The 245,049-nt window shown below is 42.8% G+C and overlaps 1 protein-coding gene and 1 long non-coding RNA gene across 3 annotated transcripts; one reads left to right on the top strand and one right to left on the bottom strand.

Moving 5' to 3' along the window:
• Window positions 1-23,662: 23,662 nt before the first annotated feature.
• SMOC2 (SPARC related modular calcium binding 2) lies at window positions 23,663-244,215 on the bottom strand. Of its 2 annotated transcripts, none has more exons than XM_030196489.1 (11): window positions 243,570-244,215; window positions 171,803-171,974; window positions 130,512-130,615; window positions 122,577-122,676; window positions 98,943-98,987; window positions 93,081-93,131; window positions 90,394-90,468; window positions 58,214-58,400; window positions 39,283-39,365; window positions 32,811-32,907; window positions 23,663-24,779 (listed from the first exon to the last, which is right to left on the bottom strand). In XM_030196489.1, the coding sequence occupies exons 1-11, from the start codon at window positions 243,657-243,659 to the stop codon at window positions 24,488-24,490; spliced, it is 1,296 nt and encodes a 431-aa protein (XP_030052349.1). In that variant the 5' UTR covers window positions 243,660-244,215; the 3' UTR covers window positions 23,663-24,487. The 2 variants fall into 2 exon arrangements, with proteins under 2 accessions (XP_030052349.1, XP_030052348.1); XM_030196488.1 differs by having other exon boundaries at window positions 130,512-130,618; window positions 243,570-244,214.
• On the top strand, window positions 156,456-169,633 carry LOC115465773. The gene is made up of 3 exons (XR_003941458.1): window positions 156,456-156,465; window positions 169,305-169,309; window positions 169,551-169,633. It is a non-coding gene; the product is annotated as an uncharacterized LOC115465773 (long non-coding RNA).
• Window positions 244,216-245,049: the final 834 nt, after the last annotated feature.

Raw genomic sequence — 245,049 nt, 5'->3', positions numbered from 1 at the left:
TGTTTAGTGGCCCTTTACCAGGAGAAAAAAAAATCTCTGCACAGACTGCACAAATATAACAGTACTAGGGTGTCCCTTTAACCAGCCCCTTCAAATGACACACTGATTATGATTTATAACAAATTACTACTCTACCAATAAAAAGTTATTCTGTTGTTATACTTCCTCTGTGTACAATCCGTATGCACAAGCCGGCATGTTTGAAAATCTAAGTGAGAATAAATGAAAATTCCACCACCAATAAAGAAAGACAACATGGATGCAGCAGCTCCTAGGTTTGCTTGCTTGTTTTGAATGCACAGGGATCCAGCTACATTACCTTGTTTTTTTTACATTTTTTTATTTTTATGGTACCCTCCCTCCCACCCACATATATAATATTCCAGACCTTCTCCCTGCTCCTCCAAGCCGCAGGGTGCCCTCCCAGCACATCCTGAAGTCACCCTGATGGTCTAGTGGATTCTTTAGGGCAGGAAAGATCCCCAGTCTTTCCTGCCCGTTGCCGCTGACCCTCTTGCTGCCGCATCTTCTTTAAAATGGCTTCCAAGACTTCCAACGGCGGCCTCATGAGACTGTGTCAGCACTAGCGCACGGAGAGCTGCTTGCGCTGCTTAGTAAACTGGAGTATAAATTATGTCCCTCCATGTGCAGAAAATAGTGAATAAGTGACTTATGAAAGTAATAGTCCATTGCTGTCCAAATAGCTGTATCACAGTAGTCATTTAAATAACATAAAAAAATGTCGATCCAAATCAACACAATGTAGTATGTTTGTTTTGTGCTTTTAATTGCATTATGTTTGATGTTATCCGTCTAGAAGTGCGGAATAGAAATGTGCTAAATAAATAAATATTCAAATTCTCTGCGGTATTTCAGATCCCATCGCTTCCTCCTCTTCACTTAATACATGTCTTAATCACATCTCTAACTGGCTTAAAACCAATCTTCTTTCCTCAGTGTAAGCAAATAAGAAGCCATTATCTTCCCTACCCCAAACACTCTCTCCCCTCCTTGTCCCTCCATTGACAGTCACCCACTTCCATTTGTTGGCTCTGTAAAGACTCTAGGTGTAAGTTTTGACAGTAAACTTACATTTAAACCCCATATTGATGCTGTGGTTCGTTCATCTTTCTTTGCACTACATTGTATTTGCTCACTCCGCTCCTTTCTTTCTTATTCTCTCTTCTGTACACTTCAACATTACCCATCTTGATTATTGCAATTCGCTTTACACTGGCTTCCCTCTCCAATCAATTAAACATCTTCAACTTGTTCAGTCTGCTGCTTTTAAACTCTTACACCCTGCAAATAGCTTTGATTATGTCACCCTTCTCTTGCTTGCAGAACACAGGCTCCCTATTTCTTCTCGGATCAAGTTCCAAATTCTTGTTCTAGTTTTTAAAGGTTGCTTTCCATCTGCACTGGCCTACATGAATAATGTTTTGATTACTTATACCCCTGGTCACTCTCTCCATGCCACCAAAAACAATCTGCTAGCCCTCTCTCCTCTCTCCATTCATCATCTCACAATTTCCTGTGAAACAGCCTTCAGTTATTTAGGCCTAAAATTCAGAAAATCTCTTCCTCCTCATCTCAGAACCAAACTCTTTCTCCATAAGTTTAAATTACTCCTTAAAACCCGCATTTTCTATGAGGCCTTTAGCCTCCTCTCTTCTTCCTGATGCAACCCTTCTGTTCCCTAAATGCTTTGTTACTTTTCCTTACTCTCTCTTCCCCCCTTGCCCTTCCCTTTACCTTTTTATTTAATCATTTTTTTAAAGTTGTAAACCACATAGATGCCATTGATGGAGATGTTGCTGTAGGAGCAAAACAAGAACTATAAAACACTACACCTCACTATATAACAAGGTTATATAGGGGTGATTTATAGCACTGTTCAGCATTTCCAACCTGACCTAAAAATACAGACTTGGGATAACTTCAGCTTTCACTGCTAAGACCTGTGTGTGTGTGTGTGTGTATGTGTGCGTGTGTGTGTGTGCGTGCGTGTGTGTGCATGTACAATCAGCCAAGACATTACAGATATTTTCAAGGACTGCCAGCCAGCCAAGGACCTCTGAAAATTCCATTGTAACTGAGCTGACATAATGGCTGGAGAAGCAGAATACCATGATAGGTTTTTATTAGGACAAAGCATTCTCTGGTCGTAGTGGCCCTGTTATATCACAAAAGTGATGTGATGTTTTGACTTTCTAAATCTGCATTGGAAAGTCCAAGGCTTGTTATCCCAGACTTAATGGCACATTTGCACCTCAGGAAAGCACCCTGATTCCTGAAAAAACTGATATCAAGTCTAAAGTGCCCTTCCATATGGTGCCAGTGGGACAATAATGTGGCCCCTTGAGCTGCAACAACTGAAACAAATAAAGTTGTTGTGCATTAACAGCAAGGTCAAAGATGCATGTCATCAACCTACCTACATTTGGGTTCTGTCTCTATAAGAAGGACTGTAAACCAGGCCAAATGGCTGTTAGATTCCATCTGAAATGCAGCGCTGCTTTTCATCTGCCGGACCTGTCTGAGAAACACTCTGCCACTTGCTGAAAGTCTGCATCGGGTTGTATGTTTGCTATGTACCCTTGTATAGTGCTGTGCATTTAGATTAGTTGACTGAATTAAAACTATGTCAAGGGTTAAGTGCATTTACTATGAGCTGTTTCTATGATAAGGCTTCCCGTGTCTTTATTCTTGCCTTCTTTGCACATTATCTTTGTTGCTATTGTAAATAAATAAGTACTCTATTTTTGTAAATACATGGTTGTAGAGTTAGTTCTGTTATTATTTGGGTGTTATGAGCTTGGATTTAGAGATAAAAGGGAACATCTGCTTCCAACACTACATTGTCTAATGCTGGAATATGGCAAGAGTCCCGTTCCTTTAGTAATTTATGCTGTCAGGTTCCCTAGTAACACCTCAAAAGGTTATCTGTGTACACCCCACAGTTGGAGGTTCCATCATGATCTAGATCAAGATATGATTAGATTTAGATCAGATAAGGATAAGGACTACTCACACCTCAGTATTACATTTCTAGGGTTTAGAGATTTAGGTTTTTTTTACTAAGGTGTGCTAGCATTTTTAGTGCATGCTAAAAATAGGCGCACGCTAAACACTAGAGACGCCCGTAGGACTACATTAAAACACTAGCATGCCTTAGTAAAAGACCCCCTAAAACTCTCTTTTGCTTCTCTATTCATACAGGGTTAGCACAAGCTGCTAGGGGCTTGGATCACTTCCCAGAGTGTATTATCTTTGTTTACAGCACACTGGGAACACATACTATAAACATCCCTACTTTGGCAGTTTTCCCAGAAAGAAGTCCTTGGAGACAGAGTTTTGTTTTCTAAGTGATTGAACAGTCTAATAAACTGCTTTTAGTGAATTCCTGTACACCACAGAGGAGACAGCCCTGTTTTTTTACGTTCATAAGCATGGGTGTCTATTCACTGTATAAGAACAGTAAGCCATATATTGCAAGTATAAAGCTGTCCCCTAGAAGAGTAAGTAATTATAGTGACCAAATTAACATTAATTAGTTTTAGTGTGAACTAAAAAATCTACTGAATAAGAGCAGCAAGAGTGTTTCATTTCTGTAAGCAGAATAAAGGCAAATTAACACCTTCTGGTGTTAATGAAATGCTGCTTTTTCATTTCACTACTGTGAAGGTAATGGACAAATAAGTTTAAAAGCAATAACATAATAATGCTTATGTTTTAAAAACTATGGTGCACCATTTTGAAATTCAAATTCCATTCCAATTTCAAAATTATATACATGCATTTCAAATTAGTTATTATATTTGGAACTTGTGGAAACAGATTTCTTATCCTAAAGATGTATATACATACATACCTCCTAAACAAAGGAGGGCATAAGGTACTGCTTTCATCTCTTCGTTACTCATATATACCTAACAGGTTTAGTTTAGGTACATAAACACTTTTACAACTGTTGTCTTTAGGTATTACCAATCACACTGGCAATTCTCATAAATATGTACTTGTGGAACCACAACTGTAATCCAATATTCTATCCTGGGTTCCCAATTATTCAGTTTATACACAAGCCACGTTCATACTCTCTTATATGTTTTAACCAGACTAATAGTGACCTCAGCGGTGCTCATTACTAAATACTGAGAATGGTAATGGATCCAGCACCCACCTCTTCATCGGTTCACTCCACTACCCTACTATGTTGTGTCTTATACATTGTTTTTATTACTTCAATTAATAGATACTCATCTCTTAAATGTGTCAGACCTGGGGGGTTAACAGCGTCCGACATGCATGTTTCGCCCATAAAATGGGCTGTCTCAAGGACTCTCCCCCTTAGCCGTCTTCAGCATCAGCTCTGCTATAATTTCTAGATGGGAAGCAAAATCCAGGAAAGAAGATATAAGTGCAAGTTGGACTTTAAAGAAGAATGCAGGGTGTTAGTCCATGTTAGGTCTTTACTTCATTGATTCTTTTAGTTGAATTCTCCTTAGGTTTTCTGTTCATGTCCCCCACTGTTGGAGGTCTAAGAAGGCTAATTTTTCTTTTTAATCTTATGGCTATCTTAATTATAATCCCCCCCCCCCCCCTCTTCTTTTGGATGGGTTTCTTAGGTAGTTTTGTTTTCTTTTAGGGAGTCTTTATACCTTAAAACTGTTTTTAGTCATTTTGCATGAACAAATGGGTGTAATGTATTTTGATGAAAGTAAAAAAAAAAAAACAACAACAACAACAACAACAATACATGCCACCATATAAAAAGATTATATAGGGGTGATACATGACACTGTTCAGCATTTCCAACCTGACCCAAAAATACAGACTTGGGATAACTTCAGCTTTCAATACTGAGGCCTTTGTGTGTGTATACAGTCAGCCAAGACATTGAAGACATTTTCAAGGACTGACAGCCAGTCAAAGAACTCTGAAAATACTCTTGTAACAGAGCTGACAAAATGGCTGGAGAAACAGAATACCACGATAGGTTTTTACTGGGACAAAGCATTCTCCAGTCAGAGTGGCCCTGTTTTATCATGAATGTGATGTGATGTTTTGACTCTCTAAGTCTGCATTGGAAAGTCCCAGACTTGTTATCCCAGACTTAATAGCTCATTTGCACCTCGAAAAAGCACCCTGTGATGTCATGTCTAAAGTACCTTTCCATATGGTGCCATTGGGATGATAATGTGGCCCCTTGAGCCACAACAACTGAGACCATTAAAGTTGTGCAGTAACAGCAAGGTCAAAGATGCATGTCATCAACCCAGATACAGCTGGGCTCTGTCTCTATAAGAAGGACTGTAAACCAGGCCAAATAGTTGTTGTTGGATTCCATCTGAAGTGTAGCCCTGCTTTTTGTCTGCTGGACCTGTCTGAAGAACACTCTGCCACCCGTGGGACATCTACATGGGTTTAGATCATCTCATGGAATTAGAACTCTGTCTAGGGTGAAGTGCATTTACTCTGAGCCGTTTCTATGATAAAACTTCCTGTGTCTTTATTCTTGCCTTCTTTGCACATTATCTTTGCTGCTATTGTAAATAAATAAGCACTCTCTATATATATTTTTGTTAAAATTCTTGGTTGTGGAGTTAGTTCTGTTATTATTTGGGTGTTGTGAGCTCAGATGTAGAGATGAGGGAACATTTGCTTCTGACACTACATTGTCTAATGCTGGAGTGTGGCATGAGTCCCGTTCTTTTAGTAATTTAGGAAGTGAAGAAGAAAGGAGATGAGAAAAGGAATAGCAAATAGACAGGAGGCCCTGGAAACACAGTTAAGAACACAAAGGGAAACAGAACCAGAGAATGGAAACAAGATGATTAGTATAATAAAATCATCGGACAACAAAGGTAGGAAAAATAATTTTCTTTTCAGTTTAGTGATCGAATTATGTCAGTTATAAGAATTTATATCTGCCAGGAGGAAATGCATTTCTTCTATTTCTCTGGTTTTACAGTTTAGTTTTTGTTTGCACTAGTACTTTTAGGCTTCTTTTACAAAGCCGCCCTAGCAATTCCTGCACAACAAATGAGAGGAAGCTCATAGGAACTGAATGGGCTTCCTCTCATTTGCCGCACCGAGAATTGGTAGCGTGGCTTTGTAAAAGAAGCCCTTAATTTGTGATTGCTTATCCTGTATTTAAACAGGAGCTGTGTTCTGTATGCATGACAGAGGCCAGGATGGGATGCTGTGGAAGGGTATGAAAAAGCAAGGAGACAGGTCTCTGAAGGAGTTGAGTGAAGGTGGAACATTCCTAATAATTAGGGCTGCATTTCAATAAAAATTTTAATTGCGATTAATCACGCAATTAAAGCTATGTTATTTATTTAATTTTATTCCCGCTGCAGCTCCTTGTGACTCTGGGCAAGTCACTTAACCCTCCATTGCCCAGAGTTACAAGGAGCTGCAGTAGGAATAAAAATAAGGGGTCCTTTTACTAAGATGCACTGAAAAATGGGCTGCGCTAATGTACGCGCAGATCCATTTTTCAGAGTGCCTATAAAAAAGGCCTTTTAAAATTTTTTGATGAAAATGGACGTGCGGCAAAATAAACATTGGCGTGTGTCCATTTTGAGTCTGAGACATTACCGCCACCCATTGACTTGGCGGTAAGGTCTCACGCAGTAACTGTGAGGTAATCATCTATGCATGTAGAATGACAATTACCGCCTGGTTTCTGCCATGTGCAGGAAAATAAAAATTATTTTCCGGCATGCATAGTGGATGCATGTAAAAATGAAATTACCAACTGGGCCATGCGGTAGCTGGCAGTAACTCCAAATTGATGTGTGTTACGCACACATAGGCACCTATCCTGCTTATTTTCGAAGGAGAAGGGCGGCCATCTTCTGACACAAATCGGGAGATGGCCAGCCTTCTCCTAATGTTGGCCAAATCGGGGCTCAGCACCCAAGGTAAGGGAGCTATGCAACTGGGATCAATTTGTGAAGTCCACTGCAGTGCCCCCTAGGGTGCCCAGTTGGTGTCCTGGCATGTGAGGGGGACCAGTGCACTACAAATTCTGGCTCCTCCCATGACCAAATGGCTCGGATTTGGCCGGGTTTGAGATGGCCGCCATTAGTTTCCATTATCGGCGAAAACCAATGGCAGCCATCTCTAACACCAGTGATCTCTAAGGGCGGCCCAAATGTTGAGATTTGGCCGGCCACAACCGGCCATCTTGTTTCGATAATACAGTCGGGTATGCCGCTTGACGGGGCTGTCATTAGAGATGGCCTTCCTTATAGATGGCCGCCCCCGTTCAATTATGCACCTCTATACGGCTTAGTAAAAGGGCCCCTAAATAAATACAATGCCATTGTGTGTTTAATTGTGCAATTAATCGCATTTACAAATTTTAATCAAAATACAGCCCTAAAAAATTAAAGAATGAAAAGATAAGAAATTCAAATTATTAACTGAAAAATTACAAATTAAGAATCTAAAACAGCATGCAGAATAGCTATAAACAGCCTTACAGTTTCCTGTCTACTTCAGAAATGCAGCCCTACCAATAATAGCTGCCATTAGAATACCAGGGCCTATTGGCTTCTTTTACAAAGGTGCACTAGCGATTCCTGTGCAGCAAATGAGAGGAAGCCCACAGGAATTGAATGGGCTTCCTCTCATTTGTAAAAGAGGCCCTAAGTGTTGTAAATGCATGCCGTTGAATTGTTAGAACTTTCCACTGCGTTTCCTTTTCCTGCAATTTCTATCCATCCCTGATTCAAACCTTCATATACAGTGGTGGAAATAAGTATTTGATCCCTTGCTGATTTTGTAAGTTTGCCCACTGACAAAGACATGAGCAGCCCATAATTGAAGGGTAGGTTATTGGTAACAGTGAGAGATAGCACATCACAAATTAAATCCGGAAAATCACATTGTGGAAAGTATATGAATTTATTTGCATTCTGCAGAGGGAAATAAGTATTTGATCCCCCACCAACCAGTAAGAGATCTGGCCCCTACAGACCAGGTAGATGCTCCAAATCAACTCGTTACCTGCATGACAGACAGCTGTCGGCAATGGTCACCTGTATGAAAGACACCTGTCCACAGACTCAGTGAATCAGTCAGACTCTAACCTCTACAAATGGCCAAGAGCAAGGAGCTGTCTAAGGATGTCAGGGACAAGATCATACACCTGCACAAGGCTGGAATGGGCTACAAAACCATCAGTAAGACGCTGGGCGAGAAGGAGACAACTGTTGGTGCCATAGTAAGAAAATGGAAGAAGTACAAAATGACTGTCAATCGACAAAGATCTGGGGCTCCACGCAAAATCTCACCTCGTGGGGTATCCTTGATCATGAGGAAGGTTAGAAATCAGCCTACAACTACAAGGGGGGAACTTGTCAATGATCTCAAGGCAGCTGGGACCACTGTCACCACGAAAACCATTGGTAACACATTACGACATAACGGATTGCAATCCTGCAGTGCCCGCAAGGTCCCCCTGCTCCGGAAGGCACATGTGACGGCCCGTCTGAAGTTTGCCAGTGAACACCTGGATGATGCCGAGAGTGATTGGGAGAAGGTGCTGTGGTCAGATGAGACAAAAATTGAGCTCTTTGGCATGAACTCAACTCGCCGTGTTTGGAGGAAGAGAAATGCTGCCTATGACCCAAAGAACACCGTCCCCACTGTCAAGCATGGAGGTGGAAATGTTATGTTTTGGGGGTGTTTCTCTGCTAAGGGCACAGGACTACTTCACCGCATCAATGGGAGAATGGATGGGGCCATGTACCGTACAATTCTGAGTGACAACCTCCTTCCCTCTGCCAGGGCCTTAAAAATGGGTCGTGGCTGGGTCTTCCAGCACGACAATGACCCAAAACATACAGCCAAGGCAACAAAGGAGTGGCTCAGGAAGAAGCACATTAGGGTCATGGAGTGGCCTAGCCAGTCACCAGACCTTAATCCCATTGAAAACTTATGGAGGGAGCTGAAGCTGCGAGTTGCCAAGCGACAGCCCAGAACTCTTAATGATTTAGAGATGATCTGCAAAGAGGAGTGGACCAAAATTCCTCCTGACATGTGTGCAAACCTCATCATCAACTACAGAAGACGTCTGACCGCTGTGCTTGCCAACAAGGGTTTTGCCACCAAGTATTAGGTCTTGTTTGCCAGAGGGATTAAATACTTATTTCCCTCTGCAGAATGCAAATAAATTCATATACTTTCCACAATGTGATTTTCCGGATTTAATTTGTGATGTGCTATCTCTCACTGTTACCAATAACCTACCCTTCAATTATGGGCTGCTCATGTCTTTGTCAGTGGGCAAACTTACAAAATCAGCAAGGGATCAAATACTTATTTCCACCACTGTACAGACTATTGTCAAAATTCGAACGGGAGGAGAAGAAAAAGTTTTAGTATAATAGCAGTCAATTATGGTCTTTTGAAAGCCTAACCCTCACTAAACCTTGTGTAAATCTAAAACTGCCTAAAACTTTAAAGTAATTGAAGGTGAAAAATATGACATGGGTAAGAGCCTAGATTAAAAAAAAAAAAACTAGAGAACTTAAGAAAGTTAAACTTTTACAATTTTAAAGCACTGAGATGCAGGCAGCAGTCCGGCCACGAGATGGCACTTCAGCCTTTTGCACAAATATTTCTACATTATTCTACAAAGTATCCTAAAATGATGTACAAAGGGATGCAAAAAAAACCTTCTAGCTCTCAGACAGCAAGACCAATCTCTGGAGGCTAGAGTGGCAGGCCTGGAGGAGCCAAGGCAGACAGAAAGGTACAGCACATTACTCTCCTATCTATATGTTCTGTCTTTGCTTATACCCTACACTGTCTATTAAAATGTTTTATTACGTATTGTGTTGACATTGTAAGTAGTATACTATCACACCATACTTTGTATTGTTATTTGAATATTTTTACTGCTGTAATTGTCTATTGTCTATTGTAAGCTCTTTGAGCAGGGACTGTCTTTCTTCTAAGTTTGTGCAGCGCTGCGTATGCCTTGTAGCGCTATAGAAATGCTAAATAGTAGTAGTAGTAGTAGTAGTATTGTTTATGTTTGATTTATTCTTACTGTACTCTGCCTTGAGTGAATTCCTTCAAAAATAAATCCTAATACATAAACATTTATTTATTTATTTTATTAGGATTTATTTACCGCCTTATTGAAGGAATTCACTCAAGGCGGTGTATAGTAAGAATAGATCAAACAAAATAAATAGAAGAAACCATCAGGGGTATAACACATTGATCCTACCTCACTCTCTTAGCTCCTGCACAGCTTTGGATAAGCAAGGTCACTTGGAAGAAGAGAGTTTCCTTGGGGTGGAAGGAAGTAATATTGTATTTAGGATCTGACCTCTCATGCCTATCTGGGAAGGGATAGGACTGCTGTTTTTATTAGAAACTCAGTCATTAGAAGTGTAGACAGCTGAGCAACTGGTTGGCATGGACGTTGCTTGATAATTTGCCTTACTGGTGCTTATCTGGTGGAACTTAGGTATCACCTAGATCATTAATGGAGGAAAAGTCCATAAATAATTATTAGCCAGGTAGACTTAGGTAAACCACTGTTTATCCCTTGAGTTGAGTAGCTCTTTAGGATGTTTCATGCACTTCCTAGCGACCTGGACATAGCCATAGAACGAATACTGGGCTTTATGGACATTTGTCTGACCCAGAATTGCATATCTTTGATGTGAGCTGCTACCCACTAGCTCTTAGTTCTTTGGCATTTTCCCAGATAAGTGCAAATAACCCACTCATGATTCAGAAAGATCAGATAGAATACTTAGCTTTACGGTATGCTGAACATAGGTCAGGTGAAGTAAATAATCACAGTAATTAGGTAAAGCTGTCAGAAATCAGATAAGATCCAGAAACAGCAGGCTCTAATCCCAGCCTGCATGCACTCAAAACTGACCAGAGCAGGCTGAAGAGAGAGGACACTTGCGCTCCTGTATCCTTTTTGCATATGAGCAGGTGTGAGTCCTTGCAGGCAGGCAAGCATCTTACCAAATAACAAAAGATACAGTAAAAATTATACCATCTGGGCCTGACATTCGGCCAGCGGTGATCAGCATTTAATTTATTTATTTATTACATTTGTACACTGCGCTTTCCCACTCCAAGCAGGTTCAATGCGGCTTACTTAGTAATAGAGATTACAGAGTATAGATAGAGAAAAATAAGTCAAGTATAACAGAATAATGAAAGAGATAGGTAGGTAGAGGTGGGCAAGGGAGAAGGGAGGTAAGAGCAAGGGGTAGTGGAGGGGGAGGGGGAATGGGACTTGGGATAAGCATAGGTAAATATGGTGGGGGGATGTAATCTGGGTCATTGTCATTGTTCCTGAATGTGGGTTGGGTAGATGGGTTCATGAAGTTAGCATGGGTTATTTGGATAGGCTTGTTTGAATAGATGAGTTTTTAGTGATTTCCGGAAGGGTAGATAGTCACTGATTGATCAAATAGGTCTGGGTAGGGCATTCCAAAGTTGGCTGCCTAAGAAGGAGACGTTGGATCTATAATAGGTTTTGTACTTGAGTCCATTACAATTGGGGTAATTTTGCTGACTGCCACCATGGTTAAACCCAGAAATTCAATGCTAGGCCATGTCCAGGCATCGGCATTGAGTTTCAAGGTATACAGAGACAGCGGACTCAGCCAGTTAAGGGCCCCTTTTACAAAGCGGCGGTAAGCGCAATGCAGGCTTACCACTCACTAAGAAGGAAGTACTGCCGGGCTACCACAGCAGGCTGGCGGTAGTTCCCACCCCCAGCGAGCGTCATATCCGGCACTACAAAATTTTTTTATTTTTGTAGTGCGGCACTGCCCGGTTACCACCAGGTTAGTGCTGGAGCCCTTACCAACACCTCAATGGATGTTGGAAAGGGCTCCCCCCCCCCCAAAAAAAATGGCCGCGCAGCAAGTGCTTCACTTGCCGCATGGACATTTCCTGAAAAAAAGAAAGACCTACGTTTTATCCGCTGTGGGAAAAGGGAGCCTTGGCACATGTCAAAAACACATGCCAACGCCAGCACAGGCCCCCTTTTGCCGCAGCTTGGTAAAACGTGCCCTCAGTAAAGTGCAATATTCAGCACTTAACCAGCATGAAGAACTGCATTCTATGCAGTTCTATTTATGTGGTTATTTTAACCAGTTATGTACTAAATATCAGTATTTAACTAGCTAAGTGCCAGCTCTGCCCCTGGAATACCCCAAAAATAGCTGGTTGAATGATAACCGGGCATTTTCAGTGACACTATCCAGTTAAGTGCCGCTAAAAATGCCTGGTTAGCCCCAAGCAGGCCATAACAGCCAGGAGCCCCTCCTGGCCATTTAAATCATTTTGAATATTGGGTTCTCTGTTTTTAGGGAGCTATGGTGGCCATAGCCAATGGAAAAGCATATAATTATATTTTTAAAAAACATGTTTCCAACTACATTGCTCTCAGGTGCACTACCTGTGATAACAGATAATAAACATATGCAAAATCTTGTTTTCTGTACTAGTCTGAGAGCTTCCCAGACCTATGTAGCTTGAAAAGACAGTAATTTAGGGGGTCTTTTACTAAAGCTTAGCTCGAGTTATCTGCAACAGGGCCCATAGGAATAAAATGGATCCTTCTGCAGATAACTCTAGCTAAGCTTTAGTAAAAGACCACCTCAGTAAGTTAATGCATCTAGGCCACACAGCCTGATCTTTCACCAGGACAACTATGGTTGAGTTCATATCAATTTTATGTTCTTATTTGTGGAATACATATCAAATCACATACCTTCCCTTTATCCTTCTCTTCCTACCGACTCACAGAAATAATAGGCTTGCGGTGCATTTTCCCATGAATTCTAGAAAGTTGGGCACCCAAATGTCCAACTAGTTCACAAATTTGGGTGCACAAGGTGTAGAATAGTGTCAGTTGTGCACCTAACTTAGGGGCCCTTTTACTGAACCATGGTAAAAAGTGGCCTGCACTGTAAGTGCGTGAAATTGGTGCGTACTGGGCCATATTTTACCGTGTCTGGGGAAAAAGGCCTTTTATAATGGGGCAGTATATGGCTGTGCACTAATATGAAAAGTAGCACATGACTATTTACGGCCTGAGCCCTTACTGCCACCTATTTACTTGGTGGTAAGGGCTCATGTGCTATTCCTGTGGTAATCAGGCAGCGTGCGGCAATGTGGCTGCACTGCTGATTACTGCTGGGAACGCCCCCACGGTAGAAAATAGAACATTATTTTCTACCACAGGAAACTGCACACACCAACTTTGGTCGATTTGGCGCACGCTACCCACAAGTTATCCCTACTGAGGCTTAGTAAAAAGACCCCTTAATTGCTAAATTAGGCACCAATTGGTGCTAATTGTAACTAATTTGTAGTTATGTATGTACCTGCATTTAGGCGCTAGTCGATACATATAGAGTTAGATTCTATATTTGGTGCCGAAAAAATCGGCATGGATGGAAATCATGACGTCTATTCTATAAACCGTGCCTAAAGTTAGGTATGGTTTATAGAATACGCGTAACGCTGCCCACGTAACTAAAATTTAGGTGCAGTCATTTACGCCAATGAAAACCAGGTGTAGATGGCCACGCCTAACTTTAGGCATGGAATGGGTTATTTTATAACACGGCATGTAAATTTTAAGAACACCTATGACCCGCCCATGCTCCTCCCATGGCCATGCCCACTTTTGAGATCCACACAGTAGAATTTATGTGGACTACTTTAGAAAACGCTTAGCGAGTAGTGTGCATAAATTCTAATTAGTGTCAATTGGTGCAGATAAATGCTTGTTAACATCTAATTATTGACACTGATTGACTTCTTAACCAATTGAGTTGCGTGCATAAATCAGAATACGCTCAGATTTGCGCATACAACTTGTCGCACTATAAAGAATCTGGGGGTAGCATCTAAGTGTTGTAGTGTGCATGCAACTACAAAGGGGGCATGCCCATGGGCGAGTCCAGGGCATTCTTGCAGTTGCATGCGTAAGTTACAGAATACTATCACTTATGCACGCAACTGCTAATTTTAGGTGCTGGCATTTACACTAGCCTTTGAAATGGCATAAGTGCTCACGCCCAAAGTTAGGCGTGTGCACACTGACTTATGCTCCATTCTATATTGACAATTTTCCAGTCATTTCAGAGGGGCTTCATCAAAGTAAAAGGTCTATTTGTAAGACAATGGGGGTCATTTTAGAAACATCTATACATGTAAATAGCAGAATTTATAAGAGCAGATTGACTACATGAGTCATCTTTCCAAAAATTAACATGCTGCATCATAATTTCAGAAACAATACCCTATCAAACTAGATTCGAGGGAGGGCACTGATTGAAGGCTGAGTCCATCCTGCACTGCAAAGAACAGTGGCCACAAAGCTATAGAAAACAAAAAATCCATTTCCAGAGCTCAGCCCCCAATGTCTTTCTGCACTGAGGTGTTGAGTGAGCAGGCCCAATGCCTCTTTAAGCAGGCCACCGTGGAGGATATGGGGTATAGTTTGACATCACTGCCCTAGGGAAAGCAGCAGATAGCATCAAAACTGATGATGAAGTGCATCAGAGAAAAGAAATCCTGATTGACCAGTCCCTGCAGATGATTGAGAAAATGGAGTTCATGAGGTTACTGTATCTTTTAACCCCCAATTTCCAGGAGTCTTCCAGGACAACTTTCACTAGGTGAGTGATCACCAGCCTGTATTATCAGTGCCATGTGCCACCGCAAGCAGAGCTGCCCAAGGCAGAGGGTAGTAGAATGAATTTCAACAGTGGCATCTTGAGTGGTTAGAACATTACACCCACCTACATTTCCCTGATTGCACATCAGTGGCAGCTGGATGAGACAGGTGCCACTGTTCCCTCTAAGTTGCGCAGCTGTGTAGCCGCTCACTTTTTTTTAAAGCTGCCATGCTGCAGTCACCGGGATCTTCACATCCTCCCTCCCACCGCCAGCCACACCATTGCTGCTGCTTCTCCAGATCAGAAGCAGCAGCAGCACACAGCGTAAGTCAGTCATGTCTCTATACAGGTGGCTGCCGGTCCCGTCTCTTTTGATGTCACTTCCTGCTCTGGAAGTGACATCGAATTTCTCATTGCAGGGGAGAGTTGTTTAGTCCTGATGGTCTGAAGGCGTTTTAAGGACTGGAGCCCTACGTGTTGATATTGACGCAGGGCTCACAAGCTAAGTACTCTTACTTACAGTTTCATTGTTATGAATATGTTGTTATGACTGAATCTTCAGGCTGGCTCAGTTGGTTTACAAGAACGAATTGTATTTATATTTTCAAGGGAGTGCACCACGGCACTAGATTACACTTATACACACTTTTACACATTAAAGCACATGAGGGAGCTACCCTATGAATGAAGTGCAAAAATTTACCCGTTCGTGGTCTGACTAAGACTACCACGTGGGTGTGAGTTTCTGAGGGAGCTCCTCTTTTATGCTTTATTATAGATATTGTAGCAGGTATATTCTCTTGGTTAGCATAAGGAGGTTACAATTTGGATTACCAGAGAGGAGAGGAACAGCTGCATGTACAGAGGCTGTGGCTTTATGGTTGACTTGTACTGTTTTGCTGCTTCTACTCTGGAGAAGCAGTAGTGGGGGGGTGGGGGGAGGTCTAGCGGAGGTTCAGACAGAGAGAGGAGGGGAAAATCTAATGAATGCACATATGAGGGTGTCTCCTCTACTGCTAATCCAAGCTCCTTGCCCTTTGCACCCCCCAAAGTTGTAAAACTATGCTTATGCACAAAAGATTGAAATTTTAAAATGTGATGTCCAGTTATGTGTTTTCACAGGATTGTTCTGGGAGGGTTAATGTTGGGATAATCATGATTATTTTATAACAATCTCGGGGCGGGGGTGGGGGGGGTGGAGAGAGAGAGACTATGGGACTGAAAGAAAATAGGGGGAGGGGATGTGAAGATGTTAGCCTAATATCTTCACACTAGCCCTGTTTTCATTCTCTTTTTACCTCATCCATTTCTAATGGAAGGGAGCAGAGAGTGAGAGAGAAGGGACGCTAGAAGAAGAGGGGAGAGCAAGAGGGCAGATGGTAGATGGAAGAGAGGGCAAACCAGGGGCGTAGCCAGACAGTCAACTTTGGGTGGGCCTGAGCCCAAAATGGATGGGCACAGAATTCAGCCACTCCTGGCCCCCTTCTGCTCTGTTCTCTGCATTCTTGCCTCTCCCCCTACCTTCGAACACAAAATATTAAATACCTTAGCTGGTAGGGATCCCCAAACTGCACAGCTGAAGATTTTTTCCTCCTCTGGCAGCCAGTGCTCTTCCAAACAGCAGCTGGCAGGCACTTGACTTCAGCTGACGCCGTTGCCAGGAGTCCGTATACATACTCAGTGCTTCCGCACGTGTGAAATGTGGAGAGGGGCCGGTGTGTGGTGCCAGCTGCCATTTGGAAGAGCATTGGCTGCCTGAGGAGGAGGAAACCTTTAGCTGGTGGGGTTTGGAGATTTCCACAGCAAGTCTGCCACAATTTTGGGTGGGCCTGAGTCCAAATTGGGTGGGACACAGCCCACCCAGGCCCACCTGTAGCTACGCCACTGGGGCAAACAAGAGTGTAGGTGGTGGATGGAAGAGGGGGATAGCCAGAGGGCAGATGCAGGATGGAAATGGGAAGAGCAATCTAACCCACACTTCTGTTTATTGCTGAGAGCACCCCCTACTAGCTACCCAGAATACCAAATTTCAGTCTATGTGGCCAATTACCTCAGGCAGTTCCTCAGCAGATAAGAGTGGGATAGGGTAGATAACACTTCAGGTCTTCCAAGAAAATCTGGGGATAATGATGTTATGTAATATGGAGAATCAAAAGGGGTTACAAGACTCTCAATCTGGTTTGAGCAGAGTCTGCAATAGCAGACACTGGTTACATATAGTGCAAAAGGTGTATTTATTGCATAAAATTGTATTCAGCATTTTATGTGAAGATCTATGATGTAGCTAAATCAGTGAAAACCAGCAACAGTTTGAAAACAGGTTAAAACATTACGGGCCCCTTTTACCAAGCTGCGGTACAAGGGGATGGTACTGGTGTCAGCACATGTTTTACATGCGCACCGAGGCCCCCTTTTAGCGCAGCTGGTAAAAGGAAGTCTCGCTTTCCTACAGGAAATGGCCGGACAGTGAGTAAAGCAGGTGCCGTGTGGCCATTTCGGGGGGAGCCCTTACTGCCACCCATTGAGGTGGCGGTAAGGGCTCCCGCGTTAACCTGACACTAACTGGACAGCATGTGGCACTGCCCAATAACTGCCGGATACACTCCGGCGCTACAAAAATAAATAAATTTTGGTAGTGCCGGAAATGATGGTGCGCTAGGGGTGGGAAGTACCACCTGGCTGCTGCGGTAGCCCGGCAGTACTTCCTGTACAGCGAGTTGTAAGCCCACATTGGGCTTACCACCACTTAGTAAAAGGAGCCCTAAGGGCCCTGTTTATTAAGCCGCTCTAGAGGCGTGTTAGCATTTTTAGCATGTGCTAACCATGTAGACGCCCATAATATTCCTATGGGCATCTACACGGTTAGCGCACGCTAAGGTTTAGCACGCACTAAAAAATGCTAGCACACCTTAGTCCTTCTGTGAGTGTTCTCTTGTGCTTGACTGCTTAAATACTTTAAATTTAAATGCTTTACTTTTTATCTATTAGGTTGTAAGCTCTTTGAGCAGGGACTGTCTTTCTTCTGTGTTTGTACAGCGCTGCGTACACTTTGTAGTGCTCTAGAAATGTTAAATAGTTGTAGTAGTAGTAATATTCCTGTGGGCATCTACACGATTAGCGTACGCTAATGTTTAGCACGCACTAAAAAATGCTAGCGCACCTTAGTAAACAGGGCCCTAAGAGTGTTCACAAATTTGAAAATGAAATTTAAGATGGCTTAGCCATCTAGTACTATATCCAGTTTACATCCAATAAACTTCTATTTCCTTTCTTACATCAGCAACTGTATTTGTACTACTCGACTTTTCTTGAAAGAAACCTTAACGTGGTCAGATAAGTACTAATTTCGAATCTTCTTTTATGATAACTTTTTAAAATATCTATAATATATATCTATATATATCTATAATATATATATATAGATATATAGATATATATATATATATCTATATATCTTTTAAAACTTGCACACTAGTCCATAAGATCATTTACGGTGAAGCCCCAGCGTACATGTCTGATTTAATAAACCTACCACCTAGAAACGCCAAAAGATCATCCCAAACTCACCTCGACCTTCATTACCCAACCTGCAGGGGCTTGAAGTACAAGACGATACACGCGTCAACCTTTTCCTACAAGAGCACGAAGTCTTGGAATACATTACCACGCAACCTAAGAATGATCAACGAACAAGCTTCCTTCCGTAAACTACTGAAGACACACCTGTTCGAACAAACTTATGGAAAGAGCCAAAACACATAGAGACCACTCACTGTCCACAATGCAATACACATCCACATCTGATCCATCATCCCTTTATCCAGTCAACCATACATTCGTCCACGGAACTATGTACACTATATGTCTAGGCGCCTAATAATGCCCTTTTTTCCCATTGTCTCTTTCTAATGTTTCTATGTTGTTGTCCCATTGTTATACTACCAATGATATTCGAATGCCTCGCACAACGCTGTTCAATGTAATCCATAACTTAGTTGTAACAAATGTATTTCTATTATTCAAGTCTTATTGTAAGCCACACTGAGCCCGCAAATAGGTGGGAAAATGTGGGATACAAATGCAACAAATAAATAAATAAATAAGAATCAAACAAAATTCTTTGGTTTAAACTTGTTTCTGTCTTTCAGGTCTCTGTAGGAACCAATCAGGTAAGTATTACTATTGTTCAGGTTTGTGTGTGTTCTGAGCTCAGTTTTTTTTTCTTTAAGAAGCAATAAGTTTCCATGTATGTGCTGTGGTTTCCAACTTATCTTTTGTCAGCTTTCTTTTTTAGCTTCTTTTTTTCATCTGTTTTGGCTCTGAAGTTCTTGTTACTTCAAGTTTAGTCTTAATAATAATAATAATAATAACAAAACGTATAACCTGCTCAAGCCTTAACATTCAGAGTGATTCACAAAACAAGAAATGGTCAGAACCAGGAATTACAAAAAAAACCCAAAAAACAAAACAAAAAATCATAAAATAACATAATATGTAAAAGATCTCAACTAAAAATAAAAATTATGAGGAAGTTAAAACATACTTTCTAAATAAAAATATTTTAACATTAGAAAGCCAAGTGGCATCCACAACAAAAAAAATGTTCCACTCAATGTGGAAACTCAAACGCCTGAAACAGTTCTTCCCGAGGGAAACATTTTGCAACCTTGCTAAGCCACGTAGACTACTGCAATGGAATTTATGCAGGATGCAAAGAACAAACCTTAAAGAAACTCCAGACCGCTCAAAACACGGCAGCTAGGCTTATATTTGGAAAAATGTGATTTGAAAGAGCAAAACCCCTCAGCGAAAAACTACATTGGCTCCCAATCAAAGAACGCATTACCTTCAAAATCTGCACCCTGGTTTACAAAACTATCTACGGTGAAGCCCTGGGATACATGACAGACTTAATCGACCTACCATCTAGAAATACATCAGAATCAACACGATCATATCTAAATCTGCACTACCCAAGCTGCAAAGGACTTAAATACAAATCAACTTACGCATCCAGCTTTTCCTACATAAGCACACAATTGTGGAAATCACTAAAAACCAACCTGTTCAAAAAGGCTTACCCTACCGATCCTACTTAAATGCCTGATCCCTGCAACACAACAAAACTAAAGTAGGTAATGGACAAAACTCAACTCTTCCGTTGTATGATTCCCTAATGTGGCTATGCCACATGATCTCTATCTTACCAGAACATCAGTTTGTATTTGTTCTCACCGGAGTCTGCAAGCGCCTCTCCGATACTATGTAAGCCACATTGAGCCTACAAATAGGTGGGAAAATGTGGGGTACAAATATAACAAATAAATAAATAAAATTAAAATTCCCTATAAGAACCAGATGACCTAATAACTGTTGAAATATCTTTCCAAGCTTAGCAGCCTGATAAGTCAAGAGGAACTCAAAATTTTTCAGTCTTTTAAAGCCCTTAGGGCCCTGATGGCGAACCTATGACACGCGTAGCCATTTTCGATGACACGCGGCGCCGCCGCAGTGTGGTCCGCCCTCCCTCCTCGCTCCTGGAAACTAACCTTAAAGCCTCCTTTCACGTCGCAGCAAGCAGCAGCAGGGCAGGCCACTCCTTCCTTCCGTGTCCTGACCTCGCCTGACGTAACGTCCGCGAGGGCGGAGCACAGAAGGAAGGAGGAGAGGTCTGCCTGCTGCTGCTTGCTGCAACGTGAAAGGAGGTTTTAAGGTTAGTTCCGGGCCCGGTAGCGGTTGGAGGGGGGGCCCGGCAACCTCAGGTGGGCAGCGATCTCGGGTAGGGGGGGCCCGGGGGCAGTCCTAGTAGCAGTGATTTTTCTTGAAGTGACACACCACCCGAGTTATGCTTGCTTTTTGGTGAATTTTGACACACCAAGCTCAAAAGGTTGCCCATCACTGCCTTAGGGGATGGGAACATAAAACAAAAATTGTCATTTCCTTTCCTATAATTCTTCTTGGCTTCTACTGTCTTAAAGTGGTCAGAAAAATAAGAAGGAACCAACCCAAATAAAACTTTATATAAAAATATGACCTCAATAGGTAACCAATGTAACTTAATATAATATGGGGATAATTTATACGACTTCTTTAGAGAAATGATTAAACAAAGTGCTGTATTTTGAATAGTTTGTATCTTTTTAACATGGAGAGCTTCTAGCAGGGTCTGCAGCTATATCACATCAGCATTCGGATTTCACACTCGCTCAGGGGTCCTTTTACAAAGGCGCACTAGCATTTTTAGCATATGCTAAAAATAAGCATGCGCTAAATATTAGAGATGCCCATATATTTCTATCGGTGTCTCTAGCATTTAGCGTGCACTAATCATTAGTTCTCACTAAAACCGTTAGCGTGCCTTCGTAACTCCCCCCCCCCCCCCCCCCCCCACACACAGTCATTTCAGTCCTCACAGAACAGGACTTGGTCCCCTCTTCAGAGTTAACCAGCCCTTCTGTTTAGCTGCATCTCTTAAGTGCGCCAAATTAAAGCCACTGTACCAGAGTTACAGGTTTAAAATCCATTTTCTGAGTATTCACTGCAATCCAGAGTATTATTTTCTCTGGATGTAAAATCCTTACTGGTCTGTGCTACCTCAGAAAACTATTTTGCCAAACAGATTTATGAAATAATATCAGAATTTGCTGTGAAGCAAACTTTAACTCCTGCTGGAACAATAGATCCCTTATAGCTATTCAGTAAACTACTTTCAGAGTATTCAGTTCACTCAAACAATACTCAGCCTTCAGGCTGTATCTGAGAAACAAACACTTCAGTACAGTTCACTCAGACATATGAACACTGGGGCCCTTTTACTAAGGTGTGCTTAAAAGTGGCCGGCACTGTTGTAGGTGTGTGTTTTGGATATGAGCTGGTCAATTTTCTCAGCACGCCTGAAAAAAAGGCTTTTTTTTGTGTGCCCGAAAATGGATGTGCATCAAAATTAAAACCAACGCGTGTCCATTTTTGGCCTGAGACCTTACCATCACCCACTGACATAGCAGTAAGGTCTCATGTGCTAACCAGGTGATAAGCGTTTGACGTGTGTAAACTGCAGATTACTGCTGGGTAAGCGCCATGTGGTAGAAAATAGAAAATACTTTCTACTGGTACAGACTAGAGAGTTGCACGGGGACAGAAATTTTACCCATCCCCACTCGTCCCTGCTGGAATTTTACCCATCCCCACCCATCCCTGCAAAAATGTAACCCATCCCAACCCGTCCCCACCCGTCCCCGCAAGAATTTAACCCATCCCCACCCATCCCCGTAAGAATGTAATGGTACATAAAAGAAAATTCCAGTCAGTTCCCTCAGTCTCTCTCTGGATTTGAGTCACAGCACTATAGACAAGGAAGGAATGGAAGTTGAAACTTGGAACATTCTGGTGTGCACATGCAAGATTTGTCTCTGATTTACTGGCACTGTGTGCTGAGAGGTCACCACATGCACGTGATTCTGAGAGCTGTATCAGTGGTTGGAAGTAGAAATCTGAAGAAAGGCAGCTTTATTGCAGAGTGGGAAAATAGTTGAACAGGTAGAAGTAGCTCAGAGTTGGGATGCTGGAAAGTGCAATATCTTATTAGAAAGATATGTTACAAGGTGAAAAACCGAGTTCATTCCAAGAAGTTTAGCAGGACAAGTGCTGTCTGAAGCAAGATGGAGAATGCCTCATGGAGAGAGAGAGAGAGAGAGAGAGAGAGAGAGAGAGAGAGAGAGAGAGAGACACCAAGCAGGGGCTCACACAGGCCTAGGGAGGAGGAGGTAAAGGAACCAATAGGGACACAGCCTGCCATCGGGTAGCAAGGATCATCCATGAGGGCAGCCCTCGATCAGCGGGAAAGGTTATACCTGGCTGACCTCTCAGGACAGAGATAGTAAGAATGACCAGGAAATGATAGCAGGTAGACAAAGGAGCCAAGCTTGGCTGAGAAAGAGGAGAGGTCTTTGCAGCAGGATAGACTAATAGCAACAGTCCTTATACAGACAGGCAGGTGTGGCTGCATTACATGTGGGACTACATTATGCACAATGCATTGCTCATATATCTTTGCAGTGAGGACTGCAGCAGTAAAATTCCTTAGAAGTAAGAATAACAGTAAAAGCATTAAACACATTTTAGGGTCACATTATAAACTTATGCAAGGCTGTCGTAGGACAGAACATATAAGTATATATATTTCTTTTGGTGCTTTAACGATTTCTACACGTCAAAAAACATAAAATGACCTTTCTGTTGGATTAACTATCTGCATTATAGCTCTAAAGGGTCAGTGTAGAAGTTAGATAGACCATGAGCACAGCAGTTTCTACAATTGACTAATGCACACTATATTTTATTTAACATATGCAAGATTTGACTCTTTGATTGAGGCATTTTATGGGGAGTTGAAATACTTTGCAAAGATTCTCCAAGTATACATATGAAATGAGATGGTGACTGTATATTATCTTATCACTATATTTATGTATTGTATCTTATCACTATATTTAAATGGTTTTTTTTTTATCCAAGGGATTAACAGTTCCCTATCTATTAGTGATAAATGTACATACTAGCATTCTATGGATTATTGTTCTATAGATTTTGATGTTAAATTGGGTAGTTTCAATAGTGTGAACAAGAAAGTCCTCCTTTTTCCTTTACATATAATATCATTCTCTATCGATTTTTATTTTTGTATTTTTCTAACTGGTAACTATGTCCAAATTCATGTATTTGAGTGTTGTATCCTTTGCGATTTTGTATATCCTATGGTTTACCTTTTTTTATTAGAGTATTTATTATTATATTGTTCTGTGGCAGCCATGATACATGTAAGTACTATTGTTAGAACAAACAAGTATATGCATACGTTTATATAATTTTTTAATTTTTTAATGGTTGTAGATGTTAAGACTCCTGAGAAAGAGTACGAGAAGTAGGGTAGATAGTCTCTTCCAGAAAACCAAGGGAGACATAGGTTCAACAAGGTGATCTTTATTGAGACAACTTAAAAGACTCGATACAGCTGCTATATTTCGGCGTCAAAACGCCTGCATCAGGAGTCTCGTATTGTTTGTTGTACAAAGGTAGACAACATTTCCAAAGCAATATGTAACTTTAGATCAATACAGTAGATCCAGAGCTGTAAAACACGCAAAAAACGTCTGACGACAAAGTGCCGAAAGAAAAGACTCCTGACGCAGGCATGATTGGCGAAACACAGACCCGTGTCAAGTTCATTTATCATCACAAGCCTCTTGGTGAAGAGTTGTTTAATAAATTATTTACACCTTTTCTTCATTTTGGCACGTTTGTAGCTCGGAAGACAATAAGGGTCCACCCCTACTTCTTTCCTGATTTGTGGATCTTTAGAGATACGCACAGATAAAGTAATATAACAATGTTAAACAAAGATAAATACATGTAAGTGCTTCATTTTATATGGAATTTATTAATTCAGGAGAAAGTCTTAGTCCTAACAGTACATTCTGAATTATTTTTTCACACACAGTGCCAGTAGTTTAATGGAATCATAAGTATGTACTTGTGCAGATAATTTTGTATAAAAAGCAAGCCTAGAAAAGTTCACTTTTATTTTAAAAATGAAAACAAAAAACAACATTTTCCTTGGTTTACCCAAGATTCTATGAAATACCAAAATTCATGCTGCTTAGACTGAATGAATGCAAACTGAGAGTCTGTAGACTACTGTTAAACTGGATGTATAGTATTAGAGTAGCAGGTTTGACTTGTGGATTTTAAGGTTACAGCATCATTTCTTACACCTAAAATCTATGCCATGGTTAGAAAAGGCTCTTGTTATGGCGCTTCTTTGCCTGTGTTTTACCTTCTTCTTTTGTTACTCCAAGACAGCCCATTAATTCTTGAACAGATAACGACTTGTCATTGTTTACATCACAATATTCCACAAACTTTTTCACACATTTCTTTGGCTTTGACTTCTTCCTTAGCAGTCTCTTAAAGGGTTTAATTTCTTTGCTGGCAATGTCACCACTTGAATTTTTATCCAGCTGTTTGAAATACCAGTGGACCACTCTCTCCTCTAATGTATGGTTAGGATCTGGTTCAGAAAGTCTACAAAGAAAAAAGAAACTCAGCAAGCAAGAACAACACAAAATCAATCAATTTTGAAATTTTACTGTGTTTGCAATTACTTATTTATGTATATGTGTCTGTACTAGGGACTGGACAGGTTTCTGTTTTGTTTTTCAGTTTTACAAATTTCTCATCACAACCACGAAGAAGCCACTTCTCGGTTGCGGCCCTACCAACTGAGGCAGGGGTATCAGGCGGCACTCTTCATGGAGCGGCATTTCGCTCTTTTCCACTCTCCACACCAGCCGTGGTCTGGCATCTCCCCCCGCCCTTCCTTCCTCAGCCTTCTTCCCTGAATCTACCTTCTTTTCTTGATTTCCAAAAGTCAGTGGGGATAGCGATTCCTATAGGCTGCCCAGCTGCTCTACTGGCCTCTTCTCTCTACTGTGGCCCGCCTCTCTGATATAACTCCCTGTTTCCTTAGAGGCAGGCCACAGTAGAGAGATGAGGCCAGTGGTGGCAGGAGGACAGCCTATGGAAATTGCTGCCACCGCAACATTTGGAAATCAAGAAAAGAAAGTAGATTCAGGGAAGGGGGTTGAGGAAGGAAGGGGGAAGGAAGGGATGTTGTTGTGCTTAGTACGTCCAAATGCGAAGGAGGAGCCAGCTTTCCTAGTTGACTGGTCACATAGGCATCCCAGCAGAGCAGGGGGGAACCCTAGGGGGCACTTCAGTGGACTTCACAAAAAAGGTCCCAGGTACACATCTCACCATCACCCCCTTAAATTGCATGATGTGCCCATCAAAACCCACAAAGAAACTATTGTACCCAACTAGACACCACTACAATAACCCTTATGTCTGCAGGGGAGGTGCCAGATCGTGGCCGTGGGGGGGGGGGGGGGAGTTGGGAGGGAAAGAGGCAGTGTAAACAGGGAGACGTTGGACTCAGGGGAGGGGGGATGGCATCTCATCCCTCACCTCAGGCAGCAGATTGCCTTGGGACAACCCTGCCACTTCTGCTTGGGCTTCCCTGGGGGGATTTTTAAAGTGGAAGAACACTCAAACTATTGCTTTGAAATTTTTCTGAAACCCACACAGTCCAAGGAACTTAAAGCAATATTTGGAATTGAACACTGACCCCCCAGCATGGTAATGTGTAGCAGTGACACTAATCTATGGATGAACAAACATTTCGGCTTGATGGCCATACTGGGAGCCTTGACTGGGTTGGGGGGGGGGGCTGGTGGAGATTTGGGGTCTGAGCGTTGAGCTAAATTTACTAATATGCATTGATTAGTCCCTTTTCTTCCTTCCAAATGAATTTCATTTATCACTACCCTCTGTTATCTGTCAACCAAATAATTTTTAATCCAATTTATCTCCTTGGGACCTACCCTCAGGCCACTCAGTTTATTCACAAGCTGTATCAAAGGATTTTCTGAAATCCAGATAGACCACATCCAGAGCATTCCCTCTATTCAAACTTTGGACTCCCAGTCAAAAAATCGATCAGATTTGTTTTGCACAATCTGCTCCTAGTAAACCATATTATTGGAGATATTGAATTCCAGTGGATTGTACATAGAGAGTCATCTTTCTTTGCTGGTGTTGCCCTTCCTTTTCCCACTATTGGCCTACAGAAGCATCAAAGTTGACATGAAAACCCCAAATCCTCTAGGTATAGGGCACAGAAGCACCTACAGAGTAAGATCAGGATTGGAATTTTGTGGAAAAATGAGCCTATTTGAATCACTTGTTTACTCTTTCCAAAAATACTAGGACTAGGGGGCAAGTTTAAAACAAACTGGAGAAAATATTTCTTCACTCAACATGTAATTAAACTCTGGAATTTGTTGGCAGAGAATGTGGTAAAAGCAGTCAGCTTAGCAGGTTTAAAAAAAGGTTTGGATAATTTCCTAAAAGAAAAGTCCTGGACTTGGAAAAATCCACTGCTTATTTCTAGGACGAGCAGCATAAAATCTGTTTTACTGTTCTGGGATCTTGCCAGGTACTTGAGACCTAGATCGGTCTCTGTTGGAAACAGGATACTGGGCTTGATAGACCTTTGGTCTGGCTCAGTATGGCAATGCTTATGTTCTTATCAGTCTTTTAAACTTGAAGGCACTTCTTTCTGGTTGCAGAACAAGACAAACCTGGCAGTTAAATCTTAAAAACTAGAATTAAATCTTTCTACTCTGCCCGGGAACAGGTGAAAAATTCTTTGCATTGTCCATGCACCAAAAGTCACTATTTTTTTCTCTGTATTGCTGCAGGATACTTAATGGCCTCATTACCATACATTTTAATCCAATGTGCGGCCATGTCTTCTATGTGCGTTAACACCTGCACTCAACTCCTCTCTGCATTGCATGGCCATTAAGGAGTGCATACAATCCTCGGTTACCCCTTTTTAGGGTTACCATGAGGCATATTTTCAAAGCACTTAGCCTTCCAAAGTTCCATAGGTTTCTATGGAACTTTGGAAGGCTAAGTGCTTTGAAAATATGCCTCCATATGGCTCCAGAAAAAGGAGGAAAGAACAAATAGAGAGGGTAATACAGCATACAACCAAAGTATACAAACAAAAAAAAGCAACACTGGGCCTTCATGACTAGGACAACAGGAGTTCTTTATTGACAAAAGGACCCGACACGGGCCGTGTTTCGGCGTCAAGCAACACCTGCCTCAGGGGTCAAAATTTGATTCTGCAGTATATAAATTGTGTAGGTCAAATGCCTCAACATATAGGAGTGAAACCTTCGAAGATATTCACTGTAACGCTGAAAAAAGCTCCTGTAGAAAGCCGGCATTTGACCAACACAATTTATATACTGCAGAATCAAATTTTGACCCCTGAGGCAGGCAAACACGGCCTGTGTCGGGTTCTTTTGTCAAAAAAAGAACTCCTGTTGTCCTAGTCTTGAAGGCCCAGTGTTGCTTTTTTTGTTTGTCCAGAAAAAGGAGGACAGATTGAGCCAGTCTGGGTTTTACTTCAATTGCTTTCAATGGAAGCAAAACTTGGACTGGATCAATGTGTCCTCCTTTTTCTGGAGCCATATGGTAACCCTACCCGCCTTGGTTAGACTCACAGTACCTTTCTGCTTTGGCCCCTCTGTAGGGAGCAGATAGTGAAAGAAGAAATGCTGAGGCTGGACTGCTCACAGTCTGCTGGCTGAAATCCACAAACTGCAGGAGGGAGTAGAAAGACAGTGCATAAAGAGGCAAAGAAAACCTTGAGCTACAGTATAGGCTAGATCTAATCTAGGGATGGGGACAAGAACAGGAGGCCAGTAGAACTTGCTCCAAGAGCTGCATCTAGACTATGAGAAAGCTCCTATGCTGAAGGGCTTTGAAGTTAAACTTCTTTCCCAGTGTGCTGCAGAGAGGTACATCAAATTACAACAGCTACCGAGGACAAGACACTAAGGCGCGTTAGAGAGCTACATAAATGAACTACTAAGTATTCTATTCTTTTACCTACTTCTATAAAAGGGGGCCTCGGCATGCGTCAAAAACATGTGCCAATGCCAACACAGGCTCCCTTTTGCCACAGCTTCATAAAAGGACCCCTTAAATCCTTATTTAGTTAGGGGTCCTTTTATTAAGCTGCAGTACACACTAATGCATGCTTACCACAGCAAAAAAGGCCTTACTGCAGGGCATGCTCAGGTGTCCCACAGTAATTTTGTGGCTGGTGCGTGCTTACCACATGCTGAAAAGTAGATTTTAAATTTTAGCACTGGAGGCAGGTCGTGGGAGTAGGCATGTTCTTCGTTAATTGGTTAGTGCAGCTACATTGCTGCATGCTAACTGATTAGCGAATGAACCCTTACAGCGTACAAAATAGGAGGGGGTAGGGGCTCACTAATGGCCACGTGCCAATGGGAAAATTCACACACGGCCATTAATTAAAAAAAGAAAAAAAAAAAAGAAAAAGCAGCCATTTTACCCATTTGGGAAAAAAGGCCTTAGTGCATGGGAATGACCCATGTACGGGTCATGTTAAGGCCACTTTTGGGCCCCTTAATTTTTTATATACTGCCTGCTTGCCCCAAAACTATCAAAGCAGTGTACATTTAGGTACAGAAAGTATTTTTCCTTCCCTGAAGGGCTCATAATCTGCGTTTGTACATCAGGCAATGGGGTTAAGTAACTTGCAATTCAATGTTACCAATAGTACTCGGAGACCACAGACCACCTGAACCAGGAAATTAAAAAAATAAAAAGTCTGTGAGATATAAGAAGAGCAATACAAATAATAAACCAGCTTTGAATGACGTAAAGGTGGAGAAAAAGACCTCAGCACAAAACAGCGCTCAGTATGCAAAAACTAACATTAATCATAACATCAATCAGAATTCCACCACATCAATCAATATGTATCAATTTTTTAAATAAATGCTCTTCAAGCTCACAATGCATTTGAACGTTCAAATAGGACATCAATCAAAAGTTCCCTCCTTTTTTCAACTTAATGTCTTGAACAAAAGCAAGCCAACATATTTTCTCACAATATATGTCAGACATTTTTTTTTTTTAATTTTCTAACTAAGTGATTTGCCCAAGATTGCAAGAAGTCACAGTGGGATTTGAATCCTGGCTTCCCTGGTTCTCTGTCTGCTGCTCTGACCATTTGGCTTCTCCTCCAATGTAACACTTACAGTGAACAAAGGTAGCCTTAATTTAGTCCATATGCAGACTGCCAGGGCCAGCATAACCCGGTAAGCATAGTAAGTGTTACAGGGGCACAGACCTCTGAGGGGGGGGGGGGGGGCAACAAAAGCCAACGCAAGCCATGCTACCTGTTGCGCCAGGCTACTTTCTCCCTTTTCCTTCCCCATCTCCTGCAAGTACAGCATCTCCCCCCCCCCCCACCCCCATCCCCGTGTGGTCTTGCATCTCATCTCGCTCTCTCGCCCTCCAAAATCCCCTCCCCGCCCTTGGCTGCCAGCATCTCTCTCCCTTCCCTCCTCAACGTCGCTGGTCCTGTAAACTTGGGTTGCTGGTAGACCTGGAGGGCCTTCCTATAGCAACGTCCTTCCCTTGCAGAAACGAGAAGTTGCATCACAGAAGGTGGGATACGGCTGCAGGCAGGTCTTCTGGGCTGAACAGAGGGAGCCTGCTTCAGTTGCTGCTACTGGCAACCCAGGCAAGTTCACAGGTCAGCCAGAGGAGAGGAGGGAAGAGAAGAGAGAGAGTGATGCCGGACTGTGAAGTCAGTTACAGTTTTTGCCTCCACCACCTCCACTGGGAGGCCATTCCCTTTCCGTGAAGAAATATTTCTTCAGGTTACTTCTGAGTCTGGCACCTTTCACCTTCATCCTATACCACACCTTCATTCCAGTGCTTCCTTTCAGTTGAAAGAGACTCACCTCCTGTGCATTTATGCCATGGAGGTATTTAAACATCTCCATCATAACTCCCCTCTCCTAACTTTCTTCCAATGTATACGTATTGAAATCTTTAAGTCTGTCCTTATAGTCTTCATTACAAACACCATTGACTATTTTTGTAGCTGTCTTCTGGACTGATTGCATCCTGTTTATCTCTTTTTGAAGGTGCGGTCTCCAGAATTGTACACAATATTCTAAATGAGGTCTCACCAGAGTCTTATAAAGAGGCATCATCACCTCTTTTTTCCTTCTGGCCATTCTTATGCACCCAAAGCATCCTTCTAGCTTTCGCCTTTGCCTTTTCTACTTGTTTTGCCACCTTAATATCATCACATACGATTACAACCAAGTCCCACTCCTCTTTCGTGAACAGAAGTTTTTCATCCCCTAAACTGTTCCATCCCCTCGGGTTTTTGCAGCCCAAATGCATGACCCTGCAATTTTTTTTTTTTAGCATTAAATATTAGCATGTTCTGGACTGGTTTCCCAGGAGTAGGTAGATTGACGCTCAAGGGCTCAGTGTTTCATAGGTAGGTTAGGGATGTAATGATTTGATAAGTTTGCTATATAGGTTTTAAATAACTTTTTGAAGGGTTTTGTGTTATTTTGCATAGTACCCAGCCCTATTTGAAAGCAGGCCCTTGGTAACCAAAATAAAAAATTCTCAAGACCAGTGGTCTCCACATCCTATAGAGTTACTACACAAACACCCATCTACTTTAAACAGTGTTTGGTTGTCGAAGGAGCATGTGCTGCTTACAAGGTGATGATCACAATTTGAATATTTTTCATATGGTGCGTTGTAAGGGAGATAGCTCTATTGTTGGGGAATATGGAGCTTGTGATACAGAACAGGAGGTGCAGGGTTTATATTTGAGATTTTGTCCAATCCTGTAGAGAATCCAGACGTCATGCCACACGGCAGAATTTGTTGAATGATGCTACCAATTATAATGTCGGTTTTACCTGGTAGCTGAAATTAGCTGGAAGTGGTAGGCTTCTTTATGCATAGAAAGCCCTGGTAGTCTTATAATATTAATTTAAAAGTGGGAGAGGGAGGAGGAAAGTGTGTGTGGTGTGGTGGTGGTATGAAGAGAGAAATGGGATTGCTGGATAGGGGAAGGGGAGGGAAGAGTATAGGGAGTTGCTGAATGGGAGGAAGGGAGGAAAAGATGCTGCAGGGGGATGGAAGGGGAAAAGGGATGAGGGCACTGATTTATAGGCTACCAGAAACTCTTACACCAGCCCCATAGACTGGGCCTAATAGGAAAATATAAAACTGAGAAAAACACCTAACAAGCATTCACCTTGCTAAAATTCATGCGAAAAAAGATTTTAACAGAATTAGATACTACCAATCTAGCACAAAAATACTATTCTCATTTTATTTTCTTTTTCTGATGAATATTATATTGTAACATGAACTGCTGTCCCTGTTTAGAGAGAAATATTCCCTGTCAAATCAAGCACAACCTATTTTTTATGTATGTCAGCCAGCGGAATTTCTGAGACATGCCGTTCGGTTCCAAAGTTCACACAAACAATTCAATACAAAGCTTTTCTTCAGTTTGTATTTTATCATAAGCACAATCTGCAGGGCCGGCCCAAGGGTATTGGACACCCAAGGGCAATCCTTCAGCTGTACCCTCTAAACCCCATAGTTGAGTATTTCCTCTCCTTCCCCTTCCCCCCCACAAGCTGGCCTGTTTCTCATCTCCCCTTCCCTACCCTCGCCCTGCATCCAGCATTTTTCCCTTTCCATTCTCCCTGCTGGGCCTGGCACTGCCCCCACCTCCACCCCCACCTGCTCCTGGCTCGGCTGGAAGATTAAAGCAGCATCAGTGCTGTTTGGGCCCTACCCCCTTTCAAAGCAGACTTCCTCTAAGAGCGGGAGAGACAAAATGGCACATCAGTTCAGGTCTGTGCTTACAGGCAGGGCTGCCGAAGGGGGGGGCAGGGGGGCCCGGCGCCGGCAGTCTCTCTCCTCATGCTCCCAGGCCGCCCGCACTGCAGTCCCCGGTCTCCACCTGCCTGCCCTCGGCTTCGTCGGCGGTCCCCTTCTGTCTGCCACCGGGCCCTCTGCATTTGGAAAAGGGAGAGTCCCTAGTTGTCAGCACAGCGCCTCACTTCTGTTTGAGAGCGGCAGATCACCTTGGGCCTTCCCTACTGTGTCCCGCCCTCGTCTGATGTAACTTCCTGTTTCCACAAGTGTAGGCACAGTGAGGGAGGGCCCGAAGGGAGGCGATCTGCTGCTTTCACACGGAGGTGAGGCACTGCTCGCTGGTGCTGCGCTGCCAATTTGAATGCAGGGGGCCCGGTGGCGGACGTAGGGGGGCTGTCGACGGGGTTGAGGTGGGCACGTGGAGACTGGGGACTGCAGCACCAGCGGCCTGGGAGCAGGAGAGGGAGGCGACAGTGGTAGTGATTTGGGGGGGGGGCGGTGGCAGGGGCCCTGGGTGCAGCCTTGCCCCTGACCCGGCTCAGTCTCTCGGCGGCCCTGCTTACAGGTCCCACTCAGTGCTGATGCTTCTTTAATCTTCCAGATGGCCCAGGAGAGGAGGCAACAACGGCTGGCTGGCTGCGAGAAAGGATGAAGGGAAAGGCTCTTGTGTTTCCCACTCCAAAATTCTGCTGAGCTAGGTGGATACCTGGGCCAACCTGACAATCTGCTCACCTGCTGGAAGACAAATCAGAGACTGCGTGTACCATGTCTGTAGACAACGCATCCAGGACGCTTGTCAGAAATTCATTCTTCTTTGCCCCAGGGCAGCCTAGACAGAAAGCAGACATGAATGGCAATAAAGGACATACACAACAGTTCACCTATGGCATTTTTCATGAATTGTCTTATTTGTATGATAAAACAAACAAAAAAAAGAAGCAGAAAGGACAGTTTAAAGGAGCAGACACCTTTCCTGCCTAAGAATTAAAACAATGCTTTGCAGTGCTAGATAATAACTGAGGCTTAGCGATTTGTCTAACAACTGCACAGATGGAAATAAATTAAATAATCAAATTACCAGCATTTAAGCAAATCACATGGGGTAGTGTTTACTCTGGGTCCCTTTTTTTCTAATATTACTTTTTTTTTTTTTTTTAAGATCAAAAATCATTCAGTGTGACATAGTAACGTGGAGGGGCAAAATTGAATGGGGCTTCCAAGTTTTCCTGAGGATGGCCCCGTGAAGGGGCGGGGAAACCGCTATTATTGAAACAAGATGGGCGTCCATCTTTTGTTTCAATAATACGGTTGGGGACGCCCAAATCTCAACATTTAGGTCGACCTTAGAGATGGTTGACCAAGGCATTTGGTCGTGGGAGGAGCCACATTCGTAGTGCACTGGTCCCCCTCACATGCCAGGACACCAACCGGGCACCCTAGGGGGCACTGCAGTGGACTTCACAAATTGCTCCCAGGTGCATAGCTCCCTTACCTTTTGTGCTGAGCCCCCCAACCCCCCCCCCCCAAACCCACTCCCCACAACTGTACACCACTACCATAGCCCTAAGGGGTGAAGGGGGCACCTACATGTGGGTACAGTGGATTTCGGGTGAGTTTTGAAGGGCTCAAATTTACCAGCACAAGTGTAACAGGTGGGGGGGATGGGCCTGGGTCCGCCTGCCTGCACCCACTAAAACTGCTCCAGGGACCTGCATACTGCTGTCATGGAGCTGGGTATGACATTTGAGGCTGGCATAGAGGCTGGCAAAGAAAATTTTAAGTTTTTTTTTAGGGTGGGAGGGGGTTGGTGACCACTGGGGGAGTAAGGGGAGGTCATCCCCGATTCCCTCCGGTGGTCATCTGGTCAGTTTGGGCACCTTTTTGAGGCTTGGTCGTGAAAAAAAATGGACCAAGTAAAGTTGACCAAATGCTCGTCAGGGACGCCCTTCTTTTTTCCATTATCGGCCGAGGACGCCCATCTCTTAAGCACGACCCAGTCCCGCCTTCGCTATGCCTCTGACATGCCCCCGTGAACTTTGGTCGTCCCCGCGACATACTGCAGTTGAGTGCGGCCAAAATCGGCTTTCAATTATGCCGATTTGGGCGACCCTGAGAGAAGGACGCCCATCTCCCGATTTGTGTCGGAAGATGGGTGCCCTTCTCTTTCGAAAATGCCCCTGATAGTAACATAGTAGATGATGGCATAGAAAGACCTGTACGGTCCATCCAGTCTGCCCAACAAGATAAACTCATATGTGCTACTTTATGTGTATACCTGACCTTGATTTGTATCTGCCATTTTCAGGGCACAGACCCTAGAAGTCTGCCCAGCACTAGCCCTAACTCCCAACCAATGGCCTCACCTCCCGCCACCGGTGCTGCCACCCAATCTCCGCTAAGCTTCTAAGGATCCATGCCTTCTGAACAGGATTCCCTTATGTTTATCCCATGCATTTTTTAATTCCGTTACCGTTTTCATCTCCACCACCTCCAGGTATCCACCACTCTCTGCATGAAAAAATACTTCTTGACATTTTTCTTGAGTCTGCCCCCCTTCAATATCATTTCATGTCCTCTAGTTCTACTGCCTTCCCATCTCCGGAAAAGTTTCATTTGCGTATTAATACCTTTCAAATAGTTGAACGTCTGTATCGAATCACCCCTGTTTCCTCATACGTCTTGTAACACAAATCCCATACCATTTTTGTAGCTTTTCTTTGCACTGCCTCAATTCTTTTTACATCCTTAGCAAGATACAGCCTCCAAAACTGAACACAATACTCCAGGTGGGGCCTCATGAATGACTTGTACAGGGGCATCAACACCTCCTGCTGGTCACACCTCTCTCTATACAGCCTAGCAGTCTTCTGGCTACGGCCACTGCCTTGTCACACTGTTTTGTCACCTTCAGATCCTCAGATACTATCACCCCAAGATCTCTTTCCCCGTCTGTACATATCAGACTCTCACCACCTAACACATACGTCTCCCGTGGATTTCTACTCCCCTAAGTGCATCACTTTGCATTTCTTTGCATTGAATTTTAATTGCCAGCATCTTTCAGTCTCACAATTCCCCTTTTTAATCTTCCTCCTTTCACTAATATACCTGAAGAAATTTTTGTTGCCCCTCCTTACATTTCTAGCCATTTGTTCTTCCGCTTGCGATTTAGCCAGACGTATCTCTCTTTTGGCTTCTTTCAGTTTCATCCGGTATTCCTCTCCGTGTTCCTCTTCTTGAGTTTTTCTGTATTTCATGAATGCCAACTCTTTAGCCTTTATTTTCTCAGCCACTTGCTTGAAGAACCATATTGGTTTCCTTTTTCTCTTGCTTTTATTTACTCTCCTTACATAAAGGTTTGTGGCCATATTTATAGCTTCTTTCAGCCTGGACCACGGCCCTTCCACTTCTCGTATGTCCTCCCAGCCCATCAGCTCCTTCCTCAGGTGTTCCCCCATTTTACTAAAATCAGCATGCTTGAAATCCAGGACTTTGAGTTTGAGTGGCCGCCCTCCACTTCAGCTGTTATATCAAACCAAACCGTTTCATGGTCACTGCTGCCCAGGTGGGCACCCACTCGGCCATTTGACACACTATCCCCATTTGTGAGCACCAGATCTAGCGTCGCTCCCTCCCTCATGGGTTCCGTCATCATTTGTCTGAGCATAGCACTTTGAAAAGCATCTATGATCTCTCTACTTTCCGATTTTGCAGATGGAACCTTCCAATCTACATCTGGCAGATTGAAATCTCCCAGCAACAACACCTCTCTCTTCTTTCCCAACTTTTGAATATCTGCGACCAAATCTTTATCTACTTCCTCCGATTGTGTTGGAGGTCTGTAGACAATACCCACGTGGACAGAGGTTCTATCATCTCTTTTTAAGGTGATCCATATCGCTTCTTCCTTTCCCCAGGCCCCTGTCATTTCAGTCGCTGTGATTTCATTTCTCACATACAGAGTTGCTCCTCCACCTTTATGACCATCTCTATCCTTCCTAAATAGATTATAGCATGGTACGTTTGCATCCCATTCATGGGAACCATTGAGCCATGTCTCCATGATTGCAACAATGTCTAAGTCTGCCTCTAACATCAGGGCTTGCAGGTCATGAACTTTATTGCTTAGATTGTGAGCATTTGTGGTCATCGCTTTCCATCTACATTTCAGTGGAATTTTTATCTTCTGTTTATTTTTTTGTTTAGTCTCACTTCCTGTTGTGTTGGTAAGAAGTGATTTGCTAATATTGTTGCTGTCGCATCTTGTCTTTAGCTTTAGCTGGGGGAGACCACTTGAAGTGAACTGCCTCCATATGCCACCCCCGCCTTTTAGTTTAAATGCCTAGAAACATATTGTCTGAATTTCTCCCCAAGGATTTTTTTTCCTGCCACAGTGAGATGCAGCCCATCATTACAATATAGTCTTTTGTTTTTCCATGTATTGCCCCATCCTCCTATGTACCTTAATCCTTCTTGGTGACACCAGACTTTGAGCCAGCTATTGAAATTTTCAGTACTTTGCATTCTTTTCTCTCCCTTTCCAAAGGTAGGTAGTACTTCAGAGAAAGCTATTCTTTGTATCAAAGGTTTTAACCGCTCTCCCCAGGGCCGGTCTTAGGCAGGGGCGACAGGTGCGGCTGCACAAGGCCCTGCGCTACTGACCCCGACATCAGACCAAATATCTCACATTCAACGGGAACTGCAATTTGAGTGAGATCATAGGCGGTCGGTGGCCCAACTGTTTGGGGAGGCTAAAGGGGCGGGGTTAGGGGTGGGGTCAGGGGCGGTGCTTACATCCATAATTGTCTGACAACACACAGAAAAAAAATAAGTAAAAATAAAATAATCACAATTAATACCTTTTATTAAATTATGATATTAGATATGTATCATATGTCAAAGAATAAAGTGGTTGCTCAAAGCATATACTAACCACAATCGCTCAACTGCAAAACACTGTGCACAACTTTGTGCAAACACACTCATAACCTTACTGTACCATAAATATTACACTGAGCAGACCTAATACACCAATATACCACCATACGGAAAATGCAGACCGTCAACAATATGAAACAAGGGATCATAATAGCCACAAAACACCCTTTTAGGGTGGATAGTGTTAGCTCCTTTTATTAATGACCATAAGTAGATCCTTCAAGAGGTAGTGTGTCATGATTTAGGCTCTAAACCCTTTCTGATGTTTTGGTGCCACCTCAGTAAGGCCAACACACAATCTCTCCACTGCAAAACACTATACAAAAACTTGTGCAAAAACACACTCATAACCTTATCAAACCATAACAGCACTAATTCCAAGAACAGGATGAGCTACAACCTTATGCGTGGAAAGGCAGCACTACAATTACACCTGGCTCTAAAACACCAGTACACAACCTAGTGAAACAAAAACAAAACAAAACGGGCTGCAAATACTACACTCTAGCAGAATACTGCATCTTGATCACACATGAAAAACACATGACAACAGATATGAAGGCAAAATACTAAACTGGAAAGTTACCTCAAGAAGTCAGACTCAGCATGCAGCAATACTAGAAAAATTGAAACTTGCATGCAGATATCACAGATGCACATTTCCAAAAGCTGACATATTCCAATTAATAAATTCTGAATTAAAAAAAATGTTTTCTACCTTTGCTGTCTGAGCATTTAGTTTTTCTATTAGCTTTGGTCCCAGTGTCTTCTGTTTTATGCAGTGTCTTCTTTCCATTTGATATTTTTTCTCTCACCATGTCCACCATTCTTCTGTCCCCTTATGCGTCCTGTCTACCATCTGTAGCTCTGTCCCTATCCTTTCTCCAGTTTCAACATCTGCCCTCAAAGTGTTCCAATCCAGCCCTTAAATTCAGCAATTTCCCCTCCATCCATATCCAGCATTTCTCCTCACTCCACTACCTTCCATCCATGTGCATGTACTTCCTCTGTCTTCCCTCCCCTCCATCCATGTCCAGTATTTCTCCTCTCTCCCTTCCACTCCATCCGTGTGCATCTTTCCTTTGTCTTTCCTTCCCTCCATCCTTGTCCAACATTTCTCCTTTCATCCCTGCCCTCCATTCCATCCATGTCCAACAACTCTCCATTCTCCCCTGCCCTCCCCTCCATCCATCCATATCCAGCAAATTTCCTCTCTCTCCTGCCCCCATTCATCCATCCATGTCCAGCAATTCTCCTCTCCTCTGCCCTCCCCTCCATCCATCCATGTCCAGCAACTCTCCATTCTCCCCTGCCCTCTCCTCCATCCATCCATATCCAGCAAATTTCCTCTCTTCCCTGTCCCCTCCATCCATCCATGTCCAGCAATTCACCTCTCTCCCCTGCCCTCCCCTCTCCTCCATCCATGTCCAGGAACTCTCCATTCTCCCCTGCCCTCTCCTCCATCCACCCATATCCAGCAAATTTCCTCTCTCCCCTACCCCCATTCATCCATCCATGTCCAGCAATTCTCCTCTCTTCCCTGCCCTGCCCTCCATCCATCTATCCATGTCCAGCAACTCTCCATTCTCCCCTGCCCTCGCCTCCATCCATCTCCAACAATTCTCCTCTCTGCCCTGCCCTCCCCTCCATCCACCCATGTCCAGCAATTCTCCCTTGTTTCTCCCCCCATTGCAGTATCTATCCCTCTTTCCTTCCCGAATGCAGTGTCTATCCCTCTCCCTCGTTCCCCCCCCCCCCCCCCCCCGAATGCAGCATTTATCCATCTTGCTCCCTCCCTGCAGTCCCTCGAATTTAATCAGATCGCTGCTACTGACAGGCTCTCTCTCATCCCCCCACCCCCCGATGCAGCGTCTATCCCTCTCACTCACTCCCTGTGGTCCCTCTAATTTGATTTAGATCGCCCATCGCTGCCAGTAGCGGCACCCAAACATCGTACTACAGCTTGCTTCAGGGCTTTGGCCTGATGGCATGACGTGCCCCGCCTCCTCTGACCAAACTTCCTGCTTCCGCGAGGGCTGGACGCATCATAAAGAAGGCCCTTGCATATTTGTATCCTGAGTTCTAACATATTTAAGACCAGCCTTGGACCCTGCAGCAGATAACGTTAAAATCATTAACATATGCTAAACATTACTAAATAACCCTCTTCCCCAAAAAAATTCTCAAGTAAACAAAAGTGGTCTCTTCTGTGATGCTAATATTGTTTTCCCATATAGAGTTTAGCAGAAGGGAAACTTTTACTGACCTTGAAGTTGACGTCCTTTGTACAAATCTTTTCTTTTGGTTGGATGGGCTCTGGCACTGGTATCACATTTGGGCTGTTCATGTCTACAGAGGAAATTGTTAAACAATGTAAGCAAAATAATGACAACAACATATGGGTCAATATTCAGCTATCATGGTCAGCAGGTTTTCTTTTCTTTCTTTTTTTTTTTTTGTAACTTGAATCTTTATTAAATGCTGGCTGCAGCAGTCAAAAAATATCCAGATATTCAGCACCACTATCTGGATAGTTGTCAGGGCTGAATATTCAGATAAAGCGATCAGCACTGGAGTTTATCTGAACAGCGACAATATGTAGTCTGCTAGCCAGATAAATTACGCCAGCCTTCTATTCATCTGAAATAATCTGGATACATTATTAGGACAGCAGACTGAATATTGCCATTATCTGGGAAAGTTCTGGGATCTCCCTGGCTCATCCTGGCACTACCCATGTAGGCTCAGATTCTATATATGGCGACAAAAGTTGCGTGTACAAATTTGTCAGTTTGGCCAAATTATACACGCAACTTAATTAACAAGCCAATTGGTGCCAATAATTGGCCAATAACAAGCAATTATCAGCACTAATTGGTATTAATTAGAATGTATGTGCACAACTTTCAAAGTGTATTCTATAAAGTGGTGCGCATAAATTCTAATTTGCAGATCTCACAAGGGGTCTAAGTTAGGCGCTGACATTTACACCAGCATTTAGTTGGCGTAAATGCTCGTGCCTAAATTTTTGTCACAGGAATGGGTGCTATAAACTGCACCTAACTTTAGGCAAGGTTTTTTTTTTTTATTTATAATTTTCACAAAAATACAAACATAACCAGTTTGCAAAGTAATACAGAGAAATATTTCAAAGAAAAAATAAATGCTAAATCTAGCATATATTAAACAAAGTAATCTTTTCACTCTTCCTTAGACCACCAAAGGGTGGGGGGAGGGGACTCAACAAATTTAAGGAGAAATATAGTCCAAAAGAAAAAGGAAATTGCTTCAAATTGGCATAGTCCTGTTTGTTAATTCTTCTTTAATTGCTGAATCAATGTTCTTATTCAGGTAGATGGAATTTTAGCGTCCAGAAAAGACTTTAGTTGAGGTGGCTCAAAAAAAACGTATTTAATGCCAGACATTCGAATTATGCACTTACAAGGATATACCAAAGTAAAGATTGCTCCCAGTGCTCTCACTTCATCTCTTAATGCAAGGAATTGTTTTCGCCTTTGCTGTGTTGTTTTTGTAACATCGGGATAAACCCAAATTTTCTGTCCATAGAACAGTGTTGAGGAATATTTAAAGTAAAGTTTCATAATCAAATTCAAGTCCTGTTCAAAGACCATAGATACTATAAGAGTCCGTCTAGATGTTATTTCTATGTTCGATTCCTCTAGTAATGCAGTTAAATTTTGCATGTCTACAACAGGGGATTCGAGTGTCTCTCCCGATTTTTGAGCATTAGGTAAATAATACACCTTATTACAAGGAGGACTCTCTGCGGGAGTTAACTTCAGAATCTCTTGAAAGTATTTCTTGAGGAAATCTCGAGGCGTCAAAGCAGGAGACATTGGAAAATTTAACATTCTAAGAGTGAGGCGTCGGTTGTAATTTTCTATCTGCTCTATTTTACGAGCAGTAAAAAGTTTGTCTTTAACAAGAGCTTCTACCGTTGTTTTAACTTTTGTAGTCTCTTCTTTAATAGCAGACATTTGAATTAAAGATTCTCTTTTTATTTCGTCATAGGATTCTGACATTAAATTCAACTTACTTGTTAACAAAGAAACTTCTTTAGTGGATTTAGCCACCTCATTAGTCAATCTCTGAAGCGCCATCCATATAGCTGCCATAGTCACCTCCTGGGGCATTTCTTGCTCCAGAATATTCTCCACTGGTGCATCAGGGGAAGAACCGCCAGAAAGAGACAAGTCAGAGACTACAGCGGTATCTGCTTGTACTCTTAACTCCACTCTGGCTCCAGCGGGACAAGGAGGCGGTTTCAGCAACGGAGGCGAAAGCGTGGTCTCTAGATCCCTGACCGACGTGGCTCCTTCTGCGCCGATCTCAGCGGGTGTCGCCAGTCCGGATTCAAGTGGTAAGCTTCTCACAAAACGATCAAGTGTTTGCTGTATAGGGGATGACGTTAGTGCCACTGGCGGTTTCACTTTTGTAATCCCCTTTCTTTTAGTATGAGGCAAATCAAAGTCCGGGGAAAATCTTCGTATTCACCAGCAAACAGTTTGAGAGCGTCTGTGAGCTCAGCTAGGATGCCATCTTGCTCCTCCCCCTGGTGCCCACTTTAGGCGAGGTTTATAGAATAACGCTAAGTGTGGGGTTTTTCGGCACCATATATAGAATCTGGCCCATAGGGTTTAATTCTCAAAAGGTCACCTGAAGTTAGGCAGTGGGATGATGCGTTCTATAACAATTGCATGCATAACAGCTGTAGGTAGTTAGGGGTACAACTGATAGTGATCGGCGTGTCCTAACTGCTAGGCACACTCCTGACCTGCCTATGTGCCCCCCAGGTCCATATCCCTCTCACAGTTGAGCACTATGGATTATGCATTCCCGATTTGTAGAATCCCAACAAATGGCTGCTATGCGCCTAACTGCTAATTAGTGCCAATTAACACAAATTATATCCAATGATTGGTTGTTGAATTCAATTATGAGCTAATTATTATATAAGGTGTGTAACTGACCCTATTCTACAATTTGCATGCACAACCTTGTACGCGCAAGTTACAGAATTAGGGGGATAAAGCACTATGGACCGAATTATACATATGGCGCTTAAAAAATCCATATGGAAAACATTTCTGCCTAAGCATATTCTATAAGCAGTGCCTATTTTAGGCATGGTATATAAAATATGCTTAGTAGATATACTAGTGCCAAAACTATGTGCATCCTTTTACACCAACAAAAATGTGGTGTAAATCCTAGTATGTAGATTTAGGTGCAAAGGGCCATATTCCACAACAATGTGTGTAAATTTGGAATGCCCACAAAACATCTGTTTCCCCACCCATAGCCATGCTCTTTTTGCCTGCACACATTAAAATTTATGCGCAGTACATTACAGAATGCACTTAGGGCAGTGGTTTCCAAACCTGATCCTGGAGGCACCCCAGCCAGTCAGGTTTTTGGGATATCCATAATGAATATTCATGAGAGATATTTGCATGCATTGCCTCCACAACATGCAAATCTCTCTCATGAATATTCATTGTGGATATCCCAAATACCTGACTGGCTGGGGTGCCTCCAGGATCAGGTTTGGGAACCTCTGATTTAAGGAGTTGTGCACGTAAATTCTAATTATTGCCAATTAGCGCTGTTAACAATGCATTGTTGCTTGTTAAGTGTTGTTAACAACACTGATTGGTTTGTTAAGCCAATTAAGTTATGCACGCTATTAGAGAATACGATTGGATTTCAGCACGGGTTCTAGGTGCGCTATATAGAACCCGGGGGTATTTGGATAATGCCTATGAAAATCTCGGTCAGCAGCACCTATCCAGATAGCTGGTGCTCTTACCCAGACAGGTGCTTTGGAGTATTGACCCAATATAGATTTTTCAACATGTTTCTTTTACACCATAAGGAGATAATTTTGAAACGTGTTTTCTGCATGTGAAAGCTATTTTACACACAGAATAGGGGGTGGAGGTAATATTCAGCCCATGGTGGTCTGCAGTTTTTACGCTGCTCTGACAGCTGCAGGCTAAATTAAGCCTGAATATTCAATGCTGGGCCATGTCCGGCCATGACTGCTGAGAGACACAACCAGGCCCGGGGCAGGACTGGACTGCTGCGTGCGAATCAGGGGCGTAGGGGAGGGGGGTCCAGAGTCCAAGGTGAGGGGGCACATTTTAGCCCCCCCCCCCCGGCATCGCTGACCCCCCCCCCACCGCTGCCACCAACAACAACTTTGACCCCCCCCCTTGCCGACGACCCTCTCGAACCCCCTCCCACTGCCAACCCTCCCCCATCGCCGCAGTCACCTACCTTTGCTGGCGGGGGACCCTAACCCCCGCCAGCTGAGGTCCTCTTCTTCCAGCACAAGGCTTCGTTCTGTTTCTGAGTCTGGCGTCCTGCACGTTGTATGTGCAGGACGTCGGACTCACAGAAACAGAACGAAGCCTTGCAGATCCCCCGCCAGCAAAGGTAGGCGAAGGCGACAGTGGGTTGGCGGCGGGTGGGGAGGGGTCGAGGAGAGGGTCATCGGCAGGTGGGTCCAGGGCCAAATCTATGGGGGCCCAAGCCCCTGTGACCCCACACATCTACGCCACTGGTGCGAATGCGAACACACCCCCTTGCCCCTCTACCTGGGCCACCACGCTGTACCCCGCCCCCCACATGGGCACTGCCCCCGCACCTTTCTGTCTGCTCCCTTGCTCTGTCCTCTCCTGCATTGCTCCTATCTGTGCCGGGAGTCAAGACCCGGATGATTGCATTAACGCAAATAATATTCCAAATGAGACCTCACCAATGTACATTAACCCCTCCTTTCTTCTACTGGATATGACTTTCTCTGTGCAGCCCAGCATTCTTCTGGCTACATTGAACAAGAATGTAATGCTCTTTCTGGGATTATTTACTCATTCATGTTGCTTTATAGACAACTAGTAAAACAGGCCCGTTTCTGACACAAATGAAACGGGCACTAGCAAGGCTTTCCTCGGAGTGTGTATGTTTGAGAGAGTATGTGTGAGATTGACTGTGTGTGAGAGACAGAGAGTGAATGTGCGAATGTGTGTGTGTGAAAGAGAGAGAGTGAGACTGCTGGGTGCGAGTGTGTCTCCTCTGTCCCCCCTCCAGCCACCCAGCGATTCTCCTCTCTCCCCTGCTCCCCCTTCAGCCACCCAGCGATTCTACTTTTTTCTTGCCCCCCTCCAGTCACTCACCGATGCTCTTCTCTCCCCTGCCCCCCCTCCAGCCACCCAGCAATTCTCCTCTCTCCCCTGTCCCCCCTCCAGCCACCCAGCGATTCTCCTGTGTCCCTGCCCCCCTCCAGCCACCCAGCGATTCTCCTTTTTCCCTTGCCCCCCTCCAGCTACCCAGTGACTCTCCTTTTTCCCTTGCCCCCACTCCAGCCACCCAGCGATTCTCCTATCTCCCCTGCCCCCCCTCCAGCCACCCAGCGATTGTCCTCTCTCCCCTGCCCCCCCTCCAGCCACTCCTCCACTTTAATCAGCATATATTAAATTCCCCCCATGTGCTACAGAAAAGCACCGAGCACATCCTATATAATAAAACGCACCTCCAACATTCTGAAGCGTAGTTCCGGAATGTTGCAGGAATGCTTTAAGGCTTGAAGGCTTCACTTTCTCAGCTTCAGAATGTTGGAGGTGCGTTTTATTATATAGGATAATACTCACATTGTGATGTAATATGTTTTCACACCTATTTGATAGATAAACCTCCCAGTCTCAGAAACACTAAAAATCCTTGGAGTCACCATCGACCGCCACCTAACACTCGAAACCCACGCAAACAATACAACCAAGAAGATGTTCTACGGCATGTGGAAATTGAAAAGGATAAGACCATTCTTCCCAAGATTCGTCTTCCGCAGCCTAGTGCAATCCCTCGTCCTTAGCCACCTGGATTACTGCAACTCACTTTACGCGGGCTGCAAAGAGCAAATAATGAGGAAACTTCAAACAGCCCAGAACACAGCAGCCAGGCTCATCCTCGGAAAACCAAGATACGAAAGAGCGAAACCACTACGAGAGAAATTACATTGGCTTCCACTTAAGGAACGCGTTACTTTCAAAGTTTGCACACTAGTCCATAAGATCATCTACGGCGAAGCCCCAGCGTACATGTCTGATTTAATAGACCTACCACCTAGAAACGCTAAAAGGTCATCCCGAACATACCTCAACCTCCACTTCCCCACTTGCAAGGGCCTGAAATACAAGACGCTACACGCGTCAACCTTTTCCCACATGAGCACGCAGGCCTGGAATACACTACCGCGCAACCTAAGAATGATTAACGAACAAGCTTCCTTCCGAAAACTACTGAAGACGTACCTGTTTGAACAAACTTACGGAAAGAACCAAAACACATAGAGTCCATACTCACTGTTCATCAATGCAACATACATCCACTTCAGATCCCTCATCCTGTAATCAATTGTCCCACTGTCTCCTCCCAATGTTTCTATGTTGATGTCCCATTGTTATATTCCTAATGATAATCGAATGTCTCACACAACTCTGCACAATGTATTCCATATCCAAGTTGTTACAAATGTATTTCTACTATTCATATCTTATTGTAAGCCACACTGAGCCCGCAAAGAGGTGGGAAAATGTGGGATACAAATGCAATAAATAAATAAATAAGGCACTTATTTCACCACACTTGAGTATGTCATTTAAGGTCAGATAAAACACTACTACTGTGTTCCATCATTTCTAATACAAAATACGTCACATGCATGATTCATTTTATATCCATATTTTATTTATTTTATATATATATATATATATATATATATATATATATATATATATATATTATTCATTCTCTAAATATTACGTTTCATTGGATTTTATTATTGTTTTTTTTAATTGATCCATTTTATTTGTTTGTTTTTAATTGTATTGTTGTTTGTGTTTGATGCAGACTTCTGACGCAGGCGCTGTGCGCTGAAACACAGCCCGTGTCGGGTCATCTTTGGAAGATTGTTGTCCAAGTTATTGTCCTGATTTTGAAGGCTCTAAGTGCTTTCTTTGGCTATTTGGAGTTTGTTCTGTACTTTGAACCCTCTCTGTGCTGAGCTTTGGCCACTGCTTTGTCACATTGTTTTGTTGCCTTAAGTTCCTCAGACACTATCACCCCAAGGTCCCTTTACCAATCTGTGCTTATCAGCCTCTCACCCCCTAGCAAATGCAGCTTTTGGGGGGTTTCTTCACCGTATAGGCATCACTCTGGACTTCTTCACATTAAATTATAACTGCCGAACATTAGACTATTTTTCTAATTTTTTTCAGATCGCATCTCATGTTGACCAATTTGTTGCAAATCTTCATGTTGTCCGCACAAAGGGAAACTTTTCCTTCTAACCCTTCGGCAATGTTGCTCACAAATATATTGAATAGATTCAGCTCCAATACCAGTCCTTGAGGCACTCCACCTTTCTTTCCTCTGAGTGAATTCCAGTTACCATCATCCTCTGTTGATGTAAATCAACCAGTTTCTAATTCAGTTCACCACTCTGGTTCCTAACTTCCGCTCATTTCATTTGTTCATGAGCATCCTATAAGGAACCATGTCAAAGGCTTTGCTAAAATCCAAATAAGCTACATTTAGTGCAGGTCCTCCATCCAGTTCTCTAGTCACCAGTCAAAGGAATCAAATTCATTTGGTATGACTTTGGATCTTCTATGCCACTAGATCCTAGGAAGTTTACTATCCTTTCCTTCAACAGTGCCTCCATTATTTTTCAATTACTGAAGTGAGGCTTAAAGGCCTGTAGTTTCCCACTTCTTCTTTGTTACCATTTTTGTGGAGAAGGACCACATCTTCTCCAATCCCATGGAACATCCCAAGTCTCTAAAGATCTATTATACAAATCTTTAAGAGGGCCCACCAGAACTTCTCTGAGCTTCTTACATATCCAAGGATATTGGGTGTTTTTCATCTGGCTTCATGGCTTTGTCCATTTTCAGTTTTTCCAGTTGTTCATAAACACTTTCTTCCATGAACAGTGCAATATCTATTCCACTTCCATATATGCCTTTGTCAGCTGACAGAGATCATTTTGCAGGATTTTCTTCTGTGAACACAGAATACAAGTATTTGTTAGGATGTCCGCCTTTTCCTCCTCACGCTCTATAGACTGGTTCTCAGCAGCTTGCAGTCTCACAATCCCAATTCTAGTCTTCCTCCTTTACCCAGTATACCTGAAAATAGTCTTCCTTTCTTTACTCTCCAACCATTTTCTTTCTTTGTATTCTTCTGTATTTCTTAAATGCCACCTCCTTTGACTTTATTCCTTCAGAAACTTGTTTGGTGAATCATATCAGTTTCCTTTTCCTCTTGCTTTTGTTTACTTTCCTTACATAAAGATCTGTTGCCATTTTTATGGCTCCTTTTAGATTGGACCGCTGACTTTCCACTTCTCTTATATCCTCCCATCCTGCCAGCTCTCCCCCTGATATTCAAAAGCATTTAACTGGCCAGGATCGACACCTGGCCGGTTAAATGCACCATAACTGGCTATCTGCGAATTTTCAGCGGGGCATAGACAGCCATAACCTGCTGAAAATTTGCAGTTTAGTGGCTAGCCAGTTATATCTCATGATAAAATTAGCTATTTGGTGGCCTTATTTGGCCACGTGAATACCAGGCCTATCTTTGGCCAGTTCAAACTTAACCGGAGAGTGCTGAGTATCAGCTTGGCTGGTTAAAGTTGAACCAGCCAAAAATAAACTGGATATTCAATGCCGGTCAACGGAAATGGGCCGGCATTGAATATCCATGTTTAGCGCCAACTGTGGGAGTTAGCATGGCTAACTCCCGCGGTCTGAATATTGGGCCCTCTTTCTTCAGGTCCTCTCTCATTTTACTAAAGTAGCATGTTTGAAATCCTGGACTGCGTTTTATGTGTCTATACTCTGCTTTAGTTCTTACAGTATATCGAACCCTACAGTGTGATGATCACCACCTCTCAGACATGAGATACATTTTCTGCATTTGTGAGCATGAAATCCAGTGTTGCCCTTTCTCTTTTGGGTTCCATCGCCATTTGTCTGAGCAGAGCATATTGAAAGGCATCCTCAATCTCTCTACTTTGTTCAGATTCTGCAGATGGAACATTCCAATCCGCATCCAACAGGCTGAAATCTCTCAGCAACAGCACATCTCCTTTCATTTCCAGCCTTTGGATACATATAACCAGATTTTTGTCCAGATTCTCCATGTGTGTCAGAGGTCTATAGATGATACCCATATGAACACAGATTCCATATTCTCTCTCCAAGATGATCCATATCGCTTCCTCCTTTCCTCAGTTGCCCTGCATTTTCAGCTGCTTTATATTGTTTCTCACATACAGTGTTACTCCTGCAACTTTTCAGCCATCTCTATCCTTTCTAAAAAGATTATAGCCTGGTATGTTATGTCCCAGTCATGGGAGTCATTGAACTATGCCTATGTGATAGCAACAAAATCTAAATCTGTCTCTAACATCAGGGCTCGCAGATCCTGCAATTTGTAGCTTAGACTGTGAGCATCAGTGGCGTAGCAAGGGCGGGGCGATGGGGGCGGTCCGCCCGGGGTGTCAACGGGTGGGGGGGGTGCTCCATCCACCCCCCTGGCGTGGCACGGCACCCCCCCTGGCGTGGACCCCCCGGCGCAGTGCCTCTCACCCCCCCCCCCGACAGTCCCCACCTGCCTACCAGCTGAGCTCCGTGCAACGGGCACCTCGAATCTGCAGCGCTGCAGACTGTAAAAGAAGAAAACCGTCTCGTCGTTGGCCCTTCACTCACTGTGTCCCGCCCTTGAGGAAATAGGAATTTACATCAGAGGATGGGACTCAGTGAGTGAAGGGCCAATGACGAGATGGTTTTCTTCTTTTACAGTCAGCAGCGCTGCAGATTCGAGGTGCCCGTTGCACGGAGCTCACCTGGTAGGCAGGTGGGGACTGTCGGGGGGGGGGGTGAGAGGCACTGCGCCGGGGGGTCCACGCTGGGGGGGGGGGGCCGTGCCATGCCGGGGGGGGGGGGCCACGTTGCACTGCACCCGGGGGGGGGGGTGCACGCAGCGGCGATCCGCCCCGGGTGTCAGCCAAGCACGGAACGCCACTGGTGAGCATTCATGCTCATTGCTTTACAGCTATTTTTTATTGGCTCTTACCTTTTGCACAGCTTTTTGTCTAGTCTCCCCTTCCACTTTGTTGCCGATATATGCTTTGCTAAGATGGTTTATTTTATTATTACTCCCACTGTTGTTCCACTTTTGTTTTTGCTGGGGTTGACTTCTTGAATTCATCCATCCATGGGTATGGGTCTTCTATTACATAAGTACATAAGTATTGCCATACTGGGAAAGACCAAAGGTCCATCAAGCCCAGCATCCTGTTTCCAACAGTGGCCAATCCAGATCACAAATACCTGGCAAGATCCCAAAAAAGTACAAAACATTTTATACCGCTTATCCCAGAAATAGTGGATTTTCCCCAAGTCCATTTAATAACAGTCTATGGACTTTTCCTTTAGGAAGCCATCCAAACCTTTTTTAAACTCTGCTAAGCTAACCGCCTTTACCATATTCTCTGGCAACGAAGTCCAGAGTTTAATTACATGTTGAGTGAAGAAAGTTTTTCTCCGATTCGTTTTAAATTTACTACATTGTAGCTTCATCGCATGCCCTCTAGTCCTAGTATTTTTGGAAAGCGTGAACAGACGCTTCACATCTACCCGTTCAACTCCACTCATTATTTTATAGACCTCTATCATATCTCCTCTCAGACGCCTTTTCTCCAAGCTGAAGAGCCCTAGCCACTTTAGCCTTTCCTCATAGGGAAGTTGTCCCATCCCCTTTATCATTACCCTGGTCTCATATTTCAAATACATTATCTTGGATGAAAAAATATTCTTTAAAATCCTGCTTTTTTGCACTGTGACAATATTGTAGCATATGCTTCCTTCTGGATGAGAATTCACAGATGCCTCTTGTATATGCTCTTTTTACATCAAGATTAGATTATTTCAATGTGATATACTCTGGACTTCCCTGCATGCTCCTTAAAAGAAATCAGGGGTCCTTTTACCTAGCTGTGGGGAAAAGGCCCTGTGCTAGCAGCAGGGGTGGTTTTTCCTATGCACCAGGGCCCTTTTTACCGCAGCAGGTAATAAAGCCCGCAGCACACATGGCCATGCAGTAAGAGACCTCTCACCGCATAGCCATGCGGTAGGGAGCCCTTACCGCCACACACTGAGGTGGCGATAAGGGCTCCCACATTAACCCAGCGGTAATCGGGTTGTTGCCACGCAAACCATTTCTGTGGGGTTTCTTTTTCTCCTGGAAATGGTGCATGCTTGGGGTGGGGCTACTGCCAGCTGTTGTGTTGGGCCAGCGGTAGTCCTGTAACAGTGAACGGTAAGCCCGCGTTGGGCTTACCGCCACTCTGTAAAAGGGCCTCTCAATCTGTACAAAACATTGCTCCGCGGACATTGGCTCATACTTCCAAATTTGATCCTTTTTGCTCTTCCACAGCTGCTGCGATCATTATCAGACCATCATCTTCATTTACCATCTGTTCATGAGGCATGACTTGATTCGATGCGACATTCAGCCTTTTACTATGCTGCCTCAGCATTATGGAATGCTTCACCAACTAATATTCATCTGGAAGACTCCATTCCCAAATTCAAGAAATCTATGAAAACATTTTTGTTTATGGAAACCTTTGGCGAAAGACTAGGTGGTTCAGCATGCACCAGCAGGTAACTGATATCACAATGTTGCTATTAAAGCCCCTCTCTACTTCCTTTTACAGCTATCGGTATCAGCTCTTCTTCTTTTAACTCTCTCCTATAATGTATTGGCATTCTTTTCATATTTCTGTGATTGATGTAATGTTGTAAACCACTTTGTTATTTTGGGAAAAGTGGTAAATCAAGTAAAGTAGACTGTTCTGCCCCCATATTCATGGAATATAACATGCTACTAGAACCAGGATATGAGAAACCTATTTCAAATACAATTGCACAAAATTGCCACAAAATATATATGATGGAATGTAATTCTATAAGATATTTTGTTTAAAGCACCCTCAGATAATCCCACTATACAGAGCACATAGAAAATTTCTGTTGCTTAGTGGTGTAGCACTTCTTTCATCGGGTTGCTCATTTTTTACATGATAAAACACCAAATAAGTGCAGTGGCGTTCCTAGGCTGGCTGACACTCGGGGCGGATCACCGATGTGCCCCCCCCCCGGGTGCAGCGTGACCCCCCCCGAGTGCATTTTTACCTGCTGGGGGGTGCCGCGCGCCTGTCAGCTCCGAGTCCGCTCGTTCCCTGCTGCTCCCTCTGCTCCGGAACAGGAAGTAACCTGTTCCACGCAGAGGGAGCAGCAGGGAGGGAATAAGTAGACTCGGCCAACAGCCGCGCGGCACCCCACAGCGGTGTGCACCCGGGGCGGACCGCCCCCACCGCCCCTCCCCCCTTGGTACGCCACTGAATAAGTGCTAACAGACTGGTATAATTTTTCTCAAACTTTATACCAAACCAGCCTTATATATACCAATTATAAAGGTGCAACATGAATTGTTAGCAAAAAATCAATGAACACTTATCTGTATTGTTCTTTCATATTATCTTCTCAACAGCTTATATTAAAAGCAGGAAGCCGGCAAAAGAATCGGTTGGGCCGCTGGATGACCAAGGGGTAAAATGGGCGATCAAGGAAGTCAAAGATGTAGTGGAGAGATTGAATGAATTCTTTGCTTCGGTCTTCACCGAGGAAGATTTGGGTGGGATACCGGTGTCGGAAATGGTATTTCAAGCGGACGAGTCGGAGAAACTTACTGACTTCATGGTAAACCTGGAGGACATAATGGGGCAGTTCAGCAAACTGAAGAGTAGCAAATCTCCTGGACCAGATGGTATTCATCCTAGAGTACTGCTAGAACTGAAAAATGAGCTTGCGGAGCTACTGTTAGTGATATGCAATTTATCCTTAAAATCGAGCGTGGTACCAAAAGATTGGAGGGTGGCCAATGTAACGCCGATTTTTAAAAAAGGTTCCAGGGGAGATCCGGGAAATTATAGAACGGTGAGTCTGAGGTCGGTGCTGGGGAAAATGGTAGAGACTATTATTAAAAACAAAATTACAGAGCACATCCAAGGACATGGATTACTTAGACCAAGTCAGCACAGCTTTTGTGTGGGGAAATCTTGCCTGACCAATTTACTTCAATTTTTTGAAGGAGTAAACAAACATGTGGACAAAGGGGAGCCGGTTGATATTATGTACCTGGATTTTCAAAAGGCGTTTGACAAGGTGCCTCATGAAAGGCTACAGAGGAAATTGGAGGGTCATGGGATAGGAGGAAATGTCCTATTGCGGATTAGAAACTGGTTGAAGGATAGGAAACAGAGAGTGGGGTTAAATGGGCAGTATTCACAATGGAGAAGGGTAGTTAGTGGGGGACCACTGCTTTTTTAACATATTTATAAATGATCCCCTAAGAATATCCTGAGCTTACTCTGTCTTATATAATTCTTCACAATGTAATCCATAACTGTACTGCAACCAACTGCACTCCCATCTTTTACAATGTATTGTAAGCCACACGGAGCCCGCAAATAGGTGGGAAAATGTGGGATACAAATGCAAATAAATAAATAAATAAACTAGCGAGGTATTTAAATTTGCTGATGACACAAAGTTATTCAAAGTCATTAACTTGCGAGAGGATTGTGAAAAATTACAGAAGGACCTTACGAGACTGGGAGATTGGGCGGCTAAATGACAGATGATGTTTAATGTGAGCAAGTGCAAGGTGATGCATGTTGCCGGAGAACGTGGTGAAGACGGTTAGCTTGGCAGAGTTTTAAAAGGGGTTAGATGGTTTCCTAAAGGACAAGTCCAAAAACCACTACTCTAAATGGACTTGAGAAAAATCCACAATTCCAGGAATAACATGTATAGAATGTTTGTACGTTTGGAAAGCTTGCCAGGTGCCCTTGGCCTGGATTGGCCGCTGTCGTGGACAGGATGTTGGGCTCGATGGACCCTTGGTGTTTTCTCAGTGTGGCATTACTTATGTACTTATTCTAGCTATGAATGAATGAGTGTCCGGCCTTTTGTCTTCCCCTGCACATGCCCGACACCGCAGGTTTCAAGATGCTTTCTTCAGGGACTAGGGTTAAGGCGGCCTCCTGCTTGTAATGTTGTCAAGAAGCAGTTTGCTTCATGACGAGAAAGTGGATGGGAACCAAGTCAGCCAATTGTGTAAAGAGGTTACTGGAGGCATATTTGCATGACCCCTCGAGAGGTTTGAAAGAAATGTGGGAGAGACTTGAAGAGAATAAGGAGTTACCCAAAGGTGACAAATAGAGATAATGGCAAGTTACAAGAATTAGGAGATCTCCTCCAGGAACTGGAAGCTTTCAAGGCTGATCCAAACCTTCCTGGCCTGTGTTACTTGGATACAACTTGAGGCATAAATGAGATTATAATAAAGCTGCCGTATGACATAACATAAAAATGGTCATCCGAAGGCGCCAAGTATAAAGACAATCATCAAGAGAGGTTTCCTCCATTCACAGTCTTTGTGAAGTTCATCTGAGATTTGGCAAAGAGAAGAAACTACTCTAGCTTCATGTTTGATGTACCTAAAGCAGTAAAAACAGGATACTTCCTTAGTGAAAGGCCGGTCAAGAAGTACAGCAACACCAAGAAGCCTATAGCTGTACATATGACGGATGTATACCCACAGCAATCCCACCAACTGATCGTCCTCCTACTAAAGAGAAGATAAAAAATCCTGACAGTCAGTGTCCTATACATAAGAAACCTCATCCTCTCAAGAAATGTAGAGAGTTTAGGGAGAAATCCTTAATAGAATGCAATGGAAAAAGTACAGAATCTGCTACAAATGTTGCTTTTCATCTAAGCACATGGCTTGATAAAGTTCCTCATGAGAGAAAATTAAATAGTCATGGGATAGGAGGCAAGGTTCTGGTGTGGATTAGTAATTGATTATTGGACAGAAAACAGAAGGTAGGGTTAAATAGCCATTTCTCTCAATGGAGGAGGGTGATGTAGAAATATACAATATTGGCATAACCATGAACCTTGGCTCAGGCCCAGGTCTCAGTGACTTCTGTGTGTGTGACTCAAGAGCTCATGATATGTGCAGACACCCTTGCGTGCAGACAAAAGGAGAAGGGCAAGGGTGCAGAAACAGGACAATATGAGTTAGTGACATAGGAGAAACAGGTGGCTGGAAACAGGAACAAGATAATTCCTGTGGGAGGCTGACTAGGCTTTCCAAGAAGTGCTAATCAGTTTTTTATACTATAAACTGCATTTGAATGTATATAATGTATATAAGTGACAGTGTCCAAACTTTACTTTGGAGAAGGGCAGAAGCAGCTAACACTTTTGTGTAACAGTACTGGCTGTTCTCCCATGAGAAATTATCCTTTGTATTATCTGTTTTGGTAAGTAATAAAAAGAAATTGACTTTCTCATACATGGCCTTGGCTTTATTTATTCATCCCAGATTTGTATGGGCCCATTACAATTTGGGGAGGGATTATATAAAAGCCTAAAAACATTGATGACCCATCGACGTGCATATGGGGGGATTCTGGGTTCAAGGTGCACGATTCCTGGCATCCCTGGGTTCTAACTTTTTTATTTAAATGGTTCCAAAATTTTAATTTTAAATAAATTTAAGTGTGTGAGCGAATCGAGTGGATTGCACTTTGTTCCGGGACGCTGGACAAAGTTACCCACTTACGAAACGGATTACAGATAGTCTCTGGGTTCTAGCCACAGGATACCCAGGGAGATTTGGCCTTCAGGTTCAAGCTGCGGAATTCCTGAAGTACCAATTGTGCATATAGGTGTGAAGACTGGTGAGTATAACATTTACTTCATATTTTTTCTTTTGAAAATAGTAAATTTAAAATGGCCACAACTCTTGAGATAGTAGTCTAATACTTCCCATTAGAAAGAAAGGATCTTACAAACAATTGTTTGCAATGGTATAAGTGGAATAAAAAACAGAGTGACTTTTGCTGGCCCACAAATGGATCCTTTGACGTAGACCTCTTGCGTCAGTTAATAAAGTATAATGAGACCCATAAGAAGGGTAACTCACGAAAGAAGCATTTGCTAGCCATAAATAAATGGATTCTAGTTGGAGAAAAATAAGAATCTAAATCTTTACCTGATTCCAGTGAATTCCCCCCTCCTCCACCGGAAGCTACAGCTCTGCCAGTGCCTTCACTGTATGATAGCTCACCATGCTCTGAGTCTATCAAGGTTCTGGCCTGTGGAACAGCCGTAGGTTACGAGAAATTACACCCAGATCAGACCAAAGAGATACAGACACTGCAAACTCATTTTATGTCCTTGCAAATAAAACAACAACGGTTGATGTGTCCCATGAAGTGTATTTGTGGAACTCATGATGAAAATACATGGGCTGCCTTGATAACTCGATAAGGAGCACTCATATTTCACAACAATTCGTAATTAAGTAATTGCTATTCTATTAGGAAAATATATTTTTTATATAACTTGAATTCTGTTCAAATCTCATTCTTTGAATCTTCTTTGTTCCTGTTTTAATTCCCTCCTCTTATAGACCTCTTTCTGACTCCGTCACACGGGGGACTAAAGGTACTTATTTCATATATCAGGTTCTGTATAGTTTCTCTAACCTCCATTGTCACCCAATCATAAGGGGGTGGCATTAGGAGCCGTAATTGAAAACTAATTCCCATAACTACTGCTTTCTGTTTTTCTAGATCTAGGTATATTCTGGGCCATTTATGTTCCCACCTAAATCTTATTAAACATCTGTCTAAGTTTCTGCAAAGACTGAGTGTCACTTGTATTTGATCTACCTTAGGCTAAATGTTAGGTAAAGAGAAGATAGAATCAATAAAAATAGAGACAGAGATAGGTTTAGATAGATAGGTACATTTTATTTCTTACCCAAACACAGGTCTTCAAGTTGATACAAATACAGACATCAGATTCTGGTTTCAGCCGCACAGGGCTTCGCCGTCTGACAGAAGCTTTGGAGAAGACTCTCAAACTAAGCCAAAATCTCCCCTCTTTTATACACAAACCTCTCCATAGAAGTGAATGGTGAGAAACCTTGCTCCTAATCTTTCTCACTTTCTGAGATCATACTTTCCCACGCGGTCTGCTGTCGGATGTGCCCACCTCCTTCCGTTCTCAGCTACTGCTAATTATCAACATGTTTTGGGAAGCGTTGAGATAACAGTTTCACATCTTCCGGCTGCAATACTTTTCATACCATCTCATGAACTCTGTATTACCTCTGTATCATTGTATACCAAAACTAATAAGCTCCATTTTATTCATCTGATCCATCATTCTTTCATTACAGGTGCTGTATATGATTTAAAAATTGTACCAATTTGTGGCAGGACTCATTGTTCAGACCTGCTTTTTTCAGATTCTCAAATATTAAATCATTTACTTGTTGTTTGGCCTAGTCAGTACTTTTTCAGTTGTTTTAGGCTGCATAGCTTTACCCATCACTATTCCAGTGGTAGCCTTAAAGCCAGGCCATATATTAACATTCCTAACCCTGCTCCCTTTTTCTGCTCTGACTTCTTGGATTACTAAAGCTACAGTGCTTTATAAAAAAGAAAAAAAAGGGGGGCACAGGATTGCTAGAGGAAGCTCTTGGTGGCCACAAGAAGTTTCTCTACATCCTTGTTTAAAAGAAATATTTGATTTGACGTAGAATTTGTGGCAGAAACCAAATGGGTATTGAAAGGACTTCTGATAACTGTTTTAAATTGTGTTCTTTAAAGGAAATAATGAATATTTTTATGCAGAGGAAGCAGAACTTGAGTACTCAGCCCGATTAAATTTAAAAGTCTGCTCTAACGTTTATGTCTGCAGACAGTGTCCTGTTTATATATATGTCTTCTGTTAGCTGTTAAGTGTTGTGTGACCAGATTAAGGAATTGTAGGCTGACTGGGTCCTGTGCTGACAGGCTCTTGTCTAACCCTCTTGGTTTAAGTCTCTGAGTTTTTTCTTCTTCCCTTTTCTTGCTAAATTCAGAAGTTTCTGGGGAATGTAGTTGTTTATGCATTTGTTCTTGAAACTACATTACAGGGAAGTTATTTAAGTAAAAGTGAAGAACGGAATAAAGATCTTTCAATAACAATAGTGTTTATCTGTTATGTTCAAATGGAGTTTTGCATTGTTATCCTACTTGGGTTAGATTTGAGGAAGTACTTTGATCTGTGTCACCGGGCTCACTCAGGTGCATAGTGGTAGTTCTGGCTCCCAGTGTGCACTGTTTCTGGCACTAGAAAATGTGTTTTTATTTTCTAGTGCTGGGAGTGTGCCCAGGTCACCACTGGGTTAGCACTGGAGCACTCACCATCTCCTAAATAGGAGGCAGTAAAGGCTCCCCCAGCAAAAAGGCTGAACATCAATGTGTTTCATTTGAGCACAACCATTTACTGGCCCTTTAAGCAAAATTACCTTTTACCCATGGTGGTAAAAGGTGGCCTTTGCAAGCAGCAAACCCATGTACTGATGTCACCACAGGCCACCTTTTACCGCCGTTTGGTAAAAGGACCACCCACTGCCGCTACTCTGCCCAGTGCCACTGCATTTTCAAAATGGCTGCTGAGACTGCCGAGACCCACGCCATTTTGAAAACATGGCACTGTCGGGCAGACCAGTGGGCAGGAAGAGTGGGGATCTTTCCTGCCCCTGAAGAGGCCACTAGACCATCAGGCTCCTTCAAGGTAGGACCGGGGAGGGTGCCCTAGTGTGCAGGGGAGTGGCGGTGTATGGATGGGGGAGCGCAGGCAGTGCCCGGGGGGTGGGGGGGCCCAATGACCCTTACTGCCCCAGGGCCCAGAACACTGTCAGTCTGCCCCTGCCCACAATGAGGTCAATAATCAGCAGTCTGGTGACTGAATAAAGGTATATGGATAATTTATCCATACATTTTTATATGGATTTTCACTGGACCTGTGCATTCAAGCTAAAATGTTGAAAAAGTCTGCATAATTTTATACCAAATGTATGTTCACATAGTCCAAGTTTGACAGCTTCTGGAAGCTTTTAAAGTACAGTACTTTCATTTAACCCATCACCCAGTAGATAACTGTCAATGAACCCCAAAAGAAATACTATACCTTGTTGAAGTACCTGGGATGGGACGGCCTGTGTCTACTAGAACACACCAGCAGTATCCTGTAGAGGGATGACATTGTACTGGTTTGTAAAGACCACCTTGTGCACATTCCGGAATGAATACATTGTCATTCTTTGGTTGTTTGACTTCATCTAGTGCGGCCCGAAGTTCCTGGTCACATGATGATGCTATTAAAAAGGAGAAATTAAAATTATTGATATTGTATATTTGATAACATATAGTCACAACTGTTTATGTGATAAACAACAATGCAGGCTGAGGCTGTCCACCTCCAGTGTTGCAGCCAGTCAGGGTGGAAGTGGTTCACCTCGAATGTTGCAGCTGGTCTAGTTGGCAAGACTTCCCTCTAATGATATAGCCAGTTGGCTTGTTCTCCTTTGAAGATGCAATCATGTAGAAGTGCCTGTGATGGACCTTATTTTTGCTTTCTGCTGCTGTAGCGACAGCTGTCGCATAGCATACTGATGACACCTTAGCCTAGTTTCCTGGGTGGGTGTCTGCCCTTTATGTTGGTTGCACATATGAGATGGTGAAGAAATCAACTCAATCAAAAAAAAAAAAGTCCTCCACATTATCAATTCTTTGGAACAGGCTGAATCTTCTAATTTTACCTCATACTTTACAATTTGGATTTAAAATATATTCAAATGAAGACAAATATAGTCAAACCAAAAGAAAAATATACATCATGATTGTTACATTTAAAAAAAATACAAAGGATGAATATAAAGAAATAAATATAAAGAAGTAGCAAATCTCCTGCACCGGATGGTATTCATCCTAGAGTACTGATAGAACTGAAAAATGAGCTTGCAAAGCTACTGTTAGTGATATGCAATTTATCCTTAAAATCGAGCATGGTACCGGAAGATTGAAGGGTGGCCAATGTAACGCCAAATTTTTAAAAAGGTTCCAGAGGAGATCTGGGAAATTATAGACCGGTGAGTCTGACGTTGGTGCCGGGGAAAATGGTAGAGGCTATTATTAAAAACAAAATTACAGAGCATATCCAAGGACATGGATTACTAAGACCAAGTCAACCGTCTTTTGTGTGGGGAAATCTTGCCTGACCAATTTACTTCAATTCTTTGAAGGAGTATTTAGATTGTAAGCTCTTTTGAGCAGGGACTGTCTCTTTGTATCAGATGTTCAGCGCTGTGTGCGTCTGGTAGCGCTATACAAATGCTAATAATAATAAACAAACATGTGGACAAAGGGGAGCCGGTTGATATTGTGTATCTGGATTTTCAAAAGGCATTTGACAAAGTACCTCATGAAAGGCTACAGAGGAAATTGGAGGGTCATGGGATAGGAGGAAATGTCTTATTGTGGATTAAAAACTGGTTGAAGGATAGGAAACAGAGAGTGGGATTAAATGGGCAGTATTCACAATGGAGAAGGGTAGTTAGTGGGGTTCCTCAGGGGTCTGTGCTAGGACTGCTGCTTTTTAATATATTTATAAATGATTTAGAGATGGGAGTAACTAGCGAAGTAATTAAATTTGCTGATGACATGTGCAAAGTCATTAACTCGTGACAGGATTGTGAAAAATTACAGAAGGACCTTACGAGACTGGGAGACTGGGCGGCTAAATGGCAGATGACATTTAATGTGAGCAAGTGCAAGGTGATGCATGTGGGAAAAAAGAATCCGAATTATAGCTACGTCATGCAAGGCTCCACGTTAGGAGTTACGGACCAAGAAACGGATCTGGGTGTCGTCGTCAATAATACACTGAAACCTTCTGTTCAGTGTACTGCTGCAGCTAGGAAAGCGAATAGAATGTTGGGTATTATTAGGAACATATGGAAAACAGGTGTGAGGATGTTATAATGCCGTTGTATCGCTCCATGGTGTGACCGCACCTTGAGTATTGTGTTCAATTCTGGTCGCCGCATCTCAAGAAAGATATAGTAGAATTGGAAAAGGTGCAGCGAAGGGCGACTAAAATGATAGTGGGGATGGGACAACTTCCCTATGAAGAAAGACTAAGGAAGCTAGGGCTTTTCAGCTTGGAGAAGAGATGGCTGAGGGGAGACATGATAGAGGTATATAAAATAATGAGTGGAGTGGAACAGGTGGATGTGAAGCATCTGTTCACACTTTCCAAAAATACTAGGACTAGGGGGCATGCGATGAAACTACAGTGTAGTAAATTTAAAACAAATCAGAGAAAATTTTTCTTCACCCAACGCATAATTAAACTCTGGAATTCGTTGCCGGAGAACTTGGTGAAGACGGTTAGCTTGGTAGAGTTTAAAAAGGGGTTAGACGATTTCCTAAAGGACAAGTCCATAAACCACTACTAAATGGACTTGGGAAAAATCCACAATTCCAGGAATAACATGTATAGAATGTTTGTATGTTTGGGAATCTTGCCAGGTGCCCTTGGCCTGGATTGGCCGCTGTCGTGGACAGGATGCTGGGCTCGATGGACCCTTGGTCTTTCCCCAGTATGGCATTACTTATGTACTAACAATAGCAATAACAAATAATAGGTCAATAATAAAATCAGAAACCAAAGGAGGGGGAATCCACAGCATGATAAAACAATCCAATGAAAGAAAAAAGCACAGAGGGTCTTCAGAATGGGCTTGGCGTAAGGTGCATCTTTATTATGCATCGACATGGCCCATGTTTCAGCAAGGTGCCTGCATCAGGGGTCTGTATAGTATCACTATCTCTCTTGTTGCACTAAACAATGCCAAAAAAATCAGCTGTTACAAAGAACTTCACAATAACATACTGCGATCAAGAGCTCATAAAAGCACTGAATTTCTAAGAATCCTAAGACTACGCATCGCCATTTATGTATCAGATGTGCTGTTACATATGTGCTGCATCTGATGGCTTGGCTTCTGAGAGTTCCTTCAGGTGGAACATTTCTGAGAAATGTTAATTAGTTTGGAGTGGGTTTGGAAATAGGTAGATTGTTAATTTTCTTTCCCATCCCTTGTGAGAGAGGGAATAAAGATGGGATTGTATATTGCTATGACATTTATTTATTATTAAGACTCGCTACACTGTCGTTTCTAGCCAGTAGTTCACAGTGGTTTACAATAAAAAGTAATAACATATAACATGTAGAAAAAGAACTAAATTGATTGCTAGGAAAGAAAAGACAACCACACAATACAGTTAGATTCAACACTTACTCTGATTCCCCAAATCCAAGCAACCTTCAACAGCTGCTTCTACTATTTGCGGCAACTATGCTGCCTCTCTCCTTACATCAAGAAGGAAAATCTTATCCCAGTTGTGCATGCCATGATCAGATCAAGACTGGATTACTGTAATGCACTCTACAATAGTCTGACTAGAAAGGGTATGCACCAGCTCCAATTGATTCAGAATGCTGCAGCAAGACTCATAGAAGGTTGCAAAAGACTGACCTATTTACCTAATTTCTTACACAGTAATATGTTAAATTAGACCAAACCCTTACTCTATTTATGATTATACCTTTTGCAATATAATGTAAGCCACATTGAGCCTGCAAATAGGTGGGAAAATGTGGGGTACAAATGCAGCAAATAAATAAATAAATAAAATCACACCATTTTTGCAAAAACTTCATTGGCATTGGCTACCAGTACAAATTTAAAACTATGTCTGATCTTCAAGGCCCTTAAAGGAAATGGCCCCGAGTAGTTGAAGATCAGGATGACCCTCTACACACCTCCAAGGACACTAAGGTCCTCCCAATGGGTATCCCTAATCCCTCTCCAAAAGATATTACACAACGTGATACCCGCAAATGAGCCTTCTCCTGAGTAGCCCCCACACTCTGGAACGCACTCCCTGAAAGGCTCCGCTTAACACAAGACTATCTTTACTTCAAGAAGCAGGTGAAAGCTTGGCTCGTCAACAAGGCCTTTAATGGAAGAAATAACTAAATTCTTAGTCTCGCACACACACAAGGAGTGAAACAGGCTGCACATGCTGCAGCAGGACATGTATATCCACTCCTACCCTAGCTGAGATAATATTTAGTCATCTCTCTAACCTCATGTGCAACATTCTTTAAATTAGTGACCTTATTTTCTAACTCCTCTTACTTACTTATCCATATGTTCCATCCTTGCTTATAACCTGTGCTGTCTATTAAAATGTTCTATAACATATTGTGTTGACATTGTAAGTAGTTTACTATGACATATTTTGTATTGGTATTTGAATAATTTTACTGCTGTAATTGTCCTCTTCTGGTTAAAAGATAGAAAACAGAGAGTAGGGTTAAATGATCAGTATTTTCAATGGAGAACGGTAGATAGTGGAGTTCCCCAGGGGTCTGTGCTGGGACAGCTGCTTTTTAACATATTTATAAATGATCTAGAGATGGGAGTAACTAGTGAGGTAACTAAATTTGCTGATGACGAAAAGTTATTCAAAGTTGTTAAATCGCAAGAGGATTGTGAAAAATTACAAGAGGACCTTATGAGACTGGGAGACTGGGCATGCAAATGGCAGATGATGTTTAATGTAAGTAAGTGCAAAGTGATGCATGTGGGAAAGAGGAACCTGAACTATAGCTACGTAATGCAAGGTTACACATTAGGAGTCATCGACCAGGAAAGGGATCTAGGTGTCATCATTGATGATACGCTGGAACCCTCTACTCAGTGTGCAGTGGCGGCTAAGAAAGCAAATAGAATGTTAGGTATTATTGGGAAAGGAATGGAAAACAAAAAGGAGAATTTTATAATGCCTTTGTATTGCTCCATGGTGTGACCGCACCTCAAATATTGTGTGCAGTTCTAGTCACCGCATCTCAAAAAAGATATAGCGGAATTAGAAAAGATACAGAGAAGGGCAATGAAAATCAGGGCCGGTCTTAGGCAGGGGCGACAGGAGCGGTCGTACAGGGCTCGCCTCTAGCCTTTAAGCCTTCCCCTTCTCTCTCAGCGTGCACTGATGTAATTTCCTATTTCCGGTTTCCGCGAAGGCAGCACAGTGCACGCTGAGAAAGAAGGGAAAACTTAAAGGGTAGAGGCGAGCCTGCTTTTTTGCTGCCTCTGCTGTTGCCACTGCTGCGACTTTTTAAATGCAGGGCAGCTGGAAGGAAAGCATCTGAGGAAAACTGAGGGCACAGATGGGGCTGGGGCTGGGGTTGGGACCTTAGAAACTCGGGGGCTGAAAAGGGGGGTAAGTTAAATTGGGGGCTGGGGCAGGCAAGTCACTGGTCATGGAGGGGAGGGCAGAGGAGAATCGCTGGAGATGGATGGGATGGGAGGGCAGGGGACAGAAGAGAATCACTGGATGTGGATGAGACGGGAGGACAGGGGGCAAAGGAGAATCTCTGGGCATGGATGGGTAGGGATGGCAGGGGAAAGAGGAGAATTTCTGGACATGAATGGATAGAGGGGAGGGGCAGGAGAAATGCTGGACATGGATGGAGGTGAGGGAAGACAGGAAGGAGATGCACATAGATGGAGGGGCGGGGAGGGAGGAGAAATGCTGGACATGGATGGGAGGGGAGGGGACAGGGGAAAATCACTGGATGTGGATGAGAGGGGAGGACAGGGGGCAAAGGAGAATCACTGGACATAGATGGGAGGGGAGGGCAGAGGAGAATTGCTGGACATGGATGGGTAGGGAGGGCAGGGGAGTTGTTATGGATGGATGGAGGGGAGGGCAGGAGAAATGCTGGACATGGATGGAAGTGAGGGAAGACAGGAAGGAGAGGCACTTGGATGGAGGGGAGAGGAGAAATTCTGGACACGGATGGAGGAGATGGGAGAGTTGAAATGCTAGACATGGATGGAGGGGAGGGAAGAGAGGACGTGAGATGAAGTGAGATTAACATGGATGGAGGGGAGTAGAGAGAGGAGAAATGCTGGACATGCATGGAGGAGAGGGAAGAGAGAGGAAGGAGATGCATACTGACGGAGATGAGGGAAAGGGAAAAGAGGAGAAAAACTGCACTTGTCTTATTTTGCAATGTATAGCAATGTTCTGTTTTTCTGGTATTGTGCTGCATGCAGAATCTGTATGATAATTTGGTTTGTGTCATTTTGGATATACTGGAGCTGTAACAGCTTACAGAAATTATTTATAATGAAACAAAAAATTTATTTTTCTTCTCCTGTACTGGTGTAATATTTCAACAATTACTGTTTAAATGTGCCATGGCTGGTAAAAGAGTGTGGCTAAATGAGCCAAAGTTGTCCAGTTCAGCACACTATCAGCAGCCAAGTTCATACAAAGTTAATTATGTTCAGTGGAAAATAAATCTGTTGGCTCAGGCTGCTTGCTATCTGAATATTCAATCACTGTTTCATTATTGCTACCACGTATTACATATTAAGTGTATTCATTTTAATTCATTTATCTAGTCCTTATGTGCACATGGTTTTTCTTTTTAAACCCAAAGGTTTCCTAGAATAGCATTTTTCATGTTTGAATTAGTTTTTGTATACAAGGTTTGCTTGATTTGTCTTTATTTGAAATAAAAGAAAATGTTTAAAACATATCTTGTCAACAAGGGGTGGGGCTGGTGGGATTGGGAGGGGGGCCCAGGAACAGGTCTGCATAGGGCCCCACAGTTGCTAAGACCGGCCCTGATGAAAATGATAAAGAGGATGGGACAACTTCCCTATGAGGAAAGGCTAAAGCGTCTAGGGCTGTTCAGCTTGGAGAAGAGATGGCTGAGTGGAAATATGATAAAGGTCTATAAAATACTGAGTGGAGTGGAACAGGTAGATGTGAATCGCTTGTTTACTCTTTCCAAAAATACTAGGACTAGGGGGCATGCAATGAAGCTAAGAAAGCAAATAGAATGTAAGGTATTATTAGGAAAGGAATGGAAAACAAAAATGAGGACATTATAATACCTTGATATGGCTTAATGGTGCGACCGCACCTCGAATATTGTGTGCAATTCTGGTCACCGCATCTAAAAAAAGATACAGTGGAATTAGAAAAGGTACAGAGAAGGGCGACGAAAATGATAAAGGGGATGGGACAACTTCCCTATGAGGAAAGGCTAAAGCTGCTAGGGCTCTTCACTTGGAACAAAGATGGCTGAGGGGAGATATGATAGAGGTCTATAAAATACTGAGTGGCGTGCAACGGGAAGATGTAAATTGCCTGTTTACTCTTTCCAAAAATACTAGGGGGTATGCAATGAAGCTAGAAAGTAGTAAATTTAAAACAAATCGGAAAAAATATTTCTTTGCTCAATGTGTAATTAAACTCTGGAATTTGTTGCCAGAGAATGTAGTAAAAGCAGCTAGCTTAGCAGGGCTTTAAAAAGACTTGGATAGCTTCCTAAAAGGAAAGTCCATACGCCATTATTAAAATGGACTTGGGGAAAACCCACTGCTTGTTTCTAGGATTAGCAGCATAAAATGTATTATACTTTTTTCACATCTTGCCTGGTACTTGTAACCTGGATTGGCCACTGTTGGAAACAGGATGCTGGGCTTGATGGACCCAGTATGGCAATACTTATGTTCTTATGTCTAGTGCTAATGTTTGATTTATTCTTACTGTACACCGCTTTGAGTGAACTCTTTTAAGAAGGCGGTAAATAAATCCTAATAAATTAATAAATTCAAAAGAAACAACAAAAACAAGACAATGATAGATAAAAAGACAGCAGGGACTAGGTCTTAGGTCTTTAGTCACAGTGAGAGAGTCGAAAGACATGTGGAGGGGTATTTTCAATATTATGTCTAAGTCCGACTTTGGACGTTTTGCTCAAAACATCCCGAATCCAAATATAGCCATTTTCGAAATGGCAAAAAGTCTATCTTTTTTTTTTTAATGGCCACATGCAAAATGTTTTTATGCACTTTGCGTTTATCTTTTGGTCCTTTCAGGGAGTGAGTGGTATAGCGGCAGGTGTCCCTAAGAACACTCCCCCACTGAGGTTGCAGCTTAGCCATCTTACAGCAGGTTGCGTTATACCAGCCAAGTCAGATGCTGAAGCTGTTCAAGTGAGCATAGGGATGTTAGGCTGTCTGGCCAGGAGATCCGGGCTCAACAGTGAGCAGGAAGTAAAGGCCCTCTGGTAGAACAGAACAGAGAGACCCTAGGAGGAGAGAAGCCATCCTGTAGTGTAAGGTTTCCCTGCTGATGTGTAAGCTACCAGAACCTGGCTGAGGTAAGCCAAGTTTTAACTCTAGCTTTACAAGAATCCTGTTCTTGAGGGCTGGCTGGAGCCAGACCTATGTTTGTGCAATCCTGCAAGTGGGTTTGGCACCTGTCAGCTACAGACCTGGGCGAAGTTTGCTTTTGGAACAGAAAAATAACTTATTCTTTATTTACTGTACCTGTGAGGTAACAGGGATCAGTATTTATTTAATAAAGAGGGGTTGCTTCACTTTTATGCTTGTCTGGCTGTATTTTATGAAAGCCTCCCATTCCAACCAAACTCGCACCATCCAGCAGAGCAGTGGGGCACTCTAGGGGGCACTGCAGTGGACTTCACATAAAAGGTCCCAGGTATACATCTCACCATTACCCCTTTACATTGTAATGTGAGTCCTCCAAAACCAACCAAAAACCTACTGTCTCCCACTACAGTAGCCCTCATGGCTGAAGGGGTCACCTATATATGGGTACAGTAGGTTTTTGGTGAGTTTAGGAGGGATCACATTTTTCACCACAAGTATAACAGATAGAGTGGGCTATAGGCCTGAATCCTTCTCTCTACAGTGCACTGCATTGACCACTAGACTACTCCAGAGACCTGCTTGCTGCTCTAATAGAACTGGCTATAACATTTGAAGCTGTCATACAGGCAGGTATGTACTGATTTTTTTCACATCATTGGGGGGTCAGTTATCACTGGGGGAGTAAGGGGAGAGTCATGCCTTAATCCCTCCAATGGTCATCTGATCATTTAGGGCACCTTTTTGTGCCTTATTCATTCTAAATACAGGGCTAGACCAAAATGTTGAAACTGTAGCCCTAGACGTTTTCGTTTTGTTCCATTATGGCTGCATAACATCCAAGGGTTAGGAACACCCTAATGTCGCCCACAACACGCACCTGACATGCTCCCTTGTGATTTGGACATACTGCAGAAAAATTGTATATATAAACATCTGCAAAATAGGTTATGAAAATAGCGATTTGGACATTTTGAGAAAAAATGCTCTTTATGACACTTTTTAAACGTTTTTCTGTTTTGAAAATGAGCCCTATTTTGTATTTTTATATTTTATTATATTTTCATATATTGATATTGTGTATTTTGGTATGGGAAGTTATTCTAGGTCCTGTGATCTGAAAGGAAATAAAAAGAAATGTATGACTTTGCAATTGCACTTATCCAGTTACAAGTGCAGTTCTAAAAGGCTTTTCCATGTTCTCTTGTATACAGAAATAGGCTTTTTATAACATTTTTCTTCTAGTATATGGGTAGATTTAAAAATGAAGTGTGTAATTAAATAAGGAACTTGTGCATGTAGAACAGCATATTAAGCCTAATTCTATAAAATAGGCACTAACATTTACACACCTATTGTGCACATAAGTGATTATTTTATTTGTTACATTTGTATCCCACATTTCCCCACCTATTTGCAGTCTCAATGTGGCTTACATAGTATCGGAAAGGCGTTCGCCAACTCCGGTATGAACAAATACAAAGTGATGTTGAGGTGGAATAAGGCGAAAAGACAAATGGGGTTCACTCTCCACAAGGACAGAACACAGCAGTAACAGGGTGGAAAGGAACCAATTCCAAGTGATCAGTCACCACACCAGGATAAGATGCTCCAATGAAATTTTATTAAGACCCATTGGAGCACCCTGTTACTGCTGTGGTAGAATAAGGTTCATGTGGAACAGACACATTAGAATAATTGCATATACGCTTGTATGTGTACACATATGTGCATAAATACTCACAACCTCTCTACTTTCTTTTATAGAATAGGCAACCAAATAGGTGCCCTATGGGTGCATAAATACACATATAAAGAGGCCAATATTCAGTCCCATGGGAGGCAGGCCGGCTAAGTCCTGTAGTCGACGTTGAGCTCAGATATTCAATGCCGGGGCCATTTCCGATGACTGGTATTCAATATCCATTTTTGGGGGGCAGCTTTAAACTTAACCAGCTAAGTTAATATGCAGTGCTGGCCAGTTAAGTTTATAGCGGCCAAAGAAAGGCCTGCTATTTACACGGTCCAATATAGCCATGTAATTTAGCTGGCAAAGTGCTGAATATTCACACCTAGCTGGCTATATTGCACAGTTTAGCCGCTATGGGCTAGATTCTATATATTGCACTGAGATTTCTGTGCGGAAATCAAAACATATTCTATAAGGTCCACTTTAATTTAGGGGTACTTTATAGAATACACCGAGCACTGGTCCACGTGACTAAATTTAGTCATGGTCAATTACGTCAACTAAAACCTGGTGTAAACCTCAATGCCTAAATTAGGCATGGAGCGGGTGTATTCTATAACAATGCACACAGATTTTAGAAATGCCCACAACCCACCCATTCCACGCCTATAACCATACCCACTTTTCAACTATGTGATTTAGAACTTACACTCACCACGTTACAGAATATGCTTAGCAAATAATGCCTATAAACCATGAGAGATAAAGGTAATCCATTCCAAACTAATACCATTTGATATTGTAGAAACGCCGGAATGATGTTTACTTGACTTCAGCTTAGTTACTTGCGGAAAACATAATAAAAATTGGTTCCTAGTATTATATCTCAAAGTAACACCATGTAGTAACATTAATAAATGCATCATATGAGCAGGAGCCTCTCCTATCAAAATTTTTTTTTTAAACTGTAACACATAATTTAAAATCAATCCCTGTCCTAATCTGCAACCAGTGTAATCTAAAATAGTATCCCTGGACTGAATCAGATCTAGTGAGACCATAAATCAGTCCGACTGCAGTATTTTGGCCAAAAGCTAAAGGAAGTTACACGGTACTACTTTTAAAAAGAACAGGAAGAAATATTTTTTCACTCTATGAATGGTTAAGCTCTGGAACTCGTCGCCAGAGGATGTGGTATCAGCAGTTAGAATATCTGGGTTTTACAAGGGTTTGGATAAGTTTCTGGAGGAAAAGTCCATAGTCTGTTATTGAGAAAGACATGGGGAAAGCCACTGCTTGTCCCTGGGATCAGTACATGAATCTTGCTTCTATTTGGGATTTTGTCAGTTACTTGTGACCTGAATTGGCCACTGTTGGAAGCAGGATATTGGGCTAGGTGGACCACTGATCTAACTCAGTATGGCTATTCTTTTGTTCTTAAAGAGACATCCGCTTTAATATTTTTTGCTCCTGGGCAAAACATAATCATAAATTTAAATCTGGTGAAGAACAACATCCATCTAGCCTGGTGAGGACTTAGCCTCTGAGCAGACTGTATATATTCTAACTGGTAGATATTAAAATCAATTTAAGCAGGCAGAAGAGGCTTCTACCTGATTAAATAGAGAAAAGGAGGGTTATATGCTAAAGGAAAGGAGGGATAGGGGGTGATATGATACATATGTTTAAATACTTGAAAGGTATTAATAGGCAAACAATCCTTTTCCAGAGATGGGTAAGTAGTAGAACTAGAGGACATGAATTGAAGTTATAGGGGGGTCGAATTACAAGTAATGTTAGGAAGCAGGAACGGCCCAAGGCAAACTGCCGCCTAAGGCAGGGATGAGATGGCGCCCCAGCCCCCCCCCCCCCCTGGCATCGCACCTCCTCCCCCGTACATCTTTTCACACTCTGCCAATTCTCTCTGCCAACTCCACCCCACCCCCCACCCCCCCACGCCACGGTCTGGCATCTCCTTCCCTTCCTTCCTTCCTTCCTCAACCACTCTCACCAAGCTTATCTTTTTTTTGTTGTTATTTTCAAAAGTCAGAGGCAGAAGCAATCCCCATATGCTCCCCTGCCACCAACACCGGTGTCTCCTCTGTACTGCGGCCCACCTCCAAGGAAACAGGAAGTTACATCAGAGAGGTGGTAAGCAGTACAGAGGAAATGCCAGTGACAGGACAACGTATGGGGATCACTGCTGCTGCCGCTGACTTTTGAAAAACAAAAAAAGAAGGTAGGCTGGGGAGGAGAGTTGAGGAAGGAAAGGGGGAAAGATGCCGCTCCATAAAGAGTGCCGCCTGAGGCAAATCCAGTAGTTGGGAGGTAAGGATAGTGCCGGGCAGACTTCTACAGTCTGTGTCCCGATTATGGATGGATAGATTTGATTGGGCTGGAGTGGACTTTGAATGCCGCTTCAGTAGTCGAAAATTAAGCCAGTTCCGGGCAGATTTGTACAGTCTGTGCCCTGGAAATGGCAAAGACAGCTTCAGACTAAGTATGCATGTATTTGAGCAAACTGGATGGACCATGCAGGTCTTTATCTGCTGTCATCTACTATGTTACTATATTCTGCAGGCTGGCCACCAATATTCAGTGGCACTTAACTAGGCAGTGCTGCTGGATATTGGTCTGACCAGCCATTTTTAAAGAGGATGGAAAATGATGTTCCGAGGATGGAGTCTAAGAGGAGCTGGGAGCAATATTCAGTGCCTGTACCCACAAACTGAGCAACCAAATAGGACCAGATAAATAGAAGTCCTAACTCTGGTTGCTCTGGTCAGGTGAGGCACTGAATATTGGCCGGCACCCACACAGCTTCTGGGTAGCAGCTGACTTTATTGGATGGAACCAGTGGCATAGCTACGGGGGACCACAGGGGTCTAAGCCCCCCTGAAATGGATCCGGAGCCCCTAGTTTGGTTGGCGGGGGTCCCCAACTCCCCCCAGCTGAAGCATTTTTCCAGCGTTGCTCTCCTTACATTCTGAATTAACTGGAGCTGGTGCAAACCCTTTGTAGTCAGACCAGCATAGCGTGCATTTCAGTAATTCAGTTTTTATGTTATCATGGTATGAACCACTGTGACAAGACTTGCCTTCTCAACGTATGAAGAGAGCAGTGTAGTTCTCTCAAGTGATATAGGGAGCTTTTGAAGATTGCTTGGATTTAGGGGCTCAGTCTAAGTATTGAGTCTAGCTGTACCCCAAGGTTCCTGAACATGAACCTGAGATTGTAATTGACATGACCATATCAGACCATTTCTGCAAAAACTCACTGGCTACCAATGCAATTCAGGGCTAAATTTAAAACTCTATGCCTGATCTTCAAGGCCGTTAAAGGAAATGGACCAGAGTACTTGAAGAACATCTCCGAGGTCACCAAGGTCCTCCTAAGGAGTATCCCTAACCACACCCTCTTGAAATGACATCACACAATGTGACACCCACCAGCAAGCTTTCTGTGGAGTAGCCCCCACACTCTGGAATGTACTCTCTGAAAGACTTTGCTTCAATGCAAGACTATCTTTACTTCAGGAAGCAGGTTAAAGCTTGGCTCTTTTCCCAGGTCCTTAATGAAAGAAGCAATTACCTTCATGGTCACACACATAAAAGGACTAATACTGGCTGCACATACTGTAACAGGACTTGCTAATCCACTCCTACTCTAGCTCAGATTATATTCATGCATCTTTCTGACTTCAAGTGCAACTTTCCAATGGCATTCCTAGGGTGGCTGACACCCGGGGCGGATCGCCGATGCACCCCCCCCCCCCCCCAGGGTGCACCGCGACACTTCCCCCCCCCCCCCCCGGCGAAAGGACACACCCCCCGGGTGCATTTTTACCTGCCGGGGGGGGGGGGGGTGCCGCACGCCTGTCGGCTTCGCTCGTTCCCTGCTCCCTCTGCCCCGGAACAGGAAGTAACCTGTTCCGGGGCAGAGGGAGCAGGGAACGAGCGTTGCCGACAGACACGCGGCACCCCCCCCCTCAGCGGCGTGCACCCGGGGCGGATTGCACCCACCGCCCCCCCTTGGTACGCCACTGCAACTTTCTTTAAAACAGTACCCCTATTTTCTAACTCTTGTTACTCTGTCTTATCTGTCCACGTGTTCCAAGTTTGCTTACACCTTATGCTGTCTATTCAAATATTTTATTCTGTATTGTGTTAACAATTTAAGTAGCACACTATCGGGTCTCATTTTGAAAGAGAAAAATGTCTAAAAAGTGGCATAAAGCAGCATTTACACATTTTTCTCACCAAAATGTCAAAATCAGTATTTTCGAAACCCATTTTCCAGACATTTTTATAAGCAGTTCGTCTGCAGTGTGTATAAATCTCAAGGAGGAGTGTTGGGAGCTTATTAAGGGTGGGATTTGGGCATTCCTAAGAACTGGATGTTTTTCAGCCACAATGGAACAAAACGAAAACGTCCAGGACTAAAACTACAATGTTTTGAGCTAGACCTGTTTTGATAATGACTAACAAAAGATCAACTTCACTAATAAGAATAGCTGTTAAACAACACAATGTCCGCCAGTGAAGACCAAAATATGTGACTTCTCAAAAAATGGGGAAAATGTCTCATACACTCCTGTGGCAACCAGGGGCGTATCTGGACTCCGGCGGTAGGGGGGGCCAGAGCCAGAGGGAGGGGGCACATTTTAGCCCCCCCCCCGCCGCCGCCGCCGCCACCGAGCCCCCACCGCCACCAATGACTCTCTCCACCCCCCTCCCGCCGCCAACCCTCCCCCGCTGCCGTTCTTACTTTTGCTGGCGGGGGACCCCAACCCCCGCCAGCCGAGGTCTGCTTCCACCTGCCGCTGCCGTAAAAACTTCTTCTTCAGCCGGCGGGGGACCCCAAACCCCCGCCAGCCGCCCCGCGGTGTTTAAAATTCATCTTCGGCCTCCGTGGCCGTGCTGCTGTGATAGGCGCTGTTGAAATCCACTTCGGAGTCTGACGTCGTTGTACGTTGTACGTGCTGCGACGTCAGACTCCGAAGTGGATTTCAACAGCGCCTATCACAGCAGCACGGCCACGGAGGCCGAAGATGAATTTTAAACACCGCGGGGCGGCTGGCGGGGGTTTGGGGTCCCCCGCCGGCTGAAGAAGAAGTTTTTACGGCAGCGGCAGGTGGAAGCAGACCTCGGCTGGCGGGGGTTGGGGTCCCCCGCCAGCAAAAGTAAGAACGGCAGCGGGGGAGGGTTCATGGCGGTAAGGGGGTCCAGGGCAAAATCTGCGGGGGCCCAGGCCCCTGAGGCCCCACGCAGATACGCCCCTGGTGGCAACACTCTCACTTTTCAGGTGCACACAGTGCAAAAAGTAATCATAGACATAAAAAAAACCCTTACTTTGTTTTTTAAATATACAAAAAAAGTATTAAAAAATATATGTAATTAAATTCTTCGCTTTTGAACGCCCAAACTGACAGCAAGAATTCAAATCACTTATCTTAGCCTGCTGTCCAGTTCAAATGAAGGGTGGCACTTCCTTGCTTCCAGAAACACTGTCATACATTTCAGTCTTCACTGGCGGACATTGTGCTGTTTAATAATGACAGCCACAAAAAAATGCCCTAAATGACCAGATGATCACTGGGGAAATAAAGAAATGGCCTCCCTTTACTCCCCATGGTCACTGACCCCCTCCCACCCCCCCCCCCCCAAAGATGTAAAAGAAACAGTACATACCAGCCTCTATGACAGACTCAGATGTCCTATTAGAGCACCAAGCAGGTCCCTGCAGTAGCCTAGTGGTTGGTGTAGTGCACTATGGAGAAGGGACCCATAATCCACTCTAACTGTTACACTTGTGGTGGAAAGTGTGAGCCCTCCAAAACCTACTGTACCCAACTGTACACCACTACAATAGCCCTTATGGCTGCAGGTGTCACCTATATGTGGGTACAGTAGGTTTTGGGTGGGTTTTGGAGGGCTCACTTTACAATATAAGAGAGCAACAGTGAGATGTGTACCTGGGAGCTTTTTTTTTTTCCGAAATGGACCAAAAAAATAATGCACAGAGCACAAATACATCTAACAAGTGGCCATTTTCGAAAAAATGACAGAACTTTTGCTGTTTCAAATTTGGAATTAGTCATCATATCCAAAATGTCCCTCTATGTCATTCTATGTACTGTTACTTGAATATTTTTACTGCTGTAATTGTCTCTTATCTATGTTCAAATCATTCTTGCTGTATACCGCCTAAATGAATTTCTTCAAAAGGCCGTAAATAAATCCTAATAAATAAAAATAAGATTAGTCAGCTATATATATGTGCACTGCTATACAATTACTCCTATAGAGTGCACAATTATAAAAACTGGCCTGACCCCCCCCCCCCAAAAAAAAAAAATGAAACAAAAACTTCACAAATGATATGGGAAGCTAAACAAAATGAATTTTTTTTTTGCTTGCATACTCCTATCCCATATGCACAGAGAGATGCATTCCCCTCCCCACCCCCCACCGCCAACACTCTCAAGATAGATACAAATATACACACACAACATACTTCATACAGCCCCACAGCCCCTGCCACTCCATAAGACACATTTTATTTATTAAAACTTATTTGCTGCCTTTTTGAGGGCATTCACTCAAGGCAGTGTACATCAAGAATAAGTAATAGACAATTACAGCAGTAAAAATATTCACATTACTATACAAAGAGGGGCATAATCGAACGAAAACGTCTATCTCCATGGGCGTTTATCTCCAAGAACGGGTCCGTGAAGGGGCGGACCGAACCGTATTTTCGAAAAAAATAGACGTTCATGTTTTATTCGATAATTTGTGAGCTGGGCGTTTTTGTTTTTCAGTGATAATGGAAAATGAAAGCGCCCAGCTCAAAAACGAATAAATTCAAGGCATTTGTTCGTGGGAGGGGCCAGGAGTCGTAGTGCACTGGTCCCCATCACATGCCAAACCACCAACCGGGCACCCTAGGGGGCACTTTTACAAAAAAAAAAAAAAAGGTAAAAGAGCTCCCAGGTGCATAGCACCCTTCCCTTGTGTGTTGAGCCCCCCAAATCCCCCTCAAAACCCACCACCCACAAGTCTACACCATTACTATAGCCCTAAGGGGTGAAGGGGGGCACCTACATGTGGGTACAGTGGGTTTGGGGGGCGGTGTGGAGGGCTCCCATTTACCAGCACAAGTGTAACAGGTGGGGGGGGGGGATGGGCCTGGGTCTACCTGCCTGACGTCCACTGCACCCCCTAATAACTGCTCCAGTGACCTGCATACTGCTGCCAGGGAGGAGGGTATGACATTTGAGGGTGAACATAAAAAGTTGTGAAACGGCATATTTTTGTGGTGGGAGGGGGTTTGTGACCACTGGGGGAGTCAGGGGAGGTCCATTATCGGCGAAAGGCGCCTATCTCTGATCGGCCGATAACCATGCCCCAGTTCCGCCTTCACCACGCCTTCGACACGCCCCCATCAACTTTGTCCGCATCCGCGATGGAGTGCAGTTGAAAACGTCCAAATTCGGCTTTCGATTATACCGCTTTATTCGTTTTTGTGAGATAAACGTCTATCTCCCAATTTGGGTCGCAATATAGGCGTTTTTCTTTTTCAATTATAAGCTGGAAAGTATGCTATAGTATGCTACCTTACACTTCCAACACAATATACAATAAAACATTTTAATAGACAGCATATTTTACTATGCCTCTTCCTCCAAAGTCCACCACACAGTCATGTGACAGTTTGCAAGTGCAGGAAGAGGAAATCCACCATCTTGTCCCATGTAATGAGTAATTTTATAACAAGACACCTAGATTAATAAGGCAGGAAAGTGTTTATTTTTTTGCAGATTTTATAAGGACACTAGTAAAAGAGGCCCGTTTCAGAGCAAATAAAACGGGCGCTAGCAAGGTTCTCGTCGCCAACACCCCCCCTCCCTCCCTGGCCAACCCCTTCGTTGTTCTGCCATTGCTCTGCCCCCACCGTCATGACGTTTTCTGCGAGGGCGGGGCCCAGAGCAATTCCCCCCCCCCCCCCCGCCTCCCTGCCTCCCTCCCTGCCAACCCCTTCGTTGTTCTGCCATTGCTCCGCCCTCGAGGGCGGGGCCCGGAGGGATTTTGGTGGCTTCACCACCACGAACCTTCAAACCTTTTTGAAGGAAGTCAGGGCTTGGCTTCACTGACGTCAGTGTCCTCAGAACGTTGAGGGTGAGTTTTATTATAGTAGATATGGGTGCCTCAGTGTTTTTATGGAATATTACCACAAATTCTGCAGAGACAGTGCCTAAATTATTGGCACTGACATTTATGCCTGCTCAGGAGCAGATCTAAATATCATTTATAAAGTAATGTAAATTGCAACTCTTCCCAAACTCGTCCCCTCAGCATGCTTGGCTGCCACTGCGTGTACTTTTAGGCATGACTTAATTAAGTAAGAGGCGGTTTTATGCACTTAAAAGGTTTATAAAATTACCCTCTACAAGTATGTACCTTTCCACTTGTTTTTGGTTTGGTTTGAATGAAAGGAAACACAGCAAGCCTTTTTCACTGTGTTTTTACATTGTTTGAAAACAAAAGCACGTTAAGCTCTCTTTTCTTTTTCTACAGCAACATTTCTTCTTCACTATTTTGATTTGAGGGGACTTCTGATAAGTAGTTCAGCATGTTGTCTGAACTGTTCTACTTTTTGGGGGAAGATTTATGCTACCCAGTTCGTGCTGGGCAAATACATACAAAAGGCATCATGCTTTCCGTACTGCTTTGTTACCACTGCCAGCTGTACTTAGAGATCTTCTGATGTTAGTGCTGTATTTCCTCTGGTACAGATCCATTTACTCTGGCACATAACAATCCATTTATCCTAATTATAGCCCCAGTTTAATTTCTCTTGGCCTTTGTGGTATTTGTGTTACTTGCAGCATGGACAGTGATTGTAGACATGCTGTTCTTAAGTAACCTATTTTATGCTCTGCACACTAAATCATGTTTCAGTCTCCAGCTACATATAGTAATTATCCTAACAGACTGACACACAATACTAGTATATACCCACAAAACATGTGCGGTGGCCTCAGCTTCTGCCTCATTTTCCAACCTGACCCAGACATTCTCTCTCCCCTGTGCATTCCTCCACCTCTCCAGTACACGCTCTCTCTCTTTTACCTTCCCTCCCGAGGACACTCGCTCTCTCCTGCCCCTCCTCCTTCCCAATGCTATCTCTATCTCTTCCTTCCCTCCCCCCCCCCCCCACTCTCTCTCTCTCTGTCTCTGTGTTCCTTATCTTTCACCTAAGGCGCTATCTCTCTCTTCCTTCCTTACCCCTCTATATAGTCTCTCTGTCCCTCTTTCCCTCTTTTTTCCTTTCCTAGGTTCCCTAACTTCTGCAGCACACTTAGAAGGTAATTCTATCTGTTGGCAAAATTAGGTGGCCAGGTACGTATATAAATTCTGGTATTCTAGTCATACATACACACGTAAATAATAATTTGGCTACAGGTTATTCTGTAACCAGGTGCCTAACTTCAATAGTTTGCAGGTGGGTATTCACATAGGTTGAGTCTGGGCAGGCTGCATACTTATGCATGTAACTTATAGAATACAGTACAGTCCCTATTATCTGACAGACACAGGACAGACTGTCAGATAACTGAAAATGTTGGATAATCCGGACATGTTGGGGCACCATTGCCACACCCACTGCATCTCTCCCTCATCTCCGTGAATGATAGCAGCCGCATGTCACGGACCCCCCTCCCCTCCCATAATGCCTTCTCCCTCACCCACACATAGGCCTCCCCTAGGCTTTCCTTCCAAGTCCCTGGTGATCTAGCAGTGAAGTTGGGGCAGGAGTGATCCCAATTGTTCCTGCCTATACCAGCTCTACTTTCAAAATGGCTGCTGCATCCTCTAGAGGTTGCAGCAGTCATTTTGAGGTAGGCGCCGGTATGGCCAGATGCAACTGCGGATGGCTCCTGTCCCAATTTCATCGCTAGACCCCCAGGGATTGAAAGGTAGTTCCGAGGAGGTGGGGGAGGAGGCACTTTTTTTGGGGGGGGGGGGGGGTCCAAAACATGCAGCTGCTACTGTTTGAGTGGGTGGAGGCGCTAGGAGGAGGGATGTGGTGAGTGTGGCGATGGTGCCCTGATGCTCTGGAGGGAGTGGGCAGATCCCAAATTACCGACAGTTGGCTAATCCAAAACATTGGATAGCTGAAGGTTGGTTAATTGTACTTTACTATAATTTATGCATGTATCTCCCAAATCTAGGTATGAGCACTTACACCAGTTCTATGGCTACTCTCCATGCCTACAGACATATGTACATATATACCCAGTTATACTAGAATTCTATAAAGGAAAACAAACATCTATTTTCCTTTGAAGAATAGGCTCCAGATACGCTCCTCCAGATGCCTAGATATAGGCACCCGTTTATAGAATTTCCCTGTTAGTGTTGTGCCCTGGGTTCTGTGGGGAGCCACAGCTCTTAATGTTGTTCTGTAGAATGCCTCTTACAATGGAGCACAGTTGCAAGACTCAATTGCCCTCTAGGTTTATCTGGGCTACATACATGCTCAGGCGGCAGATGACGGGGGAGGGGGGGGGAGATGATGCACATTAATGTACACACACACACACCACCTAGTGGTGACATATAGCCTGCACCTTCATAGAGATTTGTCATTATATAATAGAAGCACCATTTGCAGTCTGTGAGGGTGGCCAGCGCAACACAGTTTGTGTCTTAACTGGTTTTAATTACATATACTGCTTTGGAGTTTTGTTTTCAAAGGGTTGCATATCAAATTTTTTAAAGATTAAACACAAAGGCCACATAAGAGAGGAACTGATGATGTTCAAGAGACCAGAACAGAAGGGTTAGAACACAAGAGATGGGAGGAGGGGGAAAGTAAAGAAGAAAAATTAGAAGAATGAAAAAGAAGAAATGAAGTAGAGAAGGGAAGAAGAGCTCAAATGGGAGAGGAGAAGGGAGGGTGAAAAAGGAAGAGAAAACTGATGTGTTGAGGGAGGGGAGGTGCGAAGTTAACAGAAATAATGGAGAGCTGTGAAGAATAAGGGATATGAAAGATAATGGAGATGACAGATGGGGAACATGGCACAGGACCAGAGTAAAGCGAGACTTTCTAAACTGCTCTGCCCTGAAAAGAGCAGCTGCTGCCTCTCAGTGCTACCGAGAGGAGGGAGAAGAGATGCCCACCACCCCTGGAGATACAGAAGAACGGGCACACGAAGTAATAGGCAAAGATGACTGAAATTGTAAGAAAGATGTAAATAGATGAATAGTCCTTAATATTTGGCATATGGAGAGATATAAAATAAAATAGATATTTCTCAGTATTTAAGACATGCAAACATAAGCAGCATAGTGGGTGGGAAGTAAGGATTGAAATCCCATTTTTCCATTGACATGCCTTGCGACTTTGGGCAAGCAGCTTCACCTTCCATTGCCTCAGGTACAAACGTAGGAACCAATTTACTAAGCCATAATGTGGCAGCATGTGGCATTGCCCAATTAGTGCTTGTTAAATGAGGGCAAAGTGCGTCATTTGACAATAATGGAACATACCACGCGACAAATCTGGACCAAAATGTGTTAAATAGTAATGGACTGCATAGCATGGAAAGCAGCTCATTATTATGCAAATGGAAAAAAAACACAGTTTGCAGTCACTTTGCAAGCTGTGCTATTACAGGAAAATCATATCATCTCCACATCATCAGCCTGCTGATACTCCCAGAGACCAAGTTAAAGGGGCCATCTTGTAAAAATGAAGACCAAAGTCCCCAGCTACCCATCTCTTTGATAGTTGAAGTGGTCTAGTAGAAACCCCTTTTTCCCGGTGGATGTCAATGTGTTAAAAAAAAAATCTGTCCCTCCAATCTTTGCCCAATTAGATTGTAAGCTCTGTGGGGCAGGGACTGTCTCTTCATGTCCAAGTGTACAGCGCTGTGTACGTCTAGTAGCGCTATAGAAATGATAAGTAGTAGTAGTAGTAGTATATTGTGAAAAAAATAAGGGCCCACGAGAGCACAGAAGTGAATACTGATAGCTCAAACCTCAGTAGCACCATTTTTTAAAATGGTGTTCCTTGACCCCGCTGTCTCCTAGCAGTAGTCTGCATTACTTGCATTAGACTTTTCCTATAGTGGTAGTACACCAAGAATACCACTAGTGTTATGTGATGCCATTATGGAAAATGATGCTGCTGGGACAGGAGCAACTGGAGATCACTCTCGCTTCCTGCTGGACCACCAGAATGCCCCAGTAAGAGAGTGTGTGTGTGTTGGGGGGGGGGGGGGGGGCGGGTGTTGGTGAAAAACTATACAGTCACAGGGGAGCGGTGTACTTCTTAAAATGCTCCTGGATTTTGCTTCTCATGACCCCTGTCCTGTCCAGCTCTCTGTTTTATTTCAATCATAGTCACTTTGCTGTTTTATATGAAAGGTGGTACAACAAACCTTAATACAAAATAGAACAGGATTTAGGGGAAATGATTTTTTTTTCTTTGAGAATGGACTGTCACTGGAGTCACTGGGGTAACACTGAACAAATTCCTGTGACAATGCAAACCAAATTACCATGGTACTCATCGTTCAAGATTGTCTTTATTTGATGAAACGCTTAGGGCAGTGACAAAGCGATTTACACATTAAGAAGTCAGTACATAGTAACCCCTGGTACTGAGGAACATAAATGTGCATTAAACAAAATACGGATGGATTAGTGGACTTCAACCAATCCAAGCCAAGAGTAAAAATGTGGACTAAAAGTTATAAAATGTATTGAATATATCTAGAGGTTTGATACAACAAACCAGACGACACAGAGCCGTGTTTTGGCAACTAAATGCCTGCCTCAGGAGTCGTTAATTCTGATCGGTGCTTAGGATAAAACATGATTAACCTCTGTAGTTGTGGTAGGTCACAGCTGCGTCGCCAAAGAACATTAATCGGGAAGGTCAGCTTAATGTGTGGAGCCAACTGAGTCTCAAACGCTGTCACTGAAGGCGCACGGGAACTACCTATTGCATCTGACTGTAACTTGGAAAAGTAACTAATTAAATCTAAAAGTCATTCCAAATCAACAGATACATGGGGATTTTTTTTCTTTCTTTTAAATGAGTTTGGATGCCCTTGACTTTTCTGCACCAGTGGACTAAAATCCTTAATCCACCCTGCATTTGCTCTAGTTAGAACATGCACACATATTTATTCTAAGGATATAAGAAAGATTAATATGACCTTTTAAGGGTTGTATATGGAACAGCACCATGTGTTTGTGCATGTTACTCAATCTGTGGGAGCTGCTATGAGAGATAGAGGTGGTGAAAGAGTGAAAAGTATGAGATTGCAAGCAGCCAGCTGAAGCCTGACGCATAGCATGTGAAGAACTGTTTCTTTTTAACTGAGACACATTTGCCATTGACACTGCTCCAAAAGATAAAGGCAGTATGGGGGCAATTTTCACCTACCTTTTACCCACAGACCATATATCGATTATCAAAGGAAACAATTCCCTTTGAAAACTGACTCAAGGAAACTGTATATAGATCTATGCTGGTACTTTTTCCATAAAAATGCAGATACATATATTTTATTACATTTGTACCCCGCGCTTTCCCACTCATGGCAGGCTCAATGCGGCTTACATGGGGCAATGGAGGGTTAAGTGACTTGCCCAGAGTCACATACTCTTGGCACTATAAAAGTGTGCTGATGAATGTACTCTAGCCCTGCATGCGCTTCCACAATAAAATTTATTATTTATTTAGATTTTGCTCACACCTTTTTCAGTAGTATCTCAAGGTGAGTTACATTCAGGTACTCTGGATATTTCTCTGTCCCAGGAGGACTCACAATCTAAGTTTGTACCTGAGACAATGGGGGGGTTAAGTGACTTGCCTAGGATCACAAGGAGCAGCAGTGGGATTTGATCTGGCCACCTCTGGATTGCAAGACTGATGCGCTAACCACGAGACCACATGTCTTTTGGCTAGTCATGTATGTCCACACACATATATATTACACAACTGATTATCTCTTATTTTATAAACTACTAAAAACCCACCCAATAAAATCATCTCTTGTTGCCAAAAATAATTAAATTACAATATACACCAAATCTTTTATAAAGATATGTTACCATTGTTAACTATATTGCATTATTATTACTGTTAAATTCAATTAGAACTTTTACATGTTTTGATAGTATATCAATTGTAATTTTGGTCTTTTTATCATTTGTTCTTATTTTATTGTGAGCCATATTGAACCTAAACTTGCTCTGAATAATGTGGAATACAAATGTCATAAATAAATATGCATGTACAATAACATATCTTTTGGCTGTCCACACATGTCCACTTACATATATGTGTTGGACAGTTTTCAGAAGCCCTGTTTCAGTGCATAGAACTCTGCCTTTGAAACTCGGACTCTAAAGGGTTATTTAATAAGGGCTAGATTCTATATCTAATGCCTGAAAAATCTACGAGGTAAAAATATACACCTAGGTACATTCTTTATAGTATGCCTAAATTTTATAGAATAGGCTTAAATTTCCACGTGGTAAATAAAATTACACTGAACATCTCTCCACAGACCATGTTTTACTTGGCGTAAACCCCGATGCCTAAATTAGGTGCAGAGCGGGTGTATTCTATAATAATGAGCATAGATTTTTGAAATGCTCATGCCCTGCCCATAGCCAAGCCCCCCTTTTCAACTATGCGACTTAGACTTCACGTGCACCACGTTACAGAATACACTTAGCAAGTTGTGTGTGGAAATCTTAATTTATGCCAATTAATGTTGGTAATTGCTTGTTAACATCCAGTTAACAGCGGTAATTAGCTAGTTGACCAAGGAAGTTACACGCATTGTTATAGAATACACTTCAATTTCCACTCACAGAATTTGGGGTAAGTGGCTTCAGTGGGGTTTATATGCTCATATGGGCTCTTATAAAATTCCCTGGAGATATATACAGGTAAAATATGGGGGCAGAGAAAAATAGGGCCCACTGTTCCCCTCTAGGTTGTTTGGGAGTCCTCCAAATGCATTGTTGCCAGGGGGTAGGGGGTGGTGCTTCAATACTGTGTTTTCAATCACTATGGACAGGCAGAGTTCCCTGGAGTACTGCACAGCTTGCCTGTCCCTCACTATAGAAAATGTGATAGTGAAACAGCACCCCCCTCTGGGAGGACTATAGATGAAAGGCATACAGGTTAGAGGGAATAGTGATGGGGCTTAATATTCAAAGGATTTATGTTCCTGAGAGTTATGGTCATAAATTGGCCACTTTGAAAATTTATTACGCCTGAGTGCATAGCTTTATACTCACAATTTCACTAAACCCTTAAGTTTAGAATAAAAGTTGGATGCACACAGGGATGGATTTAAGGCAGGGGGGAAAAGTTAGGAGCATGGCACTGATTTTTCAGCACTTTGATCATAAATCTAGGCATATGAATGGCAGGCTTAAATTTAAAAGCCAATATTCAGCCAATATTCAGCTGACGGCGGTCAGCGTTTTTATGTCCTCCACTGGCTGTATTCTAAGATATTCAATGCTGGGCCATGTCCAGGCACCAGCATTCAATGTCTGGTGATAAAATTTATATGGTTAAGTGCAATATTCAGCCCTTAACCGCATAAGATAGGACTGTTTTTTATGCAGCCTAATTTATACGGTAATCATATATGGTTAAGCGCTGAATATTGGCATTTAACCGCATAAGTGCTGACTCCGCCCCTGTAATGCCCATGTTAGCTAGTTTCGGCTCAAGCAGTAACTGCAAATATTCAATGGCATTAACTGGTTAAGTGCCACTCAATAGACATGGACAAGCGATTTAAATGGTTAGAGGCCTCTCTGCAGTGGCGTAGCAAGGGGGGGCGGGAGGGGCGGTCCGTCCCGGGTGTCAGCTCAGGGGGGGTGCTCCCTGCCAGCTCCCCCCCCTCGGCGCATCGACACCCCCCGACCAGCTCCCGCACCCTACCTTTAAAAAGAATATCGGAATCCGAGGCGAGGCGCAGCACCTCGCGCCTGCCCTGCACGTAAAAGAAATGTGGTTCCCTCGCTCTATCTATCCCGCCCTCCGCTGACGCAACTTCCTATTTCCGCAAGGGCGGGACAGACAGAGCGAGAGAAGGCCCAACGGTCCACATTTCTTTTACGTGCAGGGCAGGCGTGAGGGGCTGCGCCTCGCCTCGGATTCCGACATTCTTTTTAAAGGTAGGTTGCGGGAGCTGGGAGGGGGGGAGGGGGTGTCGATGCACCGAGGGGGGATGTCATCGTGCTGCAGCTGGGGGGGGGGTGCAACAGCGAACCGCCCTGCCCCGGGTGGCAGCCCCCCTGCTACGCCACTGCCTCTCTGGGCCATTTAAATTGCTTTGAATATTGGGTGGATAACTTTTAAGCTCTTAGGCTGAAAATAGGGCACAACTTAGGAGCCTAACTTCGGAGATCAGATTTCATAGAATATTGGGCTTATAGTGCCTACTTGTGTTTCTGATATTATTATGCTATTCTAGGCTAGGTGAGGCCACAAAGCTTCAACAACCAGCTAAACCATTCCTAAATAAAAACTTTACCAGCAGACTCTCAATTCTTAATCCAACTCTTCTTTAATGTTGCAATCATAGCAAAGAAAATCAACATACAATTCAGTTGCTTGGAAAGAATTGTTGCCTTCTGCAAACAGAGTCAATTTCCAGCCATTTCAGAGGCAAGGAGATGGCCAGAACCTCAGCCCAGCTGAGAGGAAAAGCTGTAATACTCAAAGGGGAAGGTGTGGGAATATTGGGAATCAATTGGGAATAAATACCTTGGGGAAAATGGTGAAGAATTTTGATGGAATCACAGTCGATTTAGGAGGGATCAGCCTGTAGAACAACTGCTGATCACAAAGGTATGCTAGGATGACTGGAACTCTCTCACAGAGCCCTCGCGGGGGGGGTGGGGGGGGGGGGGGAGAGAGAGAGAGAGGCCCTAGCTCAGATGTAAGAGCCAATAGGGAAAGTTCACAATGAGCCGATCACAGGACACTGCAAACCATAGGGCTAGCAGTCCTAGTACACACTGCTATCTATACACAGACAATGCAATTGAATACAAATAATACTCATACTAAATATACATAACAATGCACCCTGCTACCATGAATATGGAGGCAGAACAATTATAGTGTGTACTAGAGGTAGGTCTGATCAATTTGACTGCATAACCAGAAAGCTGGATAGGTGGAGAGTACTATTCAAAAACAGCTGAGCTGCTAAATTTAGGATCCTAATTTAGGTGCACAAATTTTAGCTGAAAATTCATCTTAATTTAGGAGCTTAGGGGTCAATATCCAATACGATTTAACTGGGCAGAAACAGCTCCTGCCTGTTAAATCACCTGTTTTGGGCTAACCGGTCATTTTGAAAAAATGAATTGAAAAAACTAAAAACTCAAGTAAGAAGACTTGAATGAGCATGGAATAAAATGAAAGATGAAAGAACATTCAATGTATGGATACAAATGCTAAGAAAATATAAATATACAATCAGACAAACTAAAAGGTCGTATTTCAAATCCAAAATCAGCCCAGACTACAAAGACATACATAAGCTATTCCAATTTGTACATAATCTTCTTGACACTTCACCGTTTACCACTACTAATACAGATACTCCATCAGCAAATGAACTAGCCACTTACTTCAACGAGAAAATTATTAAATTACGATCCACCTTACCATTTAACTCCACCGACTATGAAAAATTTATTACCTGTCTGGACCCTGCCATTGATGAATATCCAGCAGACCGAATCTGGACAAATTTCGATTTACTAATGGAAGAAACAGTCACTCAAGTGATCAACAAATTCAGCAAGTCCCATTGCAAATTAGACACAAACCCCAGTTACTTAATAAAATCTGCCCCTCAATGTTTCATCACAGATCTCACCTCCTACTTAAATTATATGCTTCAAAATGGATCCTTTCCTATGGATAAATGCAATATACTACTTACACTAATCCCCAAAAACCTAAACAAAAAATTAAACGATATAACTAATTACCACCCAATTGCATCCATCCCACTTGTAGTTAAAGTAATGGAAAGTCTAATTACAAAACAATTTACCGATTATTTGAATAATTTCTCAGTATTACATGCTTCACAATCTGGATTCCGAGCCAATCATAGTACCGAAACAGTACTTATAACACTCCTAACTAAATTCAAACAATTAATTGCAGCTGGTAACAATGTTCTCCTCTTACAATTCGACATGCCCAGTGCATTTGACATGGTAAGCCATGGTATTCTACTGAACATTCTAGAATACTTCTGAATTGGAGGAAATGTATTAAATTAGTTTCGTAGCTTCCTAACTGCAAGAACATACCAAGTGATATCAAAGTCGACTATATCATCACCTTGGAAGCCTGAATGTGGAGTGCCTCAAGGATCATCACTTTCACCAATTCTCTTTAACTTAATGATGCTACCACTGGCCAAATCACTATCTAACCAATGCCTAAACCCATACATCTATGCTGACGATGTCACGATATATATTCCATTCAAAAATAGCTTATCAGAAATCACAAATAAAATCAATCACAGCTTCCAAATAATGAATTCATGGGCGGATGCATTCCAACTAAAGCTTAATACAGAAAAGACACAGTACATTATCCTTTCATCGCAATAATAAAACCAACTATACCAACATAAATATACCAAACCATATTCTTCCTGTTGCGGACACCTTGAAACTCCTGGGAGTCACTATCGACCGAAATCTCACTCTAGATAGTTATGTGAAAAATGTAACAAGACCATACTGGCTTCTCTTCTTAACGACGTCCACTCTGCTTTTAATCACAGTGATGCTGTTCTGCTAGTTTCTCTCTACCTCTCTGCAGCCTTCAGTCTTATTAGCCACTCTCTCCTTCTTTCCAGACTATCAGCCCTGTGTATCTCAGGAACCGTATTTCAGTGGCTCACCTCCTTTTTGTCTGACCAACCTGTAAGGTCCTCACTACTCATTTAGAATCCAGTCCCTTTTCACTTTCCTATGGTGCTCCTCAGGGCTCAGTTCTTTCATCGCTTCTTTTCAATACTTTTCTTAGCCCACTGGCAACACTTATTCAAGATTCTAACATCAGGTCCTATATTTATGCTAATGATATTCTTCTGGTTGCCACTCTGGATCTTTACAAGCCAAACCTCACTTCTCTTCAGTCCTGCCTGAACTCAATTGATCACTTGCTTTGTACTGATCGCTTGGTATTCAACCCTTCCAAGTCTGTAGCCCTTTGAATCATTGGTTATGCCACCTATCCCTCCATTTCTCCTACACTGTAGGGTTCCCCCTTAACCCTGGAAGAATCTTTGAAATACCTGGGTGTAATTCTCAACACAAATCTTTCCTTCAGCTCCCAGGTATCCTCTATCACCAAGTCCTGTTCCTAACTTTATGCACCATTCATTCTCTCCATCCATATCTCGATGACAAGTCTTGTGCCACTCTCCTCTATGCCCTTGTAACCTCTAAACTAGACTACTGTAACATCATCAACTCTGGTCTCCCCTCTTCTCTTCTTAAGAAGCTTCAGTCAGTCCAAAACACCTCTATACATCTCCTCTCTCACGTCCACCTTTATGATCACATCAGCCCTCTCTTTAACAGCACCATTGGTTCCCAATTCCTTATAGCATCCATGCATAAAATCTGAGTCTAGCACATAGGGTTCTTCATTCCAGGATTCTCCTTTATCTTTCCTCTCTTGTCCCCTATCAGCACTGCGTTCCTCTGTTGGTAATCAGTTGTGTATCCCTTCTGTTTTTGAATTGAATCTAATAAGCATTCTGCATTTTTCTTTACCACTCCCTCTCTCTGGAAAGCACTATCTGCTGAACTGAGGTCGCTTACCTCTGAAGGCCAGGAAGAAGTATAAGAGGATACAAATGGCCCAAGAGAAGTATCAAGGGTTAATGTTACAGATAGAAGAAAAAAATATATACATATAAAATGTGACGTGTTTCTGAGTGTTGCAAGAGGCACATCCTGTACCAAAGCTTATTGTAAGAACACAGAACCAAGTTTTGTTTTTTGTCTTTAGTTGTTGAAAGTTGGAAACTGTTTGTAAAATCAATGTCTGTTTCCTGTCATCTGCCTGCGTGCCCTAACAGAACAATGCTGGATTGAAAATTAATTCAGCAGATGTCAAAAATAACCTCAATAAAACAGCAAAGGGTGGGGCACAATTTGAGACACTCAGGTGAATGTTGATTGAGTGACTGAGCTGTTTCGGAAAGGCTTTTGCACTGAAACTGCACTGATTGTGAGTGATTTTTTCTCCACTTGGCCTCTGTCAGGAACTGGAGGTAAAAACTGGAGGGGATATCCAGAGCAAACACTTTTATTTTAGGGATTCGCTGAAAGCTCATCTCTAATAGGACAGAGAAATATCCAGCGTACCTGAATGTAACTCACCTTGAGCTACTACTGAAAAAGGTGTGAGCAAAATCTAAATAATAAATAAATAAAGAAGAAGATCTGCTATACAGTGTCAGACCAAATGATCCATGAGGATCATGTATTCAGTGTGTCAAATATATCAGCATCATCCATCTGGTGTTGTCCCAACTGAAAAAAGGTTGAGAATGACTGCATTAGAGCTTCAACAGCATTTATTGTACCTGAATGCAACTCACTATGAGTTACTACGGAGTGAGCAAACCCCCACCCTCTCTCCCTCTATACCTTAAATGTACAAAATACCTCTATAGGTTGATGGACACCCCCTTTCTTCCCTTCTTTAAAAATGTTCCCCATGGTCACCGGCTGCCTTCCCTCCCGCCTTTCATATTTGTAAATGCGTAAAACTACTTCTTCCTTGCAGAAAAAAAATATATAGCCTGTCAAACAACTACCAATCCTGTTTTTTCTCCTAGTCCTGTTCTATGGGATATAGGGGATAGGTAGTTAATGTGTAGTCACCACAGCAAAAGTAATTAACTACAGTAACTCCATTACTATAGTTAATTAAAAGTTAAATGCTCATTTGATACTATGTAAAAGTAACTCATTACTGTAAAGTGATACCGCACAACACTGCCCAAGAAGCAGGCAGATGATGGTGCAGGAAAGAGGGATTTAGATTTGTTAGGAACTGGGCAAATCCAACACTTTTCACCTTCAACTCTCTTCACCTGTACTCAGGAATTTAAAGCTCACAGAAAAACTTACTTTCACACACTTTCCTATCTAGAAATCCTGTCATGCACTCAGAGCTCTCCCAAACACATCTTTACACTTCAGTGTCTTCAGCCCCTCCTCCACTTCCTAGCAAGCTGTTGCCAAGGGACACTGGGTCTCTGAGTCACCAGCTGACCTCTGCTGGCCAATAAGGTGCAGTGTTGCCAGGTGGGCGGTTTTACCGCCCAATTGGGCGGTTTTCCTCGACCCGCCGCGGGAAATTTTTGCCCGCGGCGGGTTGCGGTTTTTTGGGCTTTTTTTTTTTATTTTGGGCGGTTTTTTCGGCCGCGGGGGGCGGGGTTAGTGACGTTTTGGGCGGGGTTACATGACGTTTTGGGCGGGGTTACTGACGTTCTGGGCGGGGCCGGTGATGGGGAGGCGGGGGCGGGGCCGGTGATGGGGAGGCGGGGCCGGTGACGGGGGAGGCGGGGCCGATGATGGCGGGGGCGGGGTTGATGACGCGGGGGTGGGGGTGTCAGGGGCGGGGTTTGAGTTTGGGCGGGTTTTGGGCTGTTTTTACGCTGGATTGGGTGGGAAAAAAATTTTCCACCTGGCAACAGTGATAAGGAGTAAGAACACAGAGTGTTTGCCTCATGGAAACTAATTAAAATTTTTTCACAATCTCCATTTTTGAAAATAACTTTCCATAGGAAATAGAAAAGCTATACTTTCAGACAAAACCCCATAAAATTTCTATACAATCAGATCAAAACATCCCACAATCATTGGTGCCATCAAACTATACATACAGTGTATTTTTTATGTGTTTAAACACACATTTAAATACATTTACAGACTTTTATCCAACACTCAGAGCACTGGGGCAAGCCGCAGACAGCGCAGCTCCTTGCAGGAAGTCCAGAACTGCTTCTGGAGTCACAGCACTGACCACCAACAATCTCTGGGAGCCCAGGTAAAAAAAAAATAAATAAATATAACCCACCGGGTTACAGTAACCTGTACAGAATGGTCAACTACCTAAACTATTTTAGTTTTTATCTGCCATCATCTACTCTTTTACCGTATATTATTAATCTCATATTATTTTTTCTTCTTCGATTCTACAATAGCATTTTATATATCCTGCAAATATTCTTACCTGAATTTCTATGGGTTCTGTTCTGTCTGCTCTTGACTTGTTCAGTCCATAATGTTGGGTAACGGGAAGCAAAGTCTAGAATATAAAGCACAATAAAATTAGAAAACATTTTATTAAAAAGATATCCCCAAATTCTATACAGTCAGTATTCAGCCACTGAGGTCAGTGGGGGGTTTTTTCAAACACTGACCACAGTGCAAAAAAAAACAACCACCCAGATATTCAGTGCCACTTCACAGATGGTGGCTATCACTGAATATGGAGATAATGCAGTCAGTGCTAGCACTTATCCAGATAGCTAAAAGGTAAGTTATCTAAACAATACTGAATAGCAGACTGAATAGTGCCACTATCTGGATAAGTTCCTGGGTCACCCTACTCTGCCCCTGCACTCTCCCTAATGCCAAGGCGGTCTGTGAAGAGCAGGGGGTGGGGTCAGTACTTACATTAGGGCGGGGATTTACACCAGGGTTCAGTTGGTATAAATCCTCGCACTCATGACTAGGCACGGACCGCTGTGCTAAGCGCTGTTCTATAAATGGTGCCTGACTTGGAGCGCCATATAAAAAACAGTGCTTAACTTGCATTTTTTGGTGCCCAAGTTTGGGAGTCATTTACAGAATTGAGTCCAAAGTGTGCACCCACAAGAGCATTAGCAGGCTAACATAACTGGGACATATGCTAACAGTAAAAACAAAACAAAACAGTAAAATATTGAAATGAGAAAGAACAGCTGAATAGATTAAATCAAGGCTAAAGACTGAAAACACTATCACAGATATTTTCATGCTGATAAATTAATGCATCGCATCTTCTGAGTTATTGTTAGATCACCCCCTTCAAAACCTGGACTTGGTTGGAGGCTGGGCTATTGTGCAACACCTCCTAGGGTAAAACTTGCTCCTGGGCCCTTAGGGCTTGAAATACATATTTGTGGTTTTGGAATAGACAACTCACCAGATCTGTTGTTCCATTTAAAAAGAGTTTACTGAGAAACTTGCTAGCTAGCGATAAGTTGACATCCATAAATTAAATTCAAACAATCACAAACAGTTCACATAAAAGAAATGTTTTCACTCTAGATGCCTTTGTCAGATTACTCCAAGAGACTATTCCCTAGATAAATTGGACTCCTTGATGAACCTAAAGAACCTTGATGATCCTGATTGCTTCTTGGAGTGGTGGAGTGGTCTAATGGTTAGTGCAGCAGGCTTTGACCCTGGCAACCTAGGTTCAATTACCACTACAGCTCCTTGTGACCATGGGCAAGTCACCTAACCCTCCATTGCCCCAGATACCAAAACTTAGATTGTAAGTCCTCCAGGGACAGGGAAAGTACCTGCACATAATGTGTGCAGCACTGTGTACATCTAGTAGAACTACTGAAAATGATTATTAGTAGTAGTCCTAATGATTCTTCTCCTTTTTTCTGAAAATCTTTGAATGATCTGAGTGGAAAAACCCATTGAGAAGACTGACTTGCAATCTTCAACCTCTCCTTATCCTTTCAGGAGCTGACACATCACTGGAGAAGTTCCTGCTCTTTATCCTTGGTAGCTGAACCTCCGTGATTCCAAATACTTGGAACCTAATTGCTGATGGCCCAGTATTCAAAGGAAGTTATATGTTGGCTGCCAGGTGGCCACTGTATAATCTCCCTTATTCATAGATTTTTTTTTTTTTTTAAATCATACACATAGTATCAGGCTATTTAAATCACTGATAATACCCATGTAATTGTGGGCTGGGTTAGGGAAGGCGCACAGGTGGCACCAAATCATAACTCCTTTCCAGGTACTACCCTATAGATCAATACGTAAAAAGTCAGGAATGTAGCCAAAATGCTTGTCTGGGTAATTTATGATCTACTGAAAGCCTGCTGGAGGCTTCACACTGCCTGGCTATATTGCAATGCCAGTGAAACCCAGACCAAGTACTGGAGAGAAAGCTAGGACGGATGCTGGAGTAGTTCCAGCAATTCCCAGAGGAGCAGAGTCACAAGCGGCAAAGATGCACAAGGGAATAAAGGCATTGGTACTTGCATATATTTCACATATGCACTACCTTCTGGGCCTTTCTAAGGAAAAGATAGTGAAATGGCACTGGCTGAACTTAGTAACTGTTATGGCCTTCTATGAGAATCTAAAAGAGGTCAGTGGATTCGCCGAGGTGGCGGGCTCGTGTCTCTGCTGCGGCAGCAAGTTATCCCATCCCCTTTATCATTTTCGTCACCCTTCTCTGCACCTTTTCTAATTCCACTATATCTTTTTAGAGATGCAGTGACCAGAATTGAACATAATATTTGAGGTGCGGTCGCATCATGGAGCGGTACAAAGGCATTATAACATCCTCATTTTTGTTTTCCATTCCTTTCCTAATAATACCTAACAATCTATTTGCTTTCTTAGCCACTGCAGCACACTGAGCAGAAGGTTTTAACGTATCATCAATAATGACACTTAGATCCCTTTCTTGGTTGGTGACTCCTAACGTGGAACCTTGAATTACATTTGCTTCAGTTCAACCCAGCCATTTAGAAAATGAAAGGGACACACACATACATACACACACACACACTATAAAATGTACTGGGACGATATTATCCCCATAGAGACCAGCAGCTGTTCGGTATTTCAGAATTTTCATTGTGATGTCTGACTTTTAAAAAATTCCCAGGGCTCGCTCACCTTCTTCATTGCCTTGTGACTGAATCTCCAGTACAGGAATTGAGGCATCATCTGAATTCAGAGTGGGAAAAATTATTATGGTACAACAAATAAATTACAAATGATAAGAATTTGCACATATCCCAATAATACATGCTGCACTTCATTAAAAAAGCATGTTACCAAAACCCAAAATTCATTAACTGCCAAATCCTGGAAGCTGTCTCTGTAGAAGTTAATCTACTACTTGTGCTACAGAGAATGTTGTATAATATAACTAGAAAATGCTGTAAAGAAATAAAAATATGATTTAAAGTTCAAGCAGAAATAGAAAACTCAAAAGCTATAGCTCTTTTACTAAAATGTGGTAAGGGTTTGCACTTCCTGTACATTAGTTGTAAAAAGTAGCATACACTAAGTGCATACTGCAAAGCCTATGCAGTAAAAGCAAAATGCATACACAGTGGAGGAGTGGCCTAGTGGTTAGAGCACCAGTCTTGACATCCAGAGGTGGCCAGTTCAAATCCCACTGCTGCTCTTTGTGACCTTAAGCCAGTCACCTCTCCATTGCCTCAGGTTTATACTTAGATTGTGAGCCCTCCTAGGACAGGGAAGTACCCAGTGAACCTCAATATAACTCAACTTGTGCTACTACTGAAAAAGGTGGAGAGAATTCCAAATAAATTAAAAAAAAAAAGTATCTACCCTGCATTTACCACACAGGGCAGACACCTACCTACTGTAAAATGTATTGGGTGCCAGCCCACTGAATAAAACAATCTGATCCTCCTCCCTCAAAAAAGCCCCTGATCTGATCCACCCAACCAAATAATAATGGAAGCTCTGTCCTCTTAGCAAAGTCCCTGCCCCTCACACCAACCTTCCTTTCCTATCTTTTTTGACCCCTCAAAAACCCCAGGGCTTACCCAGGGATAGTCCCTGGTGGTCAAGAGTGATGGAACTATTTCTTATAGACTATTTGATTCATATTCCAAAGTTTCTAGTTCTGTTTCTGTAGAATTTAATTTTAAATATGAACTGTTGCTAGTCCACAAATCTTTCTTCAGCAGTGGCTGAATTTAGGTTCTTTTCTTTCCAAATCTGGTACATTCAATTTTGAAATATCTTTACTTAGGGGGTTTAACTCAAAGTAGCATCTTATAATCATCATGTTTTTAGCAGTAGTCCAAATTTTTCATTTCTGCATATCTTCCAGCCACTTTACAGTTCCTTGCCCTGGTCACTTATTAGATGATCACCTCCCCGACATATGATCCCACCCTGACCTCTCCAAGGCATCTAATCCCTACCCTCAATGTAGCAGTAACCCCCCTCCCCCCCTTAGCAGTAAGATCATTCTCCCCAGGCAGTTCCCTCCCACTATTGCAACAATCAACATCCTACCACATAGGCACAGCCTCCCAAGCCATAACCCCATCGATGAACCCCCCCAGCAGGCCCCACCACTGTTAATCCCCACCCTGGCCTTACTGGGTCTCTGGGGTCTAGTGGTGCAGGATGATGCCCATTCACTCCTACCTCGGTGATCATGGGTCTCAAAATGTATTCTGAGACCTCTATCAGTAATATCACTGCATTTTTGCCCTTATATGGAAACCTGACCCCTAGCAGTAATGTTGCAATATCACTGCTAGAGGTCTTGGTGGCCATTTTGAGAGCTGGGATTATTGAGGGACCATCAGTAAGGCCAAGATGCGGATTGGGGTGGCAGGAGGTCTACCTGGGGGTGCAACAACAAAGGTCATACCATTCTAAGGGGGAGGGTTGCCACATGAGAAGGAGTCCTGCCTGGGAGGGTGATACTGCTACAGAGGAGTCACTACATGGAGGGGTGATACTTTCTGGGGAATTGTCTGACATGGGGAGGGGGCAGTTATGCTGTGGAGGTGGGGGTTGGAAGGAGAAAGGAATGCCAGTCCTGCACCTATTTTGCAAAAGACTCTAAGGGGCCAATGCAATGCTCAAAACTACCATCAGCGTTAAGAAGCAGTTAGCGTCTGATTTGCACGCACATTATTGTGCAATGAATCCCCAGAGGGCTTGCGCACAGGTGTTAATGTGAGCAGTAAAGATGGCCATAAATTGTATTGAAATGTATTAAATTGGATGTAAATGTGGTCAGTGAGTATTCCTCCCGTAAACTCTAATACAAATGGGAAGTAATAAACGTGCTTTCCAGAGCCAAAGTCAAAAAAAGGGTGTGAAAATAGGTGGGTCGTGGACGTTCATTTAAGTTATGCACATGGTCAGAGAATAAGGGCATCTGCGCCTAAATTTACTCACAAATATTTGCACCATGTTTTAGTTGGTGCAAATGGCTGCACCTAAAATTAGGCATAATTCCCGGGTGCAAGCACAAGTCTATAAATCGTGCCTAACTTTAAGCATGCTTTATAGAATAGCACTTTTTTTGGTGCTGATTATTTTTGGCACCATATATTGATTTTACCCTATATTCAGAAAATGATATACCGCTATAGGGTAAATTCTATATGTGGCACCAAAACTGTGAGGTCACAGAATCACTGATTACAGCCTGGAACAGAATTATCACACATGACCACCTTGTGAAGCTTATCCACTCCATGCCAGCGCAACGCCGATGTCTGAATGAGTAAAGGCTGGCCAATCAAGTACTGAATACAATAAATAAAGCAGAAATAATCTTTTTCAGGGCTAAATATAATATCAAAAGGAAAATGTATAAAGATATTTGTGGTGAAACAGTGGGTTTCCAAGCCTGTGAACTGTATTATTTCAAGAAGTGCATTTCCCTTGTTTGGCCAGCAGATGGTGACTGTCTGGTTTTTTGTAAAGCTGTTACAGAAGTGACAGTTTTTCCCTGCCTAGCTGTGAGTTAATCTCAGATAGGGAGAGGAGAGAAAAAGATCTCTTCACTGAGGCCCTCTCAGCAGTTCTATTTATAACCTGTGAGCAGCTATATTTCCTGAATTCCCCAGGTACCACTCAGGTAGTAAACAAATGTTTAATTAGTTTTAATATTGATACCTGTTTGATTTACCTGTTATTGTTGCAATATTTTCTCTATTCTTTCCTCTTACTGTTCACTGTTCAACTTCATGACAATAAACCTTATTAGTTTATTTACTCTGCTGTCCTGGACTGACTAAGAATCCTGGTGGTATGTATTTTGGTCTGTGAGTGCTTTCTGAAAACTGTGGGACCCCTGGGATTGTGGCTCCAGTGTCCTTAGAAACCACCAGGGAAATAACTTGCAGGTGGGAGGCTCGCTCAGAGGCAAGTGGGACCCAACAGGCGGGTGGAAAGGTATGCCAGTGTAGAGCACGTGCGTAGGTGGTAATGGACTTGAGCAGTGCTGGGTCAGACCCTTTAGGTGGCCACAGGGTTAAGCCCCCAGGTGGGCTCTAGGTGTTTAGTGGCAATATTAAAAATATAGGGCCCAATATTCAGCCGGCAATGATCAATATTTTGATGACTGCTGCTGGCGTTAAACCCAGAAAATTCAATGTCCATGCACCAACGGTGAATTTCTGGGCTTCCAGAGCTAATGAATGCATAGCTGGTTGTGCAATATTCAGCACTTAACCGGCTATGGGTTACTGCATAAAAAGAAGACTGACTTTTATACAGTCCTATTTATGCAGTTGAACTGGGCAGTTAAATGCTGAATATTGGTACTTAACTGACCAAGTGCCAACTCTGCCCCCTCAAAGCCTTCAAAATAGCTGGTTTTTAGTCCAGCGCTAACCGATTATTTTCAGTGGCACTAGCCGGTGAAGCACCACTGAAAATTTGTGGTTAGCCCTAAACAAGCGATTTAACCAGCCAGCAGCTGTTTCTGGCTGGTTAAATCACTTTGAAGATCGACCTCATATTGATTGCAATAAGGCAACTCTGTCAATGCAACCATCAGCAATAATGTGGAAATTCAAAATAGCAACCAGTAACATGTTCCATGCTTCTAAATACAGTTATAGGGATGCCAATAGTAGTGTATATCGCAAGTGATGGTATATAATAACTGAGAATGAAAATTAGAAGAAAACAACATAAAATATTCAGTTACACAGCTTCAAATTTGTTTTAAATTGCTAAAAATACATTTCACCCAAGTGATGCAGGACTTATAAACACCACTGTAGTTTATTTTTATTTATGTTAGTTGGTTTTATCAGTTCCTGTGGAGTGGCATTCTAGAAAGAACATCCAGCTCAGAATATAGATGTCTAAATCAGTATGTCACAAATGGACGTCCATCTCACATGTATTTTAGAACAGGATCCTGTTTTAAAATACCTATGAGATGGACATCCATTTCACAAACTGAAAAGCCCATATTATGAACAGGGCAAAATGAGGGACATGGATGTCTAGGGCAGCAGAGGAATGTCTATATTATAAAATGCCAATCAAACTTTCAACATATGGCTTATTCAGATCTTGTATCAAGCACAAGATAATATATGCTGATCTGAAGTGTAGTTGGAAAGTGTGAATAAACAAAATCTTCACTCAATTACTAATGAAGAGCCTCAGCAGCGTTACAGAATTTTCTGTGTTATCCGCTGCGATTTACATGCTCACTTTGTCATCGGCTCATTCAAGATCACTGTTCTTAAAGTTATACTTATCTTTATACTTTTAATATATAAATGATAAAGCATCAGCAAAGCATGTGCCCATGTTGGACGAAAAGTCCCCCTGTCAACAGTAAATGGTAGAAGAGCGCTCTAGAAGAGTATGCAATTCATTTATATATTAAAACTATAAAGATAAATATAAGTATAACTTTAAGAGCATTGATCCTGAATGAGCTGATTAAGTGAGCATGTCAATCTCACTGGATTACACAGGAAATTATCACACATTACGACTACACTTCAGATCAGCATATATTACCTTAAATTATAAAACGGCTACACAGACATCCAGTACAGGAATGGCCTAATGGATACAGCAGCCAACTGAGAACCAGAGTCGAGATCCAGAGGTTGCTGGTTGAAGTCCCACTGCAGTTTTTTGTAATTTTTGTTTAGCCCTCCAGGGATAGAAAAATACCTACTGTGACTTCCTTTATCTCTATTCATAAGTGCATGAGTATCACCATACTGGGAAAGACCAAAGGTCCATCAAGCCCAGTATCCTGTTCCCAACAGTGGCCAATCCAGTGGAGAACTGCTCAGTAAGAGCACCTGTCTGTAACCTGAACATGCCAAGTACTAAGTCTAAATATGGACTTCCATCTTTTTGAACATGGACGTCCCTTCTCCTTCTACAACTGGAGCTGGATGTCCATCTTTTGATCCCTCCCTCAAACCACATCCAGACTACTCCCCCTTGCTGTATTGATCTACTGCAGTGTTAGACGTCCATATTCTGGTATTTGGATGGCCATGCAATATGGATGTCTAAATGCTGGATTTCAGATGTCCAAAACAAGAATACAGCGAACTAAAATAAGCACCATGATGTCATTCATAGGCTGAGTAATATTTAACTATTTTAGTGTATAAAGCTACGGCCATTTTCATCCACTCAATAAAGGTGGCTGACAGATGCTTAATGAAAAATATGTTTACTCAATGCTTATATCAGTGGTTCCCAAACCTAGTCCTGGAGGAACCCCAGCCAGAGAGATTTTCAGGAAATCCACAATGAATATTCATGAGAGAGATTTGCATGCAGTGGAGGCTGTGCATACAAATCTCTCTCATGAATATTCATTGTGGAAACCCTGAAAACCTGACTGGCTGGGGTGCCTCCAGGACCACGTTTGGGAACCACTGGCTTATATGCATTCACTGAATAGTGTTCTGAAAGTACATTCCCTGGAAGTTATGAACTGGAATTACATTTTCTAAAACAGCTATATTTAAATACCTGTTTTTCCTGCTTCTCGCTGAAGTGACCGCTCTGTGATAGAACCTACAAAAAAGAGTTGGCAAAACAACTTTAGTAACCTTTTATATATTCTTTTTTTCTACATTGCAGAGTTGTGGAGGGTAATTTTAAAACAGGTTGCCTAGGTTGGAAGACCAAATAGGACCTATTTTGATGGTATTTTATAAAGATACATGGAGGGGCATTTTCAATATCACATCTAAATTCAACTTTGGATGTTTTGCTGAAAATGCCCAAAAATCCAATAGCGAACATAGACATTTTTGAACCTGAAAAATGTCTCTTTTTTATTTCTTGAAAATGGCCATTTGCTAGATGTTGTTGTGTTCAATGCGTCTATCTTTTTGGACTATTTTCAAAAATAAATTGTCCAAGTGCAAAATGCACAAAATCAAGCCATTGGGACGTAGGAGAAGCCAGAATTCTTAGTAGACTGGCCGCACAGACTTCCAGCAGAGCTGTGGGACACCCTAGGAGACACTGCAGTGGATGTCAAATAAAAAGTCCCATAAAAAGTCCCAGGTATACATTTCACAGTTACCCCCTTATATTGTATGGTGAGCCCTCCAAAACCCTCCAAACACCTACTGTACCCAACTGTACACTACTACTACTACTACTACTATTTAACATTTCTAAAGCACTATTAGGGTTACGCAGCGCTGTACAATTTAACATAGAAGGACAGTCCATGCTCAAAGAGCTTACAATCTAATGGATTACAATAGCCCTTATGCCTGCAAGTGTCACCTAATATAGATATAGTAGGTTTTTGGTGGGTTTTGGAGGGCTCACACTTTCTACCACAAGTGTAACAATTAGAGTGGGTTTGGGGCCTGGGTTCCCTTCTCTGCACTGACCACTAGGCTACTCCAGGGACCTGCTTTCTGCACTAATAGGATAGACCATAACATCTGAAGCTGTCAGAGACTGGTATGTACTGTTTCTTTTACATCTTTGGGGAGTGTGAAGGGGTCAGTGACCACTGGTGGAGTAAGAGGGGGTCATGCCTTAATCCCTCCATTGGTCATTTGATCATTTGGGGCACCTTGTTATGACTTAGTTGTTATTAACTACCTATCTTAACACAGTGCTGAAAGAGTATCACAATGTTGTGCTCACCATTCAACTTAGACTGATCTCTTTTACTATAAATTCGAATGGTGGTGTTCCAAGAGGAGGCAAGAAATTTAGGCTCCATCAAGAGACAACATGCACTTCCGAATGGGTGGTCTATGGTATTGTCTGCCCGTGCAATAAAGTATATGTTGGGCAAACTTCAAGAAAATTGACCACACGGCTTATTGAGCATAAGAGTAATATCCACATCAAAAAAACGACTGCATTGTTAGCTGCACATTGTATGGCAGAAAATCACACTTTTGAGTCCCTAAAATGTGTAGTGTTACAACAAATTAAGTTTAATACGAGAGGGGGAGATTAAAAAAAACTTCTATTATTGCAACAAGAACAACCATCTACAGACACTACATCCTAAAGGACTCAACTCGAGGATTGAGTGGAATCAGATTTTTTGAGGTCATATGGACTATAATTCTTTTGCGGGTGAATGAACTGTTTTGGAATAGTCGAAATAGTAGAGGGCGTTGATTAAAAGAATGTAATGACACAACAAGGGGAAGAGTTTTATCCCCCAGGATAGCTTTGTCTGAAGCTTATGACAAGGGGCTGTGTTGAGGGCGTGTGACGTCAACACTATATAAGCTACACGCCATTTTGAATTGAGGACCGGACTAACAAGAGAGAACTAAGCAGCACTTGTGAGGCATTTGTTCAAATGAATGGTGTAAGAGAAATAGAATGAGGAACCGATTGTTGAAACAGTTGTGTTCTTTGGCAGAATCCAGTCTAAATACGCCATGGACCCTGATGCAGGAGGCAAAACCTTGGCCAAAGTCGGCCGTGAACAGTGTTTGACTGAGCAGCTGCAGAGATAAGTTCAATTTTTCTTATGTCTGGGTGAAGCTTTATAAAATATAGCTGACATTTGAACAATTGGAGGTTTTTGTGCCTATGATGAGTGAGGGGGCTCCTTAAAGTTGATTAAGGTATCAACAAAAGAGTAACCCCGACATCGTTTGAGGCTTTTCCTCCTTTTGGAACACCACCATTTGAATTTATAGTAAAAGAGATCAGTCTAAGACCAAAACTTCTAGGTTTTAGCTCTGGACATTTTGCTTTGTTCCATTATGGCAGAAAAATGTCCAAGTGTTAAGAACATCTATATCCCGCCCGCAACATGCCCTCAACTCGTTCGTCCCTTTGTGATCTGGATGCACTTCAGATGAACTGCATAGAAAAATGCCTTAAAATGGGCTTTACAATAATACAGAACATACAGAAAAAAGCAACACTGGGCCTTCAAGAAAGAGATAACAGCCGTCCTTTATTGTTACAAAGACCCGACACGGGCCGTGTTTCGGCGCACAAGCGCCTGCCTCAGGGGTCAACCAAGGTCTTCGTATTGTATAAGCAGCAGTAATCAGACAAATGTTTGAAATCTCTAGCTCACACCGAGCGTACGTTCAATCAGTAGTAATAAACAATATTAAGTGCATTTTTATAATATACCACTTCATTCCACAAAACAAAAGGAGCAAGTTCCTACAAACCATCTTTCTCTTTTGATCTAGGCACAGGGAAAAAAAAGATTTTAAATGCTCCCATGTTTAATGTGGGATATAACTGCCATAAATAAGTAAATAGATAGAAACTCTGAATGTTGAGAATATGATTCTCATAACATGATGTCTGTTTTAGTGGCACTTTACCAGGAGAAAAAAAAATCTCTGCATTAATATAACACATGCTAGAATGTCACTATAACCAGGTCCTCCAAATAGCACATTGATTACGATTAATAACAAATTACTACTCTACCTATGAAAAATGATTCAGTTATTATACTTCCTCTGTTTACATCCGTATGCTACACAAGCTGGCATGTTTGAAAATATAAGTGAGATTAAATAAAAATGCTACCAACAATAAAGAACGACAATGTGGATGAAGCAGCTCATAGGTTTGTTTGCTTTGTTTTGAGTGTACGCAGATCAACGACTGCGCAGGGAAGGGGAAACAGAGACTAACCTAAGTGTTCTCAATCAAATCTCCTTGGTCTGCAACATGCTTTTCCTAAGAACTGTAAGCTGACTTGCTGTGCCCTGTTGCATACTCCCCCTTTAAGCTACTATAAAATAACCAAGTTTTTTTTACCAATTTAAAAGTATTCACAGCATCTACTCTCTCAGCTTCTTAGCACCAAGCTGAGAGAGTAGATGCTGTGAATACTTTTAAACTGTTAAATACAATCTCCTGGCTCCCCTTGAATACACAGTGAGCTGATAGAGAACAGACTCCCAGTCTGCAGGGCAGACTCTTGTTCAACACTCCAGAACTGTAAGTCATAGGAGCCAACTTTTCAAAATTATTGGGGGTGCTAAACCCAGTGGAACTAACCCTTCCCTGGACACATACATGGAATTTTCTCAATATTGGGGGTGCTCAAGCACCCACAGCACCCACGGAGTTGGCTCCTATGCTGTAAGTTATTTCCTTTTGTTTGAATTTGCATTAAAGAAGGTTTTGGTTCAAGAGTTCTGAGTCTTCACAGTGATATTCTATACTCTGGTTAACTGCATGCTAATCTCCTGAATAGAGAGAGACTATCAGAAGAGAGAGCAGAACACCCATTCAGAGCATCACAGGGAAAAGGTCAACTCTGACACCAACATCATAGAGTGCAAATAGAGGATGGATTTTCAGATAACAGTCACAGGAGCTTATTTTCACAGTACTTAGACTTACAAAGTTCCATAGTAACCTATGGAAATTTGTAAGTCTAAGTGCTTTGTAAATGAGCTTCGAATTTGTCTGTTAGAATGAGAGTTTGCAGATTTCTATTTTTTTGCAGTAAAGAGATGGATGTGATAGGGCTGGCATGCTTTCAGGATGAGAAATGGACAAGATGCAGCTGCTGCAATATGAAGACAATGGAATATGTGGTAGAGAAGACAGGAGAGGGATGAAGGAGAGGAAGAAAATGACAGAAATTGAAAGGAATGACAACAACACATATCTGAGCACTTAGAAAACATATCTGCATTCATTTACACAAAGTACATTTATTTCCAAGCAATACAGAGAACAAAGGTCCTTGTTGTCTCTGCTACTGTTATGGCAGCCAAAATCCACAGAAGGTGTTTTAAGGAATGAAATCGAACAACAGTCTTGGCCTCAAAAGTTTCTTTCAGCTCAGCTCACCAAGTATTTTCATTAGAATGCAGTGTTTTTTCTTTCAGCTTTGAGATCATGGCAGATTGTGCTATCTTGCCATTCTGAGTACCTCATAGCCCTGCTTAAAGACGAGGGAATGATCAGATAATGGTGCCTGTCTGACTCAAACTGCTTATATTCATCCCTTGAGTAGAAATGTTTTGGGCTGATATTCAACCCACAGAAAGTAGCCTGCATCAGTACAGCATTTGACGCTGACCCTAGATATTCAATGTCAGGCTGTTTCCAGTGTCCGGCATTGAATATCCAGGTTTTTTAGCCACTAAAAAGTTAACCTGCTATGCCAATATTCAGCGCTAACCAGCTAATTTTTTAGCGGTCAAAGATAGGTCTGCTATTTAAGCAGCCTATTTTGACCGCTCAACATAGCCGGTTAGGCACTGAATATCCACACCAAGCTGCTAACCAGATATTTAGAGAGAGAGAATCAGTTATCTCCCGCTGAATATCCGCAGCTAGGCTTTAACTGGCCAGGAGCTGTTCCTGGCCAGTTTATTTATTTATTTGCAACATTTGTATCCCCCATTTTCCCACACATTAGCAGGCTCAATGTGGCTTACAAGTCACCGTATTTGGGAGCTCCAATACGGCCGATGTTAAACAAATACAAATAGAATCAGAGTAAGGGAAGGTAGGGGTCAATGGAACCAATAAATGGCAAAGATATAAGAAATAACAGTTAAATCGTTTTGAATAGCGGGGGGGGGGGGGGGGGGGGGGTTATATCTGGTTTGTCCTGGAATTCTTAAATCTCATTTAACCTCCCCTTCTGCAGTCCCATAGCTTTCTCACTTTTCCTTTCATTACTAACAAGCACATTTATGTGCTGCCCTTAATTTTGAAGCTAGATTCTGGAATCTGATGGAAAAAAGAGAACTGAACATGCAATTTAGCTATCTCAATGTTATTTAGCTATCCCCTACTATTGACTTATCTCAGTGCTACATAACATTCTCATATCATCTAGTGATTGCATTTTTTGGTTAACATGTATGCTAATAGTGAGATATGTGATTATCTGTGATATGTGATTATGTAAGTGATTATCTGTGTAATGTTTTACCATGCACACATTACCTTCTTAGTATGAAATGCAATAAATTTTAATTTGATAACAGATGCAGAGCTCTGGAGTCTCAATGCATGGATGAGATGATGGTGCAGGGAGGAGGGTTTTAGATTTGTTAGGAACTGGGCAACATTCTGAGGAAGGAGAACCTATTTCGAAAGGATGGGCTCCACCTTAACCAGGGTGGGACCAGGCTGCTGGCATCGGCATTTAAAAAGGAGATAGAGCAGCATTTAAACTAGAAATGGGGGGAAGGCCGACAGTCACTCAAAAGCGCATGGTTTGGGATAAGGTATCTTTCAAAGATATCACCAAAACAGGGAAGATAGGGTATCCCGATAGTGAGGTTGCAAAAGAGACCGTAGTAGATCAGTGGGGGCTCATTTTCAAAGCACTTAGCCTCCCAAAGTTCCATAGAAACCTATGGAACTTAGCCTCCCAAAGTGCTTTGAAAATATGCCTCAATGTGTCCTTAAATAAAAATAAAAATCAGACAAAAGATTGCAAATTAATACTGTCAAGTACTGAGAATGTAAATAGGAACAACAAACATAGTTTGAAATGTCTATATGTGAATGCCAGAAGCCTAGGAAATAAGATGGGAGAGTTAGAATATATTGCACTAAATGAAAAATTAGATATAATAGGCATCTCTGAGAACCCTTCAGGAATAGGGAAATACTTAATGTTACCTGAATGTAACTTGCCTGTCACGGTCTGTCTCGGTTGGACACAGACCCAAGAAGTGAGCCTAAAGGATAAGTGCCAATCCCAGGGCAGAGAACCAGGCCCAGAGGCGAGGAGTCTGTCCTTAAACAGGCAGTCGGATAGGCCCAAGGCTTCACCTACAGTGACCGCCATTCCCCAGAGGTTAAGCCCCTAGGTTCAGGCGGCCGAGAGGACTTAGATGGAAATTGGGCTGGAAGACACTGCCCGGGAAGTACCTGTCTTGTCTGTGAGGAGACAACGGGGGATCCTGGTCAGCCAGTAGTGAAGGCAGGCCACGGTCCAGGTAGGGTCCAATTCAGGCAGCGGTTGAGGCAGGCGGCAATCCAGGAGGCAAAGTCAGGTTCAGGCAGAGGTCAAGACAGGCGGCAATCCAGGAGGCAAAGTCAGGTTCAAGCAGAGGTCAAGTCAGGACAAGTCAGCAAGAATTAACACACCAGCACAATCCAACAAGGTTGTAGCCGAGGCAAAGAAGCAGTGGAAGATTCCTGGTTTAAAAGTGAAGGAGTCTGACGTTAGAGGAGCATGTGCCCGCGGGTACGCACCCAGACTGTAGGCACGCCGGATGTAGACACTCAGACTGTAGACATGCCTGCTGAATGTAGACACCCAGACTGAAGACGTGCTGGAATGTAGGTGTCCAGACTGTAGGTGCGCTGGAATGCAGGCGCCCAGACTGTACGCAAGCTGGAATGAAGACACACCAGAATGTAGGTGCCCAGGAGGGAAGGGATCTATGCGCGCAGTGTCCAGGTCAGGAATGTCGTGGGCGTGTACGTCTGGCTCCGCACGTTACACTCCAGGTTTGTGACATTGCCTTGAGCAACTGCTGAAAAAGGTGTGAGAAAGATTTGAATAAAGAATGTTCTTCCTCCAGCTGCACAGGAAAGCACATTTTGGTAGATCGATACATGAACTCCAGGATGCAGTTATCCATTCCAGTGGTATTTCGTTTCAATTATGTGCTGATGATATCCTGTTTTTTTCCCTACTAGCCCATTCAACCCTGATATCAGCCCACTTCAACATTGTCTTGATGTTATTTCTTCTTGGTTCTCTGAACATAAGCTAGTACTTAACAAACAGAAAACTGTTGCAATTGTGGTTCACCGAGGAACTATCCATTCCATCCACTCCTCTAACTAGGGTTACCATATGGCTCCAGAAAAAAGGAGGACACATTGATCCAGTCCAGGTTTTGCTTCCATTGAAAGCAATGGAAGTAAAACCTTTTTCTGGAGCCATATGGTAACCCAACTTCTACTCTCTGTGGTACCTCCATTCAGCTAGTTAACTCTTTCCAGTATCTGGGAGTCATACTCGACTCATGTCTCAGTTTCACTCAGCAAATTTCCCACTTGGCCAAAACCAGTTTTCTGGTCCTGTGCCAGTCCGGCGCTATTTTGATCAAGAGACTTTTCACTCCATCGTCTTTTCACTGTTACTAACAAGACTCATGCACATAAGTTTGACCACGTGTTCCCTTTGTGCCAGAAATTTCACTGACTCCCTGTCAAGAAACAAATCATCTTAAAATTACTTACACTTGCAGTTAAAGTCCACAGATTAGGTCTACCAGATTACCTAACATCACTGACAATTCCGTATTCCCCTGCTTGCCTCCTGCAGTCGATTAATGGCCATTGCCTAGTTCTCCCAAGCCCAAAGACTGCACAGCTAGAATTTACTAGACATCACACTTTTTTCTTTGCTGCTCCTTTTCATTGGAATTCTCTTCCTCTCACCATTCGGGCTGAATTGTCTTTTAAAAAATTCAAGACTGCTATAAAAACATGGCTTTTTAATCAAACCATTAATGTTCCGTGGCCCACTCCTCCATAGGTTGGATTCAACTCAGACTCTAGGCTCTTCTTCCTCTCCCCTCCGTCCCTCCCTTCCCAGTTTCCTCTTTCCATTCCTCATTTTCCTTCTATGTAGGGTTACCATATGGCTCCAGAAAAAGGAGGACGGATTGAGCCAGCCGGGTTTTACTTCCATTGCTTGGAAAGCAATGGAAGTAAAACCTGGCTGGCTCAATCCGTACTCCTTTTTCTGGAGCCATATGGTAACCCTACTTCTATGTCCCTCCCTATTCGCTGCTCCGTGTGTTTGTTTGATTATAATTCTTTCCTATCTTATATTGTATTTCCTTTCTGCCTGTTTATGTACCCTTAGTATTGTCAACTGCTCAGGTCTGCAAGTTAGGTTGAGCAGTACAGTAAATTTTAATAAATTATAAACTATATGCACATTATTCCACCACACAAACTTTTACCCTTATTTTGGGAAGGGGGGGCATTCCTGCAACAAGCTTAGATTGATGGAGACAACAAAACACTTGTGTTTACACTTTCAAAACATTACCCGTTGTTTTTTGCTAGAAAACATAAGGCAGAAAAGGAGGTGCACTTCTCTGTAGGTAGTTTTTCCATGGGCAGTTTTCAAAGGGAATGTGCCCCCAGGTCCTTTTCTTTTCAGAACCAATGCAAAGTCTGGGGTAAAAAGTACCCTAAAAGATCAATGACAATGCTGAAAAATCCACACACAGAATAACCAGAACAATCTAGAAATCCAAGCTAACCCCAGCTAACTCAGGTCCAATATGGGAGTCATTTAACTGTTTTGGGAAGCTAAAAAAAAAAAATTATCAGACTACATAGACCTAGTAGTCTGCTGGTACATTAAAAGTTACTTTGTTTCTTCACACTAGATTTAAGGATGCAATAATTTTCTTTGGCAAACTCACTTATTTGACAAGGTGCAGAAGTGTCTATTACGTCAATTTTGTAAACAAGGTTCTAGTCTCAGCAAGCCAACTTAGCTCAAATGTACAGCTGTTGATCAACAGTAAATATTGTCTGTCTGACTTTTTAATATAAACCTGAAGTAGTCCAAAATATTTAGCTAAATAGAAATTCAGCAGGCAAGGATTTGACAGTTCAAGCTCTCACATGACTTTAGTTTTAGTTTCGATGAACTAAACCTGAGATCCATAAGTCTGGTTCTTGACGGCTACCCCCAGGCCTGGGTTTTGGAATATTAACAATTAATATTTATTAGAAATATCTGAATGCATTTGGTCTTGAAACCAAGTTAATTTAGACAGTTTGGTATTTGAAAAATCAAATCTGATTGTGGCCTTTAGGGAGAGATAAGAAAGGAAAGATACTGAGGAGTTGCAGAATGAATGCACTTGTAAGCCAGCAAGAGGATTTTGAATTGTATACAGAAAAAGATAAGGAGCCAAGGAATGAAGTAATCTGAAGAAAGGGGTTATGTGAGTATAGTAGCACTGGCATAAGATAAGTTGTGCAACAGAATGTTGAAGAAGAGAGAGATGGTTTAATGGGAGACCTGTGAGAAGCAAGTTGCAGTAGAGTATGAGGTGATGAGAGTGTAAATAAAGGTTTTGTTAGTGTGCTCAGAAAGGAATGGATGGATTTTGGTGATGTTGTATAGATAGAAATCAAAGGTTTTAGCAGTTTATTGGATATGTTCAGAGAAAGGGAGAGAGAAGTCTAAGATGACCCCACGACTATTAGCTGATGAGACAAGGAGGATGAGGGTATTATCCATTGAAATAGAGAATGGGGGAAGAGGAGGAGTGGGTTTAGGGAGAAAGATAAGAAGTTCAGTCTAGGCCATGTTCAGTTTCAGATGGTGGTAAGACATCCAGACAGCAATGTCAGACAAGCAGGCTGAGACTCGGGCCTGGATTCCTGCTGAAATTTCTGGTGTGGAGAGGTAGATCTGGGAGATGTCAGCATAAAGATGATACTGAAAAGCATGAGAGGAAATCAGAGCATGAAAAGAATAAGTATATAGAGAGAAGAGGTCCCAAAACAGTGCCCTAAGGTACACCAACTGATAGTGGGATAGCAGTGGAGGAGGATCCACCACCGCATACACTAAAATGCAATGAGAGAGATAAGAAGAAACCCAAGCCAGAACAGAGCCCTGAAATCCAAGTTAGGAAAGTGTATCAAGGAGTAGGTGATGATCAACAATGTCAACAGCAGCCGATAGGTCAACAAGGATGAGGATTGAGTGAAAGCCCTTGGATCTGGCCAGGAACAGGTTGTTGGAGGCTTTGGCAAGGGCTGTTTTTATTGAATGTAGAGGGTGAAAGCTGGAATGTAATGGATTAAGAATAGCTTGAGATGAAAGAAAGTCGAGATAATGGTGGTGAACAGCATGTTCAAGTAGCTTGGATAAGAAAGGGAGGAGGGAGATGGGATATTTGGAAGGGCAGGTAGGGTTCAGTGAAGGTTTTTTGAAGAGTGGTGTAACCACATCATGTTCAAAGGCATCAAGAACAGTTGCAGTGGAAAGTGAAAGATTGCGGATATGACAGACAGAAGGGATTACAGTATGAGAGAGAGCTGAGTCAATAGGTGGGAATGGGATCCATAGAGCTGATATAAAAAACTGAGTAACTCATAATATTCTATAATTTATGTGTGTAGTTGTGCACCCTGTTCATAGGTGTAGTTGGCCTGCTTTGTTTGGGGGGGAGCAAGAGGTAGGGAGCTCAGATTAGTGACCTGGAGGGGGGAGAATTCACCCCATCCCCTCAAATGGACATTGATTAGCCTTCTCCCCCCCCCCCCCCCAAACATGCATGCTCTTTTCCTCACATACACATGCTATGTTTTATGTTTTATTAACTTAATGTACCGTTTAAACCATACTAGATAAAGTGGTTTACAATATATCAAAAATGCAAACATTAAAATCATGCTACAGAATGCCAAAATAGGATAGGAAAGCCTGTCATCAACCAAAGTGACATTCAACCATTCTTACTCACTACTTAAAACATTAAAATAACAATTATAAAACAACTGTCTGCAGAGCCTTCAACAGTGCATCCCCACTATCCCCGTTCCAGAAATGTTTGCTGAAAAAGCAAAGTTTTCATCAACAGATTAAATATTTTCCCATCCATATCTCCCTGCACCATGATAGCCAATACATTCCAATATAGCAGGAGACAACCAATAAAATGCCCTCTTACAAATACACTGACACAGACCTTGACTCTGACGTAGCACCACCAATTTATTAACCTATCAATCTGTTGTTGTTGTTGTCACCACCTCCTCCCAGGCTGCTTCACTCAGCCTCAATCTTTGTACATATTCAGTTCTAGCTGCAGAAGATAATAAAATATTTTCAAAATCTTATATATCTTTGTGTCTTTTTCTATTCTTTTGCTTGGATATTCAGTTCTCTAGCCTTTTCTTATGTATTCATCTTTCCTTTTTCCATATCTTCTTTCCCCTTTGATTTCTATAGGGTTCTTTTACTAAGCTGTGGGGGAAAAAGCCCTGTGGTAGCGGCAGGGGCTGTTTTTCCTGTGTGCCAGGGCTCTTTTTACTGCAGTGGGTAAAAAGCTCTCCTCCCCCCCCAAAAAATGGCAATGTGACAAGCATGACCATGTGGCAGGGAGCACTTATTGGCACTCATTGATCTAGCGGTAATGTCTTCCACAGTAACCTGGCGGTAACCAGGCAGTGTGCAGCGATGCTCAATTAACACCTGGTTAGCGCTGCGCTAGAAAAAAACATTTTTACGGCACACCAGAAATGGTGCACATTTGAGCCGGAACTACCATCAGCGGCCTTACTGAACTGACAGTAGTTCCAATTTAGCATGCGGTAAGCCCACATTGGGCTTAACAACACTTTGTAAAATGGCCCCTAAGTTTGTTATTTCTGTTAAACATTTCATTCTCTCAGCATTTTAGATTTTCCATCCTGTTATCTTTCCTTTCCTTATATTATAGGCTCAATTTCCTTATTTCCCTTTATTTCACCTATAATCTTCCATTTTCTTTTCACTCCCTTCCTGGTCTCTCACATATCCCTTGTTCTGTGCCTCCCTACTTCTCCATAATTCCCTCAGCTCTTTCTCCACCCTTCACTCCTTGCTTCTCCCTTCCTTCCTTCTATTTTGTCTCTTCCTACTCCTCTCCTCCCCACTCTTCCCTCAGCTCTTCTTCCTCCCCTCTTATCTCTCTCCTTTCCCTTTTCTCTCCTTCATCTTCCCCTTTCAATATTTTTCATTCCCCTTCTCAGACCCTCCCCTCATCTTTCTCCTATCTGTCATCTACCCTCTCCCTAGCATAATTTTTTTCTTTCTCTTCATCCCTTCCTTCTCCCAATAAACTCTCCCTGCTCCATCATTCCCAGAGCTCACTCCCTCTTTCATTCTCCAAACCCTCCTGGCATAGGTGCCATCTCTACGGGTGCAGTGCTCCTTCATTGTATCCAGGAGAGGTCATTTGTTTTGGGTTTAGCACTTCTAATCAGTTTGAAAAGTTGGTGCATAAGCCTCCTGGCACAACTCTCCCCTTCTCCCATCCAGGCTCCCTCTCTTTTCCTCCCCCTTGGAATACGCTGTCTCTATCACCAGATACTGTGTGAAGTGACACAAAATTCTGTCCCCTTCTCCTAGCCTTAGCATCAGACTCTTCTAACACAATGCCACCTTCTCCCGTTCTACTATCAGTCAGCTTCCTTGCCTCTCTCCCATTTCAGTTCTCCTTTCTCCCTAGTCCTGTGTCCAGCATATCTCCTTTCTATTCCCCCCTGACCCACCAACACAGTCCAGCATCTCCTCCCCCAACATGGTCCAATATCTTTCATCTCCTTCTAACTCCTGTTATGCCCCACACCTCCACAAGCTCCAGCATCTTCCTCTTTCTCCTCCCCCCCCCCCCCTTCCTTCTGTGGTCTGGTATCTTCCCTCTCCTTTCCTACACTCCAGCTCCCTATTTCCACCTGGTTCAGCCTCACCCCCATTCTCCCCAACATGGTCCAGCATCTTCTCTCTCTTCTCCTTTCTCACCTAGTCTACTATATCCTGCCCCACTTAGCACCATCCCCTTTTATTCCCCAACATAGTTAGCAACTTCCATCTCCTCTCTTGCCCCCTACTTCCAGTGCTCTGTCTCCTTCTCTTTCTCTCCCCCCTTCCCTTCAAACCTCTTGTCCATGCTGTGCCAGTATCCCTCCACACCACCCCCCCCCCCTCCATGGTCAATGTGCCTTTCCTTCAAACCTCTCCTCTATGCCACTCTGATCCCTACCTCCCTTCCTCCAAGGTCCACCTTCCCTAAAACTGCTCCTCTGTGCTTTGCTAGTGTCAACGGTAAAAGGAACATCAAGGTACTTCGTGCCTTCATGCCAAAGAACTTGGTTTCTGCTGAGTCCCGCCCCCAAGACATACTGTTCTTTTTAATATTGATACTGACTCAGAATGCAGGTTTAAGAGAAGGGTTATACTATTCAGCATTTGGTGGGGGCAATGCTCCCTCACCCCCCAAACTACGCCAATGGCCCTGCCCGTGCTACTCGTAAACTTCAACAATGTGAACACCCACCTGCACAATATGCACTATTAAATATTGGTGCATACATTCAGGATAGTGCTTTGTCAGAAACCGATCATTTATACACGTGTGTTCACATATGCATGTAAATGACTAGAAAACTGGCATTTACATGTGCACTTGATGCCAACATCTGCAAGGCTCCTTATAAATAACTGGGGTTAACAGTAAAATAACATGCCTTAACAATAGGCCATATTGATATCTTCTCCTCTGTGATGGTTGTGAACACAGACGTGTAAGCCAATTGCCTCCTCAAGCTCTCCTCCAAACCCAAGGTCCAAATGGGATGGTTACCAACAGTTATACATGACTCAAAACTGGTATAAATGCAGACATGAATGTTTTTGGTATACATATGTATGGGAGTTTTATAATACAGAGTACTCAAAACTTACCTCCTTGAAATTTTTGCGTGCTACAACATATACATGTAAGTATCGCCTGTTCTTAATCCACAACTTACACATACTTGTATAAGTATGTTTTTAAATGTGCAAATTGTCCTTAACTCTTCAAAAATTTTGTTTCATTTACTTCGATATTTAGCCCATCTTTCCTAGAAGCTCAGAGCGGGTTCCATAAATCAATACAAGCATCCTATATAATAATTCTCACCTCCAACGTTCTAATGTGCCTGGTACTGTGGCTCCCTCGGAGGTGGTCTGCTAGGCAGTTTAGAATGCACTGACGTCAGTGATGTCACTGACAGCTGATTCCAAGGCAAGGGGTGTTTCCCTACTCCTCCCCCTGTCTGGGAAACAGCTGTCAGTGCCCCTCCCTCGGCGCAACACCCAAGCCCCTGCCCTGCAAAACCGCGAGCCAGACAGGGGGAGGAGTACTCCTCCCCCTGTCTACCAATCAGCTCTCAGTGCCCCCCCTTGGCGCAACACCCAAGCTCCTCCGCCCCGGCGCAGCACCCAAACCCCTACCCCCCCTCGACGCATCACCCAAGCCCCTCCCCCACGGCACATCACCAAAGCCCCTACCCCCCCCCCTTGGGCACATCAACTCCCTCGCCACCCGCAGCCGCCAATACTAACGCTGTCCGGCCGCTGCTGCTTCTCCTGTGGAGCAGCAGCGTCCGGTACAAAAAGAAAAAAGCCCAAAAAAAGATTTTTAACCTGAAACGCGGCTCCATAGACAGCCATCTGGCATTGGCTGTTGTCACTGCAGCCGCTCCTCCTCTCCCCTCCACGTCACTACCCCTGCAGGAAGACCCCGGAGGAGCACAACGACGTCAGAGGGGAAAGGAGGAGCGGCTGCAGAGACGACAGCCAATGCCAGATGGCTGTCTACGGAGCCGTGTTTCAGGTTTAAAATCTATTTTTGGCTTTTTTCTTTTTGTACCGGCCGCTGCTGCTCAACAGGAGACGCAGCAGCGGCCAGACAGCGTTAGTATTGGCGGCTGCGGGTGGCGAGGGGGTTGATGTGCCTGAGGGGGGGTAGGGGCTTGGGTGATGCGCTGGGGGGGGAGGGGAGGGTCGCTGGACATGGGTGGCTGCAGGGGGGGCAGGGAAGAGGGAAGTGGGGAGGGGGTCCTGAGACCAGATGGGTGGCTGCAGGGGAGGGCAGGGGAGACAGAAGGGATGCTGCAGGGGGGCAGGGGGAGAGGAGGGTCACTGGACATGGGTGGCTGCAGGGGGGGCAGGGGAGAGGTGGGTCACTGGACATGGGTGGCTACAGGGGGGGCAAGGGGAAAGGAGAGGAGGGTCGTTGGACATGGGTGGCAAGGGAGAGGAGGGTCACTGGACATGGGTAGCTGCAGGGGGAGAGGAGGGTTGGTGGACATGGGTGGCTCCAGGGGGGCAGGGGGAGAGGAGAGTCGCTGGACATGGGTGGCTGCAGGGGGAGCAGGGGAGAGAGGAGGGCCGCTGCACATGCGTGGCTGCAGGGGCAGAGGAGGGTTGGTGGGGAAGGGGTCCTGAGACCAGATGGGTGGCTGCAGGGGGGCAGGGGGAGAGGAGAGTCGCTGGACATAGGTGGCTGCAGGGGGAGCAGGGGAGAGAGGAGGGCCGCTGCACATGCGTGGCTGCAGGGGCAGAGGAGGGTTGGTGGGGAGGGGGTCCTGAGACCAGATGAGTGGCTGCAGGGGGGGCAGGGGAGACAGGAAGGACGCTGCAGGGGGGGATTACCTTGCTAGTGCCCGTTTCATTGCCTACCGAAACGGGCCTTTTATACTAGTAACAAATAAAAACAATCGCAGAATAATATAAACAACACATTTTACAACAAAAACATCAAAACAGTTCTGTAAGAGAACAACTCAGACCAGATAACCCATCATTTTACCCAGATTCAACACCATACAGTTCTTCAATCTACTAGGAATAGAAATATTTTCAAGGCTGCCTATATTTACTGAAATCATTCATTAATCACAAGCATGACAGTGATTTATCCCATAAAGCCAGGTTAAAACAAGAAAAGATCCTTACTCTAGGCTTGTACTGACTTCAAAACTGACATCAAAAGGAGAACCAAACACTGCTCTCCCTGAGACTGAAGGGGTGAATTCTATATATGACGCACAAAATATTGGTGCCGAAAAAGAGCTATTCTACAAACCGCACTTACAGTTAGACACTGTTTATAGAATAGTGCTTATGCCCGGGAATCTTTAGGTGTAACCATTTGCACCAACTGAAATGTGGTGCAAATCTTCACCCCATTATTCTGTAACTACCCATGTAAATTTTAGGAATGCCCCCATTCCGCCCATGATCCTCCCAATTCTGCAACCCCTTGTTGAACTTGCATGTAAAATGTAGGCACGGATCCCACAACTATATTTACACACATATATTTTTATTAAATCTAATTAGTGCAAATAACGACTTCTTAACATGCTAATTATTCAATTAAAATGTACAATTATTAATGACTTATAGAATTTGGGGAAAGTGGAACCATCTTATAAAATGATATAGCTAAAACCAAGTTCTTAAACTGGACCGTTTCTAGTACAGACAACCAGTGAAGAAACAAAGATAAGGAATAACATGATCCCTAGGTTTAGCTAAACTTAAAGGTTTTGCAGCACTATTTTGGATTTGCTGGCAATCGCCCCTTAGTCATAGATGTTAACCCTGAATGCAAGGCATTGCAGGCATTTAAATGAGATAACTGTACTGCTGAGAAAATGGATGAATTCACCAAAATCATGGAGGCAGCGGATACCCTACAACTTATTAAATATCTTGACACTCATGTCATCTTACATTCCTCACAATTTGGTTTTAAGAGGTTTCATCATTTATTATAAAGTTTTACAATCCCACTAGATTTGTTGGTGCAGTAATTACCGCTTTAAAGGATCTGTAGAACCTTCAGGAGGGATCATAGCTCAGAGACAGTTCTCAGTGCATTGGTCGCTGAGGTTAGAGCTTGGTTGAGTAAAGGCTTCCAGGTTCTTCTGATTCAGTTTGATTTACTGGCAGCTTTTGATATAGTAGATCATCAGGTTTTATTGTACTTGCTTGAAGAAATTGGGATTGTAGACACTGTTTTGAAATGGTTTAATGGCTTTTTGGCTTCTAGAACTTATACAGTACAAATGAATAATTTTTTCTCAGCTCCACTGTCTACTGGATATGGGGTCCCTCAAGGCTCCCCACTGTCACCTATCCTATTTAATGTGGTACTCTTTTCATTTGGAAAAGAACTAGAAAAACATGGCATCAAGCATTTTATTTATGCAGATGACACCTTGATACTTCCTATTCTGAAATCTACATTTGACATAAAAACCAGTGCAGAATATTGTGGCAATATAGTTGAAAAATGGATTATTACACATCAGTTAAAACTAAATCTCAAAAAAACTAACCTCTCGATATTCAGCCGGCAGCGGTCAGCATTTTTTTTTTAAATGCTGATCGTCACTGGCTATCTTATCCCCCAATATACAGTGCCAGGCCATGGCTGGGCACTGGCACTGAATTATCAGGGATTTTATTGGCATAGGATTGACACCCGGCACTTAAGCAGGCCTGGCCAATTTCAGCCAGGGCTGCATAGAAGTTATACAGCTCTGGCTGAATATCGGGCCAGCCGGCCCGCATAACTACCAACCAGTGTTCACTTCTTTCGATCCCCCCTCCAATCTCAATCAAGAACCCCCGCCCATGGAAGACCCCCCCACATCCCCAGCCGTGCAGGCAGACCTTCCCTCCGGGCCTATCTGTATCCCCGGTGGTACAGCGGGGTTATTGGGGCAGGAGTGTACCCGGCAGTAATCAGGCAGTGCCGCGAGCTACCCGGTTACTACCGAGTTAGCGTGGGAGTCCTTACCGCCACCTCAATGGGTGGTGGTAACGGCTCCCCCGCCCCTGAAATGGCTGCGCGGCAAGTGCTTTACTTGCCGCACAGCCATTTCCTGCAGGAAAGAGAGACTTCCCTTTTACCTGTGTCACCAGGGAGAGCCTCCCCTGGTACAATCAAGAAACAAATGTCCACCGGCAACTTCAATCTTAAGGCTTTTATTCCATGCAAGTTTTTTAGTAGACCTGATACATGGTTCCAACCAGGGGCGTATCTGGAATCCGGCGGTAGGGGGGGCCACAGCCAGAGAGGGGGGGCACATTTTTGCCTCCCTCCCCCCCCCCCCCGCCGCCGCCGCCGCCGCCGCCTCTCTCCACCCCCTCCCCGCCGTCAACCCTCCCCCGCTGCTTACTTTTGCTGGCGCCGAGGTCCGACCCGCAATCTCTGTTTTTCGTCTTCCTCCGTGGCCATGCTTCCAGGAAGTAACGCTGCAGTGCTGATTCGTTGAATCCAGTTCGACGTCTGACGTCAGACGCCGAACTGGATTCAACGAATCAGCACTGCAGCGTTACTTCCTGGAAGCATGGCCACGGAGGAAGACGAAAAACGGAGATTGCGGGTCGGACCTCGGCGCCAGCAAAAGTAAGCAGCGGGGGAGGGTTGACGGCGGGGAGGGGGGCCAGGGCGAAATCTGCGGGGGCCCAGGCCCCTGTGGCCCCACGCAGATACGCCCCTGGTTCCAACAGCAGCATTCACCTTCAATCTTAAACACATGTAAGCCACCTGAAAGTGTGTGGCAAATAGTCCCTTTTAAGCAGTAGGCTGCCAGCACCTACCAGGATTCAATACAGGCTCACAGTCAGCTTCAGTCTGGGCTCTTTATCCAGTGCACAGTAAACAGTAGTTCAATTCCCAAGACAAACAGTTCATTCAGTTCATCATCCCAGTTAAATCACAAAACAGCCTTTACCTTCAGGAGGTTTCAATACTTTAGGGACTTCTCACACCCAAGGGATTTTCCCTGCAACTGCTTCTCTCTCACTTCTTCTCTCCTCCTGAACTGCATTCCTCTGGGACTCCTGCCCACCTGCCTAATCAATCCCTGGCTTCTGCTCTTACAACCAATCATTCTCCTTCCACTAGTTTCCCCCACACCCATATCAGCTGAGTTAAGCATTAGACTAATGAGGAGCTCCTGCACACAGGGTTTCCTATCTCTCTTTCCCCCTAGTGGCAGCCACTCTACACATCCTGCCAGCTTACACCCATGTCTTCCCCGACTGCAGCTAGGAGTCCAGTCCGGGTTCTTCATCTCACCCCCTGGCTCCTTGCCTGCAATGCCTTCTGGGACTTGTATTTCAAACTGTAACTGCCTTAACCCAACTATCCTGGATGTGACTATCACACCTGCTGCGGTAAAGGGGGGCCTCAGTATGCATGAAAAACACAGCCCCCCTTTTGCCGCAGCTTGTTAAAAGGGGCCCTGTATGCAGTATACACCTGTTCACTCCTGAGGAAATTACAAGCATTGTAGAACACAGCGGTCAGGCTGGTTTATTCAGCTGAGAAATTTGATAGAGGAACCCCTTTGCTGATGAAAGCCCATTGGTTGACTATACATTTACCGGTTCATCTAATCATTAACAACAATGGCTCAGAAATTACCTCCTACCAATCTTCTTACCCTCCATGCTCTTCCCCTACCTCTTCTTCATCGCTCCACTTCTTTACCTATCCCTTTCCTTTCTCTCACACCTCTTTTATCCCATTTACCCTTGTTCATTTGTCATACCACATACCTCCTTTGTTGATTCAGATACTACAGATTGTATTCTCTTGTTACTATGTAAGCCACATTGAGCCTGCGATGAGCGGGAAAGCGCAGGATACAAATGTAATAAATAAATAAATATGCAGGCCAGAATATTTTTCAAGGTCTGTATAATGGCATTTAAAATCTTACACAATATTGCCCTGCAGTATATGTTTTTGCTGGTATTTCTTCCTACAACTGATATGTTATGTAAGCTGAGAGATTTTATAGTTTTACATTTTCCATCATTTAAGGTGATTAGATATATGAACATTTTTAAGTTTTCTTTTTCTTATATAGAAGCGAGAATGTGGAATGAGTTACCGAAAGACCTTAGATATTTGCATGCTTATTTATCATTTAGGAGATTCATGAAAACATGGTTATTTAGACAATATCTATATTAAAACAATAGTATTTTTTCTATTTCCATGAAAATTGACGCTACATATGTAATTCACTGGGTTATTTCTAAATTTCCTTGTACTGTAATTTGTGTTGAACTCAACAAGTATAAAGCTGAATATAAACACTGTAAAGTACAGTAAAGAGTTGGCAAAGATGAAAAAAACATATGAAACTTGGCATACCAGCATCTAGTTCAACTCCTAAACTGTGAGCATCATCTTTTATCTCTAAATCATTATTCCAGCATAAGTTTAGATGCAAGAAATGATAAGAATCATGACATACACAAAGAACATCAGTCTTATGATGACTGAGTTGTAATTTATTTTATTTATTTTTATTTATTTGTTACATTTATATCCCACATTTCCCCACCTATTTGTAGGCTCAATGTGGCTTGCATAGTACCGGAGAGGCATTACAGACTCCTGTGTAAACAAATACAAAGTGATGTTGTGGTAAGATAAAGTTCATGTGGCACAGCCACACTAGGGAATCGTACAACGGAAGAGTTGTGTTATGTCCATTACGTTCTTTAGTTTTGTTATGTTGCAAAGATCAGGCATTTATGTTGGATCGGTAAGGTATGCCTTTTTAAACAGGTTAGTAAAGCCAGTTCTAGGCAGACTTGTACAGTCTGTGCCCTTATCCTGGCTGGACAAACTTGGGTGGGCTAGAGTGGGGGCTTTGATGGCAGCTTCAGTAGTTGGAGAACAAGGCTAGTGCCAAGCAGACTTCTATGATCTGTGCCCTGAAAATGGCAAGAACAAATCAAGATCAAGAATGCATATGTAGTTTTGCACAAACATAGAAGAAAGACAGTCCCTGCTCAAAGAGCTTACAATCTAATAGACAAAAAATAAAGTAAGCAAATCAAATCAATTAATGTGAACAGGAAGGAGGAGAGGAGGTTACAAGTGCTACCTGAATAAATGCTTTTAAATACCAGGCCCATAGTAACATAGTAACATAGTAGATGACGGCAGAAAAAAGACCTGCACGGTCCATCCAGTCTGCCCAACAAGACAACTCATGTGTGCTACTTCTTGTGTATACCCTACTTTGATATGTACCTATGCTCTTCAGGGCACAGACCGTATAAGTCTGCCCAGTACTATCCCCACCTCCCACCACCGGCTCTGGCTCAGACCGTATAAGTCTGCCCAGCACTATCCCTGCCTCCCAACCTCCAGTCCCGCCTCCCACCACTGGCTCTGGCACAGACCGTATAAGTCTGCCATAACTACAAAAAAAAAACTCCCCAAAAAATCTCTAAAACTAGTTAAAAGGATCAAAACCGTGGTGGAACACACTGAAAGCGATTCTATGCATTCCAATGATGTCAGTGCATTCATGGCGTGAGTAGAGCACACTGACATCATTGGAATGCTCTGAATCACTTTCAATGGGTTCCACCACAGTTTTAATGTTTTTAACCAGTTGTTGAGAGATGTTTTTTGCAGCATTTCTTGTAGTTATGGAATGACAAGCATCTTGAGATGCTGGTTTAGTAATTTTTGTCTGAAATTTTTTAGACGATGTCAGTACTGCCATTTCTGAGCCACCACGGACTTTTTTTTACAGTATATTATATTGTTTTGAAACGTTTTTTAGCCTGTGTACTGTATGTTTTCACTTGTAACTACTGTTTTTAGTTGTATTTATTGGAAACATTTTAAATTTGGTTTGTAATCCTGATATTAATTATATATGCATGACATATCCAGTATGTATAAGTTAGGCTGTCATAGCAAGTTTGTTTTATCTACAAACTGAGCAGGTGGCACTTCAGCACTCTCCTTTATTCCAAACCATACACAGTATATATTCACACTTGACCAATTATCCGATAAAGAGTGGAATTTATTGTGGCTGCAATATTCTACAGTTTATATCTATGAATACATTCACAGTAGCAAGCAATTTCCAATCAAGTATACCTTTTACAGTAATAAACAATCAATTTTATGACTCCATTTCTATCTAGAGCATTTGAGGCAAAGTGGCCTAGCCTTCTGAGTCACACCATTTGTTTGTTTATTTATTGCATTTGTATCCCACATTTTCCCACCTATTTGCAGGCTCAATGTGGCTTACATAATGTTGTTAACAATGTCATTACAAGATATCTGATACAGTTAGTATTGTGCAGAGATTAAGTAGGGAAGAGAGAAGAAGGGAGCGAGTGATCGGGAGTTATGTAGGTGGTTTTTCATAACTGAGTGGGTTGGTGAGGTGAATTGATGAGGTTGTCGGTTATCGGTTCTCATTGTAGGCTTTGTTGAAGAAGTATGTCTTCAGAGCTTTGCGAAAGATCTCTCTCTTTCTGCCACAATCACACTGTAGTTTTTTGCTCTGCCTGGTGCATATACAGCTGACATGTCCAGGTGCTAACATCACAGCTTTGCTCAAGGGATTGCCGTAAAAGCATCTTCCCTCTCGTAACCGTTGACTCTCTTTCTTGAAGCCTTCAGCCTCCTCATTCCATCCAAGTCTAAGGTAGGCTCCGCTGATCATCTGTTAATCTGGCACTGGTCCCCCTCCGTACAAGAGGGGAACTGCCCTTGGTCTTAAACATCAACCATGCCACTGCTTGCATGGGACAATAACCACATGACCTTTTACCGCTTTGGTTTGAAACATAGTGCAGTGTGCTCTTTCAGGCTAGGACCCACCGCACCACCTGTGGAATGCTGTAACAATACCCTACACCTCCTTGATATAGGGCGGGTGGTGTGGGAGAGCCGTGGGAGCAGCAGGCTAAAATGGTGAGTGCACATTGCGGGCGCCACCCTTTTTGCTCCCAGGGGTCACTTCTTTCCCACCTCACCTCCCAGACTTCCTGTCTTACCTGCCTTCCTATAGGTCCTCCCTTCTTTCGTGCCTCCCCTTACTTATCCCTTACCTAACTTGCCTATGCTTGCAATCCCCTCTAAACTTTCCATCACCCTCCCCCCTCCCCCTCCCTTCCTACTACCTCCTATTCCTGCCGTGCTGGGTCACCACCCGTTTGTGCTCATGACCACCTAATGCTGGGTCACTGTCCTTTACACAAACGCACCCAGAAGAAGGACAATGTGAGTAGTCCTTTATGGTTTGTTTTCAATTTTTTATGATTTTTCTAAGTTATTTATTGTTCTAACAAACTGTGGTGGAAATTCTTTTTTATAATCCAGTGCCTCTAATGTTTTTGCCTGTTGGACCAGATGTGGTGAAGTCTGTATTTTTCCACCAGCTGGGTAAGCCATTCTCCCTCCTTTTTTAAGCTGTTTCAACTGTCACTTTTTAGTTACATACAGTGCTTCATCATTTTATTTATTTATTTGTGGATTTATTTATTGATATATATGTGAAATTTTGATCTTTTCATCAAGATTGTTTTTTATTTCTGCATGTAACTCTCTCAGTAATGAATTTTGGTTCTAAGTATATTTATATATGTATTTTTGTTTGATCTTCTAGTAACTCTGCCCCAATGCAGCCTTTTTCCACGTGAAACATAGCCATGTTGGGCACAGATGTTTGAATCTCTGGGAGTTTTGGAATATAAATAAAGACTGTTTGCTTTTTATAAAGTCTGCCTCTTGTTTCTATCCATCACGTTAATTAAATTCATCCTACCTGGGCAGCGTGGTGTTTTGTGAGCAACAGCCGTACCACTTATTGGACGTCCATTGGGACTGACACACCAACAGTATCCTGTATAACTGTGACACTGGACCTGCCAAAACAAATTTGAAATGTAAAGAATATGAGGAATATGCTATAATTTAAAAAAGTGTTATTTATATAATTTATCAGTAGAATCAAGTAAAATACTTCTACAGAAAAATGTCCCCAGTTAAGTAAAACTCAAACAAATACATATTTTAAACAGAGAAGTAATAAACACACTTACCCAAAGACATTACAAGCCCACTACAAAAACTAAGGATTCAAATATGAATGGGAAGCAAAGAAATTAAGGGCTTCTTTTAGAAAGCCATGCTAACGATTCCTGCGCGGTAAATGAGAGGAAGCCTATTCAATTCTAGCTAGCACAACTTTGTAAAAGAAGCCCTAAATGAACATCAAGAAAGGATAAAAGATAGCTGTAAGGGTAAGAATCAGCTTATAAATACAGAACCCCCTAAACAGAAACAGAAGCTGAAACTGGTACAGATAATCTTCTTGAAGCAAATTTCACAGTCAAATGAGAAGGCTCAAAAGAAAACATATTTTGTAGACTGAAAGTTTACCAAATATTTTCATGGACACTTCAGGAAAAAAGTCCCACCTAGCTGCACCACCCCAGGATGAAGGAAAAGAATCTGTTCCTGACATTTTTGATTTTCTTGAGATACATCAGGAAACATCAGCAACTTACAATTCAAAAATAGCTTATCTTTATTCCTCAACAGCAAACAGAGCAACCACTATCTATCCAAGAAGACAGCAAAAGTAACCAACATCATAGCAGGGATAATCCCTTCAGAGTCTGGTGCTTCCAAGAAATCATATAATTCTAAACAGTCTATTGTAAAAGCTGCTTCCATCTACTGGGTACCTCACTTTTTTTACTGACAGGAAATATGCCCTCACAATAGGGGGAAGATTATTCTTCAGTATCTGCAAATTCTCCAGCACATTACATTACATTACACAGTTACTTCTAATCTGCATCTACCTGGTCAGCTCAGCGCGGAATACGGATTACAGAGAAAGAAGACTGGGAACAACCCAGAGAATTATTTTAAAAACATTAGATAAAACAGAGGAGGAAGTGATGTCACCGCTGTGAAATGGTCGCTCGATCGCGGAGTTCTGCCGGTGCCTAAGAATAAAAATCGGTTACACCCGGGTAAACGCTTGATTCCTACCCAACTCAGTCTTTAAAGAATCCTGAAAGCATGGCGGTATATGGAAAAAGCTTGAAAATTTTCAATATAAGGCCGACAAGCAGACAATGGGATCGAATGCGGAGTGGAGGGCGGTGACACAAGGCGCTAAAATGGCGGCCGAAAACTCAGATACAGATCCAGACCCCGAGGAGCACTCTGAAAGCGATACCAAACTCACCAGGAAGGATGTCGCCCGCTGGTTTAAAGACTTGAAGGCCGAACTGGTGAACATGGGATAGGAGGTAGTGTTCCATTGTAAATTAAAAACTGGTTAAAAGATAGAAAACAAAGAGTAAGGTTAAATGGTCAATATTCTCAATGGAGAAGGGTAGTTAGTGGGGTTCCCCAGGGGTCTGTGCTGGGACCGCTGCTTTTTAACATATTTATAAATGACCTAGAGACGAGAGTAACTAGTGAGGTAATTAAATTTGCTGATGACACAAAGTTATTCAAAGTCGTTAAATCGCGGGAGGATTGTGAAAAATTACAAGAGGACCTTACGAGACTGGGAGACTGGGCGTCTAAATGGCAGATGATGTTTAATGTGAGCAAGTGCAAAGTGATGCATGTGGGAAAGAGGAACCCGAATTATAGCTACGTCATGCAAGGTTCCACATTAGGAGTCACAGACCAAGAAAGGTATCTAGGTGTCGTCATTGATGATACGTTGAATCCTTCTGCTCAGTGTGCTGCTGCAGCTAAGAAAGCATATAGAATGTTAGGCATTATTAGGAAAGGAGTGGAAAACAAAAATGAGGATGATATAAGGCCTTTGTATCGCTCCATGGTGTGACCACACTTCAAATACTGTGTTCAATTCTGGTTGCCGCATCTCAAAAAAGATATAGTGGAACTAGAAAAGGTGCAAAGGGCGACAAAAATGATAAAGGGGATGGGATGACTTCCCTATGAAGAAAGGCTAAAGCGGCTAGGGCTCTTCAGCTTGGAGAAAAGGCAGCTGAGGGAAGATATGATTTAGGTCTATAAAATAATAAGTAGAGTTGACTAGGGGGCATGCGATGAAGCTACATTGTAGTAAATTTAAAATGAATCGGAGAAAATCTTTCTTCATTCAACATATAATTAAACTCTGGAATCTGTTGCCAGGGAATGTGGTAAAGGCGGTTAGCTTAGCGGAGTTTAAAAAATGTTTGGATGGCTTCCTAAAGGAAAAGTCCATAGACCATTATTAAGTGGACTAGGGGAAAATACACTATTTCTGGGATATGCAGTATAAAATGTTTTGCATTTTTTTTGGGATTTTGCCAGGTATTTGTGACCTGGATTGGCCACTGTTGGAAACAGGATACTGGGCTTGGTAGACCTTTGGTCTTTCCCAGTATGGCAATTCTTATGTACTAAACAAAAATGAGAATGTTATAATGCCTTTGTATCGCTCCATAGCTTTGTGCAATTCTGGACACTGCATTTCAAAAAAGATACAATGGAATACGACGAAAAAGATGTTCTACTCCATATGGAAACTCAAAAGAGTAAAACCTTTCTTCCCGAGATACATCTTCCATAACCTGGTACAGTCAATGGTAATAAGTCATCTGGACTACTGCAATGCACTGTACGCTGGCTGCAAAGAACAGACTATCAAAAAACTCCAAAACAGCCCAGAATACCGCAGCCAGACTCATATTTGGAAAAACTAAATATGAAAGTGCAAAACCCTTAAGAGAGAAACTTCACTGGCTCCCACTCAAGGAATGGATTGTGTTTAAGATCTGCACAATCGTACACAAAATCATTCACGCAGACGCCCCAGTCTACATGCTAAACCTTGTGGACCTGCCTACCAGAAATGCCAAAAGATCAGCCCGCAAATTTCTCAATCTGCATTTTCCCAGCTGTAAAGGACTAAAATACAAGCTCACACACGCCACCACCTTCTCTTACATGAGCACGCAGTTATGGAATGCATTACCCACAGCACTGAAAACCATTGACGAAATAACTAACTTTCGCAAATCTCTGAAGACACCTCTTCAACAAAGCCTACAAAGAGAACCCATAACCTTACAAAACTACCTCACCAACCCACCCAGCTAGTCCACCTTCTGTTCTATCCCGCCTAGCACCTTCTTCCCTCTTCCCTTACTTAATCTTTGTACATTACCAATTGTATCTGATATCCTGTAATGACTATGTCATAACAAAACTCTGTAAGCCACATTGAGCCTGCAAATAGGTGGGAAAATGTGGGATACAAATGCAATAAATAAATAAATAGAAGAGCGACAAAAATGATAAAGGGGATGGCACAACTTTTCTATCAGGAAAGGCTGAAGTGGCTAGTTCTCTTCAGGTGCAGAAGAGATGGCTGAGGGGAGATATGACAGAGATCTATACAACACTGAGTGGAGTGAGACAAGTAGACATGAATCGCTTGTTTACTTTTCCCCAAAAATACTAGGACTAGGGGGCATGCAATGAAGCTACTAAGTAGTAAATTTAAAACAAACCAGAGAAAATATTTTTTTACTCAATGTGTAATTAAACTCTGGATTTCATTGCCAGAGAACGTGGTAAAAAGCAGTTAGCTTAGTAGGGTTTTAAAAAATGTTTGGATACCTTCCTAAAAGTCCATAAGCCCAGTGGCAGCCCTACCATTAGGCCAACTGGGGGAGGGGGCCTCAGGCAGCACTCTCCATGGAGCGGCACCACCCTCGTTTCTCCTCAACCCTCTTCCCTGCGTTTAACTTCTTTTTTCCTTTTCTAAAATGTGGCAGTGGTAGCAGCAGCGATTCCCATAGGCTGCCCTGCCGCCAGCACCAGCCTCTTCTCCCTATTGAGGCCTGCCTCTTGACATAACTTCCTGTTTCCTCAGAGGCAGGACGCAGTACAGCGAAGAGGCCAGTGCCAGCGGCAGGGCAGCCTATGGAAATTGCTGCTGCTGCCATTGCTGCCTTTTGGAAAAGAAAAAAGCTTTTCGGAATATAGCATAGAGACTTTACTTCTAATTTCTTTTGGAATGAGATTTCACCATTTAGAACCTTGATAATCAAATCCAGCAGAATAAACAGACTCGTAACAACTTTGTACTAGAAATGCATTGGGGTCATGACCATAAGAGAATTGTGGAGAATGAAGAGGTTATGGTCAGTCGGAACATCTCCATTTTGACCAATAAAAAGGTAGATGCAAGGTAAATGGACATAGTGGTAAAAGAGAGAAAAAAAAACAGAATTGCATTGATCATAGACTACTCTGTGAATCACGTAAACAGAGAAATGATCCTCAAGAACCAAAAAATGCAGTCTGAGATGAAGAGAAAGTGCAGAAAGCTACAGAACTTTCCTATTGTTTTGGGTGCCATAGGCCTGAACTCCAGAAGGAAGATCTCTTTGGCATGATGCGCATACTACAGCAAGTTTTAGCAGTAAAGTTTAGAGACTGAGATTCATTACTGTCATGGTATGAGCAACACTAACCCCTTTGAAGATATTGCTTCCACAAAGACGGATTCCATCTGGAGACCTTGCCCCTAAGTAGAAGAAGGGTCACTTGGGACAATCCAGTTCCAATTGATAAAAGTCTCAATGCAAGAAAGCTGAACATTGTGAGTAAACGAGAAAAATCACAAGACCAGCATTGATAGTAGAGGTGTCATTGCCAAATGATCACTCTGTGCGTAAGTGAAGAAAGAAAAGATCTTCAAGTATCTTGCAATGCAGTGAAAGAGTAAGAAAATGTAGCAGAAAGATACAGAACTATTTCCCATTGTTTTGGGTGCCACAGACTTAATTAAGAGGAATTCTAAAGCACACCTTGATAAGTTGCCTATATCAATTACATCTTATAAACTCCAGAAGAAAGCTGAATTTGGCATGATTGAAGAACTATGGAGAGCGTTAGCAGTAAATTTGAGAAACTGAGATCCACATACCGTGGTTTAGGAGTGAGGTTCATTACTGTCATGGTAAGTGCAAAATGAACCCATTTAGAGATACTGCACTGAAAGAAGGATGCTTTGGTACCACTGCCCTCCAGATATCACAGGGAGTGAACTTGATTGGGCTGTTAAAATATTTTAAGTATATATTGCACTTGATATACTGCCCCTCCGCTGCTGTAGCAAAGCAGTTCACAAAGTCATAAAGTAACAGAAAAGAGAAAGGAACTCCATATTAAATGGGAAAGAAAGGAAGAATACAATGCCAGTCAAAGAAACACCACACAAATCAGCAGATCACAAGTGCATCTGCCCAACTCCCTCCTGGGATGTACGAGGGGAGCCAGCATTTTTAGTAGACTGGTCCCCCTGACATCCCAGGACAGGGGCACTGCAGTGGACTTTATAAACTGTTCCCAGGTACACATCTGACCATTGCTCCCTTACCTTGTGTGCGGAGTCCCCCAAAACCCACCCCAAACCCACTACCCCCAACTGTACAACACTATCATAGCCCTTACGGGTGAATGGGGGCACCTATATGTGGGTACAGTGGGTTTCTGGTGAGTTTTGGAGGGCTCACAGTTTCCTCCACAAGTGTAACAGGTAGGGGGAGGTAGGAGCCTAGGTCCACCTGTCTGAAGTGCACTGCACCTACTACTAAACTACTCCAAGGACCTGCATGCTGCTGTCATGGACCTGAGTATGACATCTGACGCTGGCATAGAGGCTGGCAAGTGATGTTCATAATCACAATTTCGGGGGGGTGGGAGGGGGTTGGTGACCACTGGGGGAGTAAGGGGAGGTCATCCCTGATTCCCTACAGTGGTCATCTGGTCACTTGGGGCACCTTTTTCTGCCTTATTCGTAATAAAAACAGGTCTAGCTCAAAACGTCTAAGTTTTAGTCTTGGATGTTTTTGTTTTGTTCCATTATGGCTAAAAAAAAGTCTTGCCTTGAACACGCCCCCTTGAGATTTAGACATCCTTCTGACGGACTTCAGAGAAAAACATCTAAAAAGAGGATTCGAAAATACTGATTTAAACGTTTTTGTGAGATAAGCGTCTAACTGCAGACTTATGACACTTTTTGGACGTTTTTCTCTTTTGAAAATGAGCCCTATAGTAACATAATAAGTGATAGCAGATAAAGACCTGAACAGTCCATCCAGTATACCCAAAAGTCACACTCATTATCAATTCATGATTAAATCAATTAACTTGATATGATATACTTGATCATGGTCTTTCTTTGGTGTTTCTGGGTCAGAAACTGTAGAAGTCCGCCTGGCTCTGTCCTTAAGTTCCAACTACTGGAGTTGCCATCAAAGCCCACTTCAGCCTATACGAATCCGTCTTATTGTTTGCAAGACCCAGACCGTAAAAACCTGCCCAGCACTGTCCTCGGTTCTAGCCCATCCTAAACTGGATTGCCATAAACAGAACACAGACCTACAAAGTCTGTCCAGCACCAGCCTTAGTTCTTCACAGCCAGAGTCACCATCCGAGCGTCACTCCCACATCCATGCACATGTAGCCATTTTTATACTATCCATTTTCTAAATAGAGGTCTTCTGTGTTCATCCCACACCTTTTTGAATTTCGTCACTATTTTTATCTCTACCACCTCCAGGAGGGTATTCCAGGCATTGACTGCCCTCTCCATGAAAAAGAATTTCCTGACATTACTCCTAAGTCTACCACCCCATAACCTCAGCTCATGTCCTCTAGATTTACTGTTTTCCCTTCTCTGGAAAAGATTTGTTTCTATATTAATATCTTTCAAGTATTTAAATGTCTATATCATTATCTCCCCTGTCCCTTCTTTCCTCTAGGCTATACATATTCAGGTCTTCCAGTCTCTTCTCATATGTCTTATGGCACAAGCCCCATATTATTTTTGTTGCTTTCCTCTGGACCGCTTCTAGTTTACATCCTTAGCAAGATATGGCCTCCAAAACTGAACACAATACTAGTGGGGCCTCACCAGCGACTTGTACAGAGGCATCAACACCTCCTTTCTTCTGCTGGTTACGCCTCTCTCAATGCAGCCTAGCATCCTTCTGGCTACGGCCACCGCCTTGTCTCACTGTTTTGTTGCTTTAAGATCCTCGGACACCATCACCCCAAGATCCCTCTCCCTGTCTTTGCATATCAGCCTCTCTCTCACCTCCTAAGATGGCTCCCTTAGATTTCTACTCCCCAAATGCACCACTTTGCACTTCTTTGCATTAAATTTTAATTGCCAAACATTAGACCATTCTTCTGACTTTTGCAGATCCCTTTTCATGTTTTCCACTCCCTTCAGGATGTCCACTCTATTACAAATCTTGGTATCGTCTGCAAAAAGACAAACCTTCAGCAATGTTGCTAACAAATATATTGAACACGAATCAGCCCCAGCACCGATCCTTGAGGCACTCTGCTACTCACCTTTCCTTCTTCCACATGAATTCTATTGACTGGAGAAAGGAAAGGTGAGTAGTGGAGCACCTCAAGGACTGGTGCTGGGGCTGGTTCTGTTCAGTATATTTGTGAGTAATTTACATCTTCAGAGCACTGTAAATTTGTGCAAGGGCATTTATGCATTACTGGGGATAGTTTTGGGTGTTGTTTTAGAAAGATTGTGGTAGTGTTCAGGGCACTAGTTTTTGCATTCTTCTCACCAGAGAGGCAAAGTTGTTACCAGCAGGAATTCAGTTTTTCATATATCATAATAATTTATAGGTTGATTAATAATAGTAAAAACTGCACAGAAATACTAAGAGTTAACAACCTGGCTGTATGTCCCGTCTTCATTACACTCTGGAATAAATGCTTGCTGGAATTCTTTGCGGGCTTGTTCTTGGGTGTATTTTCTCTCTGCTACACATCTGGAAACTTCTAGAGATAAGGAAAGCAACATTATGATGTGAGAATGACTGGTGTTTCACTTACAATCCTGTGCAAAAGCATGACCAGATCTTATAGACTGATAAAAGATTATCCATGGGCCAGCTTAAACTGAAAGATGAATATAATATACCCAGTCAATATTCAGCCAGCAGTATTCAGCAGTTTTTTAAACACCAACCGTCACAGGCAGAATTAGGCCCCAATATTCAGTGCTGGGCCATGTCTGGGCAACGGCATTGAATATCAGTGGTTGACTGGAGTATGTCAGGCTGCCAGGCCTTATGTGGGCACAAGTAATTCAGGTCCCAGCTGAATATTGGCTGGGACGCACATATGTCTTTTTCCATGTTTCCTCCTCTTAACAAGTAAAGAACCCACTCCAAGCCCTGCTTGACAAGAACCCCCTCTTAGCTCCCAACAAGTGAATAATCCTTCCTAGCCTCCTCTACAAGTCAAGATCCGCCCCCAGAACCTCCAATTCAAGACCCTCTCTCACCCATCCCCAGTCAGAATAGGCCCTCCTAGGCCCACCTGAACTCCCTCATGGTCCAGTGGGGCAATAGGGACAGGTGCAAACCCCACTTGCTCCTGCCCCTAGTGGTAGTGGCTTCATAGTTGCTAGAGTTGTAACAGCTTACAGAAATTATTTATAATGAAAAAAAAATCACGTTATTTTTTTCTCCTATACTGATATAATATTTTGAATGATGCTGGTTTATATGCGCCATGGCTGGTATAAGGGTGTGTCTAATGTGGGTGTGGTTATCATAGAGGTGGAGCCATAGGTTGTGACCACGCCCATAATGAGTACCACTACCTTTTTTCCTACAAAAGAAGCACTGCATATTCTGTACTATACTATACTAAGTTGATACTTCTATACTGCCTTTAACAATGTCTTCAAAGCAGTTTACATTAAAAGACATGTCATAATGCAACATGAATGACATTTTATAGAGAAACAATAAAAATAAAAACTTTTAGTACACAGTTAATTAAAACTAGTGAGATTTTAAGGCCTTGCGAAATAAGCTGCAATTGGCGATAGTCCATACAGCAACTGGAATAGAGTTCCAAACCTAAGGACCCTGGATGGAGAAAGAGTGTTCCCAGACTGGTTTTAGCTTCAGGTTCTTTAAGATAGGTATATCTAAGGTTACATTTTTTGAGCTCCGCAATTGTCCTCTAATCCCTAAAGGCGGTAATAATTGGCCTACCATAATTGAATTCTGCCCACATAAACTTTTATGAACTAAACATGCAATTTTAAATTTAATTTGTGCATCTGGACTTAGCCAATGTAACTGCTGCAATAATGGGCTGACTTCATTATATTTTCCCAAGCCATATATCATACGAGTTTCCTGCACACAACTGTCTTATGAGCCTATATACAAATTAACCTCCTTATACATTACAAATGTCAATAAATGGTGGTTCTTTGGATCCGGCACCCTGAAGGAAGAGCTGTGGGTTACATCGAATCTTGACATACAGCCCTATATCTGAGGCATGACATACATCCCTGTTACCCATACCCTCTCACTAACAAGCTGCCTTGTTAGTCCTATGGGTCAGCTGTGATGGATGTAGCATTTTGGGGTGCTATGCGGCATCATCACACATGAATCTCAATGTTCTACCATTGCAGTTCTGCCACTTAACTCAGTTGCACATAGTTTCACACTATTCCAACCACTATGTTCAGGGCTCTAGCCATTGCACACCTTCTACAGTGCTCCTATAACCACACATGAAATTTATTACAGTCACCATTCTCATTAGTGCCAAAGATGCTGTTCATCACCATCCAAATACATATAAGTGGGTTCATAACCACCTAGCATGCTGTAGGTACAGAGGTATCCAGAACCATATAACACACATGCTGTTGGTCATGGCCATTCTGTGAGCCATACATCCAAAAAGAGGATCATCTTAGCAAAGATATTGGAGAAGACAGTACTGACCTAATTGACGGAGTTTTTGGAAGAACATTATATTTTGGTTTCCATTCAGAACACGATACTGAGATTCTGTTAATTTCTATGACTGATTATATTAAGGCTGGTTTTGATACATGGCTTTAATTTATTCTGCTTTCACTGGATATATTAGCTGTCTTTAATTCAATTAGTCACATTTTACTGTTACATCGTTTAGGATCAATCGGTATTTTGTAGAACCACATTGAACTGGTTTACCAGAATACAAAATAACCCACTGGACAAGAAATGGAAAAAGAGGTGGCGGAATAGCCATAATTTACAAATCCGAGTTCACCATCACAACCACTGGCGAATCCACCTCACCACAACTCGAAATAGCCTCGACAAGAATCACCCATCCGAACCTACAAGGACACCTCAGCACAATCCTATTCTATAGACCACCAGGTAAATGGAAAGACTCCCAAACACAACTCATGGACTTCATCTCAAACACATGTGTCTCTGCCTCAAACATCCTCATAATAGGAGATATCAACCTACACCTCGAAGATGACACCTCAACAGGCACACAAGAATGCAAAGAATTCTTAAAACTCTGGGATCTACACGCACCAAATACTCAACCAACACATGTAAAGGGACACACACTAGACATCATTACACACAAATTCGACTCAGACTCAACTCTCCTACTTACAGACATAAGATGGACACCTACACCATGGACAAACCACCATAAAGCACATGTCTCCCTCCACTGGCGAAAAATACACAGAAACGCAGTCAACAAACATGAACTAATAACATACACCACGAGAGGAAAAATAGACCCCACAACATTCTGGCAACAGGTCTACCAAAATGAATGGTCAACAAATACAGACACCATTCAATTCCTCCAAGAATGGGATGACATATGTAAAACAACACTGGACACAATCTCCCCAATCCAAACCAGAACATCACGTAGGAAAAAATCAAATCCATGGTTCACCGAAGAGCTGAAAAAACTCAAAACACAAGTCAGAAAGCTAGAACGCGCATGGAACAAAAAGAAAGATGAACACACACTGAATGCCTGGAAATCACTTCGGAGGAAATACAAATACACCATAAAACAGACTAAAAGACTACACTACAAAACAATGATTGGACCAAACTACAAAGACACACACAAATTCTTCTACCTTGTAAATAAATTGCTAGACACCACACCAATTACAAACAATAACAAAGATACACCAGGGGTCGACGACCTCGCGAAATACTTCAAGGAGAAAATTATACAATTACGACTTAAAATTCCCACCAGCCCTATTGAATACACCACACTCCTAAACTGTCTAGACCCAGAAGACAGAATATACCCAGCAGACAGGATCTGGACCGAATTCGATTCACTGTCAGAGGACCTCATCTCTAAAACGCTCAAAAGATTCGCCAAATCCCATTGCAAACTAGATATCTGCCCAAACAACCTCATGAAATCAGCTCCTCAACAATTCATAATAGACCTAACGAACCACGTGAATTTCATGCTACAAAACGGACTTTTCCCAAAGGAAAAAGGAAAAATTCTACTCACCCCAATACCCAAAGACACAAAGAAAAACGCAAGCGAAATAACCAACTACAGATCAGTAGCATCTATACCACTAATAACCAAAATAACCGAAGGAATGGTAACCAAACAACTCACAAATTATCTCAACAAGTTCTCATTACTGCATGATGCCCAATCAAGATTCCGATCAAATCACAGCACAGAAACAGTACTAATTACCCTAATGACCAAATTCAAACAAATGATTGCTACCGGCACCAATATACTCCTCTTACAATTCGACATGTCAAGTGCCTTTGATATGGTTGACCACGGAATTCTATTACACATACTTGAATATTTTGGCATCGGAGGCAATGTCCTAAACTGGTTCAAGGGGTTCCTAACCTTGCGCTCATATCAAGTCACATCAAATTCAACCACGTCTGCTGCATGGACACCTGAATGTGGAGTACTGCAGGGATCCCCCTCTCGCCAACTATTTTCAACCTAATGATGATCCCCTTGGCAAAACTTCTATCAAATCACAACCTTAACCCTTACATATATGCAGATGATGTAACGATATATATTCCTTTTAAACAAGACATTAATGAAATCTCCAACGAAATCAACCAAAGTCTACACATCATGAATACCTGGACAGACGCATTCCGACTGAAACTAAACACAGAAAAAACTCAATGCCTCATACTTACCTCCCAATACAACACGAACAAATTTACCGCTATCAACACGCCTAAACTAAATCTGCCAATTTCTGAAACTTTAAAAATCCTTGGAGTCACTATTGACCGCCACCTAACACTTGAGACTCACGCAAACAACAAAACCAAAAAGATGTTCTACTCCATGTGGAAACTGAAAAGAATAAGACCATTCTTTCCAAGATCCGTCTTCCGCAGTCTAGTGCAATCACTCGTACTCAGCCATCTAGACTACTGCAACTCACTATACGCAGGCTGCAAAGAACAAATACTGAGGAAACTTCAAACAGCCCAGAATACAGCAGCCAGACTCATCTTCGGAAAACCAAAATACGAAAGTGCAAAACCCTTACGTGAGAAACTACACTGGCTCCCACTCAAGGAACGTATCACCTTTAAAGTATGCACCTTAGTTCACAAAATCATTCACGGTGAAGCCCCTGCATACATGTCTGACTTAATAGACCTGCCACCCAGAAATGCTAAAAGATCATCCCGAACTTTCTTCAATCTCTACTTCCCTAAGTGCAAAGGCATAAAATACAAAGTACTGCATGCATCAACCTTCTCCTATATGAGCACGCAATTCTGGAATACACTACCACGCAACCTGAAAATGATCTACGAATTAACCGACTTCCGTAAACAATTGAAGACTTATCTCTTTGAGAAAATTATTGCAAGGATCAAAACACATGAAGTCCATACACACTAATAAAAATGCATCAATACACACTCTTCTGAATTCTCTTACCCCGTATTTTCACCACACTTAAAACTCCACCCACAGATAAAAATGTTTATACCCTATGCTCTCTTGCTATTGTTCTATCGCCCTATCTTTTCCCCATTGTAACATTCCATTGCTTCTACGCCTAAACGATGTTTTGACTTGACTGTCTTCCCATAACTCCTCACAATGTAACCCATAATCGTACTGTAACACATTGTATTTCCATCATTCACAATGTATTGTAAGCCACACTGAACCTGCAAATAGGTGGGAAAATGTGGGATACAAATGCAATAAATAAATAAATAAATAAATAAATAAAATACTTCTTTAGAGAAACGGCAATATTGAGTTGTAAATGGGAAAGAGAAATCTGATTTTATGAGTTTAACTACCAGAGTACCACAGGGTTCAGCATTGTGTGTGACCTTATTTAACCTTTTTCTCTGCCCTTTATGTACTTTATTGTCTAAAATGCAAGTCATGTTGATGTCCAGTTTTCCAACTGTAGATTTTCCTGAGTGTTTTTGTGTTGATGGAATCAAAATATTTCTTTAGTAAAATGATTCTCTCATTAGGTGTTATTTTGAAGCCATCATCGAGTAAGAAGGCTCAAGTGCCTAAGGTGTTATCACAGTTTTCTCCAAATTAAAGTTGATTAGGCACTTGAAGGATTACTTGACCCAACAGAAATTTTTGTCTGGTGATACAAAGTGGTGATCACCCCTCCTTTTGATTACTGTAATGGATTATTGTTGGGGCTTTCAAAAACGTGTTTTAGGCTCTTTACAGATCGTGCAGAATGCTTCTGCTCGTGTTTTGCTCGGTCTGCTTGTTTTAAGAAAGTTAGTTTATCTCTTCAGCTATACTGATGATATTGCAATTATGATTCCCATTACTTTTTCAGTTATTTCACATTTAGAGCTATTGTAAAACATTTTAAAAAACAGAACACTGGGTGCTAAAGCACAAGCTTAAATTAGATTTTGACAAAACAAAATTTATGTTAATTAGTCGTAACCCTGATATGGGTGAAAAGAGTATTATGATAAATCGGACTCAGTATCAACTTTCATCTTCCATTAAGATTCTGGGGGTATGGTTAGATAATAAATTATCTTTAGAGACACGACACCCTTACTCGGAGATCCTTCTTTCTGCTGCATAATTTGCATCGAATTTGGAAATATTTTGATCAAAACCATTTTCAACTTATTGCTCAGGCTTTGATTTTGAGTTTGCTTGATTATTGCAATATTGTTTATTTGGGAGCATCCAAAAAGATACTGAAGAAACCTCTCGTTATACAGAATGTAGCATTACGTCTAATTTATTTCTTTTAAAAGATTTGACAGTGTAACCTGTTATTATGTGAAGCTCTTTTGGCTCCTTGTGCAAAACAGGATTTTGTTTAAATTTTCTTGTTTTGTGTATAATTTATATATGGCTTATCCCCACTTTACTTATTGAATCATCTTGTTTTTGTTAACAAAACAAGAGTCACCAGGATTTCAGAACTTTTCACCTTTCCTTCTCTAAAAAATATGAGAAGAACTAGACTAATTTCATATCAAGCAGTTCATTTGGATAAGGCTATTAAGGATATCTTGATGTCTGAAATCTATTATAATCAATACCGCAAATAGATTAAAACTTACTTATTTAGAAACTTTGTGCTAAATAATGTTAAATAGAATATGTAGTTCAGGGATGTTCTGTTTTTGTTAGGTTATGTTTTGTTATTCCTGGAAATGTCCAGTCTTCTTTAATGTGTGATCCGCATTGAACAAAAAAGTATATGGCAGAATATAAATGTATTGTTAATGTTAATGTCTGTCTATCATTCCTGCCCTTGTTTATTTCCATTGGTTACTGATTGAATTTAGTATCCAGTACAAAATGTTAGTGCTTGTTTTTTAAGGTTTAAGCAAATGAAGTGCCTTCTGTAATTGCTGCTAGTTTACAACTCCATCAGCCATCAAGATCGTTAAGATTTGCAATAATTAATTTACTGGATGGTCCTTCATTTTGCATAATTAACTTGGATGAGAATAGAAACTTTATTTGCTATGCTGCAGGCCCTAGAATATGGAATTCACTGCCCCATCCTGTAACATAGTAAATGACGACAGATAAAGACCTGTACAGTCCATCCAGTCTGCCCAACAAGATAAACTCATTTTATGCAATACTTTATATGCATACCCAAGTTTGATTTGCCCTTGCCATTCTCAGGGCACAGACTGTAGAAGTCTGCTCAGCACTGTTCTTGTACTAAAAGTTCTGAAGCTAAGGTTGAAGCCCCTTAACAATTACACTCCAGCCCATCCATATCTATTCAGTCACGATCACGGCACAGACCGTAGAAGTCTGCCCAGCACTGGTTTTGCTTCCCAGTTACCGGTGTTGCCACACACTCTCCACTAAGATTCTGTGGTTCCATTCCTGTAAGATTTTTGAGATGCATAGAAGAATCTGAAAAAATATCGAAGAACGTTTTGATCCAGTGAGTATTTGAAGGTGATCTAAATTGAATTACTTTTATCAGTGGCTTATTGAGGGGCCCTTTTACAAAGCGGTGGTAAGCCCAACATGGGCTTACTGCTTGCTCTTTCGGGACTACTGTCAGCCCAACGTGCCCACCGGTGGTAGTCCCATCACGAGCGTGCGTCATTTCTGGGGGAAAAAGAAACCGCCCCCCCCCCCCCCCGGAAATGGCTTGCGTGGCAATAACCTGGCAGTAATCGGGCATCACCGTGCATTGTCCAGTTACCACTGGGTTATTGCTGAAGCCTTTATTGCCACCTCAGTGGGTGGTGGTAAGGGCTGCCCGTCACATAGCCATGCGGTAAGAATTCTCTTACTACATGGCCATGTGTGCCTGGGGTCTTTTTACCCACTGCGGTAAAAAGGACCCTGGTGCATGGTAAAAATGGCTTCCACCACCAGCACAGGGCCCTTTTTCCCGCAGCTTGTTAAAAGGACCCCTGAATTTGTCTTTAAATTAGATTGCCTTACAGGAGGTCAGTTTACTTAAAGTGAACCTTATAAATGATATGTTTGGTTTACTGTGAGTGTTTATTGTTTATGTTACTTATTTTACTACTACTACTTATCATTTCTATAGCGCTACTAGACGTACGTAGCGCTGTACACTTGAACATGAAGAGACAGTCCCTGCTCGACAGAGCTTACAATCTAATTAATTTTGTACTGTGTATGTGAACTGTACTTCACTTAGGATTGTAGATGTGGAGGGGCATAATCGAACGGGGGCGCCCATTTCTAAAGGTGCCCATCTCCAGAGACAGCCCCGGGAAGGGGTGGAGCCAACTGTATTATCGAACAAGACGGGCGTCCATCTTTTGTTTCGATAATATGGTCAGGGCCAGCCAAATCTCACCATTTAGGTCAACCTTAGAGATGGTCGACCTAAATGTTGAGATCACCGGACTTAGAGATGGCCAACCTCGGTTTTCGCCGATAATGGAAACCAAGGACGCCCATCTCAAATATGACCAAATCCAAGCCATTTGGTCATGGGAGAAGCCAGCATTCCTAGTGCACTGATCCCCCCTCACATGCCAGGACACCAACCGGGCACCCTAGGGGGCACTGCAGTGGACTTCAAAAATTGCTCCCAGGTGCATAGCTCCCTTACCTTGGGTGCTGAGCCCCCCAAACCCCCCCAAACCCCACTACCCACAACTGTACAACAGTACCATAGCCCTTAAAGGGTAAAGGAGGGCACCTACATGTGGGTACAGTGGGTTTCGGGTGGGTTTTGGAGGGCTCCCATTTACCACCACAAGTGTAAGAGGTGGGGAGATGGGCCTGGGTCCGCCTGCCTGAAGTGCACTGCAGTACCCACTAAAAACTGCTCCAGGGACCTGCATAGTGCTGTGATGGAGCTGGGTATGACATTTGAGGCTGGCATAGAGACTGGCAAAAAATGTTTTTAATTTTTTTTGAGGGGTGGGAGGGGGTTGGTGACCACTGGGGGAGTAAGGGGAGGTGATCCCTGATTCCCTCCGGTGGTCATCTGGTCAGTTCGGGCACCTTTTCAAGGCTTGGTCGTGAACAAAAAAGGGTTAAATAAAGTCAGCCAAATGCTCGTCAGGGCCGCCCTTCTTTTTTCCATTATCGGCCGAGGACGGCCATCTCTTAACCACGCCCCCGTCCGCCTTTGGTACACTGCTGACACGCCCCCTTGAACTTTGGCCGTCCCATGCGACGGAAAGCAGTTAAGGCTGGCCAAAATCGGCTTTCGATTATACCGATTTGGCCGCCCTTAGGAGAAGGGCACCTATCTCCCAATTTGTGTCGGAAGATGGGCGCCCTTCTCCTTCGAAATTAAGCAGGATAGTGGATTATAAATTTTTAAATATATAAATATATAAAATAAATAAACTGACAGGTATGGGATGGGATGAAATTTAAGGTCAGTGGCCTCACTGCAGTACTCCACACAAGCCTAACTGACAGAGCTGGCGGTCACATGGTACACTTGGCCCATCTCTATATATGAAAGGATGATGGTGTGACCATTATTCCCCTGTACCAGTCATCAAGGATCATAGCATGTCCCTTCATCATTTGACAAAACCCTGCAAAAAGACACATAAAGCCTATGTAGGAAACTTACCAAACCATAACAGCCCTAACCTACCATACGCAGACACTACCTGCTAGCAGAATCCTTCACCTCATGCATACGTGCAGTATGAACAGACCCTCACCTGATATACAAGAGGGGCCTACAAAAAACATGCAGACAATAAATGAAATGGAGACACCCCTTCCCCAAAATACTGAAACTCCATAAGAAGTGAAAATACACATAAAGGGGAAACAGAAATGCATTTTCACCTGTCCTCTGCAAAATACAAAAATAGAAAAGATGCATATTTCCCAAGGCTCGTCTGGATGGGTGGTGAGAAGTGTCGTGGACTGCTTAATTAGGGAGCCTACTGACCAGTAGCTGCCAAACTGCATTTCAAGACATCAACTCCAATGGCACAGCCATTTAGGCAGAAGTTAAGGCCACCATTCTGGAGAGGGCAGGCTGCATGCAGGAAGCCTATCGCCAGTGATTTCAAAAGGAGTCTCTACAAACGAAGGAGAGCCCCTGGAGTTTCTTTTACAGGCTTAAATAAGTAGCCTGGAGGTGACTACAGCCAGAGGGTAAGACTGGCCTGGAGATAGCGAGACTCGTTCTTCTCAAGCTTTTCCTGGAGGGACTGCCCCTGTCTATGAAATAGTGGGTGAACCCTTGGAAGTGGCTGAGGTTTTCTATGATGCACAACCCGAGATGGAGCCTTGCAAAGACAAGAAGTGAGCTGTGAGTCCCAGGGGGTATTGACCGAGCACTCTAAGGACTGGAAACCACCTTCTAGTCCAGCATCTCAGGGAGAGGCGCTTGAATGATGGAGTGCTAACCCAGTCACAAGAACCCCACCTTCTCACGTAATTTCAGATGCAGGGAGAAGGGCTATCTAGCTCACGATTGCCAGGAATTGGATGAAGAAGCCATGAATATGAAATGTGGTAACTCCACACTGCTGCAATTTTGTGGAGGCTTTCCAACCTGAGAGCAGGACGTGTGTGCTACAAGTCAAGTTGGATGGAAAACCCTACCAAGCTCTAGTAGATTCTGGCAGTGCCAAGACCCTTCTGGAGGGAAATGGTTAGGTTCCTGATAGAATGCGCTGTGCGAATTCTACAATAGCAATTATATGCATAACTGCCGTTATAGAATACTAGCGTAGTTGACTATTTATGTGCGTAACTTTAGATGCAAGCATGTACGCCAGCTCAATGGTTGTTGCAAGTGCATGTACCTGATGACAGTTATGTGTGTAAGTGGTAGTATTGTATAACTTGCATGTGTTTATCTTGAGCACATATCTGACCTGATTGAGTTTGTGTGCACAAATTGTAGAATGCAAAGGGCAGTTAAGTACATATACATAAGTACATAAGTAATGCCATACTGGGAAAAGACCAAGGGTCCATCGAGCCCAGCATCCTGTCCACGACAGCGGCCAATCCAGGCCAAGGGCACCTGGCAAGCTTCCCAAACGTACAAACATTCTATACATGTTATTCCTGGAATTTTGGAGTTTTCCAAGTCCGTTTAGTAGCGGTTTATGGACTTGTCCTTTAGGAAACCGTCCAACCCCTTTTTAAACTCTGCTAAGCTAACCGCCTTCACCACTTTCTCCGGCAACGAATTCCAGAGTTTAATTACACGTTGGGTGAAGAAAAATTTTCTCCGATTTGTTTTAAATTTACTACACTGTAGTTTCATCGCATGCCCCCTAGTCCTAGTATTTTTGGAAAGCGTGAACAGACGCTTCACATCCACCTGTTCCACTCCACTCATTATTTTATATACCTCTATCATGTCTCCCCTCAGCTGTCTCTTCTCCAAGCTGTATAGCCCTAGCCTCCTTAGTCTTTCTTCATAGGGAAGTCGTCCCATCCCCGCTATCATTTTAGTCGCCCTTCGCTGCACCTTTTCCAATTCTACTATATCTTTCTTGAGATGCGGCGACCAGAATTGAACACAATACTCAAGGTGCGGTCGCACCATGGAGCGATACAACGGCATTATAACATCCTCACACCTGTTTTCCATACCTTTCCTGATAATACCCAACATTCTATTCGCTTTCTTAGCCGCAGCAGCACACTGAGCAGAAGGTTTCAGTGTGTTATCGACAACGACACCCAGATCCCTTTCTTGGTCCGTAACTCCTAACATGGAACCTTGCATGACGTAGCTATAATTCGGGTTCTTTTTTCCCACATGCATCACCTTGCACTTGCTCACATTAAACATCATCTGCCATTTAGCCGCCCAGTCTCCCAGTCTCGTAAGGTCCTCTTGTAATTTTTCACAATCCTGTCGCGATTTAATGACTTTGAATAACTTTGTGTCATCAGCAAATTTAATTACCTCGCTAGTTACTCCCATCTCTAAATCATTTATAAATATATTAAAAAGCAGCGGTCCTAGCACGGACCCCTGAGGAACCCCACTAACTACCCTTCTCCATTGTGAATACTGCTCATTTAACCCCACTCTCTGTTTCCTATCCTTCAACCAGTTTTTAATCCACAATAGGACATTTCCTCCTATCCCATGACCCTCCAATTTCCTCTGTAGCCTTTCATGAGGTACCTTGTCAAACGCCTTTTGAAAATCCAGATACACAATATCAACCGACTCCCCTTTGTCCACATGTTTGTTCACTCCTTCAAAGAATTGAAGTAAATTGGTCAGGCAAGATTTCCCCACACAAAAGCCATGCTGACTTGGTCTCAGTAATCCATGTCCTCGGATTGTGCAGGTAACTGTTTTGGTGCTAATTAGCACCAATTAAGACCATTTATGGCCTGTTTATTTATCACATTTATATCCCACACTATCCCAGCAACCTGAGTTGCTCAACAGCACCAATTAGCTCTTCATTATATTCTATAACTTGTGCATGCTAATTTGCGCACTAAGTGTAAATTTGAATGTGCAACTTTATAGGATTTGGGAATAAATGGATAATTTGCAGATTTAGGTTAGGACTGTTCAACATGCACTAAACAGAGTGTTTGCGCCGTGACTGCAGTCTCCATATATTCAATGCTGCTATCTATATGGAGAGTGTTGCTGAATATATGGATTAAGTTAACTGCTGGTGCAGGGAATTAACTTAAGCCGATAAATGCACCTGCTGAATAGTGACCACTTGATTGTTTGACAAGTTAATCGCTGAGTCTTAGGTATCTTATGAGGTTTATACATTTTTCTCTTATTACTTTTGTATTTCATTTAAAAGATGATATTCTGATGGAGATACTGAGGAGCCCTGCACTGGAGTGCCTGTGCCTGTTAATCACGAGTGGAATCTTTTCCAGAGTTCAGTCCACAGAAGTTAAATGAGCCACTCCACGTTTTCCAATTAACCAAACAAATGCTTCTTTATTATGTTTCCACACAAAGCCTTCAGTGTCAGAAACTCAAAGTGCTGCGGCACAAATAACATCCCCAGTTTCAAAGTCAAACAAAACCATAACTGAGGTATAGGCTTCATAGCAACAAAATTAAACACAGTTCTAATCAAGAGTCTTCCTTTCTTTTCTCTAACCGTGGTTCCAGCTTAACTCCTAAGAAAGGGTCCTTCCTTATGTTCATTAGACCAGCAGTCCCTAACACAGCAAGCTCCGAGCACTCCATGCAGGGCAAGGTTTCAAAGGGCTTCACCCTTAGTGCTGGTTCTTAGCTTCCATGGCTTAAGTCCTGAACCCTCCCAAGAGATATCTCCCCCATCTCTTCTGGCTTCATTTTCCTTTGGGGACCTTCCTCCCAGGAATCTCAGCCAGGGACCTGCATTCACATTCTCTAGCCCTGGACATTAGCTGTCCATTCCTCCTTGAGACTCAAAAGGAGGACTGATTAATCCAGTCTGAGTTTTACTTCCATTGTTTTCAATGGTAAAATCTGGATTGTCTCTGTTCTCTGGCGCCATATGTTAACCTGTCCTGCTGCCTTCCTTCTCTAAGGTAGGTTTTTTTTTTTAAGTCAGGCATGGCGCCTAGGCTTCCAGAGCTCCACCCTACCCTGACTCTGATTGCCATAGCCTTTCTACACCTAGATTGGAGGTCAGGCTGTGTACCAAGGAGGTTTAATAAGCAGGAGTGGAAGTGAGCCTACCTAGTCCAATTAGGACAATCTAAGTTTCCTCTTCCCAGCGAAGCCATCATCCCCATTCACTGAAAACAAAGCAAGCAAACCTATGAGATGCTGCATCCACATTGTCGTTTTTTTTTGTTTTTTTTTAATTATTGGTCCATCTGTAACAAGTCTAAAGCTGTTTCAAGTGGATAGGCAGTGCCTTAAATGGTGGAGAACAAAAGTTGTTTTTGTTTTTTTTTACTTATTGGACAGCTTTTTAATTTATTTGAAAGCTTCCCATATGTAGATATAAATATCATGAAATAACAATTAAATATCACTAAAACAGCTTAAAAATGTATTATAGCTGGTAGAAACAGCAATTTTAAACTTGGTACTTTGTGCTAATTTTTCTACACTAAAAACTAAATAAATAAATACACTGTATACAATACAGATGGCCAAATTTCAATGACTATGTCCTGTTTACAGGATTACAACAATATCATCTTAAATGTTGTTGTAATCTGTCTTGGGAAGCCTGGTGTTATAAAGATGATGGAATATATTGAAATTAAATGGAAGTAGAATTAAACTCTCCTTTCATTGGGGCACATGGAATCACATCTTCATCTGTTTTGTAGAAGTTTACCTTTTAGATACACAAATGGATTATTCTGTTGTTTGAGCATGTTTAAGTGACAAGTGGTTTATAAGTCAAAATAATAAAAATATTTTCTGTTAAACAGATCTCTCATTTGTTGAAACATAACTAAATTGGCTATAAGCCCCTAATGCAGTCCATTGATTTTCTTATATTTTGTTCTTGTGCTGGCTTATATTGTGTCAAAACTGGAAATACAGTGAGACAGAATAGTAGACAGAATGTTTAACAGGAAGTGCATCAGAGAGAGCCGGAGGACGCGGCAAAGGGGAGCGGGAACGAGGCTGCCTGTGAGAATGAATGGCAGCGCTGATGGCGACGGACAAAAATGCTGCAGGGAGTCAGAGACCGAGGCAGCGCCGGCGGGGAAGAGCGAGGCAGCATGCTGGCTGGTGGCAGGGAGAGACAGTCATAGGAGCACTGTTGAGGTGATGGGGTAATGCTAGGTAGAGGTGAGCGAGAGAGGTGGGGAATGTTGGTGGGGGGAGATGCATGGGGGAGAGAGAGGGAGAAATAATACTGGATGTGGCGGAGGAGGGAGGGACAGCAAGAGAAAAGGGGAAATGTTGGAACATGGAAGTGGGAGGGAGGGAGACAGAGAGAGATGCTGTATGGGGATGGGAGAGATGCTAAAAGGGGAAGGAAGAGAACGAAAGAGATAGATGTTGGGCCCAGGGTGCAAGAAAGAGAGATACTGAGAGTGATGTGGGCAGTGGGAGAGAAGAAGGAGGGAAGAGAGGTTGTACATGGGGATGGATGAGAGGGAGGGATAGATATACATTAGAGGGGAAAGAGAAAAAGAGGGAGATTGTGGATCCAGGGACAGAAGGGAGTGAGGGAGAAATGCTGGACAATTGGAGGGAGGGGAGAGAGAGAGGAAGAAATGCTGGACCACAGGGAGGGGGGGGCTGGAAGATACTGGGGTGTGGATGTGTGTGTGGAAGGGACAGGGAGATATTAGGCTACAAGGGGAGAAAGGGAGCAGGCGTGCTGGGCTAGAAGGTTGGAGGGAGGAAGTTGCTGCAAATGGTGGAACTATTTGGGAGAGGCCAAAGGGGAGGTGGGAAGGAAACAAATGAGAGGATGATAGTGATGGGGGGGGGCAGAAATGTGGTAAGGGAGAGTTGATTAAAGATGAAAGGAAATGAAAGGTTGGAGGAAGGACTGAGAAGAGGAATGGGGCAGCTAGTGGGTGAGAGAAAGAAATGGAATTTGATAGCTGAAAACTAAAAAGGAGAAGGATGAGGACGAGGGTGAAATTTAAGTGAACAGAGAGGCAGCAAAGAAAAAAAAACAGAGGAAACAGCTAAAAAAGAAATAATGTGTTAAAGGTAGGTGTAGTGAAGGAATGGAATAAGACAGGAGAGAAGAGAAAAGACAAATGGACAGCAAGCAGTTGAAGGAGAATTAGCAGAAAGACAGAAAAAGAGGAAACTGGAACCAGCATGATTGAACAGTAAAATGTCCAGACAACAAAGGTACAAAAAAGTATTTTATTTTGAATCTATTAAATGGAATATCAAATGGAAAGAAGACACTGCATAAAACAGAAGACACTGGGACCAAAGCGAATAGAAAAATTAAATGATCAGACAACAAAGGTAGAAAAAAGTATTTTATTCAGAATTTATTAATTGGAATATGTCAGCTTTCTGTGAAATTTTGCATGTAAGTTTCAATTTTTCTGGTATTGCTGCATGCTGAGTCTGACATCAAGTTAACTTTCCAGTTCAGTATTTTGCCTTCATATTTTTTGCTTTCCAGTTCCTTGTGTCATGTCTGTTGTGTCATGTGTTTTTCACGAGGTAGTGTATTGGTGTTTTAGAGCCTGGTGTAATTACAGTTCTGCCTTTTCACGCATAAGGTTGCAGCTCGTCCTGTCCTTGGAATTAGTGCTGTTATGGTTTAGTAAGGTTATGAGTGTGTTTTTGCACAAGTTTGTGTATAGTGTGTTGCAGTGGAGAGATTGTGTGTTGGCTTTACTGAGGTGGCACCAAAACATCAGAAAGGGTGTAGAGCGTAAATCATGACACACTACCTCTTGAAGGATCTACATATAGAGCTTATGCATTTCTAAGGTCAACACTGGCATGGTATGGGAAAAGGGGTGGGGAAATACTACTGGAGTGGAAGAAGGAAAGAAGGAAGGGAGAAAGAGCTGGCTTGATATCTCATACATATTCATTATGGTTATTCCCAAAAAAAGCCAGCTTTTTTTCCCTTCCTTCCTTCCTCCATATTAGCATATTCATTTGCATATGTATATATGCAAATTAATATGCTAATATGCTCCGCCCCATCCTTTGCCCCCCCAAATGAAACAGTCAAACTACGCCTATGGCTGGGATACATAGAGGATTTACTTTCCCTTTTATTGTCTGGTCCTTGTTCCCATGGCAAGATATTATCATTCCCTATATTCTTTCCCCTACTCACTACATGTCATCTGAACCTACTGAATGTTACATCCTCCCTCTTCCTGAAACCGGTCCAGGTTTCTCCTCTGACCCTTTTACAGCTCCACTGGGGATAATCCTGTAGTGAGAAGGCAATGGGGATATAAGGACATTGGCATCTATCAAAATATTGAAAAACGTATTAGAATGTTTTTTTTTCTCTATACTAGTTTGATATGTAATGTTTTGTGCTGTTTTGTTTTATTTTTATGTACTCCATCTTGAAACTCTTTGGAGGATCAAGCAGAAAACAAATTGTGAAATTAAATTTAATTACACTGAATTAAAGAACTATCAATGGTTTTAATAATTTGGTCTTTATATCTTTCATGTGCTTAAATATAGTCATGCCAAATAGTCTTTTGTTTATTTTGTGGTTTAGGTTTTATGTTTTTTAAATGGTTTCACTCACTTTGAAGATAATATTCAAAAGATTTATCTGGGTTTAACCCAAACAAAAATCTTTTCCCTTTAATAATAATATTCCCTCATTGTCTGAGTAACTTTGCACAAAATAGCCGTGTGAACAAAGTTATTGGAACCAAAAACAGGCAATATTTGAGACATGGTGTAGGTAAATGTCCAGTTTAGCTGAATTAGTGCCATATTTTATTAAATACATTTGCAGCCCGCCAATCTAAAGTCCTTGGCAGACAACAATAGCGTGGCATCCAGCTAAAACAGAGTGGACATGTTGATCTAATAGCAGGGATAAGTCAGAGTAGGCAAGTTTTCTGTTCTCAGAGTCGTCTAAACATTCAGCAACATTTCAACCCAGAAAAATGTGGCTGAGTATACAGCTGAATACTGACCTCTGATTTAAGTGTGTTTTTATAAGGGTCCTTTTACTAAGGTTCACTAACAGATTTAGCGCACATAAGGGGTCCTTTTACTAAGCCGTGGTAAAAAGTGGCCTGCGGTAGCGTGGGCTCACTGGGTCATTTTTTTTTACCATGGCTGGGAAACAAGGCTTTTTTAAAGGGGGCAGTAAATGGCCATGCACTACAATTAAAAATAGCACACGGCGATCTAATGCCTCAGCCCTTACCGCCAACCTTTGACCTAGCACTAAGGGCTGACATGCTACTCCAGCGGTAATCATGCAGCACACACCAATGTGAGTGTGCTGCCAATTACCACCAGGACCCCCCCCCCCCCCCCATGGTAAAAAAAATAGAAAATTATTTTCTACCATGAGAACCAGCACGTGCTGACTTCGGAATTACTGCCAGGCACCCATGCCACTCCTAGTTCCGATTTGGCGCCTGCTACCCGTGCATTAGCCCTACCGCTGCTTTGTAAAAGGGCCCCTGAATGATAGCGCATGCTAATCATTAGCACGTGCGAAATCCATTAGCACACCTTAGTAAAAAGGACCCCATTGTCAATAAATTCTTATAAAATTACTCAATAAATAACACCTATTTTAATGCAATGTCCCACTCGTTATATAACAGGTTGCCTAAATTTAAGCGCAAGTTGCACACTTACATTTATAGAATACCTTTATTCAGGGCTTTTTTTTGAGGAGTTACTTGTGGGTACTGAGTACCGGCACCTTTTCCATTGTCCGCTAAAATTGATCTATGGACCCCAAGTTTTAATGAAACAGCTCAGGCTCTACACCAATTCTGCCTTGTCATAGACTCTGTGACTGGTTGCAGGGGGCCTGGCTATTGTGGGGTGGGGTCCCTCAGTGATCACCCCACCCCTGAAGGGTGGCCCAGTATTTGAGTACCGGCACCTTTTTTGCTAGAAAAAACACACTGCCTGTATTTAACCTCATAAGTGTACACTTATGTGTGTAAATGGCAGTAGTGCAACCAAAAGTTATTCTATAATTATGCACTAAAATGGCGTAGGGCTAGATTCAATAAATAGTTCTCAAAAATCAGCGCTGAAAAAAAATCAGCACTCAATGGGCTCTCATTATAGAATTAGCATCTAGCGTCAATTTTGGTGCCCAAATTCGGGCGCCAGGGCTTAAACTTGCTGTAACCAGGTGTAATTCCTGGATCCCAACACTGCATGCAAATTTTAGAAACACCCCTACCCGCTCATGTAGCTCCCATGGTCACACCCTCTTTTGGGTTGCATGCTATGGGATTTGGGTGCACATAGCACGTAGCAAGATGTGCACGCAAATTCAAATTGGTGCCAATTAGTTCCAATTAACACCCAATTATTGGCACTAATTGGCTCATTAGCCAATTTAATTGGATGTGCATCTTGGATTGGCACCCAAATATCAGCACTCAATTTTTGTCACCGTATTTAGAGTCTGGGGTTAGTGTGTAATTGTAAGGGGCATTCACAGGGGAGGGGCATAGACAGGACAGAGGTGGGACTAACTTTTATTCTTTATTTCAGCTTACTATGCCACTCCAAACTGACAGGCAGTAACTGCAAGTTTTACAGACTAATTTCATTGAAAAGAAAGGAACTACAACATTTAGATAGGAAAGAAAATGCATTCATAATTCGTAAGGAAGGGTGGAAGGGAGATGGAGAAAGGGAAAGGAACAAGAGTGAAAGAAGGGGCATGGTAGAGGGGAGGACGGAGTAGCAGACAGGTCGTGAAAGCAGGCCAAGAAAGCAGTCATAGAATCACAACTGGTCAGTACAATGGAACGCTTGCGTAAAATACCAGGTTTTGATGGCAGTTTTGAAGAGTGGGAGAGATTTTCAGATCAAACCTCCACAGGAAGGGAGTTCCATAGGGTGAGGGCCATAAAAAAGAAAGCAGAGTTTCTAGTGAGTTCATGCTATGTCTGTCTTGGATTGGGGAGAACTAGGCAATGACCATTGAGAGAACAAAGCATACGAAAGGGTGAGTAGGGAATAACATGCGAGGAAAGGTGGGCGGAAGACCAAAACATACGGCTTTGAAGGTCAGGAGCAGAACCTTATATTTCATACGGTAGGAAAGGGGACGCAAGGATAATCCTTCAGTAGAGACATGGTCAGATTTTTTGACATGGTACAGGAGGTGGATGGCTGTATTCTGAATAGTCTGAAGTTTCCGGATGAGGATATGTAGAAGGCCAAAGTAGATGATATTGCAGTAAAGTTTAGTGATGAGGAGAGACAAGAGAAGCGCATGGAAACAATCATGGTTGAAGAAAAGTCTGACAGCACGGAGTTGGTGAAGGGTGAAAAATCCTGCACTTCACATATAGAATACTATAAATTGTGCATGTAAATGCTGCATTTACGCACTAACATTTACATCAGCCATAGAGTTGCCATAAATGTAAGCGCATTAGTGCTGACTTATGCTAGCAATTTGTAACGTCAATTATATGCATTACTGCTGTTATAGAATAGGGTCACAGCCCGCATACAGTTGGCACCTAAATGTGGCCCCCTGTTATAGAATTGCCCCCATGCACAGGTGCTCTCAAGGGCAGAGAAAGGGTGGAGTAGGGACAGGATCGGCATTTACATGTGCATTTTAGAAAATGCATACACCTGTGCCAGTTCCTACCGGCATTTACTTACACAAAGTTGTTCCTGCCTTGGAGCAGGTGCAAGTTGGTACAGCAGCTTTTGGGTAGAATATTTTATAAAGCCACAAGGATGCACAGATGCAACATAGGTATCTTCCCTGAGAAGTACCTTGTTATAAAAATTCCTCTTTATGTCTATTCTTCTGATGGGATCTGAGCAGCAAGCTTTCCCCCTCTATTCCCAAGGCTTAGCCTGTGGTGCAAGTATCAGGAAAGGAGAGGGTGAAACTGGAGCCAATTTTCTTTGTACCCAAATCCTATCCTTCTTATCTTACTATTTCACCCTCCCCATCCTAGGCAGCTCCAGGTGACAGGGGTAAGGCTAGAATAGACAGAACAGAGCTAACCTGTTTCCTAATCCAGCCCCATCCCTCCTGCAGTTCAGGGAGCAGTAGAGGCAGTGGTGTGCTGGAGCGGCTCTCACGGGCTCGCGAGAGCCATTTGTTAATTTTTTAAAAATTTTGGAAGCCGGTTGTTAAAGTAGCACCCCCACCTCAATGTAGGCACATACATTTACACCACATTTCACTTGGTGCAAAATGCTGCGCCAAACATTAGGCATGATTCCTGAGTATAAACGTTATTCTATAAACTGTGCCTGACTTTAAGCGTGGCTTATAGAATAGTGCTTTTTTTTCAGCACTGATTTTTTTTTGCGCCATATATAGAATCTAGCACTATGTGCAAAGAGCGTGCACTCCTTCCCGTCACTGCTTCGACTTTTATCATTCTAAACTAAAACTTGATAAAAAGTCCTACTACTCAACACTGATACTACTACTACTTTACATTTCTAGAGCGCTACTAGGGTTACGCAGCACTGTACAAATTAAACAAAGAAGGACGGTCCCTGCTCAAAGGAGCTTACAATCTAAAGAACGAAATGTCAAGTTGGGGCAGTCTAGATTTCCTGGGTAGAGGTGTAGTGGTTAGGTGCCGAAGGCGACATTGAAGAGGTGGGCTTTAAGCAGTGATTTGAATATGGGCAGGGAGGGGGCCTGGCGTATGGGCTCGGGGAGTTTGTTCCACGCGTGGGGTGAGGCGAGGCAGAAAGGGCGGAGCCTGGAGTTGGCGGTGGTGGAGAAGGGTACTGAAAGGAGGGATTTGTCCACTGATACTCTCTGCTGTGAATAAACCAAAGAAATTATTTTCTGTTGTTTCAGAACTCACCACCCCTAGAAGAATTACTCTAGCGTCAAACTGTCTTTCAACTAATGATCTTTCTGATTATTTTAAAAATAAAGTAGATCTATTACAATCATAATTTACATACTCTACATGTGATTCCTTTCCAGCTGTTTGTCCTGTCTCTATTCCTGTTTCGTCTGAGACACATTCTGAAACCCACTCACTACCTTCCGAGGTTCCTTCACCACTTTGCTTACATTCCGTTGTCCAGTTGTGGAATTCTTGTACTTTACCCTCGCTCACCATATATTCAAGACTTGCCTCAGACACGTGTAACAACAAATCTTCTTGATCCAGTTCCCTCTCATTGAGTTTCACTTTCTCATCATGCTCTGCTCCCACTTCTTTTATCTATGAATAACAGTCTTTCCTCTGGTATATTTCCTACTATTTAGAAACAAGTCTCAATCTACCTGTTTTTGAAAAAGCCAGCCTTAGCCCCCTCATATCATCTTATTTCAAGCCCATGCTATATATCAAAACTTGCCAAAACAGTTGTCATTCAGCAGTTTCTTAATTTTCTCAATTAACATAATATTTTATGTCCCCAACAATCGGGCTTTCACCCTGGTCATAGCTACAAAACCATCATCACTGCTTTGCTTAAGAGATCCTTTTACTAAGATGTGCTAACAGATTTAGCACGCACTAATTGATAAGATGCCCTATGGGCATCTTATCATTTAGCATGTGCTAATCATTAGTGCGTGCTAAATCTGTTAGCGTACCCTTAGTAAAAGTACCCCTTAGTGACTTACACTCAGTAATTGACAAAGGCAAGATTGCTCTCCTTGTCTCTTTAGATCACTCTTTTCTTCCCTCAAGATTAACTAAATTTGACATTTCTGGTGTGGAAACAAACAGAGCAGATCAGGGATAGATACACACAAAACTTTTATTATATTTTAGAGTTGCAAAATAGTACAATGCCCAACACAGGCCGTGTTTTGCCTAAAGGGGCTGCGTCAGGGGCTATACTGTGATCTTCACTGTCAAAACAGTGTATTAGCCAGGGGCGTAGCCAGACTTCGGCAGGAGGGAGATCCAGAGCCCGAGGTGAAGGGGCACATTTTACCCCCCCCCCCCCCCAGCCATTGCCGACCCCCCCCCCCCCGCTGCCGCCACCACCACCATGACCCTCCCCTCCCACCGCCGCACCTCTCGACCCACCTCCCACCGCCAACCCTCCCCCGCCGCCGCCATCGTCACCTACCTTTGCAGGCGGGGGACCCCAATCCCCACCAGCCGAGGTCCTCTTCTCCCCGTGCAAGGCTTTGTTCTGTTTCTGACGTCAGACTCAGAACAGAACAAAGTATAAGAATTCCACAACTGGACAACGGAATGTAAGCAAAGTGGTGAAGGAACCTCATAAGGTAGTGAGTGGGTTTCAGAATGTGTCTCAGATGAAACAGGAATGGAGACAGAACAAACAGCTGGAAAAGAATCATATGTAGAGTATGTAAATTATGATTGTAATAGATCTACTTTATTTTTAAAACAATCAGAAAGATTGTTTCTGTGAGTCTGACGTCCTGCACGTACAACATGCAGCACGTCAAAAACAGAACGAAGCCTTTGCAGGAAGAAGAGGACCTCGGCTGGCGGGGATTGGGGTTGCCCCGCCAGCAAAGGTAGCCGACGGCGATGGCAGCAGTGGGGGAGGGATGGCAGCGGGAGGGGGAGTCGAGAGGGTCGTCGGCAGCGGGGTCCAGGGCCAAATCTACGGGGGGCCCAGGCCCCCTGGCCCCACGTAGCTACGCCACTGGTATTAGCTATTCTCCACCATAAAAAATGAACAACCAAATGAATACAGCACCATTGTAGATTTAAAAAAAAAACAGCACAATCTCAACTCCAAAGGGAAAGGCATTCTCCAGGAGATGGCAGTGTGCTCACACACAGGGAGGTCTGATCCTCAGTGGGTCTGACAGATGGGTAAAAGCTCAGTGGGACAGCTTGTCGTGGAAGGAGTGGGAAGCCACAGTATTGGATTGTTCTGCCAGAAGGATTGGTAATGGAGGACTGGTTGACAATGTAAATATATAAATACCCTAGGAGTTGCAGAAGACTATTAATTTAGCAGTTGGAATTTTACACCAAAAGTCTTGGATTGGCACAAAAACCTCTTTCAGCAAATTGAACTGTTTCTTAAGGAAAAGTATGAAGTTTGGATATCTGCCTGTTGCAGCATTCCAGTAAAGATGTGTTTTGCATTTAACATAAGACCTGGAGAGTTTCATTGGAGTGTGAGTGAAGTCAACTTGCTCATAGACCAGTAAAGAAATACTAAAGAGTGTGGCTTAAAACCCTACGGACTACCGGGATCAAGCCCAGCCCTGGCCTGCGCCCAGCTCAGTGAAATAAAAATTTTGTTTGTGGCCCTGGTTTTGGGTACCCAACCTGAAGAGCTAGCTGGTGCCCAGAACTCGTGGTGAGACCAGGGTTACACTTACATGAAGGAAGATAATAAATCCTTTGAAAAAGAACGTGTAGACTGGAATATTGAGCTCTTCCAAGAAATCCCAGTACAGACACTTCTACCACTGCTGCCACTTTCCTGGGGTCCCTCTGCCTTGGCTTGGCATCCAAAACTGCCCCAACCACTGGAGCTTTCCTTGACATTACTCATGTTGGTTCCTCTGCATCCGACGCTCAGCTTAAATGCTGAAGCAGCTGGTTGTCTCTCAGTTGGACATACCAGAGGCTCCCTGATTTCAGGACTTAACAAAAATGCTGCAGCCAAGGGGAGATGGAGGCAAACCTTCCCCTCCAGTGTCCTCCAATGACTGACTCTTCCACCTTCAGATCAGCCATGCAGAGTGAAGCCGTACATTGACCTGATTACAGTTGGGGGTTGGGGTAAGGTGAAGGAGCAGCAGAGCAAGTCCGAAGCTTTCTCTTCCTTTTTCTGCCACCCATGAAGAACTCAGGAAACAGATTGTGGAGCAAAGATAGGGAAAACCTTGTTATGCGTATCCTCTTCTGGATGCCATCTTGACTCCTCCTTGTAAGACTGGAAAGTGTTTCTTTTTTAAATTATCACCCACCCTCCATGCAAGTAAGGCTATATGATTTGTTTAACAACACACATTCTGGCTGATATTCAAAATGATTTAACCGGCTAGAAACTACCGCTGACTGGTTAAATAACTTGTTTTAGGGCTATCTGCTAATTTTTTTTTTGTTACATTTGTACCCCGCGCTTTCCCACTCATGGCAGGCTCAATGTGGCTTATATATTGTATACAGGTACTTATTTGTACCTGGGGCAATGGAGGGTTAAGTGACTTGCCCAGAGTCACAAGGAGCTGCCTGTGCCTGAAGTGGGAATTGAACTCAGTTCCTCAAGACCAAAGTCCACCACCCTAACCACTAGGCCACTCCTCCACAGTGGCACTTAACTAGCTATCACTACTGAAAATTAGTGGTTAGCGCCTAAGTGAACACTGGCTATTTTGGGGGCATTCCAGGGGCAGAATCAGCACTTGGCCAGTTAAATGCCAACATTTAGCACATAACTGGTCAGGGCAACCACATATATGGGACCGCATAAAACACAGTCCTATCTTTATGTGTCAACCCATGGCCGGGAAAGGGAATGAGACTTAACATACCACCTTTCTGTGGTTTTTTACAACTACATTCAAAGTGGTTTACATATTATATGCAGGTACTTATTTGTACTTGCCCAGAGTCACAAGGAGCTGCAGTAAGAATCAAACCCAGTTCCCCAGGATCAAAGTCTGCTGCACTAACCACTAGGCTACTCCTCTGCTTGGTCTAACTGGCAGACCTGAGTGGTGTACAAAAAAAAATGAAACAAAACAAAATAAAAGATGAAAGAAGGAAGAGGAGAGGAGGAACAGGGGAGATATGATACAGACATTTAAATACTTGAACGGTATTAATATAGAAACACATATTTTTCAGAGAAGGGGAAGTGGTAAAACTAGAACTTGATTTCCATACACTGCCTCCATTATATGCAAATCTGTTTCATGCATATTCGTTGTGGATATCCTGAAAACCTGACTGGCAAGGGGTACTCTAGGACTGGACTTGGAAAACACAGAACTAGAGGGCATGAATTGAGGTTTAGGAGTAATGTCAGAAAATTCTTTTTCACGGAGAGGGTGGTGAACGTCCGGAATGACCTCCCGAGTGAGGTGGTTAAAAAGAAAAACCTGTAGCAGAATTCAAAGAGGCATGAGATGAACATAGAGGATCTCTAATTAGAAAATAAATGATATAAAAAACAAAACTTAAAGGGTTGCATATGTGTTTGCATGTCAAGTGGTGTTTAGATGGCAACTCTGGCTGCATCAACTAAGGCCGGTGGTGGGCTGGCTTGTACAGTCTGAGTACCGCATATTGCGATCCAGTTTAGTGTGGGCTGGAGAGAGCTTTGATGGAAACTCCATTGGTCTGGAGCATGAGGACAGTGCTGGGCAGACTTTTATGGTCTTTGTCCCGCAAATGACAAGACGGATTTGGGCAGACTGGATGGACCATTCAGGTCTTTATCTGCTGTCACTTACTATGTTACTATGAAAGGAACTCCATTAATTAGACAAGAAAGATGTACCTCATTCACACCATACAAACAAGGAATCAAACATACAAATGGAGAGCAGGAGCAGGAAGGATATAACTGGGAGAAGGGGAGGGGAAGGGAAGGAAAAAGGGAAAGGGAAGACAGAAAGTAAAAGGTAAAAGTAAAAAGGTCAGTGATAGCCCTGCGCGCAAAATCCCCCTCAGAAGTTTGTGTTACAGGCTTGTTGGTATAGCCAGGTTTTCAGTGCAATTTGGCAGTTCTGAATATTGACTTAACCGGTTGTATGTTAGTTGGCTTGGCAAGTTGGCATAAACCGGTTATTCGATTTCAAAGCCCGGACATGGCCAGTTATTGAATATCCATGAATAATGCTGGCAGTGGTCAGCAAAACACATACCACCACCAGCTGAATATTTACCTCATTGTTTCTCAACAACAGCGTATGATCAAGGAAGGAAATAAACATACAGTTTTGTAGAATCAGAACCACACCTTGTTTACAATGGAAAAAATTACTCTAAATAGAGAGGAAAGGTCCCACTTAACTTTCTTACTGAGAAGTTCTGAGAGGAGAGGACATTTCTGTGGGTATGTGAAATTATTTTATTCTGTGCTTGGTAACTTAAAGATTGGGGTTAAAAGAGGAATTGTAGCATATTGATAAACACAGTTAAAATTTAAAAAAAACTTTATTAGCTAGTCTCCATACCCTTTTCTCCATAGTTTTAAAACATAAATTTTCTGCCACAGCATAAAAAGATAGTCTCAAGAAGGCTCAGTAGGACCTAGTTCAGTCTTAGAAAAATACAAATAAAACAGAGAGAAGCAAGCATTATTAACTAGTTTCCATAGTGTGCAACCCTTTTCCCCATAGTTTTAAAATTTAAAGTTTCTGCCACAGCATTAACAGATAGTCTCTAGAAATCACAGTAGGACCTAGATCAGTTCTCATTCCCACCCACCATCTCCAACTCTCACCCACCCCTAGCTCAACTCTTCATTCATAGTCAATTATTCTAATTATGACAAGAATGGAGTTTTCTTTAGCATTTTAATTGTTTAATTAGTTTCAGAGAAACAAACACTAAATAAATTATACCAATCTTAGGGCGCTTTATATACATCTGATATCCCTAGTACCTTAGGAAGTTTTAATTAAAAAACTCTATAATACTAAGATGCAGACAGTAGTCCAGCAGCGAGAGGGGTTCAAACCAGTCTTTTGTGTTAAGTGTCACAAGTATAATTATCTCCCAGTTGGTGAGAAGTCATATGTGTGTGCTCGATGCAAAGAGCTCCTAGCTCTCAGAGAGCGAGTCCGTTCTCTTGAGGCTAGAGTAGCAGACTTGGAGGAGCTGAGGGAGACAGAGAGTACATAGAGGAGGCCTACACGGATGATGAAGAGAAGTCCCATGTCCAGTCTGGCAGCCCCTGTGCTGCCTTGGAGGAGGGAAGTCTTCTAAAATGAAAGCATCACCGTGTTGCAGCTGGAAGTGATCCTATAGACAGGACCAGCACACCAGGGGATGCAATATTCTCCTGCACTGAGGATGTGTCTCCAGGAGCTACTGCCCAGGAGGGAAGGGTTAGGACAGCTGTTGTAGTTGGTGATTCGATTATTATGAATGTAGCTAGCTGGGTGGCTGGTGGATGTGAGGATCGCCTGGTCACTTGCCCCCTGATGCAAAGGTGGCAGACCTCACGCATCACCTAGATAGGATTTTAGATAGTGCTGGGGAAGAGCTGGCTGTTTTGTTACATTTGGGTACCAATGACATAGGAAAATGTGGAAGAGAGGTTCTGGAAGCCAAATTTAGGCTCTTAGGTAGAAAGCTCAAATCCAGAACTTCTAGGGTAGCATTTTCAGAAGTGCTACCCGTTCCACGCACAGGGCCCAAGAGACAGGAAGAGCTCCGGAGTCTCAATGCACGGATGAGGCAATGGTGCAGGGAGGAGGGTTTTAGATATGTAAGGAACTGGTCAACATTCTGGGGAAGGGGGTACCTATTCTGGAAGGATGGGCTCCACCTTAACCAGGGTGGGACCAGACTGCTGGCATCGGCATCTAAAAAGGAGATAGAGCAGCTTTTAAACTAGAAACTGGGGGAAGGCCGACAGTCATTCAAAAACGCATGGTTTGGAACAAGGTATCTTTCAAAAATATCACCAAAACAGGGAAGATAGGGTATCCCAATAGAGAGGTTGCAATAGAGACCAAAGTAGATCAGGTGACCTTAAGTAAAAATCAGACAAAACATTGCAAATTAACACTGTTAACTACTGAACAAGATGTAAACAGGCACAACAAACATAGTTTGAAATGTCTATATGCAAATACCAGAAGCCTAAAAAATAAGATGGGTGAGTTAGAATATATTGCACTAAATGAAAGATTAGATATAATAGGCATCTCTGAGACCTGGTGGAAGGAGGATAACCAGTGGGACACTGTCATACTAGGGTACAAATTATATCATAGTGATAGGGTGGACTGAATTGGTGGAGGGGTAGCATTTTATGTTAAGGAGGGCCATGAATCAAATAGATTGAAAATTCTGTAGGAAACAAAACACACTTTGGAATCCCTATGGATTAAAATCCTATGTGTAAAGGGGAAAAGGATAGTGATAGGAGTGTACTACCATCCACCTGGCCAGGATGAACAGATGGATGTAGAAATGTTATCAGAAATTAGGGAGGCTAACAAACTGTGGAATACAATAATAATGGGTGATTTCAATCCCCCTGATATTGACTGGGTAAATGTAACTGATCACCCGTCCTTCAAATAACACCTCAAGACCTTTTTATTTGGAAAAGCTTACACTCAAATCCCGCCTAGCATCTCTTACTTCTGAACTGTAACTGTCAAGGCGACATATTGATCACCATTACTCTTTCTCCTTTTTCCTTCTTTCTATTCCCTTCCTCTCTTTAACTTCTATGAAATTGATTGTTTGTTTGCTGAATTGATGTATGTTTTTACAGACTGTTGTAAGCCACATTGAGCCTGCCTGTGGGTGGGAAATTGTGGGATATAAATGCTATAAATAAATAACATCAGGGCATGCTAGGGAGGTAAAATTCCTTGATGAAATCAAGGACTGCTTTATGAAGCAGCTGGTACAGGATCCAAGAGAAGGAAAAATTCTAGATCTAGTCCTTAGTGGAGTGCATGATCTGATGCAGGAGGTAATGGTGCTGGGGCCACTTGATAACAGTGATCATAATATGATCAGATTTGATATTGGCTTTGGAGTAAGTACACACAGGAAATCCAATACGTTAGCGTTTAACTTTCAAAAAGGAGACTATCAGGCTTATTTTCGAAAGAGAAGGATGCCCATCTTTCGACACAAATCGGAAGATGGGCATCCTTCTCACAGGGCATAAACAAAGGCCGATTTTGAGCGTCCCCAACTGCTTTCCGTCATGCACGAAAGTCTGATCATTGGCTCCCAATTGAACAACGAAATGTATTCAAACTATTCACACTTGTTTTCAAGCCACATAGAACCGGCTATCCAGGCTACCTTTCCGTTTTCTCTATACCATATTCACCATCACGTCTTCTCCATTCCTTAAATGATCAATGACTGGTGCTTCCCCATCCAAAACATGCACAACTTGGAAGCACTCGCCACCATGCATTTTTCTTTGTGGCCCCTGCCCAATGGAACTCGCTTCCATTAAGCCTTAGGACTGAACTATCTTTCAAGACCTTTATGAAACTTTTGAAAGCACGGCTGTTTGAACAGATTTTTCAACAATAAGTAGAAGAGACTCCTGGTCTATCATCAGCACTGGCAAGTTTTTCCTTCCACGTTCCGTCACCCCCTCCCAGTTTTATCTCCTTCCCTACACCATATCACGACCTGTTGCTTAATTTTGGTAACTGCCTGCTACTGTCTGAGTGATACTACCTTTCCTGTCAATAGATTGTAGTTCTTTTCCTGAAGCTTTTTACTTTGTAAATTTTAGTTTTTGTACACCGCCCAGATCTGCTGGTCAGCTTGGGCAAGATAGAAAGTGAGAATAAACTACAAACTATAACTATACACTTTGGTCTGTCCCAGTATGGCAATGCTTATGTTCTTATGTTCACATACAAAGTGGTACAATCACTCACTCATAGACAACTATCCCTCAATACTGCCCATGCCACACCTTCACCGCACACCTCTTTTCTCAACATGGATTATCGACATGCCCAGCACATCTGTGTGTAATTTGTGGCAATCTAAAATCACAATTTCCACATGGATGCCATTGTAAGTGCTGCCATTTCCATATGGAAATCCCACAAGTCTTTTAAAATAATCACCTTAATGTAAAAGGATACAGTAAGATCTTTTGAGTTTTATATAACAGAATCCACAGTAGAACTATCCTGGAAAAAACAATTGTGATCCTGTACTTCCTTATGTCAAGAGCGTGTGTCATTTACAGGACAAGCACAATAGCTTTAAATATTCTGAGCAAAATGCAGAACTTATTCTGCATTTTATTTGTGATGTGAATGAGACAGAATGTCTCTTAAAGATATTCCTGGAGGTATTCCAGAGACTTGTTGAAGCTAAAAGAAGAAGACAATCTAGAAAATTATCTCTGAGGGTTGAATCTGTGTGGTCTTTTGTTCAAATATACAGCTGGGGAAGGTAAATGTCATTTCTGAGCTCCACTATAGTTACATGCCTTAAGTTTGTAAAATGAACAAAACCCTGCATTTAAAATCTGAAGCATTTCAACTTTTAGCTAATAATTTTTGTTTCCATTTTAGTCCACTTGGATATGTTGGTTTTCACATTAATCCATTTGGATGTGTTGAAATAAGGGTCAACGAACAAGTTGTAGGTGATACTCCAATAAAATAAAGTAATTCAATACATCTGTGGCTAGCTTTCAAAAGCTATACTCTTTCTTGGTTCAGTGAAGAAACAGAGCAGTTACTCTGGGTTTAAACAGTACAGAGAGACCAACTCGTGCTTAACCTCATAAGAGATAGCCAGATATTCAATGCCGGTGCCCACACATGGCCCGGCACTGAATATCCAGGAAAACCGCTGATGGCAGATAAAAAACCTTATTGCTACTGGCTGAGTATCAACCCCATTCTTTTTAAGAGTGAAATGTGCTTAACATTTCTGACAAAGATTTTGCCTTCTTTCTCTATGGAGTAACCAGCATTACATAGAGCTCTGCCAATTCCTGTGTTCAGAAGTCAGTACAAGTATATAATAAAGTTTGATGAAGGATGACACAATGATGATGTTATATAATACTGCCTTTAGACTTGTGGAGCTCACAAGACAACCCAGTGAGATGGCACTTTGAATCTTGGGATTTAAATGAGTTTCTGGTGAACATGAGAGCTCAACTTAACAGGCACACTGGCCCCTGAAGAATACTCAAAACCTGGTGCTAAATCAGGTTGGAGGAATGCCAGAATTGGGGGCACTGTCTCACACTGCATAAGATAAATGATCAATTGGTATGTATTTTTCTGCCACAACATTTTGGGGTTTGTGATATTCAGATTGTGAAATTTGATCATTTATGTATACTGAAGAGTGATGCATACACTATCATAAAATTATAAAGGGGCCAATGAATGATGCATAGAGCACTAACACAGTGTGATGTATTGCTGAGAACTAGCTCACAGTGTCTGAAGGTCCCAAAAATCTTTTCTGTGGGTAGTTTTTTTTTTTTTTTTTTTAAATAAAGAAGACAATCCAGGTTAAAAACGCAAGTCTTTAATTAGTCTTTAATTAGTGTATATAATATTACTTACTTGAACACAACACATCAATACAACAGATATTTACTTGAAGATGGACTCAACACATTCCGTGTTTCAGCCTGATAAAGGTATATGCTAATTAAAGATGTGTTTTTTTGTTTGCTTTATTTTCTGTAGAAGTGTTTGATCTTCCTTCTTTTGTTGGATTTTTTTTTTAATATATAAAGGTAGCATGGGCTCTCTGAGCTGTCCCACAGTGAACCATCATCTCAGCATGCAACGTTTCTTTTTTTTTTTTAATTCTTTTTTCATTTGAGTACATTTTAGCACATATATCATTACACTTCTAAGCAGATAGCAATTCAAATATACATAATCATGAAATAGGACAAATAAAACAAAAGAACAACTTAGAAATAATCTAATCAGAAACCATTAACATATGTATTCAGCCATGTAATTCTCTGAGTCCTTTTCTGCATGTCAAAGAAGCTTTACACATAGATAAAATTACTTTGCTAATGATCTAGTACCCACAGTATGAAGTTGTGTTGGTCCGAAGCTTGTGAATACATTTTGGGGCTCATTTTCAAAACAGAACAAAAGATGTCATAAAATGGCAAAAGGATGTTTTTCTCTCAAAAGTGCCCAAGTTGCAATTTTTGACACCCGGATTTTAGACGTTTTGCTCCACAATTCGTCCAAATTTCAAAGGGGCATGTTGGGAGCATGTTTTGGATGGGGTATGGGCTGCACCAAAAGAGAGACATTTTTCTGCAATAATAGAACACAATAAAAACGTCTAGGACCAAAATTGACTTTTTGGCTAGACTTGTTTCAATCATGATTGTGACTAAAAGGTGCCCTAAATGACCAAATTACCACTGGAGAGATTAAGGCATAACCTCCCTTACTCTCCCAGTGGTCACTGAACCCTTCCCACCCCCAAAAGATTTGAAAGAAACAGTGCATATCAGCCTCTATGATAGCATCAGAGGTTACGGCCAGTCCTATTAGAGCAGAAAGTAGGTCTCTGGAGTATCCTAGAGGTTGGTGCAGTGGACCATAGGGAACAGGACCCAGGCCCATATCCCATTCTAACTGGTACACTGGTGGAAAGTGTGAGCCCTCCAAAACCCACCAAAAACCTACTGTACCAACACAAGGGCTATTGTAGTGATGTACAGTTGGGTACAGTAGGTTTTTGGAGGGTTTTGGAGGGTTCACCATACAAAAAGACCCATCTCTTCGACAAAACCTATCACAAAGACCAAGTCATCTGAATTTCCCACATATACCCTGAAGGTAAATTATTGCATTCTGTTTTTTCTTTTTTTCCTACTATGCAACCCAATTCCTTTTGTAACACCAAATGTCTACTCTCCTCACAAATCCACTGTCCATGATTTATTGTAAGCCACATTGAGCCTGCAAAGAGGTGGGAAAACGTGGGATACAAATGCAATAAATAAATAAAATATAAGGGGGTAATGGTCAGATGTGTACCTGGGACATTTTGTGTGAAGTCAACTGCAGTGCCTTTTGTGCCCAACTGCTCTACTGGGATGTCTGTGTGACCAGTCTACTAAGAATGCTGACCTCCCATACATCCCATTGGCTTGTTTTTGTGCATTTGTCCCTTGGACATGTTTTGGGGTTTTTTTTATGGTTCTAAAAGAGTCATGCTGAGCAAAAAATGTCTAGGAAATGCTCATTTTTGAAACAAAAAGTTGGACGTTTTTTCTGGTTTGAAAATGGCAATGTTTGCTACTGTATTTTTGGATGTTCTTTGTAAAATGTCCAAAATTGGATTTAAATGTCATATTGAAAATGCCCCTCTTTATGTCTTTCTGTGTTATATTGTAACTGTTAAATTCCTTTTCTTTATTACCCTTAGCAATAAAACTTGAAACTTGTTAAGAAAATCTTATTTAAAGAAATGTTCACAATCAAGCTGTCATGTTATTTTTCTACGTAAATTTTTGTGCTCTCTCAAAGAAGATTGATTTTAAACCTTACATTTTTGTTTGTTGACCCTAATGAAATCTCTCTATATAAAACGCACCTCCAATGTTCTAATGAAGCCTCTGTTAGTTAGCCAACATTCTAAGTGAAGGGGGTGAGATCGCATTGTGTCTGCCCCGCCCACGCGTCAAACGTGATGACGTCGAGGGCGGAGCAATGACACTCAACCAATCGCAACGCTCGGCAGCGAAGCGTCAGGGAAGGAGGCGGCGCTCTCGACGTCTAGCCTTCCCTTCGCTGTATTCCGCCTTCTTCTGACGTCAAGGATGACGTCAAAAGAAGGCGGAACACAGCGAAGGGAAACCTAGATGTCGGGAGCACCGCCTCCTTCCCTGACGCTTCGCTGCCGGAACCGCCACGGAGGTAAATTTAAAAACAAGAAAAAAAAAACCCATGTTGGGGGGAGAGAAGAGGGTGGCCACTAAAGTACAACAATGGGAGCGGGAGGGCAGGGGAGAAACGACAGCATGGATGCGAAGGGGGGGGGGGGAGAAGAGGGCGGCCCAGGCTGGGACATGGGAGAGAGAGGAGCATGGATGCGAGGGGGGGGGGTCATGGAATGGAGACAGGGGACTTGCTGGAAAAGGATGAATGGAGGCGGCAGGGGACAGAGGACCATGGATGGGCATGGATTGGGAGGGCAGGGCTCAGGGAGAGAGGGCAATTGCTGGAAAGGGATGAATGGAGGGGGCAGGGGACAGAGGAGCATGGATGGGCATGGATTGGGAGGGCAAGACTCAGGGAGAGAGGGAAATTGCTGGATAGGGATGAATAGAGGGTACAGATGGGCATGGATGGATATGGATTGCAGGGCAGGCCTCAGGGAGAGAGGGCAATTGCTGGATAGGGAAAATGGAGGGGCCAGGTGACAGATGAGCATGGATGGGCATGGATTGGAAGGGCAGGACTCAGGGAGAGGGGAATTGCTGGATAGGGATGAATGGAGGGGACAGATGGGCATGGATGGATATGGATTGCAGGGCAGGCCTCAGGCAAAGAGGGGAAATGCTGGATAGGGAAAAATGGAGGGGCCAGGTGACAAAGGAGCATGGATGGGCATGGATTGGAAGGGCAGGACTCAGGGAGAGGGGAATTGCTGGATAGGGATGAATGGAGGGCACAGATGGGCATGGATGCATATGGATTGCAGGGCAGGCCTCAGGCAGAGAGGGGAATTGCTGGATAGGGATGAATGGAGGGGCCAGGTGACAGAGGAGCATGGATTGGAAGGGCAGGACTCAGGGAGAGGGGAATTGCTGGATACGGATGAATGGAGGGGACAGATGGCCATGGATGGATATGGATTGCAGAGCAGGCCTCAGGCAGAGAGGGGAAATGCTGGATAGGAAAAAATGGAGGGGCCAGGTGACAAAGGAGCATGGATGGGCATGGATTGGAAGGGCAGGACTCAGGGAGAGGGGAATTGCTGGATAGGGATGAATGGAGGGGACAGATGGCCATGGATGCATATGGATTGCAGGGCAGGCCTCAGGGAGACAGCGGAATTGCTGGATAGGGATGAATGGAGGGGCCAGGTGACAGAGGAGCATGGATTGGACTCACACTTTCACTCTGACTCTCAAACACTCACTCTCACATACACTCTCCCAAACATACACACTCCGAGGAAAACCTTGCTAGCGCCCGTTTCATTTGTGTCAGAAACGGGCCTTTTTTACTAGTAATTTAATAATTAATGACAAGAATCAATCTTCACAAACATAACATAAACATCAAAAAAGGAGGAAGGAAGACCAAATGACGGCTGGCATGGTTAAAAAGTGAGGTGAAGGAAGCTATTAGTGCTAAAAGAAAATCCTTCAGAAAATGGAAGAAGGAACAACTGAAAATAATAAGGAACTGCATAAGGAATGTCAAGTCAAATGCAAAGCGCTCATAAGGAAGGCAAAGAGGGACTTTGAAAAAAGGATCAAATTTGAGGCAAAAACACGTGGAGGGGCATAATCGAACGCAAACGCCTATCTCCATGGGCGTTTATCTCCGAGAACGGGTCCATGAAGGGGCAGGCTGAACCGTATTTTCGAAAAAATGGACGTTTTTGAGCTGGGCTTTTGTTTTTTTTAGCGATAATGGAAACTAAAAACGCCCAGCTCAAAAACGTCCTAATCCGAGCCATTTGGTCATGGGAGGGGCCAGGATTCGTAGTACACTGGCCACCCTGATATGCCAGGACACCAACTGGGCACCCTAGGTCAGTGCGGTGGACTTCAGAAAAAGCTCCCACATGCATAGCTCCCTTACCACGGGTGCTGAGCTCCCAACCCCCCTCCCCCAAAACCCACTACCCACAAATGTACAACACTACCATAGCTCTTAGGGGTGAAGGGGGCACCTACATGTGGGTACAGTGGGTTTTGGAGGCCTCCCATTTACCAGCACAAGTGTTACAGGTGGGGGGGAGATGGGCCTGGGGCCACCTAGCTGAAGTGCACTGCGGTACCCACTAAAAGTGCTCCAGGGACCTGCATACATGCAGGCCTCTAGGACTTGCTGCTGCTGTATAACCTTGGCACACCAGTTGACACCTGAAGACTAATCTCTCCGAAAACGTCCTTTATTGGAATAACCGCGTTTACTCACAATTAACTGCAGATCAGAGGTTGTGCCCCACTGGCAACGAGTCTCCCTGGTACTGAGATTAGCAGTAGGTCAGAGCTGGAAGAATGCTGTACAATGCCCTCTTTCAGCCACATTCAAGGTAAGAACTAAATTCTCTAACGTGGCTAACACAGGAAAGGGAACTAAAACTGGCTTACAAAAATGGCCACTACCGCATGGACTACAACAGGAAACACAACAGGGCACACTCTGACCCAGTAGGCAGGGGGAAAAGCACCATGGGAGAAGAGCCTACCAACTACCAACATTGTGAGACTGTAACACAAGCTAATGAAATCACGGAGCCCAATACCCTACACCCACCACAATGCAATGCTGATGCGACCCTGTACTGCACCCGAGAGCCACATGTGACCCAGGGAAAGGCTGTGACAGGATCAAACACATTCTGCTGTCATGGAGGTGGGTACGTGATTTGAGGCTGGCATACAGGCTGGAAAAAAAGTTTTTAAAGTGGGTTTTTTTTTGGTGGGAGGGGGTTAGTGACCACTGGGGGAGTCCAGGGAGGTCATCACCGATTCCCTCCAGTGGTCATCTGGGCAGTTGGGGCACTTTTTGGGACTTGTTCGTGAGAAAAAAGGGTCCAAAAAAAGTGACCCAAAATCGCGGTCAAAACGCCTTTTTTTTTAATTATCAGCTAAAGACGCCCATCTCTCCTCAGCTGATAACCACGCCCCAGTCCCGCCTCCACCACGCCTCCAACACCCCCCCCCCCCATCAACTTTATTCATTTCCGCGACGGAGTGCAGTTGGAAACGTGCAAAATCGGCTTTCGATTATACCAATTTGGGCGCCTTTGCGAGAAAAACGCCCATCTCCCGATTTGGGTCGAAATATAGGCGTATTTCTTTTTCAATTATAAGCTGGATGGTAAACATTTTTTTTTAGGTATATTAAAAGCAAGAAGCCGGCAAAAGAATCAGTTGGACCGATAGATGACCGAAGGGTAAAAGGGGCAATCAGGGAAGACAAAGCCATAGTGGAGAGATTAAATTAATTCTTTGCTTCGGTCTTCACCGAGGAAGATTTGGGAGAGATACCAGTGCAGAAATGGTATTCAAAGCTGATGAGTCGGAGAAACTGAATGAAATTTCTATAAACCTGGAGAATGTAATGGGGCAATTTGACAAACTGAAGAGTAGCAAATCTCCTGAACCGGATGGTATTCATTCCCGAGTACTGACAGAATTGAAAAATGAACTTGCGGAACTACTGTTAGTAATATGAAATTTATATTTAAAATTGAGCATGGTACCGGAAGGTTGGAAGGTGGCCAATGTAAAGCCGATTTTTAAAAAAGGTTCCAGAGGTGATCTGGGAAATTATAGACCGGTAAGCCTGACGTCGGTGCCAGGCAAAAAGGTAGAGACTATTATAAAGAACAAAATAACAGAGCATATTCAAAAGCATGGATTAATGAGACAAAGCCAACATGGATTTAGTGAAGGGAAATCTTGCCTCACCAATCTATTACATTTCTTTGAAGGGGTGAACAAACATGTGGATAAAGGTGTGCCAGTCGATATTGGGTATCTGAATTTTCAAAAGGCGTTTGACAAAGTACCTCATGAAAGACTCCAGGGAAAAATGGAAAGTCATGGGATAGGAGGTAGAGTCCTATTGTGGATTAAAAACTGGTTAAAAGATAGAAAACAGAGAGTAGGGTTGAATGGTCAGTATTCTCAATGGAGAAGGGTAGTTAGTGGGGTTCTCCAGGGGTCTGTGCTGGGACCGCTGCTTTTTAACATGACCTAGAGATGGGAGTAACTAGTGAGATAATTACATTTGCTGATGACACAAAATTATTCAAAGTTGTTAAATCGCAAGAGGATTGTGAAAAATTACAAGAGGAACTTATGAGACTGGGAGACTGGTCATCTAAATGGCAGATGACGTTTAATGTTAGCAAGTGCAAAGTGATGCATGTGGGAAAGAGGAACCCGAATTATAGCTACATAATGCTAGATTCCAAGTTAGAAGTCACCAACCAAGAAAGGGATCTAAGCGTCGTCATTGATGATACGTTGAAACCCTCTGCTCAGTGTGCTTCGGCGGCTAAGAAAGCAAATAGAATGTTAAGTATTATTAGGAAAAGAATGGAAAACAAAAATGAAGATGTTATAATGCTCTTGTATCGCTCCATGATGCGACCGCACCTCGAATATTGTGTTCAATTCTGGTCACCGCATCTCAAAAAAGATATAGTGGAATTAGAAAAGGTACAGAGAAGGGTTATGAAAATGATAGAGTGTTTGGGGGCGGAGAGTGGGTGTGGCTATGCTAATCAGTTAGCATGTGGGCACTGCCATATGCTGATTAGCACAGGATTAATGAATGAGCCCTTACTGTTTATAGTTTATTAAAACTTGCTATACCACCTAACTGGCTCACACATCTGGGCAATTTACAATCTAAAGTAAGAACAGTATAAAAATGAAAGGAACTACATATATTGATAGGACAAGTTTTATACGTTGGACAAGAATACACACACCCAGTTCATAATAGAGAAAGAGTAAAAGAAATTGAAAAAAGTTATGGAACAGATGGTCGGAATCCTGCAGCAAGGCCACATTCCATGACCCGGAGCTAAGTCTACTTAAATGCTCGTTCGAATAACCAAGTTTTTAATGCCTTTTTAAATTTTTTGAAGGATGATTCTGCAAGGGCACTGAGCAGAAAAGAATTCCATTGAAAAGAAGCCTGGAAATAAAATGCTCGGTGACAAGTGAATTCTAATTGGTAATTTAATGAACGTAACAAACATAACGGATAATATGGGATAGTAAAGGTGGACAGTCAGGTGTACCGATTCTGTGTGCTTTGAATGTAAGAGTCAATAGTTTAAAAAGAATATGTTTTTCTACTGGGAGCCAATGCGGTTCTTGAAACAGAGGGGAGACGTGATCAAACTTGTGGGTATGGTGGATAAGTTTAGCAGCTGTGTTCTGTATTAGTTGAAGACTTCTGATGATAATACATGAGCAGACTAGATACATTATGTCACAGCAGTCAAGTCTCAAGATAAGGAGTGAAAAGACAAGTGAATGGAAAGGGTTTTTTTGTCAAAAAGAAATCTATGGATAGATCGAAATTGATGTAAGAAGAAGAAGCTAAGACTTGCACAATGTAGCAATTTGTTGGGTAAATGTTAAATGAGAATACAGGATGATACCCAGGTATTTAAAGGAATCGAATGGGATAATGGATGCATCAAAAAAGTATCAGAGGGGTACACGGAACAGATGAACCACCAGTGAACCAACATGTGACCATTTTCTCTTTATTCAACACCACATGTGAGAGGGTAAGGGGAAGTGGTGGAAGAACTAGTGAGTACCCTAAAAGATCTGTTTGACAAGAAGGAGGAGAACCAGTTCAGAACCGTTCCACATATTCCAAGAGAAGAAAGATGGGACAAAAAGGAGATTGTGATTACCAAGTCAAAAGCTGCAGAGAGGTCAAGGGAAACAGCAAGAACTACTCTGTGTTTATCTAAGTGAGAGTAAATTTTATTTAATACAGCTGTTAAGACTGTCTTGGTGCTAAAGTTAGGTCTAAATCCCGATTGCCCCGGGTGAAGTGCCACTATTGTTTCAGTGTAAGCTGATAGTTGAAAAAATACTGTTTTTTCTAAGAGATGAAATATAAATTTGATGCTGGAAAATAGTGAGCAGGGATCTGTGGGTCTTAAGAACATAAGAGTAGCCATATTGGGTCAGACCAATGGTCCATCTAGCCCAGTATCCTGTTTTCCAAACAGTGGCCAAGCCAGGTCACAAGTACCTGGCTGAAACCCAAATTGGTATTGTGACAAATAATCTGTGATGATATATTCATTTTAATCATTTGCCACAATAATCGTATTGGTAGGATTAAAAGAATGGGTTTCACTACAACTACTAAAATGTAATACTAATAAAACCAAAGTGCTTTGGCTAGGCAAACATCAAGACCTATTACCCAGGTGCCATACCATTAAGAGCAAATGATTATTTATCTGTACAACTAAGATTCTGGGAAGCATTTTGACCTCTTCATTATCTTTGGAGTGCCAGGTAAATGATCTTACTTAGTAAGTCTTTTTACAGATTGAAACCACTTAGAACAGTTAGACCCTATTTTTTTGAAAATCACTTTGCTTTACTGAGTTAGATTATCTTAATGTATTATATTTTTGAATTTCAGCTAAGTTACAAAAAAAAAAAAAGACTCCATTTGCTAAGGAACACAGCATCCCATCTAATTTTTAGGCAAAAGAAATTTGATCAGGCTACACCCCTGTAAAAGGAGCTTCACTGGCTTCCAGAATGTGCTAGAACACAGTTTAAGTCTTCTTGTATTATTTTTATAAGATACTGCATGTTCTCCATCCACTATCTGAGGAAAATGTATACTTGAACATCAAGTGCTTAAACTTCCTTTCATTCAAGAAAGTTTTGGAAACATCCTTTCTTTTCCACGCTGTGCAAATCTGGAATAATCTACCAACAGTTGTAAAACAAATATCCAGTCTTTTCCTTTTGTAAAATATCTAAAAACATATTTATTTCAGAAATATCTAAGTAATAATTGATATTTACATGACTATTCTCTTTTTTGAGTTATTAGAATTTTTATTATAATAGGATTATTTTTATATGATTATTTTATGTGAGCAGCTTTGGACCTTCTGTGGGATTAAGCAGATTACAAATACTGAAATTACATTAGATTAATAAAACAGTTTTCTATGTTTGATATAGTCCCCTAAAGCACCTACCTTTACAGTTGCCCCTGTAGGCAATTTCCAGCCGAGGATCTTTGCATTTAGCTCGTAGAAATTCACACCTGGACAGAAAAGTCCTTCCATCAGATGCACACAGTGCTTTTGGTTGGGAGCCTATACAAGCCAGTCTGCACTCCCTGTCCTTGTCCTGATCCACTCTTAGAAACTAAAAGAAAACAAATTAGTTTAGTTTTGAGTTACATAATTTGGTTATGAAATCTCTAAACAACGTGAAATATAAAATATATAAATTGCAAATAAAAAGAATTATCATCCATTAAGGACTAGATTCTATATATCACGCTGAAAAATTCAGCACCAAAATGAAATTTGCTTAGGCGCATTCTATAAAGTATGCTTTAAGGCAAGGGCGTAGCCAAACAGCAAATTTTGGGTGGGCCTAGGCAAGAAGTGAGTGGGCACCAAATGTTCTCCCCCCCCCCCCCCCCCCCCCATGCCAAAAAAATATCTCAGCTGGTGGGAAAATGCTTCTCTCCACCTTGGTAGTCTGCAGCAGGCATGGGCTGAAAACGGAGCATGCGCAAGTGCCGGTGTCTTGTAGAGTAGCGTTTTCGTTACCATCAGGGAGAAGTCTTCAGCTGGCAGAGCTTGGGATCCCTACCAGCTACCACTAAACATGTGCTACTGTTGGGTGGGCCTGAACCCTAAGTGCAGGCCCACCTGTGGCTACGCCACTGCTTTAAGGGGCCTTTTACAAAGGTGCACCAAAAACTGGCCTGCAGCAGTGTGGACACGTGTTTTTGGCGCACGCTGGACTCTTATTGCACCAGGTCTGGAAAAATGGGATTTTTTAATGGGTGGGAAAATGGACGTGCAGCAAAATGAAAACCAACACGCGTCCATTTTCGGCCTGAGACTTTACTGCCACCTGTTGACTTAGTGGTAAGGTCTCACGCTCTACCCAGGTGGTAAGCATGCAGTGCGTGCCGACTGCTGTTTTCCACCAGGTAGGCGCCCTGTGGTAGAAAATAGGAAATATTTTCTACTGCGTGTTTTCGGCGTGCGCAAAATTCAGAATTACTGCAAGGGCATGCTTTGGGCATCACTGGAATGTGCATAGGCAAAACATTTTCACTTTGTTTTCAGAATTTTTGGAACGTTGCCTAATTTTTGGTTGTTTTTTCACTTAACTTCAAACGTTTGTCTTCATAAAAGATTTTTAATGCACATTAAACCTTTTTAGTGCACACAAATCAATTGCATATGCATTATTTTGATTTTCCATACTTAAAATTAAGGTACATTAATGAACTGAATGCGCACTAAAAACTGCACATCTTTAAGCATAAGCACAAACTGCAAAGTGGTGGGTACATTCCCAGGAGAGAACTGGGCTACAAGACTTTATCCTTGTAGATAAATGGCATTCTTTTCTGTATTATTACTTTTGTAATTGTACCCTCATTAATGGCATGTCCTTAACCAGAGTATCAAATCAATGTACAGTGGGGGAAATAAGTATTTGATCCCTTGCTGATTTTGTAAGTTTGCCCACTGACAAAGACATGAGCAGCCCATAATTGAAGGGTAGGTTATTGGTAACAGTGAGAGATAGCACATCACAAATTAAATCCGGAAAATCACATTGTGGAAAGTATATGAATTTATTTGCATTCTGCAGAGGGAAATAAGTATTTAATCCCTCTGGCAAACAAGACCTAATACTTGGTGGCAAAACCCTTGTTGGCAAGCACAGCGGTCAGACGTCTTCTGTAGTTGATGATGAGGTTTGCACACATGTCAGGAGGAATTTTGGTCCACTCCTCTTTGCAGATCATCTCTAAATCATTAAGAGTTCTGGGCTGTCGCTTGGCAACTCGCAGCTTCAGCTCCCTCCATAAGTTTTCAATGGGATTAAGGTCTGGTGACTGGCTAGGCCACTCCATGACCCTAATGTGCTTCTTCCTGAGCCACTCCTTTGTTGCCTTGGCTGTATGTTTTGGGTCATTGTCGTGCTGGAAGACCCAGCCACGACCCATTTTTAAGGCCCTGGCGGAGGGAAGGAGGTTGTCACTCAGAATTGTACGGTACATGGCCCCATCCATTCTCCCATTGATGCGGTGAAGTAGTCCTGTGCCCTTAGCAGAGAAACACCCCCAAAACATAACATTTCCACCTCCATGCTTGACAGTGGGGACGGTGTTCTTTGGGTCATAGGCAGCATTTCTCTTCCTCCAAACACGGCGAGTTGAGTTCATGCCAAAGAGCTCAATTTTTGTCTCATCTGACCACAGCACCTTCTCCCAATCACTCTCGGCATCATCCAGGTGTTCACTGGCAAACTTCAGACGGGCCGTCACATGTGCCTTCCGGAGCAGGGGGACCTTGCGGGCACTGCAGGATTGCAATCCGTTATGTCGTAATGTGTTACCAATGGTTTTCGTGGTGACAGTGGTCCCAGCTGCCTTGAGATCATTGACAAGTTCACCCCTTGTAGTTGTAGGCTGATTTCTAACCTTCCTCATGATCAAGGATACCCCACGAGGTGAGATTTTGCGTGGAGCCCCAGATCTTTGTCGATTGACAGTCATTTTGTACTTCTTCCATTTTCTTACTATGGCACCAACAGTTGTCTCCTTCTCGCCCAGCGTCTTACTGATGGTTTTGTAGCCCATTCCAGCCTTGTGCAGGTGTATGATCTTGTCCCTGACATCCTTAGACAGCTCCTTGCTCTTGGCCATTTTGTAGAGGTTAGAGTCTGACTGATTCACTGAGTCTGTGGACAGGTGTCTTTCATACAGGTGACCATTGCCGACAGCTGTCTGTCATGCAGGTAACGAGTTGATTTGGAGCATCTACCTGGTCTGTAGGGGCCAGATCTCTTACTGGTTGGTGGGGGATCAAATACTTATTTCCCTCTGCAGAATGCAAATAAATTCATATACTTTCCACAATGTGATTTTCCGGATTTAATTTGTGATGTGCTATCTCTCACTGTTACCAATAACCTACCCTTCAATTATGGGCTGCTCATGTCTTTGTCAGTGGGCAAACTTACAAAATCAGCAAGGGATCAAATACTTATTTCCCCCACTGTAACCTTAAGGTTGAAACTTAGACCTTCAGGGAATATTTTCTATTCTCTTCCTGCTCTTCAGGTCTGGATCTTTTTTTTTTTTTATTTATCTTTATTAACACCAATACGAGACATAACTCTACAGAATCATATTTCTCACTCTCTTCTCCTCTGAAGGATCAGAAGGTAGACTAGTTCCCATTCCAGCAACCTAAACAGCTCTGGTACTGCTTTCTACTCCTTCCTTCTCCAAGTGCATTGGCTGGGCTAGCCAAAGACTCTCTTCCCTTTGCTGAGTGGTACAATGGCCAGGGAAGCAGGAGCCAAAGACAAGAAATTCAAACAGGGCTGGAGGTTATATATGTCACCGTTATCCTTCTAAAAGGTGTCTCCTCCCTCCATTACCATTCTGCTCTGGAAAGACCCTCCTTTACATAGTAACATACATAGTAGATGATGGCAGATAAAGACCTGTATGGTCCATCCAGTCTGTCCAACAAGATAAACTCGTATGTGCTATTTTATATGTATACCTGGCCTTGATTTGTCCTTGCCATTTTCAGGGCACAAACCATAGAAGTCTGCCCTGCACTAACTTTGCTTCCCAATCACCAGAGTTGCCACCCAATCTCTGCTAAGCTTCTGAGGATCCATTACTTCAGAACAGGCCTCCTTTATGTTTATCCCACGCATTTTTGAATTCCGTTAACGTTTTCATCTCCATCACCTCCCACGGAAGGGCATTCCAAGTATCCACCACTCTCTCTGTGAAAACATACTTCCTGACATTTTTCCTGAGTCTGCCCCCTTCAACCTCATTTCATGTCCTCTAGTTCTACTGCCTTCCCATCTCCGAAAAAGGTTAGTTTGTGGATTAATCCCCTTCAAATATCTGAACGTCTATATCATATCACCCCTGTTTCTCCTTTCTTCCAGGGTATACATGTTCAGGTCAGCAAGTCTCTCCTTGCATGCAAATCCCATACCATTTTTGTCACTTTTCTTTGCACTGCTTAAAGTCTTTTTACATCCTTAGCAAGATATGGCCTCCAAAACTGAACACAATACTCCAGGTGGGGGCCTCACCAATGACTTGTACAGGGGCATCGACACCTCCTCTGGTTACACCTCTCTCTATACAGCGTAACATCCTTCTGGCTACAGCCACCGCCTTGTCACACTGTTTCGCCACCTTCAGATCCTCAGATACTCATCATCCCAAGATCCCTCTCCCTGTCTGTGCATATCAGACTCTCACTGCCTAACACATACATCTCCCGTGGATTTCTACTCCCTAAGTACATCACTTTGCACTTCTTTGCATTGAATTTTAATTGTATTTACAAATAGATACTCCAGACTAATATTGAAACTGTATCAAACATATTTATTAACACACATAATCTCACTCCTACCACATTCATACCACTCAATCATACTACTAACAGCCAAATTTAATTTTTGCTGAAGATAATAATACAAACACATAGCCCTATAGGCCTAAATAATAATATGTTCAAAAGACAATAAATGTTATCAAGTCCACTCTGTCAACAGTGTCCCAAAAGCACGGATAGACAACAGAAGGCTTCGCGATCACATAGTGGAGGAGTGGCCTAGTGGTTAGGGTGGTGGACTTTGGTCCTGGGGAACTGAGGAACTGAGTTCGATTCCCACTTCAGGCACAGGCAGCTCCTTGTGACTCTGGGCAAGTCACTTAACCCTCCATTGCCCCATGTAAGCCGCATTGTGCCTGCCATGAGTGGGAAAGTGCGGGGTACAAATGTAACAAAAATAAAATAGCTTCAATCATCCAATGAATCATCACAGTCACAAACCAAACATTGAGCATGTCGGCCTTCCAAGCAGATAAATTGCACTGTGTCCTCTCACTGGAATTAAGTTCTTCAAAGCCATCAGAACAGACAAATAGCACGAAATGCCATGATCACTCAGAAGCCATTTGACCAGCTGTTAAAAACAGTTAAATTGCTTCTCTGCTCCCAATGCGAGATCGCATTTCGTACATCTTCTTCAGGAGAAGCAAATAAAATCACTGCAAACACAACATCAAAAGTAAACCTACCAACTAACCCAATAACTATGTGATCAGGAGGTCTGTAGACAACCTCCATATGGACAGAGGTTCCATCATCTCTTTTTAAGGTGATCCATATCGCTTCTTCCTTTCCCCAGGCCTCTTTCATTTCAGTCATTGTGATATCATTTCTCATATAAAGAGCTACTCTTCCACCTTTACGACCACCTCTATCCTTCCTAAATATAGCCTGGTAAGTTTGCATCACATTTATGGGAATCACTGAGCCATGTCTCTGTGATTGCAATAAAGTCTAAGTCTGCCTCTAAGATCAGGGCTTGCAGATCATGAATTTTATTGCTTAGAATTGCAAACATTTGTGGGCATCGCTTTCCATCTACATTTCAGTGGCATTTTTGTTTAGTCTCACTTTCTGCTGTGTTGGTAAGAAGTGGTTTGCTAATATTGTTGTTTTCATTGCTTTCTTTTCTACTGTAACATCTTGTCTTTAGCTTTAGCTGGGGGTGACCACTGCCTCCCTATGCCACCCCGCCTTCTAGTTTAAATGCCTAGAAACATATTGTCTGAATTTCTCCACAAGGAGTTTTTTCCTGCCATCATTACAATATAGTCTCGATTTTTCCATGTATTGCCCCATCCTCCAATGTACCTAAAACCTTCTTGGTGACACCAGGCTTTGAGCCAGCTATTGAAATTTTCAGTACTTCACAATCTTTTCTCACCCTTTCCAAAGGTAGGTAGTACTTCAGAAAAGGCTATTGTTCGTACCAAAGGCTTTAACCTCTCCCCAGCTGCTGAAAAGCTCTCTGCGCTGCAAGTGAGGTATTACTGGACAGGTCATTTGTTCCCAGGTGGATAACAACATCAGTGTTTGACTCATTAGTTTCTTCTCTGATTATAGTCATTTTTTGCTTGGTACTCCTGGTAGCTGAGAAGCCTAGAAGGCATTTCACTTTGCATGGCCCCCTTTGTTCCAGAATCTGTGGGGGTACTAACAAGTCAAAGTCTGGTGTCTTAATAGAGCCATTAGAAATCTCTGCAAGTCAAATATAGACCAGAATCCTAGAGGTCTCTATAGTTGCTTGGGAAAGGTTTAGAGCATACTGAAACTAACTGAAATTTTCAAAATATTTGTAGTGAAAAGAATCTTTGAACTTAAAAAAAAAAACCCTCACCTTACCCCTTCTTCACTCTCTGCCCATTACTTCTCTATTCCTATTCGCTCTTTGTTATCATTTTTCCCCATTCCACCTACTGCTCTTATCCATCACCCATCTCTTATCCTCTTCCCTGTCTCCCTTACCCTTCTTCACTGTTAGCCTATCCCTATCCACCTCCTCTCCCTATTATCACCCTAGCCTTCTTTCACTTCTCTCCCTAAGTCTGAGATTTTTTTTTAACCATCCCATCTGCATCAAGTCAGCCCACCAAATAGCATCTTCCAACCCATGTTGACTGCTCCCTCTATATAATTCTGGCCAATTGGGTGTGTTTTCAGTATAGCTGCTTCTGCTTCCGGTCATGGTATTGAGAGAAGCAAAGCCAAAGAGATAGAAGTACTGCACAGGTGAAGTGGATCAGTTGTACAGTAAGGGCCAGATTCTATATAAGGTGCGGCGAGTAGCATTCGTTAAATTGTATGTGCGGTCAATATATGAATGCTACTCAATTGAGTAACGAGCCAATCCGTGTTGATAATTGGCCGACAACCACCATCATCTCTAATTGGCAATAATTGTAATCTATGCACGCTTCTCTTTAGGTGCATTCTAAAAAGAGTTGCATGTAAATTCCAACTCGCATAGCTGAAAAGGAGGCACGACCATGGAAGGAGTGTGAGCATGTCAGGGGCATTACTCAAATTTACATGTGTTGATATAGAATTTGGGGGAATGAGCCTACATTTAGGCACAGGTATTTACACCAGGTTTTCAGTGATGTAAATGTTCGTGGCAAATGTAGGCGCGTTCCCCTGTCCTATGTGCTATTCTATACACCACGTCTAACTTTAGGCGCATGATATAGAATAGCTCTAGGTGCTTTAATCGGACGCGTCTAGATGTCATTTTAGATGTCATTTATAGAATCTGGCCCTAAAAGGGTAATTCTACAAGTGGGTGCCTTCATTTAGGCACCCCAAGAATGTGTGGGAGGCTCCTACTCTATAACAGCACCTAAGTCCCAGGTCCTATTATAAAATACTAACATTTACTCACCAGCGGTTACACAGGCCATAGGACTGTCATAAGCCTATGCACTTAAATGCATCAGGGACATGCATTGCTTACCATTTTTGTGCAAGTTACATGCGTAACTAGGAGCTTTACCAACTCTGAAAGTTTCCTCCATGGTTTGCCCGTGTGTATGTCCCCCTTGTATTTACATGCTATGTAAATTAGATGCACCGATACAGACTAGTGCTTAGGCACCCTGAGGACACTTTCAGAAATAAGTTTACATTTACGCATGTAAGTATTGTGTTCTATACATTTACAGATGCAAGGGGTGCATAAATGCAGGCACTTATATTATAGAATTGCACTTTAAGGGCCCACATTTGGATGCCGAAAAAAATTGGCACCCAGCATTATTCTGTTAATGGCACTCTGGGATGAGCGCTCTTTATAGAATAGCGTTGGGCACTGAATTCCACAGCAGCAACAACGAGGGTGAAAGTGGCACATTTCTTTGCATGAATGTGCCAACATGTGGATTTTGTGTTGCCTCAAGTTCAAAGTGGCTAATGGCGCTTTTTAGACCAAGATGATATTGGCCCTTCCCACACAAAGGTTTTTAGGCATGGTGAAAGACCTGCTCCACAAAGGTATCATAGGAGGCAGGTGATGAAGAGGAGACACTAACTAAATACATCAGGAGCAGCTCATTTTTCCCTCTGAGTCCCTGGCGACATACAAAATTCTCATTTCTTTACCAACTCACTCCTCATACTTTATCCAGTCCTTCTAATTCGAGTTTGGGTGCAGGCCGGGGTTGAATAAAAATCTGTAAGGCTGTAGGATGTTAGGCTGGGCTTGTTTCTGAATATCCTCTTAGCAGTCTGGGAGCAGTTTCTTTACCCACTCTCTCAAAAGAATACTCAGCACACCAAGGAACTATAATTTAATACAAAACTTTACTGAACTCTGCAACCGCAGTAAATCCAAAATTCAAACTCCTTATATACAGTCAGCATTTGGTTTAAGAGGATTTTCTTTTGTTCATCCAAGACTATTGGTTACAGGCAATTCCACTATTCAAACAGTTCCTTATAACAATCCAGAATTATATACAAATTTACAACTCCTCCAGTTCATTACCCATCCCTTTGAGCTACATAATCCGAGGCTGTGCTGATAGCATTGGTCACCAGCAATCTCCTATGGGATCAGACCAGACCCTCTTGTCTGTCCTCGGGTCATGGCAAGGGTGAAGACAATCAAAGACTATGTGCTTAAACAAACAAAAACTTTTATTACTTTTATTTACTTTAATTTTTTATTTATTTACAGTATTTATATCTCACATTTTCCAACTAGTGTTGTTTTAATGTGGCTTACATGGAACTAAGAAATACAATAAGATAGGAGATCTGAATTGCATAGAATCGAAGTGGCTTGAAGAGGAAAAGAGGGAGAAGTGAGGCAGGAGGAAATATGAAGGACAGGGGAAGGGTGGCAGGGTGGGGAGATGAATCTATTAGCATAAGCTAATGCGGGGTCGTGACCAGGCAAGGGATGGAGAGGACATTGCTGAATAAGAGTGATGACTATTCATAGCTGATTCACAATGGAACTTCATGGAAGGATGTTTTGAAGAAGTGGGCCTTGAGTCATTTACGAAAGACCAAGTAAGTATCTAGGCTCCTCAGTGCATTAGGGAGTGCATCCAGCTCTTAGTCCATAATTAGGTGAAGCCAGATGGGTAAACTGCATTGTATCATACACCTTGGCAGTTGGGAAAGTGAGTAGTCTTTTTAGTAACCGTAGTCACCAGCGAGTCCACCGTAGGAAGCCCAAAAAGAGCCAAATGAGGCTCTCCGACTGGGTAAAGGTGAGACATAGCCCTAGTTACTTTCAAAGAGCCATCTGGTTCAGACCATTGAGCCAAAATAAGCTCTTGGATGGAGTCATGCACCGGGAAAGCCCAAGACAGCTTTCTAGTACTGGCCATCTTAGGATTGAAGGAAGAAGCTGTAGCCACCTCAGGATCTTCAATACTGAAAGCCTGCAGAGCATCAGAAATGACAGCCGGGAGCTCGTCGTGGTAGACAATATGGACCACCTTAGGGTCATCTAACTCCTGTGGCAAAATACTTCCTTCCTCCAGATCTTCCACCTGAGAGGGCCTACCAGACCCCTCAGACTCCCCAAAAACAGAATGAGAATGAGACGGGAGGGAGACAACATCAGACAGAGAAGAGACCCGCCTGCGCTTGCAATCAGTAGCGAGCCAAGAAGAAGACAGCAAGTAGCCAGCAGAAACTGGGGCCTCAGCAGCTGAAGGAACCCCAGTCTGCAAGGACATGTCAGAGGACTCAGACAGGGCTCTTTTTAAAAGAAAAGCCCGATGCAACAATAAAACAAATTCAGGGGAGAAAAACTCACCCTGACCATCTGCCCCTGAACCCGAGGAAGCAAAATCACGAGGGTTCCTCGGAATATTGGGAGTGATCCCTGGTGCCCCCCTGCATTCACCATCACCTGCTACTGTGAGGTGCGTGTCACTCGGTGCTTCCAAGATGGCGCCAGCACCGAAATCAGCAGGGCGGGAAGAGTCTCTGCCAGACAAAACCGCCACACTTCCCAGACCCGACGAGTCAAGGCAGTTTGCACTGCAGTCCCGCTGCGGTCCAAACAAAATTGCGGTAATGCACCAAAAAATAAACTTACCCCGCTCAGAAGCACTGACAGCGGGAACCCTCCCAGGAGGAGCTGAGCAGCACGCTCCACACAGCTCTAGGACCCAAGCTATACAACTGTAGAATTCAGCCAGCACAATTGTATTTGTGGTGTCAACTATCCTCACTTCCCTTCACTGTTTGTTTCCAGTGTGTTGTACACAATTTGCATCATCCATTTTGCATTTTTTCCAAGATTCTCCTGCAAATTATTTCAATATAGTGTGGATTTCTTTTGGTGATTTTTTAATTCTCTGTGGAACAAACTGGGCAGAACCTCAAAATTATAGTTCCAAGCTCTTCAAGTTTCAAGTTTAATATTTGATATACTGCCCTTAGAACATTCCTCAGAGCAGTTTACAAAAATATATAAGTATAGTAGGAAAGGAAATACAAAGTACTACAGGAAAGAGAGATACGAGACATCCAGAGCAAGAACATCCCATGCTAACTGGAGAGCGCAAATTCAACAGGGTCAAGGGCTGTAGGCATCATTAAATAAATTTTAGATTGGATTTAAACTTTATAAAGGATTGCTCCAGATGTAACATAGGAGGAGGGCATTCCAGAGTGTAGGACTAGATATACTAACTATTTGGGTATGGATTAATTGAAGCCGAAGGGAACGGAAAGATGGAACCACCAGGCAATTGCTCTGGGAGGAGTGACGTGTTCTGAGTGGGAAGTAGGGTATAAGGAAATGTGATAGGTAAGGTGGAAGTCCTGTATGGTGCACTTTATGTACCAATGACAGCAGTTTAAAAATAATTCTGTAGGAGACAGTGTTTTTCACAAAGAAGCAGGGTGACATGATCAAGTTTTTTGGATCCAGTCAGTAGTATGATTGCAGAATTTTGCAAAATCTGGAGACGACGAATATCTTGAAAACAGGTGCCACTGACAGGATGCAAAAACAACAGAAAAATGGGCCTCACCTCACAACCCAGTCTTGTCAATAGAACCTGATCAGGCTTCTACTGGACTGGGGTAAAATATTCTTCTATGGAAGATTTGTTGCCTCCTACATGTGAAAAAAAGAATAAATGTTCTCAGAGAGCTATAGTACCATACCTCATATACATATCCATCCTAGGCCCTGAGGAAAGGATGTCACATCCCTGTTTGTTATAAAGTACATTTAACTCCGAGATTACAGCATAAAATGTGTTGCAGGTGAGTTTGATGAAGCATAGCAAATGTTGTTTCTTTACATTACTCAGTAGTATGAATTTCTGCGGAAGCATTATACGCTGTAAAAACACACAAAGGTATTTGTTACATCTCATTGTATGACTGAGGGATACCGCCTAATCTCATTTCATCAAGGTGTGATTTCTCCAGCATCTTCTCCTGGAGATGAACTGACAATCCTTCTGATCCAATAAGATGAGAGTTTCACACACACCATGAGATCAATTTTCAAAGAGTTTAGGGAACTAATTTTGAGAGCAAAATACTTCATTGTACCCCTCTGAAAGCCAGTACTAAATGTCTAAATTTTAGGGGTGTTCATTGGAAAGTCTTTTGATTTGTTTTTCATTTTATTTTCATTTATTTTGTTTCACTTTACTTTAAGGAACATTTTGTTCATGGAATTCTCATTGTTATTAGCACTCTCTATTCTACTTAGTGCATACTTTTCTTATATAGTACGAGCTATGTGAGAATGGTGTGCAATATGTAAGAATAGTGAACACCATTGATGACAACCAACAATTTCTGTGTATTTTGTTGTTCTCTTTTGAAAACAATGTTGATATTGTGATAGTTAAGCCAATGTCCTTATATTCCCATTGTCTTCTCACTACAGGATTATCCTCAGGGGAGTGTGAGACAGCTTTAGAACTCCAGGGTCAGAGGAGAAACCTGGACTGGCTTCAGGAAGGGGGAGGATTGTAACACTCATTCAGTTGAGATGACACTAGTGAGTAGAAGAAAGAATAAAGGGGGAGGACAATACCTTTTCATGGGAACCAGGACCAGACAATAGAAAGCAAAAATAAATTATATTACCTGATAGGGTAGCAACTGCCAGAAATGCCATGCAGCAGCCAGGACTGGGAGAGAAGTGGTAGCTGTTGTGATCCTTGGAGGAGGGGCAGTTGCAGTGTAACCTCAGGAAGCAGATATCTTGAACCTGGAATGGAGCAAAGTGCTCAAGAATTCTGGGAGTGCACAGCCTGACCTTCAATCTAGGTGCAGAAAGGCTATGCCAATCAGAGTCAGGCTAGGGTGGAGCCAAGGTTGTCAGATGGGCGGTTTTCCCGCCCAATTGGGCGGTTTTCCGCGACCTGCTATGGGAAATTTCTGACTGCTGCGGGTTGCGGTTTTTTGGGCAGTTTGGGGGCATGGTTAGTGACATTGGGGGCGTGGTTAGTGACATTGGGGGGGGGGGGTTAGTGATGTTGGGGGGTGGTTAGTGATGTTGGGGGGGTGGTTAATGACGTCGGGGGCAGGGCTGGTGACGGCGAGGGTGGGGTGATGACGGCAGGGGTGGAGCTGATGATGGCGGGGGCGGGGTTGATGACGGCAGGGGTGGGGTGTGAAATTTTGGGCGGGTTTTGACACTAGTTAATTGGCAAAACTGGGTGGAGCTCTGGAAGCCTAAGAGCCATGCCTGACGTAAAAAAAAACTATTCCTTAGAGAAGGAAGGCAGCAGGAGGAATGGACTGCTAATGTCCAGGGCTAGAGAATCCTGTTCCCTGCATGCCAGAAGCAGGTCCTTGGTTGAGATTCTCAGGGGGAAGGTTCTCAAAGGAAAATGAAGCCAGAAGAGATGGGGGCGGTATCTCTTGGGAGGCTTCAGGACTTAAGCCACGGAAGCAAGGCCGGCGGAAAGCGGTAAGCAGGGTATGCATGGCATGGGGCACCAACATTCAAAGGGCACCAGAAACTGCTATGCTTACCCGTGCACTACGCTCCACTGGCCACTGCCACCACACACTACAGCCCTCCCAAAACTTACCTTGATCCTTGAAGGCCGCCCTGGTGGTGTGGTGGCCACTGCGGCTACGGGGACAGAATGAATCCAACTCTTTTCTGCCCTCTACCGCTACTCCATCTCCTCTTTGCTCTTCTGTGCCGTGGATGGCCCTACCATGTTTTTAAAATGGCTGCTGAGGCTTCCGGTTAATTGGAAAACCTGGTGTGGCTAATTTCACTTTCATAGACTGAATTCTGGAAAGCTTCCACTGGTGATTAACAGGAACAGGATATTCAAAGTGGTTTAATTGGCCAAAAACGTCTCCTGGCCAGTCAAATTACCTCTTTGAGGCTAAGTTCTAATTTTCAATGACACTTAACCGGTTAGTGCCGCTGAAAATAACCGGTTAGCGCTGAACTGAAAAGCAGCTATTTTGGGGGCGCTCCTGGGGCCGAGTCGGCACTTGGTCAGTTAAGTGCTGATATTTAGCATTTAACTGGCCGGGTTAACTGCATAAATAGGACTGCATAATAGTCAGTCCTATCTTTATGTGGTAACCCATAGCCAGGTAAGTGCTGAATATCACAGTTAATTGGCCGTGTGTTAGCCTGCTGGAAATTCAGTGCCGATGTCTGGACATGACCCAGCCTTGAATGTCTAGGTTTAACGCCAGCAGCAGTCAAAATGCTGATCTCCACTGCCTGAATATCGGGCCCAATATGCCATCTCCTATGTTGCTTCAAGCAACTGCACATCTCTTCTAAATTTAGGTAGGCCTATTAAATGGGTGGAGCCATAGGCAGGGCAAATGGGGGTAAGTCAATTGGGCACTTAGCATTGATTCCCCAGCTCCAGGCAGGCTCTTGACTTGGGTGCCTAGATATAGGAATATGAATAGCATGCCTAAAATGTTCAGCCTGGAACTTAGGCACTTAATTTCAATGACATTTTATCAAACTGAGGCGCATGGCCAGTTACTCAGCATCAGTGGCGTAGCTATGTGGGGCCACAGGGGCCTGGACCCCCATAGATTTGGCCCTGGACCCCCTGCCGATGACCCTCTCGACCCCCCCCTCCCGCCACCAACCCTCCCCCGCTGCCGTCGCCATCCGCTACCTTTGTTGGCGGGGGACCCCAACCCCCGCCAGCCGAGGTCCTCTTCTTCCGCCGCAAGGCTTCGTACAGGACGTCAGACTCACAGAAACAGAACGAAGCCTTGCGGCGGAAGAAGAGGACTTCGGCTGGCGGGGGTTGGGGTCCTCCGCCATCAAAGGTAGGCGACGGCGGGGGAGGGTTGGCGGCGGGAGAGGGGTAGAGAGGGTCATCGGCAGGGGGGGGGTCAAAGTTGGGGGCAGGCTAAAACCTCCGGCTCTGGACCCCCTCCCGCCAAAGTCTGGCTACGCCCCTGCTCAGCATCCTTTACATACTGGCTTGCATGTGTCTTGGTGAGGTTAACATTATGTTTTCAATTGTAGATAGTGGTATACTAATGTTTAACTCAATGGAATGCTATGCAGTGTATAAAATACATGTACAACTTTAAAATGCCACTACAGCATATTAACAGAGAGATACAGGATAAATTGTGATGAATACTCATAAATCCTCTATATCTGCACATCTGCTTTGACTTTGCTTAATGGTGAATGCTTTAGGGTTATTTCAGGGAACACATCCTGCACACCAGAAAATATTTGTTGAATTACAGTTTTGACCCTTTAAACTCTAATCTGATTGACAACATTTCTCAGGTTTATATGTCAGACCCTTATCCTCCACCCCAATCCAGCATTCACTTCTTCGTTTACATAAAGATTCTCTTGGGAATGAAATCTGGCATTCACTTGACACTTCACAATGTAACAAGAAGTATCTGTTTTTCATTCATTCGTAGGAAATAAATTCAAGTGAAATTTTGTTCTTTGCTTTTTTATTGGAAATATTCTGTGTAATAATCAGGTCAGTGATTTATTTGGTGGTACATAAAGGCAAGATGATTATGGTAACCACTTTGGATGATGAGGTGAAAATGCAGATGTTACACACATCATCTAATTTAGGGTATATGTCAGTAAACAATCTTCAAATAAGACATTCTTTTAACCATTAGTATTCAGGAATGAGAAAGGAAAATTATTAAAATCTGTGGAAAGGAGAATACTAACAGGCTTATTTTCGAAACAGAAGGGCGCCCATCTTTCGACACAAATCGGGAGATGGGCGTCCTTCTCCCAGGATCACCCAAATCGGCATAATCGAAAGCCGGTTTTGGGCATCCTCAACTGCTTTCCGTCGTGGGGATGACCAAAGTTCACGGGGGGGGGGGTGTTGGAAGCATAGCGAAGGCGGGACTGGGGCATGCTTAATACATGGGCGTCCTCGGACGATAATGGAAAAAAGAAGGGCATCCCTGACGAACACTTGGCCAACTTTACTTGGTCCTTTTTTTTTTACGACCAAGCCACAAAAATGTGCCCTAAATGACTAGATGACCACCGGAAGGAATCAGGGATGACCTCCCCCTACTCCCCCAGTGGTCACTAACCCTCCCACCTTAAAAAACAAATTTTTAGTATTTTTTCCAGCCTCAAATATCATACCCAGCTCCATGACAGCAGTACGCAGGTCCCTGGAGCAGTTTTAGTGGGTACTGCAGTGCACTTCAGGCAGGCGGACCCAGGCCTATCCCCCTCACCTGTTAAACATGGTGGTAAATGTGAGCCCTCCAAAACCCACCACAAACCCACTGTACCCACATCTAGGTGCCCCCCTTCATCCCTAAGGGCTATGGTGGCGGTGTACAGTTATGGAGAGTGGGTTTTGGGGGGGAGGGGTTGGGGGGCTCAGCACACAATGTAAGGGAGCTATGCACCTAGGAGCTTTTTCTGAAGTCCACTGCAGTGCCCCCTAGGGTGCCCGGTTGGTGTCCTGGCATGTGAGGGGGACCAGTGCACTATGAATGCTGGCTCCTCCCATGACCAAATGGCTTGGATTTGGTCGTTTCTGAGATGGGCGTCCTCAGTTTCCATTATTGCCGAAAATCGGGGACGACCATCTCTAAGGTCAACCTAAATGTTGAGATTTGGGCGTCCCCAACTGTATTATCAAAACGAAAGATGACCACCCATCTTGTTTCGATAATACGGGTTTCCCCGCCCCTTCGCAGGGACATCTTGCGAGGACGCCCTCACGAAAACTTGGGCGCCCTGTTCGATTATGCCCCTCCATGTGGTCAACACTTAGTGCAAATTGGGGCTGTACTCAGTCAAGTGAATAGCAGAGGGGAGAAGCACCCCATTGGGTACCTGAATTGCAAACTCCTTGACAGAGTGGTAGCCTATGACTATTGAGAAAGAACGTTTGACCTTAGTGTGGGCCCATACAACACTGCAATCATACCTGTATGTATGGGCGAGACTTTACTGTCATCACAGATCACAATCCATTGGTCTGGCTTAAGACAGTCTCAGGAAAGAATGGGAAGCTATTATTCCTTCAAGAAAGTGTTAACATCTTTTTTGTTTGATGAAAAAGATGCTTTTTAGTTTCAATGTATTAGATATGCAACTGTAATTAATGTTTGAGTTGTGCAAATGATGAGAAAGATGGGGGGGGGGTTTAGCTTGAATGTATTAGATATGCAATTGTAAATTCTCCTGAAGAAGACTTGTTGTTTATAATCTGCTTAGAATCTCTTTTGAACTTACTGGAATATAAGAATCACATAGCATAGCACCAATTCTATAACTACTGATCATTTCTATAGCACTTCTAGATGTGCATACTGATGTACACATTATGTACAGATACTTTCTCTGTTCCTAGAGGGCTCACAATTTTTTGTACCTAGGACAATGGAGGGTTAAGTGACTTGTCTGAGGTCACAAGGAGCTGCAGTGGGAATTGAACCCAAGTCACCAGGATCAAAGCTCACTACACTAACCATTAGGCTACACCTAATCTGTTACAGACTAGTAGCACAAAGCCACTTAGGTGTGCCGAAACTTGGGTATGACAGCCTACACCAGATCAATGGTAAGCATAAGCTGATGCATCTACAGTAAGTGCATCCTGCAATGTGCCCTTCTGATACTATTCTATAAGGTGCACACATCACTAGGCAGAATCCCCATGACAGACCGGATTCTATATATGGCGCCTAAAATTAACATGCAATCACACCTAAGCATATTCCAAATACCACATGTAAATTTACGCGCAGCATTTAGAATATACTTAGGCGCAGTTCATATGCTTAAATCTACGTGTGTCCATTTATGCCAATGAAAAGCTGGTGTAAATACCTTTGCATACATTTCAATTCAATTCAATTTAGGTCTTATATACTGCTAAAATTCCCTATGTAGGGTTCAGTGCGGTTTACATCATTGGTGGAGTAACAGTTACAATATTATAAGTAGGACACTGGGTGAATACAATAGATATAAAGCGTTATACGGAGTGGCTGTAGTGAGTGTTCTATTTGATAGTTCTAGAGTTTGTTAGGGGGATCAGTGATCGGTGATTGTTATGTAGCAGTCTTTGGGAAGAGGAACATTTTTAGCTTCTTTCGGAAGCTGAAGTAATTGTTCTCTGATCTAATAGCCAGAGGGAGGGAGTTCCATAATGCGATCCCTGATACCAAGAAGAGCGAGTTATAGGTCTTCTGTGATTGGATTCCCTTGTGAAACGGTGTGGCTAATCAGAAATTCTTTATTCATAAAATGACCCATACTATGTACTGTTATTTGACTATTTTTACTGCTGTAATCACTTATGGTCTATGTCCAGGTTATTCTTGCTGTACATTGTCTTAGGTGAATTTCTTGCTTTTATGTACCTTTTTCAATCTGCAAGGAATTTGATGGTGCAACACAATTCCTGTTTTCATGCTATGGATTCATGGGGACTTAAAGTAAATTTGCAGACGATAGAGGTATAGTGATAGCATCAGGACCATTTACGTTCACTGGCCCATATTTTATAATAACGCACATAGATGTTGGAACGCCCACAAAAGTCCTTTTCTACACCCCTAACCTCGCTCCTTTTTGCCTGCACACGTTAGAATTTAAGTACAGTACATTACTGAGCAATGTATGCGTGTAAATTCTTATTTTCCCAATTAGTGCTCGTTATTGCTTGTTAAGAGCTGTTAACAACACTTCCTAGCTTGTTAAAACAATCTACGCACGTTGTTATAGAATATGCCTAGATTTATACGCAGAACTGCGCAGAACTCTAGGCACACTGTATAGAATCCGAGGGCATACATCCATGCTCCACCTGGTGACTGAAAATACAGTAAGTATGAACTGCCTCCCATTGGCAGCAATGCATTTGGAGGACTCCCGCTCACCGTAGAGGGTACAGTGGCCATGGAAGGTCCATGGGCAGGCCAGGGTCGCTCCTAGAATTTGTGCACAGAATTATAGAATACTGGGGAAGTGCACCCAAATTGGCCATCCATCTTTGCGTCCCCATTATAGAACAGCATTTAGTGCCTTTTTTTTCAGCACCCAACTTTAGGCGCCATTTACTGAATCTAGCTCACGGAGCCTAACTTTAGGTGCTATTTATAGAATTGCCTTTCCTGTATTCAGTTATTATGAGTGAGGATTTCCTCAGACACTCTGATAATGGTTGCTTTCTGCAATAAATTTATTTGCTGCCCTGGAACTTCCCCCCCAAATATGTCCATCCGGCCTTCCTTTTGCTTGTATAGCTTCTGTCACATTATTTCCTTTTACTTTGTTGAATTACATTCCAATAAAACTGGAAAATAATCTCAGAAAATAGTTGTAAAAAAAGTCCTATTTGGCCTAGATTCTGGGTGCTTTTAAAGAGACAGTACCATTAGGGTAAAGTCTTGGCAGCCATTTTGAAAAAACAGCAGCGCCAGACAGAGCAGAGGCAATAGACAAGAAACAGCGGGGCTCTTTCCTGCCCCCAAAAGATGCCACTAGACCACCAGGGCTTGTTAAAGTAGGCCTGGGGATTGCCCTGAGGAGCGGAGAGGCCACCCAGCCAGTCATTTATCCCTATTACTGTGGGAGTACCATAGTTTTGGTCCCCATTCCTGCAGCACTACCACATGGTGGTTTACCATTACCATGTTACTGTTGGAATTCAAAATATTCTCCTAATTACTGTGGTAATTATCACGGTAACTGCGATAATACCAGGGTAACAGTTATTGTGTCACTCTCTAGTTGATATACTGCCTTTCCTTGTTACAACCAAAGCAGTTTACAATTTTATTATATGTAGGTATTTTCTCTGTCCTTAGTAGGCTCACAATCTAAGTAGCCGAGAGATATACCATAAATTGTGATGAATACTCAAAAATCAGCATGTTGCTGCACTTGGCTATTCAGCTAGACTTTACATATTACATAATCATCTCTATTCACTATCCACTCATGTAACCCTGCATCCTCTCCCATTCATATCTTTTTCTCACAATTTTTCCCCAAGCATCACTGTTTAGACCTACTCTGGACATATGAACTCACACTTAGAGAGTGATATAGTGATAGGGACAGAGCCCTCGGGGATGGGGACAGAATCTGAGGGGACAGGGTGAGGATGGGGACAGATCCCGCAGGGATGAGGTGAGGATGAGGACAGAGACCCGTGGGGATGGAGACAAAGTTTGTCCCCGTGTCATTCTCTATTTTGAAGGTTGCTAATGAATTGGACAGTTATTTATGTTCGAATGATTCAGGTGTTTTTGGAAAACAAGCAAAAGTGCTGGCCACAACTGGCAAAATTCGCATGGGGGATCCTGTATATTCCTGCTACTAACACATCATCTGAGAAGACATGTTCTATTGCAAGAAGGACTATGGAAGACAGGAGTGCTAGACTGAGATTGTTGATGACTTATTATTCATTCAAAGATTAAAAAATCATAACAGTGCTTCATAGAGCATATTTCTCCCCACTAGGGCATACTGGACATTTTAACAGGGTGGATTAGGGTTCCTTGGGGTAGCAGACGTCAGATATTGTTGGGGTTGGAAGGGTAGAGGGTGGTGGTGGGGTTATTATAGTTGCTCACTGTTATTATTGTTTTCTATTTGTGATTTATAAACAACAGTTGCTCAGCATATTCCTTTTTATACTTTAATAAAAAGATTTAAATATAAAATCATAAGTGTTTGAGGCTTCTTCAGATAAGGACACAGCCCACAGGGACAGGGAGGGAACCTACGGGGATGAAAACAGAGGCTGCAGGGATGGGGTGGGGATAGGCAGGGACAAAACTTGCGAGGATGGGATGGGGACGGGGACAAACTTTATCCCTGTGTCATTCTCTATACAACTGCTGCACTCAAACCCATCATTTATGCTTATATACCACAAAAAGCTTAAGACAAATCATAGAAGATATTTAAAATCAACCGAAAAAAAGAGCTTTTAATCTTACATTAAAAAAACAATAATCATTTGCATATTTCCCCTTCCCAAAAGGAAGACACAAAGACTTCTAGAGGTGGAGCCACCATGGGGGCTTCTCTATAACTGGATGCCCCATTATAGGTGCCCTAATACCATACAGTGAGAGTCCATTCCAGTGTTTCCCAAGTCCAGTCCTGGGGTACCTTTTGCCAGTCAGGTTTTCAGGATAACAACAATGAATATACATGAACTTGATTTGCATACACTGCCTCCATTATATGCAATTCTCTCTCATGTATATTCATTGTGGATATCCTGAAAACCTGAATGGCAATGGGAACTCCAAGATTGGACTTGGGAAACACTGGTCTATTCTATAATAGCATCTGGGCATTACCAGCGGAATACTAGTGGAACCCGTCTTCAGAGGGGATGTTAACATGGGCTACTGTTAAGACATGCTATTTTATTGATAGTCCCAGTTATTAACAACTAGGTCTCATTGCATAAAATGACCCCTGTGCTTAAATAGCACAAGGTAGTGGTAAAATAACATGTCTTAACAGTAGCCCTCATTGATAATCCATGCCCCTTATGCACCTCGAGCTACACCAATCAACAAATAGGGTACAAGGATGTTCCAAAGAAAGAACAGATGTCAAATGTCTTCCAAAAGGTTTATTCTCCTTAATAAGTCACATGTGTCACCTGGACCTGACACAGTCCATGCTTTGGCTATAAGCCTTCTTCAGAGGTCACAGCTCAGAATATGTGACCATGCAGACTTGAAAAAAAATGCACAATTGGAGTCAAAGAAACGTAATCCTTGGCTGCTTAAGACAATGTGTGATGGGTGCAACAGCTTGCAGTGTCTACAAAAAGACTGAAAAAGTCACGTGAATGCAGCAAAGGCACATGCACCCGTAAGTGGTGTCTTAATTAACACTTGTGTGCACAATCACACTATTTTATCAGGGGCCCTTTTACTAAGCTGCGGTAAAAGGGGCCCTGTGCTAGCAGGGGCAGCTGTTTTTGCCGCACCCAGGGCTGTGTAGTAAATTTGCGCTTGCTGCGCAGCCATTTCGGAGGGAGCACTTATCGCCACCCACTAAGGTGGCATTAAGGGCTCCCAAGCAAACCTGGCAGTAACCAGGCAGTGATTACCACCGGGTAACTCTTTGCACTATTAATTTAGTAAAAATTCCCGGCAGCTCCAGAAATGCCATTCACTGGGAGCGGAAGTACTGTTGGTTGTCACATTGGATTGGTGGTAGTTCCGGGTTGCCACACGGCAACCCTTTAGTAAAAGGGCCCCTTAGGGAATGTAACTGCACATGTGGGTGGAGCATGGACGGGACCTGTGTGTGTCTCCTACTTAGTGTGTTGTTTCTAGCAAAAAAGGTGCCGGTACTCAAATGCCAGGCCACCCCTCAGGGGAGGTGTGATTAATGAGGGACCCACCCCATAATAGCCAGGCCCCTGCAACCAGTCACAGAATCTATGACAAGGCAGAATTGATATGTAGAGCCTGAGCTCTTTCATTAAAACTTGGGGACCATGGGTCAATTTGAGCAGATAATAGAAGAGGTGCAGGTACTCAGTACCCCCTCAAAAAGAGCCCTGCTCCTACTTATGCAAACACCTTATAGAAAACTAGATCAGGGGTGGTAACAGATTGTTTTCAACTTTCTTAATGGAGAGAAAATATTATTTCCACTTGAATGATCAACTATCTGAAAAAAGCGATTCAGCTACTGGAGTACCTCAAGGTTCATCCTGATTGGCTGTTTTATTTAACATCTATTTGGTCCCACTTTGTGTGAAATTAAAGGCTCTAAATACAAACCTGAAATATTTATATGTGTTCGTTGAGCTATGTTTTGGAGAAGTTAGGTGTTTATTTGTACAGTTATGCGGATGACATAACAACTATGGTTCCCATTACTTCCGTGGTTTCATCTCACTTGGATTTACTCCATAACATTTTTAACACTTTAGAATTATGGATGAAAAAACAAACTTAAACTAAATAAAGTCACTTTAATGACGTAAACAAAACCAGTGTGATGATAAATCAATTATCATTTTTCTTCTTCCATAAGGATATTAGGGATCTTGTTGAATAGTAAACTGACTTTATATTCCCAGATTTACAAATTAAGGGGCCCTTTAACTAAGGTGTATAGGCGCCTACGCACGTCCAATGCATGTCAATTTGGGACTACCACCCAGCTACCGCATACACTGGGCAGTAATTCCATTTTTTATGCACGTCTGATATGCACGGCAGAAAATATTTTTTATTTTCTACCGCGTGGCACTAACCGGGCAGTAATCGGCAGTGTACGTGTGTTGATGATTACTACCCGGCTAACGCATGAGACCTTACTGCTAAGTCAATGGGTAGTGGTAAGGTCTCAGGCCCAAAATGGATGCGCACCAATTTTTATTTTGCCACACGGCCATTTTCGGCCAAAAAAAGGCCTTTTTTGCAGGCACACTGAAAAATGGACCTGCGCGCATCCAATACACACACTTACAACATCGCAGGGCCTTATGGCCCTGTTTACTAAGCTGCACTATAGGCGTGCTAGCATTTTTAGCGCGCACTAATGCTAGAGACACCCATAGGAATATATGGATATCTTTAGCATTAGTGCATGCTAAAAACAGTAGAAAACCTTAGTAAACAGGGCCCAAATTCACAGTTTACGATGTATCCAAAAATATTTTGATCATGATCACTTTAGAATTATAGTACAATCCTTCATTTTGAGTTTATTGGGTTATCCTATACAATAATTCTCACCTCCAACATTCTGAGGCTGCCTGGAACAATTGTTTCCGCTGGAGGTGGTGTCCCTCATGTAGTAGATAATAGTGACGTCACACAACCCACACCAGATTGGCCAGTAGAAGGGAGATGGGCGGAGCCACGATACAGGGAGCAGCGAATCAGCAAAACAGTGGGAATGCACAGCAGCAGGAACAGAAGCCTCTCTCACACAGTTACTCTCAAACATACACACTCAGAGGAAAACCTTGCTAGCGCCCGTTTCCTTTCAAACAGAAACAGGCCTTTTTTACTAGTTGCAATATAATCTATTTGGGAGCCCCTAAACAATTGATGAAGAAACTTCAAACCATTCAAAATATGGCATTGCGACTCATTTATTCATTGAAAAAATATGATAGTGTTTCTCAATATTACAGAAATCTTCACTGGCATCCTGTGCATGCTAGAATTTGGTTTAAAGTTTTCTGTTTTATGTATAAGATATTGTGATGTTTCAGCTCCCGCTTACTTTTTGAATCACTTTAGGGCTCATTTTCGAAAGAGAAGGACGCCCATCTTTCGACATAAATTGGAAAATGGGCGTCCTTCTCACAGGGTCGTCCAAATCGGTATAATCGAAAGCCGATTTTGGATGTCCTCAACTGCTTTCTGTCACAGGGACGGCCAAAGTTCAAGTGGGCGTATCGGAGACATAGCGAAGGCGGCACATGGGTGTGCCTAACACTTGGACGTCCTCGACTCATAATCGAAAGAAACAAGGACGTCCCTGATGAACACTTAGACGACTTTACCTGGTCGTGTTTTTCTTACGACCAAGGCACAAAAAGGTGCCCAAAATGACCAGATGACCACCAGAGAGAATCGGGGATGACCTTCCCTTACTTCCCCAGTGATCACTAACCCCCTCTCACCCTCAAAAAATATCTTTACAACTATTTTGTGCCAGCCTCTATGCCAGCCTCAGATGTCATACTTAGGTCCATGACAGCAGTATGTAGGTCCCTGGAGCAGTTTTAGTGGGTGCAATGCAGTTCAGGCAGGCGAATCCAGGCCCATCCCCGTCCCCCACCTCTTACGTTTGTGGAGGAAACAGCGAGCCCTCCAAAACCCACCACAAACCCACATCTAGGTGCCCCCCTTCACCCGTAAGGACTGTGGTAGTGGTGTGCATTTGTGAGTAATGGGTTTTGGGGAGGGTTGGGGGGCTCAGCACACAAGGTAAGGGAGCTATGTACCTGGGAGCACTTTATGAAGTCCACTGCAGTGCCCCCTAGGGTGCCTGGTTGGTGCTCTGGCATGTCAGGGGGACCAGTGCACTACAAATGCTGGCTCCTCCCATGACCATCTTGTTTTGAAAATACGGGTTTCCCCGCCCCTGGATTTGGACATTTTGCAAGGACATCCAAATCGCAACTTGGACGTCCCTTTCGAAAATGCCCCTCAAGAGGTATCCGACCAAGCTGGCTGCAAAGGAATGATGAATTCTGGTGTAGTGCGAAGGACAGTGTCCCAATGTGAAACTTGCTGGGTCAAAGGGAGTTCCATAAAGTTTCTGAGATGGACGTCCTTGGTTTTGATTATCGCCGAAAATCAGAAACGACCAAGTCTAGGGACAACCAAATCTAGGGACGACCAAATTTAAGGCTTTTTACATCCCTGGCGGTATTTTCAAAACAAAAGATGGACGTCCATCTTGTTTCGAAAATGCGGGTTTCCCCGCCCCTAGATCGGGGCATTTTGCGAGGACGTCCATATTAAAACATGGACGTCCCTTTTGAAAATGCCCCTCTTTGTCTTTTTACAAAAAACTAGAGTCACTAGAACATTGGCTCTATTTACCTTTCCATCTATTCAAAATTTAAAAAGAATTAAACTATCAGATATTCTCTTTTCTTATCAAGCAGCTCATCTGGATAAGTATGTTCAGAGCTATTACTTTCAATGACTAATTACAGTCAGTTTCGGAAGCACATAAAAACCTATTTATTCAAGACATTTGTACAGAATTATAATGATTAATAAGTCATAATTTTGTAATTAATTTGTATTTTTCTTTGTATCTCCTGGAAATGGCCAGCCTATAACCGAGAGGTATATGGCAGAATTTGTTTTATTTGTTATATTATGTTAACATTGACAATGCTAAACAATATCTTTGATCTGTATTCAAGGTTGCTATTGAATGGATGAAAAGTAACAAATTAGTGTTAAAAATGGATAAAACAGAAGTGATGCTAGTTGGGGAAGTATATGAAGAACTAATCACCAGCAGTTTGGAACGGAAATTAAGGTTGCTCATCAATGCAAAATTTGGGTGTTATCTTAGACTCTCAACTTTCATTTAAATATCAAAGGACCCTTTTACTAAGCAGTGGTAAGCCCACCACGGGCTTACCACGGGCTTACCACTCGCCAATCCGTAACTACCACAGGCCCCCTTTTACCCCAGCTTAATAACAGTTTGTAATATAGTGAAAAATTATTTTTTTCAAATTCTGATTGTTGAAGAAGCTGAAAGGTTGTATCTCAGTTGAAGATTTTAGATCAATCGTGCAGACTCTTATTACTTAGGGATGCCAACCACAAAATTAAGGGCCCTGTTTACTAAGCCTCGCTATAGGTGCACTACTATTTTTAGTGCACGCTAACGCTAGAGCTACCCATAGGAATATATGGGCATCTCTAGCATTTAGTACAAGCTAAATGCAAGTGCATCTTCTTTATTGCAGGCCCATTAGCATGGAATCAGCTAGCCAAGCAGATCAGAATGAAAACAGATACGAACAAATTCAAGATGTTTCTGAGGGTCATCTATTCTGTAAAGCTTATGGAATATTGGAGTAAATGTTTAATCACATCTTAAGTTTAGGCAAAATAATGTGTGGATTTCCCGCACACTGAGACCACTTTTAGTGCGGTGGTAAAATGGATGCAATATTTTTTTCCCATTAATGGTCGCGTGCTAATTTCCCAATTAATGCACAACCCTTACAACAGAAGCCCTTACCACCATCTATTTACTAGGTGGTAAGGGCTCCCACACTAAACCCATGCTAATCAGCAGCATGCGGTGATTTGCAGATTAGCACAGGGCACACCTATTTTCACCCCAAATACGCCTCCTGCGCTACAAATTATTTTATATTTTTTGTGTGGGATTGGCATGTGCTGAACCCAGAACTATCACGGGATGCCTGAGCGTGTCCAATTGTAGTGCCTTTCAGCATGCAGTAAGCATGCGTTAGTGCATACCGCTGATTAGTAAAAGGGCCCCTTTGTATGTATTAACTGTGATCCACTTATGAATAAGCGGAATACAACTTAAACTTAAGCCTCTAAGTTGCATGAACTGCATGACACACTTAGGCCTGTCAACGTAGACAGACATAGACCTGACGTTACTGGTTGCACGTAAATGTCGAAGAGTTGATGCCGATGTGCTAGTATTCTTTAATGGAATCTAGGTGCCATGATGATGTTATAAAATTGGCGCTCAGTGTGAAGCACTGAGGCACCTACCTTGAGGTGCCAAGTTATAGAATTGTCCCCTTAAAGTGTTAAACATATTTTCAGTAGTGGAAAAATGTAGACGTGCCATTTGGAAAATAGACATATAACTTTAACCCATCAGTACTGAAACATTTAACTTTCACCTTTTAGTAGCTGAATTTTACTACAGAACATATGTTTTTCCTCATTCTTAGTCCACTGAAAACCTTACACTTTTTTAAAACATATAACTGTAGCTATTTGGCAATTGATACAGCCAGTTTTTAAAAAGTACTTATGCAGTTGACGCAAACGATGACCATATAAGTGCTATTGAATATCAAACTATTATAGTCTCTGAGTGAGGTGGAAATTAAGGATCTTTTTCCAACTTCAAGGATATTCATCTTTCTACTTACCTGAAGGCATAGCAGGAAAGTTCCAGATGAAACGGAAAGACAGGAAAAAGGACAGTAACTCAAGATGCCTCACAGACAATACAGAAAGAACCTAGTGAAAAGCAAGTGGAGAAAGACGCAATAGGAAGGATCACACAAGGCTACCCTTGACCAATAGGGAAGATAATGGTATCAGATATGAGACTATACATGGGTTTAGCGCAGGGAGATCATGTCAGCGGCTCTGATCAAATTCTTTGATTGATTAAAACATTATGTCAAGCGTGTGTGTGGGATGTGGATTCTTGGATTTCTGCAAATATTTTGTTATTGTCTGACACAGGAGGCTCATAAATAAACTGATCTATCTGAGAGCGGGCCCCGAGGTTGTATACCAAATTAGAAACTGCTAAAGTGATAGCCAACACAGTACAGTAGTAAATGGAGTTCACTCTAAGGAAAGAAATGTGATTAATGGCATGCCTTGGAGATTAATCCCAAGCCAGTCCTGTTTAATACCTTCGAGGCCATCCAAATCCAGAAGAAGGGGTGGACCAAGAAGACTCTTGCAGCCGGATGGATAGTATGTAAAACTTTATTGGGCACCACTCATTTACTGCACTCGACATGGGGCCGTGTTTTGATGGTACACAACCGTCTGCCTCAGGGGTCACTCTCTTAACACAGAATGAATGGATAATAAGTCGGTGCAAGATGGAAGCAACAGAATACCAACATTTCTGGAATGCTGTACTGTCTGAAAAGACGCCGCCAAAACATCTTTAGGGCCAATGCAAAAAGCCACGGGTAGACCATGGACTGATGCCCACTTCTACCGCGTAATGCCATAGCATGCAGACGGCTAAGTCTATGCAAATTTTATGTGTGCAGAATTTGCCTGCAAATTGGAGGGAGAGCCTGCTGGACATATGTGCACAAAGGTTTCATGGTAAGCTTCTTGAGCACGTCAGAACAAAAACGGAAGTACCTGCATACATCAGCAACTGTTCTTCTGTATATAAATATCAGCCTTATAAAATCTTCCAATACAAAAACATTTTGTGTAGCTGATATTTATGTGACGGATAGGCACCACTGTGTGCTGATACTTTCATCTTTGTTCCGACGTGCACAAGCTCTATTAACTCCCATCAGTCTTTTAAGCTTGCAGGCTCTTCCGGCTGCTTAAAACCTCTCCACTAACCTTTCTATGCTATCCTGGACCTGGCGAAAGCCACTGCTCCCTTCTCTGACTGCCACAGAATGCTTAATGGCCTCATTACCATACATTGCAATACAATCTGAGGCCGTGTCTTCTGTGCGAGTTAAAACCTGCGCTCAACCCCTCTGTGCATTGCTTTCCATGTACAACCATGGCTTTCCGCATCAGCCCCTTTGTGAGCAGAACTGAACATAATGGATATGCCTGAGGAAACAGATGGAATAATAAACAATTTAAGTAAACTTAAAGAGTGGTCAACTGTGTGTCAGCTAATTTTCAATATAAAAATGCAGGTCTTGCAATTTGAGTGCAGAAATCCAAGGGAGTGATACATGATATGGATTAAAACACTGATGTCTATGAAGCAGGAAAGAGCCCAGGGGTAATTATATCTGATGATTACAAGGTAGGGAAATAGTATAAGAAAGTGGAAATAAAAGCTGGAAGGATGCCAGGGTATAAAAGCAGCAGTATGACTATTATAAAAGAGAAAGTAGATGATTATGACATTGTACATTGTTAGTGAGACCTCATCTGGAGTACTTTGTCTAAATCTAGAGACCCCCCCCCAACATTCAAAGCTATTTAACCAACCAGGAACGGCCACTCACAGGTTATATAGCATTATGGCGCCTAACTACAAGTATTCAGTGTGAGATAAATGGTTGTCTCTGCTGAATATTCATGGTGACGAAAAGTTAACTGGCTATATTGCGTGATAACTGGCAATATTCAGTGCTGACCAGCTAAATTTAGCAGGCATATCAGACCACATAAATAGCAGTCCTTTCTTTGCCTGCTCTTAACCTGCCAGTGGTGAATGTTTGCTTAACCAGTTAAATCAGTGCCAGCCCCCAAAAAAACCCAGATATTCAATGCCGGTCACCGGAAACAGTCCAGCATTGAATATCTGGGATCGGCCCCCTTATTTCCAAAAGGAGCAAGAGTTTAAGCACATTAGATGAGGGCTACCAAATGAACAAGGGGAAAAGTGACGTGAATAGGCATTTGGCTCATTCTGACCCTTCAGTTACTCAGTTTGTTTGAAGGGATACAAACTGAAAATGTCGTTTGTCATATTTTACCATTAGATGTTAAATGAATACACATCCTTAATAGTAATGTTTAGAGTTCTAAATCTTATTTTAGAGGATTCTAAAGAACACCTTCTTTAGAATCCTCTAAAATAAGATTTAGAACTCTAAGCATGAATACTAAGGATATGTATTCATTTAACATCTAATGGTAAAATATGACAAACGACATTTTCAGTTTGTATCCCTTCAAACAAACTGAGTAACTGAAGGGTCAGAATGAGCCAACTGCCTATTCACGTCACTTTTCCCAAATTCTGATGTCAGCAGCTCAACAGGAAACTGAAAGCAAGAGAGAGAAAATGGCATAAAGATGGTGGCTTCCGAAAATTAGTTTGAAATCCAAAAGTCTGCTTAGATTTCCAAAGGCTCTACTTCAAGCAACATGACTTTACCTTGTGTCTGACATCTGTAGTTACTAGGCAAAATACTACAAAGCTTTCTCCCAAAATCTTCTTATTGATTCTTTTCGCTACCTGAGAGTTACTCTTGACTCCAAACTTATTTTCTCCCTACAGATATCCGTTCTTTGTAAGGCTGGTTTTTTTTATTTTGTATCAGCTATGTGCTGTTAGGAAATATTTTGATCAGAACTTCTTTCATTGATTACTATAATATAGTATACATAGGATGTTGTTGAACAAAGTTAAGTGATTACAATCCTTGCAGAACACCACTATTTGTCTCTTATGTCAAGCACAAAGATTTGATCGTGTGTCTCCTTTATTACAAAAGTATCATGGGCTCCGTGTTGAGCAGTGGCTAATTGTCAACCTTAGTAGCCTAGTGGTTAGTGCAGTGGACTTTAATCCTGGGGAGCTGAGTTCAATTCCCAATACAGCTCCTTGTGACTCTGGGCAAGTCACTTAACCCTCCATTGCCCTGATACAAAAAATAAGTACCTGAATATATGTAAACTGCTTTGAATGTAGTTGCAAAAACCTCAGAAAGGCGGTATATCAAGTTCTATTTCCCTTTCCTTCTTCACACTTAACTTTAAAGCTTTTAGAATGTGCTCGCCGCCCTATCTAGCAACTCTTACCATCCCCTATTCGCCAGTCCATCTGCTTCGTTCCATTAAGGACGACTGTTTAGTCCTCCCTGACCCCAGAAATGCTCAGCTTGAGTCCACCAGACACCCGCTTTCTTTTTGGCATCACCTTTTTTCTGGAATTCTCTCCCACTCTCAATTCGTGCTGAATCGTTGTTTAAACATTTTAAGCATGCAATGAAAGCTTGGTTTTTAGACAGGCTTTTTTTTTTTCCCGAATTAGAACTGTCTCTGTAAATGTTTTCACCACTGGTTGTTCCTTTTCTTCTGTTATCCCATACCCCTCTACTTTTCTGTTTCTGTCTTTCCCTTTGTCTTCTCCCTTTCCTTCTCACTATTTTTATTGGTTTTGTGTCTTCTTGAATGATTGTTGATTCTTTCCTATCAATAATATTGTAATTCGTTTTCTTGTTTTTGTTAATTTTTTTGTTTGTTTGTTTTTAGGCTGTAAACAGCCTGGGTCTACCAGTTAGTGGAGGCAATATAGCAAATCTTAATAAACTATAACTCTTATACTTTCCAGCCTCTTCCAGAAGGACAGGGAATCTAATGATTTAGGGGGTCTTTTTCTAAGCCATGGTAGCATTTTTAGAATGTGCTAGACACTATAGACACCGTTAGGAATATATGGGTGTCTCTAGCATTTAGCACATGCTAAAAATGCTACCGTGACTTAGTAAGCGACCCCCTTAATGCTATAACTAGAGGGAGGGAACTTTTTAGGAGAGAAACTCTCCTGAGTATAAAATCCGGTTTCACATTAACACAACTGTCTTTGGTTCTCTGCCTCCCCAGACTCTGACCTTACACATTAGGGGACAGCATTTCAAGCCTAAAGTCTTAGCTATATAGTGTGACCAGCTGAAGTGGTCAGCCCTCCAGGACAGGGAGGAGAGGAGGCAAAAGAGCCAAAAGACTCCTTTTTAAAATCAAGTCTTGGAGGAGACTAACACCGGGGATAAGGTAAAATCTAGAGGTGGAAGTCTACCTGGCTTTCCTCCCTAAAAGCAGGGAAATGCGCTGCCTGTACCCACTGAGGAAGGAGGAAAAAGGAAGTCTCAGTACTTACCTTAAGAAAAAGGCAGTGCATTTTTTCTAGTGAAAAAGGTGCCGGTACTCAAATGCTAGGCCACCCTTTAGGAGTGGGGTGATCACCGAGGGTTCCACCCCACAATAGCCATGCCCCCTGCAACCAGTCACAGAATCTATGACGAGGCAGAATCGGCGTGTAGAGCCTGAGCTCTTTCATTAAAACTTGGGGACCATGGGTCAATTTTAGCAGACAATAGAAAAGGTGCCGGTACTCAGCAGGGGCGTAGCTACGTGGGGCCACGGGGGCCTGGGCCCCCATAGATTTGGCCCTGGACCCCCCTGCCGACGACCCTCTCGATCCCCCTTCCCGCCGCCAACCTGCCATCAACCCGCCGTCGCCATCTGCTACCTTTGCTGGCGGGGGACCCCAACCCCCACCAGCCGAGGTCCTCTTCTTCCTTCATTCTATTTCTGAGTCTGAGTGCAGGACATCAGACTCAGAAACAGAACGAAGGAAGAAGAGGACCTCGGCTGGCGGGGGGGGGGGGGTTGGGGTCCCCCGCCAGCAAAGGTAGGCGATGGCAGGGGAGGATTGGCAGCGGGAGGGGGTCGAGAGGGTTGTAAGCGGGGGGGTCAAAGTTGGTGGCGGTGGTGGCAGGGGGGGGGGTCGGCAATGGCGGAGGGGTCGGCGGTGCCGGGGGGGCTAGAATGTGCCCCCTCACTTCGGGCTCTGGACCCCCCTCCCGCCGAAGTCTGGCTACGCCCCTGGTACTCAGTACCCCCAAGTACCCACTCAAAAAAAAAGCCCTGGAAAAAGGGCAGAAGAAACCCAAAGAGAAAGGAGAGCTCAGAATGCTGGTAGTCAAGGCAGCCTGGATATCCTTCAGTTTCCTTGGTAACTGGAGGAGGGGCATAGTGGCAATAATAAATGCTCACACTTAGCAGAAGGGAGAGGTCTATGAACCAGGAAAGGTGCTGGTTCCCTAAAGCTAGAGAAAAGGAAAGTGCCCTAAAAATAAAGGGGCTACTTTTCCCTGAAGCAGGAAGAAAGGAAATATTTTTGTCAGAGAGAGATCTATATGTACCAGCAGGGAGGAAATTCCACCACACAGGTGTCAGTGGCAGAGAGGCTGTATCAGTGGGTGGTTCCTGAGGGCACAGAAGTTGAGAGCCAACAGCTGCACAGGGGAAGGGAGGAAGAATTCCTGTTAGTGAGCTGCAGTGTGGATCCGCAAACTCCAAAACCCAGGTATGAGAAGGTAGGAAAGAAAGAAAGGGGGTCTGGGTCCATAAGAGCATAAGATAGCTATACTGGGTCAGATCAGTGGTCCAACTAACCCAGGGGTCCTTTTACTAAGGTGCACTGAAAAATAGTCTGCGCTAGTGTAGGTGCGTGTTTTGGATACATGCAGATCTATTTTTCAGTGCGCCTGTAAAAAGGGCCTTTTATTGGGGGGGGGGGGGGCTGAAAATGGATGTGTGGCAAAATAAAAATTGGTGCATGTCCATTTTGGCTCTGAGACCTTAGTGCCACTCATTTACTTAGTGGTAAGGTCTCACGCGTTAACCATGTAGTAATCGTCAGTACACATACACTGCCGATTACCACCCGGTTATCATCATGCGTTGGAAAATAAAAAATATTTTCCGGCACACCACACATATCGATACATATAAAAAATAGAAATGCTGCCCAGGCCACACGGTAGCCAGGTGATAGTTCCAAATTGGCGCACATTGGACTCACATGGGCACCTACATGGCTTAGTAAAAGGCCCCCCCCCCCCCCCACACAGTATTTTGTTTCTAACAGTGGCTAATCGAGGTCCAGGCAGAAACCCAATTAGTAGCAACATTCCATGCTACTAATCCCAGGGCAAGCAGTGGCTTTCCCATGTCTATTTCAATAACGGACTATGGACTTTTCTTCCAGGAACTTGTCAAAACCTTTTTTAAACCCAGATGCACTAACTGCTGTTACCACATCCTCCAGCAATGAGTTCCAGAGCTTAACCATTCTTTGAGTGAAAAAATATGTCCTCCTATTTGTTTTTAAAGTATTTTCACGTGATTTCATTCAGTGTCCCCTAGTCTTTGTACTTTTTGAAAGAATAAAAAATCAGTTCACTTCTACTCTACTCAGGATTTTATAGACCTCAATCATATCTCCCCTCATCTGTTTCTTTTCCAAGCTGAAGAGCCCAACCTTTAGCCTTTCTCATATGAGAGTAGTTCCATCCCCTTTATCATTTTGGTCGCTCTTCTTTGAACCATTTCTAATTCTGCTATATCTTTTTTGAGATATGGTGATGAGAACTGAACGCAATACTCAAAGTGAGGTCACACCATGGAGGCGTTATGGTATTCTTGGTCTTATTTACCTTCCCTTTCCTAATAATTCCTAGTGTCCTGTTTGCCTTTTTTGGCCACATTTTAACAGCATATTTTCTACAATGACACCTAGATCTCTTTCTTGGGTGTTGACCCCCAAGGTAGACCTAGCATCAGGTAACTATGATTCAGGTTATTATTCCCAATGTGCATCACTTTGCATTTGGCCACATTAAGTTTCATCTGTTATTTGAATGCCCAGTCTTCCAATTTCCTAAGTTCTTCCAGCAATTTTTCACAGTCAACATGTGTTCAACAACTTTGAATAGTTTTGTCATCTGCAGTAATTCCTGAAGTTGTATGACCAGCAGCTGCACATGGGGACTGACAGGGTGTTTCTGTTGGTGAGCTGCATTGTAGACCCTATATACCCATGAGCCAGGGGTAAGAAGACTTAAAAGGGGAGAACTGGGTAGTGCAGTTGGTTGTTGAAAGTTGTGCACGGCTTTAAAACAATGTTTCAGGGTTAATTAAAGCCTTTAAGGGAACTGCTCTGGTTCTTTTCAGGCACAGACAGCATACAGAGCTGTAAGCCTAATTAATTGGGAATGCAGCAGCTGAGTGAAGAGGAAAGTTGATCCCTGGCTGATATTGAGTGCAGGGGAGGAAAACGAAACTGCAAAGAGCCAGAGGGCTATGATTCCAGGAACCCAGTGCACAAATATCCTGCTGATATAAATCCTGTGCAGAACTGGGCAGCTTTTAAGTATCAAGTGGTCATAGGGACAGTGCCTGTTTGAATTCCTGTCTATAGGGAGGGGCAAGAAAAGCTGGGAACCCAGTATGGAATAAAAGGGATTTGGTATCCACTCATTTCCCTGTGGCACAGACAACAGATGTGCCCACATGTGTAAGAAGAAAAATAAGGTATGCTTTTTGAGTTTGATTCTTGAATATAATTGAATAGAGACTTTTTAGTATTATCAAAGTAGCGTAGGCTCCCAGTTTTGTTTACAGACCAGTGTATATGGATGTTGGTGGCCCCAGCCCTACCACAGACATCCTGCAGGAGGCGTTAGGTCACAATAGACCCAGAAGTTCAGACTTTATACCATGCTACCCTAGCAGGTATAGGTCAAGGACTGAGCCAGAAATATACAGGTGGCAGAAACCACTTAAGCATCTGCCCTGTCAGGTGGCTGAGAGAATGGGAAAACTCTACATCCCTTCTGAGAAAAAGGAGAGGGGCTCGGCTACATGTGTTTTTCCAGCAAGGTGGCCTCGACTATCCCCATGTACATAGGGTCCAGAAACATTTACTGGGCTGAATGAAATTTTATCATTTGAATCTACAGGGTTCCAAAGAATCCTAGTACACCTCAGCTGATCTAGATTTCAAGGACGGACCTGCATCAGAATCTTGAGTCTCTGAGTCTTTTGGCAGCAGTAACCTGAACTATAAGTGTAATTTGGACTTTATGGAATTTGGAGTAGGAGTACAAAGCATCAGGGACATTGTAAATAATTCAGTTGCTACTTGTTCCTTTGTCAAGTGTTTGCTCTGCCACATTTGTTATATGTACCAAGGAACTGATTTCAGTAAACAGTTGGTTCAGAACAACAGCACTGGAGTTGCCTGAATTATTGTGCATGTGGAGAGAAGGAAAGTGAGAGCAGCAGCTTACTGCCTCCTAGAGCAGTGGCGTAGAAGGGGGGGGGGCAGGAGGGGCGGTCCGCCCCGGGTGCACGCGCTCGGGGGGTGCCAGCCCCGCTGGTTCCCTGCTCTCTCTGCCCCAGAACAGGTTACTTCCTGTTCCGGGGCAGAGAAAGCAGGGAACCAGCGGGGCTGACGCAGCTCCGAGTGACGTGCACTCGGGGCGGATCGGCCCTCCCGCAGGTAAGAATGCGGTCCGGGGGGGGGTTCGCTCTGGAGGGGGGGTGCGCCGCAGAGGGGGGGTCACACCATGCTGCACCCGGGGGGGTGCGCAGCGGCGACCCGCCCCGGGTGTCATTAGCCCTCGCTACGGCACTGTCCTAGAGAATTCTGGTCCCAGCCCTGATAGCAACTTAATAAATACTGTTTGTATAAGGGGGTTATACCGATATAGGAAGCTGCTTTCTTACATTAAAAAATTAAAAAAAAACAGAGAAATCAAAACAACCAAAGAGAAGACATAAGACATGAGACATACATAAGAGAAAGACAGTCAGCACTGTTTCTATCTCAGTATCACTGAACAGTGAGATTTAACATTTTTTTTTCAATCTCTGTAGCTGGCTCCAGAACCAGAGAATACGTGATAGTCATCAGATGGAAAAAAAAACAGCACAGACAAGTTTGATAGGAGAGGCAGGCAGGCAGTCATCTACTGCTACTACAGAGAGGGTGGTGGATACTTGGAATGCCCTCCCGCGGGAGGTGGTGGAGATGAAAACGGTAACGGAATTCAAACATGCGTGGGATATGCATAAAGGAATCCTGTGCAGTAGGAATGGATCCTCAGAAGCTTAGCCGAAATTGGGTGGCAGAGCAGGTGGGGGAAGAGGGGTTGGTGGTTGGGAGGCGAGGATAGTGGAGGGCAGACTTATATGGTCCTGTGCCAGAGCCGTGATGGGAGGAGGGACTGGTGGTTGGGAGGGCGGGAAATACTGCTAGGCAGACTTGTACGGTCTGTGCCATGAAAAAAGGCAGGTACAAATCAAGGTAAGGTATACACATATGAGTATATCTTGTTGGGCAGACTGGATGGACCATGCAGGTCTTTATTCTGCCGTCATCTACTATGTTACTATTTATGTTACCAGTACTACTACTTTGTCTAAGAGATACCAGGCATAGTAGCATTACACAGACACCCATAACTGAGTCAGCCCCTGCTCCATAGATCTTGCAATCTAGTTCTAATTCAATCAAAATGCTTGACAAAAGAGAAGGGAAGATAGTTGATGCTCCCAGGAAATCTAGGCCTGCAGCACTGGTGGAGAGTATGGTCTTGGATACTCTGTAGTTCACTAGCCAAGATTATGAGAGATTTCTTTAAGATAAGAATAAAAACAGCTGCAACTTCCTATGAAAATATAAAATAACAATTGTCTGCTCCCATCTCCACACAGGGACAATAGAAAACAGATGAAGTACAGAAATCCAGCAACAGGTAAAGGGAAGACAGCAAAGTAGCAAGCGTACACTTTTGCCTACTGAGAAAGTACAGAGAGGGCTTGGCAGATGTAGAATCTAATGAATCATCATTTGAGGAATGTCCAGAACCATCAGATTTTTAAGGTTTTGTAGCTGAGGAGAGTCTAGCAAAGCTAGTTGCTAGTGCACTAAACAGTGAAGAAAAAGGAAGTAACACTGTCAGCACCAAATGCACCCCACAAGTAGAGCAAGTAGTGGAGAGATGAGGCATATTTGTGGTCTTTCATCTTCAGGTCAAATTCTAGCAGCTGCAGAAAAAGTCTAGTAAAAAAATCAGTGGTGTGGAGTCATTTTTGCTTGAGGATCAGCATAGTGCAGAATGCATGAACTGTTGGAAGGAGTGGCATACTACATAATTTCCAGAAACAACACTCTTTAAACTAGGTTCAAGGGAGGACACTGATACTAGGCTGCAGACTCCATCTTGCACTGCATGTAGCACTGGCAGGAAAGCTAATGAAAAGAGAAAATCAATTTCCTAAGATGTGCTCCTAGCTTCATTCCAAGTAAGGTAGCAGGTGAGCATCTCCAATGACTGTCTACTAAGCAAAATCACCAGAGAGGAGATGGGGTGGTATTCAGCAACACTGTTCTGGAGCAAGCAGGAGACTTCATTAATGGTTGTGACATGATATGTCGAGTAAATTATGGCCCTGGATTGGCCAGCTCTTGAAGCTGGTTGGCAATATAGGGTTAAGACAGCTACTACATCTTAGTCCCCATTTACCAAGAGCATTCCAGAACAAACTTTGGTATGTGGTTGATTCCTATCCTATATAACCTGTGCTGTGCCTGGCTACAGCAAAGGGCAATAGCTTGCATTTCACCAGCAAAATGTGGACTGGTCAGAACACTACACATTCCTACTACACATTCTTACTGCAACCTACTCCTCACTGGCCTCCCACTTAACCATCTATCCCCCCTTCAATCCATTCAGAACTCTGCTGCGCGTCTTATCTTCCGCCTAGACCAATATGCTCATATCACCCCTCTCCTCAAGTCACTTCACTGGCTTCTGATCAGGTACCACATACAATTCAAGCTTCTCCTACTAACCTACAAATGCACTCAATTTGCAGCCCCTCACTACCTCTCTACCTTCATCTCCCCTTACGCTCCTACCCATAACCTCCGCTCACAGGACAAATCCCTCCTCTCAGTACCCTTCTCCACCACCGCAAACTCCAGACTCCGCCCTTTCTGCCTCGCCTCACCCTATGCTTGGAATAAACTCCCTGAGCCCATACGCCAAGCCCCCTCCCTACCCATCTTCAAATCCTTGCTCAAAGCCCACCTCTTCAATGTCGCTTTCAGCACCTAACCATTGTACCTCTATCCAGGAAATCTATCCAGGAAATCTAGACTGCCTCAATCTTGATTGACTGCACTTTTTGTCCTTTAGATTGTAAGCTCCTTTGAGCAGGGACTGTCCTTCTTTGTTAATTGTACAGCGCTGTGCAACCCTGGTAGCGCTTTAGAAATGTTAAATAGTAGTAGTAGTAGTACTTCGGTGGCAGCAAGTAGGGCACAGGTAGCCTGTGCTTCACACTAAGATGATGGATAATACCAATACCTCAGCCCATGTCTTAGCGAAAATAGAGGAAATGATGGAGGACTGAAAGCTAGGCCTTGTCTATTTTGTAACAGATGAGAACATGGTTTTATTTATTTATTTAAAAACTTTCTATTCTGCACTATCACCATTGTTCCAGGTTGATAATACCATTCACATAATAGAAAATGCATTACACAGATAGGACAAAACTCATTTTAACACATGAAATATTTATACCAAGCCTTTTCATTTCCTTCCACTTCAACTCCATTCAATAAAAGTTCATCTTCAGATCTCTTTCTAGTATTTATATATTCCTCCCATCTTTACACTCTTTGCCTGCGTAAACAAGTATGTTTTAAAAACTTTTTTAAAAATCCTCCATATCTTGGTCTCTCTCAGTTTTAAAGGTAATTTATTCCAGGATTGTGGCCCAGCGAGATTAAAAAAAAAAAGGTGTTTCAAAATTCCTCTAATTTAACAATGTGGCATGTTGGTATTTTCAATAAAGATTTATTCATAGACCATAAGGATTGTCTAGGCTGATAAATGCAAAGTTTAGTGGCCAATAGAGCAGATGCCCGATTTGTCAAATATAAGACATTGAATTTTATTCTATATTCTCTTGGTTGCCAATGTAATTCTTTTCAGTATGGGAGAAATAAGCTTGTACCGATTACAACCCTTGAATGCTCTCGCTACTGCATTCTGAGCTACTTGTAATGTTCTAAGCTGTTTTTTTTCTAATCCCTAGTAACAACCTGTTGCAATAGTCAAAGCATTGTGAGATTGCGCTCTGTACAACCAAACAAATTGTCCTGATTGAATACATTTTTTCAGTCTTCTAATTTGAAAAATACATCTCTAATCATTTTCTGCCCATGAAATTTCATAAATAAAGTAGTATCCATAATTACTAACAAATTACGCATTTTAGAAACAATGGGAATCATTTCTTTCTCAAATTCAAATTTTTCCTGCACATCATTACAGGGGTAACTTACCAAGATCAGTATCTGCATTTTTTGTGGCATTCAGTTGTAAATGGTTTGCGCTCATCCACCTCTGTATTACTTGTAAATGCATTCTCCGTTTATTTATTTAAATATTTCTAGTCCGTCTACAACTTGGCAGTTCACAGATCAACATACTATCCCAATCACCTCATCAATTGGAGCCATAAATTGCATTTCATCTATGTAGACCCTGAACTGCACTCCCAGACAACTCAATAACTTGCATAACGGTAATAAAAAAAAATATTAAGAACACTACTGATAAACATAACCCTTGCGGTACCCCTGTTGCAATATTGACAAACTCTGACTTATCCATGCCTTGTATCACATAAAATTGTCTACCCTGTATAAACGAAGAAAACTAGATCAGCACATTTCCACCCACACCAATTGACTCCAATCTTTTGATCAATATTTTATGATCCAGTGTATATAGGAATAATTCAGAATGTCAGGATTAGATGTTCCATATTATTCTTTAGGGGGCGCTTTTACTAAAGGGATGGCACACGGCAACAGGTTTGATGTGTGTCAATCCGGAACTACTGACAGGCTACCACAGGAGCCCTGCAGTAGTTTCACCCCCAGCGTGCGCCATTTCCGGAACTACAAAAATATTTTCTATTTTTGGAGTGCTGGTGCTTACTGGCAGTAATCAGGGCAATGCCACACGCTGCCCTGTTACCCCCCCCCCCCCCCCCCCCCCCGAAATGGCCACGCAAGTGGTTACCACACAGCCATTTCTTTTCCAGGAAAAAAAGACAGCGTTTTACCCGCTGCAGTAAAACGGGCCTCAGTGCGCAACAAAAACGCACAGCTGACGCTATCGCAGGCCCCTTTTTCCACAACTTAGTAAAAGGACCCCTCAATATTTTTCTGAATATTGACCTGTATGAGTTTTGCCTGTATGGCAAGGTTCATTTGAAGTTCTGTTTTGCCCTGCATGATCAATGCTTTGCATTTAACTTGTCAGTGTTTACACTTTTTCCTATTTTCTTTATTTAGATCTGTTTTTGTTTCTTAGAAGATGTTCTTTTGGCTCTAATAGCCTCTTTTGCTTCACATTTTGACTGCTATTATTCATTTGGCCCTCCTTCTGCCTTTTTTAATGCATGAAATACATCTATTCTTGGTATTTTAAACAATGCCCACGCCTGATTTAACTCTTAACTTTACAGCTGTTCCTTGGTTTTTTTTTCCTAGTTATTTTCCTCATTTTGTCAAAGTTTCCATTTTCAAAGTGAAATGCTAGTGCAGTAGATTTCCCTTATGGATTTGGGAGTTCCATTTCTTATTCTAGATGTTAGTTTGTACAATTTTGTAAACCGCTTTGAGGCGTATTTTCAAAGCACTTAGACTTACAAAGTTACGTGCTTTGAAAATGAGCCCGTGTGTCTTACAAAAGGCAAAATAGAAAGTACCTAATAAACTATAAAACCATAGTGGCCACCCTCCAATTATTAAGTAAAATTTGATCATGTTATGGTCATTATTGCCAAGTGGTCCCAACACTGTTACCTCTGGCACCAATTCCTGTGTTCTACTATGGACTACTACTAAATAGATTCCCTCGTGTGGTTCTTGAACCAGCTGCTCCAAAAAGTGGTCATTTATTTTATCCAGGAGCTTTACCCCCTTAGCTTGTCCTGATGTGGCATTTACCAAGTCAACATTGGGGAACTGAAATCAGTACAAAAGAAGACAAAAACTGCAAAGCTGACTTCCCCCTCCCCACCCAAAAAAATCCTGTTGCACTAACCCTTTACTAAAAATCAACCTCCCAAATTTTTTCCCGTGTGCACAACCCTGCTGTACTCAGCATGGTACCTTCTCTGGTTCCCAGCAGTAATCCTGGATTTTCAGCAGTAGAAAAAGGGGGGGGGGGGGAGGAAACAACACTGATTCACAGAAAATAAGCTGGACACCTTGCAAACTGCTACCATGTTGCTGCCGCATGCTGCCCGATTACTGCCGGGTAAGCACCAGCGCTACAAAATAGAAAAATATTTTGTACTGCTGGAAATGGTGCATGCTGGGGGTGGGAACTACCACTAGGTTCCTGTGGGAGTAAACAAATCTAACAGCAAAACTCAACCCAACCCCTTGCAAACTTTATACACGGGTGTCTTGTTTACCAGACCTCAGCAGTGACTCGTTTCACACTGAGACACAGCTCAGTGATTCACTGATCTTGTCCTCGGTCAAAGAGTTCTCCCATATACTTATTTACTTATCTCAACAATTTGTATTCTGCTATTAAATATGGGTCCCCTAGTGATACAACATTCCATTTAAACAAGAATTGAAAACAATTATGCAAGTGGCATCCACATGGAAATAGTGATTTGGGGACACGTTTGATCTCTACGTGGATGCACTAGTAACATCAAGATATCCATATTTAGAAAAGAGGAATGTTGGGGGCATCATCACATGGGTGGCACTGAGGTGTACCCAATTTGACGTATTCTGCAAAGCCTGTACAGGTTAAAAGCCCTGTGAGACCCCGAGTGAAAGGTGGGCGTGGGCCGGAGAAGTGATGCAGCCGGACAAAAGGTATGAACACAAAATAAGTATTTATTTACAGAACTCTCCCGGCCTATTCCTTCACAGGGCCCAAGACATAGTGTGTGTAAACCTGTGAGATTTAGGAAACACAGTTATTAAGAAGGCCTCTAGCAGCAGAACTGTAGAGGAGTGGCCTAGTGGTTAGGGTGGTGGACTTTGGTCCTGGGGAACTGAGGAACTGAGTTCGATTCCCGGCACAGGCAGCTCCTTGTGACTCTGGGCAAGTCACTTAACCCTCCATTGCCTCATGTAAGCCGCATTGAGCCTGCCATGAGTGGGAAAGTGTGGGGTACAAATGCTGCAAAAAAAAAAAAAAAAAAAAAACTAACACAAGTTGTGACCGCTGGGGTTGCCTTGCTGCAACATAGCCTATAGTTCTTCCTTTCCCTCAGAGGTCCAGGTCTGGCTGCAGCCCAACCTCAGCAAAGCTTGTGAGTCTTAACAAAAGCACAAGGTTGGCTTACCTCAGCCAGGTCACAGCAGCTAGATGTATTCAGTCAGGGTATAGACTGGGGCTGCAATTCTTCCTTCCCTGGGTCTCCTTACTCTCAGCCTCTAGCCCTTTCTTTTAAACTTCCCAGGTATTGACTCCACACCTCCCAGTTCACCTCTTCCCGGGGCAGGTCTCATACTCTTAAGGTGGTCCAGGCTATTGGAGGGACTGTTCTTAAGGGAGGGGGCAGGGTTCTATAGACCCCCTCATAGGGACAAAATCTGAATGTTGGCATATGTACCTGCAATTAATTACACAGACAAAAAAAGCAACACTGGGCCTTCAAGACTGGGACAACTGAAATTCTTTATTTAGCAACTGACCCGACATGGGCCGTGTTTCGGCGTAAGGCAATGCCTGCCTCAGGGGTCTAACGACAAGACATAAAAACAATGATATGTTAAAAAAATATAAATAATGAACAGTAATATAAATATTTATATTGCAAATATTAATCATAAATATGATGTTGTTAAACATAGCATAAATCACAATTTGTAGTGAAAGAAAAGCATCACTAAAAATAAAACATTGATATTACATGTATATGGTGTAGAAAAAATAATTTCATATAAATTAAAAACAAGAATACAGTATCACTGACAAGACAATAGTATATTTAGCTTAAAAATAAACTTGCATTTAATTCCATGTGTACATAAATTCTAATTGATTATTATAACCTGAGTGTAGATAGATAGATAGATAGATAGATAGATAGATAGATAGATAGATAGATAGAACGATTTAGGTAAACTAAAAGAAAAACTTTTTTTTACAAAAATTAATGATGAATGAAAAATAAAAATTAAATATGTATGAGATGACATTAATTTTAGCTATGCAAGGAAACATATGTTTAAATTTTAAATGAATTATTATACACATTGCCCACGTATTTTAATGCTAACCGAGGTAAAATAAGATAGCTGGGGTTCTTCCTTTATATGAGTATTATTGGATATCACTGCTGCTTTTGATACATTAAACCAATACATGTTGATTTAATGTTTGATAAGTTGGTTTTAGATTGGTTTAAATCATTTTTCACCAATAGGAAGTCACAGGTTGCTAGCAGTGGTTCTTCATGGATTTCACTACTTACTAGCATCCCCATGGGCTGAAACTTTCCCTTCACTTAGTATGTGCACAGGTGTATTTGAACCAGTGGACCTCTCCAGCCCAAAGGTTTGAAGGAAAGCTCTATTTTAAATGGGACTATTTTCACCAGAGACACAGAAACATACACACATGTGCATGCATGCACTCTTACTCTTCAGACACATGCATGCACATGTCTCATTCTTCAGACATAAGCAAATGGGCTTGCATACACTCTCACTCTTCAAGCACACAAATGCGTATGCAAGCACTCTCTCACTTTTCAGACAGCACTGCTGGTTCTGTGCTTTTTTCTGCTACTCATAGGCTCATTTCATCAGTGCCTCCCTCCCCTCCAAACAGCTCTGCCTGCCATCTTGTAAACTTCTTGAATTTGTTTTCATTTCTTTCTTAGCCTAAAGCAGCAGCCCCTTCACATTTCCCCCATTCGTTTTACATTCCTATGGATTCTCAGTAAACCCCCCCACCCCCAAGTACAGTGAACACTTGCAGCTTACACTGGCTCTCTCCAAGGCTTTGTACAGAGCTCAGATTTTCCCACAGCCCTTGTAGCTCATCCCTCATTCTTGTGAGTAGAGCAGCCTTCTCACTGGCTGGATCTTACCCCAGTCTTTGCACTGGAAGTGGGGAGGATTGGAGATTTATAGAGGGCTAAATTCTGAAAAATATCAGGACATTTTAGCCATCCTTTTGGCTTTGATACAAAGGGCCCTGTTTACTAAGGCGCGTTAGCATTTTTAACGTGACTACAATTACCGTGCACACTAAATGTGTAGGCAGCTATAAAGATATTGTAGGCACGTACACAGTTAACGCACATTAAAAACGCTAATGCCCCTTTAATGCGGCATAGTAAAATATCATGAGCTACTACTATAAAACTATAAGCAAATCAAAATCAATAAATACATTTACAAATCTGTAGAAACATGAAAAAAATCCAGACATTTGATAATTCTAGCCTCCTGAGTATTTGTAACAAGGCCTCCCTAAACTTGCCTAGTCTGCCCCTGCCTTAATCTAGTCCTGCCTTTGCAAGACAGGAGAGGAATAAAAAGAAAATCAGAGCATAAGACAGCTTGAACACATTTTCTTCCTCCTGATATTTAAAAGGATTTAACCGGCCAGGATCATCAGTTGGTCAGTTAAATGTCCCGTAACCAGCTAACCAGCAATAATCCGGGGATATTGCCAGTGAAAGGCTAGAGGATAACCGGTTATATCAGACGATATTACCCTTCTATCCACTGATTTTCAGCCCGAGTTTAACAGCTCGAAAACGTGGGATATCTTTGGCCAGTTTCAAGATAACCGGCTAAGTCTGAATATCTATTTAGCTGGTTATGTTGAAGACCACCTAAAAATAAACTGGATTTTCAATATCGGTCACCGGAAACAACCCAGCATTCAATATCTGGCATCACCCCGGACCACGGGAGATAACTGGGCTAACTCCTGCAGTCTGAAAATCAGTCCCCTTATCTTTTGCTTTTATATGAAACTAGTAAAAAAGCCCTGTTTCTGATGCAAATGAAACGGGGGCTAGCAAGGTTTTCTTCTGTGTGCATGTGGGAGTGTGTGTGTTCCTGCCCTCTCTCCCCTCCCCCCCTCTGAGTCCTTCATTGTTACAGAGAGAGCGATTTGATTTCCTGCTTTGCTGTTTTCCTTCACTGTTTGTGTTAGAGAGAGAGTGAGGGCGGGGCAGACACTCATGGGGAAACCGGATATCTCTCCCTCTTCACACTTCCGGTTGGAGGCTTCATAGAACGTTAGAACGTTGGTGTTGCCTTTTATATAGAGAGATACTACTATTACTACTCATCATTTCTATAGCGCTACTAGACATATTCTATACACTTGAACATGAAGAGACAGTCCCTGCTTGAAAGAGCTTACAATCTAATCAGGACAGACAAACAGGGCAAATAAGGGATAAAATGGCATTCTCTACTTTTTTCTTATATTTCTTTAAATTTGTTTTAATAGAATTGCAAACTGAGTGGATATACCACTTTACACGGTACATCAAATGTAAGCAATATTTGAAACTTGAAAACTTGAGGCCTGTGCACTAGCATTTTTAGCATACTCTAAATCATAAAGATGCCCATAGAAATATATGGGTGTCTCTAATGTTTAGCGTACCTTAGTAAACAGGGCCCTTGGTAAGTTCTGTTCACAATTCACTTTCCCTTTTTGGAACTTTATCATTTTCAAAACCCCAACTAAAGGAAAGAACTTTTACATCTCCAGCCAAACAAGGAGTGGAAAATAATAGGAAAACACCCCCCTCCCCCTGCCCTGGAACCTTCTATGACTACAACTACATTTGTCATGATGCTGTACAACAATTTTCTGATATAACAGAGTCAGGAAAGAAGACAGCAAGAGTAAAATTTTGCAAATGGAGAGCAGCACAATACATTTAAAGCAATTGGGATTTGGTACAGAATTTCTGCAGCTGTTACCAAGTCTTTAAGTAGGAACTGTGGTCTTTTGTTCTCCCTGCTAGTGCCATCTCATATTTTGCAATCAGACACACTGAATTCCATCAGAAGTAAAAGTTACAAAACTCACTGCCTCCAGTTTTGTAAGGTGTTCCTTAAGGTAATAGCAGTTAAACAGTCATAGAGTTTCCATTTATACAGATTCAGTTTCCAAGTTTTATTAAGAATTTCTATTCCATTTACGGGAGCTTCCGTCTAGGCGGCGTACAGTCTAAATTTAATAGGTTAAACTATAGACTAGACAACATAGAGCAGGAAAAGAGGGAAGAACTCCAATTTTGATAGAAAGGTGGGGGGGGGGGGGGTAATAAAGAGGTAGACCCACATTCCTAAAGAAAATCACTGCAGCTGGCCTTTTACATGTTAAGTCCAAAAATCTGAGAAAACTTCTCTCCCAAACTTGTTGCCAGAACTCTCTTATCATTGAGCAGCTCAGGAGCATGTACTGTAAAGTCCCTAGCTCCACGTGGCAAAATGAGCTTTTCCTTGTTATTTCTGGTACAGTTCAATAATGTGAATAAGCTTACTGGAACAACAATTCTGTAGGAGGTAGACTGCAATCTGAGATTAGACATGGACTTGGTGAACCGCCAAGTTGAAATTTAGAATGCAGAGCTATAGAGAGCTCTGATGGGAAAATTATCCCTGTTACTCCAAATTCTACTGATACAAGAGGAACCATGGGTTCAACATTGCCAGGCTGGACTAATTAATGCACGCTCTATAAAACCTAAACTCCAATATCCAACTTGCGGTGGTCAGTATTTTTTAAAAATCCTGTCTGCCTGCCATGGGTATTTTATGCCTGAATATTCAACACCAATCCATACCCGGATACTGGCACTGAATATTTGGCTATAAAACAGCTGCTGGCACTTGCCCGGATGTCGATAATATCCAGACTAGTACCCAGATAACTACCAGGTAAAGTTAGGTGAGCCTTTTTGCTGTCCTAATTTTATCTCCATAGTTACCCAGATGGCAAACAGAATATCACTGCTAACTGGGTAACTCCTAGCTCCTCCTTAGCTCTGCTCCCGGGCTGCCCTGGCACTATCCAGATAATGCCGAGGTCATCTGTAGTAGTCATTTTCAGTGGCATTATCCGAATAAGACTGCTGACAATCCACAGCTGACCCCAGTGAGCAGCGTTTATCCATATCAAGATAAGTGCTGCTCAGTATCATCCCACACACACACACACACAGGCCACTGGACCTACCTTAAGAAACCCTGGTGGTCTAATAGGCTCTTCAGGGGCAAGAACGAAGCCCACTCGTTCCTGCCCAGTTCTGCTCCTCCTTCAAAATGGCTTCTGAGACTGCTGCGGTAGGTCCTGGCAGCCACAGAGCTGGAGTAAGTGCTTATGTTTAAATTGTTTCAAGTTCCATTTATTAGTAGGGATATTTTTTATGTCTGAGCTTTGTGTTTTTATCTTATTATAACCTGCTTAGATTCTTCATTGATAGAAGCAGGATATAAATACATACCCATCGCCACCCCCGATATTCAAAAACCATCTACCTGGCTAGTTAAATGGAACTTAACTGGCTATCTGGCGATATTAAGTGGGGGATAGCCGGTTATCCCCTACTGAATATCCTTGGTTAAAGCCTAGGAGATAATCGGCTATATCACGTAATATAGCTGCCTATCACCGAATATTCAATCAGTAGCCGGCTATTGTAAAAGGCCACACAGGGCTGCTTAAATAACTGATATATTTAAGCCAGTTGAAGATTTAAGTTTAAAGTTAACTGGCTATCTTCAAATACCAACAGCCGGTTAACTTTAAACTGGCTAAAAATAGACCAGATATTCAAGCCAGTCACCAGAAACAGCCTGACATTGAATATCTGGGCTGATCACCGACCGTGAGAGTTAGCCGGGCTCACTCCCGCAGTCTGAATATATTGGTCCCTTAGAATATTATTTGATTTATTTATTTATAGTACATTTCTACCCCACATTTTCCCACACATGCAGGCACAATGTGGCTTACATAGCATTAATAAAAATTACAATACAGTACAGAAGAGTTGTGGTAAGAGACAGGAAGCATGGAAAGGGTGTATCATTCGGTAAGACTATGGGGGGAGTAGGTTAATCCAAATAGGTGAGTTTTCAGCAGCTTCTTGAACAGTTGGTGATCCATTTGCAAATCATAACAGAAATGTCTAAGAGCTATTAACAAAATTAAAGGGAATGGGGTGGACAGACAGTAACATTTAATTAGACAAAGTCAAAAGCATTTGGGAAACACAGGAAGGTCGAGTCACATTAGCTATCAGAATAGGAAAAGAGGGAAGGGGAAAACAGAATGGAATAAAACTGCACTGACTATGGATTAAAGATCAAAAGATCAACCAGAAATCGCTGGGGAGAAATCCTGGATAAAAAGAAAAGTCTTAAGAGTGCATTTGAATTTTTGAAAAGACGTTTCAAGTCTAATTGCAAGAGGAAGAATGTTCCAGAGTTTAGGAGCCACAATACTGAACCATGTAGTTCTGATACTATCTAGCCAGATGTGTCAAGGGGAAGGTACAGTATGTAAATACTGGTGAGATAAATGGAGACTCCTCGATGGAGTGAAGAAAATAAGATTAGTAAGAAATAGAGGGTCACCCAGTTGGGAAAACCTGATGAATAGTAATGAGATATTTAAAAGGAATATGATACACCACTGGGAACCAATATTCAGATAGAAACAAGGGTGTTGCATAGCTGTATCTCATTTTCCTAAATGTTAGCTTTATCACTGTGTTCTGGACCAGCTGTAATCTTCTGATTTGTGAGTGTGGGAGACTGTGATATAAAGAATTACAGTAATTGAATTTTGTGATCACCAGGGCTAGTACAAGAATTCTAATGAAAGGAAGATCAAGAATTAGCCAAAGAAACCTGATCTGACGTAAAGAAGCTCTTACTGACTACCATGGAGATTTGTGGGCGGAAAGTAAGATCATTGTCAATGATGAACCCAAGGATTGTCACAGATTCTTTCAGAGGAAGAACAATTTCATGAATGCTAGGAGACAGAGGGTCTGTATGGCGGATCGGACCGGAGAATCATGAAGAAAAGACAATGGCATCAGATTTTGATGGGTTTACTTTCAATTGATTACTAACCAGTCAGCAATTTTATCTACATTTGTTGAGATGGAAGCTATGGTATGGGGGAGGGGAGGGGAGGGGAGAGATGAATGAGAATTCAGAGGTGTCAAGATCTGAATGTCATCAGCATAGATAAACACAGAAAAACAGAGTGACTGGATTAGCAAGGCAAAAGGCGAAAGAAAAATATTGAAAATAATAGGACCTAGAATAGACCAGAAACAAGAGTCGTGGGAGCAGAGAAGACAGAGGAGCAATGAACAAGAAAGGATCTGTTGGAGAGGTAGGATTTAAACCAGGCCAAGGCAGACCCGCAGATGCATAAATCAGCCAAGAATTAAAGAAGAATGGTGTGATTATTTATTTACTAGTGAAAAAGGCCCATTTCTGACAGAAATGAAACGGGCGCTAGCAAGGTTTTCCTCGGAGTGTGTATGTTTGAGAGAGTGTGTGTGAGATTGACTGTGTGAGAGAGTGAATGTGTGAGTGTGTGTGTCTGACAGAGAGAGAGTGAGACTGGGTGCGAGTGTGTCCGTGAGAGGGAGAGTGTGTGTGTGAGAATCAGAGTGTGTGCCAGGGGCCCCTCCCTCCTCCCTCCCAGTTCCAGAGTCCACCCTCCATCCCTCCCTCCATCCCTCCGAGTTCCAGGGTTATCCCCCCTCCCTCTGAGTTCCAGGGTCCCTTCCAGTTTCAGGGTCCCCCCCACCCTCCCTCATAGTTTGAGGGTCCCCACCCTCCCAGTTCCAGGGTCACCTTCCCTCCCTCCCAGTCCATAGTCCCCCTACCAGTTCCAGGGTCCCCCTACCAGTTCAAGGGTCACTCCCCTCCCTCCCAGTTCAACGGTCCTGTCCCCTCCCTTCCTCCCTCCCTCCAAGGTGCTTGGGGGGGGGTTGCTATTTGCTGCCAACCTAAGGAGAGACTGCTTCTGGCGTCCAGCAGCTAAGTCCTGTTGTGACCCACAGGCAGCTGGAGCTCCTTCATACTCTGACACACATTGACAGGCAGCGGTGGGGCTGACGCAGCCACGGGCACTTACCTGGATAAACTTTGTATTGTTGACAAATGATCTGAAAATACAGAGTTTAAAATTGCTGTTTCTACCAGGTAGAATAATTTTTAAAGCTGTTTTAGTGATATTTAATTTAGATTTCATGATATTCATATGTACAGATGGGTAGCTTTCAAATAAATTAAAAAGGTGTGCAGTAAGAAAACAAAAACCTTTTGTCTTTTACCTGTTAAGGCGCAGTTTATCCAGTAGAAACAGCTTTAGACATGTTTCAGATGGAAGAAGAAAAAAAAAAACAACAATGTGGATCAGCAGCTCCTAGGTGTGCTTGGTTTTGAGTGTATGGGAATGACGGCTGTGTTGGGGAGTGGAAACAGAGATTAACCAATAGGCTTCCTTGCTTACAGTGTAGTTGATTGGGTCACTTTCACTCGTGTGTAGTAATCGTCCTGCTGCATGGCCAGAGTCGGAGAGGAGAGGGGGTGCGGCAGAACGGTGAGCGAGCGGCTGCGGGAGGGTGGGTGAGGGGGACTGTGAGCAGGGGGACGGGGTGCAGCGGCGATTTTGTTTGGTTTTGAGTGTTTGGGAATGACGGCAGTGGAGTGGAAACAGAGATTAACCAATGGGCTTCCTTGATTCGTTTGACGCGAGGGCGGGGCAGACACTCATCGGCAAACCGGATATCTATGCCACTTCAAGTTTCCGGCTTGAGGCTTCATTAGAACATTGGAGGAGTGTTTTATATAGACAGATTAGGATTTATTTACGGCCTTTTTGAAGGAATTCACTCAAGGCGGTGTACAGTAAGAATAGATCAAACAAGAGCAATAAGGAATTACAGCAGTAAAAATATTCAATAATACAAAGTATGGCATTATATACTACTTGCAATGTCAACACAATATGTAATAGAACATTATAATTGATAGTGAAGGGTAAGGCAAAGTTGTAACATATAGATGGGTAAGAAAGTAGGAAGAGTTATAAAGTAAGGTGGCTGATTTGAAGAAAGTTGCACATGAGGTCATAGAGTGGATAAACATGTCCCGCTGCAATATGTGCAGCTCGAGTCACTCCTTGTGTGTGTGAGTGCGACAAACAAGTTAGTTACTTCTTCCATTAAAGGCCTGGTTGAAAAGCCAAGCTTTCACCTGCTTCCTGAAGTAGAGATAGTCTTGTGTTAAGCGGAGTCTTTCAGGCAATGCATTCCAGAGTGTGGGTGGGGACTACAAAGGGCCTACACCAGTTGCAGTTGATTCAGAATGCAGCAGCAAGACTCATAGAAGGTTGCAAGCGACATGACCACATCACACCATTTTTGCAAAAACTTCATTGGCTACCAGTACAATACAGGGATAAATTTAAAACTCTATGTCTGCTCTTCAAGGCCCTGAAAGGAAATGGCCCTGAGTACCTGAAAAATAGGATGATCCTCCACACACCGCCAAGGACACTAAGGTCCTCCCAAGGACTTTCACTGACCACACCCTCTCCAAAAGACATTACACAATGTGATACCCGCAAGCGACCCTTCTACAGAGTAGCCCCCACATGAAGGTCCCAGGAGCAGTTTTAGTGGGTACTGCAGTGCTCTTCAGACAGGCGGACCCAGGCCCATACCCCCCCCCTACCTGTTACATTTGTGGAGGAAACAGCAAGCTCTCCAAAACCCACCACAAACCCACTGTACCCATGTAATGGTGCCCCCCTTCCTGGGAGCAATTTATGAAGTCCATTTCAGTGCCCCCTAGGGTGCCCGGTTGGTGTCCTGGCATGTCAGGGGGCCCAGTGCACTACAAATGCTGGCTCCTCCAACATCAAAATGGCTTGCATTTGGACGTTTTTGACATGGACGTTTTTGGTTTAAAAAATCGCCGAAAGTCAGAAACGTCCAGATCCAAGGGCGTTCAAATCTAGGGGCGTCCAAATTTAAGGATTTGGACGTCTCTGATGGTATTTTTGAAACGAAAGATGGACGTACATCATTTTTTGAAAATACGGGTTTCCCCGCCCCTGGATTTCGACATTTTGCAAAGATGTCCAAATCGCAAATTTGACGTTTCTTTCAAAAATGCCCCTCCATATATCTGTTATTTGAATTTCAGTGCTGTTAAATGTGTATATTTTTTATCCTGTTTCATTGTAGTCCTATTATTAGGTTTCAATTTATTGTTTTCAGATTTACCTCTGTGTTTATACTTGGTCATTTTACTATTGTTATGGTGTTAACAAAATTGTAAGTTTTATGTTAAACTGTACTTGCTGTGCAGCATCTTGGGTGAATCTCTTCATAAAGGCAGTTAATAAATCCCAATAAATAAATAATAGCAATAGACCTCACTCCTATACCAAGGTATGCAGAATATGATCTCAGCCTCTCAAATTTACTCTTAACACATACTGTACTTGCATTGTGCCAGAGAGAATCTGCTGTCCATATGTTATCTTATTAGTTATCCTGTTAGCAGACTGAAAATCACGTTAAGTGGATCACTTATAGCGCTACCCTGTGCTACCCTGGGGTTAACAGTAAAAAAGACACATCTTAACAGTAGCCCACATTGATAATTACTCCCCTCAATGGTACTATCTGGATCATGTGATTGAATATCAACAAATAGCCATGGCAAAGGGAAGTATCTGGATATCAGGCCCATAACTATTTTTTATACTTAAAAAATAAATACAACCAAGGGGTACTGATGAACTTACCAAGGAGTGAACATGTACAACAATGATTTCTGCTGACAACTGAACTTATAATGAGATATCACAGAAGAAAAGGTAATTCTTGGAATCACTAAATTGTTAAGTTGACTTTACATTAAAAAACACATACAAAATGCCAGGCTGAGGCCAACATTCTGTTTCTATAAGTGGCAGGTGGAAAAGAATGGAAGGGGCTAGAACAGCTTGTGACCCCAGAACTTCAGACTCAGCTGATGTTAGAGTGGGCAGAAGGAAAAGTCATCCTGGAACACGTCAAGGAACTGAGGATGGAGAAAAGTAAATGCCAATAGGAGGAGGTGAAGAGAGGAAGAATGATGGTGGTGTGAAGAGGATTAGTATGAGAGGATTTTAAAGGCTGGGAGGGATGAACCCTTCGGCTGACATTAACATGGCATGGGGATGTTAGCCCTCACGCAGCACTATGCATGAGTGTGCATGGGGGAGGGGAGAGGAGGAGATTCAATTTGAATTGGGAGGAAGACCAAGGGGATTGGGTGGACACAAGGGAGGGGGTATATAAGACCCAGAAGGAAGCTCCGTGTACAATGGAGAACAGTCCTGCAGGGTCCTGCAAGCTTTTAGGTGCATCAAGGAAGCTGAGCTGTTTCCTGGACATTCTTGGCAGTGTAGGGCAAGTGTAATGGAAGAGGAGGTTTTCAGGAATGAACTTGATTCAAAGAGAGAGGGGATGAAGAATGAACTGTGCAGTGCCTGCTGCCAACCTCAATCCCCTCTGCCAAACAGCTGTGCTGGACATGGGAGGGAACAGGGTTTGAGCGCAGCTGAGCTGGATCCATTGTTATTTATAATTGCCCTACAACCTTTACTCTGTACCCTAAGAAACTCAGACCTAGTGGTGGGGGTGAGTATTAAAGGCCAAAACTATTTGCAGACAATCTGAACCTACTTCTCCAGAATCCTTTAGTGTCCCTCTCAGAGTTGCTGGCTCTCTTGCAGGAATATGGGCAGCTATCGGGTTTTAAATTAAATTGCTCAAAGTCTCAAGCACTTCCTTCAGAACCTGAGATTCGGGAGACTTGGCTGGGGCAGTTTCCTTTAAGTCGGGTGAATGGTAGTATCACCTATTTGGGGGCCATATCCCAGTTGTTCTTTCAGAGATCTATAAAATGAATATCCAACCTCAAATAGCAACCACAAAGAAAAAAACTTGAACTGTGGAGGGCATTATCTTTGGCCCTAATGGGAAGGATAGCTTTAAATAACATGATCTTAATTCCACAATGGTTGTATATTCTTCAAATGCTTCTGATCTACATAAGAGTGAAAGAGGAGAGAATGTTTCATCACCTGTTACAAAATATGCTAAATATGATATATTTGAATGTAGTGTGTATCATGAGGCATATAAATGATTGGTATAGAGCACAGGGAGATTTCTCAGTACCTGATACCGAAACAATCTTGTTTACGAATATACATTTTAGTTGGCAAATTCATACCATGCCTCTTACGTTGGAATCCTTTTATACAGGAAGCAAGGGCTGCTTGGCGTTGGCTATGCAGAAGACATTGCTTTTCTGCAGCAGTGACTCCTTATTTAGTCGTTCAACACAACCCAGACTTTCCACCGGGCACAAACTTGCCAATATTTGCAAAATTGAGCTCGAAGGGAATCTGCTATATTTTTCTACTACTAGAGGAGGATGACTCTCTGCAGCCTTTTTCTGATTTACCGAAGACATATTCATTTCCATCCACAGATCATATTGCCTACTTGCAGCTTAGTCACTATGTAAAAAGTCTTCCTTGGACAGATTTATGTGAGGATGTACAAGGCACGATCAATGAAGCTTTAACACTGAACTCCCACAATCAAGTGCAATTAGAATACCACCACAAATATTTGCAAAACACTACAGAGAATATAAACCATGTCAAATTGGCTGAACAATGGTCTGCAGACCTACAAGCTACTATCTTGGTGACACATATTCAACAAACTCTTTTTAAAATATTTCACATTACACCTTCACATTACACCGGATGCCAGATTGTGGGAGCTGCATTATAAATTTGTGTTATGGACATATGTTTCCCCACACAGAGCCTGACAAGCAGCATGCCCAAAGTGTGATTATGCCCCTGTAATGCTGGGGCACATGTGTTGGGATTTTCCAGCAGTATATCATTTCTGGGGGAAAGTAATGCAGGAAACGACGTCCCAATGGGGGCGCAAAGAGGGGCATAATCGAACGCGAATGCCCATCTCCATGAGCGCCCATCTCCGAGGACGGGTACGCAAAGGGGTGGGACAGACCGTATTTTTGAAAAAGATGGGAGTCCATCTTTTGTTTCGATAATATGGTTGGTGCCGGGCAAATGCATTGGATTTGTGCGGATTTGAGCTGGGCGGTATCGGTTTTCAGCGATAATGGAAACCGAAGGCGACCAGCTCAAAAACAAACAACTCCAAGGCATTTGGTCGTGGGAGGGGCCAGGACTCGTAGTGCAGTGGTCCCCCTCACATGCCAGGACACCAACCGGGCACCCTAGGGGGCACTTGTAGAAAGTAGCCAAAAAACTTAAAATACCTCCCAAGTTCATAGCTCCCTTCCCTTGAGCCCCCCAAATCCCCCCCAAAACCCACTCTCCACAACTCTACACCATTACCATAGCACTTATGGGTGAAGGGGGGCACCTAGATGTGGGTACAGTGGGTTTTTGGGGCGGTTTGGAGGGCTCCCATTTACCAGCACAAGAGTAACAGGTGGGGGGGGGATGGGCCTGGGTCCACCTGCCTGAAGTCCACTGCACCCACTAACAACTGCTCCAGGGACCTGCATGCTGCTGTGATGGAGCTGGGTATGACATTTGAGGCTGGCATACAGGCTGGAAAAAAAAGTTTTTAAAGTTCTTTTTTTTTGGTGGGAGGGGGTTAGTGACCACTGGGGGAGTCAGGGGAGGTCATCCCCGATTCCCTCTGGTGGTCATCTGAGCAGTTGGGGCACTTTTTGGGGACTTGTTAGTGAAAAAAAAGGGTCCAAAAAAAGCGGCCCAAATTCTCGCTTCTGCAGCCCTTCTTTTTCCATTATCGGCCGAGCGCGCCCATCTCTCCTCGGCCGATAAACACACCCCAGTCCCACCTTCACCACACCTCCGACATGCCCCCATCAACTTTGTTCGTTCCTGCGACAGACTGCAGTTGGAGGTGCCCAAAATCGGCTTTCAATTATACCGATTTGGGTGCTCACGGGAGAAGGGCGCCCATCTCCCGATTTGGGTTGAAATATGGGCGTCTTTCTCTTTCGAAAATAAGCTGGAAAGTGACTTTAACACCTAAGCTCCTGTTTGCGAATTATAATTTGTCAGCACCCACATTATGCGGAATGGTGTCATTTCTGCACAGAACAGTGTTAACAGCCAAACGAGTAATACTTCAGCAGTAGAGTCCCCACCATCTTATTCTAGCTGGTGCTCACAATTGATAAGATTATTAGCTATGGAAAGGATGGATGTGACTGACATTGCCTCTGAGAAAGGGAGGACATTCCATCGTCACTGGGAAAGATTTTGGCCCACGCTGCAACCTGAAGCCGTCTGTTGAATTTAAAAGGTTAGGCATTGACAGTATTTAGTTTTATAATGTTATCACTAAAGTGCATAGCACTCCATGACGCCTCTCGGGGAAGGGAAGGGGTTAAGGGAAAAGGAGAGAGGGTAGCAAAAATATTGTTGAAAAGAAATGGTCACATGACGAGTTACCGTTTGTTAGATGGTTGCATGTAAGTTGATAATGCCGATGCTACTGTAACTGCAGTTATGTGTCAATAAAAAGGATTTAAATATATATTTTTTAAAAACACCTCACCACCTTGGTTCAGAACTGAAAAATAAATACAACATAACTCAGCATATGCCTAATAATCCTTCATATATATCCATAGACAATTTATAAGAAAAATCCCTTACTAACTCTCTCCAAAAGATGGCAGCCTCACACAGCAATCCAGTAACATTGACTCTGGCAACAATACTGCAGCTCCAAACAGAGGTGTTATATGTGTCCGGGTCAAAGGTCATGTTCTAAGACCATATGTAATTCAAACATTACAGCAAGACTATGAAAATAACTTTGCCTCAATCAAACAATCTTTACTAATATAAATTGGAACAAATATCATGCTAAAACACCCATATAGGTGTTACGCATAAAAAAATGATCCAATCAAAAAATGGCACCAAAAATCAATAAACAGCAAAAAAAAAACTAAAAGCCAGGCTGGATACCATGAGAATCGCTGAAAAATCAGTTAAAAATAACTTAAAATAAAGAAAGACAACAATAAATGAGAACGCTGATAAAAATGCATTCCAATGATGTCGATGCGTTCCACTGATGTCATCGGTGCGTTCCAATTGGAGACAATGATCTTGCAATGAATATACACCAGTGGAGTCCCAAAGTAGTTCAAAACATAGTTAAAACACTAAAAATTGTGAAATGGACAATAAGGCAGTCCCATATAATTCATAGTAACAAGAGAAACATCTCCAAGAAATCAATAGAAAGCAAATAAAAAATCATGAATGTATGATCAGGTAAGAGCTAAACTAAAAATTGTTTATGGATATACGGTCAGGTAAAAACCTAGTTAGGAGAAATATGGACATCTCACTTGTCTAAAACTTAAATAAACAATAAATAATATATTAAAAAATGTGTGATGCCTTTGACATTACATTAGATACACAATCCACCAGATTCTGTATATGGCGACTAAAGTTGTGTGCACAAATTTGGCAGTGCAGCCAAATTGCATGCACAACTTAATTGTTTAACAAACCAATCAGCAGTAATAACTGGCCAATAAAAAGAAATTATCAGCACTAATTCCCACTAATTAGAATTTACGTGCCTACTTTCTAAGCGTAGTCTGTAAAGTGGTGCACATAAATTCTAATGTGCGGATTTCAAAAGCGGGCATGACCATGGTAGGGGCATGGGTGCGGTGGGTCATGGGCATTTCTAGAAATTACACATACTATTATAGAATACGCTCAATCAGGCACGGGCATTTACACCATGTTTTAGTTGGTGTAAATGAGCACAGCTAAATTTAGTCATGGGTCCGGTCACTATCCTGCTTATTTTCGAAGGAGAAGGGCGCCCATCTTCCGACACAAATCGGGAGATGGGCTTCCTTCTCCTAAGGTCGCCCAAATCGGCATAATCGAAAGCCGATTTTGGGCGTCCTCAACTGCTTTCCGTCGCGGGGATGACCAAAGTTCAAGGGGGCGTGTCGGCAGTGTACCGAAGGTGGGATGGGGGTGTGGTTAACAGATGGGCATCCTCAGCCAATAATGGAAAAAAGAAGGGCGTCCCTGACGAGCATTTGGCCGACTTTACTTGGTCCATTTTTTTTCATGACCAAGCATCAAAAAGGTGTCCAAACTGACCAGATGACCACCGGAGGGAATCGGGGATCACCTCCCCTGACTTCCCCAGTGGTCACTAACCACCTCCCACCCTGAAAAAAAACAACTTCAAAAACTTTTGTCTTTTTTTTTAGAGTATGTCCTTTGCAATGCGACGGCAGTTGAGGATGTCCAAAATGTGGATGTTTCTGTGAGAAGGACATCCATGCCTTTGCTATGCTATGCCTCTGACACCCTCTTTGTTTATTTATTTGGATTTTGGATCACAAGTAGCAGCAGTGGGATTTAAACCAGCCACCTCTGGATTGCAAGACCAGTGCTCTAACCACTAGGCCACTCCACTTCCTTGAAATTTGGCCATCCCTGTGGAGGGGGAGGGCAGTATGCAGGTCCCTGGGGGGGGGGAGGTATGTGTGTGTCAGCAGAGGCATAACGAAGACATGGACGTCCTTCTTTCAAACATTTTGGGCATCCTCAACTGCCCCCCCACCCCCCCCCCACAGGGATGGCCAAATTTCAAGGGAATGGTGTAGCTTGGAGGAGTGGCCTACTACTACTACTACTAACTAGCATTTCTAAAGCGCTACTAGGGTTACGCAGCGCTGTACAACTTAAACATATAAGGACAGTCCCTGCTCAAAGAGCTTACAATCTAAAAGACAAGAGAACAATCTAGAGACAAGTGAACAATCTAGAGGACGAGTGAACAGTTATTCTATATATCTTGAGCGGTTAGGCGCCGAAGGCAGCATTGAAGAGGTGAGTTTTAAGCAGAGATTTGAAGATGGGTAGGGAGGGGGCATGACGTATGGGTAAAGGAAGATTGTTCCAGGCATAAGGTGAGGCAAGGCAGAATGAGCGGAGCCTGGAGTTGGCAGTGGTGGAGAAGGGTACTGAGAGAAGGGCTTTATCCTGTGAGCGGAGGTTACAGGCGGGAACATAGGGGGAGATGAGGGTGGAGAGGTAGTGAGGAGCCGCAGACTGAGTGCATTTGTAGGTAAGGAGGAGGAGCTTGAATTGTATGCGATATCTGATCGGAAGCCAATGAAGTGATTTGAGGAGAGGGGTGATATGAGTATATCGGTGTTGGCGGAATATAAGTGGTTACAGCACTGGTCTTGCAATCCAGAGGTGGCTAGTTCAAATCCCACTGCTGCTACTTGTGATACAAAATCCAAATAAATAAGTAAAGAGGTTGTCAGAGGCATAGCAAAGGCATGGATGTCCTTCTCACAGAAACATCCACATTTTGGATGTCCTCAACTGCTGTCACAGGGAAGGACGTCCTCAACTGCCGTCGCTTTCCCTCCTTAGGAAGGAAATTGTGTGCAAATGAGCGAGCAGCTCATTTGCATGCAATTTCCTTCATGCATGCCCGTTCCTTTCCAGATCGGTAAGGGAAGGGCTTTTTCCATTCAGTTAGTGGGACCAGTGCACTACGAACACTGGCTCCTCCCACAACCAAATGGCTTGGATTTGGTCGTTTCTGAGATGGGCATCCTCACTTTCCATTATTGCCGAAAACCGTGGACGACCATCTCTAAGGTCGACCTAAATTTCATGATTTGGGCATCCCCAACCGTATTATCGAAACGAAAGATGGACGTCCATTTTGTTTCGATAATACGGGTTGCCCCGCCCCTTTATGGGGCTGTCCTTAGATATGGGCACCCTTAGAGATGGGTGCCCCCGTTTGATTAACCTCCTCCACGTGTATTCTATAAACCCCTTCTAACATTAGTATAGTTTATAGAACCATGCTAAGCACGTTTTTTTCCCATGTCGATTTTTCGGCACTATTTATATAGAATTTGGTCCAATGTGCATAACTTAAAAAAAAATAAATATATTGACATATCAATGTTCATATTAAGACCCCGGAAAAGGGAGCCAAAGTCAAAGATAAATCTCTGTTCTATCTTGAGCAAAAGATTATCCAATGAGCCACCTCCTCAAGATCTCCTAGGTGCTGCAAGAACACAAAATCTATATTCCTCAAAGATGTGACCAGCTGCTAAAGTGTGATCTACAAGTGGTTTCTCTTTATGTAGCTTCTTCATAGCTCTCTTGTGTTCCATAATTCTAATATTAAACCTTCTTTTAGTCTTACATATACAGTGGTGGAAATAAGTATTTGATCCCTTGCTGATTTTGTAAGTTTGCCCACTGACAAAGACATGAGCAGCCCATAATTGAAGGGTAGGTTATTGGTAACAGTGAGAGATAGCACATCACAAATTAAATCCGTAAAATCACATTGTGGAAAGTATATGAATTTATTTGCATTCTGCAGAGGGAAATAAGTATTTAATCCCTCTGGCAAACAAGACCTAATACTTGGTGGCAAAACCCTTGTTGGCAAGCACAGCTGTCAGACGTCTTCTGTAGTTGATGATGAGGTTTGCACACATGTCAGGAGGAATTTTGGTCCACTCCTCTTTGCAGATCATCTCTAAATCATTAAGAGTTCTGGGCTGTCGCTTGGCAACTCGCAGCTTCAGCTCCCTCCATAAGTTTTCAATGGGATTAAGGTCTGGTGACTGGCTAGGCCACTCCATGACCCTAATGTGCTTCTTCCTGAGCCACTCCTTTGTTGCCTTGGCTGTATGTTTTGGGTCATTGTCGTGCTGGAAGACCCAGCCACGACCCATTTTAAGGCCCTGGCGGAGGGAAGGAGGTTGTCACTCAGAATTGTACGGTACATGGCCCCATCCATTCTCCCATTGATGCGGTGAAGTAGTCCTGTGCCCTTAGCAGAGAAACACCCCCAAAACATAACATTTCCACCTCCATGCTTGACAGTGGGGACGGTGTTCTTTGGGTCATAGGCAGCATTTCTCTTCCTCCAAACACGGCGAGTTGAGTTCATGCCAAAGAGCTCAATTTTTGTCTCATCTGACCACAGCACCTTCTCCCAATCACTCTCGGCATCATCCAGGTGTTCACTGGCAAACTTCAGACGGGCCGTCACATGTGCCTTCCGGAGCAGGGGGACCTTGCGGGCACTGCAGGATTGCAATCCGTTATGTCGTAATGTGTTACCAATGGTTTTCGTGGTGACAGTGGTCCCAGCTGCCTTGAGATCATTGACAAGTTCCCCCCTTGTAGTTGTAGGCTGATTTCTAACCTTCCTCATGATCAAGGATACCCCCACGAGGTGAGATTTTGCGTGGAGCCCCAGATCTTTGTCGATTGACAGTCATTTTGTACTTCTTCCATTTTCTTACTATGGCACCAACAGTTGTCTCCTTCTCGCCCAGCGTCTTACTGATGGTTTTGTAGCCCATTCCAGCCTTGTGCAGGTGTATGATCTTGTCCCTGACATCCTTAGACAGCTCCTTGCTCTTGGCCATTTGTAGAGGTTAGAGTCTGACTGATTCACTGAGTCTGTGGACAGGTGTCTTTCATACAGGTGACCATTGCCGACAGCTGTCTGTCATGCAGGTAACGAGTTGATTTGGAGCATCTACCTGGTCTGTAGGGCCAGATCTCTTACTGGTTGGTGGGGGATCAAATACTTATTTCCCTCTGCAGAATGCAAATAAATTCATATACTTTCCACAATGTGATTTTCCGGATTTAATTTGTGATGTGCTATCTCTCACTGTTACCAATAACCTACCCTTCAATTATGGGCTGCTCATGTCTTTGTCAGTGGGCAAACTTACAAAATCAGCAAGGGATCAAATACTTATTTCCACCACTGTATAACACCTTCAGTTTTACAGTTTTACAAAATCAGTATTTGGACATCTATGCAATATGGATGTCTAAATGTCAGTTTTCAGGCATCTAAAACATGAATAGACCTTTTAAAATAAGGACCATAGTCTCCAACAGAGATCTAACATAGTAACATAGTAAATGATGGCAGATAAAGACCTGTACGGTTCATCCAGTCTGCCCAACAAGATAAACTCATTATACATGGTATGCAATACTTTACATGTATACCCGAGTTGGATTTGTCCTTGCCATTTTCAGGGCACAGACCATAGAAGTCTGCCCAGCATTGTTCTTGTACTAAAATTTCTGAAGTTAACATTGAAGCCCCTTAAAATTTACACTCTAGAGTTATTTACTGATGCAACAGAAGGAGTAGGGCTTAGTGCCTATTGTTAGGGTCAGTGATGTGCTGCCACCTGGCCCAAGAAATGGGTTGAGGTAGGATTAGTTAGGAATCTTAACTTTTGGGGGGTTATTTCATGGCATTAACAGTGTGGGAGGAAGGGTTGCATATTTTAAAAAAGTGTTATTTTGGTGTGTCAATCAAGAGATGGTGGAAGGCATTAATAAACAAGGGACAAAATGCAGGCAAGTCTCAAATATGTTTGATGTTGATTGTTTTACTGAGGGCCAAGTATGTGCCAGGAGTTAAGAATTCCATCGCAGATCGGGCTGATATCAGATACTAGTCAATTAGAAAAATTACTAAAACACACTTGTTCTGTTTAGCATTCTAGAACTGAGAATTATTGGTACTTGTTTTAGCAGTCTCTGAAGGCTAATTTTATTTTAGAGAAGACGGACTGTTTTCTTATTGTTTTTAATGTAATTTGCATATTTTTCTATAATTTTGTTTGGGATTGTGTATGTTTCCCTGTTATCTACATAATTATATGTGGAATATAAATGAATAAACTAAACTAAAGTCTTTCTTATTGTAAGTGGGTCACATTTCAAAGATGGGACCTGCACACAAAAGAGGAGGGAATGGTGGTTCCGGCACATCTTTGGAAGCTTAGAGCAATCAAGCATGGAAATGCATCGGAGCATCCCTGGCACCAGCTACTTGGACTGTCATACATCAGAGACAGAGGACTAGTCACTGAATTGTTAAGGCTACAAGGTTGAAGGTGCCTACTTCCTTTTATCAAATACTAACATAACTGGGTATATACATGTGTATGTGCTTAGGTGCAAGTACATGCCAACCATAGAGCTGGTGTAAATGTTCATGTCTTGATTCAAGACATATGTGCATAACTTACACTGTTGTATAATTTACTTATATAAATGTTTACCCCGCCAATGCTCCACTCAGACTCCTCCCACATGAAGCCCACCTGCAGTACAGGCTATCAAAGATATGCACATATTTACAGATTACTGTGTATTATTGTTATTTATGCACATTTGTGATTACATATTGAATTTCTTATAAATGACCAGAATACAATCCTTAATGCATATACTTACTGCCTACCTTTAGGCAGCTCCTTTAGAATTGCCTCCTAAATGTGACCTGCTTTTGACTATTAGCCTGAATATGTTTAGATCATTTGTATGCTGGTCCAGTAAAAGGCATCACATTTTCATTGTTATTATATGTTCTATATATAATTTATTTTTGTGAAAACAGGGGCTAAATGGAACAGCACAGCTAAGAGTCCTTTGATAAAAACCTGGCAGCACATCACTGATCTTGTAAGAATTGACCAGTAGGGTGTATCTCCTTGGCACCTCCAGTGGCATAGCCAAGGGTGGGCTTGGGTGGCCCAGGCCCACCCACTTTGAGCTCTGGCCCACCAGTAGCAGCACACCTATGATGTGGCTGGCAGAGATTCCCAAGCTGAAAACTCCCAACAACTGTCCCTCCTGCATACCTTATAAATAGCAGATCTTTGCCTGCAGGAAGCAGCGACTGATACATAATGCTCACATCGGCCCCAAAGCCCTCTGATGTATTCCCACCTATGCAGAAACAGAAAGCTGCATCAGTGGGAAGGATGTGGGGCCAACATGAATACTGTGTATTAGTTGCTGCTTACTGCCAGTGAAAATCTGCTATTTAAAAGGTGTGCAGGATTTGAGAGACCGTATGGCATGCAAACGAGAGGAGAGACCAAATCACCTGTGGGATGGGGTGGGGTTCTTCTGCCCACCCATCTTGGGCCCAGGCCCATCCAAAATTGTGTGTCTGGCTATGCCCCCGGTGTACTTGTGCTTCCAGTTTGGTCAGTACCAATTTTTTAAATCTGTTCCCAGTAACACCAGCAGGATCTCACAAACACTAATATCCTGGGCATTTACAAGATCATTCCCAGGAGAGGAGGGGGGCTTGGAAGGGAGGGAGCTGATCCTGATTGTTGAATTTAATTATCAAAATATTAGGAGACCACATAGTCCCAAGCCCCACGGACTCTTGCTCCAAGAGTTTAAGTACCTAGCAACACCACAGAAATTGTTCCAAATGCCCACAGTATGAAAGCTGAAATATTTTACAGTCAAAATAGTTACACTAGTGGCTAACCAAAACGGCTTTTTTCAGTTTCAGTTTCAGCCAAAACCAAAACTGCTACCAAAACTGTCTAAACACTTTTGGCCAAAACCGAAAATGCAGCTGAAACTTATCATCTGGTTTTGGCCAAAACTGAGGCCGAAACAGAAAACTAAAGATTGGTTATGTGAACCAATGAGGCCCACTGGGGATTGTCAGAACTTTTAGTAACAGGAGATTACATTCCAGTCCCCGCAGTAGATCAGGTGTCCTTAAATAAAAATAAAAATCAGACAAAACATTGCAAAAAGTACTGAGCATGATGTAAATAGGAACAACAAATATAGTTTGAAATGTCTATATGCGAATGCCAGCAGCCTAAGAAATAAGATGGGAGAGGTAGAATATATTGTACAAAATGAAAAATTAGATATAATAGGCATCTCTGAGACCTGGTGGAAGGAGAATAACCAATGGGGTACAAATTATATCATAGTGATAGGGTGGCTCGAATTGGTGGAGGGGTAGCATTGTATGTTAAGGAGAGCCTTGAATCAAATAGATTGAAAATTCTGCAGGAAACCAAACACATCTTGGAATCCCTATGGATTGAAATTCCATGTGTAAAGGGGAAAAGGATAGTGATAGGAGTGTACTACTGTCTGCCTGGCCAGGGTGAACAGATGGATGTAGAAATGTTAAAGGAAATTAGGGAAGCAAACAAACTGGGCAACCCCTACATGACTGAGGGGTAAACGGGGTGATCAGGGAAGACAAAGCCATAGTGGAGAGATTAAATGAATTCTTTGCTTCGGTCTTCACCGAGAAAGATTTGGGAGAGATACTAGTGCCAGAAATGGTATTCGAAGCTGACGAGTCGGAGAAACTGAATGAAATCTCTATAGACCTAGAAGATGTAATGAGGCAATTTGACAAATTGAAGAGTAGCAAATCTCCTGAACTGGATGGTATTCATCCCAGAGTACTGATAGAATTGAAAAATGAACTTGCGGAATTACTGTTAGTAATATGTAATTTATCCTTAAAATCGAGCGTGGTACCGGAAGATTGGAGGGTGGCCAATGTAACGTTGATTGTTAAAAAAGGTTCCAGGGGAGATCCGGGAAATTAATAAACCGGTGAGTCTCACATTGGTGCCAGGCAAAATGGTAGAGACTATTATAAAGAACAAAATTACAGAGCATATTCAAAAGCATGGATTAATGAGACAAAGCCAACATGGATTTAGTGAAGAGAAATCTTGCCTCACCAATCTATCCACATGTTTGTTCACCCTTTCAAAGAAATGTAATAAAGGTGAGCCGGTTGATATTGTGAATCTGGATTTTCAGAAGGCGTTTGACAAAGTACCTCATTAAAGACTCCAGAGGAAATTGGAGAGTCATTGGATAGGAGGTAGTGTCCTATTGTGGATTAAAAACTGGTTAAAGGATAGAAAACAGAGAGTAGGATTAAATGGTCAGTATTCTCAATGAAGAAGGGTAGTTAGTGGGGTTCCCCAGGGGTCTGTGCTGGGACCGCTGCTTTTTACATATTTATAAATGACCTAGAGATGGGGGTAACTAGTGAGGTAATTAAATTTGCTGACGACACAAAGTTATTCAAAGTAGTTAAATCGTGGGAGGATTGTGAAAAATTACAAGAGGACCTTACGAGACTGGGAGAATGGGCGTCTAAACAGCAGATGACGTTTAATGTGAGCAAGTGCAAAGTGATGCATGTGTGAAAGAGGAACCCAAATTATAGGTTCCGTGTTACGAGTCACCAATCAAGAAAGGGACCTAGGCGTCGTCATTGATGATACGTTGAAACCTTCTGCTCAGTGTGCTGAAGCAGCTAGGAAAGCAAATAGAATGTTTGGTAGTATTAGGAAAGGAATGGAAAACAAAAATGAAGACGTTATAATGCCTTTGAATCACTCCATGGTGCGACCGCACCTCGAATATTGTGTTAAATTCTGGTCACCACATCTCAAAAAAGATGTGGAGGGGCATTTTCAAATAGGAACGACCATCTCTAAGGGCGCCCAACTATAAGGACGGTGCCACGAATGGGCGGGGCAACACGTATTATCAAAACAAGATGGACGTCCATCTTTTGTTTCGATAATACGGTCGGGGACGCCCAAATCTTGACATTTAGGTTGACCTTAGAGATGGTCATCCTCGGCTTTCGGCGATAATGGAAACCAAAGATGTCTATCTCAAAACGTCCAAATCCAAGCCCTTTGGTCGTGGGAGGAGCCAGCATTTGTAGTGCACTGGTCCCCTTCACATGCCAGGACACCAACCTGGCACCCTAGGGGCACTGCAGTGGACTTCAGAAATTGCTGAGCTCCCAACCCCCCCCCCCCCCCCCCAGGTCTGCCTGCCTGAAGTACACTGCACCCACTCCAACTGCTCCAGGGACCTGTATACTGCTGCAATGAACCTGAGTATGGCATTTGAGGCTGGCAAAAAAGTATTTTTAAACTTGTTTTTTATGGTGGGAGGGGGTTAGTGACCACTGGGGAAGTAAGGGGTGGTCATCCCCCATTCCCTCTGGTGGTCATCTGGTCAGTTCGGGCACCTTTTTGAAGCTTGGTGGTGAAAAAAATGGACCAAGTAAAGTCGGCCAAGTGCTCGTCAGGGACGCCCTTCTTTTTTCTATTATCGTCCGAGGACGACCATCTCCTAATCATGCCCCAGTCCCAAACCATTATTAAATTGGACTTGGGGAAAATATTTCTGGGATAAGCAGCATAAAATGTTTTATACTTTTTTGGGGGTCTTGCCAGGTTTTTGTGACCTGGATTGGCCACTGTTGGAAACAGGATGCTGGGCTTGATGGACCTTTGATCTGTCCCAGTTTAGCAATACTTATGTACTTATGTAACTGCAGGCATAGGCTGACAACTGGGAGAGACATTTTGACAAAGACTGTCCTGCTTCCATATTCATGGAGGCAGGGTGTATTGTTATGTATATTCAATATGAATATTATTTGTATTCAACAACATTGTCTATATATGGATAGCACTGTATACTAGGCTACCCCCCCCCCCTAGTTTGCAGTATCCTGTGATTGACTCCTTGTGAGCTTTCCCTATTGGCTGTTAACTCTGAGCTACGGTCAGCCTTCCCTCTCAGCCCCTCAGTTTTTCTTGCATGCCTTGGTGATCAGCATCTGTTCTAGAGGGCTGATCCCTCCTTAATCTACTATAATTCCATCAAGATTTTTCATCATCTCCCCAAGTCATTCCTCTTTTATTATCCCTGAGTTTACCCCCTTATTTCTTTTGAGAGTTATAGCTTTTCCTTTCAGCTGGGCTGAGATTCTGGCCAACTCCTTGCCTCTGAAGTGGCTAGATGGAGACTCTGTTGCAAAAGGCAGCAATTCTGTCTAAGCAACTGTTCTGTCAATTGGATTTTCTTTGTTTATTCTGAGTACTACAATAAAGAAATGTTGGGCATAGGGGTGGAGGCAAGGGAGAAATGTTAGACATAAGATGGAGGGGATGGAGAAATGTTGGACATGATGGTAGAGGGGAGGAAGGGAGAGATGCTGCATGGGAAGGGGAGAGAGATGTTGGACCCAGAATACAAGGGAGAGCGAGAGAGAGATGGTGGACAGTGGGAATGAGAGGGGGAAATGGACATGGGGGTGGATGAGAGGGAGGGATAGGTACACAGGAGGTGGTGAGGGGAGAAAGAGGGAAAATTCTGGACCATGGGGGAGAGGGCAGGAAGGAAGAGAGAAGGGACAGGAAAATGTCAGGCTACCAGGGTGGGGTGGGGTGGGTTGGGGAGGAGAAGAAGAGGGATCAGATGCTGGTTAGAAGGGTGGAGGGAGGAAGACAATGGGAATTGTGGGTGAGGCCAAGAGGGAGAGGAGGGGGTGGCAAGGAAATGATTGAGAGATAGTGATTACAGAGGGTAGAAATATAGTAATGGGGAGTAGATTAAAGAGAAAGTAGGGCTGGGAAGGAGTAAGATGGGGAATGGAAGAGCTAGTGGGTGAAAGAAGAAGATGGAAATTTGATATGTAGTTGAAAAGTAAAAAGGAGGAGAAGAAGGATGAGAGAGAGGCAGAAAAGAGCTAAAAAGGAATTATCAATACGTCAGAGACAGGAATAGTGAGGGAACAGACAGGAGAGAGGAGAAAAGACAAATGGACTGCAGCCGCTTGAAGAAGAATTAGCAGATGACAGAGAGGAAAGCAGAAAAGAGAAACTGGAACCAGCACGGTGGAAAAATAAAATATCCAGACACCAAAGGTAGAAACAAAGCATTTTATTTTGAATGTTTTAAATTGAATATGTTAGCTTTTGGAAATGTGCATAGCAAATGTATTTGTATTGTGTTCTGTAGAAAAGGAAATGCATCTCTGTTTTATGTCTCCAGTGTTGTTATGTTTAACTTCTTGGGGTTCCCTTTCAATTTTTGTCTAAATATTTTTATTTCTGATTTGTGATCCATTGTTCTGTATTTGGTGAGGGTCTGTTGGTGTGATAGTAATGGCAGGTGGGAAATTGGAGAGGAGGCAGAGAGGAGAGGGAATCGGGGAGGGGAGCCCTCCTTTATTTTCTGTCCTGGGCCCAAGCAGGTCTAACACCAGTCCTGACCCTTGCTGTATAGCTGGTGAGGATCCCCAAGCACCCCCAGCTAAGGGCCTCCTCCAAAGGTGGCCAGAACTCCCTTCTATCAAGCTCTGCAGTTCGCAACAGCATCCTTGAGCCATCGACAACTAAGCATGTGTGGGGTGCCGGTGGCTTAGGGTCATTGCTGCTGCCTGCCAAGCTTGGTAAAAGGGAGTTCTGGCCACCCTCAGAGAAAGTCTTCAGCTGACAGAGCTTGGGGATCCTCATTAGCTAAAGTATTTATATTTTGAGGTGGGGTAGGGTGGGGCAGAGAAAATTTTGTGCCCACCCACTTTGGGCCCAAAACTGGCAGTCTGGCTATGCCACTGCACTATATTTTGCCTAGAACAGTACAAGGACTTCTCAATAAGTCTAGGCTCCCAAGTCAATGTGGATGTAGCTAAATATCCTCTGAGACCAGAACTTTAAGAGAATGTGTAAAAATAAATCATAACTACCATTTTTTATGCTTACCCAAACTGTGAAAAAAGTAACAAGAGAAAGTAGCACTGAGATGTTTCCCGTTTTGTACTTAGTTATAAAATTGATTAAGGTTAAGCACAAAATGGATCATTACTAAAACAGGATAAATGAGTCCAGACACTGGTCTACACTGTGAACAATATACCAGCCTGATGAATAATCAAGAATAACATAATACATTGATGTTACTGAATGAGAAAACTGTATGCTCTGAAAAAATTATAATTAAGAGCAATACTTTTCTCAAATATAATTTCCCTGCTAACACTATAAGCTGACCACTACTTACACTTGAAATAATCACTGCAGGTTCCTTTCTCATAGAATCTAGCTTCTAGACTGCCTATTTTCTGAAAGCATTCATAGCAGTTTACAGTGCAAGAGGGTCTCAACAATAGAGGGACATTAACATCTCATACCACAACTTTTATTAAAATGCTACATCTTCATCATGCCCAACAGAGCCTGGAAATTCTTTAGAATCACCCAAATAGTATCCAAGCCAGAATATATATAATAATATAAATCATGAAAGGCTATATTTTACCTCAAAGTAAAATAGCCTCTGCACACATGGATCTCAGTTAACGAAAACTGAAACGAAAAGCCACAGTGCTTTTACAATGGCTGACTTTGTGCCACATTTGGAGTGAAAGCTAATGTCATTTCCCCACAAAACGGCTAATTCCTAAGGAACTTATCATCCCAAATTTACAGATTTAAATTCCTGCTAAACTTTTGAATCAAAAGTAGTTATTCGGAGCACTCTATTTACCATACAAACTACTATACAAGATCATAACCGCATTACTTGCAATCACGTTACACAAAAAAAATGCAAAGAGTATCCCCCTTCCCCAGACTACCTTACAATCACTGGTGGTCTAGTGGTATATTCAGGGCAGAAGTAATTCCCAGACTCTCGTGCCCAGGTCAGCTCTGCACTCAAAATGACTGCCATGACCTCTTGCGGCAATCTCTTTAGACCACTAGAAGTAATGGCAGCTACTCTGAGAGCAGAGCCAACATGAACAAGAGTGACTGGGGATCACTCTTGCCCTGACTACACCCCTAGACTGCCAGAGATTGAAAGATAGGCCCAAGAGGGGCATCTACAGGTGGAGGTGGGGTGGAGAGGCCACTCCTGTTTGGAGGGGAGGGAGACAAACAGGATAAAGCACAAATTTTCAGCTTCCACCAAAAACATATGCTTGGTTTCTGCCAAAACCATGCCTGTAGCCTTTCAGCCAAAACTGAAACCGGGCAGAAAAAAGATTTGGGGCCAGCTTCAACATTGTAACCAAAACCGAAATTCAGCTGTCCTCTAAATTACCCATTTCTGGACAGTGGCCTGTCAACTTCTCTTCAAATATAAACCTTTTATAAAATATCAGGTGCCAGAAACTGAGTAAAACAGACAGCCTAGACGACTCCACCTTTCAAAACTGTTAGACCATGAAAATAATTGCAAAAGAACGCATTTTCCTATGACATTACCATCCTATTTTGGGACAGGATGCATCAAAAGTCCCTATGCATTTACTGTATATGATAATTAGGATGCACACGGATTTTTCAGTACATACAGGTGAAGCACTTTCAAGGCCTGACCATCACAGAGGCAAAACTCACAACCCTAAAATATTTCGAGGACAGCCAGAAAGGTGGAAAATGAAGAGACACAAGCTGCATCATGAACAATCTTCCAGATCTGGGATGGTTAAATAGGAATGACCAAAGACTGGTTGAAGGAATTGTTAACTGATAACATAACAAAAAAAGAAGTAGGAATAGGGGGACCGAAGTCTGGGCTCTAGTCCAGGATGCTATGCTCAGTGGTAGGTGCATGTTATTTGAATCCACAAGGGGAAAAAGGCAGAGCAGAAAGCACAGGCATTAGGCAGACAGAAGATCATTTCATTAAAACAGCTAAAAACATGTTGAAGTGAACCAGACTGACTGTCTTACCGTGAGCGCTGAGAATTTCTGCGCGTGAATTGCAGCCACCACCAAGAAGAGGACGGGTAATGGAAGGAAAACTTTCAAGGCAAGCAGCATCCTGACCTGACTTGCGAAAGAAAAGTTGACAGATTATATACACTACTACCCTCTCTCCTTTTCTTGCTCTGCTTCTCCTCTCCCTCTGCAGGCTTGGATCGTATGTAGGCTTTTTTTTTTCTCTTTTAATTCTTTGTTTGTTTCATTTGAGGACACTATTAGGTTTCAATGGTATGTCTTCTTTGCCTTTCTTAATTAAAGTTCTGTACTGTATCCTGGAAGATTCCCCCTTAGTTTTTGCTTGTTGATCTGTCAGTTCTCCTGCCCTGAAACTTTAGCCGAAGGATCGCTCGCTCGCTCTCTCTCTCGACTACGGTTTCTCTTCTGGAGAGCTGTCATCTGATGCTTGACGCTTGCTTGCAAAAGAGAGAGAGGGAGGGAAAAAAAAAACCACTTTTCTTCTTGCCTACCTAGAAAATACCACCCTAGCTGCAATACAGGAGGCGTGCAGGACCTTTTTTTTTTCTTCTCGAGAAAGGGTTTAGGCTGCACTGTGGGCTGGAAGGCTCTTAACTGAGCAAATGATACACATAGACCTTTTTCTCCCTTCTCTCTTTCTTTCTTTCTGGGGGAGGGGGAGGGGGTGGGAGTGACAGGACTGGTTTCAGAATGAGGCTATGGGCTTGCAGAGTTGTGTAGGGAATGGGATCCTCTGTTACAGTCAAGACACCTTCAGGTTTTCATTCCGTCCTTTTGTCTCCGAGTAAGCGTGTGTGGAGGGCTCAGGACGTTTTGAAAAAACGAAAGCCATAAACCTGGGATTAGAGCCATAGATGGCAATAGCAGTGCCTTTGAAGAGGACTGTTCCTGCCTGCTGTGAAATTGGAAAAGCTACGTGCTGTGAAGTATGAAATCTGTGTCCCGTGAACAAAGAAGGCATTATTTTTAAGGAAGGAATACAAATACCTGTTTTTACTAGTCAATTCTTGTCATAAGACTATTGTGTCTATAGCATTCCTCCTTACTTTGATATGTATGAATTTCTGAGACACAGAAGGACATGACAACTGCCGGACTGGCTCAGACCAAGGGTTCTACCAAGTCCAGTATCCTATTTTGCAACAGTGGCTAGTCCTGGTCACAAGTACTTGGCAGGTTCTAACAAACAGAAGCAGAGATAGAGCTAAGACACATGCACCATTTATGGGCCTCTTCAGTTCTCTTTTTCCACCAACTTGAAGTACCAGAAGCACAGAGACTGAGCTCGGGTCTCTGGGTCACTACTATTTATTTATGCATTTTTTTTGTATCTCGCTATTTTTCAAAACCTCCTACTGCTGCTTCTGTCGCCCACCTCATTTCACACTGATAGGAAGCAAAACGGACAGTAACTGAGATTGGGAACTGGATATTATATGCTCTATGGGGGCAAGTCTATCACCTAGGCGCT

The sequence above is a fragment of the Microcaecilia unicolor genome, chromosome 3 (assembly GCF_901765095.1).
Source record: "Microcaecilia unicolor chromosome 3, aMicUni1.1, whole genome shotgun sequence".
Lineage (NCBI taxonomy): Eukaryota > Metazoa > Chordata > Amphibia > Gymnophiona > Siphonopidae > Microcaecilia > Microcaecilia unicolor.
This window is presented reverse-complemented; position numbering and strand designations above follow the sequence as displayed.

Coding starts and splice junctions, on each gene's coding strand:
- SMOC2 (XM_030196488.1), bottom strand. CDS start 243,659: ATGCTGCTTGCCTTGAAAGTTTTCCTTCCATTACCCGTCCTCTTCTTG. Junction 58,401..90,393: donor CAGAACCCATAGAAATTCAG/GTAAGAATATTT, acceptor CCTTTTTAATAG/CATCATCATGTGACCAGGAA. Junction 24,780..32,810: donor TCTGATTTGTCTTCCAGCAG/GTGAGCAGATTG, acceptor TTTTCTTTGTAG/ACTTTCTGAACCAGATCCTA.